Below are 270137 nucleotides of genomic sequence, written 5' to 3'. Positions count from 1 at the left end.
CAATACGATTTTTAAATAATTAAATTCCATTGTCGTGTTTAGACAACAACAAATAAGTTGTACAAAACCCAAAAATTAAATTTATTATATGACTGACATAAATATATATTGGGCATTTTAAACAGAAAAAAAGGTTATAAATCTTAAATTAACTGTAGTTTTTTTTTTTTTATTTAACTCATCGCTCTTAGGCTTTCTCCTAACGATTAACGCCCCAAACCATGTCGTTTAATAATTTGGGCCCTATTTCTTCTTAAAACATTACGGGCCGCCCATTTAAGCCCAATGTGCTCCTCTTATATTTTCAAGACCCATGTAAGCCCACTTACACAATCCTTAAGTTCATGTTTTTTTTCTTTATTTTTGACGCCAATCTCTTATTTTACCATGTCTATGTTCGTAAATTTTCTAACTACTATTATTTAGTCAAAATAATCCTTCCAGTTATTGGGACTCTCATCTTTCTAATGAATACTTAGATGCCTTATTTAGGGTTTGAATGTGTAAATGTAGGAATAGAATATGGGTACTTCACTCATTCCCCCCCCCCCCCCCCCCCCCTAATTGGAATATACGTACCATTATTGGGATTCTAAGAGCAACTCCAATATTGGACACCAAATCCAGCATTAATATGGTGTCTAACAGTGATTTATACCAAATTTTTAAGACTAAATTAGTATTGTCTCCAATGTATAATACAAAATTGGCGTAAACGAGAATCTTTAAAGAAAATTTTATAAATAAATATTTAATAAATATTAATTTATTTATTTAACTTACTATAATATAATTAAAAATAATTAGTAACATTTAATAAGAAAATGAAACATTACTCACAATTTTTTTAATTTTTTTTCAAAATATGTTATTCTGATTATTTTTTTTACTAAATTTTTAATTAATTATTTTCGCCTAAATTTTATCAAACTAATTATTTATCCACCTAATTATTTACCATCTCATTTTTCAACTAATATTTTAAATCAAAGGAACTATTTTTTCCATAAATATTTTTTTCACTTATATTATAAAATATATTAAATATTTTAAAATATATTTAATATTATACTCATTTTATAGATCTTAATAAAATATTTTTATCGGTATTAATCAAAATAATAATTTAATTTATATTTCTAATTATTAATCAAAATATACAAATTTAATAAAAGTGATAAAAGATATAAAGGGAATAAGTTGTTTTGAAGTTATACAATTTGGTGTTATACTATTCACCAATACCAAATTTTTTTTTTCATTTTATTTTCAATTTTACTCCTCTTTGTATAACTTCAAGGTGTTATATCATTCACCAACACCAAATTTGGTGATTGAAAATTGTGCTCTACACCATTTTGTTGTATTTGTTGGAGAGGTTATTGCGCCAAATTGCAATTAGCGCTGAAAATGCCGCATTCGTTGGAGATGCTCTAATCTCTCTCTCTCTCTAGCTCGCTCTCTCTAAGCACATTTGTTGTGTTGTTGTATACTATGTTGTGAAAGTAATATAAATAGAGTAATGCTTAGTCATTAATTAAGGTAATAAACTTTCAGTACCACCATTCCAAAAAAATGAACTTCTAGTACCAGTACTCAAGCATCTATATATATTCTAAAAACTCAAATAGCATGGACCATGTTACTCTCATCATGACTAGCCCTTCTTTAGAGAATTGTTATACATACCATGCATCTAAACTTTATCTTTAAACCCTAAATGTACATGGTCTAGCTCATGACCTAATATAGCAAGTTTGACAATATTCAATCTTACGTACATATGCGGACCATTTAATTAACTACCTAATTAGCTAAATCATCAACAACCATGCCACCAAGCTTTAACTTTGAAGAATCCAAGACTCAACACTCAACAGTACTATAATACAAAAAACCCATTTGAAAATAAAAAAGAAATAACTAAAATACCCAAAAGATTAGTCTTCTATACATAAATCGAAGCAGCTGACTCGATCAACAATCCCATGCAAGTTGATCCATGGGACTGACATTAATGTTGCTATACATTCCACAAGGCACAAGCGCCACTGAACCCTCCACAAACTCAAAATCAAAGTTAGAGCTCTGATCCATCAACGAAGCTTCCATGTTTTCTTCGTTAACTTTACCATGTTCTTCACAACCAGACCCATTTCCTTGCTGTGGCAGCAGCGCTTCTCCTCCTCCAAAGGGTTGCAAACCAGAAGCAGTAGTGTCCCAGCAGATTCCATATTTCTCATGATCTTCCATACCCAGCTGCTGCAATATCTCAAGCCCAGATGAATTTGTTCTTTGCATTGGTGATGGGTTAGTAAATTCGATCAAAGAATTATAACCAGAGTCGGTTTGATCAGCTCCAACAGTGCCAGTCGAAGGAATAAAATTAGCGTTCTTCTCGTAATCCTGGAAGATGGTGGCGCCAATGGTTGAATTCTCGTACGAGAACGAAGCTGCTGGTAATGAGGTCACAAACTGAGGCGTTCCTTCTACCATCCCTAGTGAAAAATCGCCATTCTTATTATGTGGAGTAGTAGCAGCTGTAGCGGTACATGTGCTTATGGAGAAAGCTGCAGACTGTTGACGGTGGCCGCCGCCGCGAGCTGCCGGATGGCTGGTGTTGGTCTTAGGGTTATTATGGTGGGGAATTAAGAGATTGTGAGTGTTGGGATCGAGGCCTTGTGCAATGAGCTTCTTCTTGATGCAAGAGTTCCAGAAGTTCTTCACTTCGTTGTCTGTTCTTCCGGGCAAGTGTTTGGCTATCTGTGCCCATCTGTTACCCAGAATTCGGTGAACGTCGATTATGATCCCCTCTTCTTGTTCTGTGAACGAACCCCTCTTCAGATCCGGCCTCAAGTAGTTTATCCACCTCAATCTGCAACTCTTTCCACACCTCTGAAGACCTACAATTAACAGTCTCGATAAAATTATACAATCATTCCAGGCTAATGCATCGAATTCTATCAAAACTCTGAAGTTAACCATGTTAAAGAGGGTACCTGCTAGTTTTGGAACGGAGCTCCAGCAGCCATGGCCGTGGGCGGTGATGTGTCTGACCAGTTTCTCGTCTTCTTCAGGGGACCAAAGGCCTCGCTTAACTTTCTGTTTGCTGCAACAGTGATGGCCCATTGATGGATCTGAATTCGTTCTTCCACCATGCATCCACCGTCACCTTCATAAATAAGTGCTACTTTGAGCCGACTTATCATGCATCATCAGGTCATCTTCCCCACCTCCTCTCTCTCTCTCTCTATATATATATATATATGTGTGTGTGTGTGTGTGTGTTGCAGTGCCTAGCCTTGTGGATGCTCCATTAGCTTCTTTTTAATATATTTTCTTCTCCTGCAGTTGCTACCCTTATGTTTTCTGTGTAGAGAAGTCTCTCCAGATTTCAGCTTCACTGTGACGAATTATGGTGAAGTGATGGTTATACAGAGAGAGAGAGAGAGAGAGAGAGAGGTGCTGGAAATTTTAACTTGAGGTGTACTCATGAAAGGACCACAAGTCTCTCGTTGAGTGTTTTGGCAGTTTCCACCCATGTCTTCATCACCCTTTGCTCTCTACTTGATTAACACTCTTCTTCATTATTAATTAAATGATGATGCTACAAAAATTAATTACATCCCCTCACAACGGATATCTAACATCTAATAGAGGTGGAGAGTTACACTAGAACAAAATTAATAATCCACTTAATGTCTATAATTATCATCTCCTAATTATAATGAGATAGATTTATTAATTAAATCAAAATAAAATTTAGAACCCACAAAATTAAAATCTCTTGACAAATATTCTTTACAATTCCATTCGCTCATTTTATTGATCACGTCTATTTATAGACAGTAAGCAATATTAATTAATCCAAATAAAATAGAGTTTCCTAGTTCTATATATTTTTATCTCTACCCAACAAAGAACTAAACTTCTTTCTATAAAAAGTTATAAAAAAAACCCACTCATAAACTAAAATATTTATTTGTTCCAAACTCATGTAATAAAGATAAGGGTGACTTTGGTTTCATCACGTACAGTTGAGTTGTGGGCGTGTACTTGGTCTAAAAGAGTGTCAAATACAATTATCGATCAGTGGCGCTTTCGCAGAGCATCGTCTGTCTCAAGGAGTCTTCATGGATACATCATGTGCAAACCCGTAAATATATTCAATTTGACCCAAAGACACACGAAATGCAAATATATAGGAAATACCGATCTTTGCTTCTTCACTTAACCATTGCTTATAGAGTCAATTTCTTGGTGTCAACGAAGGAGGTGATGATTGGGCGGGGCCTCATTTCCACTTTCCCATCTTCTATCTTTTCCTTTTTTTTTCTTTCCTTGTAACAAAACTGATTTTACATGTCGAGAATCGAGATGATGATTTTCCCATTTGTTTCGGTTTTTGTTTTCTTTTAAAAAAAGATTTTCCCGAGAAAATCACGTGGAAAAGCAAAGCCCCGAAGCGCGGGGGGCACGCATGATGAAACGCAGGAGTCAATATCAGAGAGAAAACGTTTTCCTTTTCCCAGACATCAACTCGATTTCGATCGATCTCGGTAGCTCTCAATCATCACGACGGACTCTTGCGAAAACCCAAATTAAAGTGGTGTTGTATTTCGCGGAGGCAGAAAGGCACGTCTTTTCTACAAATATTGCAAAACATATATAACTGTGGAACCTCTAGCCGCCGGCCCGCCGTGACGTACGCCTTTTCCAAGCTCCAGTTCCCAGATGCAACCAATTTAGCCAAAGGCCAAAGCTCTTTCCTTTCTTTTTCATTTTTCCCCTGGACAGGAGATGAGGGATGAGGCCAAGCAAGCTACCATGTCTCAAAACAAAATTATAAATTAATTAATCGGGCAACAATTGACGTGATTTGGGTATAAAAATACATTACCCAATAGCGACAAGAAAACTGGAGATAATTTCATCACAACGCATAAGAAGAAGAAAGCAACAGAACAGAAGCAAGAGACACCCGTCATCATATAATTTTCTCTTTTCTTTTTTATGGAGGTAATATAAAGATTGAAAAAAGATTGTTATAACATTATTAAGTTAAGAGTAGCAGAGGAAAAACAAAAAATCACTAAAAAGTGGTACTAAAATTATGCCTTGTGTAGGGTTTGTTTAGCACCATAAAGAGCATGAAGTGACATTTTTGCTTTTGTTGCCAAAGCTTGTGATTGTTCTTGTTCACTCTGTTTAATTTGGTCTTTTAAATTAATTGGCCAAGAGATTCTTAATCAATGCAAGTTATTAATTTCTTAATGAATGCAAGTATTTGCTGGATTCTTGCTGACAGTGGTTATCTTGGGGTCCCATTTGGCTAATTAATAATTAATTTTCCCATGGAACAAGCTTCCATCAAGCTTACCGATATAGATGGTGACATTATTAGTTATGTATATATAATGGGCAGTGCTAACTATATATATATTATTGTAAGGTTAATGGTTAAGAAATATTAAATATATTTATTATCTAATTCCTTTTAGGCTTACACATTTTTTATTAGTTGGTTTTTGTTATAATATATTATATATTTAAAACTTTAAAACAAAATATAATAAATGTGTTTTGTCTAAAAAATAAATATATGTAATATTTCTTAACTATTGCCTCACGGTAATGATTAGCATTACCCATATAATATTAACATTTTAAATGATACTTTATATTCATAAATAAGTTTTTAAGTTTATAAAAAATCAAAATACATTAATTAAGAATATTGTTTTAATTTTTTCTTAGCTAGGTAAGTGATTTGGGAAATACGTCCCTAATATAAATTCTCTAATCTCTTGAGGATAGTTATGTGATGCGATATTTGCATTGATATATTTGTTGACTCGAGTATTCCGAGAGATATTTTTAGAATTGTCTTAACTCTTAAATAAGAACAATCCAAATATTAAATTAAGAAAGAAAATATTGAGTTTGGTTATTGTGAATCCTAATTAAATGATATATCAAATGAATGCTCTTCATTTTTTTTTTGTTATATATAATTACTTATATACGTCACACACGACTAGTTAAATAAATCACTTAAAAGTGCGACTCAAGTTTAATCATTTTAATCAAATATAGAGAAATTAATTTTATACAAAACCCCATTGGAGCAGTCAGTCCGCCGCCCCACCCACTAATCAACTAGGAGTTTGTGGGACGTTCCACTATCCAATGAGATTAGGGTTGATTTTTCTTCCTCCAATCAAATTCTAATTCGAGTTTTATTAATAAAGATGAGTTTCAAAGCTTAAATTCAAAGATAAAGAATGAGTCCTCCCTACCCCTAGCTAGCCGGCCCTATTTCCATTCTTAACTAGAATCTGATATACTGATCAGAAACGACTTTAGTAGAATCTGATATCATCAACTGCGGGTGGTGCGGGTTGCTTCGTTCGTCAAACATGCATGCATGCATGGCGACAGCTCAATGTGATGGCTTAACAAGAAAGAAACAAGAAAGACCATCTACAATACACATACATACATGAGATCTCTTCAACGTTCACGTGCAAGCGAGCTTAATTACTTGCCTAATATATATACATATATATATGTATAATTAAGCCCTTTCTCCATGACTTATTTGGGTGTGGTGCCTTAATTATCTTCATCTCATCCTTAGTACTCCAATCATATCGATTAATTTTTAAGGACTCCACCAAACCCATCAAGAGTAATTGTCCTTAATTTGGTTAATCAAAAACTTCCAACAAATTAATCATGTTGTTATCACTAAAACGCGCAGTCATGTCATGGGGCGGGCTGAAGATATAATAGATCACCAACTAACGATTAACCAGAAGCTTAATTAAGACTATCATTAAGATTAATATTTGGTCTAATTCGGATTGCTTATACTATAAGATGAGAATATCATGACTAATAATGGGCTGATCTCTAGTTTCAATCCTCATCTAATTAATATTTTCTGATACTAGAGAAATGTGCAAAATAAATTTTCTTTTAACTGCTAAATAAGTTTTAAAAAATCACTACAAAAAAAAAAAAAAAAAACTGAATTTAGAGACAAAAAATTTCCATCTCAAAATGACACTAATTTTGTCTCAAAATGTTTCAAGAAGGAAATAGCGACCAAAAATCACTCACATTAAAAAGTGATGTCACTAACTTTCGTCTCTGACCTTGAAAATTTCATCTTTGAATACATCTTATAACCAACTTACAATTTGTCATAAAAATAATAAAATATTAATTAAATATTTAAAGGCAAAATACTTTTCATCTCTAAAAAGTTAAATTTTTTATATAATTATATCTCTAAAGGTTGAAAAGTGATTTTGTGTTGATTATGACCCAAAATTCAAATTCGTCTATAATTAGAACTTTTAATTTGAGTATTATTAAGACTTCAAAATTAACTGTGATTGAAACGTCAAATTTAACTCTAATTGAGATACATTTATAAGTGAAGATTTATCTTCTTTATAGCTCATCTTCTGATTAAAATATGATTTTGTTTAAAATTATTTTTTATATATATCTATAGATAGGTGGTAAATTTATAAATAGGTTATCGACCTTAAGAGAAATTTTATCTTATTTGGTATTTTTTATTTAAATGAGTACAAATTCATTGATCAAGGTGGAGTCATTAAGGTTAGTAAATGTGCACTTGTTATGATGAAAGATAAAAAAATAGTATGAAAGATTATATGTTCTATAAAATTCTACTGTTACAAGTGATGTTGTTATTACTACTTCTTCTTTATTAGATGTTAATATCACTAAATTATGGCATATGTGTCTTGTACATATGAATGAAATGTGTGACTGAATTAAGCAAAAGATGACTTCTAGAAGAAAAAAGTATTGAAAAACTGGAGTTCTGTGAATATTGTATCTATGGTAAGCAAAAACAAGTCAAATTCAATAAAGATATTCACAATACGAAAGGAACACAAAATGATGTCCATTCTAATCTTTGCGGTCCAGTCAAAGTACTCTTTAAAGGTGGTGCTAGATATATGCTGACTTTCATCGATAATTTTTTTAAAAAAAATTTAGGTATTCTTCTTAAAACAGAATATTGATGTGTTTGCTATCTTCAAATAGTAGAAAACTATAATTGAAAAGAAAATTGAGGAGCAGATTAAGCGTTTTCGCACTGATAATGATTTAAAATTTTGTTTAAGTGAATTTAATGATTTCTATAGAAAAAAAGGAATTCCAAGGCATTTAATAATTTCAAGTACACCATAGCAAAATAGTATAGCCGAGCGGATGAATAAAATCTTGATGGAAAAGATACGTTGTATTGTTGATGTTGAAGAGGTGAAGCATCAAACGATGTTGTTTGAGCTAGGAGATAGGAAGGCCATGTGTGGCAACCGTAGGCTACCTTGTGGCGCAAGTAGGATGGCCATATGCGGTAACCATCCCTTTGCTCCATCAGGCTCTCAGTTGCCTTTCCGTTGGAATATTGATCGTGTTGCACAATCTAATCTCGGCCATTTATCCTACCTTTATGAGGCACCATATCAGTAGTCCAGAATTGTTATTTTATCTCTAGTCTCGGGATTTGAAGCGACACGAGAAAAATGGGGAAAATGGAGAGGGTGCCTTCTTCGGCCAGGGGTTTTGGGGGTTTTCTCTATTTGCTCTATAAATGCTCTATATATGCTTCTTTTCTTATTCTCTAGTTCGATAGGTATAAGTCTCTAATTTGTATTTGTGATTATTGGGGCGATTTTTTTAGTGAACCAATGATGTACAGAAAATGTTTTGTGAGTTATTTGTGAGGGTGTAATCTCCATTTATCATATAGTGCAGTTAGCTCTTCTTATTGAAGCTCAACGTGAACATACCTTAATTTTGGGGTGAACCACTGTAAATCCTTGGTCTCTTCTCTTTCCATTATTTTTTTGGTTTATGTTTATATTTCGAATATGTTTATGTATGCTTCCGGCCATGAAGGTAAGTTTTTTGTGATTGAATTTGTTCTGGTTTTTCCTAGGTTTTCGACTATTAGTAATAGTTGTCTTGTAACGTCCCGGAAATTGAGAAATAAATAATGATTATTAATTTTGATACTCGAGGTCATTATGAAATATTTGAGGAATTAAGAGAAAATGTGTATATATGTTATTTTGAGAAAATGGGTAAATAAGGTAATTAATTAATTTAATTGGGAGTATTTATGAAAATAGTGAAATAAATTAATTTAGTGAAATTTCTGAAAGTTCGGGGTGTTAGTGGAATAAGTGGAAATGGAAGTTTGAGCGTATGTGCAATTAAAGGAAAATGGGGGTGCTGAAATGTGAATAGCGGAAGTGGCCGCAATTCACCTTAAATTTAATGGAAAGTGTATATATGTTGAAGAATGTGTGTGGCACGGGCGATCGCGCGCGAGGGATGCCGGGCGAGGGACGCGGGATCAATTTCGCGGGCATGCACACGAGGTTGGGGGCTTTTGCCCATTTTATTCGGCGCTGTGGCCTCCCAGCACAGCCCAAAGGCTGCCATGCACATGGCCGCGTTCTGGCCACCCATTTTAAGCTCATTTTGGGCGTTTCTGAAGCTGCAAAATCAGAAGAAAATTTGAAGAAGAAGGAGCAGCACGCTGAGATGAAGAAATGGAAATTTGGGGGAAAAATCCAAGATTAAATGAGGTTTAATTGTAGTTTAATTAGTTAGGTAAATAAAGAATTATGTATTAAACATTCTGTACAGTTGAAATTTCGTTTTAGGTCCGATTTTATTAATTTTGGGAGTTTATGTTAATTTGCAGTGTGTAATAATTTGGTGGCATTCAAGCGTGAAAACGTTGTAATCAGCTTAAATAGGGCAAGCTCCCCTCTACCCTTGCGATCTTTTTCCATTTTGTGAACCCTATGCCTTTCCTAAATTCGTTTCGATTTCGCGTAGTAATTATACGAATCGAGGATTTTATTAGCGTGATTTAATTTAAATTAAATATGAGACTCGTTGGGGTTTTATTTGCGATGTGCCTACGTGAGTAAAAATTATTAGAAGCGGTATATGTTTAAGAATTTTATATGGCTAAATTATTTATATTACACGGTAAATTTATTTAATTAAAGCTATGATTTTATTAATTCCTATGAAACGTTTTACTTCACAGTGAGAGTGCAAAAAACCCAAGAAACGGCCGTGTAAAGGCAAGCTCCTTACCCTATCCTCCTGTTCTCTAATTCCCGTGAGAGATTGTGGTTTCTCGTATTTTATCCCCTCCCTTACTCTAATTCGGCGTCTAGCATTATTTATTGAGCTATTATTCATTTGTTATAATTTAAATTAAATCCTGAGACTTCTAAAACTTTATTTATTGTGAGCCTATGGAGGTTTGTACCACCTCACTCCTCTTGGGAATGATGTTGAACCCAGCTTGGGGACTAGGTTCTTAGTGGTACGAATTTATTTATGAATTTCCCGGGTGTGGGTTAGCTAGAACTATCGAGCAATGGGGCAAGGGTCGGTTGTTTGGTGACGTGGAGTAGACTATTGTACGGCTCTAAAGTGGACCGTCGGGTGGACACTCATAATCACTGACTGTTGACTGGTGCCGGACACTACTGATTAGCTCTGTCATTATGTGACTTATTGCATGATTCAATATATTATTTTATCATTCATGATTTGATATGCATATGAGTACGAAATGCATATTGGGATATTCATTTATTGAGTATGTTTGGACACGAGCATTCTAGCATGGTTAGTTTGCATCTGGCACGAGCATATGCATCGCGTGTGGTTTACTATGTGGGCGGAGCATGTCCTGATGCCTGGATTTATAGGCGTCAATGTATCACGTTGATGCTCACTATGCCATTGCATTTTTATGTGCATTGCATGGTTACCGACAGTTCATGGATCTCGAACGGGAGGACTATTCCAAGGGAGCCTACGGCTCGGTTATTTTACAGCTCGGGTGTCGGGAGAACCAACGCGAGCATTCGGGTGAAGGGAGCACCGACCCAAGACAACGCGCACAGGTTTGTTGGAGATATATGTTGCCTTTCATGGCAGCATCATGTTGGTATGGGACTTGGGTGCTGTGTGTCTTGTGTGGGCCCCAAGGACTGATACGTGCTTTTATTTACGCTTTTATTCTATGTTGGGCGTCTCATGGCTTGTATGTACTTGGGGGTTAGTGTTCTAGGGAGAGTTTATTGGATATGTACAGCCTTCAGCCTTTCTTTCTTTATGCTTACTGAGCCTCTCGACTCACTTTGTTTTCCATCATTCTAAGTATTAGCAGCGTGGGTCAAGGGCAAGGGAGTCAGCTTCTAGCGGTAGAGTCGGTATGGTGTACAGGCAGTCCCGTCAGTCCCTGTCAACTCTAATAGTTGAGTAGGATTTACTCTATTATTTTTACTGTGCCAGGTCATTCCTTGAGTCTCGTGTATGTCGGCAAATGAGTCTGTATTCATTTATTTATCTTGTGACCGTTGTGCTAGCGGTATTTCCATAGTGCATGCATGTATATAGCCTTGCTTCCGTTGTTTTAATTCTTGTGTATGCATGCCAGGGTGGTCTTTGTCTTATGTTCCATTCTTTCTCCTTCCATAGGCACTCCCGTTCGGGTAGTTCGAGTGGTTGAGATATTCGAGCAGGGGTGTTTACATGTCTAATTATAGTTTATCAAAATCATTTTGGGCTAAGGTCGCAAATATTGCATGTTTTCTGATTAATCAGTCTCTTTCCTTTGCCATTAACAAGAAAACTCTAAAAGAGATACAGTCTGTTATTCTTGTAAATTATTCTGATTTGAAAATTTTTGAATGTTCTGCATTTGTTGAGCTAACTTGCTCAGGTTAATTAAATTTTGATGATTAATAAAAGGAAAATTTTTAATATACAAATTATAGTATTTTTGGTGATAAACAAAAATAGTATTTTTATTAAATATATTAATTGTAGTACCGAATTATTTTTATTAATTTATAAAATATTTTTATAGCATATGTATCACTAAACATATTATTTTCTATTTGTTGTTGCCAAAATACAACAATTAAAATTTGTGAGGTGGGGTCCACTCGAGCTCTGTGTCGGGTGAAGTTGGGTTGCTATAAGAGATGTCGCCTTAAGGGAGGTTGCCGCTAGGATGCTCACCGCAAGGATCAACCATTAGCTTTCGCCACTAACCTTCGCCATAAGCTCTCGACGCAAACTCTTGTCTCAAGCTCTCGCCACTAGCTCTTGTCACTAGCTCTCGCCACTAGCTTTCGCCACTAGCTCTTGCCACAAGCTCTCGCCACCAGCTTTTGCCACAAGCTCTCGCCACTAGCCTTTGCCACTAGCTCTTGCCACAAGCTCTTGCCTCAAGCTCTCGCCACAAGCTCTCGTCACTAGCCCTTGCCACTAGCTCTCGCCGTAATCTCTCACCACTAGCCCTTGCCACTAGCTCTTGCCACAAGCTCTCGCCGCAAGAATTTGGCCATGTTGATGCTCAAAAAATGTGTCAGAAGGCTCGCGGGAATCTTCCCCCACGAAGACCCTCCGATGCCAAAGTCAATCCAAAATCCCAATGACTATTCACGAAAATAGTAAAAGTGTATTCAAAGTGTCAAGATTTACCGAAGTTGAAGTCCTGTTCACTGTCTTCTAGCTGGATATTTATAGGGCGCGATTTTCAAAGGTGGTTGGTGTCGACACGTGGCACTTGTCGAGTGGGGCTCTTAGCTTTTTCAGAAGACGTACATTGCCACAAAGGGCCGCAAGGTTTTTTGGCATGCCGTAGGGTCGGGTTGGCCGCAAGGCCCTCTAGGCAGACGCGCGTGGCTTCGGCTTGCCACAAGCTTGGTGGCTTGCGGCACAACATATTGCCACGAGCTCGCAGCGTAGCCTCTTGCTGCAAGCCCAAATGGTCGGGCTCGTGACACACTTGGATTGCCGCGAGCTCGTGGCATAACGCATCCAATGCCGCGAGCCCATGCGGTCGGTTGAGGGGGCTTGCGGTAGTGTGCCACGAGCTTGGGCCAAAAATTTCCTTAATTTTCTTCCTCCAATTTCTTTGGCACAACACTATTAATAGATTAATTTATAAAATACTTTCATAGCATACGTATTATCAAAAATATTATTTTCTATTAAAAATATTTTTTAGATTAATTTATTAAATATTTTTGTTGAACCAATTTGCTCATATTAATTAAGTTTTGATCAATAATAAAAAGAGAATTTATGATATAAATATATTTCTTTCTCATATAAAAAATAAATTTATTTTGAATTAAAAGTGGATACAAAGAGTAAATTTATTTTGAATTAAATGTGAATTGTCTTTAAACATGTTTCCTTATTTTGATCATTTATGTTTCAAAAGATTATGTTTGAATTTTCATTTATTGATAAATGCTTTTATTACTTATGCAAAAAATATATTTATTTTGAATTAAAGGAGAATTACTTTTGGACATGTTTTCTCTTTCTCATATAAAAAGTAAATTTATTTTGAATTAAAGAGAATTGGTTTTACACATGTTTTCTCTTACTCATGCAAAAAGTAAATTTATTTTGAATTAAAATAGATTGTTTTAGATATGTTTTCTTTGTTTTAATCATTTAAGTCTCAAAACCTTATATTTTGAATTTTCAAATCTTGATTTCTCATGCAAAAAATAAATTTATTTTAAATTAAATGTGAGACATGTTTTCTTATTGTTTAAGAAAATCTAAACATTTTTTGAATTTCAAACTTTATATTAATCTTTTCTCTAGTGGCTAAAATGCTTATAAATACCCCTTAAACTCATTTTTTGAGTATCCATTGAACATATTGCACATCCAAAACTATCAAAAACTCTCAAGCTAATTTCCAAGCATTCCAAGGCTATCAAATATTTATTATTCATATACTAAAGAGTCACAAGACAAGAAAAGGAAAAGAGATAGCAAAACCGAATCCGATCTTTTCTATTCAAACTGAGGTCACTGTTTATTTATTTATTTAAAAATTATTGCATTGTATAATTTGTTTTAATTGTTTATTTGTATCCAAGTGTGGACAAATTATTTGTAACATTTAAATTACTATTGTGGATTGTATAGGTTTTCTAGAACTGTTAAAATCTAGGTGAATCTAGTTTTCAATGTAAGCTAGGGAGAAAACCTTGGTATTGGTGATTTTCTTAGAACCATTGTAATCTAGGAGTGTATTTAGGTTCCAATGTGAGCTAGTGTGAAAACCTTAGTGAGATTAGTGGAACCCCAAGAGTGGTTGAAATCTTGGAAGAGTGAAATAGGTATGTGTAGAGACACCGAACCATTATAAATTGTCTTGTGCCTCATTTATTTATTCTTGCTATATCTTATGGTTTGCATTTTATTTATCTCAAACTTACATATACATAGTTATAAAATTTTAATTTGTTTAAAATTAAATAACAAGAATTTAATTAAAAAAATAATTTATATATATTCTTAGAGAAAATAATTAATCAGTAATATTTATTAAAAGAAAGAAAAATTTTAAACACTCAATTCACGCCCTCTTGAGTGGCCATACCTTAAAGGACCAACAATTTTCTTAACATATTTATTTAAAAAGGGATGTGTATCAGTTGGGCCTCTAAAATGACGTCGTTTTGGTGTCTCTTGGACAGAATTAATTACGCCCCTTAAATCGAACTTGTGACCTCCAACCAGCCCAAGCCTTTCCTTGCGCACGCGTGGCAATTGATCTACAAGTTTCTTTAGTTACATGAATACACATATTAATTTTAAGTTATAATTCTAAGTTACTCCTACCATAACAATAAGATTTTTTATCATTAAAAAAGTGTACAAAATGCCTATAAATACCCCCTTAATTTCATTTTTTAGATATCAAGTGTTTTCATTGCAAATTCAAAGCATCCAAAAGATCTCAAACGCTCTCAAACTATCATTCAAGCAATCCAAGACTTAGGAAGTATTATTGCACATCAACCGAAGAGTTACAAGGCAAGAAGAGAAAAATATTTTCGAGCCTACTCCAAATTTCTCCAAGGTTACTGTTACGAGTATTTTATAGACTGCTTTTTATTTGAGGCAAATCAAATCCTTAAAATCATGACGTTCATTCCTGATAATTTGAAAACGATAAGGAAATGCCATATACGGAGCATAATCCTTCTGCATTTAGAATTCATTCAAATTGTAAACACCATACTCTATAAAGAAGGGTCAATATCATCACTGTAAAAAAATACAAGCAATACTATACTATTACTCTATCGGAATAACTAGAGAAATAGTCGTAGACTAGGCATTATTCTAGCCGAACCACGTAGAAATTTTCATGTGTGCAACTTGTTATTTGTTCTATTTGCTTATTCTCTTTGCATTTGTGTTCATTCTCTCAGTGCGGTTTAACAACCCTCGATAATGGAGGGGTCGATAGAGCCCCACCACACCTGCCGAGGGGAAGAGGGAGGAGATGGTGTGGATGCACCGGGTTCGTCCCACATCGGTTGCCCAGAGGGTAACCACTGAGGGGCTCATAAGTGTAATGAGACTCCTGACCGTTGAAGGGCAAGAGCTAAAGAGTTGACCCACAACTGTGGGCCCCATGATGATGACACGATATGTGTAATACCCTAAGAGTCCAAAGAATGGTAGTATATATCGAGAATAAGTAAGAAATGAAACAACACCAGTTGTATACCTTTTGGGCTAAATGCAGGTAAAGAACTTCCAAGTTAAGTGTGCTTGACCTAGGAAGCCCAATGATGGGTGACCCCTCTAGGAAGTTCGCGTAGGGCTATTAGGGTAAGTTTTTTCGAACCTTCCTATCGCTCGATGAGGGGTGTTACAAAAATGTGTGTCAACATTTGGTGCCATCTGTGGGAATTCCCCCTAATAGTCCCTACAACCCCCGATAAGAGAGGGGCCGATAGAGCCCCACCACACCTGCGAGGGGGATGGTGTGGATGCACCGGGTTCGTCCTACATTGATTTCCTAGAGGGCAACCACTGAGGGGCTCATAAATGCGGTGTGACTCCTGACGGTTGAAGGATGAGAGCTAAAGAGTTAACCCGCAACTATGAGCCGCATAATGATGACACGATGTGTGTCATACCCCAAGAGCATAGAAAATGGTAGTATATATCGAGAATAAGTAAGGAATAAAACAACACCATCTGGATACCTTTTGGGCTGAATGCAGGCAAAGAACTACTAAGTTAAACATGCTTGACCTGGGGAAGTCTAAGGATGGGTGACCCACCTGGAAGTTCGCGTAGGCCCATCAGGATAAGTTGTCCCTGACCTTCCTATCGCTCGATGCGGGGTGTTACAAAAATGTGTGTCAACAGTAATGAAACAACTAAATACACAGCTTTAAATGAAATAGAAGATAATGAGATGATGGTAGATCAAACCATAAAAAATTATAACAATGAAAACTGTGATAATAATATGATTGGTGGAGGATGTTGAGAAAATACAAAAGAAAAGGAAATTAACGTGGAAAATAAGGGTATTAACAATAAGCCGAGTAATGTTTCTATTAATATTTATGATTTCAGAAGATGAAAAAATATTGATATTAAATTAAGAGACTTGTTAGTTGAAAAATATCCAATTAGAGAAAGTAATATAGATTTTTCAAAAAATGAAACTTTTAGACATTTCTCCACTTTTTATTATAAGAGGAGGCTATCAAATCAAGAAACCTGTGATAGAAGGTAGTTGGTATATTCAAAAGATTTTGACAAAATTTATTACTTTTATTGCAAACTGTTTAGTACAAAACCTAGTGGGAGCCAATTTGACAATGAAGGAACTAAAAATTAAAAAAATCTTAGTACTATGTTGAAAAGTCATGAAACATGCAATGAACACTTACTTAACATGAATGCTTGGTTTGATTTAGAATTGATATTTTCTAAAATTAAAGAAATTGATAGAGATATGCAAGTAAGAATTAGTAAATAAAAAGAGCATTGTATAAATGTTTTAAAAAAAATCATTGTTGTTGTAAAAGCTCTAGATAAAAATAATTTGGCATTTCGTGGAATTAATGAAAAGATCTATCATGTGAATAATAGAAATTTTTTAAGTCTTATTAAGATGATAGCTAAATTTGATCCAATATTATAAGAATATGTATGGCGTATTCAAAATGGTGAAATTTATAATCATTATTTGGGACATAATATATTCAAAATGAATTGAAACAGATGTTAGCACATGAAGTCAAGAGTATGATTTTGAAAAAAATTAAAGAGGCAAAATATTTTTCTATTATGCTTGATTGTACTCCAGATTTAAGTCACCAAAAACAAATGTTTCTCATATTAAAACGTGTGGATATTTCAACTAGTCCAATAATAATTGAAGAATTCTTTATAGGATTTTTAAAAGTGGATGACACTTCTGAAAAATGCCTATTTAGTGAACTTATAAGAAAAAATAAAAATTTGAATCTCAATATCAATGATATAAGAGGGCAATGATACGATAACGAGTCTAACATGAAGGAAAAGCAACAAGATATGCAGAAAAGACTATTGGAGATAAATTCTAGAGCATTATATACATTATGTGGCTGTAATAATCTTAATTTAGTAATTTTTGATGTTGTCGTCTCTTGTGTTAGAGTTGTATCATTTTTCAGAGTTCTACAATGCATATATTCATTATTCTCATCTTTATCCAAAAGATGGAGAATAATAAAGGATAACATATTTAATTTAATTGTCAAATCTTTGTCACAAATTCGCTGGGAAAGTCGTATTGAAAGTGTCAAGACAATTAGATTTCAAGCTCCAAAAATACGAGATGCTTTGTTTGAATTAGCAGAAAGTGGTGATGATCCTAAAATAAAGAGTGAAACTAAATGTCTTGCAATGTATGAATTAGAGAATTTTGAATTTTTGTTGGGCATGACTATTTGGTATAATATTTTTGTTGAGTAAACTTGTTCATATTAATTAAGTTTTGATGATTAACAAAAATATTTCTAGAATATAAATGTATTTATTTCTCATATAAAAAAATAAATTTATTTTGAATTAAAAATGGGTATAAAGAATAAATTTATTTTGAATTAAAGGTGGATTATCTTTAAACATGTTTCCTTCTTTTGATCATTTATGTCTCAAAAGTTTATATTTGAATTTTCATTTATTGATAAATACTTTTATTACTTATGAAAAAAGTATATTTATTTTGAATTAAAGGAGAATTACTTTTAGATATGTTTTCTCTTTCTCATACAAAAAGTAAATTTATTTTGAATTAAAAAGAATTGATTTTATACATGTTTTCTTTTACTCATGAAAAAAGTAAATTTATTTTGAATTAAATGAGATTGCTTTTAGACATGTTTTCTTGTTTTAATTATTTACGTCTCAAAAGTTTATATTTAAATTTTCAAATCTTGATTTCTTATACAAAAAGTAAATTTATTTTGAATTAAATGTGATACATGTTTTCTTATTGTTTGATAAACCTTAAACATTTTTTGAATTTCAAATTTATATTAATCGTTTCTTTAGTGGCTAAAATGCTTATAAATACCCCCAAACTCATTTTTTGAAAATTCATTGCACATGTTGCACATCCAAAGCTCCCAAAAACTTTCAAGTAATTTTCAAGCATTCCAAGGCTCTCAAAGATTCATTGTTCATCCACCGAAGAGCCATAAGGCAAGAGGAGAAAAAGAGATCGCAAAGCCTAATCCGATCTTCTCCATTCAAACTGATGTCACCGTTTATTTATTTATTTAAATATTATTACCTTGTATAATTTGTTCTTAATTGCTTATTTGTGTTCAAGTATGGACAAATTATTTGTAACATTTAAATTACTATTGTGGATTGTATATGTTTCTAGATCCGTTAAAATCTAGATGAATCTAGTTTTCAATGTAAGCTAGGGAACCTTGATATAGTGGTTGTTTAGAACCCATTGTAATCTAGGTGTGTATCTAGTTTTTAAAGTGAGCTAATGTGGAAACGTTGGTGATTTTGATTTAGTGGAACTCCAATGGTGGTTAGACCTTGAGAGAGTAGACTAGGTGTATGTGAAGATACTGAACTACTATAAATTGTCTTGTACCTCATTGTATTTATTTTTGTTATATCTTGTGGCTTACATTTATTATTAATCTCAAATATAATTTATTATATTTATCAAATATATATTTTGTAATAAAATCATTAATCAATAATATTTCTTAAAATTGAGAAAAATTTTAATAACTCAATTCACCCCTCCTCTTGAGTGACCATACCCTAAGGGACCAACAATTTTGTATGTAGTTAATTCAGTTAATAAGCGTTTTCGAAGTGAAGATATCCATATTGATATTGCTATAGATCAATTAAAATGTCTTCTTTCATTTTTTGAAACTTATAGAGAAAACGGATTTCAATCTGCTATGATTTTTGTTAAAAAACTTGCAAAAGAAATGGAAGTAGAACCCATATTTCGTGAAAAACGTGTGATTCGTAAGAAAAAAATAATTTGATGAAAACATCGATGATGATAAAACACAATCTACTAGAGAATCCTTTAGAGTTGATTGTTTTATATACATGATTGATGAAGTCATTTCTTCACTTCAAAATAGATTTGAGCAATTTGGAATAAATGAAAAAAAAATAGATTTCTATGCAATTTCAAGCAATTAAAATCAATGGATGAAGATATTTTAAAAAGTAATGTTTGAATCTTGAAAATGTTTTAAAATTTGATGAACTTTCTGATATAGATGATTTGGATTTATTTTTAGAATTAAGAGTGTTAAAGAGAAACTTTTCAAGAGAAAAAAAATAGTCCAATAGAAATTTTTTCATTACATCAAAAGAGTTGATTATTTTTCGAATGCATATATTGCTTATAGAATATTATTCACAATTCCACTTTTAATAGCTTCTGCAGAAAGAACTTTTTTAAAATTGAAGTTGATAAAATCATATTTGAGGTCAACTATATCGGAAGAAAGATTGAATTGATTAGCTATATTATCCATTGAACATGATTTATTAAATAAACTTGACTATGAATATTTAATCAACAATTTTGCATCTCAAAAGACAAGAAAAAATAATTTTATATAAAGTTGAACATAGTTCAACACATGTTTGTGAAATAAAAATTTGTTCATTATTGGTAAACTTTATCTTTTTAATACTATCAGTTTAATGTTTTGTTTTGTTTCCTTCTATAGGAGAATGAGGAATATATAGTTTTTTGCTCGACTTGCATCGAGATTCTTAGAGTTTCAAGAAAAATTAGTTTTAATTTTTCTTTGTTTATTGTAGTAGGTTGTTTGGATTTTTTTTATCTCTAAGACATTATATTTTAGTTAAAAATTCACTATTATTAAGAGATTATCGTATTTTATAATTAATTAAATTTCAACTTTTTTTTTATTTAATTTAATAAAATGATGAAATTTTCTAGTAAAAAGGTGTATTACTTTTTTTTACAAAAAAAAAATTAATACTATTGAGAAGGCCTCAACAATTTTTTTCGCCTAAGACCCCCAAATTCCTTGAGCCACTTCTGCCTATAATTAATGAGATTAACCTTGATTAATGGCACGGGTCCTTAGCTAACTAAACTTTTCTAGTTGGTGGCAACGTTGATAATAGTTGTGGTGAATGCATTTGCTGCTATGGTAAAGGTGACAGGATGGCACCTGTGGAGGCTACAATTGTTGTTATGGCGTCGACATCAAGAATGGTGGAGCTATGGCGAAGAAGGAAACAGATAGAGAGACAAATGGTAGAGGCAACACCAAAGACGAAAGTGGTCAAGGTAGCGAGAATGGCGGAGCTATATATGATGGAAAAAGAAAGGGAGAGGGATAGGGAGACAAATGGCGAAGACTAATAATAGAGCTATGACAGAGAGGAAAATGGAGAAAGATAAGGAGACAGATGGTGGAGGTGTCAATGATGTCGATTTAGGGTTAGGAATAGGGAAGATGAATTGACAAATAGAAAGAAATGAAGAAATTCAGAATTAACACATAAATTAGATGTAGAGAAAAATTTCCCATCTCTATTTCCGTTTGTGAGTCCTTTTTATTGCTTAGAGACAAAAATTTATTGAAGCATGCTTCTTTTTAACACTTCAATTAAAAAATATATTTTAAATTGAAATAAAAAATTTTATCTCTAAAGTAAGAAATAAAATTAAAATTAAAATAATAATAAAAAATAGAGGCAAAATGTTTTTTGTCTCTATTTCTATTTTTTCATTTAGAGAAAAAATTAGATTTAGATTTTGTATTTTTGAATAAAGATAAAAAAAAATATGTCTCGAAAGTAATAAATAATATTAAAATAATATATATATATATATATTTACCTTTAGAGACCAGTTCCATATTTTTTGATTAAAATTAAAGATAGATTTCTTCTAAAAATTCGTTGCTAATTGCAATTTTTTTTTTGTAGTGAATATTTTAAAAACTAAAGTTTCAAAACAATTTTTTGCTCTGTTTCAAAATTATAATTCTTTTTTTTTTTTTTTTGTTAAGGAAATCTCTATCTCTATAGTTATTTTAACAAAATAAATCTGTGTGGTTGTTTAAAATTCATAAAGATAGGCAGCTCTGTAACATGATGATGCGACATTTATTTGTTCTAAGACAACGTTAATTTTCTTGAACTGTGATGAATCTAACACTGGAGACTGGACTGGATGGTCCCATTTAATCAACAAATCTTTTACTAATACTTGGCAAAATAAATAATCTATAGGGGAAAGACTTAGGGAGCGTTTGGTAAAATTTTTTTTTTTTTTTTACATTATTGAGATTTATGATTTTTAAGAATATTCTTGAGAATTTTTTATTCCCATAATTTATGTAATTTTATATTTAATTATATTTAAATATTTTTAGGAATGTTGAGTATTCTTTTTATGAAAATCTTATATTTTTTATGTTTGGTTTAAATACAACATTTTTGAGAATTCATTATTTTTTTAAAATTACCCTTATTTGATTTCTTCTAATATATAAAATATTAGAACCAAAAACCTCTTAAGAAGTCAAAAATATCATTTTTTTACGTATTATGTATATATATATATATTATATTTGTAAGAAGAAAATTATGACAAAGATAAGTGTGAATGAATTATAAAATTATAAGAGGGTAAGAGATATTTTAGATTTTTTATTTATTAAAAAGTTTCTAAGTTCATAAAAGTTCAAGATTCCTAACTCTTGAAAATATTTTTATAGGAAAATTAATTAAAAATAAATTCTAATATTTATTTAAAATAATTAATTAAATATTTACAAATTTCCCCTATAACAAACGCACTCTTAAGTCTTAGCCGCCAGCGCCCAGCACCCAGCACCGGCAGTACAAAAGTTGGTGGGGGACATCTGGGTTTACTGCAAGCCCAATCCACTCTTTATTTATTGTTTGCCGACAATTTCATGATTCTCTTCTCCCTCTCCTTTTAAAGTTTTCTAATTCCACTCTCTTTTTAACTTCCTATATTCTAATACGTATTCAAAAGCTAATTAAAACAAGTTTTGATTATCCCCACATGTCAACCCACCTGTCCCTCTATCAATTACTCTCTCTCTCTCTCTCTGTCTCTTGTCGGTAATTCCCGTGTAATCATAAGATTACTTGACTATTTAAATTTTTGATGATTACGGACTCACGTTAAATTAATATATATTATACTCTAACTATTGTATAATATTTATTTTATAAAGGATAGATTTTCGGATGTGTCAATCACAAATTTTTTAAAAGTAAAATCATAATAACTTATCAATGGAAAATTTTACATACAACTACTTTTTTTTTTTTTTTTTTCTCTATACAAACATTAAAAACATCTAAGAAAAAAAAAATCATTTTTACTTTTATTTGCAGTCACCCATTATTGCACTTTACTTGCAACCACCTATCATCGCTGGTAGCTAGCTGCCCATCATTGTTGACGGCCCAAGCTCCCATAGACAATCACAATGAATGCGACTGTCACTAGTTCTTACCTTCTATCCATCATTGCACTCACTTTCTTTTTCTCTTTTTCTTTCTCGTTGGTGTCGCTCTCACCGATGGCCGTGAAGAACGCAACTGCCATCATCGCACCCCGAATCTTGGGGTTCATGGTATTTTCAAAGCCCCCTAAGTTAGGGTGCGATAATGGCGGTTATGTGTATCATGACCGCCAGCGATAATGGGCGGTAATTGATGATGGCTAATGATGATGGGCGATGCAAGTGGGATGACTGTGTATAGGGTATTTTTAAAAAATAATTATATAATTGTAAAATATGGCTATTAAGAATAAAAAAAAAGTAGTTGCAAATAAAAATTTTCCTAAACAATAAGAAAAAGAGTAAATTAGGCCAAATCCCAATACAACAAATCACCCCCCAAAAAAATAGTAATGGGGTACCATCAGAGTCATAGTAACGGTACCTTTTTGAGAAATAGAATCTCAAACATTTATATAATAGTACCTTTTATGAAATAAACAATAATATCTCATAATCCATATAAACAATAGTATTGATTGATGTCTAAGACCCTTCTAATATCAATTACGCATATATAAATAAAATAAAAAATAGTCACAACCCAATGTTGATGGTATGGTTAAACATTCACCTATATATATATATAAGTGTAATTTTAAAATTAGGTAAATTTCACGTCCATGTGACCACAATTGAGTTGTATTTATTACTTTGTAACACTTGTGTCCACTTAATCATTAACTACTATTGGAGTGCATTATGTAGGTTGAACATATAGACATGGGAGGGAACATTTAACTTCCAATAAGGTCTTAATGAAAGTGCGATAATTTATTTAAAGAAAAAGAAAGGAAGTATAATAGGGGGATGGTTGAAGCTAGAGCCTAGAGGTGTAACTAACGGCAGGCCAGTTGCCAGTATTAAATTAAGCACCATTATTATGGCATTGGGGTCTGGCTAGGCACATGGTCTTATATATTTTATTATTATTATTATTATATATATAATTACTAATTGAATGAGAATCCGTGCATTGAACCGATGTGGGATGGACCAAATCCGACTTAACTTTTTTCTTTTTATGGGGTTTAGAGAACTTTAGTAGTGTGTTTGGAATGAGGATGAGATGAGAATAGGTAAAATAAAAATAGATTGAAAATGCATTTGAGAAACATAAAAGTAATGGAATAAATTGAAAAGAAAAAAAAATTGGACAAAAACACCTTCCTTTTGTTCATTTTTCTCCAAATTCGTAGAAGTTGTTCTCTTCGTATTTTAATTTTGAGTTTTGAATTTTAAATTTATTTTAAATTTTTTATTTTAAATATCTGTTTTAAGATTATTGAAATCGCATTTTTTATATCTGCAGCGTTTTAAAAATTTTGAGTGTCTTTGTGATGAAAATAGTTAAAACGACTTTTTGTTATTTTGATTTTTTTTTTCAAAAATTTTCATTATTTTCGAAATTGTGAAAGTAATACGATTTCACTGTTTTAAAAAATTAAAAACGACCTGAAAATAATAAAGAGAACGGAGCTATATTTTTCGTCTCGAATTTTTGCTATTCTATCTATTTTCATTACTCAGTCAAATAAGAAGAAACATTTTATATCAAATTTTCATTATTTTTCTTCTATTAATTTTCATTCCGTTTCATTCTAGTAAATAACTCTCCTGGAAAATGGAGGCTTAACGGTAAATAACTCTTTGGGCCCAATGTCGTTAGAAGCTAGCCCAAATAATCCAAAATATTGGGTCTAGATTGTGTAAGAGGACATTGGTTGGCTCTTTACTTTTTGACCTTTTGTTTGTAGCCTCTATTTCTTATATATGATTTGTATGATTTGATTCGGATTTGTCAAAGAGTCAAGTCTAACTTGGAAGCATAACATTGGACTCAATCAAGGGATTCAAATAAGCCTACGAGCATAGGTGTTAGAATACCTGAAGATCTTGCGTCAGTCTGGGGTTATAGGCACCAAATTGTCTCTAGGCGACCAAGCCCTCAGGGAAAGGGTCTGTTGTGGGATTCCTGTTGGGCGTCTGAGTTTGCCAAGAGGCCTAGGTGTCGGATCAACCGATGAGCCAGGTCTAACTTGGGGGCATAGCACTGGACTCAACTAAGAGATCCAGGTGAGCCTGCATGCATAGGTCTTGGAGCATTCGAGGATCCCGGGACGGATCATGGCGCTTTGTTTATTCCATCTTCCATGTTAGTCCACCTCAGGGAATCTAGTTTTGGCTCGTGGTTCGACACGAGATTCTTACCAGACATTCGAGTTTGCCAGATGCCTAAGCACCAGATCAACCAGGGAGTTGGGTTTAGCTAAAAGGCATAGCACCAAACTCAAATGAGGGATCTGGGTGAGCCTGCGAGCATAAGCATCGGATCTTCTAGTGATCCCGGGTCAACTCGTGGTCATCAGCACCAGATTGTCGCTAGGCGACTTAACTCCGATAAGCTGAATCAAGTCAGATTTGTCATATGGTCGCTTCATCTCTCTTCACGCCTTCCTAGGGCTAGTCTACCTCAAGGGATCTGATTTTGCTAGTGGTCTAGAATAGAATTCCTACCAGACATTCGAGTTTACTGGGAGACCAAGGTGTTAGATCAACTAGGGAGTTAGGTCTAGGTAAAAGGCATAGCACTGAACTCAAACGAGGGATCTGGGTGAACCTACGGGCATAGGCATTGGATCTTCTGGTGATCTCGGGCCAACTCATGGTCATAGACACCAAATTGTCACTAGGCGACTTAACTTTTGGGAGCAGGCTATGTTTGAGCCATCGTACTTGCGTCATATTCTATGACACATACAAATAGTTGGGCGTATGGAGATTTTACGTGGTTCAATTTATAATTTCGCCTACTCCACGAGAATACATGGAGTATATTATTTTATTTATTGAGAAATATTATTATAATGAAAAATTAAAAAGGATTCCGGCCCTTGATCGGGTCGGGGCAGTGCCTTTAGTGACAGGCTCGATCTTGTGTCTCGTGCTTCATCCCTTCCACTAGAGTTCATGACCAGTAAAACCGAGAAATATCTCTTTAGGTGTATAGTGTTCCAAGTTTTGCCTATTACTTCGCTTTGTAGCGTCTGTAATATGCATGTGTTGAGTCCTAACATCTTCTGAATTCTGTAGGACTCTTCCTAATTTAGTCTTAGTTTTTCTTCTTCTCTGAGAGCATTGATGAGAGTAGTCTTTCTAAGTACCAATTTCATTCCATTTTTGTAGCATTTTGTTTCATATTTTGAACTACCAAATAGAAGCCTTGAATGCATCGCTTCTTTTAACCAAACCCAAACATTCAATTAAAGAAATTGATTGAATTTAATTAGGCCAAATATATTTTCAGATTGAGCATTGAGCTACATATACATTTGGGCCTAAAATAAGAAAATATTGTGGATCAGGATAAAAAGGGACCCAATCTTATAGGCAAATCCATTCTGGGCTTGGGCCGGGATTGCCTTGCTTATGCCTTTGTTCTTCTTCCCCCACCAAACAATGAGAGTCCGAAAGCAAACGATTCTTGGAATCACTTGAATGAGCTCGGGCTAACTCCTGATTGCTTGACAATGGAGTCAACGCAAGTCCGGAGCTTCCTGAAGCTCCTACTCTTCCTCGCCGTCCTCCGCCATTTCCCGCCCATCTCCGCCGCGGCCGCCACTTCAACCCCATTCCCTAAAGAAGCACTCCCCGCAAAATCCGGCTACCTTCCGGTCAGTTCCACCACCGCCTCTGCCATTTTCTACGCTTTCTATGAAGCCCAATCGCCCGCTTCGCCCCTCTCCCAAACCCCAATTCTCATTTGGCTCCAAGGCGGCCCGGGTTGTTCCTCCATGTTGGGCAACTTATACGAGCTAGGTCCGTGGCGTGTTTCTCACAGGCAAAACGTCGAACAGGTCGTGCTCAAACCCAATTCGGGGTCTTGGAACCGTTTGTTCGGCCTCCTTTTCCTTGATAACCCAATCGGTGTTGGATTTAGTATTGCCTCAACTCCAGAAGAAATCCCGAGAGATCAACACGCCGTTGGCAGGCATCTTTTTGCCGCGATTTCATCGTTTGTTGCATTAGACCCGACGTTCAAATCGCGTCCGATGTACGTTACTGGTGAGAGCTATGGAGGGAAGTATGTTCCGGCAATTGGGTACTATATTCTGAAGAAGAATGCCTGGTTGCCGGCGTCAAAACGGGTTAATTTGGCGGGAGTTGCTATAGGGAACGGATTGACTGATCCAGTGTCACAAGTGGCTACTCATGCTGCAAATGCTTACTTTTCCGGTTTGGTGAATGAGAAACAGAAGACCTTGTTGGAGAGCCTTCAAAATGAGGCTGTTGAATTAACTAAGAAAGGTAATTGGAGCAATGCAACAGATGCAAGAACCAATGTCTTGGAAATGTTGCAAAGCATGACCGGGCTGGCCACTTTGTATGACTTCAGAAGGCAAACTCCTTATGAAACAAGTTTGGTGACTGAGTTCTTGCAACAACCGGAAGTGAAACGATTGTTTGGTGTGAATGAATCGATTGTTTACGAAGAATGCAGTGGTGTTGTTGGGGCAGCATTGAATGAAGATGTGATGAAGAGTGTGAAGTACATGGTGGAGTTTTTGGTGATGAACAGCAAGGTCTTGCTCTACCAGGGACAGTGTGATTTGAGAGACGGCGTGGTGTCAACTGAGGCATGGGTGAAGAAGATGAAGTGGGCCGGGATCGGGAAGTTCATGGAGGCTGAGAGGAAAGTTTGGAGGGTGAACGGGAAGCTTGCCGGGTACGTGCAGAAATGGAGGAGCTTGAGCCATGCCGTGGTGCTAGGGGCCGGGCATCTTGTGCCAACTGACCAGGCAGTGAATTCTCAGGCAATGATAGAAGATTGGGTTTTGGAGAGAGGAGTATTTGCTGATGAACTCGGTGAGAAGAATGTGTCTATCCATTTCCATGCAGTGCTGTGAAACCTCCCTCGGTTTACTGTTTGTGTCTGTTGTTGTTGTTGTTGTTGTTGTTGTATAATGAATTTACTAGCAACAGGAAGACTTGGCCTGGTCTTGTGCATTAGCAGTCGTGGACTATAGTTCTGTGTTAGTGATAAATAAAAGGTACTGTTGCTTGGAATCGCTTACAGATTGCTGTTTCTCTCAAGTCTCAACCATCGACGAGGATAAATCCTAAACTACTTGGAGTGAAATGGGGAAGCTTGCAATTGCAATGCAATTATGGAAGATTGTTTTTGGAGAAGAAACTGTTTCCCGATGAACAGAATGGGATCGGCCTTCCAAGTGTTGGTCATGGATTTTGGAATTGCTCACAAGTGTTTGTTTCTCTTTAACAGCAATAAGATATGATATGAACTTGCTGGGTGAGTGAAGTAAGAGCTTACAGAAAAGGGGAAGGTTGTGATCTTATGGTGTTGGGGGTTGGGCATCATATTGTGCCAATTGACCAGCCGGTGAATTCTCCAGCAACCATAGAATGTTGTGGTGTGGTAAGCATGATTTTTGTTGTAATTGAATTGTCGAACCTAAGTGTCAAATCTTGGATACTTTGATTCGGTTCAATTTTAAAGATTATAATTTAATTTTTAACCAAAATAACTAAAATATATGATTATTTTAAAAAATAACACTAAATTTTAGGCCATTTATGAAACTACCATTAAAATAAAAATATTAATTTGTGTTTATAACAATAATTAATTACAGTTATTAAAATGTTTTAATAAGTTCTTACCAAATTTGATTCTTTTCATCATTTCAACTAAGCCAGATTTTTAAAAGTTCGATTCAGTTAAGTTTTGCTACATATAGCTTCAGTTAATTGCATTCAATTATTAAATGGCTTTATGAGCGGATCAAATTAAATGAATGCTCAATTGACAAAACCTTTGATCTTTGAATACTTGATAAATCAATTGGTTTTTAGGTGTAATGGCAATGTGTACTTCATCCTTGATTCTTTATCAAAGGCCACCACACTGACACTAATTTATCAAAAATAGTAGAATACTACAAAGAATCTTATTAAAAAAATTAATAAATAAATAAATACTTGGGGAAAATGTACATAATATGGTTTAGATCCAATTATTTGATTGCTTGTGATATTACTAAGGGTGTCATTTGCAAGGTGTCATGATGATGTTCTAATGGTTGTCATGAGAAGCAAACCTAGTGAGGGTTGTAGTTGTTGAAAAGAGAACATTTAAATTTGAGTATTTTTGTCTATTAAAAAATTTAAATTTTAACATTAATTTAGAGTGTGTTAATATCACAACACAAAATCGAGAAATCTTGTGGTGATTTATGTGATAATGAAATATGAAAGATTGCATTATTGTGTGCTATGAAAATACATATACTACAAAATTTTAAGAATATTGAGTGATTTACATTAATTATTAGTAAAATTTATCTTAATTGTAGACACTATTTTTCACATTTTAAAAAGATAAAATAACCTCTCATGTAGTTAAAAAAAATAACAAAATGATTATTTTATCTTTTGTTTTCTCTCTTCTCTCATTTTTTTCTTTTTTAGTTTCAAAAAAGTAAACAAATGCAAGCAATCGTTAGCCAACCACTATTAATGTTGGTAATGGCTAAAACCTAATGACAATCAGAGTTAGCAGTTAAATATACTCGATGATGGAACCTGGGTTCTATTGCTAGAGAGAGTGAGACAAAGAAAGAGAAAACAATGTAAAAGAAAGAGAATGGGAAATGCATAAGTGATTGTCTGCTAGCCAACCACCACCATCAGCTAAACCCTAGTTTCGATTCAAAGTGATAATGTCAAACCTAATTTGGATTTTAGCATCGTGTTGGAACCTAGATTAGGTTCAGAACAATGTTGGATCCAATTTGGGTTTAGCGTAATGTTGAAACAAGATTGAGAAAGAGAAGTAGGGAGGCATCAAATAGAGAAAGATAGGATTTAACCATGACAACCAAACCTTTTGTTGGATTAGAGAAGGGGGAGGAAAATAAAAGGATATAAATAGAGAGAGATAGAAAGGGTGGGCTTGTCGCCATGATTGAACATCTATGTTCTACAACACTAGTTGAGCCCATTGGTTTGGTGAGTGGGTTCAATCATCATGACATAAAGAAACAGAATTTACAAAGTCAAGGAAGGTCATTAGTCTTTTCATAACTTCAAAGGTATATCCCTTGCAATTAGTTTAAACCTAAGAGTATCAAGCCTATTTTTTCTTAAAATATTTCAAATTAAACTTGTCAGTAGTCTGAATTAAACTTTTCAATAATCTAAATTGAAACCAAATTCATCTTAAATCTAATTTGATGAGATAATACAAAATCTATTTATGTTTGAATTGGATTTCATGAATTTGAATATTACAAATTAGATTTGTTCTTATATATTATTACTGTTGAAATACAATAATTAAATTTATATGTTTTAAGAAATATCTCACAAGGCTCGGCGAGAAAATAAGGGATAAGGTCTGTGCTGACATGGTGGTGCTGGCTTGATCCGTTATTCAAGAGAGCAAAGAAGATGCTCTAAGTCTTTGGATGCTTGAGGGGCCAATGGGTCTTCGGGTGACTTCTTTCCCAAAGATTTGGGTCTTCGAATAGCTAGTCTTCAAATGACTTAGACTCTTGGAGAATTGTGGGAGTCTTCGAGAAGTGCTATGCATTGGGTCTCTAGATGGATCAGCAGCACAAACACAGTTAGAATACACACATGAAACTCTCTTGTGCAGACCTTCCGATACTAAAGTAAGATGATGTCATGATGTAGAATAATGTATGAGTGTATGTTGTATGAGGCTTCGAGTGAGTGTGTCCATATGAGAGTCTTCAAATGGGTTTGGATCTAAAGTGTTAGGTTTGACTCTTCGGGTGCTAGATATAGATCCCAATGGCGTGAACCTAAAGGGTATTTATAAGCCTCGATGGCTGGGGCTACGTGGCGAGGCAAGACACGTGGAATGCTGAGGTGGTCCAACTCTTCAAGTGAAATGGCCACGAATGAAGTCGGAGGACCTAAAGATACCTTTGGGAATGAGATGTCTCAAAAAAGTATCTTTTGGACAAGACTCTCTTTAAGATAAAAGGATGGCCCGAGAGACTTTAAGATGAGTCATTGGGACTTAAAAGCTTAAAGAATTCGTTAGGGCTTTTCCCCAAAGACTTTTCGAAGTCATTGGGAGACTCCTGTCCTGGAGACTCTTTGAGTTAGGTCTTCAGACTTAAGGGCTAAATGGCTTAGGGGCTTAAGGCTATGACTTCCTCGAAGACACTTCGAAGTCATCGAAAGACTTTTGCCTAGAAGACTCTTCAGGGTCTTCTGGGTCTTTGGCCTTCATTTGATACTTTTTTGAATTTTTGGATATTCGATTTAATTTTTTTAAGGTATCCCACAACATATATAAAATATTTTATGTAAGATATATAAATTATTAACTTTTTTTTTATAATAAATTACCAAAAAATAATAAAATTTAATCCTGTTTCTAAAGTTAGAATGAAATTTTAATTTCTTCAGTAGCTATATCAAGTTGTTAAAATATTTCAATAATAAATCATAGTATATCTCCATCAATTTAATTTTTATTATCAAGCAATGACGTATCATGCTAAGAAAAATGTTGTGAGTATCTCCCGCACTACTTCTTATGGGTTGGGTTTGACCCAGCAAGTCAGCCTAATTGCCTGAACTCAAATAGGCCTGAGCTTATCAAAACAACGTCACACGTCGTTGAAACCCAAACTCAGACCAGTCAAACTATTCAGTTCGCACAACAACATTGTTGCTGAATAACCGGAGACAGGGACCCACCTACTTTATCTGATGCATAAATCGGATCCCCAATAATACGGAGTCCCAGTCCCGATTTTATGAAATTGATAAAGACATCTTGTCTCCATGATATTATTCTTCCACTTTTGTATTTCATGCAACTGTAAACATCTCTTATTATAAATAGGGGTCAAAAACACCATTATAAAGGGAGAATAATGAGAATAATATATTGTTACTCTATCCGAATACCCAAAGGGCAGTCGTGGAGTGCGTATTGTTTTGGTCAAATTATGTAAAAAATTTTCTATGTTCGTTTTATTTTATTCTTTCTCTTTACATTTCAATTTATTTATTCATTACGAGTTTACGAAACATTATCGATTGATTTTGAACGTCGACAAAAAAATAAATTAGATAATGAGGTGAGAAGTTCACTTGACAGCTCACCTCCTATACCCACCTTACATCATCCCGAAACATTAGGGAAAATCTTTTAAACTTTAAATTAGACTTTGTAGATTGGTTGACAAGATTAAGCATTGGGCAAGCTAGAGACAGCAAAAACCTAGAAGAGTTGGTGTAGGGCTCACAATTGCGTTGCCTCCAAAAATGTTTTTCGTCGAATCTTTAATCTCGTAAATTCTGAACTCCAAGCTTGAAACCTCGAATCCTTAATCCCTCTCAAATTTGTAATGCTAACCCCAAACCCCCAAATGTAACCTCTAACCCCAACTCTAAATTACAAGACCCAAACTTCAAACCCTAAAGCATTAACCCTTGTAGTGCGATTGAGAGAGAGAGAGATGACATGGAAATGGATGAAAGTCATGTGGGAGAGGCAATTATAATGAAATAGAATGAAAATAAATGAAAATTTTTGTACTTTTTTAGAAGTTCAAATTTGTAGTTACATCTTTTCATTGAACGGGTGTCATTTAATTCTATTCAATTCCATAGTTCTACCAAATAAAGAGAAACATTTTCTATTATTTTTTATCTCTACTCCAAAAAAAAAAATATTTTATATTCCAATTTGTTCCATTCTTAACTCTTTCCCAAACAAGGCTACAGGGGCAGGGAGACCCCTAGGGGGTGTCCCACTCCATAATCGGTGAGCCAACTGAAGAGTCTCAAGCATTGTTAAAAATGCATCAATTATGTATGTATATATATATATGTACGTATATTATATCCACACCTTCCAGCAAGAACTGAAATATTTTAGTGTTACAAGATGGAAGAGGGGAAGAAAAAATAAGCTGTTTGGCTTAGTTGTCACCTATCACCTGAATAAGTTCTTGATAAAAAGACTCACTCAACGAAGTGACAGCAAAAGGAGTATATTTTATTGACCTTCCAATACCCAAAAAGATTCATAAATGGTTTTTTATATAGGCACATAAAAAGTGAGAATATGGGACACGTTTCCATATCTCCATTAGCAAAAAAAAAAATCCCAATATAATCTCAACTATTTGATCACTAAGGCTGAAAATAAGGATTAAACATGGACTAATTGACAGCTAAGGACTTGGATTATTTTCCAACAATAAGTAACTTTACTCCGTTAATCTTCCACTTCTATCTACTAGTTTCTTGTTTTTAGGCATTCTGCCACCCTGTTTGATCGGTAACACTTCCAAGTTTGGGTCTTGTTGCCTAAACTAGCTTCTAAATATAAATTAAAGGCATAAATATTACCTTTCTCTTGGACTACATCAACAATAAGAAAGTACTTCATCCACTTCCCAACCCAAAGTTTTGAGAGTCTGCACTATCTCTTGAATTCTTGAATGAGAAAAATCACCAATTTTGAATTTCTCAACAATGCCTTTTACTTCAATCAAACTGTGGCCAGGCTCTTTCTTTAATCCACTACCTTTCAGCATTTTCCTTGCCTCTGCAACACCATCCCATATCCCGTCTAAAGCATATAAGTTTGATAACAGAACATAAGGTGAACTAGTATTAGGCTGAAGTTTAAGAATCTCTTTTGCTAAATGTTCACCAATGGAAACATCTCCATGCAGTCGGCACGCAGAAAGTAAGCTTCCCAGAACAACTGGGTCATGCCCAAACGGAAACTTTTTCATGTACTCTTGGGCTTCCTCTAGTCTCCCAGCTCTTCCAAGCATATCAATAAGGCAAGAGAAATGTTCTACATCAGGTGCGATCTTATAGATTTCATCCATAGAATTGAAATAGAGTTGGCCCTCGTTGGCAAGCCCTGCATGATTGCATGCAGTGAGAAGCGCAATAAATGTAACAGAATCTGGCTCCAAACCGGTTTCCTTCATTTGCTCAAACAGTTCTATGGCCTTCAGCGCATACCCATGATTTCCAAATCCAGCTATGATAGTATTCCATGATACAAGATTGAGATGGCTCATTTGACTAAAGACAGTGTATGCATAGCCAATGCAACCGCATTTAGCATACATGTTTACAAGTGCATTACCAACCCCTACATCCACATCCAGCTTTCTTCTAATCAAATGAGCATGAATCTGCTTGCCGTGGACTACAGAGGCTATGCCAGCACAGGCAACAAGGGCACTGGTGTATGTGAAATCATCAGGCTGTAAGCTAACTATGTTCACCATCTCCTGAAAAATTCTTAAACCCTTTGCATGATCAGCAAAATGAGAACAAGCAGCAATGAGAGTATTCCATGAAATGGTATCCTTCTCTTCAATCAGACAGAATGCCCTTTCAGCTTCTTCCATCATATTGAACTTTGAGTACACGGTTAGTATAATATTTCCTACAAAAGGGGTCGAGTCAAGCTTGAGCTTAATTGTTTGGCAATGCAATCCCATTCCTATCCTTAGATCATCAGCAGTGCTGCAAACTCCCAAGACTCCTGCGAAAGTAAAACGATCCGGGACCAGACCAAGTTGGCGCATTTGTTTGAAAATTTCAAGCCCTTTTTCTGGTTGTTGGTTTTCTATCAGCCCAGTAATAAGTGCATTATAAGAGACAGAATTCAGCTCAGATGCACTACCAAAAACTGACAAGGAATCGCTACATTGACCGCATTTCATGTACATTGAAATTAACGAGTTGGAAACGAAGGAAATGGAGCAGTACCCGGATTTCACTGATTGAGCATGAATTTGCTGCCCTTGAGTTAATGCCAAGAGATTAGCACAGGCACTTATAGCGCTAGCAAGAACATACTCATTGGGAACAAGCTCCATCTTAGAGAAAAGGTCAATAGCCGTTCTGGGTTCCCCAGCTTGGTCATACCCAGAGATGAGAGCCGACCAAGAGACAAGGTTTGTCTCAGACATTTCATCAAACACCTTGCGCGAAAGTGAGATTTTGCCACACTTGGCGTACATATTGATGAGATGATTGGAGACGATAACATCGGAGAGCATGCCCATCTTGACCACAGCAGCGTGAAGGGAAATCCCATGTCGAAATGCCTTGGCTTTGGAGCATTGGTACAAAAGTGACCCGATAGATTCCTGTACAATTTGGGAGACAATACCCATAGAAGCTTGTTTCTCTGGCAACCAACATTAAAAAGCATCACGTACAGAAGTAAATGTGACGAAGCAATTGGTTACAGAGATACTTTGATAGCTCTCTCTTCTCATATAAAGTTATCGAATGCACACGGAAACGAGCTCCCGCACTAGAAATTAAAATCCTAGATAGAGAAGCAAAAAGTTTCTTGTGAGAGCTTCTTTCCTGTGTTTAATATGGAGTCAAGGAGTGCCAGACAATAATGCAAGAGATCAAAAAGAACTAGTGACTGACGACCGAGATTTACAGTACAATGGAGAGGTCCGACCCATCACACGATTCATCTCCTCGTTAGATACTGTCTAGTATTATTCCCGGACTATTATTTAATGGTAAAATATATGTTTTTAACTTCTTCTTTTTTATTTAGATACTTTAATTTTATTTTGTTTTAAAAATATTTTTGAATTTATAATTTTAAGTTAATTGTATTTCTAAACTTTTTGTTTTTTAATTACATTTTTTAATTTATTATTCTTAATAAATTTGTCGAAATGTTTAATCGACTCGAAATGCATAATTCGAAAATATCTTTAAAACAATAAAATATTTAAATATTTAAATTTAAAAAAATACAAATATAGGAGTTAAAATATGTATTTGACCTTATTTAATTTATTTTGTGAATTTGGTCTCATTGAACACCGGCTGAGGCCCTTGGTAATTTTCTTAGGCTCACAAGAAGTCTCGATATCGAAACAATCAACATCCACAACATGTTAATTCCACCCACAACTTACCAGGTAAAAAGGTTAATGTCTTGTATCTCATGATTTTAGGTTGAGATTGTTAGCGATTGTGTCTTAATATTAGATTCAGATAATATCTATTGGAATAAAATATTTGATATATTTATGTATATAGTTAATGGCAAATTTATCTTTATTCACTGCTCTCCAATTTTTGTATACATAAGTCCTTAAATATCTTGTTAAATATCTCATTCTTAACTTGTTAAGAATATATGACAAAATTCTTTACTAATGAAATTTCTTAAATGTTTTTAGTCCTTATATTTTTTAAATGGAGACTTTGATTAATTAATTATGGATTAACACGTATGTTTATTATTTTAATTAATATGAGATACTAATAATAAATGATGGTGAGTCACATAGGCAAAGCATATGATGTTTATAGTAAGCTCATGGGTGTTTTTTGTTTAAACAATACACTGGACGTGATATTGATAATAAATCAGATGGCATAGTGGATAATAATTTTATTATCAAATTGTGATTGTGTGATTGATCCTTTAATTTAAAGTGACACAATTGTCTCTATGTATTTGTGTATGAGATTTGTTGATGAGGAGACCCATCCAATTACGAGGGGTAAATTTTTATCTAATGTGGTCTTGTATTGCTGATACATGGAGGTAGATGCCTTTAAATAGGATCCATCATCTTTATATGATAAAACGAATGTCCTATGTGTTATTCTGTTAGTGTGATATGAAAGTTCTTAGCCAATGCAATATGAATGATCAAGAAAAAGTTTTTTGATGTGTCATCTAGTCATGCTAATGAGATTCGACACATAGTTGTTGAATTTGTGAATTTATCATCCCATGGCTCTTGCTTAGTCAGGACGTTATGTGATGGAAAGATTATATTACACGATAATTGTCAACTGTAATAAATTCATAATAAATATACTTATTTGCCACTTAGATTATCATAATATGTTATTAGATGTCACTTAAGATTATCAAAATGTCTTAAGAGGATGAAGAGATTCTTGAGACAAATTAAAGTGTTTGATTGGTTTCAAATGTGTTTGATGCCGTCTAATCGTTACTTAGCTGTGAATTTAGAAAGTCACATGCTGAAAAACGTAGCGTTTAAAATCAAATCCATGCTACTTGTAATGTCCTCGAATGCCATTAATATTTAATGGTGGACTTTATACAAGTTATTAAGAGTGAAATGACATGATTCGTTAAGTGTTAATGGATCATGTGCGATTAAATAAATGACCATGGATCATGCAAATAGAAATTCTTGATTGCTTTCTGTAGTCAGTCGCATTTTTTTTTTTTTTTTTTCAAAATTTAGGAAAATGATCTACTGATTTTGTTTGTCAGATTGCATGCAAAGGCTTCCAGATAAATTGGAATTCTCCCTAGTTAGTGGCTTCCTTGTGGCACTCTTTGAAGCATACTTGAGGGGAGCTATTGCTCACCCATTGGACATCGTAAAAAAGAGATTAGAGGCAATAGCAGATTATGCATGGGTTACATGTTCTCAACAACCTTTGCTTAAGCTGCCAGCTTCTTTGTTTTCTTCTTACTTTGTCCAACTACTTTGTTGCTGTAAATTTGTCAATGGTTGAGCATAGAGTATGGATCAAGGAGAACTATACAAGTGCCGATAACTTGAGGTTTTCTGGCTAGTATTTAACGAGGTTACGAATTAATTTTAGAAAGCTTGCTTGGTGTGGATGGAGTAAGCCCTTCACAACTTGAAGAGGAAGAGGTCTTATGGTATAAATTGTTTTTACACCTTTTTGGTATTTTCTTACTATGTGTGCATTCAGTTTATTACATGTGATGTAATAGTGCATTACTTAAACATCCAAGTTACATATAATTTGTGTTAAATTTCGTTGCGTTTTCATATGATGAAAATTAAAAAAAAAAAAAAACTCACGCATCCATATGAGCATCCCAACAGAGGTGTCTACAATCACACAGAATTATTGAGGAAAACATCTAAGGTAGCTTTGCAAAGACTTCCATTCTAAGGTTTGAGCTTTTAGCTACATTCTAGACAAGCTAGCTACGGTCTTAAGCAAAACCTGAGATATATGTTGGATATGCCATATGGGTGTGCATGTATTTTTAAATATTTTATATAAAAAATACATAGCAAAATTATACACAAATCATATGTAATTTTGATGTTTAACTAATGCAATATTACATTGTATGTAATTAAATAAATGCATACCTACTTGGCTGATGTCGATATCGATTGGGTGTAGTAATTGTATCCTTTTTAAACTGTAGAGGCATAGTCAATTCACACCAAACAAATTATTCAAAATCAATTCGCAGCTCTCGTTAAATTATTAGTCAGAAAACCTCAAGCCACCAGCACACGTGTGTTCTTCTTAATCTTTCAAAACCCAACTCAACCCCTCGAGCAAATTTATACCAAGCAAAAAGAAGAAAAAACACACGAGAGAGAGTGCAAGAACAAAGGTGGCCAAGTTAATCATATAACGTTTTCAAAATATGAGCACTTGTCGAGAATAATTATAAACTTTGGTTTAATTTTTTTTAATAGTTTTATTTGTAATATTTTAAAACAATATCTTTTATGATTGCACAATTATTGAAGTATTGTATTATCTTTCGACATAATATTTGTTATTTTCTTTAAATTTATCTATTTATCAATCGGTCTAAGTGTTTTATCTTTTTATTTATTTTTAAATATTAAAAATATAATAATAATTTAAAATATTTGACAAGAATTAATATCCACTATTTAAATTTCGTCTATATATCATTTTTTTAATATATGAATAATTTTTTTATAATTTAAATATTTAATCTTGATTTTTATTTTATTTTCATTATGAGTTTATGTTAATATTATTATATAAATGCACTTTAATTGTAGCATACAATGTTAATCAACACATCTTACAATCTGTCAAGTGAAGAATTTTATTTTTTTTTAAATATAATGTCATAATCTTAATTAATTTATATATTTTTTTAAAAATATGAATCGATAAATGGTCCAATAATTAACTAAGAAATTCTTTTGTTTTTTATTTAATATGTGATTTAATTTTTTTAAATTAATATTTTCTCAGTAACTTTGATATCAAAATTAAAAATAATTTATAAACAATTTTATAATTTTTAAATTTTAATCCAACTTTTTATTATTTAAATATAAAAAAAATCTAAAATATTATTAGGAGGGAACATGTCGGTGCAGAACAAACATAGTTCCAAAATTGAATATCGATGGATGACAACAGTTATATTTAAGTTTTATTTTTTATATATATTTAATGTCTACATGAACGTTCATGTTGAAGTTGAATTGAACCACCAGGCTACACGTATCTCCTACATGTGAGGTAGGAGAAGGAATGATTTCATGATCTCCGCCATCTCCATGTGTTTGAAGGTTAAAGTGAATGTAATTGGGGGAAATGGCCGCAGATTCGAGGTGAAAATCGAGGTTTGCGAGACAGAGAGGGCGCGTGAGAATTGAAATTCACAGATCACAATTGCCATTTGCCACCTCCAAGCCCGCATTTACCATCGCCGAAACTCGCAGAATCCAGATCTTCTTCGTCAAAGTAACACACAGAGGCATATGCGCTCTACGACAAAGAAAAATGAAGAAAGAGACGCTTGCTCCGTCGTCATCGCAGTAGTGTTAGCTGTCTTCGACTCTCTCTCTCTCTCTCTCTACGTGTCGTGTCCTCTGGCATTGCGTCTCTCCCGCTGTCCCACCGACAGATCGTTTCTTATCGCTGGTATAAACTAATTGCAAGTATCAGATTTGAAGTTCCTGCCGATTGCCGAGAGGAAATTGGGAAGGGGAGAAGAAATGGAAGGCGAGAAGAAATCTTCGGCTATTTCGAATGTCGGTGCGTGGGCGATGAACGTGATAAGTTCGGTCGGAATCATCATGGCCAACAAGCAGCTGATGTCCGTTAATGGTTATGCTTTCAGCTTTGGTCAGTGTCTCTCTCCCTATGATCTGATTCTTTTATGATCTCTTTTGAAGCAAAATAGTTCCTCAGTGCCAACTCAGCCACTTTATGGTAGATGTGATCCAAGTCCTTTGCGGCAATTGAATTATTTATCTGTTTAAGGAGAATAACTCCACACCACATAGTTGAATCTACAACGAATTATTAAATCCATAACTCGTTGATTCCCGATCTTTTTTCAGCCAACTTAGGATGGAAGTCATGGGACACAATAGGAAAACCAGAGTGTGAAGATAAGCTCAGTGTCTGAAATTTAACTTTGTTCACGACCTTATCCTGATTAGCAATCTGTCTCTTCCTGAATTATTATTGAGAATTTCTGAATATCATAGAGGTTATTTTTAGCACACCAGTGTAATCAATAGACTAAAACTAATAATGGAGGTAAATATGCAAATATTAGGAATTTACAGTAATTGGAAAATCAAAACAGTGAAGCTACAAATTGAGAAGTCTTAAATCAAATGTAGAATTGGCAAACCGATTTCTAACTGGATATAATAAAGTAATTGCAGAAAACAAGATGTTTCCCAAAAATTGCTAAACTAATGTTGTGAAAAATGGAATTTAGTTCATACACAATAAAAGCTCATCCTGATAGCTATGGACCTTGATTCTTGCCACATTGTTGGTTAACATAGTAAATTTCGTGCAGTTTTGTAAAAGAAGTTCTTGATTTACATTATTACCTTTTCAGTTCTTAGAACTGTGAAGATCCAAATTAATTCATGTATTGCAGTCCTTGCCTTCAGACCCAGTGTGATAGCAAATGCCTTTGAAGAATCATGTCATTCTTTTTTGTCAGCCTTGGTCACCTCTTCATAATCTTTCCATATCAAAGCACTCCTCCAACAGCTGGTATTGTGCACCATTGGATAGAAAATTTTATATTCTGTTGCAGTTGATTATAGTCAGCTTCAGATAATATAGTCACCTTCAGAAATTTAAATTCCTTTTTTCAAATGACAGAATTTTAGAAAATCATTTTGCAACATATTATGAATCATATGTTGAGATTACTTGACAAAGGCATAATAGCTTATAACTTTGCATGTACAAGGAACTTTATGATTTTCCTTTGGTTGACAGTATTGGTGGAATATATTGCAAAACATATGGAACTTTCACCAATTTATCCTTTTAGATTCCATAAAATTTCCGTCCAATCACTACTTATAATTGTTTTACTAGATACAATTACTCCTTTTTTTTTTAAAAAAAAGCCAGAAGTCCAATTCGTGAGTCTGATATGGTGGAATCTTTTTAGCACGTCTGTTCAGTCACTTCCTTCTGCTTGGAGTCACTTTTTGTAACCTTGATTTCCTATGCACTTCTAAGATACACAGGCTATGTGCACCCTTTGACAGAAAAAATCATCAGAATCTACTATTTTCCACATCCTATTTTCATCAATTGAAATCAACTGAGCAATATATTGCGACCATGGACTTTGAACTTGCATTATAGTGGAATTCATTAGCTGCAAAAACAACTCAAATAACCTAACCTTAGTAAGCTTATGTATAGGTGTGAAAAAGGTCGGACCGTACTTGGATTACATGCAGCCTGCATGTGGGGGCTGCCTGCCTTACTTGTTGCAGCTTATAAAGCACGAACAATTTTTAGGGGATGTTGTATTTATGTCGTTGTGTGTTAGATAATCCGACACTTTGACATGCCTCTGACACATATAAGAAGCCCATGTGGCATGTCCAACACTTTCTTAAATTTTTTTAAAAGAATACGAAAGGGGACACCCGTGAGGGGACACGTGTGGACATGTCGAAGACTAAAAGACTAAGGGTTTTCATACTCTTCACCCTTCTGTTCTTTAACTCTTTAAATATTAACTGAATTGTGAGGGACAAAGACAACTGACTATGAGTTGATTACTAATTAGACTAGAGTTATTCATTTGGAATTTTGACTTACGAATTTTAAATGCATATTTGTGAGTTTGAATTATAGTTTTGAATCTTTTGATTCTTTATTATGCTTTAAAGAAATTAAAAAAAATTATTAATTATCATATCTTGACCATGTCGTGTCCTATTTTTTTGAAAAATGTCATGCCCCATGTCTAGCATCTCATGTCTGTGTCTATGCTTCGCAGGTTGCAGCATGCCTTTCCCCGTCCCCACTCTATAAATGGACTTCTCATTTCTTTTACATGTTCTCTTAAGTCTAACAATTTCTCCTATGATCTTACACTCTGTTTCTTTCTCTTGCTCTCTCTCAAATTTTCAAAATTTGAACAAACATATTTTCTATAGCAGCCATATGTTGTATTTTTTGTGTGAATGGCACAATTTCCTGAATTCATAGAAACTCCTGACTCACAACAGGCTGGTGGTAGCTCTTCAGCTGTACCACGTACAGTGGAAGGGCAACTTTAATAATTGATATATAAGAGAAATCTATAATCCCTGAATCTTCCAAAATATTCAACAATATTATAGCATTTTTATACTCACAACTACTATTTTAAAATTGATTTTCAGAGTTTCATCTAGTTTTAATGTTTGATAAAAATCTTTTATAGGGAAATCCCAACTGACCTTATTCTAATTTTTAAAAAATTCTCCTTTACCAAAAATCTTCCAAAACCTTCTTTTATGGGGTAAATTATTTTGTAATAAATGTGCATGTTATATTTTGTGAAGTAGAGAGAAAGAGAGAGAGAGAAAATGATATGGAGGGAAAAAGAATATCTGAATTCTCTATTCACTATTAGGTGTATATACAGCTCTACAAAACAAGCTAACTCACTTTGTACAACTAAGAGAAACAACACTATGTACAATACAACGAAGCTGTATCCTCTAACACTCCCCCTCAAGCAGGTGCATATATATCATATGTGCCTGACTTGGTACAAATGTAATCAAGTTGTGGACCCCATAATGCCTTTGTAAGAAGATCAGCTAGTTGGTCATTAGAGCTAACAAATGAGGTACTAATCTCTTCAAACACTAGCTTCTGTCTCATAAAATGATAGTAGATTTCTATGTGTTTAGTTCATTCATGAAAAATAGGATTAAAGGCAATATATAGGGCTGTCTGATTATCACAAATAAGTTGCATAGGCCTTGAGTCTCTAAATCTTAATTCTTTAAGGAGTTTCTGAACCCAAATCAGCTCATAGGTAGCTACAGCCATGGCCTGATGTTCTTCTTCAACACTAAATCTAGCCACAACATTATGCTTCTTAGTTTTCCAAGACAAAAAATTACCTCCAACCAAGATGCAATTGCCTGAAGTAGAGCATCAATCCATGGGACAACCAACCCAATCGGCATCACTGTATCCAACAATCTTCTTATGTCCCTTGTTCTCAAACAACGAACTCTTACTAGGAGCACTCCTAATGCACCTTAAGATACACAATAAGGCATGCCAATGGTTGTCACAAGGGATGTCCAAGAATTGACTCACCACACTTACAACAAAAGAGATGTTTGGCTATGTAATGGTGAGGTAATTAAGCTTCCCAACCAATCTCCTATATTGCCAAGGATCCTCCAATGGCTCCCTCTATCCCATCCATAGGAGTATTTATAGGCCAGGAATCAAGCATACTGTCAAGCCCTCAAATTGTGGGCTTGACAATTGAAAGAATTTGGATTGAATTTCGAGAAGAATAGATAGAATGAGGAAGGGAGAAACAACAGATAGAATAAGGAAGAAGGAAAAATAGAGAGCGAGAGAGAATGAGAGAAAGATTAAAGAGAGAATTGAGAGAGAAGACTTGTCATTATTCTCGATGCCCTTGTCTTACTGCCATAGGTCTCTAGCAACCATAACAACCTTCTAACAATGTAACAACCACTAACTAATCATAACAACTTCTGTTACACAGCTGATTAACCCTAACGGTTACTATAGTTGTTCTACTGATACATATACTGACTTACTCCTGTGGTCGTGACAATCCCCTCCCCTTCAAACAATTCTTGACCCCAAGAATTCAAAATAGCTATGCCTTTTTCGTCACCCAATTCTAGCTGGTTCTTCTTCGTTTTCGTCCTCTCTTCCTTCCATGTTAAGGAGCTGTTTTGGCATTAGTGGCCAAAGATGAATTTATTGCCACACTTATAGCATAATCCCAGCTTTTGTCTCTGCTCCATCGTAGCTGATTTGGCTGCATCATGGTTGGGATAAACCTTAGAATTCACCTGCACATGATTCCCTTCCAGTGGTTGATACAATGAAGGCTGAATTTCCACTTCCATCGTGTACTTATTGCAAATCACTTCCAATGTAAGCTCTTGTAGCCTGGCTTTCTCCGCTGCTTGTTTAATTGATGATGGCATCATCATCTTCACCATCGATCGCAACTTGTCCTTCAATCCGTTAATAAAGTTAGATACAAAATATGGCTCAGTTAAACTCAGTTGGGCCATCCCTATTATTGCCCTCAACTCTTCAAACCTCTTTAGGTAGTCTTCAACCGACCCCTCTTGCCTCAATTTGTTAAATTCTTCCACCACGTTTGCCATGCTCTTCTCACCAAACCGGCCACATAATTCTTTTGAAAATTCCAGCCAAGACACTACTCCACCCTTAGCTTGCTTCCAACCTTGATACCATGCGTCTGCAGTGTCATTAAGATACACTGTTGCCGTAGTCACCTTTTGCTCTTCCCTGATTCGGTACAATTCGAAAAATCTCTCACAACGACGAACCTAGCATCTTAGCTTCACCCCTTTAAAGATTGGAATTTCCAATCGAGGTGTCGGGGTATGGCTAATACTTGAAGAAGCAGGACCCCTTCCCTGAGTTTCCTGCTCCCCTGCAAACCCATCCTCCATAGCCCTCAGCCCATCCGATCTGGGCAGAATACCATCTTGGTCCAAGATCGGTTCCAACCCTGTTCTTGGAGGGTAATCTACTGGTAAACGGAATTGTGACAAGGCGAACAACATGTTACACATTCTGCCAATCTTCTGCCTGTAGTAGTTCGCCCGTTCTTGGCCCTTCTCCAGCTCATGTATACTATCCTTCAGGGCTACCATATCCTCCCAACTCTAGTTCTTTATGGTCGCCATGTCCTCCTGCATGCGCGCCATACCGAACTCCAGAAACTCCATGTCTTGTTAGCTAGCAATAGGCTTCCTCAGAGGAAGAGGCACAATATCCCATGTCTCATTAGCTAGCAAGGCAAACATCTCCTCATCCATAGCATGTTGCCACCTAGGGTAAGAAAAAGCCTCTACATCTGTCTTAGGAAAAGAAATAAAAGAAAGAGCAGAAACAAAAGCATAATGGACAAGTGACAAATGATGATTGTTCACGAAAGTATAAATGGGATGAGGATTCCAAGTGGCACATGTACCTTGTGAATAGGAGCATGGGTAGAAACGGAGGGAGACAAAACAATGGCACCATCTATAGAAGACATGAATCTAAAGGAACATCACCATTAGCAATAGGAGGTGCTGGAGCTACTATAGAAGGTACTGGAGTAGATAGTGGTCTAGAACGATGATGATAAGTCTGAAAAGGAGCAGGAACAACAGGAGTTGGAATAGACACAAGGATTGGAGGATGAAAAGATGGAACAGGAAGAACATAATGAAGATGGGAAGAAGTACTAGATGCTAAAGAGAAAAAGGGAGTAGACCCAAAGAAGGTGACATCAGAAGAGAGAAAGTATCTACTTCTACCAAGATCAAGTGAGTAGCACTTATATGCCTTCTGAAGACGAGAGTAACCTAGGAACACGCATTTAATTCCTCTTCAATCTAATCTGTTGATTCTTCATTAATCTGAGATTTCACACTAGGATTGTCTCAGGTGATTCCCAACTAGTCTATATTCACTCAATTTCATTGTCTCAGGTTTGAGCTATAACCTTATCAAATTCTGGAGTGGTGAGTTTATCTTCTCCTATAGCTGCATCCTTCAAACATATTTTAAGGTTATGTGTACAAGATAGAATCAATGTCAATATTACTCTAGTACTAGCTTAAAAACAATAAAAAATTTACTTATATATATATGTGTGTGCATGTCTAGTAAGCCTAGTGAAGAATATGTTTTTAAAAGAATGGAATAAAGTCAAAACGCCATCACCAACGGAGTATCAAGCCAAAATGGACTATCCTCATCCCTTAACCTAACCACCTGACCTCTCCACAGTAAATAGTGGATGACCAATCTTTACTAGTACTATTGTTTTACCATTATTTTATTCTTTAGAGATTCTTTCTACCATCATACTTGCTTTATCTGGTGTTTTCTTTTCGTTTTGTTCTTGACACTTAAGTAGCTTCACAGAAATAATCCCTTTGCTTGCTCACCTCTCATCATTCCAAATTGTACTCGACCAGGAAGAGCAATACTTGTTTAGCACTTGTGTGGAACTCAATATATATCACATCCTCCCAGTAATTTGGATACTTAAGACTTCCGCTAACCCCCACATTAGAATCCAACGTTTTGGTGATTCTGTTGTGGAGGAATGGTAATTAATCAAGTATTCCATTCAAGGTGAGTGGTCAACTAGCTATTGATTAATACAAAAAATGCTTGAATCTTTTTTTTTTTGGGTATTTAAGTGGAAATCCTCAAATCAATAGATTTCTAGGCATGGCACAGTTGAGAGGCAAGCAACCAAAGGCCACCTTTGGCCTAAGATACAACCAATCAGATTTGTGGCAGGGGCTGGGGTAGAATTCTCCCTGGGGGCCCAACTAAAAGGATGAGGATGATGATTAACATGAATACAAATAATGAATTAATTTTCCTTCCAAGATTGGCAAAGTTGAACTACTATCATTTATATTAAGACAATCCATATTCTCAATTTAATGACTCAATAATTGAATTAAACTTTGAAAAGAAAAATAATCTAAACTGTGTCAAATCTTGGAAGTGATGTTTTAGCATCTGCATAGACATTTTCTTAAACAACCTTTTTCTTAGATTTTGAGCCAGTAGATATTTTCTTTCATTCTGTGACCTAGTCTATCTTTTCCTAGAAAATTAGTTATGCTTGTTAGTGCTTATTCTATGAACCTTAATCATCTTTCTACAATTTTAGTCTCATTCACTAATGTGATAATATAATAACCTGAAAAAGTAATCTCCAGTTAACTCTGGGAGTATGACCAGAAGGATTTCTAAGGAATATGGATTTTTTTTTTTTCTGGCGGGTTGGAGGTGTAGGGAAGGGAGATGTGCAGGCCAACCAAGTTTTGTTCTTCAAATTTTAGTTGGAGTTGGAAGAGAACATTTCAGTCCATAGTTATGGTTAGTAAGAAGTCCAATTTTCTAATATCATGTTTGCCTCTTGTGGCTGAAATATTCAAACGCATGGAGAACACATTTCCTTGAATTTTATTCTTAATCTAAGCTAAACTGTCAATGTTACATTGCCGGTCTGGTTTGTTACATGTCTTGTCTATTTGGGATAAATTGAATTTTACTGCTAATCTGTTAAGTATCTTTGCTTTGATGTGTTTCAACCGACCATGATTTTAACTGATCTTCATATTTTGCTTTCTCCAGCTACAACCTTAACTGGTTTCCACTTTGCTGTGACTGCACTGGTTGGCCTGGTGTCAAATGCCACAGGTTACTCTGCATCAAAGCATGTTCCTCTTTGGGAGCTTGTCTGGTTTTCACTAGTTGCCAATACCTCTATCACTGGGATGAATCTTAGTCTTATGCTGAACTCTGTTGGATTTTACCAGGTAAGGATTTTTATGAACAATATCTATGTTTTCATGTAATGCAGGTTAGACAATTGCTTTTCTATCGAACTTGGTGGTTATTTCTGTGCCGTGCTACTAATGTCTTGAGCCATTGTTTTCCTAGGCTAGTTTTCCTTTGAGATGTTAATGGAAGTTGCTTCTTATTTTTTTGCAGTAATTTTATTTAAATATAATCATAGGCATGTATGTTCAGTGCTAAGTTACTTTACTGTTATTTCCTTTATGCTTTATTATTTATAGTACTTTGAAGATTAGATCATTAACATCAAACATAACCTACAAAACTTTGGTCCATGTTTGAGAAAATAATAATAATTGTGAGAATGGAATAATTTTATTCATTCATTTACACAAAACAATATTGCCCTAGTTATAGGGTTGAGGAATTATAACATAGGAAAGATTACAATAGCTAAAACTAGGAAAGGTTGTCTATACAAGGTTTAGGAAAGTATCCTAAACTGAAATTAAGAAAGTATCCTAACTTGATTTAGCAATTTCTAAACAACTAAAGATTAGATCATCTTCCAAACTTAGGGTGGATAATTATTCAACCTTCCATATCCTTTCCTCGGTGAATCCTTTAGGAATCAACACTCTCCCTCAAGCTAGTGAATAAATATCTATCATTCCTAGCTTGCATACCGAGTCTTCAAACCTTTTAGCAGCTAGCCCCTTTGTCAGTAGATCAGCCAATTGTTTTTTAAAGGGAATATAGGGTATGTGAATCAAACTTGCTTCCAACTTTTCCTTTATAAAATGTTGGTCTATCTCTATATGCTTTGTCCTGTCATGTTGCACAGGATTATGTGCAATACTAATGTCTGATTTATTATCACAAAATAGCTTGATCGGTCCATTGCTAGTAACTCTTAGATCTTCTAGAACAATCTTTAGCCACAACAATTCACATAGATCGAGTGCCATGGCCCTAAATTCTACTTTAGCACTAGACCTAACCACAATACTTTGTTTCTTACTTCTCCAGGATACCAAATGCCCTCCTAGGAGCACACAATAACCAACTGTAGACCATTTATTAGCTAGGGAACCTGCATAATCTGCATCTGTATACCCTTTAATATCCAAGTCATTTCTTGATTTGAACAAAATTCCCTTGCCCAGTGTTGTTTTCAAATAGCATAGGATCCTCCTCATTGCCTGCATGTGTTCCGTGGTTAGACTATGCATAAATTGGCTTACTAGGCTAACAACAAATGCAATGTCTGGTCTAGTATGTAAGAGATTGTCACTGCCTAGCCTGACAACACTCTTCCTCCCAATTCAGATATGAATTAGGAGGACCCAAGACCCAAACAGAGAGTAGTGACAAATAGAAAGAAGAACGAGAGTGAACAGAGAGAAGAATAGGAGAAAACTGAGAATTGGAGGAGAGAGTAGTAAGAATTCCGACTTTCATTCATACCATTTCCCTTGTTCAAGTAGGAAGATATACGCCAGTGTCTGGGAGAAGAGATTCTCCTGCCAGGGTGGGCCCTACTCCTTTAACAAACTTGATATTCCCTAACCATCTCTGCACATGATAGTAACTACCTTCTTCTAGAACTTATAGTAGTAAAATAAAGAGGCTATTACTATCTAAGGAATTACAACAACATAAGCAGTAAATAGCAATAGTAGATAACAACAATAGAAATTTAAAAATAAGCTTTAGAGAGGCTCTTCTCGTGACATTCCCCCTGCCTTAATCATTTTCTTATCCTCAAGAAATGTTAAGGAGGCTAGCCGCTCTTGGAAACTGCTTGAAAAGATTCGGTAGGTACTCCCAGGTGTTGTCTTCCAAGGGTTTTCCCTGCCACCTGACCAACACTTGAATGAGGGGAGCCCTATGTTTGTATATCACTCTCTGCTCTAAAATAACTTCGGGTTCCACTGTTTGTCTAGCCTTCATAGGAATGAGGGGTAGAGCAGCACTCATTGGTTGTTCTCCCACTGCCTTCTTAAGGAGTGACACATGAAATACATGGCGAATGAGCGACCCTGTGGGCAACCTCAGTCGATATACCACCTTCCTCACCTTGGCTTCTATAGGAAATGGCCCATAGTACTTAGGATTGAGCTTGGTTGCCCTTCCCCTTGTAATGGACTTAAGGTGAGGGTACCTCAACCTCAAGTATACTTCACTTCCCACTTCAAACTCTCGTTCGCTTCTCCTCCTATTCGCAAACTGCTTCATGCGATTACGAGCCGAGGCCAGTTCTTGCTTTAGCTATTGTGTCACCTCGCTCCTTCGTTGCAAGTAATCATCTACCGAAGCTGCCCTGGGTTCTTCACCTACCGCAGGCAGAATAGGCGGCTGGTATCCAAATAAGGCCTCAAATGAGGTCATCTTAATGGAGGAGTAGTGGGAAGTATTGTACCACCACTGGGCCAAGGCCAGCCATTTGTGCCATTCCTTAGGTTGCACTAGGCAGATGCATCTCAGGTAGGTCTCAAGACTTTGGTTCCCCCTCTTGGTTTGGCTATCCATTTGATGGTGATGAGTAGTTGACATGCTCAACTTTGTTCCTAGTGACCTCTTCAATTCCTGCCACATCGTGCTGGTAAAAATCCGGTCTCTATCTAAAATTATGGTCTTGGGGAGTCCCATGTAATTTAACCACTCGGTCCAAGAAGTCCCTAGCCACCTCTTGAGCTATGTAAGGGTGAGTTAATTCTATGAAATGGGCAAACTTAGTCAGTTTGTCCACCACTACTAGGATGTTATCCCTGCCTTTTGACTCCGACAATCCTTCCATAAAGTCCATAGATACACTTGACCAGGCTTGTTCGGGAATAGGCAAGGGTTGTAGTAGCCCAAGGTAGGCTACTATTTCTAACTTGCATCTCTTACAGATGTCACATGCTTGCACTAGTTTCTTAATCTCTGATTTCATTCTTAGCTAATAAAAAACCCGTTTCACCCTCAAGTACGTGTTTTGCTCCCCTTAATGCCCCCCATGGGTGATTCATGTAAGGCTTGAAATATCTTCCTCTTTAGGTTTGCCTTATCCCCAATCACAACTCTTCCCTGGTATCTCAGCATCCCGTTCTTTAAAGTATACCCATTCCCCACGTCGGCTCCGACTGTTAATCCTTCCAGCAAGGGCTTAAGCTTCTCGTCTCCTTCATAACTGTCAATCACCTCTCGATACCACTAGGGTATCACTTCTGTCATGGCTGCAGAACTCCCCTCTTCATGGCACCTTGAGAGTGCATCGGCAGCTATATTTTCTTTTCCCTTTCTCTACTGTATAATGTAGTCCAACCCCATGAGTTTGGCCATTCCTTTCCTCTATAGCCATGTTTGAAGCCTTTGTTATAATAAGAACTTCAAACTCTCATGGTAAGTCTTGATTATAAATTTTCCTCCCTCCAAATAGTGCCTCCACTTGTCGACAACCATCAATATGGCTAAGAACTCCCTCTCATATATACTGAGCCCCGAGTGTTTAGGACCTAACACTTGACTTAGGAACACTAGAGCCCCTCTTGCACCAAAACCGCCCCTATTCCAAATCCACTTGCATCTGTTTCCAGGATAAAGGCCTTATTGAAATCTGGTAGTCTCAAAACTGGTACCCTGCTCATGGCCCCTTTCAATTTCTCAAAGGCCTCCTCTGCCTTTGGGTCCCAACTGAAACCTCATTTCTTTAACAATTCAGTTAAGGGCTTGCTAATTATTCCATAGTTCTTCACAAATCGGCAGTAATACCCTGTAACCCCAAAAATCCTCTGAAGGCTCTCACCAAATTCGGCAGGACACCATGGCCTCCACCTTTCGGGGGTCGGTACTCATTCATCCTTGTGATATAATGTGCCCCAAATATTCGACTTGCCCTTGACCAAATGCACACTTAGACTTCTTAATAAATAGTTGGTGGGATCGGGGGATGTCAAGGGTAGTTCTAAGGTGAAGTAGATGTAGTTCAAAAGAAGGGCTATAAATGAGTATGTCATCAAAGAATACCAATATAAACTTTTGAAGATAGGGTTACAAAATTCTGTTCATGAGAGATTGAAAAGTGGTTGGGGCATTGGTGAGTTCAAATGGCATCACCAAGAATTCAAAGTGCCCATGATGAGTTCTAAAGGTTGTTTTTGTGGATATCCTCGGGTTTCATCCTAATTTGATGGTAACCTAAGCGTATGTCAAGCTTAAAAAAGAATTGAGCATTGTGTAGTTCATCCAAGAGATCTTCTACCAAGGGTATAGGGAATTTATCTTTGATGGTTATAGCATTTAATTGGCCATAATCCACACAAAACCGCCATGTCCTATCTTTCTTTTTAACCAATAGGATAGGGGAAGCAAAGGGACTTTGGCTTGGTCTAATGATGGCTTGTTGTAACATTTCCTTTACCATTTTTTTGATTTCATTTTTCTAGAGCGATGGGTAACGGTAAGTTCTGATGTTAACAGGCCCAGTGTGTGGTTTTAAGTTAATAGAGTGGTCATGCATTCGGGTAGGGGGAACTGATTGGGGTTCAAGGAAGAGATCCTCATACTCTACCAGCAGTTTATTAAGGAGGTTTAAGTGATGTACCTGATCGGGCATCCCTTGGGGTGCGCTCACCATTAGGTATATCTCCCCTTATAGTGCTAGATCTCCTTGTATCTCCTCAGTTGCCACAATCGAAAAGAGGTGTGCCAACTATCCTCATTTCCCTTTAATCACCCTTTGCAGTCTCTTCCTCGATATCATTTTGCACGTTCCCACCTCTTTTCCCTCAGATAATGTCATTTTCGTTCCCTCCTACTCAAAGGATACTTCCATCCGATTAAAATCAAAACTAATGGGGCTAACCCCTTTCATCCAATCTACTCCTAAAACCACATCATAGCCACCTAGCTGCAGTAGTCTCAGATCTATTTTGAATTTTTCTCCTTGCATCTCCCAGCAAAAGCCATTGTAGGCCGATTTGCTCAACACCCGTTGGCTGTTAGCCACTGTCACACTCAAAGGTGGAGTCCCTATTAGTTAGCACTTCAGTCTCTTTGTTGTGCTTTCATCTAGAAAGTTGTGGGTACTCCCACTATCTATCAAGATCATGAGATTGTTGCCCTTAGAGTGCCCCTCCACCTTAATGATCTTGTTGTTAGTTACTCCTTTTAAGGCGTGAATGGAGATCTCTCCATTATCCTCTGCCCTGATCTCCTCGTCATCTCCTTCTATCTCCTCTTCATCCCCTTCTAACAAGAGAATCTGCCTCTTACAGGGTTGCCCTGGGTGGTATTTGTTACCACATCTGAAGCAAAGGCTGACCAACCTCCTTTGTTCCCTTAATTGCTCCCCATAAGGAACTAAGTTGGATCCACCTACACTCTTCACCCCTTGGTTACCTCTTGCTATATCCTGGTGGTAACTTTTTCCCCCAACAGGGTTTGTTCCCAGAGCCACCCCTATCTGTTGTTGCCTCTGTTTCTTCATCAGTGTCTCTACAGACATTTCCTGTAATTGGGCACTTTCAGAGGCTTGCTCCACTGTCCTTGGCCTCATCATTTTGACCATTGGTGGTAATTCCTCATTCAAGCCACTCAGAAAGCTTGACACAAAATAAGCCTCTGACAAATGAGGGTTGTGGCATGTCATAAACGATCTTAGTTCTTCAAACTTTTGTAAATAAGCCTCAACGCTCCCTATTTGTTTAAGCTTATTGAACTCTTCTATCGTATCCACCATACTCCTTTCTCTAAATCGCTCACAATTTTTCAGAGAACTCTCCCCATGTGTAATCTTCTCTCACACTAGGGCACCCTTGAAACCATGCATCCACTGCTTCATTGAAGTAAGCAGTGGCCAGCAACACCCTCTGTCCTTTGGGTATGTTGTGCCAGTTGAACAACCTTTTTCATTTCCTCAACCACCATTGGGGGTTAGTTCCTTTGAACATTGGTATCTCCATTCGGGGCATGGGTAGTCCTGAAGGGTGGCCATGAGGCTGCTCATTCCTTTCTCTACCCATAACTCCCTCCAATCCTTCCTCAGGCTCTACCTCAATCTCAGAAGTTCCTTCCTTTCTATTCATTCTATTTCTCAGTAAAATGGGATCATCCCTTTCGCATGGAGGGAAGTCAGGAGCCATTCTTATCGTGTTCTGGCAAGTGAACATGAGCATAAACTGCTGCTTCTAGGCCCCCATGTCTTCTCGTAGCCTCGCCATGGACCCTTCCAATCTTTGTTCCATCCTTTCCAACGAACCTTCCAGCTTGCGATCCATCGCCAAGATCGCCTCATGGTTCCTTTCCCCTCGGATGTCAAGTTGGTCAATCCTTCCCTGGAAATCTGACATAGTTGAGCTAACTTGCTGCAACTATGTCTCAAAATTCTTCATGCGGGTCCCTTCCGCCATTATACCAATCTAACAGCTTCGGCCAAGAATCGATGCTTTGATACCAAAATTGTCATGGCCTAGCCTGACAACACTCTTCCTCCCAATTCAAATATGAATTAGGAGGACCCAAGACTCGAATAGAGAGCAGTGACAGATAGAAAGAAGAACGAGAGCGAATAAAGAGAAGAACGGGAGAAAACTGAGAATTGGAGGAGAGAGTAGTAAGAATTCCGATTTTCATTCATACCATTTCCCTTGTTCAAGTAGGAAGATATACACCAGCGTCTGGGAGGAGAGATTCTCTTGCCAAGGTGGGTCCTACTCCTCTAACAAACTTGAAATTCCCTAACCATCTCTGCACATGGCAGTAACTACCTTATTCTAGAACTTATAGCAGTAAAATAAAGAGGCTATTAATATCTAAGGAATTACAACAACATAAGTAGTAAATATCAATAATAGAAATTTAAAAATAAGCTTCGGAGAGGCTCTTCTCGTGACAGAGATAGATCAAACGACCTACAATCTCTGATATCTCCCCTTGTTCATCGTCTGTCAGTTAGGATTTTCTCCCAACTTAATGTTAGGCTCTACAAGGGTGCTAGCTCCTTTGCCTCCTAGCAGGCCTATTTGCTTTAACAAATTCAGGATATACTTTTGTTGGGGCAAAAAATACCTGCCTTAGAATAGGCTACTTCTATTCCCAAAAAATATTTAAGTATACTAAGATAATAATCTCAAAAGTTTTAGCCAAACTTTCTTCCAGGGCTTTCTGTTCTTGAACATCATTACCTATAACAATTATATCATTTACATTAACCAGTAAAGCTGTCACCTTTTCCTTTATTGAGTGCTTAATGAATAGTGTACGATCTCCCCTGCTTTGATGATATCCCATGTGTCTCATTACCTTAGAGAATCTATCAAACCATGCTCTTGGTGATTGCTGAAGGTCATAAAGTGCCACTTTAAGTCTGCATACTTTGTCAAAATCTTCTATATAGAATCCTAGTGGTGGTTCCATAAACACTTCTTTCTCTAAATCCCCATGAAGAAAAGCATTATTCACATCAAGTTGTCGTAATTGCCACCCTCAACATGCTGCTAGAGATAAGAATATCCAAACTGTTGTCATCTTTGCCACAGGTGCAAAGCTCTCTAGATAATCAATCCTATAGGTTTGAGTGTACCCTTTAGCCACTAGCCGAACCTTGTATCTCTCCAATGTACCATTTGCATTATATTTCAAGTTAAAAATCCACCCACAACCCACTGGTTTGACCCCGTTTGGTCTAGGCACCATTTCCCAAGTCTGATTCTTCTCCAAAGCCCTCATCTCCTCCTGCATAGCTTGCTTCCAATTCTAATCTTTTAAAGCCTCATCAAACTAAATATGTACAATATCTGATAACTGTCAGGAATGACAATGGTATCTAAGGAGGTCAGAAAGCTTTTGTGCTTTTGGGAAAGACGATGGTAAGAAATATAGTTAGCCAATGGATGCTAAGTACAACTCCTAACCCTTTTTCGAACCGCAATAGGAAGATCCAAGTCATTAGGAATAGGGTTAGAAGGAATAGAAGGATGAGTGACTTCAATACCTAGGTTGGAAGCAGATGTTGTCCAGGCTGAGGATGCAGAATAAGCTGTGATCTTCTCTTGAACACATAGGGATAGACTTTAAACCTAACCAGGGATGGTAGCACTGTCAATGGCTGCTCTTCTTGTTCAGATGAGTCCTACTCACCTGAGTTGGGTGGGTGAGCAAGTGATTCAGATTAGGCATCTACTTCTGTCTCAAGAGATCTCATAGGAGCCAAATCTTAGTTGGGAAAAACACCTTGGTCACGACATTAGACATTCTCCCCTTGGTGACCAAGACTAGAAGACCCAAAAAAGGATTGAGATTCAACAAAGGTAACATCCTTAGACACATAGAACTTTCGAGAGGAAGGATGATAGCATTTGTAGCCCTTTTGTGTAGGAGAATAGCCAAGAAAGATACACTTAAGAGTCCTAGGATCAAGTTTATTCCTATAATGCTTCGGAATATGGACAAATGACACACGGTCAAAGACTTTAAGAGGAAGAGGAGTATGAAGACCAACATCAGGAAAATAAGAAGATAAACATTGAAATGGACTTGGATTGTGGAGGAGTTTAGAGGAAACCCGATTGATTAAGTAGGTTGTTGTTAATATTGCTTCTCCCCAAAAATGTTTAGGAACATGATGATGATGGAGAAGATCTCTAGTAACATTGAGGAGATGCCTCATTTTCCTCTCGGCCACCCCATTTTGTTGAGGGGTATCAATGCAGGAGGACTCATGAACAATTCCTGCTTGTTGAAAAAACTGATGCAAGTGTTGATTAAAATATTCTCTTGCATTATCAGTACAAAATTTCCTAATTTGGGAGCCAAATTGAGTAGAGATCGTTTTATGAAAGAGTGGTAAAACATTACCAATAGCAGCCTTATCCTTTAAAAGGTATACCCAAGTCATCCGTGTACAATCATCAATGAAAGATATAAACCATTTAGCCCCATAACAATTAGGAATTCTAGATGATCCCCAAACATCAGAGCGTATCAATGAAAAAGGAATAGAGGAAAATTTATTACTAATGGGATAAGACACTCGGTGATGCTTAGAAACTTCACACACATCACAATGAAAATTGCTAACACTTAAATCCTTGAATAAAGAAGGAAACATAGTTTTTATCAAAGTAAAAGGAGGATGGCCTAGATGATAATGCTGAAGCCATATGTTAGTGAGGGAAAAAGTAGACTAAGATGAATAGGCAAGCATAGGTTGATCCCCTTTAGTAGACACACTATCCCTCTCCAAGTAATACAACCCATGTTGCTCCTCAATAGCACCAATCATCTTCCCCGTGTCCAGTGCCTGAAATTCACATGCATGAGGAGAAAAAATAACACATCAATTAAGATCTTTAGTGAGCTGATGGATAGAGATCAGATTGGTAGATAGGTTAGGAACATGCAAAACTTGTTGGATAAGAAGTCAGAACTAAGGGTTACTCTTCCCTAACCTGCTATAGGAATTGAATTCCATAGGCTATGGTAATTCTTTTGGAAATTCCCATTGGTTTATAGGTTTCAAATACATTTAAGTCATAGGACATATGGTTAGTAGCCCCTGAGCTTGGAATCCACAAATCATTCCTATTGGTTTATGAGGCAGTAAAAGATTCAAAGTGGAAGCAATTACCTGCTTGTGCTAGAGGACAAGTCCCATCCTGAATAGTTTTCAAGAAGCTCTTGAGTTTACTGATTTCATCTACATTCAATTGACTTGCGTCAGAAGCTGTAGCGGAATCTGCCTTCTCTGTAGTGGCTTACTCCTACTCCTTGTTTGTGAGATAGGCTTGTGTATATTTTTAGATGATAAACTCCTGAAACCTCCGATCTTACTTAGAACTATCTCCTTCCCATGCAACTTAAAGCATGTTTCCTGAGTCTGCTTTGGCTTCTTACAATAGGTGCACCACAATCCTTCTCGATTTTGTAATCTAGGCTGTAAGTCAATCCTCCTCTATTGAGACTTGAATCTGGATCCTTCCACCTTATTGGTCACCGTGGTTAACCCCTCAAAATTGAACTCATTGAGTTCGATACTCTTTACTTTGAATCCTAGAAAAAACTTCATTAAGAGATGAAAGTTTCTCTCTTCCAAGAACTTGTGCTCTTGATCATACTCGACATTAAGGCCAACCAAGAATTCTACAATTCTATCTCGTTTAAGTATGTAGGGGCGGATCCAGAAATCTATGTAGGGGGAGGCTAATTTTTTTTTTTTTTTTTTTGAGGTGTAGAGTTGCACATCACAAATTTTAGAGTGGGTTGTAATTTTTTTTTGACTAAATTATTATTAAAAAATATTTTTTTTACACTGAAAATTAATTTTAATAGTGGATTGCCCTGGGCTGAAGCCCAGGGCAACTCACACGTGGATCTGCCACTACAAGTATGGCAGTAAGGGTGGCTGCTTCCTTGTTGCACACCATCTTAATATCCTAGTAGTGATCTAGGCGTAGCCAATATCCATTCATCTTGTTATAATAATCAGTTACAATCAATAACCCTTGCGCACCACTTATTTCTGTCTTAATCTCAAAGATTATCGAGGCATCTTGTACTTTAGAATAAATACGTTTTAACAGTTTCCCAAATATCCTTGGCAGAAGATAAAAACATGTAATTTCTCCTTACCTCAGGCTGCATAGAACTCCAAAGCCAGGACAGGATCATTGAATCCTCGATTATCCCATGCTATGAACATTGGATCTGAGCTCTTGGGGGTTGGTTTAGTTAAATGGGCTATCTACCCTCTACCTTTTAGGAAAGTCCTTACAGGCTATGACCATTGAAGGTAGTTTCTTCCATCTAGGCGATAGGAATGATGCATTCCCTGTAGGCTCACTAGCAGGAGGATTTTTGGTTGGTTGATCAAACGAGACAGCCTCTCTCGTTGCCACGAAAGGGGTGGTCTTAAAGATTTCTGACATTTTTGGATGGATTAATGGTTGAACAAGTAGGGTGGAAAGGAAAAAACAATACTGTGGTGTTGAGGAAGAAATCTCGGTGGAAAAGAGATAAAACCGAAAAAAGAGGAAGCAGATCAGGTTGAATAAATCCAAGAAGATGAGGTTGAATGAAACTAGATAAAGATTACAGCTGTGCCTGAGAATTACGAGAAAATTTATCTCCTTATCTGTTGTTGTTTTTGTATTTTAAACTCCTAAATTTTAGAGATAGATGATAGATAGATTTGTTGTATTTAAAGGAACCATGTAACTGAGAATTGTGTGAAGCAGTTGGTATTTTACAGCCCTATTACTTAGAGGGTATTATTCCTAAATTCTCTAAGTTTGTTCATGTGGCAATGAAGGCTCATAGTGATTAGATCCAATCGAGAGGATAACAAGGGCAGATCATGATGGCTCTAATACCATGTGAAAATGGAATAATTTCATTCATTCATTTACACAAAACAATATAGCCCTAGTTATAAGGTTGAGGAATTACAACATAAGAAAGATTACAATAGCTAAAACTAGGAAAGATTGTCTCTACAAGGTTTAGGAAAGTATCCTAAACTGGAATTAAGAAAGTATCCTAACTTGATTTAGCAATTTCTAAACAACTAAAAATTTTATCAGCTTCCAAACTTTGGGTGGATAATTATTCAACCTTCCATTTCCTTTCCTTAGTGAATCCTTTGGGAATCAACAATAATCATCACCACAAACGTTAATCCCACTAGGTTATTATATTCCATGTTATGCCTAAAAGTTTTTTGTTAACTTTTCTTTAATCTTCCTCTACATCTTTCCACTTTTTTTGTAGGAGCGTCTATTAGTATTCTTCTCACATGTCCAAACCATCTTAGTTGTGTCTTATGCATCTTACTTTTTACAAGAGTCACTCAATCTTATTACAGATAATTCTTGTTTCTAATTTTGTCTTTTCTTGTATTGCTGCATGTTCACCATAATGTCTTCATCTCAATTACACTCATATTTTGCACATATTGGGACACAATTGCCTGATGTTCTGTGCCATACAACAAAAATAGCTTATATTTATTTGATAAAATTCCTTTTTAGCCTTAAAAAGATTTTACAATTGCATAAAATACTTCAAGAATTTCTGTACTTTAACTAGCATCCTTAACAATCTTCTCTTCTTTTTGAGCAATTGATCTGAGACTGAGATTTCTAATCTTTCTTGAAATAACTTGATCCTCAAGTCTCACCATAACATCAGCCCCACTTCTATGTTTGAGCAAATAATGATTCTGCAAAAAGTTTTGAACATGTGAGAATTGAAATGTGATCTATCTTGTGATTGTCTACATTGGTCAATAGCAAAAAATTTCTTTATGCTTCAATAATCATCTTTCAAGATTGAGTAAAAACGGACTATGCTACTATAACATGGTGCAATTTTTATCAATGTGTTTAATCATCATGTTCATTTGAAACATGCATGTTAAGATATCAATGCAAGTATTTGGATGGCTAAGGGTGGGTGTGCGTACCTGAAATATTTCCCCAAATTGATTGCATTGTACAACAGTTCTTTATTATTGAACTTTAGTGTTGTGAAATATAGTATGAGAGGCATATTATACTTTCCAGTTCTCATGGTGGGTAAAATCATCAATCCAAACTGTATAATTTTGGAGTAAGAGTTGAGTTATTGATATTGTTCAATACAAGAATCATTGACCAGCTCTAATCCCTACATATATTTTGGTAGGAGGGCTACATTGTTTTTGCAGCATTTTGATTTAGAAATCTCTGCCATTCTACCAGAAGTCATGTTTCCTATTTATATGGAGTACATTCTTGTCAAATCTATTTCTCTTATCTTTATCTTCTATACTATCATTCAATGTTATAACCTTAACCAGATGGTGCTGATCCAATCTCTTCCATAACCAATTGTAATTCTCTGTCAACTTGGATTAGTTTCCATATTTCGTTAAAGTGCTTGTTTATGCTAATAGAACACCCTGTGGCCTTTGATGCTGAGTTTTATCATTTATGACCATGAGTTTCGGATCACATCATAGATTCCTGCTTTTTATAGCAGAGTTACTTATTTTCTTATAAAAACACATTTCATCCTTCAGTCTGGAGATGTGATCACTTGTGTTGGATCACACTTTTGGCTCTTGGGAACTATGTTCACTACCTGCCAAGTAGAATTGTGCATTGGAAAACATTCATCTTTTTGATACATCAGATTCAGGATGAGAGTTGAAGATTGGTTACAGATTTTATTTCCCCTCATGTACTCAATTTTTTTCTGCTGGGACCTCCTCCCTTTTGTATATGTTCTTAAGGTGGTTTCCCTTTTTCATGTACTTATTTTATTTTCAAAATAAATAAAGTATATGATTTTCTCTATATGAAAAAAAGAAGAAAGAGAGATGTGAAATTGAAACATTCATACCAGATAAGCATTTGAATCCATGATCATCTTAATCGGAGTGCTGGAGTTTAATTATTTTTCGTGATAAGTGATAGACTAAATTATAAAGGAAATTTCTTTTTTCTTTTTTGGCTAGATACAAAGGAAATTTTTATCTCTAGGGTTATATTTATTTTATATATCTGTATTGAAGTGAGCTAAACGAAATGAAAAACTGCTAGTATTTCTTTCCATAAATGTAGGCCACATGGTTAAGTCTTGTATATCTTTCTAACTCCATCTCTTTCTTATTTCATTATTTTTAACAGTTATAAATAGTAATGTAATTTCTACTGGGGTTTTTTCCCAACTCCCAATTGCCAATACAAAATAGTTATGGCAACATTTGGAGACTTGTGGTGCAATGCGAAAGCTATTTTGGACCTTCTGATGATAGTTAAATGAGAATCAAATCCTAATTTTGATTTTATCCTGTTGCTAAGGATTAATGTCCAAAGGGGTTTAAAGCATGTGGTTGATTTTATCCTTTCATTCTTGGTTTCTTTTCTTCTGAATTTTTCACAGTAATCAACTAAACAAATTCTTTCTTTTTTGTGTAGATCTCGAAACTGAGCATGATTCCTGTGGTTTGCTTAATGGAGTGGATGCTTCATAATAAACAGTACTCAAGGGAAGTTAAAATGTCTGTTGTGGTTGTGGTCATAGGTGTGGGGGTTTGCACTGTAACCGATGTCAAAGTTAATGCCAAAGGTTTTCTATGTGCCTGCATTGCAGTATTATGTACATCATTGCAACAAATTGTAAGTATTTTTTATTTCCTCTCTGATGCATTTTCCAGTTATGCTGAGTGCAACACTTCTTTAAACTGTGGATGATTCACCTTCCATGATGTGGATCGGTTCTATAATTGTTGATTTAGCAGTATTGTGTCCTAGAATTGTATAGGACAATTGTTTTTTTATAAATTAATATTATAGGGGATAATCCATGTGAACTCAAGCATAGATTCATATATTAAGTTTTAAGAACTTGGAAAAATATGGGAGGGAAATTTGATGAGCTGGAACTCACAAGATAACAAATAGTTGTCTAGCTTGTCCAATCCCTGCTTATTTTGTTTGCCGTTGTTTTATCTATGCTTATCAGTTAGTCCGTTCCCATCCTTGAGCCATTTCATAAGGTCTATTATTTAGATCTTGTCAGAATGAATACTGTTTCCAATTTGAGGATACATGTGCTCATTTTTTAATTAGGAAAAATAGCTGAGTTGTTTTTATCTTAATTTTTTTTCTTCACTTTTATGAACCAACTCATGATTTGTGAATGTTCCCATGACTACAAATTTGGTTGCATGTTGTGGGTGAAAGCTCTTAACTGTGACCTGATGAATGAGTTATGCTCTTGTCAAGGTGTATTCAAGATCAATCATCTCCTTTTACCTTTTCCATTAGATGAATAATTATTCCACTCATCTTATTTAGAAAAAAGGAATTTGGGCTTCACCAGCCAAACCCATATTTTATTGAGATGGTAGGTCAAACTTTTTAACAAATTGATTCAATTGATAAAAAATTATCATGTATGTCACTGTTACCATGTGGAAGGTAGCATATTGAATATATATATACACGTATTTTTGTTCAAATAATATGTTCAAATACTTGAATGAGGGGATTTTCAGAAAGACAATCAATTTTAAGTAAATGGAGTCTGTACTTTAGCCTCCTAAAAAAGTGTCTCATTATTGAAACAGAGTAACTTGTTGCTACTGATTTATAAGAGCAGGGACTATATGATCTGTAACAACGGAATTCTCTTCTTTGGTGCCTGGGCATTTTCTGAAATGGCTGAGCGATCAAATGAAAAAATTTTGTGGGCATGGTTCAAATAGATGTTTCAGTTCTAGTGTCACCATGACCACATATGCTTTGTAACTTACAAAATTCAATTCAATCGGACAAGAAAAATTGATAATATGACCAACATGGGCATGCATTTTAATGAATCAGTTGGTTTATTCATTGATCTTATTGAAGCTAGCAATGGGGGAGGGGGGAGGAATATTTCATTCAAGTTTAGTTTAAGTAGGTAAAATAAAATTACTTTGTTTTTTGAATTTGGTTTTAGCAGTAGTACTTTTTTTATTCTTCTTGTAGTTTTAATTTATTTTTCCCTCTTAATACATTTTTTTAAGAGTTGTGGAAGCAAATAAGTGGATGAACATAATTTTAGAACTTTGTTTTCCATGAAAAGCTTGGAAAAACGTGAATTTATGATACCTTCAATCATATTGGATATACATTTCCTTCACGTATATGAGCGTTTTTCTCAACTTAGATGCACTTTGTTACTTTTATTTTGTTGCTTAACTATTCAACTTCACTTCATAAAGTGTGTTTGGGACAATACTTTCATTTTATCATGTTGGCTCTATGGCTAAGCAAGCTTACTTTGCACGCAGTCTATAGGTTCCTTACAGAAGAAATACTCAATTGGATCATTTGAATTGCTGAGTAAAACAGCTCCAATCCAGGCATTGTCGCTTCTTCTGTTTGGTCCTTTTATTGATTACTATCTCGTTGGAAAATTTATAGGAAACTATAAACTGTCTTCTGGTGCCGTTGTAAGTACTCGTCTCCCTCTTAATCCTACTCCGGACTAGAAATTTTTGTGGCCTCCGTGGATATATCTTTACTCAATGATGTTTCCCAAATATATCTAATACATGTTGGCAATATGGCAGGTGTTCCTTCTTCTTTCATGCACCCTAGCAGTTTTTTGCAATGTGAGCCAGTACCTCTGCATTGGACGTTTCTCGGCAGTTTCCTTCCAGGTTTTGGGTCACATGAAAACAGTTTGCGTCCTCACATTAGGGTGGCTGCTATTCGATTCAGAGTTGGCTTTTAAGAATATTATGGGTATGATTATCGCAGTCGTTGGCATGATAATCTATAGTTGGGCCGTGGAGGTTGAAAAGCAATCGAATAACAAGATTGCACACCACACGAAAAACAGCCTCACAGAAGACGAAACTGCCCCATTGAAAGAGGGTATTGAACACATTCTGAAGGATGTTGAACTGGGTGAGTCCAGAGAGTAAGGTTATGCTGCCAACACCCTTTGCATATTTCCTGATCCTCACATCAGTTTAGGATTTAGATTTAGAAATTCTGACCAATGAGAATCAGAATATGCGGTTTCGTTAATATGTTTGTTTTCATATTTCTTAATTCTTATTGATGTTGTTGTTGTTGTTTTTGTTATGATTGGGTTGATGTCATAGAAACCACATGATGGTGCAAATAGGGTTTGGGACCAAAGACAAAAACTTGGAGCTGCAAAATTCATTCATTGTTCAATTCATTGTCTGTTTGTTTATTCATTGTTAGTAGGAGTATATCGTCATTGGCATGATGGAACAAATTGATTCAGCTAATTTTCACTGACTTTGTACTCTGTGGAGAAACAAATAACTTTACACAAAAACCAACTCCAACCCAATGTCAGAAATATAAATTATAGGGATTGTATTTGATTGGATATGGATTTAGATGGGATATATTTTTACCTTCACCTCTATTATTTTGTAATACTCATATTTGTTGGGTAGTGCATTTAGTTTCTTATTTCATATCTATCGGATAATAGATATTTATTGAATATCTATATTCGTTCAAATTAAATAAAAAATGTATATTTATTCAATTTTATCTCAAATTATCAAATTAAAATATAACATATATGATATAATATAAGGAAATAATATATATATATAAATTCATATAATATTTTCAATTACATAAATTTATATAACATAAAATATTTTCAACAAAAAACAAAATTATTTATAAATAGAATGAGAAAGATCTTTGTGGAAATATAACAAATTAGTAAAGCCTGAGAATTTTTTAATTCTTTATTTAACTATTTTAATCAACATTAATGAAATTCTAATTGAGTTTGAAGATAAGTAAAATTTATAATCTTACACATTTTTTCAATCTCTATATTTTATTTCAAAAATAATAATCATCTTGGTCGGTCTACTCTAGTAATTAGCGCTGGCTGGCGCTGGCGCTCAGCGAAGTTGAAGTACGAGTACAGAAGAGAAGAACCAGAAAGGACGCCGGAGAACCTCCAACTTTTACGTTCCTTCCTTCTTTGTATATCCGTTGACATTACGACGAGAGATGGCTTCGAGAGGAGGAGAGAGAGATGAATTGGATTCTCTATTCGAAGGAATGGTCCTTTTCGACCCTTCCGAGATCGCCGACAATGACAATTTCCATCTTCACCAGCAAGATAAAGATCAACAGCAACCAATTTCCCCGCCCCCTCCATCGGACGCGTCTCAGCCTCTTGACGAGAACCTCTTCTCCGATCTCACGCTTATCAATTCCGTTCAAAGCCACTTAACCCTCACTACTGATGATTCAGCCACCACGACTAGTAGGGAAGTTCCTTCCTCATCGATATCTCGGCAGGTTTCCACCAGAAAGAAAAGGAGGGCCGGTTTGAGGATTGGATACGGTAGAGATGCCTCCATTCTCGATGACCAATCCAATTCTCATCCTGCTCGATCTGCCGAACCAGAGCTCCCACCGCCATCCCCTTCTCTTCCGTCCTCACCGTTTACTGCCGAAACGGAATCTGCCGGATCTGCCCCGCCGCAACATGAAGAAGAAACCGCTGATTCTCTTTCGGTTTCTCATCCATCCCTTCCCACTGCGACGACCACGGTAGAGCTCGATTATTCGTCCCGCGTTTGTGAAGAAGTTGGCTCTTCGCTTAGTAGCGCAGCTAATGGTTCCTATAGAGATGATAATATGCTCTCGGATGCGGAACCTAGGGCTACGGTTTCGACGGACGATCTTCAATCAGGAGAAGATCAAATAAACATTAGTGCTCCGTTTGAGTCGAGGTTTGAGCAAATTAGGTGCCAGATCTCGAAGAAGCTCGGGCATGTTAGGGAACTGGTTGGTTCCGTCTCTGCTGTGCGGAAGGACTCTATACGGAGGAGAAGAAAAGCTGCCGAAGCTGTAAATCTTGCATCCGCCAGGTTCAGAGAACTTGAGAAGGAGCTGGAGGAAGCTTGCGAGGCCGAAGATTTTGAGACTGCAGAGAGGGTTAGTGAGAGCCTTGCACATGCAGAGACGGACAAGGAACAATTGGCCGTTGCCCTCAGACATGCCGAAGCGGATTGTGATGCTATCGATTCTAAGATACGGGAGGCTTTGGAGCGGCAAATTGCAGTTGAGGAGGAGTGTGCATCTTTGCTGAAAAACTTCTCTACGGTGAGTTGTATATCCATCAGCTTCTGAGAGGTCTCGGCTTTATTTCACTGAATTTCTATTCTGCGGCGTTATTTTGTTTGCTTCTCCTTACAAAATAGTATACATAAGATGGTGTAGAAATTTGGCATGAATAACCAGCCTTACAAGTTAGATCACTGCTGGCGGTGGTTTTAAGTCTAGTTTTAAGATTTCTGTTAAGCACACTACCACGTTGAAAGTTATCTGATGGGGATATGGTAGACTCTGATTTAACAAAGGAGCTAAACAAGTTGAAATCTATATTGCGGAAGGCTGGTGATAACTTGGCAGAAGAAAGCAGCTGGAAATTACACTAGCTGTCAACAACACAAATCTTGGCAAAGTTGAAATCTATAGATTCACTTTAGAAAGAGTAGCAGTGGAGAGAGACAGCTTGTGAATCCGCTGAAGGATAAATTGAAGGGTTGTTGTGATGCAGTTGTCCTTTCCAACGATGATTGAGAGCTCCTGTTTATAATGAAAAGGTCAAGTCGAAATGCCCATGTCCAAGAAATATGTATAGTTCATTGTGGACTACCACTCCTGTAGAGAGTGACATTATTATGATGGAAGTAGTAGTGGTAGTGCCACCATTGTCTTAGGTCATGGTGCAGAGAAATCCACATTCTAGTTGAGCTTACTCTCTTGTGCCTACTGGTCAACATCGAGCTCCCTTAAGGTAGAATGGGCAAGATCATGATAAAATGTGTATCTCTAGCCTCCAACAGCAGAGGGCAATGTAGTCCCTGCATTAGCATAGGTTGTTGGAGTGTTCTTCCAGTTGGATATCAACAATCAAGCTTTTGGATTGCTACTCAACATGGTAGAGGCAGCATAAGTGGAGATCTTGCCTCTACATGTTTTGTGAGGGGGGAGGGGGGGCCGTGGGTGGGGGGGAGAGGGAGTTGATAGAAAACTAAATGCCTAGCTGGAGAGTTCCATTGGCAGAGCTGTGGTGGTGTCATGAGCATCCTTAATTAGGAGAATGAAGAGCACCCTTGCAGCAAGGGTGTCATTGATAGCAAATAAAGCACTCTGATGGAGAGTTTAATGGACCCATCTATGTTGGTGCAGTAAGTGTTTGCTCAACAAGTGAAACTGGATACTCGATTTATCCTTGCAATGAGAAGGTCCAAGCTAAGAAGATGCTGCGTTAAGCGAGAGCTTCACAGTGGAACAAAATAGAAAACAAAAGGAAGAAAAATTCCTCAATAAATTGTATTGAAAGAAGAAATGAATTTCAAGCATATCGAGAGCAATGAGGAGGCTAGCTTATATACTAGCCTCAACCACCTAACAAATTCTGTTAACCGCCTACAATAAAACAGATCCTCTACAACAGCATACACAAACATAAAAATACAATCACTGCTTTGATTGGTCTGAAGCCAATCCTTCCACATGCCCCCTCAGACCAGACTCCATAGCAGACTTCCTTGTAGTTGCTGAATGCTGAAGCATAGGTGTCACCTTAAGCCCAAGCTCATCACACAAATACATAAATATATCCCTTGGCAGCCCTTTAGTAAATATGTCAGCCACTTGATGCAATGTAGGAACATACCAAATCTCAACATCACCACATTTAACTCTCTCACAAAGTGTACATCAATCTCGATATATTTAGTTCTAGAATGAAACCCCGGATTTTCTGCTATACACTTGGCTGCTAGGTTATCACACCAAAGAATAGGCATATGAGCACATGGATAACCTAATTCTGAAAATAGAGACTTCAACTATAGAACTTCTATCACACCTTGTGCCGTTGCCCTATATTCAGCCTCACCAACAAATCTGGCCACAACAGTCTATTTCTTTGAACTCCAAACCAATAGGTTGTTGCCAAGGAACACACACAAGCCACTAGTAGAACATCTAATAACTTTACACCCTGCATGATCAGCATCGGTGTGCATTATGAGATATAAATCTCGAGGGGAAGGAGTGAAAACTAGCCCTAAACCAACTATACCCTTGAGATACCAAAGCAATCTCTTGCAAGCCAACCAATGTTGAACCTTGGGAGAGGACAAAAACTAACTTGACTTGTTTACCACAAACGCCACATCAAGTCTTGTATAAGTCAGATATTGAAGTTGTTGGAACATTTGTGCTAGATTAGTGGAATAGATATCAGAAAATTTATGTAAATGATAGAATTCTAAGAATTGTAAGAATACTTGATTCAATAAGCAAAAGTCCCAACCGATTACAGCCCAAGAAGAAAAGAAAATAGAGCAATTCGAGAGGCCCTTGATCTCTCCTACTTCTGGAAAATTCTTCACACCCCATGCTCACCACCAGCACCTCTCTTTTATTCCTTCTTCTCTAACGGAATTGGAATCCGCACATGCAGGTTGTTACACAACCTTGCAATTCCTACTCTACCCCTCATCTAACAGCTCATCTTCCTAATTCCAAAATTATCCCTGATTTCTTGGACACCTTTGGTATGTCCAGTGAATCGGTGGTCTATCAATACTCCCTCCCCCAACTTTCACCTTGTCCTCAAGGTGGAAGAATGGAAACTGCTGCTGGATCATTGAGTAGGGCTCCCAAGTAGTTTCCAATGGTGGCAGGCCCTTCCACTGAATCAGCACTTCTGCTCCTTGCAGGCCCCTACCATTCCCCGAACACACTCCTAGCATCGCTGAGGGTTCCACCACCATTTCCAGATCTTCAGTAAGCTATGTAGGCAGCTCCCTCGTGGCCTTCATTGCCCCCTTAGCCTCCCGTAGTTGGGACACGTGAAATGTTGGGTGGATTTGACAATGCGATGGCAGTTTCAGCTGGTAAGCCACAGGGCCTACCTCCTTCTCAATCTCAAACGGGCCATAATAGCGGGCCGCTAGCTTCTCATTTGCACGGGTAGCCAAAGATCTTTGCCGATACGGCCTTAATTTCAGATACACTAAGTCGCCTACCTGGAACTTCACATCCCTTCTTCCCCCATCTGCTCTCTTCTTCATTATGGCTTGTACTCTCGAAAGTTGCACCTTTAAGTCATCTAGGACCTCATCCCTTTCAATCATCTGCTGCTCCACCATCGAGACGGGGGTAGTTCCCTTCTCAAACCTCACTAAGGGAGGCGGTTCCCTCCCATACACCACTTGGAAGGGAGTTAATTTAGCAGCTGTGTGATAGGAAGTATTGTTCCATAATTCAGCCCGTGGTAACCAAGTGAACCAGGCCTTTGGTTTGGAAGAAGCAAAACATCTCAAGTAGGTTTCCAAAGTCCGGTTGAGTACCTCGGTTTGCTCATCCGTTTGTGGATGATAAGCTGTACTTCTTTTGAGTTTGGTGCCCTGCAGCCTAAAGATCTCCTCCCAAAATCTGCTCATAAAAATTTTGTCTCTGTCCGACACAATGGACCTAGGAACCCCATGGAGCCTTACCACCTCCTTGATAAAAGTTCCAGCCACCTCCCTAGCTGTAAATGGATGTTTAAGTCCAATAAAATGCCCATATTTGCTAAGTCGATCCACCACAACCAAGATTGAGTCTACCTTGTTAGATTTTGGAAGTCCTTCAATAAAGTCCATGGCGATGTCGTCCCAAATCTGGTTAGGAATTGGTAGTGGCTGTAACAGTCCCCCCGGTGACAAGGTTATATACTTGTTTTGTTGACAAGTCGAACATTCACTTACATATCGATGCACATCCTTCTTCATACCTGGCCAATAGACATTCGCCGCCACCCTTTTGTAAGTTTTTAAAAACCCCGAATGACCTCCCATGCTCCCATCATGCCCTTCTTGGAGCATCAACGGAATTAGTGCGGATCCCTTGGGTAAGTAAAGTCGTCCCTTGTAGACGAGGTGCTTGTCCACCAGCTGAAAATTAGGATGGGAGGAGGGGTCAGCTTGTAATTCTTGGATAATCTTTTGCAGCCCTGCATCATTGTTTACCTCACTTGCCACCTGCTCCAAATGGACCACTCTAGGCACTGTCAAAGCCATCAAAGTTGCTGTGTGGCAGATTCTGGATAGTCCATCAGCCGCTTTATTCTCCATTCCAGCTCGGTAATGTATCTCAAATTGGTAACCCATCAACTTCACCATCCATTTCAAATATTCCGGACTTACCTCCCGTTGCTCCATCAAGAACTTGAGGCTCTTTTGATCCGTTTTAATTAAAAATTTTCTGCCTAACAAGTAGTGCCTCCATTTTTTTACCGCAAACACTATGGCCATGAGTTCTCGTTCATAAACGGATTTCTTACTCCCCAACTGACTGAACGCTTGGCTGAAATAAGCGATCGGCCTCTGCTCTTGCATCAAAACCGCCCCCATTCCATGCCCCGAGGCATCAGCTTCGATGGTGAAAGGCTTCTCAAAGTTGGGTAAGGCTAAAACGGGTAAGGACACCATTTTAGCCTTGTTGTTGGAAGGCCTCTTCAGCAACCGCATCCCACAAGAAGTTGTTTTTTTTTAATTCATCAGTTAGAGGCCGAGCAAGCTTACCATAGTCTCTCACAAAGCGTCTGTAGTACCCTGTAAGCCCAAGAAATCCCCTCAATTCCTTGACCATTGTTGGAGTAGGCCAATCTATCATCGCTTGCACCTTGTTGCTATCAGCTGAAACTCCCAAATAAGAAATAACATGGCCCAAATACTCAATTTCCAGCTGCCCAAACACACACTTTTTTCTGTTGGCCACCAGTTGGTTGTCCGTTAACACCCTTAACACACATCTTAGGTGTTGTTCATGCTGCTCCAAGCTGCTGCTGTACACCAAGATATCATCGAAAAACACCAACACAAAACGCCTCAAATAATCTCTGAAAATTTCATTCATCAACGCTTGGAAAGTAGCCGGAGCGTTCATCAATCCAAAAGGCATCACTAGGAACTCATAATGTCCTTCATGAGTCCTGAATGCTGTCTTCGGGACATCCTCGGGCCTAACCCGAATCTGGTGGTAACCAGATTTTAAGTCAAGTTTGGAAAAAACCCTAGCACCATGCAATTCATCAAGTAACTCATCTATTACCGGAATGGGAAATTTGTTTGGAACCGTTACCTTGTTCAAGGCCCTATAATCGACACAAAAGCGCCATCCCCCATCCTTCTTCTTGACCAATAAAACTGGGCTAGAAAATGGGCTGGAGCTGGGTTGAATGATCCCCGCGACCAACATCTCTCCCACCAACTTCTCAATCTCATTCTTTTGTAAATAAGGATAACGATAGGGTCTTACACTCACCGGAGATGATCCCAGAATGAGGTTTATGGCATGGTCTCTATCCCTGCTTGGTGGCAGCCCTTCCTCAGCAATAAACACCCCTCTAAATTCAGCCAATGCGCCCCTTAAGAGTTCTGGAACTGCCCTCGGATCTTCCTTAATTTCAGCTGCCAATGTACCCAATTCCAGCAGCATTCCTTCCCCCTCCTCCTTAAATGCTTTCACCATAGCCTTTAAGGATACCAAGGTCTTGCTCAAGCTAGGATCCCCTTGCAATGTTACAGCCATGTCTCCTACCTGAAACTTCATTGTGAGAGTCTTCCAATCCACATTCATCTTACCTACCGTTGCTAGCCATTTCATTCCCAGAATCACATCCGAGCTTCCCAGCTCTAAAGGTAAGAAATCTTCCACAATTTGCAAGTTTTGGAGCTGAAGCTTCACCCGCTTGCAAATTCCAGCCCCTTGAACTGCCATTCCCGTCCCCATAATCACACCATAGCCGGCTGTTTCCTCCCTACTTAGGTCCAACAGCTGCACCAGCTCCACAGAAATAAAGTTATGGGTTGCTCTTCCATCAATCAGGACCACAACTGGCTGTTGCTCTATCTCCCCTTTTAACTTCATCGTCTGAGGTGCTATCAATCCTACCACAGAATTCATAGACAGCTCAATAACCTCACCCCCTTGGACTGGTTCCCCTACTTCCTCCCTTTTTTGGCTGAGGCAATGGTTGGCATCTCCATCCTCTACCCGCTGCTCCTCCTCCCCTACTTCTTCATCATAAATCATCATCACCTGCAACTCTTTGTTCTTATACTTGTGGCCGATTGTATACTTCTCGTCACACCTAAAACACAAACCCTTATCTCTCTTGGACTTCCATTCGGCCTCACTAAGCCGTTTCCAAGGCTGGTTACTCACCCTCCCACTGTTTTGGGGTTGAAATGGATAGGGAGAATTTGCTGCCACAGATTTAGGAGCAGGTTGCGCTTGGAGCTGAGGTCCCCCACGCTGGTAATTTGGAATAGTGAGTGAAGCGGACTGACCTCTATTCGAAACCGGTCCAGTTACATTTCCCCGGAGCACCAGGTTCCTCTCCTTTATTCGTTGCGCCAGGTCCATCATTTGCTCCAAACACCTTGGCCTCAACACCCTCAACTCAGCCCTGATCTCCGGATTGAGACCGTTGATGAAGTGCCCTTCTAGCACCGCTTCTGGCAGATTCTCCAAAAGCGATGCCAGTGCCTCAAAGCTTTGACGGTAGTCCGAGACAGACCCCCTCTGCCGAAGAGCTAAAAATCGCTCTTCTACCGACCCTTCTTGAGTGGGTCGGAATCGGTTTCGCAACAACAGCTTGAAATCCTCCCAAGTCCTCATTCTCCGCCTTTTTTCTTCCCACTGAAACCACAAGAGGGCAGGTCCTTCCAAACATACAGCTGTTGTATCCACCTTCTCTATATCAGTCAGCCCATTCACCGTGAAGTACCGCTCGGCTTTGAAAATCCAGCCATATGGGTCACCTCCATCGAAGAGCGGCATTTCCAGCCGGCGTCCGCGAGATTCTAATCGCCAGCCACCCTCAACCCCCTCCGTTTCAGCTCGCCTCCCACCCGCCTCGGGCGTCGCCTTCGAGTCACCTACCCCCGGTGATTGTTCTCCCCACTTCTCCTTGTTCTTCCTTTCTCGTTGTTGCTCCTCCCATCTCGCTCTCATCCATTCAAACTGTTCCAACAAGGAAGCAACGTTCTTCTCCATCGATCGAATCTCACTTCTCATGGCATTCGATTCACTCTTCATAGTGTCCACGCCTAGTTGTACACTATCCAACCCCTTCTCTAAATCTCCCACTCGATCCGTTAAGTTCACCATTGGGATCGCAATGCTCTGATACCAAAATGATAGAATTCTAAGAATTGTAAGAATACTTGATTCAATAAGCAAAAGTCCCAACCAATTACAGCCCAAGAAGAAAAGAAAACAGAGCAATTCGAGAGGCCCTTGATCTATCCTACTTCTGGAAAATTCTTCACACCCCATGCTCACCACCAGCACCTCTCTTTTATTCCTTCTTCTCTAACGGAATTGGAATCCGCACATGCAGGTTGTTACACAACCTTGCAATTCCTACTCTACCCCTCATCTAACAGCTCATCTTCCTAATTCCAAAATTATCCCTGATTTCTTGGACACCTTTGGTATGTCTAGTGAATCGGTGGTCTATCAGTAAAATAGTGTTGTTTATGTCTTGTTTAGTTGGTTAGGAAAAGTCTTTTAGAAGGATTGTTTCTAGAAGGACAACTAGCCGATTGTTTAAAGTAATGGTCAGTTGGGGGCGTTTATTTTCTGTTATTGTAACTCCCGCCCTATGGCTTATAAATAGGAGTTGGGAAGGGGCTATTGTGTGGTACTTCATTTTGTGCTTTATGTAGGAATTCTATCTTGTGAGCGAGTGCAGTGTTGTTAAAGGCGCGCCTAGGCGCAAGGCCTCTCAAGGCGTAGCCATCTCGCCTTGCCATGCCTAGGCGAGGCGAGATCCAGCTAGGCACACCTCCCCCAGGCGCAACTAAAAAATCAGTATGTTTTATTTTTTTAAACATTTTTTTGTTAAAACTTAAAGAGAAAGAAAATAATAAAATATAATATTAAAAAAACAACAAAATTCAAAAATATCATCATGCTCCAGCTCATCCGATTTCTAGAAGGCCAAAAGACTACACCTCCACACCAACTCTCTTACGCAACAACACTCTCTTCTCACGCAACGCAGCAAGCCAGCAATTGCAACTCTTCAAGTTCTTCTCCAGTTTTGATTGAGGTGCTTCCCTACTTCTCCAGGCCAAGGTAACATATCGACAATCCCTTCTTCTTCTTCTTCTTCTTCTTACGCTGCTGGCAGCTGCTAGCCTGCTTCTTCTTCAACAATCCTTGTTGCTTCTTCTTCTTCTTCTTCTTCTTCTTCTTCTTATTACGCGGATACTTTTTAATCTTACGTTGCTGCTATCCTTCTTCTTCTTCTTACACGGCTGCTTCTTACGTTGCTGCTATCCTCCTGCTCCTTTTTCTTCTTCTTCTTCTACTATCCCTCTTCTTCTTCTTCTTCTTCCGCTACTGCTAAACTTCTTCTCCTTCTTACGCTGCTGGTACTGCTAGCCTGCTTCTTCTTCTTCTTCTTCTTCTTCTTCTTCTTCTCTTCCTTTGCTTCTTCTTCTTCTTTCTTATGCTGCTACTACTTATTCTTCTTCTCTTCCTCTTGTTCTTCTTCTTCTTCTTCTTCAGTTTTTTTTTTAATTTTTATTTGTTGATGCCTGTTGCTGCTGCTTCTTCTTCGTTTTTCTTTTATTTTTTGATGCCTGTTGCTGCTGCTTCTTTCTTCTTGTTATCCTGCATCAGTTCTCCATTCCGGAAAATCCCACCGCTAATTAGAATTCTTTTTCAACCCCTCCCTTCCTTGGTTGAAATTTAGCCACTTATTGATCCATGCTTCTTTTCAGAATTTTTTTACAATGTTTTTTCAAATTTATGACTTCTTGCTTATGATGATTATGGCAGATATCCTAATCCTAATGGCATCTGATTCAAATGCTCCTAGTGACTCCTCTGGCAGTGGTAGAAAAGATCTAGCATGGAAATATACTGCCAGATCCAAAGGACATAAACTCTTTAAAATGTAATTTTTGTGGAATAATAACGAAATGAGGGGTTTACCGAGCTAAACAACACCTTGTTGGAGGGTATAGGAATGCCAAAGTTTGTTCAAAATGTCCTTCACATGTTAAAGAAGAAATTAGAGAGTATATGTCGAAAAAGCTAGAAGAGAAGAACAATAGTAATGTTATACCAGATTTTGACGACATTGATACCCTTGGAGATGATGATAATGATGAAGTGGTTTTTGAAAGAGGTGTTAAAAGGCTTGTGTCTTCAAGTTCAAGTCAAGGTTTAACTATGCAACAAAAAAAGCAGAGGATGAAAGGGCCTTTTGATTTGCTTTTGCCTCCTAAACCTAAAGTGAGCACTGGGAAGCAAACAATAATGGAGACCCATGTCAATAAAGAACTAAGGGAGAATGCTTGTGTTTGGTTTTCAAGATGGATGTATGAAGTTGGCTTGTCTTTCAATGCAGTCAAGTATCCAAATTAAAGCCAATGATTGAGGCTATTGGTCGAGTTGGTCCAGGCATGAAACCTCCTAGTTATCATGAGGTGAGAGTTCCTTATCTTAAGAAGGAGTTAGAGCCTGAGGCGCAAGGCGAGGTGCGCGCCTGGTAGGTGCAAGGTGCATGCTGACTAAGAAGAAAGAAAAATATACTTCTTAATTGAATAATAAGTCATAAAATAGATCCTAATCACATATCAACATTTATGTTATCAAAAAATTCAAGAATTCAACATATATTAAATAAATCACAATATAAACATACTTCATGACATACTTGTAAATTTCAGCAAATTAAATCCCACCATATTTAAAATTGCCATTAAGATAAGGAACTAAAAATTGCCATTAACAAATCTTTATCATTAAGAGGCTCTCCAATAGCCGCTAAGGCATGACGTATAGTCTTAATCTTCAAGATATAAGCATTTATGGACAAATCATGCTTCTTAATAAATCTAAGTTGTTGCTTTAACTAAAAAGATCTAGCAACAGTCTGTTGAGAATACAAGTTCTCAAGAATTGTCCATACCTCAACCGTTGACTCGCAGTGAATTACCTGGCCGAGAACATCCTTATCTATAGTGGAGAATAGCCATCCTAAGAGTAGCTAATCTAACATGATCCAGCTAAGATACTCTAGATTAACAATTGGCTCTTCATGCTCGGACATTATGTACTTAGGAGGTGGTGTGGCCTTGTTGACGAATGTCACAGAACCAAGGCCAATTTTGCTGCGGATTTATTTACCTGCTATGTCTCTTTATTATTCCATAGTAATTCTCTTTTGTTCCAGCTATTAGTTAGTTAGAGAGAATGTCCAGCTGTAAAGGTGTCTAGGATAAGACAAAATAGTTGGTTATGAGGGCTGCAGTCTGCTATGACAGCCCCTTAGGACAGCTATATAAGCCCAATCGGCTCCTGTAAGTTGGCATCGAGTATCAATTAACCAATTCCAGATTCCTACTCTCTGCATTCTCTCTACCTCTCAATTCTTTCTTTCTTCTTCTTCTCTAAACCTTTCTCTTCTCTTACGATTCTCTAACGGATTCTAATTCACACCGGAACGGAAGGTTGACAGTGGTCACAGCGCAACTGTGACATTTGGTATCAGAGCATCAATTCCGACAGTAGAGTAACAACGCAGAGTAATGGCTGAAGGAACTCCCATGAAGAATATGGAGTCACAATTCCAGCAAGTCACCTCGACCGTGGGGGAGTTCCAACTTCACGTGGATCGTTTGGAACTGGGATCTGAGAAGAACTACGAGGCTATCGGAGGACTAGAGTGTAGGCTCGAAAATGGTTTGAATCAGATGAGGGAAGATCTCAACCAGATGAGAGAGGAGATGGGAAATCAGAATCAGCGATTCATGCTGATGTTCACCCAGCAAAACCAGGTAAGAATAGCCCCTGACTTCCCTCCTAGAACTAAAACATAACCTATTTTACATAATGAAAGGATGAACCGAGGAAATGGGACCTCAGAGGTTGAGGTTGAGGTTGAGTAGGACGATGAGATCGAAACTTAAACAAGGAGAGGAAGAGAGGACAGACTTTACTCCACCCCAACCAAGATTTCCAATGCCTCGAATGGAGATCCCGGTATTTGAAGGAACTAATCTTAGGTGGTGGATTAGGAAGTGTGAATGGATGTTCGAATGGTATAATGTACTAGCAAAAAGAAGGGTGGTGCTGGCTGTGGCTTACTTTGACGATACGGTGGATGCATGGTTCCAAGGATGGACCCGAACGAGGGAGAATTATACTTGGAGGGAGTTTTCAGAAAAGCTATGTGAAAGGTTCGGGGAGAGGACCATGTCGGACACTATAGAGGAATTCAATAAGTTAAGACAAGTGAGAAATGTGGGGTCTTACTTGAGACGTTTTGAGGAGTTGAGGTCATTGATGAGTAACAATGACCCCCACCTATCGGAAGCTTACTTTGTTTCTAGTTTCCTTAGCGGCCTCAATGAGGATTTGCGACCGATGGTGAAAATGATAAGGCCCCGGACGGTGGAACAAGCTGCGGAGAGTGCCAAGTTGCAGGAGCTAGTGGTTGAAGCCCTTATGAAAAAGCAAAGACAGCAACAGAAAGTGATACCCGAGGGAAATTGGCAGCAAGGGGTGAGCAGTAAAGGGACTTATAGAGACTCAGCGAAAGGAAATACTGGGGGGAGAAATGTAGGTGGTCCGTATCAAGGGGGACGGATGGAGGAGACTAAGAGGCTTCCCGGCACATGTTACAAGTGCGAGAATAGGTACTATCCTGGGCACCAATGCAAACGCCAACTATTATTGTTGGAAGGAGATAAGGATGGTGAACTGGAGGCAGAAGAAGTAGAAGATTTCAGAGAAATTAGAGGGGAGGATGAAAAGGAAGGTGAAGGAAGGCAGCTTGTCAATTTTAATTGACAGTGGGAGCACCCATAGTTTCCTTGACAATAGCACTACTAGGAAGCTAAAGTGCCAACTCACTGGGACACCGCCCTTGAGTGTGGTCGTTGCTAATGGAAACTGGGTGTTGAGCAATTCGGCGTGCCTAGGTTTCATATGGGAAATGCAGGAAGAAAAATTTGAGGCAGACCTTAGATTGTTGCCGCTAGGGGGGTATGATGTGGTGTTAGGAGTGGATTGGATGAAGGGAGTGAGTCTCATAAGCTTTGATTTCAACCGAATGGAAGTCTCATTTGAAAAAGAAGGGAAGAGGATGACGCTTACCAGTGGGCAAGAAGTTGCGACCTGCAAGATGATCACGGGTAAGAGGCTGCAAAGGGTCCTCAAGAGCAAATGGAGTCAGTTCACACAGTTGTTTTCCATTGTGGAAGTGGAAAAGAATCCTAATGGGAGAGGGCTGGGGGAGCTACAACTCACTGTCAGCCATTAGCGTAAAGGTGTCGACCACGTATGCACGCTACCCGTTATTGATGAATTGCTGGCAGACTTTAAGGATCTCTTTGTGGAACCAAAGACCCTTCCTCCTAACCGAACTTTGGACCATACCATTAACCTAAAACCAAATGTAGAGCCAATCAATGTCAAGTCATACCGTTATGCCCCCATCCAAAAAACTGAAATCGAAAGGATGGTAAAAGAGATGTTGAGCCAATCCTTCATTAGACCAAGCCAAAGCCCCTTTGCTTCCCCCGTCCTATTGGTAAAGAAAAAAGATGGCACTTGGCGTTTTTGTGTAGATGATTGCCAACTTAACTCTCTAACCATCAAAGACAAGTTTCCCATACCCCTTGTTGAAGACCTTATGGATGAACTACACCAAGCCAAGTTCTTTTCCAAGCTAGATTTGCGCTCTAGCTATCACCAAATAAGGATGAAGCCCGAGGACATTCATAAAACGGCCTTCCGAACACACCATGGTCATTTTGAGTTCTTGGTGATGCCCTTTGGGCTCACCAACGCCCCAACCACTTTCCAATCTCTAATGAATCAGATGTTTGAACCCTATTTAAGGAAGTTCATCCTTATGTTCTTTGATGACATCCTTGTATACAGCCCCACCTTGGACCAACACCTCATCCACCTAAGAACCACTCTTGAGGTCCTTAGAAGAAACCAGCTATTTATTAAAAAATCTAAATGTGCATTTGGCCAGAACCAAGTGGAATACTTGGGACACTTAATTTCAGAAGAAGGAATCAGCACCGATCCCAGCAAGGTGGAGGCCATGCTCAGCTGGCCAAAACCCACTACAATAAGAGCTCTTAGGGGATTTTTAGGGCTTACTGGTTACTACCGCAAGTTTGTTAAAGGGTATGGGGTCATGAGCAAACCCCTTACAAACCTGTTAAAGAAGGGAAACTTTCAGTGGGGGTCGGAGGCAGATTCTGCTTTCGAAGGACTAAAGTTGGCAATAAGCAGGGTACCCACACTAGGACTGCCGGACTTCAACAAGCCTTTCGTGCTTGAGACGGATGCTTGTGGAGTTAGAATAGGCGCGGTGTTGATGCAAGATGGAAGACCATTGGCTTTTCTAAGCCAAGCTCTCAGTCCTAGACACCTTGGGCTTAGTGTTTATGAGAAGGAGTTCTTGGCTGTCTTAATGGCTGTGGAAAAGTGGCGCCATTATTTGGAGGCGGGAAGGTTTGTAATCAAAACGGATCACGAGTCCTTGAAGTTTCTGCTCCAATAAAAGCTTCAATCTCAACTCCAAAAGAAGGGGATGGCCAAACTAATGGGATTTGATTACTCTATTCAATATAAGAAAGGGAATGAGAACCTAGCAGCGGATGCATTGTCCAGGTGCCAAGAGGAAGCAAGAGCCGCCGCCATGACTGTGGTAATTCCCGAATGGTGTAAAGAGGTGGTGGACAACTACGAGGGAGATGACCATATTAAAGACCTGCTGGAAAAATTGGCTCTGGGAAGTAGGGAGGCAGAAGGATACACAATGGTGGATGGGCTGCTGAGGTATAAAGGCCGAATAGTAATAGGCCACAAGGAGGAGCTTAAGAGGAAAATTCTGCAGTCACTTCATGAGTCCCCTTTAGAGGGACATTCGGACATCCAAAACACCTACTTAAGGGTGCGGTAGCTATTCCACTGGCCCGGGCTTAGGGGGACGATCAAGGACTTTATTTTGGGATGTGATACATGTAAGAGGTGCAAACATGAGAACGTGGCATACTCAGGGCTTCTGCAACCACTACCCATTCTAGAACAGTCATGGACAAGTGTGTCCATGGATTTCATCGAAGGACTGCCACGTTTTGAGGGCAAGGATTGCGAAATGGTGATTGTCGACAGGCTGACTAAGTTTGCGTACTTTGTGAGGCTAGCACACCCTTACATAGCCCAAGAAGTGGCTAGGGCGTTCACTGACTGGGTAGTAGCAATGCACGGGGTCCCTAAGACTATCATATCAGATCGGGATAAGATTTTTACCAGCCACTTTTGGAGAGAGTTGATGAAAAACATGGGCACGGAACTCAACCTATCAACTGCCTATCACCCTCAATTGGATAGGCAGACAGAAAGGGTGAACCAAAGTCTCGAAACCTACCTTCGTTGCGTGTGTTTGCTGCAACCTAAGAGTTGGTATAGGTGGCTAGCTCTAGCACAGTGGTGGTACAATTCCAGCCACCATGCATCTATAAAGATGTCACCCTTTGAGGTTGTATTCAGGTTTAAACCTCCAATTCTACCGGCCATCGAAGAGTGCACCTCAGCTGCTGCAGTTGAGGAGTATTTCCAACAAAGGAGAGGGGTGATACAGCAACTCAAGCAGGAGTTGGCATCAACCCAAAACCGGATGAAGCAGCAGGCCGATAGGAGGAGGACTGACCGAGAATTTGGAGTAGGAGAGAATGTCTATCTGTGGCTGAGATACCCCCATCTTAAATCCATTTCTCAAGGACCAGTCTCTAAACTCAGCCCTAAATACTTCAGGCCCTTCCCCATAACGGCTAAGGTAGGCAAGGTGGCTTATCGTTTACAACTTCCCGAAGGCTCCCACATTCACCCGGTCTTCCATGTTTCCCCACTAAAGAAGTCAACTGGACAGGAACGAGTGAACTCAAAATTGCCCGTTTTACCTAGGGAGAAGGAAGTCACAAAGGAGCCAGAAGCTATATTGGACAGAAGAGTCATCTATCATCAAGGGGCTCCTCTTATTCAGGTGCTAGTCAAATGGCAAAGAGGATCCGTGAGGGAGGACACCTGAGAGTACCTTCCCCAACTACTACGACAATTTCCCCGAACCGCCAGCCTCCTAATCATTTCTTGAGGACAAGAAATCGCTGAAGGGAGAGGTATTGTCACGGAACCAAGGCCAATTTTGCTGCGGATTTATTTACCTACTATGTCTCTTTATTATTCCATAGTAATTCTCTTTTGTTCCAGCTGTTAGTTAGTTAGAGAGAATGTCCAGCTGTAAAAGTGTCTAGGATAAAACAAAATAGTTGGTTATGAGGGCTGCAATCTGCTGTGACAGCCCCCTAGGACAGCTATATAAGCCCAATTGGCTCCTGTAAGTTGGCATCGAGTATCAATTAACCAATTCAGGATTCCTACTCTCTGCATTCTCTCTACCTCTCAATTCTTTCTTTCTTTCTTTCTTCTTCTTCTCTAAACCTTTCTCTTCTCTTACGGTTCTCTAGCAGATTCTAATTCACACCGGAACGGAAGGTTGACAATGGTCACAGCGCAACTGTGACAATGAAAGGCAGCAAATCAAAACCCCTAATTGTGGCCAAGATCTGCGCATTCCAATACAAGTAATTTTCGAAATCAAACTTAGTAGGAATGAAATTAAAAGCCTTTGCCATTGCTGAAAAATCAAATGTAGTGGCCGAGGACAAAGTAGAAGACGAGTGAGGCAATGACGAAGAGGTAGAATCTCAAGAAGCCATTGGCGTTAGTCATAGGCTCTGATACTATGAAGCGAGAGCTTCATAGTGGAATGAAACAGAAAACAAAAGGAAGAAAAATTTCTTCAGTAAATTGTATTGAAAGAAGAAATGAATTACAAGCATATCAAGAGTAATGACAAGACTAGCTTATATACTAGCCTCAACCACCTAACAAATTTTGTTAACTGCCTACAATAAAACAGATCCCCTATAACAACATACACAAACATGAAAATACAATCACTGCTTTGGTTGGTCTGAAACCAATCCTTCCACACTGCGAGTGTTTGGCTTGGGCATAGTTAATGAGGTGTGGTGATTACAAATGGCACATGGCTAGGGTATAGTTCCACCTTGCTATATTGAGTCTCAGCTCCAGAATGAGAATAAATTATGGAAATTATGTGCTACCTCATGAAACTGAAATTTGGAAAATCACATCATGAGGAGCTCCATCTTAGTGGGAAATATTATGGAGATTATGTGCTATCTCATAAGATTTAACCTTGAAGATTCTCTTGGAAGCTCATCCCAAGGGAGAAATTTTTAAATGTTTGGTAAACTGACTTGGATGTGATCAAGCTTACCACCTAAGAGAACATTATGTGTGTACCAACAAATAAAAAGTAGAAACATTCTGAAAGTGACATCACATAATGCACTAATAATACTGGAAAGTTGGAAAATCTAAATTAGGCTAAGATATTAAACCAAAAACTACACAATGACCCACTAAAAATGTAGGGAAAAAATATTATTTGTGGATTTGTTGTATAGTTCTGAAAGTGTTCAGGGAAGACTATCTTATGTAAATAGAATGTTACAATGTGTTTGAGAGGCTCCTTGTTTTTGTATTATGTGGCATCTACTGTGTGAAAGAAATAATGGGTCCTTCCATTATTGAGAGCATTCAGCTCATTGGTTGTATAGAACTTTGTGTTTTCCCTTCTCTCTATATAGGTTGTGCCTCCTCAAAGGTGCTTTCACCTTTTGTCTTTATTTATAAAGAAAACCTTTCAATAGTTAGGCTTTAGTGTTTGAAGGTGTTAACCTTAGGACTCTTAGGTTACAACCTTAGGCGAGAAAACCCTCACATAAACCCTCTCAAACACTCTCGGATGCAATGAAAGAATAAAAACAGAATATATGGACAACAGAAAAGGAAATAACAGAATAAAAAGATCAAACCAAACAGCATTAGGCGCAGATTTTATCCTAGTTCGGAATGCCTTTGGCAATCCTACATCCAGCCTTCAAATACCCACCAAGAGCAGCCTTTTATTAGGATGAAACTGATCAGTACAAAACCCAACCTCTTTCTCAATCCTATCGCTCAAGTACAGCCCTTGTTCACTCCAAGAAAACTCAAGAACACAATACATATGCCTCACTTTCTCTAGAACAAAGAATACTCACAATAGAAGAAGAGAACTTGGCAAGAGAGAGGAAGATGTTAGACTGCCGCCTTGCCCTCTTATTTATAGAGGAGGCAGAACCCCCATATAACTAATGACTATAGGGAAATTACAGTTAGACCCCCAAAGTTTACATTAATTACACTTTGGCTTAAAAAACCCTAACTGTTTAATAACTTCCAGCCAATAATCTTCCATACTTTACTGATCTTCTACCGCACAAACTCTAGGCAAACTTCAACAGAAGGCATTATTTGGAATTTATTATTTTCAAAAGTAATTATTTTAATAGATATTTTTCCAGAATTAAGTTTGAAGGATTCTTTGTTATAGTATAACGCTTTATTCTCTCTCTCTCTCTCTCTCTCTACATGTGTGTGTGTGTGTGTCTTTCTCTGGGTGGATCTTGTAACTAAAGCGAGTGAACATTTTCATAAATGCCTCAAGTCAGAATTAATAAAATGTCTAACAATGTGTTCTAGATATCAATTAATTGCATATTAGATTGGTTTCTGCGGCAAACTGCATTCACTGATCTTTAAGTGTTAATAACCTGTTCCATGCTATGGATATAGACAGCATTATCATTTTTTTCATGAAGCATGTAACATATTAGGTCAGCTGATCTTTCAGACTGTGGTGGATTTTTTTCCCTTTTACGCTTATACGAAGTCATGTTAAAATTGTTCAGTGATGCAGGTTTTTATTCCTTTGATGAAATTGAATGCCTATTGTGTGCTTTATTTATTTATTTATTTTTTCATTTTTGCTCAGAATGAAATCCTTTTGTTACTGTCAGAAGTTTTCCTTGAATAGCTTTTCATTGTGATTGTTGTTTATCAACACTTAAAACTTGACTAGAAATTTGAAATTTCTGGTTATATCCTTTCCCAGGATGCAGCAAATGATGCAAACCTAATCCTAAAAAATGCAGAAGCGGCATCTGAGAAAGAACTCGACAAATGGCTTTCGTTAACTGAGGACTTGGAGTTGAAGAAGATGGAACTGGATATTGAATCAGATTTAATAAATGCAGCAAAGGGGGTGTTAAATGATTCCATTGAACAGTCAGCCGAGGATGATAGGAGAGAAAGAGAAATTCTTTGTAAGAGAAAAGAATTGTTGACAGAGGAACTGGAGAAATTACTTGCTCTAGTTAAACAGAAGGAAGCTGAAATAGCAGAGACTGATAATAGCATTGAAGCAGTTGAGAAAAGAATTGCTGATGTGGTCTCTACCTTTCAGGAGGCTCAGTCAACCATTGATACCAATTTTGATAGCCTGCGTTCTAACCTTTCTCAGATGGAACTGGAAAATGAAGGTTTAACTAGAAAAAAGAAGGAAATTGATGATTTCCTATCCCAGGAAAAAGACAAGGGGATGAGGCTCAAGGAACTTGTCTTGGTCTCTGCAGATGAAGCAAAAATGTACCAAGACGTTGTTGAGCTTCGGAAGAATCTAATGATGTTCACTTTGGGGTCCATCGAAGAGAAGGTGAGGCTTACCAAGACTGAGGAGAAACTTTCAGGAGATGTCCACATGCTCAAACAGGAGATTTCTTCAGCAAGGGCTTCTCTTCAGGTTGGTTTTTCTCCCAACCTTATTATTGGCTGTCATCTGTCTCTTCTAACATTAGCATGATATGATAATGCAAGTCTCTTCAGTCTTCTCCCTCTGTAACAATATTATGGCTCTACATATTGCACTTGGAAGCTGCTAAGGTTTCTTGTCCATGTTGAGGAATGTTGGATTATTTTACAAAAAAATCTGGGAACAGTCTATGATTTTGGAATAAGACGCATTATTCTAGGATATCTTTTTGGTTAGAATGACAACAGATTTCCAGTCCCTACTAATTTAGGACCAGCTTTTTCTGGTTTGTGTGGTAATTTCTTCCTTTAATATATTTAGTTATAGTTAAATTTGCATCTCCCCTCTCCTCTGCCTTTCTTCAAACAATAATGTACCTTAATTGTTAACAGCTTCCAAGGATCACATAGTTAGAAGTTGGACTTTAGGCGAAATCTTATGCACACTTCCTACTAGACTCTAGCCAAAATCTTATATGCAATGAGAATTTAAATGGATGGAGATGAATGGAGGCTAAAATCTATGTAACTGACCAAATCTAGTGGGATTAAGGTTTGTAGTGACGATGAATTTAGAAATTGAGACTTTACCCAAATTCTTACAGACTTCCTACTTGACTAATAAGTTTGAAGCCCTTGAAACCTAAGGTGTGCTTATTTAGGAATAAATGTGATAAAAGAAGAGAAAAACTATCTCATGGTCTCCATTACACCCCTCTCCATAACTGGCCATAGTTAGAATAATAAGTTTGAAGCCCTTCAAATCTAAGGTGTGCTTATTTTGGAAGTGCAATAAAAGAAGAGAAAAATTGTCTCATGGTCTCCATTACACTCCTCTCCATAACTGGCCTAAAATAGTTGGAAAAAAGGACAAGGTAAACCCATCAAGACTGGGACCCTTCTTCCCATCACAACTCTTAAGTCTCCAATAACTTCTTCAAGAAAAAATCTCATTCCACATCTTTTGTTCCACTGAAATGCATTTGATCTCAAGCAAAGTAGCCCCCAGGTTCTCTTTTCTTTGTAATAATTAACAATGCTTTAGTCAACCAATTCTTCACTAGAGAATCCTTCCTGATCGAACACCAATATGCCATTATGGTTGTTTCTTCTATGGGCATTTTCCATTTTATGAACAAATTTAGTGTTTTTCTCACCTTCTTGAACACATAAAGACCATGTTTTGGTCTCCAACTAATCTCCTACGAGATCCATTACTAGCTAACTTTGCCCTTCGTGTTGAGTACTGGTTCCCTAAGAAGCACCAAAATAAATGGGAACATGGACATGGGAAACAATGACTTAAAAAAATGAGGCCACGGATATTGTGAAAAGATGATATTTCTATTTAGCAATTTTATGAACATGATATCTAAAAACACTAAAATTATTGAAAAGTTCTCTATTTCTTCATTTTTCATGAAGACCATCACGCTCACACTAGTACCTTGGGCTTGAACTCCATTATCTGTAAACTAGATAGCCTCTAGCTTGGGTTTATAAGTTGGTAACCTTGAGTATGTGAACATCAAGGGAGTCAAAACTTCTCTTCAACAATATCCCACATCATGTTATGTCCATCCACAAAAATATTAAGGAGCTCCATGTTATGACCCTAGGAGCAATAGAGGGGCAATATTGTAATGGGGTTACAATAGTTTGTTAGGAGATATTTTATAATTTGTTAGGAGCACATGGGTGTTGTTATGAATTCAGTTAGCAACCAATTATGCCTATAAAAGGGCTACTTGTAAGAGGATGGGATGTTATGTGAAATGAGATTGAAATCCTTTCCTTCTAATTCTCTCTTCCCCTCTCTCGATTCTCTCTGATTTCTCCATCCCTTTATGCTAATTTCTCTCTCTCCTTTAAATTCTCTCATTTTGATTCCCCCTTAATTCCAGTCTCAACCCTAAGTAACCCTAGGAATGAGACAGTTGGTATTAGAGCCAATCGATTCTCGGTTGTGATTCCTACAATTCATAGTAGTTCTCAGCTCATAATTGAAGGTGAACTGAGTCGATCGTCCACAACTATGAACCCTGGCAGTCCTTGTTCGACTTTTGAAGACAAAACAAGCCAACGATCATCAGTTGAGAAATCTTGAGGTTTCCAACAGTGATTAAGATCTAAATTGTGAAGGCAAAATAAACCTAGGCAACTTCGATGGTGATTCTGGAGCAACTGGATCTAGGTCGCTGTAGGTGACTGAGGCAATTCAGTGAAGCTCATCCTAGCAATCCTTGGTTGCAGAATTGGATTGAGGGCTTGCCGAGTCACAACCATTGGTAGTCCCGATAGGTGGTCGAGTGTATATCGAAGGAGATAGTAGTCATCGATCAATGGTGGCAATCCATTACAGATTAGAGGAGGCGATACTTACAATTCTGTAATTCTAATGTAAATTATTAGAGAACAAATCCTAGGATGGTGATAATAGTTAAGTTTGGAAATTGAAAGCAACACTGAGCGACTAGATCTCGGTTGCTGCTTTGCAAACTCTAATGAATTCGGTAACAAAGCAAGTTTGGCGAATTCTATTAGAATTGAATTCTCAGAAGTCAATAGTGGAGCCAACGAACTCGCTATAAAATTGATCGAGTTTCAATGAATTTAAGTTTACTAAATCTGAGTGCCATAATAAGTTTCCGAATAGGTCCTTAGAAGCTGATCAAGAGGTTGTTACAGAGGAAGATTTTCAAAGGAAATTGAACTGTGGAGATGGCCACAAGACTTAGTGGAAGTGCACAGTCAAGGGAGAAAACACTCAAGGAGGAATGGGTCGCAACATGAAATGAATTCCACAACCTCAAACGAAAGCTGGACGACTTGATGTTTCTATTCTCACAGAAATTTCAAGTTAGTGTTTCGGTTGGATGCTTTTCTAAGGAGTACTCTATTGAGTTAAAGCACACTTGAATTACCACACACCGGGCGTGGGGGGATGAATTGGGTATCTTAAAAAAATTGAGATTTTTAAAAACTTATAGTATAGATGAGGGTATAATGTAATAAAACAGTGAAAAGATTTAGAGAATAAAAGATGCAAGATAAAGCAACAATAAAAGTAAAGGAGGCACACGATATATATTGATTCGGCACCAGCCTACATCCACTCCTCCAACTGACCTATTGGAGATTTATATTCACTATATCCTCCTACCAAAACCGATAGGCCCTCTAGCTTCAATGCTAGAAATATACAAGTCCTCATATCAATAGCCCGGTAGACCCTTTTAACTCACAAGCTAGGCAATACAACAATAATTTTACAATCAAATAGGGAATCTAAGAGATAGCTCTCTTAGTTGCAATGAAGCTCAAAGATAAGAATCAAAGGCTAAAACAAATATTACAAGTATTACACTTTTTCCTTTGTATGTGAAAAATGAAAGCTTAAAGACACTTGTAAGATGAAAGACTAGCTTTAGTACTTGCACTTGTTCATTATCCTTTCCACTTGCTTCTTCATGCTCTATTTATAGTTTTCTGGTCGGCTAAGCAAGGAAATTGAAATAAATGATCGTTGTCCCGCACTAAATGCCTAAAAATTAGTCGTTTTAATGATGTCAGAATAGAAACTATCAACAAATGCATAAAGAAGTCGATTATTTCTTTCAAAATATTTGAAAATTCAAATAACAACAAAAGAACATTCGACTTTTCACAAAAAGAAGTCGACTTGATATAAAAAGAGGTCGACACTTTACCATAAAAGATCGACATTTTTGAGGTATAAGTCGACACTATACAATTACTGTCGACTATTTTTAAACTAAAAACACTTGGACCGAGAGCATGAATTTTTCTTGTCGACAGGATTCAAGAACTGTCGACTGATTTTTGTCAAAGAACAAAAGAAGTCGACTGTTTTATTTAGAAAGTCAACAGAATTTGATCTTTCAAAATTTCATACAACAAAGGCATGAAAAATCGACGTTTGTAAAGAAAGAGTCTATATTTTTTACTTACTCTTTTTAAAAAAAGTGTGTGATGTTGAGGAATAGGCTTTTGACAAAATTCAACACACTAGCAAAATGCTTTTCAAGAGATAAAGAGATGATTTTCAAGATAGAATATTTCTCAATGAAAATTTTGCATGGCTTGTTAAGATTTAGAAGAAAAATAGCGTCTCTAAGCCATGAATATTTAATTTGGAAAGTGTAAGCATATACCACTCTTTCATTTTCAAATTCTAAAGACAATTAAGTTTTTTTTTATCAAAATTACTTTAAAACATAACAACATACTTTGCTTCATTAAATCAACTTAGAGATGAACTCAATAACCTAACGCAAGAAGGGTTTGTAATGGATTATAAGGTCAAATTTGAGGAATTGAAAGTGTTGATGCTTAATTCTCAACCAACCTTGAAGGAATCTTACTTTGTATTGAAATTCATTAATGGTCTTAACGATGCTTTGAGACCTATTGTGAAAATGATGTGTCCTGCCACGGTAAAACAAGCGGCTGAGAGGGTGAAGCTACATGAAATGGCATTGGAAGCCATTTCTAGAAAGCACAGGCCGTCTAAGAGCAACTAGCAGATTGGAGGTATTCCTAAGATTGTTAAGGCCCTAAGATTAGGATTGGTTGTTGCAAGAAGTGAGGAAATACCTGAAATGGAGCAGGCTATTCAGGATGACAAGGGAATAAGGGTAGCTACTGGAGGAATAATTGAGGCTCCATCGGAGGAGAAATCCGTTGAAATGAATCTTGTTACAATTGCCAAGTGTCATGACCCAAGGAATAATAGAAGGGCATCATTGTAATAAGGTTGCAATGGTTTGTTAGGATATTTTTACAAGTTGTTAGAGCACATGGGTGGTGTTAGGATGTTGTTAGAAATTAGTTATCTAGCTACTATGCCTATAAAAAGGCCCATTATAAGAGGAGAAGATATGCATGAATTGATTAATGAAATTTTGATTCTCTCTACAATTCTCTCCCTTCTCCCTCTGGTTTCTCCCTACTATTTCTCCCCCCTTTCCTCTTAATATCTCTGCCTCTTTCTACTGATTTCCCCCTTCCTTTAATTCTGATTTCTTCCCCAATTCCTCTTTAACCTATCACAAACCCTTGATTTGTGACAAATGGTATCAGAGCCACCGTTTCTCGGCGACTTTCCTTGTTGATTCTCAAAATTAGAAGGCAACTATGGAATCCAGTAGCAGCAGATGAGTGCAGGCAGTTTAGGCCAACACCTCGACTCTAGCGAAAGATTGTGAAACTGAACGAATGCAGTAGGCGTTTCCGTAAAGCGGTAGTAGAATTGATCGAACAACTGAGTCGATCAATTACAGAGGTATGAGCTTCAAGGGAAGCGAACTGAATTCTGTTCCGATGATTCCAATAGCCATTGGCAGTAGATTTGGGAAGAAGCAATGACTGAATTCGAAATTAAACTCGAATTCGAAAGGTGAAGCGGAGCAAAGCAAGCTTCGGTTCAGAATTGCAAACGAGCAGGCCAGGCAATCTGAATTGGAAGGTGTCACAAAGTGAGGTGCCTTGTAAGAGGCCGATTAGATCACAAGAAGTTGCGAATTCCAACGATTGCGACGACGAAACAAGGCCAGGCGACTTCAGCGATACACGAATTCAACCTCGGCCCAGAAGGTCGTGACTGGAGTGGGTGACCAGAGGTGAAGCGGACAACCTAGCGAGTTGTGACCAGACTGGAAGACCAGTCCGACCAGATTGATAAGCTTCCTACAGGTGCGGCTGTGTTGTGGCAGTTTTGATTGGAATTCCGACCAAAGTTTTGTGGGTGTTGCCGCTTTGATCAGAAGGCACAGTGTGCTACGGTTTTGGTGGCCTTCTGACTCGTGTTGGTGAAGCGATTGGGGGGGTGTTGCGATGCAGTGGGTTGGACTCGGGAGTGGGTGTAGCTATTGAACCAACAATGAGTTCTGGTGATTTTGGGAATCAGAGGCGATCACAATTGGGCTAGGAACCTTGGGCGGTGATTGGGTTGAGAAGAACTGCCATTAATTTCTTTAGACGCAGATGCACGGGGTGATAGACGGCTGCCGTAGTGCTGAGGATGGGAGTTCGGGAGGCGGCCGACTTCATCAGCAAGCTGGCTAGGTGAATTCCGATCCGTTTAGGCTATTACCGACCAACTTGGTTAATTTCCCAACAATAGAGCAGTCCCCGGTTTGGGCATGTGAATTTGGGAGGCGAAGTAAGGTGGAAAGAGTTCCAGTTTCTTAGCCTATTGTTTTTCCAGCCAGTGAGATTTCGGCCAGGAGGAGTAGTGCACGCACGTAGACATTGGAGTCCCAGTCGCAGCAAAAGGGTGCTGCATTTTCAGGGGAATGACCTGCTCGTGAGACCATTGGGAGCAGTGCATACATGGAGCAGATGAGCCCTCAATTGCAGCAGAAGAATACTTCATTTTCAGCTAGAATGGAGCCTCAATGGTAGCCAAAGAAGGCTGCCTTTTCAGCTGGCAGCAACAAGGACAAAGAAACAAGAAGTGTAATACATGAAAAGTGCAAGGAATTCAGTCGAACGTTTCGTGAGAAGCTGCAAGAATTTGCGATGATACTTATTAAGAAGTATCATTACAACTTTCCGATATAATACTTTGATGATTATCACAGTAGTTTTAATAAGGAGGAATTCCTTGGAGTGGAGCAGGCGAAGAAGGAGACAAGAGTACGAACGACCAATTCACTGCCTACTCTAGACTTTGAATAGAAAAAGAAGCATTGTGACGGAGGCAACAGTGACCAGAAAGATGGCTGCAATATTGAGAATAATTTTAGCGGTGAAAAGCATAATCTCAAGGAAAATTATATTGATCGGGCTAATAGGACAGCAGATCAAAAGGAGCCCACGAATCCTTTTGAAGGAGAAGTGCATGTAGAGAAATATCTCGACAATGATGGGGAAAAAGAAGCTGCTGGATTACTTGCATGGAATCAAGAGGAACCAACTGAAAAATCAATCAATATTAAGGAAGTTGTTGCTGGAATCATAGCCAATTTATCAATGGTAACTAAGGATTCAGAACATGAAGGTAGATTGGATGATGAGATCTGTAAAGATCACACTTTACAAGAGCTGGAAACTGATAAATCGGGGATTGAAATCACAGCAGCCCCTAATTCCAATGCTCACAGATAGTATTGGTTTGAGCACCCAAGGCAAGTTTACAACTCTTCATCGCTATATTTCCAGGATATCGTTGATATTTTTGCAACAGAAATTGGCCTTGGGTTGAATGGAAACACAGTAAAGGCAGCTATGGCTGTAGATTCGTTATCCATCCTTGTATTGGAAAGGGAGACCGATTGTGGTCAGCCAGCTATTGCAGAAGGTGGGGGCATCAAACTTGAACTCGATCAGATTTCTTCAATTGAAGCTCTAGGCCAAAGTATACTTGGGATGGATCTTGGAAACCTAAGAACGAAGAAGAAGAGGCCTAAAAGATGCAAGCAAGCAAGAAAGATGAAACGGATTGAGAAAGTCGGTATTGGATGAAAAGCAATGAATAGTTACTGCAAATTCTTGGGGACAAGAACTCTCTCAGGGAGGGGGGAATTGTCATGTCCCAAGGAATAATAAAAGGGCATCATTGTAATAAGGTTGCAATGATTTGTTAGGATATTTTAACAAATTGTTAGAGCACATAGGTGCTGTTAGAAATTAGTTATCTAGCTACTATGCCTATAAAAAGGCCCACTATAAGAGGAGAAGATATGCATGAATCGATTAATGAAATTTTGATTCTCTCTACAATTCTCTCCCTTCTCCCTTTGGTTTCTCCCTACTATTTCTCCCCCCTTTCCTCTTAATATCTCTCCCTCTTTCTACTGATTTCCCCCTTCCTTTAATTCTGATTTCTTCCCTAATTCCTCTTTAACCTATCACGAACCCTAGGTTTGTGACATCAAGAAATTCGAAGGACAACCAATAAATCATGATGAAGTAGCATGGGAACAAAACATTGATTCATTAGTGATGCCAGCTAATAGTCAAGTCGAAGATGACGTGAACCAGGATCTAGATCCTACAGAAATGGCTGGAGTTTCTTTAGATTATACTAGCCAAGTTGGTACCTACTTTTTCTCTGCACCAGAAATTGATGAAGAGTGGCCAAAGATTGATGAAGAGGCTGATAGGTATAGCTTAAGGGTTGTCTTCTTTAAGCTATTGCCACCCAATTGGATCAGCTATGTAGAGGCATATTGTTCTTTCTAATCTTAACAGAAGGGGGAACTTCCTCCAACATGGGTTGCTGAATTTCTAGATCTGGTATCCTTGTTACAACGCTTGATTGCCCCAAGTCCTACAGATCTTCCACCTACCATTGAACAACTCCAACATGCGTTGCCTCCGCGAATGGAATATGAATTGTCAGACAATATGCTGCAAACAATGCATAATTCAGAAGACCTCAGTGATTATTACAAAGTTGTGAATGCTATATTCAATGAGAAGATTCTAAGCACCAAAGACCACCATGAGAATGTTAGAAGATTAGTTTTGGCTAGAAAGGATACTTTTCCTATCCAGTACGCAGATTTTAACACTGAAGTCTGGGCTTAGGTTGTCGTAGTAGCAGTGGAAGTAATCAAATAGCATTGCACCAAGCATTTGGAGATAATACCTAAGGTTGCTGGGAGATTCTCCACAGCTAAATAAGAGTGCTGTCAAACTTCTGATTCATGGGGGAGAGAAGATTGAGCTTGGCCATGAGCTACAATTACCCTTTGTGAATTGGGTTGTTGCAAACCAAAAATCATCTTCCAAACGTTATGAAATATCATATGTTTATCGGAGAGCAATTTGGTATGGGGTAGGAATAAAGGTAGAGCATAGGCAGAAGGTGGCAAAGCTTTTGTCTTAGCTGGGCTCTTTGCATCTTCAGTCATCCGAAAGAAAGTCAGAAATGGTGGTAATAAGACAACAACCTCAAAAGGAACTCAATCTTACTGAAGCGGTTGTAAATAGGTTGCAAACAGTAGGACTAAGGTTCTGTGGAGTTGCAGACCCTGCCTAGGCTGCGAAGTGCCCATCTTGCTGATAAGTTTACAACCTATTTACAACCGCATCAATAAGATTGAGTTCCTTTCGAGGTTGTGGAAAAGTAAGAACCATGTGTTTGTTGATGCCCTAATGCCACTGAGGGATATCATAGTGATTTGTTTTTAAGATATATTTAAGGAAGGAGAATGATCCTGCATCAATTGTGGAAGGGACAATGCTTGCTATTGGTGGCGGTCGCTATGACTACTTGCTTCATCAAATATGGACTAGTGATTACTAATCAATTCCTCCAAGTACTATTGGGGTCAGCCTTACCCTGAAGATAATAATTCACCATTCTCCTATGGTTATCAGACCATTTAGATATGATGGAAGTACTAGTGTACTAGTTTGTTCTAGAGGAGTTGGCTCATTGGCAGAATGCATGGAACTAGTTGTCAAGCTGTGGGAGCAGAACAGTAGGGCTAAATAGAGGAACTACCATGCAGTTGGGAAGATGTTCAAAGAAAAGGTTGTTGACAGACTATTAATTGCTACTGTGCACTAACATAGTTCATGTATGAAGATCCAAGACATTACCAGGACTTACAGATTAATGGGAAAAGAGAGCCTTCACATGGAGATCTGTGAAAACAACATTTTACGAGTGCAGGAAAAGCAAAAGAGAAGGAACATAAAAGCAAAAGAGGAATGGGCCGAGAAGGAGAAAGATAGATAGTAGGAATTAGATGAAGAAATAGCGGTTTAGCAGTAATAAGTTTCTTGAGGACAAGAAACCTCTCAAGGAAGGGAGAATTATCATGACCCTAGGAACAATAGAAGGGGAATATGTAATAGGGTTACAATAGTTTGTTAGGAGATATTTTGTAATCTGTTAGCAGCACATGGGTGTTGTTATGAATTCAGTTAGCAACTAGTTATGCCTATAAAATGGCTACTTGTAGGAGGATGGGATGTTATGTGAAATGAGATTGAAATCCTTTCCTTCTAATTCTCTCTATCCCTCTCCGTTCTCTCTAATTTCTCCCTCCATTTCTGCTAATTTCTCTCTTTCCAATTTCCCCCTAATTCCAGTCTTAACCCTAGGTTAAGGAGCAATAGAGGGAGAATATTGTAATAGGGTTACAATAGTTTGTTAAGAGCACATGGGTGTTGTTATGAATTCAGTTAGCAGCCAGCTATGCCTATAAAGGACTACTTGTAAGAGGATGGGATGTTATGTGAAATGAGATTGAAATCCTTTCCTTTTAATTCTCTCAATCCCTCTCTCGATTCTCTTTGATTTCTCTCTCCCTTTCAACTAATTTCTCTCCCTCCTTTCAATTCTCTCATTCTGATTTTCCCCCCTAATTCCAGTCTCAATCCTAGGTAACCCTAGCAATGTGACACTCCCTTTGACAGGATGGGGAGATTGCAATGAACAAAAATCAAGTTCTTTGCTCATTGAGGTCTCATCTTGTTTCTTTCCACCTAGTAGATAAAGGATTATGCACTCTAAAACCTCTTGCAACAATAGGAAACTAGTTGCAGCAATGCTTTAAAACCTAAGCCTAAAGCTTAGGAGCAAAGGTACCATGTAACCTACTAGCTGTGAGAATCCATATCCCATATAGCTTGATGGAGCAAAGGTACCTGTATCACCCACCCACCAGCTATGAGAACCCATATTCCATCTAGCTTGAATGGAATCAACATTTGCAAATGGACCCCCCTAGATAAGAACTTGGCACACACTAGAAATATTTGATTGCACTGTTTATTATCTTAATATCTCGTATGGTTAGTAGCAGCTAAATCTGTGATCCAAGGAGAGGAAGGAAAACAAACTTGCAAAAGTGCCTGTGTGATCAAAGTTGGAATAAGAAGTTGGTCCACTGGAAGAGATTGAGATAAATGGAGTGTCAAGTGAGCTATATCTGACCTTGGAAGCGAGTGCAAGGACCATTTTAGGTGCCCATGGATGTTACAAAGGCATGGTCTTGGGATGTATGATACCACCTGTGTTAAAATCATTATGGCTAGGTGGCTGTGGCTGACTTTACATAATCATACTGTCATCATATAGCTGTCTATAACTAGTAGTTTGTTATGTTTGTCATTGACTGAAATTGAAACGGACTGATAGTTACAAACCCATATATTTATTTTCTTTCATTGTTATTATTATAAATATGTTCTAGTTATATCTCAATAATTAGATTATAGTTTAAAAAATGCAACAAGTATTTATTGTATAATTTGGTTGTGAAGTTATGTAAAAGATAGTGATATTATTTTATCATTAAAATAGAAAGTATTTAAAATTCTTTTCTCTAGTGTTTTGTTCTCAAGTTGTTTCTATCATGATACTTCAACTGTGTTGTATTGCATTTCAACTGTAGTACGTGTAAATAAAAGTGGGGTATCCCGGCAAAACAAGAAGTGGGGTAATCTCCAAACCCATATGGTAGGACCGAAAAGAAGTTATAATAATATAATCCCACCGTGCCAAAGGCCCAAGCGGGATCAAATTCACAACTTTTGGTGCTTAATTAGTAATATATCCTTATATGAATTCCAGCCGGTGAAGGTGGTTTATTATTTTTTTCTTTTGCACACCAATTGTATGACATGCTGATCATTCAACTCTCTCTCTCTCTCAGGAGCTATCTTCAACAAAATCAAGTTTCCAGCAGGAATCTGAATCTTTAAAGCAAAGAGTTGCCTTTATAGACAAAAGAGTCCCAGAGTTGGAAGCAGAAAAGAAAGTTGCTGCTGCTGCAAGAAATTTCAAGGAAGCAGCACGGATAGCAACTGAATCCAAGACATTGACAGTTGAAAAAGAAGGTTTACAGACAAAAATTGCAGCAGATGTCCTTGAGTTGCGCAAGCTTGAGGAAGAGATCTCCAACACCGTTAACAGATTGCAAGAAACTGAAGGACAGATTTTGACAATGGAAAGAGAGTTGGCAATGGCTAGATTCCAAAGACTACTCCTAATTGCTGGTGCTGCTAAAGCTGAAAGATCGGCTGCTCTGGAATTAGGCGATCTTGAAGAAGCTGACATTCTTCTTGCTGAGGCAGAAGCCGCAGAGGCTGAAGCGAGAAAAATCCCGCCAGTTTACGGTTTCGAGGAAGAAGAGTTTGCTAATCTACCAAAACAGTGTATCTCTATGGAACTTGTGTCCTATCTCGGCGGGAAGCAGTTGGCAGAATTGGCAGCATCTGCTTGTCCAAGTACGTAGCCATTACCAAAGAAGTGAATTTGAGAACAAAATGCAAGGCTGAAGTCAAATTGCATACGATGGCCTAATTTTTTGGTGATTTGTCTTTGTGAATCTCTACATGGAATTCAATCCTAATTCAGGATTTAGTTGATTTTTTTGTCCTGTGGGATTCTTTGCATCACAGATGCATGGCGCCTCTGGTGAGATCATAGTTAATAGCAAAGTAATGTTCTCTTCACATAAAGGTATTTGCGCAATCAAATTATAGTGTACTTTTTTTTGTTGTGGTTCTATTTTGCCTATGGTGCTTCCTTCTTTATCCAGCAGGGTTTTCAACTTAAGAATGTCTTAATCCCATTGGGCTTGAAACCAAATTGTTGAGCAAATAATTATTGCACCCTTAAGCCTTGGCATAATAATCAAGTCTCAAAGTCTGAAGACTTATCATAGTTTGCCCACAAGAATTGGCTTGATACCAAAGGATTATATCAGTCTTCTTAACTACTAGATTTCAAATTTTTTTGGGATAAATTCATATATACTTTTATATTCTTTCTTATTTTGTGTGAGATTTGTGAATCAGTATCAACTCAAATAATAATTTTATTTATGTCAAATTATATGATGCAAAAAATATGTTTAAAACTTACAACATATCAACAATATAACGTTTACACAATAATATTTAATTTAGACCAAGAATACAATCAAGTATATGATTCATCCACAAATGTTAATAACAACCCAGTTTAATAGGCAATAATACAAGAATTAATCTCTTTTAACCACATAATTAAGCCTCTTCCCAAAACAGTGAGCTCTTGTTAGGCTCTAATCTTTTTTTGCAGAGAGAGAGAGAGAGAGAGAGAGAAGTATCTACCGCCTAGTCACACTCCAGTCCACATTCCTCCAGAAACGGGTCATCCGACTTTGCCAAAAATGGGTCGACCCGAACCCACAACAAGGAAAATATGGACGCAAGCAAGATCGACCAGACAACAACAATGGTGGGGGTCCTATTCTGCCGACCCATCAACCCTTTCAAGAACGGGTACAGATGCAGTATCACCCATAAGGCAAACAAGAGCTTCCCGAAGAACGGGCCCCATGACCTGTACCCGTCGTTCATTGCCCCGGAGATGCCAACTAGCACTCCGACCAGATTTATTATCAACAGCGTCGTCGGAGGAATCAGCAACGTCGTCCACTTCATTTCGTATAGCTCCGGGAACTCGTCGCCGTCGCCGTTGCCTTTCTTCGATGTCACCGTGAAGTTTGTGTCAACTCCGGCAAACAACTTCAGGAGTCCTTGGAAAAGAGCGAACAGATGAGCTGAAACGCCGGCGATCACCCAGAACTGTTCGTTTCTCCACCATTCATCGATGCCGACTCCGCTCCATCTCATCTCCAAGATGCTCGTCGCGAAGATAGATATGAAAAGCGATAAAAACCACAAGCCCCCAACGTTATTAAGCTGCGATTGCAGAATATAAGGAGCAAATTGCAGATTGAAGCATGTTAGAATCCGATCTTGCACATTATACGCAGAATCAAGAGAAAGAAGCGTATAGAAATCGTAACATGGTTTGATATTAAAGGACTTGCATTTACCATCTCACAATTGCACCATGAAATATTCTCTTTAATGTCGTCAAAAATTGATAGCTTTCTTAATGTTCACGTTTATGAATAAACAGTCAATGTTCTGAATTTTAGTTATCCAATTTTGACGCACTGTCGATATATATAATCACAATCACCTAGCTCATATTGTGAAAGACAATTTCAACGAATTAGGTTTTATATGTGCTATCCCAGTGGAGCTAGATTTTATCAAAAAGCCTCAGCCTCCATTCTGATTTTGGATTTGGAAAGTTATGTACCAAACGAAATTAAGTTCAGTAGTGTGAGCGTATGGTAATGGATGGTACCTCTGGAATGATGAATTTGCCTGTGAGCAAGCACAGAGCGGGCAAAGTGCAATATGCAAGGAGAGGAATGGAGGTCAATGGATATATCGTGGCGTTGATGTAAGAGAGACGCTCCAGCCATTTCAGGCCACCTCCATATCCATACCAGAGAGGGCAGTGCCTGCTCAGGAAGATCTCGATGGAACCCAGCGCCCATCGGAGCACCTGGTGAAGACGATCGGAGAGATTGATCGGTGCAGATCCCTTGAATGCGGGCTTCGCCGGGATGCAATAGATCGATCGCCATCCACGACAATGCATTTTAAAACCTGTCAAGATGTCTTCTGTGACTGAACCATAGATCCAGCCAACCTGCAATGGAGAAAAACGGTTTCGCAAACCCTAATTTGATAGAGAAGACGCTAAGCGGCTGTGTCTGGTGAGTTTACCTCCTTTCCCCATTCTGTTTTATCTTCGTAGCAACAGCTGATCACATGGATGGCCTCTTGAAGTAGCGCTGCAGTGCTTGCACCTTCGACTGAGACGCCATTCTCGAGCAATGTCGATGCCACGAATATTGGAGATTGACCAAATTTCTTCTGTAACTTGTGTTGCGGCGTTAGAGCCAAACTTTGATCACCTTCTGTTCTTGCATAGAAAGTTTCTCATGTTAGACGTAGAGATTAATTAATCATCATTCAATTCTTAGATAACTCATCAAATCCATGGAGTTTTATGTATAAAATCTAACTAATTGATTGTGAATAAGTGATATCAATAGGTAAAGAAAACTTAAATCTTATTAGAGTTGTTGCCTGTAAAAAAGTCTTCACTCAGTATGATATTGTTGATTGGTCAATGGTCACAACCTAATAACATGAGAAATGATGTAACCAATTAGAGTTTGTGTCTAGAATGTATGTCACAACTCGATAATCAAAATTCTTAAGAGTATGACTAACTAGTTATTTGAAGTTACGAGAATTAGGAGAGTTTCCAACTTTGTTCTTGCAAAAACTACATTGAATAGATCTTTCTCACTATAGGTCTCTTAAGACCTAACTGTGTTAAATTTTTGTGTTCTTTTCTCTCTTAAATTTTGTGCGTTCATGCCACAACAATAGGCTTAAAGAGAACCTTTTCCAGCAATTCTGTCGTCACAGTCCATTAATGGTGATGCTGTTAACTCTGCATCAACCTGATCCCTCATATCCTTATTCTTCATCTGGGACTCAGATTTGTTGGGCTTCTTCCCGTTCTTCATTTCTGGAAAACAGCTTCCACAACGCCACTTCTTTGGCAAGCATTTGTGTGGTTTCTTTGTCTTAGGAGCATCATAACCATAGAGTGCCTGCCGATTGAACACACATCCTGTCCCTACATATATGGGACCTTGAATGCCATCCAAACCCTTCATGTTAATCTGGAATTGAAGAAATAATCACAACAATTATGGTATATTTTCTAGAAAATAATGCAATTTCAAAGTCTATATGAAAGACACTTGCATCGAAGAATATGGTGTTTCGGTTGGCATATCGGTCATTCTTGTCAATGCCATCAAACCTCTGTGGGAACTGGACATAGCACACTTTCTTTGCCAACAGTGGATCCATCATGAAACACATAGCCTCCCTGAGAGCTTTGCTGTTATTGATGTAGTGATCGCAGTCCAAGTTTAATATATAAGGTGCATTAGTGAGCACAGCAGAGACTCTAACCTGAAAAACAACGAAGAAATCATCATTCTGTCAGCTACCTGAGAGTACAAGGAAGGAATGTGTTAAATAGCTCCTTAAATTCGAATTTGACATAGATGGAGTCCATCCTAAAAAACTGAACATGATATTTTGATTGTGAATAAAATATATGGATAGATATATATATATATATGGAACATAATCCCATTAAAGTTGTTACTTATAAATAGACAATCAGATGACATTATCGAATTATTGGGGTTGTGTGCTTAAAGCTTGTGCCACCAAAGTCCCCTAATTGTAAGTGACCAATTATACGGATTTATGAGGATTAAGATGGTTTTTAGTTTTGTTCATCCACATATATTATATATATCCTGAGAGGGTTTCTAGAATGCATAGTGGAATTAGGCTTGTTGCTTACCAAGGAGTTCATTGCCCCAGCCTTCTTGTGGTGATTGAATCCGGGTATCTTTTCTCTAGAAACATATACCAAGTGTGGTAGTTCATTTCCATGTATGTCATACCCCTCATCTTGGCCAAGAAAGACCTGTAAAAGATCACAGAAATACAAATTAATGCTAGAATTTGTAAGGAAACAGAACAATAAACATCAAGATTTGGGAATGCCTGAATCATGCCAGGATGATCTCGAACATTATTCCCAGCCCATGGAGTTCCATCTTGCATCGTCCAGCCCCGTTCGGGGACCTTTCGTGCCCTTGCAACCAAAGCATTTATTCGAACTTTGAACAGCTCGTACTCTCTCTGAATCCCAAACAATGAAATATGTCATGACCACCCAATAACACACTTCCACAATTTATTAGAAAGTCTTGCATAATTTTATGAATAATTGACAATTTTGTGACTTCATACCTTCATTGCTCTCCGCTCCTTCACAAATGAAGGTGATACCTTGTCTTTCAGATAATTTATCTTCTGACCAAAATACCACTCTGGTGCTCGTGGCTCTGTGTTAAATTTCTTGCAAAAAGGCACCCACCTCTTAGCAAATTCGGATGTTTCTGACAATGCTTCAAATGTCAGCATAGCAGCACCATCATCGGACACATAACATGAAACCTTCTCAACTGGGTAATCTACTGCGAGTATGGAAAGAACTGTATTTGCAGTCACCAAAGGAGGCTCCTTTAACGGGTCAACTGTGCTCACAAAGATATCAATCGCAGATAATTGAGAGGGTTTGCCTGCTTTCTCATACCTAGGAAACAACTAAACGGTTGAGGATTTTAAACTGCAAGAAGTAACATGAAGAAATGGAGTTTTCGGTCAAAAAAACTGACCTCAAGGATAGCCTATCTAGGTAAGTTTCTCTATCTATTGGAAGCCATTTTGGGAATTGATCTAGAATCCATGAAAGAGCAAACCAAAGCTCACATACCACAGATATAAGCCACAAGGCATAAGCATCTTTCACTGGGTGCGTTACTCGGTAGTGGAAGAAAAACCCAAGAACAAGAAGCCGTATGATAATGATCACTCTATAAGGGTTGATTTGGCTTGAAGGAACAGGTAACTTTCTTGACAATGGTTGTCTTGCATCAGTCCTGGTAAAAGAGTAATGATGTTATTCCAAGATGAGGAGCAATCTTTACAGGATGCAGTAACGACCATGGACAAGGAAAATAACCATCTGAAGTCATACTTGGTACGACTCAGAACTGAAAATGCTAGAGAGAGAGAATCATGGAAAGTCAACCATCCTTCTATATGAGAAATATTTAGCATAACACTAGCTAGTACGTTGTGCTGATGCATGTGGTATTGCAACTCAATACTCATATCTTGTATATATGTTCACATGCATTCGAAAAAGTGGGGGATCTTACAATGGTAGATTCATTCCATCCTCATTATCACTACCAGGATCTTTATCATTCGTAATCTGTAGCTTTTCTTGTCTGCGCTTCCAATTTTTCATTCTCTCCTTCCAAGCAATGCTCCCATAGCCATAAGCAGCCAAATCCTTGGAAGGATCCAAGGGTCGAGGTTGCACTACAAATTAAAACAATTGGAGGGATTATAGTGTGTGTGTGTGTGTGTGTGTGTGCGCGTAATTGTCATAGAAACAATACTTCTTGGTTTCACCCTTGAGATGGAAATTAAGGAACTCAAAGCAAAGAAAATCACCTCCTCACCTGCAAGGCTAGGATATGGCAGAGGAAGTGGGTGAATCCTTTTGCTTCCATCACCAGCCTCCGCCAAGGAAGGGACCAATGCAAGTTGGTCTTGGGGGATATCATCATCAGCCTGATACGTAGGTTATTAATATTAATACTCTCTGTTAGATTAGAATTCTGCGTATGTTTGAACCAACCCAGAACCCGAAAATGAGTGAGAAACTAGATGGCTAAGAGAGAAAAAAGAGGCCAGGAGGCAATAGCAATAGTAGTCATTACCATATGCCCGTCGGTGAGGAGAGAAACTTGAGGGGCCAAATGGGACTCCAATAACGACCTTTCCTGACCTCCTCTATGCCGCATGGCTCCTTCAAAGTTGAGCTCGTTCTCCACATCGTCAATGTCGTCTTCTTCTTCGTCACCATCCACTCTCGCACACCCTACATGCATCATCATTCATTCACCCTCTCATGAAGTCCACGATTCATAGTCTACTCAAGATAAGTATCGAGTATATTACTTGATTTCATGAATTGATAAATATTCTCTAATTTTAGTTCTTTTAAATGGATACACTCCCTCCTCTCCATCAAGATATATAAATAACAAATCGAAGTAGGAAGAAACAAATAAAGAGGTTCAGAAATTACCTTTGAGACGTTTGAAGCGAGTTTTACATTGGGGGCAAACTTGGCTGCCTTCTCGACGCTCATACTCATAACAAGTCTTGCAAATCGGGAAGGCACACTCGTTGCATGCCACGAACAACTCTCCCTCCACTGTAAGCCCAACCTCATCGCTGCATATCCGACAAGTTCGTCCACTCAATTGCTCTAACTCTCTCGACTACAACCAGCCCAAAACAAAATTTAGACAAAAATGTGGTAACAACAGAAAACAAGAATAGAGATATAAATGGACTATTAGTTAATCCCATTAATTTAATGTTGATTTCAATTACCTTTTAAATAATTTTCTACAATTATTTTTACTTTAAATAAAGTTTGTAATGTCCCATTTTTTTCAAAGCATGCGTTAACCGAGATTTTGGATTTTTTTTTTTTTTCCAGCAATCACACGACGTAAATCAAAACCCCAAAAATCTCAATCTACCATATCAGCATATTAACTTAAAAGAATAAGTTAAGATTTGTAATGTCATCGCATCAGCGGAAGCAGAATCAAAATCTCGAAAATATATAATCGAATTCACTTTATTCATAAAGTAGAAATCATTTAACAAGACATTTCAACACAAAATACATCGAATCTCATCTCTCAACAACAACTACTAACACCTTGAGCATAGACAAAATATATGCTAACAATTACCAACAAAATCAACGTCTATATCTAGAGAATCCCCCTTTTCTTTAACGCTGTTGCTTTCACCTGAGACGTTTGAATATTTCAGTAACATAGTCCAAATTAAATAATGAACCATCTAAGCGAGAGTTCAAAAATATTTTTATGAATATATGCAGACCATGAATAAAACCGACATATCTTGACATGTCTCACCCCAAGAGAATCTTACACAACACTTAAACCTAACTGGGGATAATGCAATCTTCCTAAAGACCACACAACTACATCGACACATTGACATAAGACAATCCTACTTAAGAGGGACAACCTCAACACATGAACCGTGGTATCACCCCTATATCATGTTAGGCATTACATACGCTCCCACTCAAAAGCAGTTCGGATCTCAATACAACCCTGGCCACGAGATGATCAACACTATCCCCAGAATCAATGTCCATCTAGGTAATAGTGTTATTTTTCAAAGGCACCTAGAGTGATGTTTACTCTCAGCCCCTACCACTTGAGCCAACAATCGAGGTTGTATCCACTCTCAGTCCCGCCACTTGAGTATCACAAGGTGAAATCCGTCTTAGCCCCGTCCCATGTAGGTCACATAACATTAATCCTTGCACGCATCCCGAGTACTATCACTCAAGTGCCATATACATGTTGACAACCCACATCCCACATAGACCACACATAAACATGCCAATGCCACAACACAAAACATGCATCATATAAACTCAACATTTCAAAGCATGAATTTATAACACGAAATTCGATGCACATACATAAAACAATTTGGGACAAACCTTCCATATGAAACCAACCATTCACAGGTCAAATCGTTTGTATAAAACAAATCAAGTATAGAATCGAACCACCCAAAATAATCAAAGTTTTTGATAGAACTACTCATGTTAAACCAAGTTTTCAGGTTAAACTACTCACCTTTGACAAAATTCAGAGTACCTCGAAAAATGTGCATTACCTCAATGATCTCTAGACATCATATTCATTCAAAAGAATATCAATATCTATTTTTTTCAGTTTTTCATAATTTCTCGAGAATTTCAAAATAAATATCTCCTCAAGGTTTTTCTCAAATTTTTCTTCGCAATAATTTATAAAAAAAATATTCCCAATTTTCTAGAATTGTTTGGGAATTTTCCAGATTTTTCTCCATTTTTTTCTCTAATTTCCATAATTCACTTTTCCTCAAAAATTGCAAAATAAATATTTCTCAAACTTTTCTCCACAATAATTTCACACTAAATAATTTCTCAAACATTTTCTCAATTTTCTCACTACCACAATTCATAAAATTATTTCTGAGAAAAATCGCTCACTTTGACTTAGACTCTCAGGTTTTCTCGGTATACGTGTCTTGATCTCGAAACACATGCTTGAATAATTTTTTAGCCTTAGGCATACTCTTCAAGTCTCAAATTAATTTCTTAAAATTTTTAGAGAATTTTTTTTATTTTTCTTCTTTTTCTTTTTCTTCCTCTTCTTTTTCTTTTTCTCTTTCTATTCTCTCCCTACCTTTTGCCCCATGCGCCTAAGCCTATTTATACCTTGTCTTAAACTTGGGCTCCACTCATATATACATAAATTATATGTAGCATCCTTGGCCGCCAAGCACCTTGGCCACTACTCCATATATACATATTATAATTGCATCATCCTTGCCAAGGAGTTCATTGGTCTTCATGCACACATTAAAATCATGAAAATTATATATAAATCTCTCAATTAATTCTAAATCTCACTTTGAGCATTTCACAATTACAATTATATCCTCATATGTAAATTTCATTCAGATTCAAATATCGAAAATTCATAATTAATAATTCTAAGATTACTCAATAAGGACGATTTCGCCTCTGTGCCCTCACAGGACCCTTGTTTCATCTCGAAACCACTTTATGATTGATCCTTTTTCGAATGTCCCCTACGACGATTCGATTTTTCAGCTTGAATCACAATTGTACCGAAAACAGTCTCGATTTCAATTTTTTTTAATACCATAAATCTTATCTTGGAATGCTCGTCAGTATCATATCATTTTTCTTAGACATCAAGGTTTCAGGATACTCTATGCGGTTGATTCAACGACTTATTTTTACTATCAAATTAATTTTTAATATTTTAATATTACTTAAATTATGTGACAATCTTATGTCAAAACGAGTATTAGAAAGTTATTACTAAGTCAATTTTTAATATTTTAATCCCACTTAAATTATGTGAGAATCTTATACCGGGTATTACTAAGTTAATTAGAATTCATTTACTTTCGTAAACAAGACGAAGCCATCCTTTGTTCAATGGAGTCAATTGGTATCGTCCAACTTTTATTTTTCTTCGTCCTTTGTACCTAAATTTTAAACTTTATTATAGTTTGACCTTACTCATTAAGCAGTACAACAAATTTTGGATTAAGAGGCATTTAAAAATGCCTTAATAGATAGTTTATTTGGGCATTTTAACTATTAGGGCACTAATAAAAATGCCCTTGTAATTGTACCCCAAAAATGTATTGAAACACTTACAAATGCCTAAAAAATAACTATAAATTTAAGTTTGTTGTGACACTTAAAAATGCCTCAAAAGTCACTATAAATTTATTTTTCATATCCCCCACAAGACTTTCTCTTAACTCTAATTTATTTCTCCCTCAACTCGAACTCTGAACCTTTCATTCTTTTTGCACACACGTGACCACCTAATCTACACATCATCTTATTAATATATGTGCCTATGTTTATTTTATAGTATATCAAAGTTTCATTAGAATTATTCTATTGGAGCACTTAAGATTTGTCTATTAGGACACTTTCTCATAGTGTCTTGTTAGAATTATTTTAATGAGGCATTTCAAAAATTCTGCACTATTAGATTTTCTATTAAGACACTTATATTTGTCTATTAGGGCATTTCATTGTCGTGCCTCATTAAAATTGTTTTATTGGGGCATTTCTTTAAATTGTGTCTTAAAATGGTATTTTATAGGGCACTTAATTGTTGTGCCTCACTAAAGTTATTGTATTGGAGCACTTTTTTAGATTGTGCCTTAAAATGGTATTTTAGAGGACACTTTTTAAAAAATGCCCTAAAAAAGATGTCTCAACAAATCATTTTTGTTGTAGTGAAGATATTATAAAATTAATTAAAAAACAACATTATTAAACTCTTGTAACAAATAAAAAATAATTGTTAAACTGTGTGCTCAAAAATTTCTAACATTAAATTTGTGGAGCTTATGTAATTTTAAAAAATTAATATATACTTTATAACTTCAATACAACTTTTTTGTCTTCTAATTCGACCTATCTTAGTCTGATGTAGGACACACAAGTCCCAATTTTCTTTTTGCAAGCAGAATATTGGAGATTAATTATGTAATATATAATTTATTTTTTATTAAATTGGTGTTGCTCAATATATATTACTAATTAATTAGATTATTAAAACATATGGTTAATGGTATATAACACCTTTAAGATCTTGAATATTGAAGGTTGTTCTAATCTCTGGAGCACCTTATTTTGATTTTTAATTATATTATCTCAGTTATAAGAAATAATTATATTTATATATTTAAAATGTTATTTTGTCATTGACAGAAAGTATTTAATATAACTAGTTACAATGATAGAGTCAAGATCTATATTTAAGGTGTGTTTGATTACATTACTTAGAAAACAAAAATCACCTCACCTTCTTATAAAATGAATTCCATAGAAATAAGCTTTAAATGCTTGTATCATGCATATTTTTCATAAAAAAATTAAGAGTGTTTGATTATTTTTTATAGAAAAAGTGTAATAATTACATATTTTCTATGATAAATATGAGTAATCAAACACTCTTAGTGAGAGAACATTTTTTTTTTCAATTTATCATAAATATTATATGTTTTAAGTTGACATTATTAGAATTTTTGAATAATTTTTTTTATCATCTTGATTATCACATTATTGAATTACGTAATATTTTTTTAATTAGCCCACATTTTTATAGATTTAATAAGAGTAATTTTAAAAAAAAATAAAGTAAATTACATACCTCATATGTAACTTGTGAAAAAGTTGGGGGGATAAGATTGGGGGAAGAGGAACAACTTTGAAAAAAGTCATAAATTTCATAAACAAAATATAATTGGGATTAAAATTATATAATCAAAATATAATTTTTGTAGAGTTGAGTGGGTAATTATTAAAAATATAAATTTTAGTGACGGCTAACATCGTCGTCACTAATGGGTTAATTTTAGTGATGACCAACATCATATCACTAACGGATTAACTTTAGTGACGACCAACATATAGTGACGGCCACGTATGACGGTCACTAATGAGTTTTCATTAGTGACGACCAATATTATGGTCACTAATTATATTAGTGACAGTCATACGTGGCCGTCACTAATAGGCTGTTATTAGTGACGGCCAACATTATGGTCATTAATTACATTAGTGACGGTCATATATGGTTGTCACTAATGGTTAACTTTAGTGACGGTCAGTTTTATCGTCACTAATACTTTTAGTGATGATTTTTTGGGGTTTTAGTGACGACCCTGATCTCCACTAAAAACCTTATTTCTTGTAGTGAAATTACGGTGTATTATAAATATCAAAATCTAGTCAGAGAAACCTTTGTTAGGTGCAGTGATCAGAATTGAATACACTTGCCATCTTGCTTAACTTAAAAAAAAAAAAAGAAAAAGGAATTGAGTGCACTAGCTAGCTAGCTTGCTCAAAGCACTTCCTCAAGGAAATTGGGTTTCAGATTAAATATACGTGAATTTATGTTTCTATATATATATATATGAAGTTGAAAGAGATCGAAAGAGAAGGTACCGAAGATAGAGCAGAGTCTACATGGCAACGTATGACGATCAGCTCATCACGGTGGTGAGAACCCGCCACTAAACCCGCTCTCGCCTCCATCTTTTATCCTGTCTGTCAACTAAACAGTTGAACTTTAACTATATATATATATATATATGTGCTCAAAAAGAAGCAAGAGAGACTTCCATTAACTGACTTACAACAGCTCAAAAGGATCGATGCTCGGAAAGGACCCGTCGGACAACCGCCGCCGCCGCCGCAATGAAACTCGCGAGCATTTGCTCTCTATCTCTCTTATCATTCCTTGCTTATATCAAGATCTCTGCCAACTCACCCAATGCTGCCAAAATACTTCCTTGATGGTCTCTCTCTCTCTCTCTCTCTTAATTATCTCATTCCTTGCTTATATCAAGATCTCCGCCAACTCACCCAATGCTGCCAAAATACTTCCTTGATGGTGTCAAACGAGTTAGCTTCTTTTTCTTTCTTTTGATTTATTTAATTAATCCTAAAATAATATATATATATATATTTATGTATATTCATGCATATTGTGAAAGTAGGTCTCCCTCTATATATTGTGTTCAGTAATTAATTTCCATGTTAAACAGTGAAGAGAATTGAAGCTCATTGTACGTACGTAATTGATGATGTGGTAATTAATATTACACTATTTTGTTTATATTTATGTATAAACTAATTAATTATATGACATTTCTATATGTTATTGACTAATTGTTCGGATTATTCAGATTTATAAATATGACATCATCTTTTATATGTTATTATCATTTGTATATGGAATTGAGTGGGCAGTGCTATTTGCTAATACCAAGGAGAAGCGAACAAAGCCACGGACAAGTGCTGGCTTTGGGGGGTATACTATACATATGTGCGTATTGCTAGGCCTATAAAGACAAACATGCATGCACCTTATCGCTACCCTTAAGCTTTTACTTAATCATAAATTTCTTAATTCATCACTATTGTCTCCATTATTACAAAATATGTTAATACTATTACATTTCATTAGTTGTTTCTTTTCGACTTCAATTCTATATTTATATATAATCTTATCACTTTATAATGTTACTCGATTTTATTATACGCTCATCAATATACCATATACTCATTTGGATAGAGAATTTGATATCTATATCTCATTTAAATCTCAAAATTAATGCATTTAAATAATTATCTTCGACATTCTCAACTTCGTTCACAAACTATTATTTAATAAATAACTAAGTTTATCATTTCCCACATTTAAACTGCCTCCAACATGATCTCCCATGCTTTTAACCTCTTTCTTTTATCAATTGAACAATCCACATACCCAATTAAATTCAAAACCTCCTAAATCTTATTGATAAATCAAACATTGATTTCATCAACATAACTAAATCAAATAAACTTGAAAATGGAACCATGATCATTTCGTTTATGTCAAGCAAAACTCACACCCAATTGAATGCAACTAAATCATGCAAATTGAGATGAAAAAAAAAAAAGCAAAACAAAAAACATTGAGAGAGATAAATGAATTGTATTCATTCACAGCTCTGATATAGAAATATACTAAAAAATATAAAAAAGAATAAAAGAGACAAATAGATGATGAAATAGATAAAACCTATGAAACTGAATATAATTCTCTAATTCAATGTCATTTAAACCCCACATATTATTGGATTTAGGGTTTAGATTTTTCAAGGCCATCACTATATTTTTTTTTTCTTATTAGTTTTTCTTGAAATAAAGTATAAGATAAAGGAAAATATAAAGAGAAAAAGATAAAAGATAAAAATAAGTTTTTTTAATTATTTTTTTATTTAGGTTATTATAGTTGGTATCAGAACTGAGTGAGGGCACTATGATTAAGGCGACGATGTGTACTATCAACTAATGAACATGTATACTAATTAGGCAATTATCTTCTAAATGTGATGCTTAAGTTGTGACAAGTGATGTCAAAGTAACCTCTAGGGATATTGCAATGGATTGGGCAATCCACTAGAATGGCATGTGCTAAAAGGGATATTGGACATGAGGTCATGATTAAGCATCGATCTTTTGAAGGTGGCTGCCTAAGTTGTGATAGTATAGTATCAGAGTCACCCGCTGAACCTACATAGTAGGACTATTGCATTTACGAGTGATGACATGTAATATCGTGGTAAGTCAGAAAGGGTGATTGGGCATGAGATCTAGACTAGACAACAACTTTTAAGATGGCGATTTTAAATAATAAATAATATTATTGCTATGTTTAGAACATTAAAGATAAATTATAGAACTAAGTCAAATTTTACAAATAATTATTGTAACTTTCTATACTAAAAATTAATAATTATTATAAATTAATGTTATATTGTAAAATATTTTACTTTTACATTGACACTCAAATAAAGAAAAATGTGAAAATATTTTAGAATTAAAGCATAAAAAATATCTATTTAAAAATTTTTGTAGTGCCTGTTTAGTTGTAAAAAACATTCTTTTTTGTTTTTCAACTCTAATTTTTCTTTCATTATAACATTAAAAAATTAATTTTAATATTTTTTAACTTTAAAATTATATTTTTTAAAAACTTTTGTTATATAAAAATTAATTTTTAACCACATTAAAATAATTAAAGCAGTAATAAATAATAATTTTTTTGTCGGTCGGAGGGTCTGGTGATAAGATTTTACAGTTCACATGGAGTACGCTATGGTACGTGCTCTCCTAAATCATAAGATTCGTCGTGACTTCCGATTCCAGTCTTTCTAGGGTTCTCCGTTTCTTCCTCTACCAAAAGCCACCACTGCCATCCGCGATCTCCGTCGGAGTTTCATCGCAGTCGTCGGCGTTCGCCATCTCCGGTTCTATCGGTAAGGATTTACTATTGTCATTACGCTTACTAGGTTGATTTCTATTTCCTTTCTCGTGTTGTGACTCATCGACGATAGTTTCGTAATTTATGTGATATTTGTCTCGAAGATTTAATAATACTAGGTTTCTATTGGCTTTGTTCGAAAGAAGTCCGGATTTTTAATTCGTCAAAATCGAAGGGGATTCTTAACGTTGATTTTGTTGCCTGTTTTGTTTCAACCGCACAATTGAATCATATTACTGCCTCCTCTGGAATTGGAGATTAAAGAATTCGATTTGGATTTTAGAGTCTAATTCAGCACTTTCTCCCCCTAGGGCCGGGCTATCTATGGAAAAAATTCTGTAGTTTTTTTTTTTTTCCTTTTTCTTTGTTTTTTTACATATATTGGTTGAAGAATTGTCAAGATGTTTGCGCAATTGAACCCGCCTGTTTTATGATTCAGACATATGTTACTTACAATTTGTTTGACTGGAATCGGTTTTAGACCAACTTTGCGTTTGTAGTGTTTGTCAAATCATCAGCGATTTTGTGATTCTTAAAACATTGTAGATAAGCTTTCTTTTTCCCTCTTTCATGCTGCTTTCTTCTGGGTAGCTTCTCCAGGTCATGGTCTCTTCAACTCTTTGCAGCAGTGAAACAGATATCTTTCATTCAGAGTCCAGGCTCAATGATTGCGATCGCCCTTTCTTGTCTAGAAAGAGGTTAAAGCTCTCTGATTTGGACTCTCAGATCTATGCTAAAGATTGCGGTGATCTTTCCAGTTCCATGGAGCCGAGACACGGGTATTGTGTTACACAAATGACTAACTAGTGGCTTTTCTCTGATCTACTGTTTGCACACTTTTATGGGTTCATTGACTCTGCTTTTTTTTTTTCCTTCACTTTGTTTGGGTAATGGGTATTTAATGTGCTTCAATGATGACAACAGATCTCCATCTTGCTCTAAGTGTTGCGAAGAAGTTGGTTCACAGTCTGCTACAAATGTTAGTTGCCAGTCCACTGACAACAGTAGCAATATCACTCAGCCTTGCAATAGTTTAGGGGCTTCATACACTGGAAAGAATCATAATGGATATGTCATCCCTTCATTTGTGAATGGATGGATGTATGTGAATGAAAATGGGCAAATGTGTGGCCCTTATATTCAGGAGCAGCTGTATGAGGGTTTGCACACTGGGTTCTTGCCTGAAGAGCTTCCTGTATATGCCATTGTAAATGAGACTCTGATGAACCCAGTGCCTCTGAAGTATTTTAAGAAGTTCCCTGACCATGTCTCCACTGGCTTCGCATATCTAACTACATGTATCTCTGATTCCACTGCAAACCTGGCCACAAAAGAACAACCCTTCGGAGCTGCAACAAGTGGTTGTTCTGATTCCCAGACAACAATCAGACCATGGCTGAATGATAACAGTTGTAGCTCAAACCAACAGATGCCAAACTTTGAAGCAGCTGGTTCAACTGCATCATATCCACAATTGGTATTATAACTTCCTGTTTGATACTGTTGGATGATTATCATTTCTTTTAACTATGGTCCCCTGTATTTTCTATGCAGCTATATGTTACTGTTAAATGTTGTACTTATGGGATAACCATGTTTACTGTTTTACTGGTTATATATTTGTTAAATGACAGTTAGATGATGGACCTTTTTGGTTCTTTGAGGATGATGAGGGGAGGAAACATGGACCACACTCTCTCATGGAGCTTTACTCCTGGCATCAGTGTGGATACCTTCGCGATTCGTTAGTGGTATGCCAGAAGACTTTTATTTACTTTGTGAGAGAAACAAAGTTATAAGAACTGAGTTTGATACTTGACTATTTGTTTTCATACTTTCTCATTATTAAATTGGTACCAATGATGCAGAATAATTGGTATTAACTCATGAATAGTAATAGCGGAACCTTTCAATTTCCTTGTGTGCTATCAACATGTCTTGCATAATATTCATGTTTTGAACATGTCTAAGGTTCTGCATGGTGGCACTTAGCCAAATCCTATACAATAAGCCTACAAAATGACTCAAAAGCATGATTAAAACGAGCAACTAGTATAATTTAAATTTAAAGAAAGCACAAAGTAGGGAGGGAAATAGAGAAAGAGAGAAAAAAGGGAGCTCATTTTAGGAAAAACGTTTTGTAAGCTTCAGCAAAGAAGCTTACTGCTTGTTATGACAATTTGGAGAGCATGACACCCTTTTCTGGAGAGGATGAGAAACCCTTGCTTTATAATATTCTTGGCCATTTACAAGGTGCAGAATTAGACATTAAACTTGACCAATGTGTTATGATAGCTGTTGCCAAAATTAAGATAAAATAAAATGTGAAAATCCAACTACAAGACAAGCTACATTGTCATGTTCCTAGGGATTACCTAGGGTCTGGATGGGAAACTAGAAGAATTTGAGGGAGTTAGAACCAAGAACAGAGAGGATTGGAGGGAGAATTAGAGCAGAAAGAGGAAGATAACGGACATAATTGAGGGGGAAATGTAGACAGAATAGGGAGAACAGAGAATTGAGAGGGAAGAATAGAGAAATCAGAAGGGCACGAGAGAGAGATAAGAGTTGAGAGAGAATAAAAAATTCAATTATCATTCCAATATGAACATTCTCTAACTAATCTACCTATTTATTCCTTTCAGTTACAATACAACTGAAAGGTAGAATCATTGAAACAACAAAGTATAACAACTAACTAATACATATAATACATAATTACTATTATATCCTTGGGGATCCATTGGGTCTTGACAATTCCCCTCTCTTTGAGAGAGTTTTTGTCCCTAAGAACTTATAGCGAGTGGTCCACTTCTTCATCTAATTCCTGCTTTCGCTATTTGATTGATCCTTCTTCTCTTTTTCCTTTCTTTCCTTCTCCTCTTTAGCTTTTTTCTCTTTCTCTTACGTTCCTTTTCTTTTGCTTTTCCTGCAAACCTAAAATGTAGACCTCGAAGATCTCTATGTCAAAGCTCTCTTCTCCCATTGATATGTAAATTTTAGTAATTTCCTTGACCTTTGCTAAGATCAGGTCAACTACCAAGTTATCTGCAATATCCCAAAGATGCAGCAATTGAGAATTGTAGGCTCCTTAAAGTACTCAGACAAAAACTGTCCAACAGCAACAGTGCTATGGTTTATTGCAACACCAAGTCCAACCATCCACCTATTCCTTATTGCAATTGAAAGTAGTTCCAATTGACCTGTCATACTTCGAACCATATCATCTCCAATAATAGAAGGAAATTCAAACTTCTGTGCAAGCCAAGACTTGATTTGACGCTGTAGCTCACCAACTAGAATATCAATAATCAAAACAGCAAGAGTCTTGTTCCCAACAACAAAAAGCTCTTCCGCCATCTTTTGAAACTCATCATGTTTCTTCCATTCATTTTGCTTCACTATCTCCTTCTTTGATAAAACCGGCACCGGAGACTGGTCCTTTTTGATGCATGCTTTAACGAAAGCTATGGACTCCTTAGCCTTCTCCAAAGCTAAAGGCAATATTCTTAGGACCTTCTTTCTCAAAACCATTCCTCCTAGGTTACAATCCTGGACATCAACAGGTCCTTCAAACATTGGACTAGGCACTAGGGGTAACACAACAAAGCTTATTTCACTCTGAGGGCCATTTAACAAAGCTTTTACATTTTAGTTTTCACTCTCAAATTTTTATGTTTAGTTATCATTTTAACATAAAAAGGGAAAAATATATGCTTGATACCCCTGAGGTTTAGGGTTAATGCTAGAAGTATCCCTAATGTTCTTAAAATAACAATTGACCCAGCTTAACCGTATTATCCTTATTGCAGTAAACCCACTTCTATTACTTAACCCCAGTTAAATTTTTCAAAATGACTAAAATACTCTCTCTCTCTCTGTCTCTCTCTTTCTTTCTCTCTCTGTTTGGTTTTGCCATGGTCAAACCTTCCTCAATCGGTGTGGCATGGGTTCCTCCCATTTTCTCCTCCCATTCCTGTCGAATGGAAGAACCCATCTGCACCCCATTGTGAGAGTGGGGTTCACCCCATGATTGAACCCCAAAGTGGGGTTGAGCTCTGTTTGTGTGTATCTCTTTTTCTCCCTCCAACTCTCTCTCCCTTTTTCCCTCTGGTGCGAACCCCAGAGATTGCTAGGGGTTACGTTGGAGCATTTTTGGTTGGAAGACATCACATTGGAACTGCATTCTCCATTCCCTCTTTCGTTGTTCCTCTTTGTTATAGAGGTCGAAAAATATTCAATCTAACCTCTACCAATTTTATAGATCTATAGCCAAGATCTGCATTCTTTTGTTCCATATAGCTGATGTCATGCAGAAAACATCTTCAGGTACGGATTGGTTCATGATGAAACCCCAGATTGGTAGTGAGCTTGACTAGGAGGATCAGTAACTAACAATGTTGGCTGGGTGTCATCTGCCATTGCCTCTTCAATGGGGTACTCTCTGTTAATCTTCATTTGCTTCACCTTCTTCATGGGGTTCTTCAATTAGGTCTCTACAACTCCATACCCCAGTGATGGGTGTTCTGAACCCCATCTCTAGATGATGAACCTAGCCTGGGGTTTGTCAATTGACAAAATGGTAGTGGTCAATGATGGTTGATCACCATTGGGTTTTCTTTTCTTTTTTTCTTTTTTTAACTAAGAGGAATGAGAAAAGAAGGGTAAAATGGTTATTTGACCCCTATTTTTCAAAACATGTGTCTGTAACTAAGGCAAACCTCTTGGGTGGTTATTGCTCCATGAAAAAAATGAAAACTTAACATGTTTGACAACTATATATATATTCCAGTTTTGTGTTTGATTTTCTTTTTCTCCCCTTCCCCTTCTACTTTGGGAGTCATGAGCAAGTCCCATGGGAGTTGGCAATGATTGGCAATTGTTGGGGTAGGGTCATTGGCGATCGTTTGTGGTCATCGGCAGCACCCCTGGCCACATTTTGGCAACCTTAATCAAAAGAAATGTGGGTGAGGGAGATTGAAGAAAATGAAAATAAAATTATAATTGTGAAAACACATTTATCTTCTTTTTCAAAATTTTGAAAAAAATCCAAAAAATTTTGAAAATGAAAATGAGCTACCATACACCTTTTTATGTTTTTGTTTTTGAAATAATGAAAATGAATATTGAAATTGAAAGCCCTGCCATATTGTCCCTGAGTTATTAATCCCAATTGTGTGGCAAAAGATGCATGAATTTGCCCAGTACTTAGCAACATTCCTGAAGAAGAGTGGTTGTCTCCTATACTGGACTGTATTTATTTAGAAGCACACAAAGCAGTGTGCTTGGATAATCCATCAATGATTTTAATAATAATCCAATTTATCCCACTTTAGGCTAGTTGGTAGTGAGTCAAATATACACACTAATGTTAATGGCAACAACATTTTTGTTTCTTGGAGACCAACTTGAACCTAGAATGGAAAATTAAAGTCTTGATAATTTTTGATTAACTCATTGAAACTTTCCAAAACTGTTATGTATCATTTAGGAAACAGTCAGTTGTTTTGGCATGCATCGCGGATATTTAAGAACATATATCTCTATTTACCACTTTTATTGAAACAAAATATTGGAGAACGAATGAATTTTGAAGTTTATTCCAATGTGGAGAAAAATAGTAATGAGTACGGACATGATTAAAGGCACTTATCCCTTGCTTTGAAAACAAACGTATTGTTGTCTTAATAATTGTACATGTTATGTCATTTGTACTAAATTAGAAGGTTTAATGTAAACAGATAGTTTTTGTAGTGTTGCAAGTGTATGTTTTTCTGTTGTAGAGTAAGAATCATAACACTTCTAGAAGGTATGTTTCTAGAAGGGTGACTGACCGAATAATTTAGTTAGTTATTCTCGGTCAGCCGGTCAGTTTGTTAAGGCTTTTGTAACTCACGACCCTATAGCTTATAAATAGGGATCGTGGGATGTGGGGGAGATTAGTCAGTGTGTACGCTTCATTCCGAAGTAGGATTATTCTTCGGTTTCTATCTTGTGTATTGGGATTGAGTGAGAGATCAAGAGTAAGGCTGGGGATAGTCTTGTAATCTTGGAATTCTGCTAGCTTTCAGGGTATATGGGCTAGGTAGGATTCAGGTGCTCTTTGTAATCATCCTAAAGGCGTTTCAAGATAGTGGATTGGGTGGCGTAACAGCAGTCTGGATGTAGGTCTCATTTTGAGACCGAACCAAGATAACTCTTCTTTGTGTTATTATTGTTTTCTTTTATTCTTGTTTGTGTTATCCATATCATTTGTGTTCTCGGGTGTGGGAGTGAATAAGGTGAGTTATTGAGTTGTGAGAATCTGTGGGAGTGCTGTGTTCTACTCTAACAGTACAATTTTTCCCACTTTTGGCTAGTTGGTAATGAGTCAAGCTTACGCTTTTGTAATGTTAATGGCTAAAACGTTTTTGTTTACTTGGTGACCAACTTGAACTGAGAATGGAAAATCAAAGTTCTGATATTTTTGGTTAAACTCAATGTAACTTACCAAAACTGTATGTATCATTTAGGGAACAATGGGTTGTTTTGGCATGCATTGTGAATATTTAATGACATTTATTTCAATTACCTTCCCTACTCAAACTAAATGTTGGAGGGAAAATGAAATTTGAAGTTTATTCCAGTATTGAGAAAAGTAGTAATATGGACATGATTAAAGGCACTTATCCCCTTGCTTTGATAGAAAACATATCAATTTTTTTAAATTATAGTGTTCTTGGAAATCCATCCATGATTTTAATAATTATTCATTTTATCTGACTTCAGGCTTGTTTGGTATGGGTCAGATATACAATCTTGTGTTAATGGCTAAAACGTTTTTGTTTCCTTGGAGATCAACATGAACCAGGATTGGAAAATCAAAATTTCAATATGTTTGGATAAACTCAATGAAACTTACCAAAATTGTATGTATCATTTAGGAAACAGTGAAGGTGTTTTGGCATGCATTTTGAATATTTAATAACATGTATTTATGTTTACCTTTTTTAATTAAAACAATATATTGGAGAACAAATGAAATTTGAAATTTATTTCAATATGGAGAAAAAGAGTAATGAGTTTGGACATGGTTAAAGGTACTCATCCCTTGCTTCATATCTTTTTCTTTATAATATTACACTTGGTGTATTCTCTCTCCATTCCTGCTAGTCTTGAATTTAGGATGTTTTTATGCTCTTATTTCCCTAATAAACTGTTTAAACCTTTTACTAATGAGTATTGTGTGCGTGTGTGTGTATGAGAGAGAGAGAGTGTGTGTGTGTGAGTTTTTGTTATTGGGATGGATCTCCCTAAACTTTAGAAGCAACTTGACCTTTATTTACTATTAATATAGTAATTTACATCCTATAATTTGATAACTTTTATTTTATTGAAACCAATATATGTACCTGTCACGGTTTAGGCTAGTTACATTTTATTTTTATTTCTGCAAAATTGTATTAGTTAGTTGTTTATAGATTATAGATAGTTGTGTAGTGTTTAGGAGTAGTTATTGATAGTGGGGGAGTGGTAACTACCACAAATAACTGCTGGTTAGCTTCTTATGTAAAGCTGTAACCTCTTGGCTGATTTTTTTTGGGTATGAATTAAAAGTTATTCCCTTCTATCTGAAATTCTCTCTTTTCTCTTAGTTTCTCTCTAATTCTCCCCCCCCCCCCCGCTCTCTCTCTCTATTTTCCTATCTAATCCTCCATCTCTCTCTCTCTCATTCTCCCTTATTTTGTTTGATTCTTCCTTATTTCTTTCTATTTCTCCTATTCTCCCGATTTTATCTTCAAGATAATCACAAGTCAGGCTCAAGTTCCTGACAAATTGGTATTAGAGCACCGATTCTTGGCTGGATCTAGGCATTTTCACTCAAGAATTTGCAGTCAAGCAAGACAAGCTGGTTCTTGGAAGCAATTCAAAGGCAGTGACCAAAATTTAGAGGCAGTTATGTTGGTTGGCTGTTCAGGGTGAAGTTAGAAGAAATCGACTGAGGAAATGGCAAAGGGAACCCACACGAAGCAGATAGAGACAAGGCTGGAGGCTATGGAGATGGGTTTGCAGCAGACTCAAGAAGAATTGGGTCACTACCAAGAGAAGAACACAACCACCAATGCTGCCACCGGAGAGGTTGTGCAATCGCTAGAGAAGGAAGTAGCTAACATGGGCCACATGTTGGATGGGCTCTTGAGGATGTTTTCCAAGTTGCCCTAGGCCAACTTGTCGGAAGATTTTCCTCCAAGAGTTGTCAGGGAGATAAAGAACAACTGGTAATAGACCCGACATTCCAAGTATGGGGATCCCACCCAAATCACCAACACACACCTCTACCTAGGTTGGAAATTCTCATATTTGAAGGTGTTAAGACCCAGGTGGTGGGTTAGGAGGTATGAGAGATTTTCCCAATATTATAATGTGGCCGGAACTTAGAAGATTAACCTTGCAGCAGCTTACTTCAATGACATGGCTAATGCTTGGTTCCAAAGGTGGAGCAAGGTGAGGGTGGAGGCAAATTAGACCGAATTTGTGGAAGACCTCTGTGACAGGTTTGGGGAGAAAATCTATGGTTGATACAATTGAGGAGTTCAATAAGTTGAAACATGTAGAATCAATATTAAACTACCAAGTCCGTTTTGAGGAACTGAGGTCCTTAATGTTGAATGCATAGCCAACCTTGACTGAACAATATTTCGTTTCTAGCTTTACTAGCAGTTTGAAAGATGAGCTGAGGCCCACAGTTAAGATGATACAACCTGCAACTATTTAACAGGCTATTGAGAAGGCAAGATTACAAGAAATGGCCTTGGAAGCAATCTTTAAAAGGCACCACATCCCAGCAGAAATTCAACCTTCAAAGAATCTGCAGTTGGAAGGAAATCTGGCGACTGCAGCCTGCAACTATTAAGCAGGCTACTGAGAAGGCAAGATTACAAGAAATGGCCTTGGAAGCAATCTTTAAAAGGCACCACATCCCAGCAGAAATTCAACCTTTAACGAATCTGTAGTTGGAAGGAAATCTGGGGACTGCAACATCAGGATGGAATCCTAGGGTTAATACTTCAGCAAAATCCCTGGCTATGGATCCGAGGAGGCAGCAAGGGATGTGCTACAAGTGTGAAGAGAAATTCAGTCCAGGCCACCAGTGCAAAAAGCAATTGATATGGAAGGATCAGATGAAGGTGAAGAAGGGAGAGATGCTGCAGGGATTGGCTGATGCAGTGGGCTAGACGATGAGATTTCTTAGGGACAAGAAATCTTTAAGGGGGAGGGAATGTCGCAATTTAGGCTAGTTACATTTTATTTTTATTTTTATTTTTGCAAAATTGTATTTGTTGAGTTAGACTTACCAGTTTAGGTGCATTTAGATGACTTAACCTCTCTCAAATACTCTTCCACACTCTCAGATTAATATGTAATCGTATATCAATCAAAAATAGAAAGTAAAGAAAGCATAAAACAGAATATAAACCAGAAATAGCAAACCACAAAACACCGATTTATCCTGGTTTGGATTGCAAGAATTGCAACCCTACATCCAGTAGCCAAAACACCCCTTGAGCAGCTTTGTTATTCAGTTTGTGCGATCAGTACACAGCCAGTTTCCTCCCTCCTATTCTCGAGTACAGCAAGTGCTCGTTCCCTTAAGATTACAAAGCTACCTCACAATCACTAGCCTTTCTCTCTCGGAACAAAATGGTGCTCGTTACAATAGGAATGAAACTTTCTTATCTCTCTCGGCTACCCCCTTGCCCTTTATTTATAATAGAAGAAGGTGGACATCCCAATATAACCGACTAGGACTTTACAATTATAGTTTAACCCCTAAACTTATACTAATAACATTTAGGTATTTTCTTTACTGTATAATTACATTCTAATCGATAAAACCACTGCTGTCTTCATTGATCTTCTAGGATGACTTGAGGCAAACATCAACAATATTAGTTAGTTATTTACATATTAGAGATAGTTGTGTAGTGTGTATGAGTAGTTATTGGTAGTGGGGAAGTGGTAACTACCACAAATAACTACTGGCCAGCTTCCTATATAAAGCTGTAACCTCTTGGTTGATTTTATGTTTTTTGTATGAATTAAAAGTTATTCCCTTCTATATGAAATTCTCCATTTTCTCTCTAATTCTCCCATCTATTCCCCCCCTCTCTATTTTCTTGTCTAATCCTCCATCTCTCTTTGTTATTCTCCCTTATTCTGTCTGATTCTTCCCCATTTCTCTCTATTTCTCTTATTCTCCCGATTCTATCTTGAATATAATCACAAGTCCGGCTCAAGTTCCTGAAAGTACCCTCAAAGTGGGAAGTCTTATGCATCGGGACGCCCCATATATATATTTCTTTAGTTTTGATGATATTGCTTTCTATTTTATGGCTACTATTATTTTTTCAATGTTTGTTTTATTTTCATTTGGACATATGTCTATAGAGCATGTAATTTCTATTTTCTTGAGAGTTACTTAGATGCCCCAACATAACACTTCTTTCTCTATCTTCATTGAATAACTTTGAGAAATAATCTTTCCATCTTTCCTTGATCACCCCTCATTATTAGTATTTTTTGGTTTTCATCTTTTATGCATTTCACTTGGTTTAAAGCCCTTGTTTCTTTTCTCCTTTGCTTTAGCTAGTTTATATTTATATACATATATATTTCTCCATCTTTTATATCAAATTGTTGGTATAAATTTTCATAGGCTTTTGATGTTGATTCTCTAACTGCCTTTTTTGCTTACTATACCTCTCTAGGTTTTTGATAGGCAACCCATAACATTCCGCTACCAAAGACGTAAGAAATAACGGTAGAATAGGGATACTGAAATGGGAGAAGGCCAATTGGTGCATGTGCAGATAATAAATTCAGTTAAGGGGTAGAATGGGAAGAGCGAAGAGGGGGCATGTGCGGGCAACAAATTCCAATAAATAGAGAAGCAAGTAGAGTAGAAGGTAGGGAATATTTTGGTGAATATAGAGGGAGAGCGTGGACCTCTCAAATGTCCACTTTTCTTTCATTTTGTTAATTTTCAGCCTTGTAATTCCTTTCGATTATTAATAATACAAGTAAATCAAGCTAGACTATTATCAGTAGCCTATCATTTGGTATCAAAGCAGAAAATAGATCCCCACGGTAAACCTCAATGAGCGAGTAAGAGTCTTGGAGGGGTGGATGGACGGATTGCTCAGTGGGTTGGCCTCGCTGAAATCGGAGATGCAGTGAATGCAGAGCTTGGAGAAGAATATGTTGATCATGATGGAGCAATTCAGCCTCATGAGATCGAAATGGGAAGAACAAGAAAGAGAGAGGAAGTGCAAGGGGATGCTGGAGCAACCCACGCTAGAATCCAATTTGCATTTTGGGATCACCCATGGTGTTGAGAGCGACAACAAGGAAAAAGGAGAAGTGGGCGATGGAAATTGGAGGGGGGAAGTCCGTAACAGAAGATTGGAGATGCCGATCTTCATCAGAGACAACTCGGATGTGTGGTTGTTTCGGGCAGAAAGGTATTTCAAAGTGAATCGGTTGACGGAGTCGGAGAAAATCGAAACAGTAGTGCTGTATTTTGAAGGAGGAGCCCTGGCTTGGTACCAATGGGAGTGACGGAGAAGGGATTTAGGAGTTGGGAGGAGTTGAAGATCCACCTACGTAAACGATTTCGGTCTTCGCAGGAGGGATCAATGGAGGAGAGGCTCTTGGCCCTTAGGCAGGATGACTCCGTGCGAGAATACCACCTCCTCTTTGAGACTTTGGTGGCCCTGGTGGGCAAAGTTTCAAAGGCCATACTGGAGGGCCTATTTGTTAATGGGTTGAAGCCAGAAATCAAGGCAAAGGTTAGGGTGTTACATCCATCAAGTCTAATGCAAATCATGGAGACAACCCAGCGAATTGAAGACAAGATTCACATACTCCAAGCCCAAGTTGGTCCTGGACCACTGAGGAACCCTACAACAGTTCCCTGTTTTTCACCTTGAGGACAAGGTGAGTTCCCGGGGGGGGGGGGAGTATTGATAGACAACCCATAACATTCCGCTACCAAAGACATAAAAAATAAGGGCAAAATAGGGATACTAAAATGGGAGAAGGCCAATTGGTGAATGTGTAGATAACAAATTCAGTTAAGGGGTAGGATGGGAAGAGCGAAGGGGGGGCATGTGTGGGCAACATATTCCTATAAATAGAGAAGCAAATAGAGTAGAAGGCAAAGAATATTTTGGTGAATATAGAGGGAGAGTGTGGACCTCTTGAATGTCCACTTTTCTTTCATTTTGTTAATTTCCAGCCTTGTAATTCCTTTCGATTATCAGTAATACAAGTAAATCAAGCTAGACTATTATCAGTTGCCTATCAGTTTTCTTCATTTCAGTATTTATTTTAAGTCTTCTAGCAAGCTTTCTTAACTTTGATTTTTTCTTGTACCTCTTCATTCCACCACCAATACTATTATTGATCTAGTACCTTTGCCTTTTGACTCTCCTAGAACCATTTTTTCCATATGTCTCACTCATTTGGTTAGCCTTTCCGTGTATGGTCCAATCTCTTCTATCACACTCTTTCCCCTTGAATATGATTTGTTTTTCACCTTTTAAATTGCAATGTCTAATTCTTGGACTTCATTTTATCTCACTTATCCAATTTTTTGATATGGATGTCAAGGAGAAGTCTATGTCGAGTCGTCAGGTATTCTCCCCATATAACTTTACGTTCCTTACAGCAGAAGCAATCCTCTTGTCTCATAAGAAAGTAGTCTATTTAGGTGGTGGTTGATATTACCATTTTTATATGTGATTAAGTTTTTATTCTTTTTTTAAAACCTAGTGTTGCCTAAGATAGGATCATATGCCATGGAAAAATCTGAAATAGCTTTACCCTCATTAGTTCTTTCTCCAAGTCCATGGCCTCCATGTACATCTCTATACCCATTCCTTTCTCTATCCACATGACCATTTAAGTCACCTCGTATAATGAACTTAGGTGCCCATTTGAATTTAGTTTATGTCCTCGTCTAGCTGCTCGTAAAAGCTAACACTCCAAAAGTGTGTTGAGGGGCATAACTTCTGTCAGCTTCTGCACAATAGTCTACTAGTAGCAGAGAAGGCGGTCAATACTTGACATATGTAGAAGAGTCTTCCAATTCTTATGTAAGATCTTTCTTCTGAATTAAGTAGTATTCTTTGACTGGTTGCAGGTCCATCATGGTCTACAGCTACTTGGGTTTAGGTGCCACTAAACAGTATTTGAATGAACCGACCCAGGCTCTGCTACATGAGTGCAAGTTGTTTCTGATATCATTTGGTAGGCTGTTTGCATGGGCCCTTGCATGTAAGCTTGAGTCTCTCTTTTAGGCCTTCTTAAAAGATGACCTAGCTTGTGCAAGCTTGTGCATTGATGCATTTAAATTTTGGGCTTCTTAATGTGCATAATTAGACAGCTTGTTTCATGGATGCCATATGCCCTTTGGCATAGGTGTAGGCTTATCTCCTAGGTGAGCAGCCTTTGGCAGGCCAAGAGATTTTAAGGTGACGGGTGTTTAGAGCTTGTATTACGTGGGTCTTGCACACTTTTGGTTCCAGTTTTTTTGGAGGGGGACTAGTCCACATGCATAATAGTCATTTTATCTTCTTTTTTCTTTTCCCTTTTCTTTTTCTTTTAACGATGATATAAAGGTAATGCATTATGATTGTTCTTGGAACAGTATCGTAGAACTTCTGCTGAGTGTTAAAACCTCAAAGTCAGCTAAATTCTACTTCTGAGAGACCATAACCAAACTTCATGAGTAATTCATACGATATGCCCTACTGGGAATGGTTCATGATGTTTTCCACCAAGAGGTCCTTGTACAAGTCAGGGCATATTAGTCATGAATCCCAGTTGATAGTGTTGAAATAGCGGAACTTGTTACCATGAGTCAAGCAACGGGCATATATAGTATATTGATGTCACCTATGTTATATTTATCTGTTAACCTTTCTCTCCATCTAGTTTGCCTCGTGTTGAGTTTTGGTTAAGTTTTCAATCTTCACCTAGAAGAGTTGACTCAACAAATGTTCCCTCCATATTTGTTGACCATGAACCAAGCATAGGACTCTTTCCCTTCATATACTTTGAAGGTTTGCGGTCAAGGACCTCTTGCAGAGTGGCTTTCTTTGTTTGGGCAGCCATTCATAGCAAGGTAGTTGATGGTGAAAGGCACCCTTAAGGTGCTAAGAACTTTATATCATCCAAGGTGTTAGGCGCTAAAAAAGCGCTTGCCTGACTGAAGCAAGGCACTACATTTAAAAAAAAAAAAATATATATATATATATAATATGAAGAAGATAATAAGACAATATAATATATAATATTAATACACAAAATATAAGTTACGTAACGAATGTTTTCAACACTTATATAAAAATAAACAATGTTATGCTTATAAGAAAGCAAACAAACATGCAATATAATATAAATATTTACTCAAAAAATATAAGTTACATAATTTATATAAAGTTTATAATATATAATATTAACATACAAACAATATTATATATGAAGCTATAAATTACACTGTTACAGGCTTACAATTGTAACAAACATATATACAACTCTTTTGTTGCAAATGTTAACTGAGTATTGACTAAAAGTCTGAAACAAAATATATATCATAGAACAAAACAGTGATTGTCGAGCTGACTCTGAAAAGTTAAAACACTAACTGAGAAACTGTGCAAAGTGACTAAAAAGCAACGTTAATAGGATACAACCCAAGGAGGAGGCAGGTACGTCTGCTTTTCTTCTTTGTTTTTTCGTTTTCCTCTTTATTTGACTCTTTCTATTACACTCTTTATTTGACTCTTCTTATTACACTGAGAGACCTTTCACATTCCTTATGCAGATGACATTTCACTTTCCTTCAATTTTTCTTTTGATTTTGATTCATTACTGTCTAGGTGAGCGCTTGCATAGCTTGACACCTCAACAGAGGCACTCGCCTAGGCGGCACCTCAGTGAAGGAGCCTTGCCTAGCAGTAGGCAAGGTGCTTCTCCAGTGCCTTGCATTGCTTGAGCTCCTGGGCGAGCCAGGCACTTGCTTTTTGACTATATCAATTCATGGTGCCATTCTCACTGCCAATAATTTGAGAGCAAGGAATAAATAGTGTATTTTTGTGGAAAAAAACTGTGGGGAAATCAGGGAATGATGCAGGAGCATCCAAAAAGGAATCTAAAGCTAACAAGTCTTGACAACTGTTGGATTTAGTTTATTGCAGTTAGTGGGCAGTTTTATTATTTTTAGACCTTTTCTTTTGAATAATCATGTGACTTATAATAAGGTTGAAGGGTCTAGATTAAATAAGACCATAATAGTTCAACAGTTTGGGATCATAGAGTTTTTGTATCCCTAGTATAAATATATTTAAGGTTCCCTGTAACAGCTGTCTAATTATTAAATTATTACAGAAGTAACTTAAACCAGAGCCCTCAATCTGCTACTTTGCTGTTTGTCCTCTGGCCCTTTTTTCCCCCTCGTGCTACTGATTATTCCCAAGCATGTCATTGATGGTCACCTTTTGCTTCATTACCTTGTTGTTTTGACATTTGGTATTTGATCTTTTTTCACTTTAGCGTGCATCATTGATGCCTACTTGATGTTGCTTCAGGATAATCAGTAGCAAGAGTAAAAAAGGGTGAAAAACAAAGTACCAGATCTAGGATTTTTTTTTTTTATATATGTAATAATCCTTGGACAGTCATTACAAGGAACCCTAAAATATATTTATACCATGGCTACAACCCCCACAATCCCAGCCCTTGATCTATTGTGATCTTATTTAATCTAGACCCTTCAATCTTATTAAAAATCACATGATTAGTTAGAAGAAAAAAGTCAAGAAACAAAACAGCAGCCCACTAACTGCAATAAAACTAAATAGACTAAATTCTTCAGGTATATAGTTCAGAACTCTAAAAACATTAAACTACATGCAGCAGCTAACAAGACTTCTTAGGCTTAAATTCCTTCTTGGATGCTTTTGCATCACAACTGCTATTGTTGATTTCAGTCCCCTTGTAGTAGGGGCCGCCCCACTGGGAGTCAGAGGCACTTCTGATGCGTTATCCTCATTGTTATGATATGGACGATGTGTAGAGGGAGATAAACTATAGAGCTTTTGTAAAAAATATTTGAGAGAAAAGAAGAAATTAATCTTATTCGCTCGGCCAAAGGGGTATAAATACATGAATACAAGATATCTACTCTCTATAGAAATCTACTCTATTTAAAAGATCTTTAAACTATTTAAAATACAAACTAACTCTCTCTTATTTTTAGGAATGTAGTTGATTTATCTTCTTCTCCTTTTATCTCTTTATCCTTCCTAGAATTTAGGCTTCCTTATCTTCATCAAATCGGCAGCTTCTATATCCTTGAATTTTGGCTTTCTTATCTTCGGCAGCTTCTATATTTCCACATGTCATGGTCCTAGGGTTTAGCCGAGGACTAGAATGGAAATCGAAAGGATCCGATTCATTTAAGGTCAAGAACAGAATGTATAGAGGGGAGATTGAAGAAGAATGAGGGAGAAATTAGAGAGAATGGAGGGAGAATGGCAGAAGAACGAGAGAGAGAGATTAGAGAGAAATCTTGGAAGAGAATAGAGAATTCAATATCAAAATCAGCATGACTTTTACAGAAGAAGAATCGAGCTTATATCACAGCATGGGTGTTGCCACAGCATATCACACCCACTCTAACTAACTGATTTGTCCTATTCTAGCACATGGACACCTGGCAAATTCTGCCATAACAAACTGACTAGCTGGAAAGGAAATACAAATAAGAGAATGAAATACTAAGGCAATACAAGTAAGTAATATCCAAGTCGATACAAAGCTTGGCCACAAAATTATACGTCTCCCTAGTCTCGTGACAAACTATTGCAACTATATTACTATGATGCTCTTTTATTGTTCCTTAGGTCATGACACCACACTCCCCCTCAAGTTGGGCTGAATATGTTATTGAGACCAAGGTTGCAGCTTAATTCATCAAATAGTCTTCTTGGTAAGGCCTTAGTTAGGATATTAGCTACATGATTTTTTGTAGGAGTGTAGAATAGTTTGAACACTCCTTCTTCTATCTTCTCTTTGATAAAGTGCCTATCGATCTCCACATGTTTTGTCTGATCACGATGGACCGATTTTTTGCAATACTGATGGTTGATTGATTATCACATAATACTTGAATTGGCTCTATCATATTTACTTGTAATTCTTGGAGTAGTCTTCTTAGCCATATTCCTTCACAAAAATCTTGAGCCATGGCTCTGAACTCAGCCCCTGCACTGCTTCTAGAGACAACTGATTGTTTCTTGTTGCGCCAAGTGACTAGATTTTCCCATACAAACGAAAAATATCTAGAGGTTGATCTTCTATCTAGGATTGATCTAGCCCAATCGGCATCACTATAGACTCTGATCCCTCGGTTTGTTGTTTTCCTGAACATTAATCCCTGGCCTGGAGTTAATTTTAAGTACCTGAGGATGCGATAGACTGCTTCTAGGTGCTCTTCTTTGGGATCATTCATGAATTGACTTACAATACTCATAGAAAAACCTATATCTAGCTTGGTGTGAGATATGTATATAAGTTTTCCTATCAACCTTTGATATCTCCCTTTATCATCTGGTGTGCTCTCTTTGCCAACATCTAACTTTGTTGTAGATTCCATAGGAGTATCTTCTGGTTTGCAACCAAGCATCCCTTGTTTCATTCAGGAGATCAAGAACATACTTTCTTTGGGAGACTGAAATCCCTTCTTTTAATCTTGCAACTTCCATACCTAAGAAGTGTCGTAGACTTTCTAGATCCTTAATTTCAAATTCCCTTGCAAGGACTTCCTTAAGACTTTTGATTTCAACAATGTTATTTCCTATAACAATGATATCATCCACATAGACAATAAGAATGAAAATTTTACTTTCCTTGGAATGCTTGATAAATAAGGTGTGATTTGCTTGACATTGATTATATCCATATTTCTTGATTGCTCTTGTAAATCTCTCAAACCAGACTCTCGGGGGCTGTTTAAGTCCATAAAGTGATCTCCTTAGCTTGCATACTTTGTTTCTTGTAAGCTTCGTTTCAAAACCATGTGGAATTTCCATGTAGACTTCCTCTTCTAGATCATCATTTAGAAACGCATTTTTTACATCTAACTGATGTAAGGACCAATCCAAGTTTGCAGCTAGAGACAATAAAACCCTAATGACAGTGTTCTAAAAGGCGCTAGGCGCTAGTTGGGCACCAGGCTGGGGCCTAGCACCTAGGGGGCCTAGGAAAACTGTTGTTTTTTTTTTGTTTTTTAACTTTGTGATGTAATTTGATGTTATTTTCAATTAAATCAAAATTGAAAAACATCAATAATGCAACATAAACCAATAATACAACAATAATGGAATGACAAGTGAAATATATAATTAAGCATGAGAAAACAATTGTTGTAGATCAGTTCTAGGTTCAAACTTCAATAAGACAAAAGCAACAATAATGCGACATAAACCATATTTGAAGAATCTAAGTATCTAACTATCTAATTGGAATTCTTCCTCTCCATATTCTTCCAATACATGATCTTCATCATTCTCAAAATCAAATTCATTGAGCTCTTGCTCATCTTCTTCTTCTTCTTCTGATTGAAAATCATCTTCATGAAGCTCTCTCATCCTAGAACTTCTTCGAGGTTGAAGCGTCTCGTCTGCTCCGGATGCTTCACCAATCACTTCCCAAGTAAGCCCCGTACCAGGCTCAATTTCTTTATCATCTCCTCCTTCAACAATCCATCCTTGTGCATTGCTGGCATCACTAGCAAGTAGCACATCAACATTCCTTTCCTTCTCCCTCTTTTGCTTGTTCATCAGTTTTGCATTAAATTGGATATAGACAAGATTGTTCAATCGATGTACATCCAGTCTATTCCTTTTCTTCGTATGTATCTACATAAATAAAATAAAAGTAATATCAATTTAAATGATATCTAAGTTATTGATATTAAAGAAATATAGTTCATATTTTCATATGCACTAACCCCTTCAAAAGTGCTCCAATTTCTTTCACAACTAGATGAACTACTGGTTAACGAGAGCATTCTTGTTGCCATTCGTTGTAAGTTTGGAGTTTGATTTTCATAAGTCATCCACCATGTAACTACATAAGTTAACAAGTATAAAGTAAACAAATTTATACACTAATACACATTAGGAACTAAGAAAAAGATTAAAGGAATTTTATATCTAGATTATAATTGTCATCATTTTTTGCACAGCCTTGAGCTGTCCGCACTTTTCCAAAAGCTCCCTCTTTACGAGTATACTTTGGCAACTCAACATTTATGACATGACCTTGCAATTCAAAATGATCATCACCATGATAAAACATCTCCACAATTAAAAAACCCATCCATCACTTCATTATCAAGATATATAGTCTTATTCTTGAAAAGGTAGTAGGGATTCAAAAGGTAAGCCGCCAAATGCAATGGACTATCTAGCCTATCTTTTACCCTGGCTTCAATAATCTCTATAATAGGCTGATAGTTTTTCTCAAGATTATTTAGGGTCTCCTTAATATCTTCCTTTGCTTGCTTAATCTCTCCATATAAAAAACCCATAGAAGGCTTTCTATCTGCATCAACAATTCAAAGCACCTTCACCAAAGGTGCAAAAACCTTAAGGCATAAAGTTACACCATTCCAGAAAGCAATGCTCATCACAGTAGCATATGCTGCTTTCCCTTTAACATTCTTTGACCATTTACACTCCTCCCATTCAGAGCTGGTAAACATTGACCTCAATTGGGCCTTTTTCTCCATCAAACTCTGCAAAGTAAGAAAAGAAGAAGCAAATCTAGTGACTCCCGGTCTCACTATATCCCTCTTCTTCATAAATGACCTCATTAAGGACAAGGTCTTATGGTGTACATAAATGAAGATTGTCAAACTCTTTGCCTGATTAATGACTTTCTTATATCTTGGCATTTTTCCAATACTTTCAAGCATCAAATTGATGGTGTGAGTAGCACATGATGTCCAAAAGATATTTGGCTTCTTCAGCTTCAATAATTTTGCCGCTCTCGTATTGTTGGCAGCATTGTCGGTTACTACTTGGACGACATTTTGTGGCCCAACTTGCTCAATGCACTTGTCCACATACTCAAATATGAGTTCACTTGTATGTGCTTCGTCTGATGCTTCTTTTGAAGAAAGAAAAGCAGTACCCATGCTAGAATTAACACATAGGTTCATGATGTTCCTTCTTTTTCTGTCTGTCCAAGCGTCTGTCATGATAGAGCACCCATTTTGTGCCCACTCTTCTTCATGCTTCTTCAGTAAGTCTTTCATTTTGTCAACCTCTTCCTTTAATAACGGTTCCCTCAACTAGTATTGACTAGGAGGTTTGAACCTCGGCCCAAATTGACCAACCACCTCAACAAACAATTTGAAGCTATCATGATCAATAGCATTGAAAGGTATACTAGCTTCGTACACCCATTTAGCACAATATCCTTGTACAGTTTGTGTTCTCTCTTTAAAGATTGCTTCACTAATATTTTGTTGCCTTTGCGTCATTCTCGAACTCAAACAAATTTCAAGACTAATGGAGCTTGCAAACTTATCTATAGGGTCAAGAGTACGAGGCGCTTTTTTACTCCCTAACTCTTCCAATTCATCTTCATCATCCACCCCTTTCCCCTTGTCAGAAATATTAACCGAGGATCTCATCATATCTTCCTCCTGCTTCTTATTCTTCTTCTTACTCTTTGTCTCAGCAATAGCATTCTTGCATTTAGCTTTATCATCTGGAGAAGATTTTGGACATGCAGAAACATTTTCGGAAATGTGGCCGATGTGTTCTTTGACTCTGTAAACTCCTCCAGACATAACTTTACCACACAACTTGCATTTAACTTTATCCATGTCTTTGGATTAATTAACATTCCATACTCCCATCCGACATCATTTAATTTCCTTTTAAGAACTGAGGCGGCATCGGACGATGCTTCCGTATTCCCAATTCCATCCGACATGACTTCCTTTTTTCTTCTTTTTTTTCCCGAGTAAATTGACATTGAATGATTGAATTAAAACAGACAATTAGGCTAACTAGCTAACAAACAAAACCAAAAACTAATAATAGCCCAAGCAGCAACAGAGGCAGCTTGCTACATTTGTTGCTTGAAGTTGCAAATATTAATTTTTTAAATACATTAATAATAATAATTAATAAATATTTGAATAACAAATAATCATATATTAATATAAATACTAAATTAAATAACACAAAAATAAAAAGAAAACAAAAGGGGGAGAGGCAACAGCAAGTAGCAGCAGCGCTGCTGCTTGCTTATTGCTGGCTACTACTTACCGAAGGAGGCGGAGGCCCGGAGGGTGAGTGAAGATTGAAGAAGATGAAGGCTAAAGCTGCTACAAGAGCAAGAGACAACCGTCAACCAGAGGGTGGCGGTGTGCGAGCAGCGAGCACGAGACGGTGGCGACGACGAGTGAAGAAGGTGAAGCTGCAAGAGAAGAGACAACCAGAGTGTGGCGTGGTGGTGTGCGAGCACAAGATGGTGGCGACGGGCTGACAGCGACTCTGCAAATACAAGAGACGGTGGCGGCATGCGAGCACGAGAGAGGCGATGGCGACGGCGATTCAGCAATAGACTGTCGGTGGCGATGTGTGCGAGAGAGAAGGGGAAATCGACGAGAGAAAGGGGTAACGGGTAAGGAAACAAAACCCTAATCAATTTTTACTAAATGCTTCACGCGGCCAATTTGGCCGCCTTGGCCAGGCGATACCATAGGATTGGGGCAAATGTTTCTTGATAGTCAATACCATAGGATTGGGTGGACCCCTTTGCTACTAGTCGGGCCTTGTATTTGTCAATCCTTCCATCCTTCTTGTATTTTACTGTAAGAACCCATTTGTAGCCCACAAGGTTATTTTTGGGAGGTAAATCAGTAATATCCCATGTCTTATTCTTCTCCAATGCCTTTATTTCCTTAAGAACAACATTCCTCCGCATAGGGTGTTGAAAAGCCTCTTGAACAGTGTGAAATCTGTACTTTCTCCATATTTGAAACAAATGCACTGAATTTGGGTGAGAGACTCTTGTATGAAATATAATTTTGTATAGGATGTTGTGTACATGATTTTACTCCCTTTCTTAAAGCAATAGGCCAATGTAAATCCTCATCATCAAGAGAAGTAATGTCCGAATTCTCACTAGTTGCAGGATCTGAATTCAGGTTAGCCTTTTGATTAGGTCTAGGGCATGTTTGGTCCTTACTTTCCTTCCGGTTGGACTATCTCCGAGAATAAACTTGAAATTCCTTGGTGGGAGAGGAATTAGGGGTTGTATAGACTGGTTCTTGAGGCTGCTGGTTACTGGTAGGTTGCTGATTTTCAGTAGGTGAGGATAGGATATCCCAAAGCTGATATTCCAAGAAGTTATTTCGAGTGTTCTCCCACTGAATATCAAGTTTGCGATAGTAGGACCGATTTTCAACAAAGGTTACATTCATAGAATTGAAGAATTTCTGAATTTCGGGAGAGTAGCATTTGTAACCTTTTTGATAAGGAGAGTAGCCGAGGAAAATGCATTTTATAGACCTAGGATCAAGCTTGCTTCGAAGGTGGTTGTGAACATGGACAAATGCACAACAACCAAATATTTTTAAAGAGTCCGAGTGTGAGGAAAGGTAGTTAGGAGAAGTTGGCTAGGGGTTTTATGCTTGAGGATGCGTGAGGGCATTCTATTAATAAGGTAGGTGGCTATAAGAAGGTGTCGGTTCTTCCGTTCAGCAACCCCATTTTGTTGTGGGGTATCAACACATAAGCTTTGATGTATAATGCCTTGTTGGGAGAGATAATGACTAAGAATAGAGTTAAAATATTCTTTGCCATTATCAGTCCTTAGGATTTGAATTTTGGCATTAAATTGTCTTGTACTATTGAATGAAACATTTGGAATATAGAACCAGCTTCAGATTTATCTTTCATGAGAAATACCCAAGTAAGACGGGTATGATCATCAACAAATGAGATGAACCACTGAGCCCCAGTAATGTTTTTAACCCTAGAAGGCCCCCACACATCACTATGAACCAAGGAAAAAGGATAAGATGGAGTATAGGGTTGGATAAGTATTTCGAATATGTTTAGAGAATTGACAAACTTCACATTGCAACATATGTGGATCTTGATTCTTAAATAATGAGGGAAATAACATTCGAAGATACACAAAATTTGGATGTCCAAGTCTATAGTGCCACAACATAATTGCACTATTATTGCTGGAATGAAAATTAGATAGATAATTAGAGGCTCTAGAGGAGGAATACTTGCTGATCGGAGCAAGTTTATTGCTGGAAGTAGTTTCTTGAAGGACCGAACATGCTTTAGCACTATCAATCATCCTCCCCGAAATCTGATCCTGAAATACACACTGATTTTGTGAGAATTTAACCACATAATTATGATCAGCTGATAGTTTACTGACTGATAATAGGTTGCAATCTAAATTTGGCACCAAAAGTACTGAATTTAAGGTTAGATCTATAGAAACAACCATTGAACCTACTCCAACAACCTATGATAGTGATCCATCTGCGATTTTTACCACCCAATCTTGTTGGCATGGTTGAAATCCAGTTAGGAGATTGTTATTTCCAGTCATATGATCCGAAGCCCCTGAATCAACAACCCAAACAACAAAAAAATTACCTTTAGCAGTCAAGGCATGGAGAGAGTTACTTTTATGAGCTATAGAACCGGATGCTAAATAGGTGACTGAGTGATCTGGGCTTTGTCAAACATATTTTGAAGCCATTCCATTTGTTCTTTGCTAAAAACATTGGGTGATGAAGCTGCAGTTGTCTCTTCTGTTGAGGCTAGAGATCCTTTACTTTTCCTTTCATGTGCTGGCTTCCAATTAGGTGGCTTCCCATGGATTTCCCAGCAGATTTCTTTGGTGCCTCCTATTTTGTGACAGTGATCACACCAAAGACACCCCTTTTTTTGTTTAGATGAGGGTTGATGACTCCCCCGAGTGATTAAGGCTGATTGCTCCAAGGCTAGATTTGTAGGTTTCAGCATGATCTTCATCCGACTCTCCTCCCTTCGTACTTCTGCAAACGCCTCTCTAAGACTAGGCAAGGGCTTTGTACTAAGAATTCTTCCTTTCACTCCATCTAGGTTTTTATTCAAACCTATCAGAAACTTGTATAGCCTTTTCTCTTCCACAATCTTCTTGTATCTTGCTGAATCATCTGTACACTTCCATTGGATAGTATCACACTTATCCAATTGAAGCCAAAACTTGTTTAAGGAGTTAAAGTACAGTGTAACATGAGAATCTCCTTTTTTTAGATCATAAAGCATGCTTTCTATCTCAAATAATTCTAAAGTATTCTCAATATGAGAGTATGCTTCCTTAGCAGCCTCCCAAATTTCTTATGCAGAGTTTATAAAGGAGGAAATTCTCACCTATTTTAGTTGTCATAGAGTTGATGAGCCAAGACATCACCATGTTGTTTTCGGACTTCTAAGTCTTGAACCCTGGTTCTGTTTCTCCTGGTTTGGTTGTGCTTCTAGTCAAGTAGTCATCTCTCCCCTTGCCGCATATGAACATCAACACTAATTGTGACCATTGGAGATAGTTATGACCATTAAGTTTGTGTCCTGTAATGGCGAACATGTTGCTGTTGTCCATGGTTACAACATTGTTGTTCGGTAGGGGTATAATCTCGGAGGATTGGATGATGCTTCTGCCGGCCATTGTGAGTACCAGTGGTCTTGCGATTCTAGGTAGAGGGTGGTTGGGTAACGGCTGATCGGCTGCTACTTCTCTAGGGTTTGGTAATTAGAAGGAAAATAAACCTGCTCTGATACCATGTAGAAAATATTTGAGAGAAAATAAGAAGTTAATCTTATTCACGCGGCCAAAGGGGTATAAATACATGAATACAAGATACCTATTCTCTATAGAAGTCTACTCTATTTACAAGATATTTAAACTATTTAAAATACAAACTATCTCTTATTTTTAGGAATGCAGTTGACTTATCTTCTTCTCCTTTTATTTCTTTATCCTTCCCAGAATTTAGGCTTCCTTATCTTCATCAAATCAGCAGCTTCTATATCCTTGAATTTTGGCTTTCTTATCTTCGGCAGCTTCTATATTTCCACAGCTTTTAATGGGTTGTTAGGCCTTTTCCTCAGTCAAATGGTACACTCTCATTTGCCTTAGCTTGTGGCTGGAGGCCGAGAGGCCTTTCCTTCTTTTTCTTTCTTCTTCCTTTTCTTTTTTTAAAAAAATGTTGTTGAGTTTGCCCCTTAAGGGCACTTCTTTAAATCCCTAAAATGGGACTACTCTAAAGGAGTTAAATTACCACTGTGAAACTTGTAAAACAAAGCAGATGGAGTCTAAATACAAGACATGTTATGCGCTACAGTATTATTTCTAAGCCATCCCATGCACCTGGGACTGTGTGGGAAAATATGTATATTGTATACCAGAATCATGACTCTGACAATGTTCCACCATGCACTTGGATAAACTTTGGCATCCATCACTCCTTACGCATTGCTCACCATGGTGTGCTTGCTAGGTCTTAGGCATCTGTCAGTTCACAATGCCAATGTTGTATATTTAATTTAATTCACCATCCATTAGTCTTGCCACATGATCTTCTGGGAAAAGTTTGCTTTTGTTAATGGTATTTTGCTGCAACCCATTCTGTTTACAACCATATGGAGTCACCTTCCTCCAGCTTGTCGCTGGTAATGTGTCCAAAACTCTCTAAACAAGAGGGTTACTGATTGTGGGACTCAACCCAATGTCGGGTACCTAGGGTTTAACCTAGGATTGGATTGGAAATTAGAAGAATGAAGGGGGAAACTTAGAAGAAGAAATAGGGAGAATTAGTAGAACAAAAAGTGAGGGGGAGAGAAAGAGAGAGAGAATTTGGAGGAGGGAAATCAGAATTTCATTTATCAATCAAAACATAATCCCCCCATCCTTAGCTGGCTTATATATAGCCTACAGCCTCCCACATGCCCCATGTGCAATGCAACAAACAACCTTACTGCCTATTAGCTAAGGACAAAGCTCTATAACAGAAAAAAAAAAAAAAAGAAATTACAATTATTGTATAATGTATGTAAACACTTACTATTATATTTACTAATCTATCATTGGGAATCCTTGGGGTCATGACAATTCCTCCCTTCTTGAGAGAGTTCTTGTCCCCAAGAACTTGTAGCAATTGGGCCACTGCTCTTATCCAATACTAGCATTCTCTATTTATTTTATTCCCCTTTCTTTCTTTCTCATCCTAGGCTTCTTTTTCTTCGTTCTTAGGTTTTCAAGATCAATTACAGGCATAATTTGGCCTAAAACTTCAATAGAAGCAACCTAGTCGAGTTCAAGTCCAATACACCCACCTCTTGCAATGGTTGTCCAATCACAATTGGTCTCCCATGTAAGAACATGATCAGCCACACCCGGATTGATATAGTTAGCAGTTGAAACTTGGAGTCTAAAGGGATGACTAACAGTCCCTGGATACATAAATTTGTTGCCCCCTGTTTAAATAGAATGCCCTTGCTTGGTGTAGCTTTTAGGTAATTGAGAATTCTCCTTACAGCATGCATATGTTCCTCGGTGGGACTATGCGTGAATTGGCTGACTAGGCTAATAGCAAAGGCTAGATTAGGCCTAGTGTGGGAGAGATATATTAGCCTGCCTATTAACCTTTGGAGCCGCCCCTTATCAATCGCCTTACCATTAGGATTCTCCTGCAATTTGATGTTAGGCTCCACCACAGTGCCAGCTCCTTTCCCCCCTATCATACCTGTTTCAGCTAGCAAATCAAGGAGGACATACTTACATTGAGAGAGGAAAATTTCAGCTTTAGAGTATGCCACTTCAATCCCCCAAAAATATTTTAGGACTCCAAAATCTTTAATTTCTAATTCCTTGGCTAAATTTGCCTTGAGAAGCTGTTGTTTTTCTTCATTATTACCTATAACCACAATGTCACCAACATATGCTAGCAAGGAGTTACCTTTTCTCCCAAGTGTTTGATGAAGAAGGTATGATTCCCTTTACTTTGATGATACCCCATAGACTTCATGACCTTAGAAAACCTGCCAAACTAGGATCTTGGGGATTGCTTGAGCCCATACAAAGCCTTCTTAAGTTTGCATACATTCCATGCATCTTCTTCATGAAACCCCGGAAGCAACTCCATGAACACCTCTTCCTCTAAGTCTCCATGCAAGCATGCATTTTTTTACATCTAGTTGCTGCAACTTCCACCTAAAATTGGCTGCAAGAGATATGAGTACCCTTGTGTGGTAATTTTTGTCACAGGTGCAAAAGTCTCAAGATAATCTATACCATAAAACTGTGTATAGTCCTTAGCCACCAACCTAGTTTTATGCCTTTCTAGAGTGCCATCAACCTTATATTTCAGATTGAATATCCACTTGCATCCCACCAGATTAACCCCCTTGGGTCTAGACACCAACTCCCACGTTTGATTTTCATTTAGGGCCCTCATCTCCTCCAACATGGCTCCCTTCCAATTTTGATCTTTCATAGCCTCCTCCATTGATTTTGGAATAACAATAGCATCCAAGGATGTCAGAAGACCCTTATGATTTTGGGAAAGGCGATGATAGGATAGATAATTGGCTAAGGGATGTTTTGTATAGTTTCTAATCCCTTTTCGGACAACAATTGGAGGTCCAAATAAGATGGTTTAGGGTTAGATGGGACTGAAACTGAGGGAGTAGAGACCGTTGGTGCTGAATTCCATACCTTGGTCAGGTTTTGATGTTGATGTAGGATGAGGATCTTCAATGGGCTGTCTTCTTTTGAATACATAAGGAGAGCCCTTAAACCTAACAGGAGAGGGCTACTGATGAACCGCTTGTTCATTGCAGTTGACATGTTGAGGAGAGGAAGTTTGCTGGAGAGGAGAATAAGGAGTACAAGGAGAAGACTGATTAGTACCACCAGCTTCACTGGAGCTTAGTGTTGCTAGTCCTAGGCTTGGGAAGACATTAGAGTCTTGATCATCAAGTTCCTCCGAGGAGTAACTTGATTAGAACAAAAAAATGACTAAGATTCCAAAAAAGTGACATCTTTGGAGACATAGAATTTCCAAGAGGTAGGGTTGTAACACTTGTAGCCCTTTTGGGTAGGAGAATACCCAAGAGAGACTAGTGTTCAAAAAGGTGGCCATCGCGATTAAGGCCAAATTGGCACCCCTAGGCGCCAGGCCAGATTAATCGGGCCTGATCGGCCCATGTGGCGCTTGGGCCGATTGTCGCCGCTTTCCTGTTCTCTTTCTCTAGCCGTCGATCTCGGTGTGTGTGTGTGTGTGTGTCTCTCTCGTCGTTTCTCTCTCTCTTTCTCTCACCGCCGATCGGGCCGTTCTCTTCCTGCAGGTTCTCGGTCTTCTTCCTCTGGTACAAATGGCCATCTTTCTCCTTGCTCCGTGCTACTTGTTGCGCTATCTTCCTCCTTGCTCCTTGCTGCAACAAGTTACACTATTATAACTTATACAATTATACTAGTGTAACTTCACAACATTTTTCCTAGGCATTAGGCCTCTGTTTGGCGTCTGACTAGCACCTAGCGCGTTTTAGAACACTTATGAGGACACACCTAAAAGCTCTAGGGTCAAATTTGTCTTGATTGGTTTTAGAAATGTGAACAAAACACACACACCCAAACACTCGCAAGGGAAGAGGAGAATGCAAACTCAGATCTGGAAAAAACGATGCTAAACATTGAAAGGGACTTTGGTTGTTTAGGACCTTAGATGGTACCCTGTTAATAACATAAGCTGCCATGAGAACAACTTCCCCCCAAAAAATTTTTAGGAACATGGTGATGATAGAGAAGAGATCTTGCCACTTTGAGGAGATGTCTCATCTTCTGTTCATCTACTCCATTTTGTTGTGGAGTATCTATATATGAAGATTCATGAACTATCTCCTCTCGTTGGAAAAACTGATGCAAATAATTGTTGAAATAATCCCTTGCATTATCAGTACAAAACTTTTGAATGGGAGTGCCAAATTGAGTGTAAATCATTTTGTAAAAATAAGGTAAAACAGTCTCAATGGCAGCTTTATCCTTTAACAAAAAATCCAACACATTCATGTACAATTATCTATAAAAGAAATAAACCATTTTACCCTAGAACAATTAGGTATTTTTGATGGTCCCCAAACATCAAAATGAATTAAATAAAATGGCTTAGATGACAATTTATTGCTTATTGGATAAGACACCCAATGGTCAAGGGCGAAGCCACGTGAGGCCCAGTGGTTGCCCCCTATTGGGCCAATTTTTTTTTCTTAAATTTTATTTTTTATAATGATTTACTACTAGAAATAAAGAAAGTTATATTATACTTTACTACTAGAAATAAAAAAAAAGAGAGTATATAATGGCTCAGTAGTAACCATCACAACATTTTTTACAATTTGTTCATAAGTTTATTTTTTGACAATGATGATACAAAGAAAGCAAGTATTGAAGAAAATTGTGAAGCAAAGAAAACAAGTATGGAGGAAATTTATATTGAAGAAAATGAACAAGTTAACAAAGCAAGTATTGAGCAAATTAATGTTGTACAACATCTTATGGATCCTGGGCTAAGAACTACAATAATGGATTATAATGTTAATCTTTGAGATCAAATTATAAGAGCCTATTTGCAAAGAGGTCTATGTCAGCCTTGAAATTAAGATGATTCATTCCAGCTTGATTCAATGAATTTGGTGATTAGTTGGAATATAGTATAAGCAAAGATGCCGCATTTGGCTTATATTGTTATGTTTTTAAAACAAATAATGGGGAACAAAGAGGTGGTGATTTTTTTGTGAAAGAAGGATTCAATAATTTAAAAAAAAAAAAGAGAGATTAAGTTCATGTTGGATATGCCAATAGTGCACACAATTAAGTTCGAAACAAATGTGAAGCTTTAATGAATCAAGAGCAAAATATTGAGACAGTTTTCTTCAGGCAGTTAGAACAAACATTGTGTGATTATTGAATTTGTCTGAATGCATCAATTGATTGTGTTCGACTTCTTCTACGGCAAGGACTAGTCTTTCATGGTCATGACGAGTTTAAAGATTCAAATAATAAAGGTAACTTTCTTGAACAATTGCAATTTTTAGTATGAAAAGTCGTAAAGAACAATTATAAAAAGTTTTTACATTTCAATATTATCATTATTATCTTATTTTTGAAAATATATTTTTTGTATTTAAGTTCGCCTTTATTGAATCAAAATCTTAGCTCCACCCTTGCCGATGGTGTTTGACAATAACACACACGTCACACTAAAAACTACTAGGGTCTAGAGTCTTGAACAAGGTGAGAAACATACTCTTTAGTAGAACAAATAGAGGATGACCTAGCCTAAAATGGTGAAGCCAAATGTGGGATAGATCTGAGGTTGTCTAGGATGAACAAGCAATTTTTAGCTCTCTCTCTTTAGGACAATCACTCTTCCCTTGTAAGACATACAATCCATTTTGTTCCTCAGCCACACCAATCATTTTCTCTGTGTCCATGGTCTAAAATTTACTCATATGAGAAGAAAAAATAGCATGACCATTCAATTCTTTAGTGAGCTGATGAATAGAGATAAGATTAGCTGCCAAATTAGGTACATGAAGTACCTGTTTGATGGATGACTTGGGGCCAAGATTGACCTTGCCCTGTCGTTGGATAGGAACTGAGGTTCCGTTGGCTATAGTTATTTGTTTGGTGGTTTCAAGAGGCTCATATGTCTCAAAAACATGTTGGTTAGGGGTCATATGGTCAGTGACTCTTGAATCTGGGATCCACATGTTATTCCTATCAGTTTTAGAGGCTGAAAAAGAACCAGGATTGAGTGTTTTACCTTGTTGTGCAAGAGAGCAGGCTCCATCTTGGATGGTCTGTAGAAAATTTTTTAGCTTGTTAATCTCCTTAGCATTTAATTGATTAAGATTTGGTCCTTCTAATTTAGCTTTATTAGAGGACCCGGTTTCCTCTTGCTCCTTGCTTGAGATATAAACCTGGTGCTTCAGATTCCTAAATCCCTCCATCTTGCTTAGAACTGCTTCTTTTCCATGGAGTTTGAAGCAAGTCTCCCTAGTGTGCCTAGGTTTCTTGCAATAGTTGCACCATTGTCCTTCACGACTTGAATTCTTAGTTTGACCCTCTGATTTCCCTCCTTTAAACCTTGCTCCTTCTCTGTTATTGGACAACATGGCAGAACCCTCAAAAGGATTCTTATTAAGCATAGCACCCCTTCGGTTTTCTTCACTTCTAACAATGACAAATACTTCATTAAGCGTAGGGAGTTTATCCCTACCAAGTATCTTAATCCTCACTTGATCAAACTCAGAATTGAGGCTTGCTAGGAATTCAACAATCCTATCTCTCACAAAAATTCTATTGAGGGTGGCAGCATCCTCACTGCACACTATTTTGATATTTTGATAGTGATCAAGCTCTTGCCATAAGCCCTTCATTCAACTATAAAATTCTTTTAACAGTTAGTGGCCCTTGCCTAATGCCACTAATTTTGGTCTTGATCTCAAAGATGACGGAGGCATCATAGACCTTCGAGTAGATTTGATTAATGATTTCTCAAATCTCCTTTGTTGGACTTAAGAACATAAAATTCTTACTAACCTTAGGTTGCATTGCACTCCATAGCCACGACATAATGAGGGAATCATCAGCATCCCATGCTGTGAAAGTGGGATATGTGTTTTTTTGAGGAGGAGCAGTTAAGTGGTTGATCTTCCCTCAGCCTTTGAAAAAGGTCCTCACGAGTTGAGCCCACTGCAAGTAGTTCCTACCGTTCAACCGGTAGGAATGGTGCATACTTGGCAAATCTCCAGCTTCGGTTGACTGTTCAACCGGAGTTGATTCTTTGGTTGTTATGGGAGGGGAAAATTTAGAGAGTCCGGACATATCTACCGGAATAATTGGTTGAACAAAGACAAAGAAGCAATGAAGGCTTAGGAGGAATAGAATGAAACATGTGCAATGAAGGCACACTAGGATTTTAGGAGGGTTTGACTCGTATCACTAGGCTCTAATACCATGTAAAAGAACTAAATGAATTAATTCAATTACCTACTTTGAATATACACGAGAACATCCTCTTATAGAGGAGAAGGAAAACTACATTTAGGAAACCTACCTTCTACAAAACTTGCAACATATAGAAAGGATGCCTATTTACAACACATGGAAAGTTTCCAAAGTCTGTGATAGGAAAGATCCTATTCCAGATTAGGAAGCAACTAAAAGCTATTGCATATCATATGGATATGGGTATCTCTGCATGCATATCTCTAGATCACATGCATATCTGCCTATCATATGCAGATCATGCCCATAATCATTTACGCACATGATCACACACATCTTTGATTGCCAACAAAGGACAAAGCTCTATAATAGAAAAAGGAAAAGGAAATTACAATTATTGTATAATGCATGTAAACTCCTACTATTATATTTACTAATCTATCCTTGGGGATCCTTGGGGTCATGACACTCAATCCCTTATAGCATAAGCCGATGACAACAACATCCTCTTTGTTGCTATCGTCAATTAACTATCACATTTGATCTAATTGGAGATGTTTTACTTTACCATAATGTAATCTAAAACTTTGATATTGCTTTTGGAGGGTCATAGAGCTACTCAGTATCTTTACTATTAAAGGAGTAGTGGATGTTTGAACTTATTTTATGCCTGGCACATCATGATACAACTAAGGTTTTTAAAATCGAGATTTTTAAGTGGGATCAAAGGAGGGTCTATAAAATCGAATCGTAAACTCGGATCGTAAAATTATAAGATTTTAAAGACAATTAAAAATATTCTTTAATGTATGTAAATATATATTCAGAATGACATAATTTTATAAAAAATGAATTAATATTGCTTAATAACATGATTATTACAATTTACAACTGTATTTCTTATGAATAAAGTACATGTATGTACCTATTTCAAAATAAATTTATCTATTAATTTCAAAAATACTAAATAATATGAAATATGTAAATATTAAGTCCATCTTTTGTTATCATGCATCCATAATCAAAATTTCAAATATTAATTTATATATAATGTAAATTCTGATAAGTCAATTATAACCTAATATAAATAAAAACAACACACATTGTTTAACATCTAATAAAAGAGTATGCGAGTTTACAGACCTAGTTTATCGAGTTTACAGTATTGAATCGCTAGTCAACTCTAATTCTATGAAAATCCGAGTTTTTAAGTGAGTTGACTCGTTTAAAACTACGTTACTCGTAAACTCGTACGAGTTGACTCACGAGTTTGACAACAATGGATACAACAACAACAAACCAGCTATCCCACTGTCAGCATGGCACATCATGATATTGTAAAAAATTTCTGCCTGAGAGTTACCATGACTAAGAGACTTTTACAGCCATTATATTTTAGCTAATAGCTGTGAACCAGCCATTCCTTTATGTTATTTGGGTTATTTCTCAAGATTAGTATTAGGCTGTATCATCTATTTTGTGAAGCCAAGGCATTGATCATCTAACTCTACATATCTACGTCTGCCATTATGTTTTGGCTAATATCTGTGAATTAACTATTCTTTTGTGTTATTTGGGTTATTTCTCAAGATTAGTGTTGGGCTGCCTCATCTATTTTGTGAAGCTAAGGCATTGATCATCGGACTCTACATAGCTACGCCTGTCAGCTTTGCAATAGATTCTTTACTGATGGTGGGAATTCTTTTGAAATCTGTTTAGATGTCTTAGATTTCCTTCAATGTTGAAAACCTGGGTTTAAATAGAGGGAGCAGTTCATTGAGAAATTCTTTGTTCTCTTTGTATTTTCTATTTTCAGATTTTTGATCATTTGGGGTGAAGGAACTGAACTTTATTTGATGTTGTTCTTGGGATTGATTGAAGCGTTTCACTTGCTGCCTGCCTCCTTATGGTCTTGATTCATTAATGGTTGTCTCCATCAGCCCCTGTTCTATCCCCTCTATTTTGATGTTCTGTATGTGCTTGTTTGCTTCTCTTATTCTACCAAAAGAAACAAGTAGAAAAATAAAAATTGATGTGCGGCTGGTGGCCACAAATTGTACCATCACCACCTCTGATGCAACTACTTTCAAGTTTCCTCTGGCTTCTACATCTATATAAAGGCACATTGCAAATGAAACAGTTCTATGTGGGACAGCAATCTGTACTTTCCAGTTTCCTAGAAGTAATCCCAGTTGCTATTGTTTGAAAGATGGCCATATGTCTGTAGCATATAATTGTCTGGGCATGATGGGGAAGATATCTGATTCATTAATTTGATCAGTGCATATTTTTGGCTCTAATTAGATGGTACTTGATTTGCACAGCTCAGCATTCTTTTTGGTCACCTTATCACTTACTGCTTTGTGCTGATGCTGGTGTGCAGATTTATCATGCCCATAATAAGTTTAGACCATGTAATCTGCGATCCATGATAAATACTTGGAGCATAGCAACGCCTGCAAATGTCCCTATATCATGTGCTGGAGGCAATGAGAGTGGTTCTTCATTAGACTTCATATCTGAAATATCTGATGAAGTATGCTTCCAACTGCATTCTGGAATTATGAAAGCAGCTCATAGAGTTGTGCTAGATGAGATCATACGTCACATAATTGCCGAGTGTGTTTCTGTGAAGAAGACAGCCTACAGGCATGCTAAGTTTGATCCAGCCAATCAGAGTTTCAAAATTAGCTCTCCAAATAGGAGAATGGTACGTGAGTATCTGTTGACTAAAATACTTGCCTTTTCTTTTTCGTTGTCTCATATCTCTCGCTTTGGTTCGTTTTGCAAACAGCCAGAAAATTTTGACGCGGGGAAGGACTCTGTTGCTTCTGAGAGTGAGGTGGCAGCATGTAGTGATGTTCGTGATGAGAAATGTACTAGTGAAAGTTTGGAAAGGCCTCCAGCATGCATGAAATCTGTTGGAAGCTATGATAACTTTTTAGGCGCATATCTATCTGTCTGCAGAACAGTTTTTGATTCTTGCATGCAAGTCATGTGGAATGCAGTCTTTTATGACCCTATAGCAGACTATTCCTGTGCCTGGAGAAAGAGACATCGATGGTCTGGTCTGACTGCTCCTATTGAACAGCAGACCCCCTTTGGGTGAATCTATTGGTAAATTTGATAAGGTATTTTTAGTTTTGTACTCTTGATGTCATTGTCTGCTAGGTTATTATATTTATTATGCCTGAAGGGTCTCCATTGGTCGGCAGTTGCAATCAGAAGAAGAGTCATCTGCTTCTGAACTCGATTATCCCCCTGGTTTTGAATTAGGGAAAATGGCACCATATTCCCCTGCAATTACAGCATTATCTTTTGGGGGAGAAGGGTCTTTTAAACCAGGCCTATTGGATTGGGATCAAGATTATATTGACATAGATTGCATCTTGGAAACTGTAGAGAATGAACTTCACACTTCTGTCAAGATGTCTATGGTACAATCTTTTGAATCTTTAGTTGAGGAAGAAGTGAAGAAAGCTGTTGATTCTTTGGAAGGAGGGAAAGTAAATGAGGTAAGCTTGAAGAAGGTGTTTTACTTGATTGGCCATTTGTTGCTTCCATATTGCTTTGGTTGTAAATATCCTGCTATTTTTAGGTCATTGTCAATATGAAGAATTATGGTTGTCCGCAGGTTACCTTTGACTCTCCTGTAGAAAACAGTCAATTAAAAGAATATGGTTTTACTGAACAATGCTCTGATTCAGATATCATTGCACCTGATGGTTCCGGGCCATCATCAAAACCAGCAGAATCAACTGATGAGACCACTGTGTCTGTACATAGCAGTTTATTGTTTAATTCCTTGACAAGAGCATTCACAAAATTGTGTGGGAATGTTGAAAACTTGGTTAATGACCAAGAAACTGATGAGCCATGCCCGCCTGGATATGAGGACAATGTTACAACTGTACCTCCCTCTAGGATGGATAAATTCCGACCATCTTCAACAAATGAGAGTGTTTCTAAAATTGGACAATACATTGTGATGGCAAGGTTCAGGCAGAAGTTACATGATGATGTGCTGAGGGAGTGGAAATCTTTGTTTGCCAATGAAGTCCTCCATGAATTTCTGATGTCATGGTGTTCCCCAAAGAAACGCCAGAAATTCAATGCTAGTGAGGTTGGTTTTTGATTTGAAGATTTTTTATATGCACCTTTGAAAGTTCCTTCGTGTGATTTCCAAATGGCATAACATGATTTTGTTCTTTATGTTTTCTGGATTTTATACTGCTGAATTTAAACTGGTCTCGGCATGCTTTGGTTCAGGGAATGATAATGCTAAACAAAGAAAAAGCTGACAATTCTTCTTATTTTCCTGATAAATTTCAGGAAAGATTGAGGAATACTCACAGCTCTGGCCGTTCAGAGGTGGCTCCAGTGGCTGGGAAATATACATATTTCCGCAAGAAAAAATTGGAGCGGAGAAAATTGGGATCTTTGTCTCAGTGTGCAACTAAGGGTGATACTGGATTGTGGAATCGGTTTGTTGAGAAGTCAAAGAAGCTAGAAATATCCAGAGGTGAATCTGAGGCTGCAGTTATTGAAACTGCTGCCTGGAATCGAAAAAAGATTGGTAAAAATAATTGCCATACTGGAACCCTTGTTGATGGTAACTGTTGTGAGGAATACTTAACAAACCGAAATCTAACCAGTCAGAACTTAGAGGTAGTTCATGCTGTTCAAGGTATGTTATTTTCACCCAATTTTGTACCTTTGCAGTTTCCTGGATAAGTAAATATGTCCTGATAGACAATTGAATGTCATTTATTATTTTTTAGATAGTGAAGTTAATGGAGATTATTCTAAACGCAACAAAAGTAAACTCTCAGTTTCCAAGGACTCTTATACTGATGGTGGGAAGATGTCTGCAAGCTGTGATAGTCATGTTTGGATGCAGAAGGTAGTGGTTCGTAGCTCCAAGAAGATAGCAAAAGGTGAATCACATTCCTCAGGTTTTGTTTGGAATCCATTTCATTTTCACTTTTTCCATTCCATTTCACCTTTTCAACATTTTGAAATGGAAAAAAGCGGCAACACTGCTTGACACGGTGTTGCTGTTTCCAAAACCCAAAACGTGTTCCAAAATTTTGGGAAGGCTTTGAAACCTTCTAATGTTCATTAATATCATTTCATTCCATTTCAGCCTTCTTCCAACAAAACCTATTTCTTCTTCAAAACAGACCCTCACTCTCACCTCTCACCGATGAGGCAACAGTCCATCTTCTTCGTCTTCTCACCACTATCTGGCTTCGTCATCGTCTTTCAGGTTCGCCTGTGTCATGGAGATCTGCTTGCTTACCCCCCCCTCCCTCCCCCTCCCTCCCCCTCCTTCTCTCTCTCTATATGTTTAAAACACTAGATGACCCCAGATCTGCGGTTGCCAAACACAGATCTGGGTTAGGAAACCCCAAATCTGGTTCTGCATCTCCGGATCTGGGGTTGCGTTTCTCTCTCTCTCTCTCTCTCTCTCTCTATATATATATATATATATGTAAACACTAGATAACCCCAGATCTGTGGTCGCTGAACACAGATCTGGGTTAGGAAACCCCAGATCTAGTTCTGCGTCTCCAGATCTAGGGTTGCCTTGGTCTCTCTCTCTCTCTCTCTCTATATATATATATATATATTATATGTGTGTGTGTGTTCACAGGAAAACGAAAGAAGAAGAAAGGGAAGAAGTAGATCTGGATTCCCTGATCTACTCTCTCTCTTCCTCTCTCTCCACACACACAGCAGAAGGTAGAAGAAGAGGGAGTTCTTTTTTCTGATTTTTTTTCGTGGTTTTGAAAGAACTGATTTTTTTTTTTTTTTTTCGTATTTTCTGAATTTTTTCTGAAATTAATTTTTTTTGGTTGTCCATGTTTTCTGGGAAAATTTAACACATTAGGAAAATCAAACACTGTTTTCAGTTTTTGTTTCCAATTTCGTGACAACTGAGAGCAAAATCAAACGATATCTCTTCAGTTTCCATTTTTTCACTGGAAACAACACTGAAAACAAATGCAAAAGAACTCAACATTATCAAATATCCCCTGCTCCATTCGATTCACCATTTCCTTTTCCTTTTTTTGTTGTGGAATAGTTTTCATCAATTCGTTCCCAAAATTAGTTTAGCAGTTGTCTTTTGCCTTCTTTTTAAATTTTTTGTTCTCATAAACAGAACCTAAGGCAGTTAAAATGAAAAGGAAGCATTCAACGGATGATGTGCCACCATCAAGCTCGAGGAAAGTTCTGAAAATGACAAATACTCCTTCCAAACAACCAGCTTATAGCCAAGTTTCTATAAGGAATATCAAGACCTCTCTATCTGAAACATCTAATCCATGCCCTAGGGCTGATGGGTGTGCTCGATCATCAATTGATGGTTGGGAGTGGCATAAATGGTCACTGAGTGCAAGTCCTGCTGAAAGAGCTCGTGTAAGGGGAACTCGTTCCCTTAATTCTCAGTATATTGTTTCGGAGATTACTGGGTCACAGATGTCAAATATGAAGGGCCTATCTGCCAGAACAAACAGGGTTAAGATGCGCAATCTTCTTGCTGCTGCGGAAGGTGCTGATCTTTTGAAAGCTACTCAGTTGAAGGTGAAAAGAGTGTTTAATTTCATTTGGCATACCTCTGTTGCCTGTGCCATGTTTATTGAATGGTATCATTCATTTCAGGCAAGGAAAAAACGCCTTTGTTTCCAAAGGAGTAGGATACATGATTGGGGTCTTGTTGCTCTGGAGCCAATTGAGGCAGAAGATTTTGTCATTGAATATGTTGGAGAACTAATTCGTCCTCGTGTAAGCTTAAAATTATTTTTTACTGTTTCTGAAGCTTCTGGTTTAACTGTTATGGCTTAGTTTAAGTTCTTTTTTTTGTTGCTTACGACTCGCCTAAGACAAGGTTCTTGTTTATTTGTTTGATCAATTGCTTAAATTGTTTGAATTTGTCTTTCATTGTTGTTTTATTTGTGTTATTTTTGAATCTTGCAGATATCTGATATACGCGAACGTCATTATGAGAAAATGGGAATTGGAAGCAGTTATCTTTTTAGATTGGATGATGGTTATGTGGTAGGTAAATGTGAGCTGTTAAAATTTATATTTTTTTCATTGAATAGGGTGTTAACCCTCTTATTTCAAATCCTTTGAGTAAGGATTGGTTTATGTTCTTTCTATTTGGGTGTAGGGACCACCATCAATCTATACTTCTTGTTGGAATGGCAACCAAAGGAACAAGATATTCTTTTGCTTCCTTCAAGACATGACGAAACTTTTATTCCCCTAAGAAAATATATGAAACTTTATTGGATTGGAATTCTTTTTTTTTTGCCATTGAAACATGCCAAAATACACCAAAAAAATACTATGGTAATTTTGAAAGAATTTGTTCAACATTATGAAGATGATTAACTTGGGTTGTTTTTGTTTATCCTTTTTGTTTTAGGAATATATGTAAGGGTGGGAGTATTAACATAGATATTAGTAACTTTTAGAAAATGTATAAGAGAGGTATATGGTTGAAGAAAATTTTGGCATCACCACTTCCCTTTTGATGTCACATGAAGGCCACTTTTTCATACAAATATTATGCCATAGAATTATTTTTCATCCCATTACAACAATAGTCTAGCATTTTCGTCAGCATGTCATTGACTAAAATATTGTGGAAATGTGCAGGTTGATGCGACAAAACGTGGTGGAATTGCTAGATTTATAAACCATTCGTGTGAGGTAGCTGCACTAATTAAGTGATGAACTTTTTAGTATGATCGAAAACACAGAATAACCTTCTAATGTGGAAATACTTTTGAAATTTGGAATCACTTTTCTTACAGCCTAATTGCTATACCAAAGTTATAAGTGTAGAGGGTCAGAAAAAGATTTTCATTTATGCGAAACGACATATTGCTGCTGGTGAAGAAATTACTTATAATTACAAGTTCCCATTGGAGGAGCAGAAGATCCCCTGCAACTGTGGTTCACGGAGGTATTATGATCTTAATTTCTCTGCCCTGTGTTCTTACTGTTGTTTTATCAGTTGTACCATTTTGTAGTCTGATTGCTTAGTGTCTTTGGTGTTGCTACGCTTTCGCCAAATTTTGATCTTGCTTTCTGTGCCTTGCTTGTTGGAATCTTAGAGCACTGGGATCATGTCAGCAAATTGAAAACAAACATGGTAATACAAAGTGGGGTTCAGTGTAGACACCCAAAGAAGGAAGTTATATAATTTTTTTAAGAGAATGGGATATCTTGTTATTAGCTCTTAAATTATGGATTGCATGAAATAAGTACTTATAAGAAGAAACTAAACATATATATGGTTTTTTATTTTGCTAAGTCAAGCAAATAAGGCTCTCAGAAGTTGTATGAACTGTTTGCCCCCTTAAAAATAAACTAGTATAGAAAGAAAACTGCCTTTAGTGGTATTGGCATGAATCCAGTTCCAACTATCTAGATCCAACTAAAGGTAATCGGTTACGAACTGCATGAAAGTGGACAAACAAAAGGGTTACACCCTAAGCCAAAAAGATAAGTAGATAAGAAATGGTCCTTAAGACAAAACGAACTTCTCTATATGTTCAAGTATACATTTGTTCCTTTCTCACTGAAGGCTTCAAAAAGTAGGAGGAGGCAAGGACAACCAAACGGCTTTTTTCCACCCGGGCAAATGGCTCCCAAGTAATACAAAAGATCAGTCTTGAAAGCTGGTATAACCCACAGAATTCCCAGAAAAATAGAACAAATGGACAGACATCATGTGTCATTGAGCAATGGAGGAGTGATTGACCGTCTCACTATGGTTCTTGCACATGTAGCAGCAAATAACTTGCCTACACATTATTAGCTTGTCCTTAATAAGAATAGCACTAAGAGTATCTCTGTAGACAAAAAAGGAAACTCCAGGGAAGCAATAAACTTTCAATCCTCTAGTTAAAGGGAAATCTGGCATCCCATTGTTGCACAGGACACAATAAAAAGCGTGAATTCCCCCCCCCCCCCAAAAAAAAAAAAAAAAACCAATAGAAATTCTTGTTTCTATATTTGTTTTAACAAGTGCATTTACTGCTAGAAAGAAGCTGGAATATGCTTGGTTGAATTTTCTTTTGTTAGTGAACCTCAAAAGCTCTTCCTCTATCCCTATGCTTTGCATATTGCTTCACCACGAGTCCTATATTCATACATTTTAACTACTTCATCCTAGAGAGAAATTTTAATCACCTTGATTCTGAAATGTGATTGGAAGGTCACGAGTTCGAATTATGAAAACAGTCTCTTTGCAAATTAAGGGTGAGGCTGCGTACAGAAACAACCCTACCCTAATCCTCTCAAGGCGGGTATCCTTGTTCATTATAGACTGATTTTGACGTGTGATAGAGCTCCAATTTTTAAGCTAATGAAAACAACTTAAAAAAGTAATGAAATCCTTTTTTTTTTTTTTGCACCTAGCTCTTATTTTATTCATATGAAACTTCTGTCCAGATGCTATATTTGTCTTACTATATCTACATGATTAGCATGTCTATTTCTTGTGTTTCTAGTCCCTGAACTATTTGAAAACAGGACACGTCTGAATTTGTGTCTGGCACATGTCAATACTGTTCCACATGTTTGTGTACTGATACATGTCTTTGTTTGCCACTCTAGCAGTTCGATTCCTTGTTTGTTAGTTGGATGTATTTGCCAATTGACTAATTTGTCAAATGTAGATTCTTTATAATATAAACAACAACATATCCAGCCGTTATCCCACTATGTGGGGTTGGCTACATGAACTCTAGTCTTCTATGTGGGTTACATCCCAACAGATAGTTTGTCTAGAATTCATATTTGGATCCGACTAGGTTTTACGCTGGCTGTCGGCTACCTAACGCAACCCTCCTCCTTTATCCGAGCTTGGGACCGGCAGTGGATAATATCCCCTAGCGGAGTAATGATGAAATGAAGTTTGAACACTATCTTCACATGGAGAAGTTTCATGAGATGGTGGTGAATGAAGATAATTGATATAGTTGTGTTCCATCACTTAGTTGATATGGTGAAACCAACAAGTACAATATGGAAACACAACATGTAGATTCTTTATAATATAGTTCCAGTTTTTTTAGTTTTTGCTATTCTCCACATTTTGTTGTTGAGTACTAGAAAACCATGTTGTAGGGGAATAGCTATGCCCACTGGTAGTTTGTTCATCTAGATGAAAAACAAGAAAATACATCTTTACTAGTAGAAGTAATATAGAAGAAAAACAAAACATTAGCTACATCAATATAATTTTTTTGTTCATTTGTGCTGTCTTGGCATCTAATTGATGAGATGGAGTTTCTTCAGACGTTTATTCAACCTTCAGCTGTTGGTTTGGTGCACCAAATGTTTATTAACCATGAAACTGATTTAAGTTTGCTTCGTCTGAAATTTTCTAGCAGAGAAAAAAAAGGCCTGCTTACCCTCAAATGCTATTATTTTGTATAAATATAATTTATTAGCTGGGAAGTTCAGGATGCTTAAGATGTTAGGATGTTATGGCCTGAGGCCTTGACCCATAATCATTGGGGGAAGCACTGCTTTTGTTTTCCTCTTCTTGGGCTATGCTGAATGCAGTTCTTAATATTTATTTTTCTCAATGTTGCTTGTTCTTCTCTTTCTTTATTTCTTTAACTATATTGTCTTCTCAATGTTGCTGATGATATAATATCTCATTATCCTTTTCCAGCCTCATTGATTGTGCTTTTGTTTAGTAGTTATTTCATCTTCATCTGTCATTCTTTTCAGGTGTCGAGGTTCATTGAACTAAGGTGTTCTATGAGCAGACAGTCCTGGTGTGTACACAGTTAAGTTGCATGGTAACTTTTGTCCTTTTATTTATCTCTTCTTATTTGTCTTTCAGCTCAAGCAAAAAAGGGAGTGTAAGAGGATAAGAAATTCTCCTAATCCGTTTCTCTTAATTTTGTCTGTCATCTCTCCAACTTTCATGCTTTGGGGTGGACAAAGTCAATGTTCCAGTTGTGTACTACCCCCCCCCCGCGTGAAGACATGTTATGTTAAACTTGCATGGCTCGTTTCAGGATGCCATGATAAATATGATATAATTGTTGTCTCATGTTCTTTTTGGTTCTTTAAATTTTTCCTTTTCCTGTGTTTTACCTTTCATCCATAATCTTAGGTCTATCAAAGAAGGGAATCTTCCTACACAGAATTTTCCAAGCTGTTCTTATGGAATATAACATCTAAGACACTGGGTCAATGGATTTATGCTCTGTTTTTTTGCATGCGTGGAATCCTGTATTCAGCTATTCAGTTGAACCCCCCATTTCTCATTTTTTTCCCCTTCAATGTTGGCCACTAATTATAGCAAAACATTGCCCACCATATTCTTGAGCCCACTTGGGAAGCGATCCAAAGTAGAAATTATTGCATTGGAAGCATGCATCAAAGAAGGGATTTGTGCTGGTTGGTTATGCTTGAGATTCTTCTTAAATGATGGTTATAGTAGGATATTATTTGTTGCCTCCTCGTTAATTGTGAGATGGTTGAATTTAGCTATGCTACCTAGAATATGGATTTTTGTGATAGGTGGAATGGGACACTACATGCTCTAAAATGCAGTTCAATCGGAGGAATATATGCATGTGTATATATATTAGTTGGGTAATCCATTCGAATAGAATTTTTGTATTAAAATTTCGTAGGAAATGTTGTGAGCCTTGGTAGAAATAGTAAGGTTGCTCCTATTCATGGTTTCAGGTTTTGGACACCTTTGTGTAAAAAATTTAAAGGGAATGCTGTGCACAAATATGACCCTTCCCTAACCCTTTCAAAGCGGAGAGTTTGATGCATTGTGAATGCCCTTTGCATTAGGAAGGAAAAAACTTGCCAAAGTAAATCAAAATTGCAGAAACGCTGCTGCCTTTTTTTGGTGGCATTTTCTATACAAAAATTTACAAAAATGCAGTGGTGGCATATCTGCAATTTTGCCTAGCAAAGATGTGGTTTCCTTACTAGAACATGTGACCTCTGGATTCTATGAACGGAGTACCTTAATTGTGCAGGGTCACCTTCTGGATTCTAATAATAATATGGAAATAATATTATTATGAAATTTATGTATATAAAATGCCACAAAAATGCAGTAGTGGCATTTTTGCAATTTTACTCCGCAAAGATGTGTCTTCACTTGAACAACAGAGCAACCTTACCATTGCGCAAAGGCTCGCCTTCTAGATTCTAATAATAATATAGAATTTTCTAAGGAAAATTTGCAGAAATGCCACTACTGCATTTTTGTGGCATTTTCTATACATAAATTGTCATGGTATTATTGTCATAAATTATTATTAGAATCCAAAAGGTAGGCCTTGACACAACGGTAAGGTTGCTCCATTGTGACTTGGAGGTCACAGGTTCAAATAAGGAAGCCTCTTTGCTAAGCAAAATTGCAGAAATGCCCCTACTTCATTTTTGTGGCATTTTTCTATAAAATTTTGTCACGATTATTTCAATACGTTACTATTATAATCCAGAAGGTGAGCCTTGGGGCAATGGTATGGTTTGATATTATTTCCGTTTATAATATTAGAATCTAGGAGGGTGACCCTTGGTGCAATGATAAGGTTGCTGCATTGTGACCTGGAGGTCGCAGGTTCAACTCAGGTAACAGCCTCTTTGCTAAGCAAAATTGCAGAACTGCCACTATTTTTTTTTGTGGCATTTTCTGTAGAAAATTTTTGTCGTGGTATTGTTTCCATATATTATTATTAGAATCTAGAGGGTAAGCCTTGGCGCAACAGCAAAGTTAATATTATTTCCTTTGTTATTATTAGAATTCAGAAGGTGAGCCTTGGCATTGCGGTAAGGTGGCTCAATTGTGAGTTGAAGGACAAAGGTTCAACTTAGGAAACAGCCTCTTTTCTCAGCAAAATCATAGAAATGCCACTAATTTTATCTGGCATTTTCGTCCATATTATTATTTGATCTAGAAGGTGAGCCTTAGTGCAACGGTAAGGTTGCTTCATTGTGATTTGTAGGTCATAGGTTCAAGTTAGGAAATAGCCTTTTTGCTAAGCAAAATTGCAAAAATATCACTTCTGAATTTTTTTGGCATTTCTATATGAAAATTTTGTCATAATATTACTTCCATGGTATTATTATTATAATCCAGAAGGTGGGCCTTGGCGCAATGGTAAAGTTTCTCCATTGTGATTTGTAGGTCATAGGTTCAAGTTATGAAACAGCCTCTTTGCTAAAGAAGGGTAAGGCTGCTTACAATTGACCTTCCCCAGAACTGCAATGTGGTAGCCTTGTGCACTGCGTTCATTTTATGATTAGAATCCTAGGTACTTCTATGGTTATCTTTTTAATAACAGTTACATGCCAATGAAATAATACAATATATCCAAATTTTCTTTAATTTATTATACAAGAATATATTTCTTAAATCTAATTGTAAAAGAACATATTTCTTTAAACATGGTCATTATCCCCCCTTCCATAAGAAAACTAATTTAAGAGCAAGTATGAAAAGGGATTGGCTTAGTTATGATGGCTAAATTCACTATTTTGCAATGAAAGTTTATGGTGGTTTCTGGACATTGTGTACCAATTTGTATTTCACTAGAATATTAGTGTTTTTCTTCCCCGTGAAATAGGAATATGATAGCTATTATTTTTTGAAATTCTTGGAATTGATTGTGGTGTGAATTCCTGGCTTGAAAATGCGTGGTGTGAATAGTTGCATTCAATAGCACTCATTCTTGTTTGTTTTCAAAAGCAAGCTTTCAAATGTTGTGATTAGTAGTGTTAAATGGAACTAATGGCAGGACCGTGGAGCGAATGAAGGCAGTTTCTAACCTGGTGGTTTTGGAACTCCATTGAACTGCAAAACAGTAAGTTCATTCTCTTGGATGTGCTAGGTTTTGTTTTTCTAGTTTTTCTTTTGTAAAATCTTATGAGGAGATCCTTTCACGGTCAATATTTACTTTGAAAGGGAATTATTCATGCTTTGGTGTTTAGATACCTTAAGAAGTAAAATAGAAAAGAAAAATTTTTGGCTTCCTTCTATATGAGTCGTGAATATTGATACCTTCCTGGCATTGTTTCAGATTACGAGATGCAGTTCCCAACTGTGCAGGATAGTGGAATTATGGTGCTATTCTCTCTTTGGACTTTTGCTTGCTTGGTGTGGATGACAAATTACTGATTCACGCATATTATTGTAGATAGCACTCAGCTGCAGATGAGTTTCTCCTCTTGAAAGGTGTAAATCAATTTATTATTTTTTACTAACACGGATTTTTGGATTAATTCCTTGTAAGGACTTGCCTGATATTCTTTTCTTTAAATATATATGAATCTGATTACATTAAATGAACCATTGCAGTATCACTCCTACTTGCGGTAACTTTGGTTACTAGTTATTGGGTTTGTTACATGAGGATGCATGTTTTAGAATTTTATTAAATGGCATGAGACTGAGGAAGCTGTAATTGAATTGTGATGAGCATCGTTCTAATGACATTATTTGTGAGGGTTAAGCTATCCCCCACTTTGACAAATCCTTGAGTTTACCTTATGTACTTGTGTCTAAATATAAAATGGTCTTATCTGCATGTACTGTCATTGCTGGGAGAAAAGTTGGCGTACATAATATTAAGACTCATTTGAAAAATATTGAAGGCACGATTCCTAACCTGTCAAATGACCCATTCCAGTAGGCTCTTTGAGCAGCAGCTATTAAGATGGTTAGGTATGTTTTCTAAAATGCAATTTGGTTGCTGTTTTTATGATATAGCTGCCTCTCCACAGTGGGTTAAGATTTTACATAATTGCACTTCTTCAAAACCCTGGCTATATGTATGTATACATTATTACATGGATTAATGTAAGGGGAAGCTGTAAATACAAGCGCTTAAAAAAAGTCTGCTCTTGATCTACTGGCTAATCCACAGAATTACACAATTGATCATAGAGACATCTCTATACCAAAAAATCAATAAAAATTGTGGGGATGGGGGCGGGCTTGTTAAAAAGAGCTTTCATGCCTTTCTGCAGGCTGGGTTTTTGTTTAAGAAATGATTCTAGATTTTAGGAGCATCTGTGTCCGTGATAATTTGGAATTGATATGAATATGGTAGGAGACGCCAATGGCAGGCGCTGGACAAATCATCCACCACAGGCAATCAGGGCCCTTTCCGGCAGCAGATTCATCTGAATTTTCTTGTACAATTTTTTTTTTTTTTGGCTTTAAATTTGGATAGATGAAATGTATAAACATTGATATTCCTTTTTTTTTTTTCTAAATATTAGTATAAACATTGAGTTTTCATTATCATGCTTTAGCCTTCCCCCCCTCTTTTTCACTTTCTTCTGCTGCAGGGTGATGAAGTAATATTTCAACCTCAAACTGCTGTGAAGGAGGTCTTTTTGGTCTCTTCGGTATGTGTTCCCTTGTCCTCCCCCCCACTTACCTTTCGAGTTCATATATGTAATTGTATGTGTATAATGCAGATGACTTGAAGAAAATGGCAGGTATAAATTTTGACCAGGAAAAAAGATCAAAACAAAGACAAAATAGATGACATTAGGGTTGGCCTTGTAGAGCGAGCGTGCGTTTCTAATATAGGTCCGTATTACTTGAATTGCCTTCCTGCGTGCAATTTTGCTGTTGATTCTGGACCTAATTTTTGGTCATAAAAAGCCCCAGTGGAAATGAATGTATGCTTGCTGCGGTAGGGTTTAAGAAATATACAACAAAAACTATTTGCAAATAGAATTTAATTTGTAAAATAATTTTTGTTAAACTAATAAAAAACGTGTCCGAATTGCCTCTCTTGGCTTCAAAGGCTCAATCTTGCAATGTAGCCAACAGTGGCGTAACAGTCATTATTGGCCTAAACTTCAATCTTTATCTACATCAAATGCCCTTCCTATCTTTATAACTAAAATTCAATAATTTTTAGATAAAGGGAGAAATAGACCAAAGTGGTGGAAAATTCTTAGATAGGAAATAAGAAATTATGATGGGTTTACTAATGATTTGATCATTAATCTGAGATTTAGAATTTATGTAGTTAACTTCACGCAGGCAGATAAGGGCTCATGAATATTATTCTATTGTAGTGAAACATGCCGATGCACCCTCTGGAACTTTGACAACCAGAGAGCCAGTGAATGATTGTTCAAAGCAAAGGCATAATCTTCTCGTGTGAACTTGGAAGTGGGACATGGACGTATGATGGTGGTTATCATTCATTATAAAGAGTAATCTAAGTTAGCCTCAAGCAAAATGTGTAGGTGAGAAAAGCTGAGGCTGCTCAACGTGAGCTTGCAGATAGATCAATTCAAGGAGCCCATTTGTTGGGTATTGCCAATCCTTCTGCCACTCCAGTTGTGTTGCACTCACACGACCCTAGCTCAATGGAAGAGCGAAAACGTTGAGCAAGTGTAGGGTTGGAGTGGAAGAGTTTAATCATTTGGTTGTCAATGGTGATATTAGTCCATTAAATTTATTTATTGGAGCAACAGTTTGTAAGTACATAGTTGCGTCTATAATGACTTCATAGAAAATATGATTGTAGATTTACAAAAGTTTAATAATTTTATAAAGGATATAATCATATAGGTAGAAATGGAAGAAAATTAGAATTTATGTAGTTAATAAAATTAAGAAATATTATTATTGTCTAGAGGAACTCTTTGCATGCAGTACATGTACTCTCTGGAGAGAACTTGGATAGTTATTGGAAATGTGCACCTTATGGTGGGTTATTATTATTATTTTTTTTTAGAGAAATAGAGATAAGCTAGATGATTGAGGGAACAAATCTCTGAAGCATGGAAATTGCTCGGAGATGCTGTTTCGGCCTTTCCGAACCATTTTCAGTTTCAGAAACAGAAAAAACGACCCTAAACGTTTTTCAATCTGTTTCTGTAATTTGCAAAACGTTTTGAGGCCATTTCACAAATTACATAAAATGGTTGGAAATGTGTTTTCAGCGATGAGAGGTGATAAAGAGGGAGGGATATAACAACAGAGGGAGCAGTGTGCGGCGGCGGTCAGCAGCGAGAGATCAATGGAGAGGCTAGGCAGCGGCGGTGAGAGAAAGGCGACAAGAGGCGATTGCTGGAGAAGAAGAGGAGTAGGCAGCAAAGGAAGGGGAGAGAGGAGAGAAACAAGTTTCTTGGAGAGAAATATAATTATATCAAATAAATGATATAATATCTTATATGTATATATAGATTGTTGAAAAAAAGAGAGGAATATGATGATATGTATGTATCTATGTTAAATAATATATTATAAAATTATATTTACAAAGAATTTTTATATTTTTTTTAATTTACACTTTATTCGTGTTTTTATTTTTTATTTTTTATTTTTTTTTTAAAAATATCATTTCTTCATTTTCGTTTCTCGTATCCATTTTCATGCAATTTAAGAATGACATTCCATGTTTTAACCCAAAAGGGTCATATGTTTGATTATTTAAGACATAGGAAAGCTCATGTCATGAGTTTTCAAAGGATCAATTCTTGTACCCTTAAACTCGGATTGTGTGGCAAAGAATTATTGAATACTAATATCAAAAATAAGGTTGAGAGAGAGAGAGGGGGGGGGGGGGGAGGGGAAGGAAGGGGTGTTGGATATGATGTAGTATTGACAAGTGAAAGTGGTTATTAGCCAAGAATTGTCTCTTTGATTGGAACTAACATGGGAATTGATTGGAAATTTGGGAGTGTACAATAGCACTTCTCCATAACCGAAGGGAAAGTGAAAAGGTATATGTTTGACCAAAAAATTTGAATGGCAAGGACATTTTCAAAATTTAGACTTGAATTGTTATGAAGCTAATTCCCCGGCAGAGGGAGAGAGTCCTTACCCTGCTCTGCGTGGATGTTAGTAGAGAGCATGGTTGATGGTTTTCATAATTGTTAGCCCCCTTCTTGTTGTGGAACTGTTGGAATACATGAACTCAAAATATACAACAGACAGCAACCTTTCTTTTGTGGATTTTCCCATAGCAACAAAAGGTTTGGTTTTTCTTTTCATCATTGGCATGTGTTATGTTTAACTCCGCCTGTGGATTAAGTAATTTCTTCTACACTTGTGTTAAAAGATATTTCTTTCATTCACAGCCGGTCCCAAGCCCGGATGAAGGAGGAGGGTTGTATAAGATAATTAATGTTCAATAAAAAAAAATATTAAATCTTGTACATTATTCAATGTAATTAACATTTATAATTATTGTTATTTTATATTTAGCTTGACATGGTTAAAGCTTGTTGCCAAGCCATATTTAACATGAGCGCTGTTCCAATTCTATGGGATGTCCCGGAAGGGACCCCATTCTTTCCATCTCCATTCAGAGAAATATCGGATAATAAAGCTCCAAAAATAATGGGTCCAATGTGGAGACCACTCCATCCTGGAAAAATATAAATAAATAGGGTTTGAAATTTTTGAGCCAGGAGTGCATGATAATGATCAACCAACAAGTACAGCATGTTTGGTAGATGTTCTAAGAGATTGAATCCCATCAAAATTGGAATTGTATTTCCAACTTAGGCGGGAAATTCACCTGATTCAACCATGACTGTTACTGGGGAAGTCATCAGAATTGTAAAAATTAAAAACAAATCAAATTAAAAATGCTTAATTTTTTTTTTATCAGTAAAAACATGTAAGTGTTATGACATTCATTAAAAAAACAGTTGGAAGGGGCTTATAAATGTCCATTTGGGAGATGAGATTACACATGGCCTAAAAGTGTAGAGTGCAAGCAATTGGAGTCACCAAAAATGGGAAAATCAGGGAGGATCAGATTGGGTTCAAAAAACAAAATGCATAAAATGAGAACAGGAATGTAAAGGAAAGAGGAGCTCTTAAATAAATCCCCCGTTAAAAATATAGTTACTAAAGAGCTTCCATAATATATAGTTGATTAATAATACTTGCAACTCTATATCAGAAAGTACACAAGTCATCAATTAATTCATCTCAGCAGGCTGGTCAGACGTTTTGTTCAAGTTATCTTGCTCCACTTTCACCTGCGGTTCGTCTATTGACATTGGTGCAGGATAGGGCACCTGAGAGTGAGTGAGGGAGGGAGGGAGGGAGAGATATAGAGAAACGAGAAATAATATGTTAGGCCAGAAAATAAACACGAGGGGAGAGATTCAGAGGATCACATCACCTTCAGGCTTGCGGTTTCCCCAAATTTGGGATCCGTCTCTCCGCCGCACTCAGCTTCCTTCTGATCCTCCTGAAGATTCAACAAAAGAGCAGAACCCAAAATCATCATACTTGTGCAACACAGTCAAACAAAAAGCAGTTATCACCATGCAGTTAGTAATTGTATGAAATTATACGTTAATGGTTCTTAAACAAGTTTTCAGACAATACAGACATGTATCAAAATCAGCCCTGAATGAGGGACTACTATTTCCTAGAACCGACTTTGTATTGAGTCAAGGCGCTCCACATTTGACAACAGGCCACAGGAGTTTAAAATTGTACAATATAGAGACAGATTTATCTGTGCTATAAAATGAATCAATGATTTGCTTAAGCAAATGGGACACACAATATAAATCCATATTTGGTATCACGTAGAATCATCAGCACATGGCATTAACAATTAGTTTTCGTGGATATTAAGTCCAACAAGAATAGAACTAAACCAACCTTGACTTTATGCTCAACATATTCCCTTTTCACTCTGCCTGGCAATTGTTTACTGTATAAGATCAGGGCATGATATGTTAGCAACTGTGAAATCACTAATGCTACTTTTGGAACTAGGATCTGTAAAAAAGGAAAAGAACATAAATGTTCTGTGCAAATAAAAATGTGCATAAGTTACTTATTTTTCCTTGTGTTGAAAATCCTAGTTCCAAATATAGGCTAAATAGAAAGCGGAATAAATGAGAGTATACCAGTCATCAGCAGCATCTCCATCAGAATCACAATCCCATCTTTCATTGGCATCTTCTTGATCTTCATCTGCCTGAATATTGAAACACGTTTCAGAAAATGCACAGTGCAGTTTGCAATCTCATAGTGTGCTATCAAGAACTCAATTCGAAAAAAATTAACAATGACCTGCCAATAAAAACTAGGAAAACAGAAATCTTAAAATACCACCACCTGATCAAGAGATAAATCCCTAAATTAATGTCAACATAGTGCTTTGGCATATCAATGACCAGGCAAAACAGGTGAACCCTTATGTTGGTTCTAAACAATGTCCATATACATTTTCAGCCAGTAGTAGTAATTTCTCTAGTAACAACACATGGATTACAATGGAGTACACTAGTGGCAGTTAACTAAGAATCCCTCAAATCAACGAAATGTGCTTCTGACCAAGAAAACTGACTACTCTAAATTACACAACCTTTGGAATTTCAGTTTTGCACCAGGAACATACTTCACTTAGCCTATTCATATGGCTGTTTGCACTATGCAGTTTGATAGGGAAAGAACGGTAATAATAGAAACGAGATCACTAATTCCTGTGTAAACAAACCTTGAAAAACTATAAAAACACATTGCAAAATCATGAGCTGCATGCTTGGGGATCAAAATAAATAAATAAAAGCCAGGTTAGAGATGGATTGGACAAATGCAACCCCATAGAGAATAGAGAAAACTCATGCAATAAAATAGTTCCAAGATGTAAAACTGTTACTTGACCACCATGAAAACATCAGATGTCTTGTCTGCTAACTCACATTTAAAAGATACAAGGTAAGGAATTTTTCCCACTAACAGGGAAGAAAAGCTGTCCAAGGTTCATAACAGCTAAGAAGCCAAGGGAATGTGTTGGTAAGAACATCTAAATGAATTTTTATCACAAGGAAAATACGAGTTCACAAGTTGCACTATAAGATACCTTAAAACAAACTAATAATTTCTACACCAAGCTACAATAAATGGGGAAAGGGGCAAGCCAATTCTAAACTCTAACAGCCCGTTTCGTATCTGGATTAAATAATGTTATCTCGTGCTTGGTAAAAGAAGTACTACATGAGGCTATAACTATGCCATGTTTGGTGTATGAAAATGTGAATGAGATATTACTTGTTATTAAGTGGCAAATGACCAAACTGCCCTTTTTTCATAAAATTATAAAATTATATTTTCATATAAACACGTAACATAGCAATTCATATATTTATATATAATTATATAAAAATAACAAAAAAAGTGAAAAAGCTCCTATACTGGGTTTTGGCAATGAGATAGAGAGGGAGGAAAAGAGAGGAGGGGGGTGGGGGGAAGAAGATGTCTGAGTTCTGACACTGAAAGGAAATGAGAGGCAATGATTGGTGAAGAAGAAGAAGAAGGCAATCAGTGATGGTGAAAATCTGGAAAACAAAGCAAATGATAGGCAATGGAAGCCTAAGAAGAATAATCCCTGAAAACAAATTAGATCTGGAGATGGCGGAAATCGTAGTCATGGAGAAAGATCAACGAATGAAGATCAAAGATGGTGGAGGTGAAAGATCGAAGTGCCTTGCAACATTATCAATAATGACTATAAAAAAGAAACATATCATCAATAATGAACAATCACACATTTAAACTTCAAGTTTGCTACATTTCATGGAACTTCTAAACAACCAAATGTTTTTGTCTTCCCAAAACATGTTATGTTAAATCAACCTCCTCCTACACCCAAGGACAAAGAAAAAAAGAAAACCTTGCAAAAAGAACAAAGAAGCAAACCTATTAACCTCCCCTCCTCTACAACACCCCCCAGCCTCAAACAAAGAAAACAAACTAATCGGTAAAAAGGAAGCAGAAAGGTTGGTTCTGCCACTAAGCTGCAAAAGCAATAAACATCCATAGCACATAAAACTATAGTTGACTTTTTAAATCACTTTTCCATGAGAGAGAACAAAGTATCTTGCTAAAAGAGAGCTTTGCATTTTCCATAACCATTTCAAACAAAATAACCAAGTATATTGAGGTTGTAGGGAAAACAAAAAAACAAGAAGTTAAGTCCCTACTAGTGTTTGAATGCATGACTCTATACAGGAACAAACCTCTGGGAGCTCATTATCAGGTGGTCTTTCCTGGAATGGCACACTTGGTGCATGCTGAAGTTTTGACAAATTATCAAGAAGCTTCGATCTAATTTCATCTAGTTGCTGCCGTGAATTCTTGTTTTCCATGTTACTTGGGGCAACATGAAGTGTATAGTCTGGCCCAAAATATTCAAAATACTCATGTTGTGGCATCTTGTCTTCAAGCTCAACACCAAGTGCAACTCCAGTCTGTAAAATGGATAACATTGAAGTTGTTTAAAGAAAGACCAAATGAGAAGAATGAACAACTAATTAATTAGGTTTATGTTCAGAAAGACCTCCATGTATCACATACTGATATCTAAAACACCAAATTAGAAGGAAAGGGGGGGTGGGGGAAGATGCAACCATGCAACTATCTTTAATCTACAGACAAACAAAATGATAACACAAAGCCACAATACAATAAGTCTGAGATTTATACAACCCAGAATGAAAATAATTAAAATGATATTGTTAAATATGGAGAGAGAGAGGGGGGGGAAGGGGGAAGATGCAACCATGCAACTATCTTTAATCTACAGACAAACAAAATGATAACACAAAGCCACAATACAATAAGTCCGAGATTTATACGACCCGGAATGAAAATAATTAAAATGATAAGTGTTAAATATGAGAGAGGAAGAACAGAAACCTGCATTCAAAACTAACTGGTAGGTCACATTAACTAATGTATTATAAAAAGAAAAAAAAAAAAGAGAAAGTTTCAAGTACAAGATAATAGTGAAAATCCATAAAGGTCAAGTCAACTAAACCTCTCCCAAGTCCCAACTACATGGCTACAGGATTTTTTTTTTCTGAGCCTCCTGCTATAAAACCATAATACTAAATGCAATATGACACATATTTCTTTGTAATCTCAATCCAATTGATTTGCACCTCCATCAGCCCCTACTGTTACTCACATAAATATTATCACTAAATCCAAACAGGAGGCCTTTTTTCAATACATTTTCAAACCATCTCAATTGATTTTCTAACATTTTTATCTTTGAAGCCTCCATCATCTCACTTATTTGCTCTAATCCTATTTCTCATAGTCTTACCACAAGTCCATATTCACATGATCATTTCAAGAACATTTACTTCACCATTGTTCATGTATTAACTACAAAAATTCTCAATAAGGAATTTTGAAGATCACCAATTCATCCTTTTAAATGAAGCTGACAAAGAATAATGTGTACATTCACATAGGTGCTTTTGGTATGTAGTTGCATCTACCAAGACAATCTTCTAGACACGTGACTTGTCAATCTACTCAAGAGATGGGATTTGACTTGTCCACATCAAACTCACACTCTATTCAATGGATGGGCGTATCGACATAACTAAGTCAAAAAGCATGCATAAATTTGACAACATCACTAGATTAACCAAAATCACCTTCAAATGGAATAAATATCCAAATTAAGTAACCCAATGAAATAAAAAAAGCTGTTGCATAATACCTCATAGCACCAGCAGCGAGCAACATTGCGTATTGTATAGCCACCTCCGCCTAGCAACAGTAAGGGCACATTGAATGATCTCATGAATCTGACGCACTCTGCATGACCTTTTATTGAAAGATTAAAGCAGCCTAATCTATCTCCAGACAGAGAGTCTGCACCACACTGTAGGACCACAGCACCAGGCTTAAAGACTTCCATCACTTTGCCAATTATTGGCCTAAACAAGGACTGGTAACTCTCATCATCAATACCATCATCTAGTGGGACATTTAGCGAGTAATATTTTCCCTTGCCAAATCCAACATCACGTATGTCACCCGTGCCAGGGAAATAATCTCCAAACTTATGGAAGGAAACAGTCATAACCCGATCTGTAGTATAAAATGCCTCCTCTACACCGTCACCGTGATGAATATCAATGTCCACGTATAAAACACGCTGCACAAACAAATTCAAACATAATATCAATATATATAATAAAACAGTTAAGCAAGCAATGGGAGTTTAATAATGCTAAACAGTGAATGAAATAATTGGTTTCCAAAGGCTACACAACAGGTGTACCCTTTCCACCAATAACAACTGATGATGATTGTTGTACTATGAAATTGAGATAACAGCCACTAATTATTATGAAGATAATATCCTGTGAGAATGAGAATATATCCCCTTTTCAAGAACTATTTGCTATAAAATTTTGGGAGAAGGGGATGTAATGGAAATGGATGGCAGAGGGTTCTCCTCATTTGGAAGAGACAAATAGTAATGGAATGGAATAGAAATGGGCAGAAACACCTCCCATCTATTCTCCTCCAAAACCCTATTTTGTCTCCCCTGAATTAGGTGAGAATGGACAGAATGGAGATGGATAGAGAGCATAATTATATGTTTTGACAAGATTAACCTAAATTGTTCCTAAAAGTTCAAAGATATCCTTGACATTTTAACACTATTTTCCATTAAAAGGGTGTTAATGGCCAATTGTCACTTAATATCCACTCCATCCCATTCCATTAGAGGTTTAGTGATTGACGTAGAACATCCAGCTCAAAAGAGTCCAAAAGATGCCAGATAAGCATTTCAGTTTTCTACTGCAATTAGGATTTCAGTTTTCTACTTTAATTAGGATTTGACTTTTGTTTATCTCCTCCTGATTCAACTAGGAATTCCTTTTCCTAGTGAATTAAGGTTTAGGATTAGCCTATAAACATTCTTGTTCTAAGAATTAGAGAGCAGCTTTTGAATAATATCAGATTTCTTCTCTTAAATTCAATTTAGCCTTTAGTTTCAACGTGAAACTAGTTAACAATGCTTCTTACGCTGCGTCAGTGATGCAGAACCCAAAAGAAAGAACATGAGAATAAAATCAAAAACTTGAAACCGATTCTCAAATTCAATGTCAATATTCAAAGTCTGCTTAACAAATACATCTCTAAGGGGTTTATATAGACTATAAATCCTAGCTAATTGGGAAATATATCAAAGATCAAAATCCTATCCCAATCCTAAATCTTGGAAATATAATCTTCCCAAAACTAATTAGGAAAGAACTAAACAAAGATATTCTAAAACAAATAACAAAATATATTAATATCTTATAAAATATTCCTATCTTGTTTCGCATCACTTTGGATTTAGAGGAAGAAGTTATGAAGGAAGTGCCTTGTTGGAAGATTGACAGAAACAAATTAGATCGGAAGGATTACTTGTGTTTCCTTTTGTAGTATTTCCTTTCATAGCTTGGCCTCTTTTCGATCAATTCCTAGTTTAGAGATTGGGAAGTCAATAGCTTCCTTAATTTGTGCTTTCTTCTGCCTATATTTTTCTCAAAACTTAACATGAATCTCTCTCTCTCTCCCCCCCCTCCCAATTCCCCTTCCAGCAACTTCCGTTAATTTCTGGAAAATTTACCTCCATATACCTCTATCAAATCCGGCGATCTGACAATTGGTATCAAAGCCCGGCGATTCCCGACCAATTAAGTTCAAACACCTCGATGAGCAACAGGTTCCAAGCGATTGCAAATCTGGGCAGTCACAATCGGAAGTGTACATCGATTAGGATTGGTGGGTAGGAGACCACTTGAGCGAAGACGATCAACTACCTCCGTTGATTATTCCTGCAAGTTGGGTAGCAGGCGAACTCAATGATGGCAGAAGGGACACAAATGAAACATTTGGAGTCGCGTTTGGATGCGATGGACCTGGGCATCTGACAAAACCAAAAGCAGATAGAAGAGACACTGGAGACGATGGAACTTGGCCTCCGCCAAACCTAAGAGGAAGTAAGTCAAGGTTGAGCAGAAACGAGGGCGGTGGAAAGGAACTTGAGAGAAGATTTCTCCCATCTCCAGGAGGAATTTTTTGGGTTTGGACAGCAGCTCAGCACGGTCTTGACCCTATTCTCCAGACTCCCTAATGCGAGCCTGCCAGCGAATATTCCGCTGCGGACCAATCCAGCTTCAATACTTGCTGGGGGTCGAGCTAGGCAATGCACCCCAGACCAGGTGGAGACAGAAGAGCGGCCTCGAAACCAGTAATGAGAGGTGCTTATATTAATCCTAATTTGATTCCAATGTTGAGACTCAACATCCCGATATTCTAAGGGGACAAACCAAGATGGTGGGTATGAAGGTGCGAACGTTTCCTTTATCAATATCGAGTGGCAGAGGAGTAAAAGGTAAACATAGCAACTGCCTATCTCAATGACATAGGGGTTGTATGGTTTCAAGGATGGAGGAGGAGGACAGTACTAAGCTGGCCGAAGTTTGCAGCGGGCCTATGTAGGTGGTTCGAAGAAAGAAAGATGGTGGATTTTATTGAAGAATTAAACAAAATGAAGCAAGAGGGGACAGTGGATGAGTATTTAGTTAGATTTGAGGAGCTTAAGTCGTCGATAGATATCACTCATCCCACCTTAGACGAATCCTATTTTGTGTCCAGCTTCATCAGTGGGTTAAATAAGGAGCTAAGACCAATAGTCAAGATGATGCAGCCCACCACCATTAGTCAAGCTGCAGAGAAGGCCAAACTGCAGGAATGGGCCCTAGAGGCAATTTTCAAGAAGCATAGGATGGTGTCAAAGGGCCTAAACACAAGCAGCCCGCTGGTAGGAAGTGGAGGAGTGTTCCAAGGCTGCCAATTCGGGTCCACAAAAAGGAAATATGATGGCCAAGACTACCCCAAATCCAGCTCTGGTTAAGTCCCTGTCCATGGAGCAGAAAAGGCAACTCAGATTATGTTTCCATTGTGGAGAGAAGTATGGCATGGGTCACCAATGTAGGAGACAATTGCTTCAGATGGAAGGGCTAGAAGGAGAAGGGGAAGTAGAAGCTGCAGGAGAGATGGAGGCTGCTGGAGAGGAGGATGGTGAGATTTCCTTCCATGCATTACAAGGAAGTCCATCAGGAAAGATAATCAAGGTGAAGGGATAGGTGGGGAAGAAGAGGCTAATGATTCTCATTGATAGCAGAAGCACACGCAGCTTCCTAGATGAAGCTACAGCTGAGGACTTACAGTGCCCAACACAAGAAACACTCCCTTTGTCACTCACAGTAGTTAATGGTAGCAAGATGATGAGTACGCTAAGGTGTCAAGGGTTTAAATGGATGATGCAGGGTGAGGAGTTCACAGCAGATCTGCAAATTCTGAAGTTGGGAGGCTGCAATATTGTCCTTGGGGTTGACTGGATGAGGATGGTAAGCCCTCTAATCTTTGACTTTAATAAGTTAAGAGGTTACTTTTGAAATTTAAGGGAAAAGGCTGACATTAACAGGAAGCTGGGAGACTGAAGAATGCAAAATTTTGACAGGTCCTAAGATGCAGAAATTAATCCAACAAGGGGAATCCTCAATAGCCCAATTGCACTCCATTTATGCAGTTGAGGTCGAGGAGGGCAAAGGTGAGGAAAGCAGGGAGACAGCAACAGAGGAGGACACCCCATGGCCTACATTGACTTCCACTCTGCATTCACTCACTGAGGTACACTCTTGTGATCCCTTACACTCACTGTTGAATTAATTTGAGGATGTATTTGTGGAGCCCTCAACCCTTCCCCCCAGCCCATTTTCTTGATCATGCTATACACTTGAAATCAAATGCAGATCCTGTCAACATTTGATCCTATAGATACCCGCCCAAATAGAAAGCTGAGATAGAAAAATTGGTGAAAGAAATGTTGTCTTAATCCATCATTCAGCCAAGCCAAAGCCCATTTGCCTCTCCTATCCTATTAGTCAAAAAGAAGGATGGAACATGGTGGTTTTGCATTGACTATCGTCAGCTAAATTCCATCAATGTAAAAATAAATTTCCTATCCCAATCATTGAAGATTTGCTTGATGAATTAGCTGGAGTCACCATTTTTCCAAAACTTGACCTAAGATCCAGATGTTATTGGATCCGAATGAGTCCTAAGGACGTTCACAAAACAGCCTTCAGGACTCATCAAGGGCAAAATGAATTTCTTATTATGCCTTTTGGCCTAACTAACGCCCCTACTACCTTCCAAGTCTTAATAACCCACATCTTCAGTCCTTACCTAAGGAAATTCATCCTTGTATTTTTTGATGATATCCTCATATACAGCTCATCCTTGGACCAAAACTTAAGCCCCTCAATTCCAAATTTACATAAGTCTCGGATTCAAGACTTATCATTTGGTATTAGAGCAGAACATCCTCGGTGATTGAAAGAAATAGTACTCGAGCAGAATTAATGGCGGAAGGCATGTGTATGAAGCAATTGGAGACGCGCTTGGAGGCACTAGAGTTTGGAATGAACCAAACTCACAAGGTGATCGCTCAAAGCCAAGAAGATCAAGCTACTGCCAGAGAAGCGATGCAGAGGGAATTGGAGAAGCATCGGGAAACCATTGATCAGTATAGGCAAAGGATTCATAGCATATTTAATATGCTCTCTGCCCTTCCACAATTTAGGTTGCCGCCTAAATTTCCACCGTGATCGACAACTGATCCCAACCATTCTGGCCACGAAATACTCCCATGACGAATTGATTGAGCCGAGTGAGCCGTCAGAGGCAAACACTGGGGCCAGAGGCAAACACTGGGGCACCAGTAAGAGGTCTAAATTCTCACACTAGTATTCTCACTCCTATGCCTTGTTTGACCGATCCAAGCGGAGGTGGTGGATCCGTCGATGTGTGAGATTCTTTCAGTTGTATAATGTGCTCGAGGTACAAAGGATCACCATGGCAGCGGCGCATCTCAATGATACTGTCGACTCATAGTATTAAGGGTGGATCAAAGCAAGAGAAGTGGAGGCTAGATGGAATGAGTTCGCAAAAGAACTGTGTGTACGGTTCGGGGAGAAGAACATGTCAAATGTGATTGAGGAGTTCAAGATGTTGAAACAAACGAGCACGGTGACTGACTACTTGGATAAGTTCGAGGAATTGAGAGCTCTTATGTGGTATGCACAGTCGTGCTTGACGAAGTAGTATTTTGTATCAAATTTTGTTAGTGGCCTTAGAGGAGAATTGTGATCTATGGTTAAGATGATATTGCCTACCATTGTGAGGCAGGCCGCGAAGAAGGCCAGATTTCAAGAATTGACGTTAGAGGCCATTTTTGGGAGAGGTAAACCGTGGCTTAGAAGCAATGTGAACCCTCATCCGCCGATGGGGGTGAATACAAAGGGGATGAGTGTGGGAGTAGCATTAGGACCCCCAAAGACAAATTAAAATGGTGCGAGAGGGACTTTAATTGAACAGAGAAGGTAGCTCGAACTCTGTTACAAATGTGGTGATAAGTCTGGGCTAGGCCATTAGTGCAAATGGAAACTATTGAAGATGGAAGGCAAGGAAGGGGAGGATGATGAGGAAGAAGGGGAGATCAGGAGGACCACCTGGAGTTGGTAAAAGAGACAAAGGTAGAAGATGAAGGAGGGGAGATATCCTTCCATGCATTAAAATGAGAACCAACGAGGAAGATAATAAAAGTCAAGGGAGAAGCCGAAATGAGGGAGTTGATGGTCCTCATAGATAGTGGCAGCACACATAACTTCCTTAATGAAGCCACTGCCACTGATCTACAGTGTGAGTTGATGGCCACCACATCGTTGTCTGTCACAGTAACCAATGGTAACCGGATGTTTAGCTACTACAAATGCGTGGGGTTAAAGTGGTTCATGTAAGGGAAAGAGTTCTCGATGGACCTACGAGTGCTGGAACTAGGGGGTTGTGATATAGTTTTGGGTGTAGATTGGATGAGGACCGTCAATCCCCTTATGTTTGATTTTAATAAGTTGGAAGTGACAGTGGAGGTGGATGGCAAGAAGCTAACATTTGTGGGAAGCCTAGAATCAGGGGAATGCAAAATAATCACGGGGAAGAAATTACAAAAGTTGCTCACAAAGGAAAGTTCCACATTTTACAGCTATTCTCCATTCACGCTGTGGAAATGGAGGAAACAAGCTGCACGAGAGTAAGGGGCAATGAGAAGCAAAAAGTGGAATTTGAGTCATCTCAAGAAAAGGAGGTTGAATATCTGGGGCATGTAATATCGGGGAAAGGAGTTAGTAGTGATCCAAAGAAGATCACTGCTATGACGGAATGGCCGCGACCTACCAATGTTAAGGAGTTGAGAGGGTTCCTAGGACTCACAAGGTACTACCGAAGATTTGTCCCACACTATGAGACAATTAGTAAGCCCATGACCAAATTGTTAAAAAAGGATAAGTTCCAGTGGAATCCTAAAGTTGAAATGGCTTTTACAGCACTCAAGGAGGCGATGACAAGGGCCCCAGTATTGGCTCTCCTTGATTTTTCAAAACCCTTTGTGATAGAGATAGATGCCAGTGAAATGGGGTTGGAAACGGTGCTCATGCAAGAAGGCAGGCCGTTGGCATACCTTAGTCAAGCTTTAGCCCCAGGGCAATTTGGGGCTAAGTGTATACAATAAGGAGCTACTACCAATTTTGGTGGCAGTGGACAAATGGAGACACTATCTGGAGGGAGCCCCTTTTATCATTAAGACCGATCATGACAGCTTGAGGCACCTAATGCAACAGAGGCTACACACCCAGCTCCAAAGGAAGGGGGTATCTAAATTGCTGGGCTTGGATTATATAATCCATTACAGATAAGGGAAAGAAAATAAAGTGGCTAACGCACTGTCCAAAAAAGAAGAAAAAGCCAACTGCAGTGCTATTACAACCATCATTCCTAATTGGGTAAAGATCGCAAAGAGCTATGAGCATACTAAGTAGCTGAAGGAACTGCAAGAACAGGTGGCAGTAAACCCTAGGGGAAGCAAGGGATATATCATGACACAGGGGTTGATCCGATATCATGGCAGGATAGTGGTACGGAATGATCAGAGGCTCAGAAGGAGGATTCTGCAATCCCTGCATGACTCCCCCTTAGGGGGCCATTTAGGCATTCAAGCTACCTACCACAAAGTAAAACAGATGTTCTTTTGGGCAAGACTCAAGAAAGAGGTAGTGGAATTTGTGCTATCTTGTCCTACTTGTTAGAGGTGCAACCATGAGCATGTGGCCTTACCAGGACTCCTCCAACCATTGGCCATTCCAAAACAAGCTTGGGAAGGGGTGTCTATGGACTTTATTGAAGGACTATCCCGATTAGAGGGTAAGGATGCCATACTGGTAATTGTGGACAGACTAACCAAGTTCACTTATTTTGTAAGTCTCACTCACCCATACGCGACCCAAGAGGTGGCCAGGCAGTTCCTTGACTCGGTGGTGAAGATTCATGGGGTCAAAAAATCAATAGTGTCTGATAAAGATAAGATTTTGATAGGATACTGATTATTGAAAGGAACTACAAGCTGGAAATTAACAAAATGAAAAGAAACCTGGGCATTCGAGAGGCCCTTAACTCTCCCTAAGACTCAATACCAAAATCATCTTCCCCTCCCAACTTCTTCCCCCTCTCTATATTCTTCCCTCCCTCCTCCTCAACAGAAATCTATTACACGTTTAACAACCCAGCAATTTCCCTTCACTACCCCTACGCACATGGCTGGCTGTTATGTCAGCCATCCAAATTACACCATCGCCCCTTGTCTTTGATAAGTCAAGTGCCTATCATTACTCCCCCCCCCCCCCCCAACTTTCACCTTGTCCTCCAGGTGAAAAGTAGGAAATTGTTGCTGAATCATATTGTAGGGCTCCCAGTTTATCGTGGCGATTGCTTGCACCACTGCTACTACCAGTGGGGCTACCATTCTCACTGTCCTCAAACTCACTGGCAGCATAAAAAACATGTTCCTCTGCAGAATTCCACGAGTACCCGCTCAAGAAGTAACTGGTGTCAAGTGCACTCTCAGATGAAGGAACAAAAGCAGCCTTCAGTCTAGCAAGGGTGTCCCAGTTAATATCTCTAAAAAATGCATGCTGCTTCACCTCAGAGGCTCCTCCGGCTCCTAGTCTCTGATGAGGATCTTCAGTTAATAACCGATCAATGGGATCTTGGGCTTCATAGCTCATTTCTTCAGGTACCCGGGGCCAAGGTATCTTTCGGTTGAGAATATTATCAAATATTATCTGAGGATGCTCAACATTAAAAGGTGGGATACCAACAATCAGCTCAAATAGAATGATACCCACAGACCACCAATCCGCAATTGCACTATGCCCTGTCCCTAAGAGAATCTCGGGAGCCAAATAGTCAGGCGTTCCAACAACAGAACGTTTCTTTCGTCTTTCTTGCTGAAGCTCGGATGCAGTTAACTGAGGTTCATCTTCTCCCCATAGCGATGTCCCACTAATAGCCGAACTAGATAAATCACCAGTGTTGTTGTTGAGACCAACCCTTGAAAGCCTAAAATCTGTTAACTCATCCCACATAGTAGAATCAACCAATTCCTCCTTCAGCATTTCAACAGATTCAACATTGTTTGCATTCTGACATCCCTGTGCCCAAGAGTGAAAAGAATGTTGGAGCCAATTAGAATTTAAACAAGACTCCATTATCATAAGCAGAACTTCTATATCATTGGGCTCCACAACAGAATGCAAATTGAGCGCTAGACTTCTAGAAACATGCTGCCCTTCCACCATCATAACCCCCTTGGGCGAGGCACCCACCCCCTCATGATGGTGAGAATACATGGGGGGCCCTCTATTATCAACCCACCCCATGTGAAATCTCTGAGAAACTGGGCTAAGAATCAAACCAGCTTCCCAGACAACCTGGACCGTTGATGGTGCCCCCTTCCTCGGCAAGATGCTCTCCTTGGCTGTCACCAGATCGGCCGTCTGTGGCCTTTTAAATGGATCGATCATTGGCTGCCCTTCTACCTCGCCATGGAACTCCCCGACACCATCGTCGTCGGCAGCCACTCTGCCTCGCGACACCATCATCTGCTCAACCGCCAATCCCCCTTCAATATGCAGCTCGTCCACCACGCCTTCCAGCATGGACCCTAAGCGATTCCTCAGCAGCCCCTTCAACTCCTCCCAGCTTCTCACTCTTCGTCTCCGTTGCTTCCACTGAAACCATGAAATTGCAACACCCTCCAAACACCATGCTGCTGCATCTAACTTCTCCTCATCAGTCATCCCAACCTCCGCAAAGTAACGTTCGATTTGGAGTATCCAGCCGTCACGTTCATCACCTTCAACAAGCGGCATCTCCAGCCTTCTTCCACGCACGTCCGGATGCCAATTCCCTCCAATTCCACCCTCGAACTCCCAACCCATTTTGATTCCAGGTGATCCCTCGGAATTCTGGGTAAATTCCGAAGGTCTATCTCCCTTCTTCGCTTTGATCTTCCTCTCCCGTTCTTGATCCTCCCCTCTTATGGCGTCGACTCCCTTCTGCATCCCCTCCATCTTCTCCGCATCGAACAGCTTGTTCACAACGAAGTAGCGCTCAGCCCTAAAGACCCAGCCATCTGGATCATCCCCCTCGAAGATGGGTATTTCCAAGCGTCTCCCACGGTACTCCTGCCTTCCGACACCATCGACCCAATCTGCCCCTTCGCCACTTCTCGCTCCAGCTACCGGCGTTCCCTCCCTTGTCAAGGGAGAACTCGCAGGTGGGTCTTCCACATCTCGCTTCCCCTTCCTCTCTCTCTCTTGCTCCTCCCGTCTCTCCTCGTTCTTGCTCTCCCGATCCTGCTCTTCCCACCTCATTCTCATCCAAGCGAACTGTTCTAGCAAGCTCGCTACCTTCTTCCCCACCGCTTGAACACTCTGTTGCATGCCTTCCACCCTCATCTCCAAGTCACCCACTCGATCGGTCAGGTTCACCATTAGGATCAGAGATGCTTTGATACCAAATTGATAGGATACTGATTATCGAAAGGAACTACAAGCTGGAAATTAACAAAATGAAAAGAAACCCTGGGCATTCGAGAGGCCTTTAACTCTCCCTAAGACTCAATACCAAAATCATCTTCCCCTCCCAACTTCGTCCCCCTCTCTATATTCTTCCCTCCCTCCTCCTCAACAGAAATCTGTTACGCGTTTAACAACCCAACGATTTCCCTTCACTACGCGTACGCACATGGCTGGTTGTTATGCCAGCCATCCAAATTAGACCCTCGCCTCTTGTCTTTGATAAGTTAAGTGCCTATCAGATTTTTACAGCCATTTTTGGCAGGAGCTGTTTAAAAGCTTGGGAGTAGGACTGTATATGTCCACGACATACGATCCGGAAACGGATGGGCAAACGGAGAGAGTGAATCGATGCTTGGAGTCTTACCTACGTTGTATCTGTTTTGCCAAGCCTAAGAGTTGGAGCAAATGGCTATCTATGGCATAGTGGTGGTACAATTCAAGCTACCACGGTGCCATCAAAAAGTCCCCGTTCGAAGCATTATTTGGGTGCCCAACCCCTCTCCTAGCTGCCCTAATGAATGCCCCCACAATTGTGCCTGCCATGGGAGAATATTTACAACAAAGACAAAGAGTAACCCAATTGCTGAAGAAGGAACTAACCATTGCTCATAATCGGATAAAGCAAATGGCAAACAGAAGAAGGAGTGATCGAGAATTTAATGTGGGTGATAGAGTGTATTTGAAGGTCAAGAGGTTCCTCCAGCACTCTTTCTCCTCAACCTCTGCCTCTAAGTTGAGCCCCAAATACTTTGGGCCATACACCGTGCTTGCTAAAGTAGGCAAGGTAGCTTACAAGCTGCAATTGCCTGAAGGGACATCCACTCACCCGGTGTTCCATGTGTCACTGCTGAAGAAAGCAGTGGAGCCTACAGCAACAACCAGCCCCCATCTGCCCCCAGTAGATGAAGACAGAGAGGTATCGACGGAGCCACAAGCTATTGTGGACTAGAGAATCACCTACAAGGTTACTATTCCCCTAACTGAAATGTTGGTCCAATGGAACCACTTGCACCCAGATAACGCAACTTGGGAGTACCTACTGGACTTGCTGAAGCAATACCCCCGAGCAGCCCAACTACTGTCCTTTCTTAGGGACAAGAAAGATTTCAAGGGGAGGGGAAAAGTCACGACCCTAAAGGAAGGGAAAGGGCATGAATGTAATTAATAGTTAGAAGGGCAAGGCTGTAATTAGCCAAGTATTGTAATAAGCCATAGCTGCACTAATTGGTTACAGCTATAACCACTTATACATGGCGATTACAACCATGAGGCTGCCTATAAAAGGAAAAGAGGCGCTAAGGATGGGATTTATGCAATTGAATAGAACATAAATCTTTCCCACCAAAATTCTCTTTCTCTTTTCTTCTCAATTCTCCCTCCTTTTCAAATTCTCTCTCTCTCCCTCCAATTTGAATTCTGCAACTACTCAATTCCAAATTTACATAAGTCTCAAATTCGAGACTTATCAAAGAGATGAGCAGTCCTTTGAGTTTGAAGCAAACATAAGAAGGAAAGATAGTGGTAAAGCCTGAAGGCCGGTTTTGAGAGCTAGGAGTAAGTCTAACAGTGTTAAGACCAATCCGAGTAAGATGCATTGTTATTGTGATGTTGTGTAAAAGTTTGGACCCTTTGGGATGGAGAAATAACATTATGGATTTGGTTTATGGTGGAGTGTACTTAGACGGAAAGTTATGTATTTTAGGATGCAAGTTGTACAACTAGAACCCTAAAAGAATGTCTAGGTAGAGAAAGTTGAAATAGTCAATGTCCAGTCTACTTGGCTTAGATTCAGTCCCACCATGGAAAGGACCAATCATATTAATGTTAAGAAAGTTATTCATTAGGGAAATCCTTGAGAAGGAGGATCAATCCTAATAAGAGTTGCAAGTATTGGTAATGCAGCTGAAAGTATTATCCAAGGTGTTCCGTTGTTGAAATTTACGGCAGAGTTTTGATATTCTTAATGTTTGTTGTTTTTTGAGTTATCAAGTTGTGCAACAGTCCGAATGAGAGCAGGTCAAGTTCATCTATTGGAAGGCCAAGGCTTGGATGGATGAAGGTTGAAGTATACTCAAGACAAAGGTGGAGAATTATTAAAAAGTTGTCTCAAGTATAGGATAAAAAGATCAGTGAAAGCAGTACATTTGAGGGTCAATGAAGAATTAAATAGGAGTTTATATCCCAATCTGTAATTAGTAATAGTTGGGAGAGGGGGGGTTAAACTGTAAATATGTTTATGTCTTCATTGAGATATCCGCCTACTCTATAAATAGAGGGCATGGGGTGTGTGCACGACATAATTCATTCTCATTCTCTATGTTCGAAGTGAAGTGTGTGAGAAGAAAGACTTGTGTCCAAAAAAGTTCTTGTAATCTCCAATAATATTGTACTCGGGTGGGATAGAGAGGGAAGAGAGTGATCAATCATCTTCTCATTTCTATTGTTATTGAGTGCAATTTCATTCTGAGAGAAAGGCTAGAAAGGTAGCTTTATAGCCTTGTGAAATGAGGGATTGTAGTCCTCGAGTATAGAAAGAGAAGGGCTACCGTTGTACTGTTCGATTTAATCAATAAAGAAAGACTGCTTTGTGGGGGTTTGGACGCTGGATGTAGGGTTGCAGCTGGTGCAATCTGAACCAGGATATATCACTTGTCTCTTCTAATGGTTTGGTTGTTTCATTTCTTTAAATTCCGTTCTTTAAATTTCAATCTTATTTCTGCTGTTTGGTTTTGATTTCGGGTTGAAGAGTGGCTGAATTCTTGTCTAAGGAAACTGATCCAGTGACCCTAGGATTAACACAAAGCTAAATCCCAAGTACTATGGTCATTTTCCCATAGTAGCAAAAGGGGGGAGAGGTGGCCTACAGATTATAGTTTCCAGAGGGAGTGTCAATCCACCATGTTTTTCATGTTTCTCTGCTAAGGAAATCCACTAGACCTGAGGACAGCCCCAATGAGGATATTCCCTTATCGTCAAAAAACATAGTAGTTAATATAGAACCCTTAGCAGTGTTGGAAAAGAGGGTGATCTACTGAGACTCCCTGCCCCTGACTCAAGTCCTGGTGCAATGGACTCACCTACATCTCGATCATACAACATGGGAGTATCTTCCAAAACTCCTCAAGCAATTTCCCCAAGTGGCCCAACTATTATGATTTCTTGAGGACAATAAATGTTTCAAGAAGGGAGGGGGGGGGGGGGGGGGGGTATTTGTCACATGCCAAGGGTAGCTATTGTAATTTTTTTTTTTTTTTTTTCTGTTATAGATAATTGTCCAGTAGCTGGAGGTGGTTATATTTCTGTTTGTACAGCACGCGGGCGAATGTGGGTGGCTGTTGAGGTTATATAAACAGCCACAGCCTGAGGATGGGTTCATGAATGGATTAACTTGAATCTCGCTCTCTCAATTCCCCTTCCAGCAACTTCCGCTAATTTCTGGAAAATTTACCTCCTTATACCTCTGTCAGATCCAGTGATCTGACGGTCTGGAGGCTAGGAACCAATTGAATAAAGCTCGCTGGGATGGTCGGATTAGGGTTGGGGATGTGATCCGTGAACTCCAGATTGGTCAGCGATGGAGGGATGTCTGCCATGAGGCCAAATCAGGTTTTCATTCAGCAGTGGATGGTGATGGTGGATGGCTGGCCTGGTCGACTTGGTTGCAGCAGTGTTGCTGGCAGCAACAATGGCTAGCGACAGCATCTAGGGTCAGTCGCGGCAGCTGCTAGGGTTGGTTGCAGTGGCGTTGCTTGCTGCTACAGCTGCCAGGGTTGGTTGCAGCTACAGGATCTAGGGTTGGTGGCGATGGCTGGCCAGGGCACAACGCAACAGCTGGCCTGGTAGTGGAACCTGGATGGCAATGGAGGATCGAAACCTGGATGGCTAGGGTTTGTTGTCGTGCTCTGATACCATGAAATCAATATGTATATTGAAAAAAATACTTTCCGATGATACAACCATTAGTTTTGAGAACAATATATAGGCAGAAGAAAGCACAAACTAAGGAAGCTATTGATTGCGAAATTATTGAAAAGAGGAATCAAACTATGAAAGAAGATACTACAAAAGGAAACACAGGTAATCCTCCCGATCTGATTTGTTTCTGTCAATGCAACAAGGACATAATAATCTTGCACAACATTGACATCACTCCAGCAAAGAACTTGGGGAAATGGATGATGGATCTACATCTTGACCACAAGTAATTTAGACAATGTTCTGTTGAATATAATCATTGCTGAATATTAACTAGAAGAGATAAGAAGTAATTAAAACTACTAAAACTGGTTAAAAGACAAGTATAACCACAACGAAGTGGTCTGGAAAAAATAAATAAAAACTAATAAAATTGGTAATAGTACAAGTATAACCACAACAAAGTGATTCTTCTACAGGACCTTGATGCTTCCTTAGAGCCTTTTATGCAATGCTAATCAAATGCATTACTCTAACATTGTGCACAAAGAACCATGGTAAAAAGAAACAGAAAGATTCCACCAACCTCATGCACTTTAAGAAGTTCCAAAATTGCCAAGACAATATCATTCACATAACAGAATCCAGAAGCCTCACATTTCTTAGCATGATGCAGACCCCCAGCCCAATTTACAGCAATATCACATTGCCCATGGTTCAATTTCACTGCACCACCAACTGAACCCCCTGCATAAGTCTGACAAAAAGAATACAGACCATCAAATACAGGGCAGTCTTCACCAACATTGAACCTCTTCAGCTGCCTGAGATGATCTTGTTGTGACTCCGGAGTGATATTCCTTAGAAATGTAACATAATCATCAGCATGAAACCTGCAAAGATCCCTTTCTCTAGCAGGAGCAGGCTTCACAACATGCATATGTTGTAATAAACCATAGTGGGCTAAAAGTGCATGTGTCATCCGAATCCTATGTGGCTTCATTGGATGACCTTGTCCATAATAATAGTTGCCCACCTCAGGGTCATAAAAATAGAATACTTTTCTCTTCACCCCATCCGGCCCAGATGGCAAGGAATTGCCTCCAGTTTCCATCACTGCACTGACAAAGCTGTGAATAAAGATAAAACAGAAACAAAAATGTCATGTTACTATGAGAAGTCATGTAACGGAAAGCAGTACACTTACTGCTCTAAACCAACCAAAGAATGAAAGCAGTTAGAGAAACAGAGAGAAGAAACAATGAAAGACATAGATAGACTGAAATAAACAGATAAAAGGCCACGTGTTGTAGTAGTAATAACAATTCTAAAAAAATTAAATATTTTATGAAGCAACAAAGAATGAACAAAACTTAAAATAATTATGTAACGTAATAATCATCAATAGCTCAATTACGAGCCCAAAGACAACATACTAGAACTCCAAACTGAAGAACCACAAAGATCGGGTGTCAGTTGCAATCACTATGCCACAAAAATACTAGACCAAAGTACATGAGAGAAAGGGATGGTCATCAGAGGGACTGTGTACCACCGACAAAGAGCAACAACCTAAAATGTTAACCACATGCCATCCACTCTATACCCTCCCTTCCCTCTCCATCCCCTTAATCCAAACCTTTCAGGCTATGTTTGGGAGTCTTGGTAGGTAGGGGAATGAAGGGTTTATAAAAGAAAGGAAATGGAAGAGAAGGAGGGGGAAGGAGAGGGAGTTACCTTCCCCTTGATTGGATCTTTAATGCATAAAAAGAAGGGAACTTTCTTCCTCTTGTTTGGGAGTTTAAGCAAAATAAAAGAAAAAGGAAAGGTTTTAATTTAAAATGCAAGCATTCCTTTGCTTACCCTCCAAATTGGGCAGTACGAGGTTTTGGATGAAGGATGGGTAGGGAGGGGGGTTGGGTCCCCTTCAATCCCATTCCCCTCTTCTTTTAAAATATCTTCCAAACAAGGGGGTTGTTTCCCCTTTCCTCTCTATACCTTCCCTTCCCTCTCCATCCCCTTAATCCAAACCTTTATTACTTGCCAGGCCATGGATAGAGACACATGGAGACTAAAATTCATGTAGCCTACCTCACCTAGTAGGATTAAGAAATGGGATTGTGGTCGTATTTGCTTACTAAGCCATGCACCCTATCTTCTTTTGCCCTCGCCATAATTTCCCCTCCTATCTTCTTTTGTCCAGAGCTTTCATGCACTGAGGGGCTTTGGCAAGTACAAGTCACTCGCCGCTGAACCGATAGATTGTGATGGCATGTCGTTAACCTTTTAGGTTTTGCTTTTAGGTTTAGTATTTGTGGCATAGTGATGCAACTGTCTCAGGAATTTTTCTTAAATTCTGTTCACAGCAACAAATCCAACAAATCACCGCTATAAATAACAGAAAAAAAAAATCAACAAACCCAGCAACTAAAGAACCATGTGCACAGCAATCCTAAACAGCAAAAATCACAACGAATCAGTACACGGCAAAAATCACATCAACAACACACGAAGCAGCAAAAATTCAACAAAAATATGTTCACAGCAAGAATGAGAAACCTCTCAGATCTGAGCACTCCGGAGCAAGCAAAGAATTGTAGATCGATGGTCGCAGCAGGAACGCCGCGACGCCGAAGATGACAGGGCGAACGGACCAACGAATAGCCGCCTGGGAAGCTTCTCGATCTGGGTCAGCGTTGACGGGCAGGAACGACGCTGGAGATGACGCCGGCACTGGTGGATGCTGCGAGGGAGAAGGGAGAAGTGAGACGAGGGAATTCTTGCACAGAATGAGATTTTGGTGTTAGGGAGATAAAAGAAGATATGTTGGTGTTTGGAATTTTAGAAATCAAAATCCAAATGGGAATAGGATTATGAGAAATTAAATGCTGATTCTTAAAGTTTGGGGTCCAAGGTAATGCTACATCTACATAAACTTCACACATTATGAAATAATAAAAATATCATTATCTCAAATCACTTTCACAAAATTCTCTAATCTTGAGAAGCTCACAGTGGTTGTTACCCTATCCACACCTCAACTCACACCATCGTCACCCCCCACTCGCTAGCCATAGCTAGCAATTGCATCTATCGTCACCCCATCTACACCACCGTTAACATTTTTTAGTGTTTCTTAGTTGAGAATCAAATAATTTCATCGCAACCTATGTTGTATAAAAAAGGAAACGAACATTCTTCTAAAAAAAATAGGTATAAATAGAATCCGAAACGATAATAGAAAATGTTTCGAAAACAGGAAAACGACTTCTATGAAGTGTTTATGTGCAACATAAATCGTAACCATGAATGAAGCCTGATCAGACTTCATTTGGTGAAGCTCGATGATGAAGTCCGATCGAACTTCATCGAGGGAGTAAGTCTCCATGGGAGGATGAAGTCTGATCGGACTTTCAAAAGAGTAAGTCTCTATTGGACTTCATCTTCTGAATCAAACTTCATCCATAAGGGGATATTTGTTCTTTGTTTTGTATGCATTGATGTAAACATTAGTCTAAATTAGGTAGAGTTTACCAGTGGTGTTGCTTAAGAACTCAAAATTGAACTTGTTGTGCTCATACCATCCAATGACATCTGCCCACATCAAGCAACAAAACTTAAAAAATAAAAAATCTATAATTGAATATATAGAAAAGACTCAAAAAAATGTTTTAATAACTCATTATTTTCTTACAATGATTGTCGGCGATGGATGGAGCAATGGCGGTTACTTGAGGCATCCATGGGATGAGGGGAGAGAGGAGAGAGAAGGTGGTCACGGGAAATGAAGGGAAAGCAATTGTAGATGAGGGTATTTTTATTATTTTAATGTTTTTCGGTCATTTATTATATACAAGTTGTATTTTTCATATATTAAATATTAATTTTAAACAGTCTTGGCTCTTTTTGCTATTTTTATTTTTATTTTCTTATTTGAATTTCTAATGATTTTTTATATTTCAAACTTTTTATACATCTGTGGATTTCAATTTAAGTTATATTTATATTATTGGTATTTTTTTATATAAACTTAGTCTACTATAAACTTAGGCTAAGTCCATCAAAAGCAAAATAAATTTAAATTTTCAAATGATAGAATCTTACAATTCAAATATTTTAAAATTTACATTTACTTCCATTGGCTTAGTTTACATTTTTGTATATAGGTGGAGTCCAAAATTTCTCAGACGTATCTTTATTTTGTTATATAGTCCATAAATACTTTCTACATCGATTAATTAAAAACCTTCAATTCAATATAGTCTTTAATTTTTTTTCTAATAATATATTTTTCTTAATATTTTTACCGATTGCAACGCGTTAAATTCTCTAGTCCAAATATCAAAATACCAATTTCACCTCTATTTGGCATGGCATGGGTGACATCTAACCCTTTTAAGTCATTAAAAATAAATGTTTATAATTTTAAATCATATAAGCATTCCTATGTCACTTCAAATGGCACCCAAATAAGCACCCATCTGTTCCAAATCCAAATACCTTTCTACAAAATGTATCCAAACAAATAATTTAAAATTTGAAATGCCAAATTCTAAAACTTTGGGCATTTTACGTCATATTCGTATCTATTAGCATGCAGTTTGCAGCCAGCGCCAAGAAAATAACATTGTCCCGGCTGTACGAATAATAATATAATGAATAGATGATAATGATGATACAACACGTGTTTGATTCATCATTTATTCCCGAAGCCATCTAACTAGAAACTAGGTCATATTTTGAACTGCTTGCCCGTCAATATGGTTTATGCATAAAGGCTACACAGAATGGTTGCGGTAAATATCAGTTGTGATCAACTGGTGGCAATAACCACCTTGCTTTCAAGCTACAACAAATGCTTCCTTCCTCACTGCCTTCTCTACTTGAAGTTTCTTCACATTTGATCATAAGCAGAAGAAAGCTGCAATATACTACCAAGTAAATAGAATTCGGATGAGGCTTTCAATTAATTTGCATCCGGCGCCGAGCAATTGATCATCCTAACAAACTGAATATACACAGCAAATAAGCAATTGATCTTCCTTTGGTTGCTCAATATTAGCTGCAAGGCGATCTCTAACAAGAATCAAATTCGGAAGCACAAAGTCTATGGAGCAAGAGGACACCTGCAACCAATAATATTAAGCCGTTACCGAGTCGACTTGGCAAACAAGAAAAACACTTCCAATTAAAGGGCATAATAGTGTGACAGCCCCAACAATTTTGATACATGGTGACTCCTAAACCATTTCGGAACTACTGAAATCACGTTATTGTGTCACATGCGTGCAAGGGTCGCAAGGAATAATGTTTAGATGCGAAGTAAAATTCCTGGGGCTTAAGCCATGTCCACTTGAATGTTTGCCCCTTGAGATTTAGGGACAAGGATAAGCAACAAATGGTTTTCTGGAAACGGTCATCATATGTGCAAGAAGCATACCACATAATGGCCGGCATCTTTTCAAGGACAAAACTGAAATTTTTAGCTGGGTCATTTATGTAGTTGGCCTTGTCATTGTCGATAAACCACGCCCCAAAGGAATAACACCATTAAGGCCTTCAGTTGATTCATCCTCTTCCAAGGAACCTGCCCAGTGGAACAAGTGAATAGCGGAAATTTTAGTCAAGAGCAGGGCGAAGACAGCAAAGACATAAAATCAGCAATACATGTGCTAAAATTGTGGACCATTAGAATAAGTCCTTGGCCTTGGCTAAAAAGATTAGCCTATATGATTTTTTTTTTTTTTCTCTCAACCACTTTATTTGTTGCAAACTGATCATATCTTAAGCATTCATAGAAGTTAACTATTCTATTTCAAATATTATCATATCAAACCACATTCTTTTCCTGAATATCCTCACATTTGTTAATTCATAGAATAGAGATCCCATCTTTACCGGAAATTTCTTCCCCAGCCTGAGTCCCTGCAACTCCAATGCAAGAGTACAAGGAATTTTCGTCTATCTTCAATTGTTCATATGCAAGGTAAATGTCTGCAATACTGGCAGCTTCATACAGCGAAGTCAGATCTTTAATGCATGAAATATCCTGAGCCAAGAGATAAAAAAGTTGAAGATACTATTTATAGGAAAAAATAAACTAAGCACAAAATATATAATAAAATGTGGAAGGCAGTATTGTGGCACACGTTAAACTAGAAGTACTTCAGTTGTTTACGTGAGCCTCAAAACATATTAAAAAAAAAAAAAGGGTTGGGGAAACCTTTTTAATTATTTCCCCAAAAAATATAAGTAGCCGAATTCAGACTGCAAACAGTTCAATAGCCCACATGAATCTGTGATATGTTGTGTCTCAAAAAAAGAAGATGGACAGATTACTTAAGTTTTTTAATGTGTTATGCTTCATTTTTGAACTGTGGTTTTGTTATCTTCTCATTTACCTTCCTTGGAACAGAAGCAGCTTGCAAGTGAGCTAACAATCCTAGCCAATATGCATTAGACTTGGTTTCAGCCTCGTGCCTCATCAGCAGGGTCCTTTTAGCCTGTTAACATGGAAGAAGAGTCCATATTTAGAATTTATTACTTCTTGCGTTGAAAAAATAAACCCTTCACTGCCAATTTCAGAGGTTATTTTCATCAGGAATGACCATATATATGAGATAGTATGCCTTATATTGATCATAGAAAGAAAACCAAACTAGACATTGATATCCCTGAATAAATTTGTTTATGAATTATTCTTAACATGGTAAGGAAAAAACGGATGCATAGTATGCAAACATACAAAAAGTGCTAAAAAATTTTAAAGCAAACTAACCCTGTCCAACTCTCTTTGAACAATCTTGTTAGTATGCAGCCCTCTGAGAACATTCTTGCAAGCATCAACAGCTTTATACACCTGGATTTATTGGTCATAATTGGTACACAAAAACAGAGGAAAGAAAATGACTATCTACAACATTAATCAGATGTAGAAAGACACACCTTGCCTGGTGTTGATGTTACTGAAATAACGTACCACCCAAGATTTAGCCGATCAAACAAATTTAATTCAAATGATACATCATATGTCAATCCAAGAGAATCCCGGACTGTCGTAAAAAGCCTGTGCCAAATGCAGGGGAATATTTCACATGTTCAGAAATTATTACATTTCTTTTAACTGGCACACAATTTCTGCATAAATATAAAAACTAAATGTCTTGAAAATCACAAGAGAAATAGCAGGCACCAAGAACTGACTAGGTTATACCCATACAGCAACCTAGCACACCAGAGGGCACTCACATGACGAAGACAAAATAATGATGGACAAGCAATAAGATAACATTAATTAGTTTTCCTTGTTCCTTGTGTTGCCATCCCATATATATAGTGTTCATATAGATAGAGAACCTTTTCTTATATGAATCACTACTATTACGTTCCAATTCATTCCCCATGCCTACCAAAATAGTATATCAAGTTCATCTAAATTGACCTTTTTTTTTTAATGGGCGTCTTTAATTTCTAGATTCTTTCTTCATTGGACTATTTCTGCAATTAGCAGTAGGATCCGAGTTCTATTAGGTATCTAGGTTCTTTCTTTTCCCCTTCTTTTTGCATGAAGACTTTGAACATGTGAGAACTAACATAGCAGAATCCAAGTGTTTACTTAGTCATGGGTATAATCCAAGTGTTTAGTAGGAGGGCATAATGCTGCAAATACAACATTAGTATTTGTAAGAAAATAAAAACTCAATATATTCATTTATCAAAAGAAAGGGAAAAAAAATAAACAAACAAATGAGCAAACAAAAATGCACACAAATTTGACATAGAGCTTCTACTTTCTATGTTATCTCATATTTCTTCATTCTCCTTGCACCCATAATATGTTTCCTTGCTGTCTCCTCTCATATGTATTACATATATTTTAATTCAGTTTTTCATCTCCCTCTACATCTTCTCTCATGTTCTTTCTTTCCATATCCTTGTCTTCCCAACACTATCTCTTTGTATCAAAATCTACTAGAACAAAATTGGCACATTATTGTATGCTTGTGAATGATGATTGGTTAGTCTGTTGGGGTGGAAGCCCCCATATATAAAGTTAAAATGAACCCAAACCACCTAGGACAAGGATATTCCAACTCAAATTGATCTGGACTAAAACTATCTATTCAAGTAACGTGCCCAGGTGAATCTGTGTCTCAAGGATCAAGCCACATAACCCAAAGTTCCCAATTGTGTCCCCAAGGTTTTCAGTGTTCAGAATACCTTGCAGCCAAGGGTAGTACCTATCCTCACTTTTGCATCCCTAGATGAGTTGTTCGGCTATGGAACAAGCTAGGAGACTGGTTAGCTGTCCTAGTTGCTCACAATCCAATTTAGATAACCCCCAACCCATATGGTACTATTTGATGGCTCTAACATATATCTTGGCAACGCAAACATGTTTGGTACTGTGAGCTTACCATGTATTTCATTTTCACTACGCAACCAAGTTCCTACAACGGGCACCTGTGATGATGGGCTAGATATGCCCAGGATTTGAATAGAATTCTTACAAATTAGTTCTAGGTACAATTTGCAAATATATTAACTTTTTACCTAAGGATTGAAAAAAAATTCCAATATTGAGCCCTAATTACAGCTTCAACAAAATTAGTTAGATTTTTTTTCTTTTTCTGTATTTATGCTGGGTGATGGTCGTTCATTATTATGGATTGAAATTTCAGTTCATGTTGGGTTGGGTTAATGGCATTTTCTAGTATTTTTAAATAATAATATTAATGTTCATATTGGATTAGTGATAGTTTTCAATAGTTTAATGCTTTTTGATTATTATGTTCATAAGCATTGATAACAGCAAATATAAATAATGTATTTTTTTTCTGTATCCCTTCTTCATAAGCCATAATTAGCTGCTATAGCCCATAGACACATCTATTTTTTGTTTTCATATTAGCATCAGTGTTGAGGGCAAGCCTTGCTAGCAATGGCAAGGTTGTTCCTTTGTGACTGGAAAAGGTCATGAGTTCAAGTTGTGGAGACACTCTTTGTATATTAGCATTATGTCAATATCAATGTTGCTTAGAAGTAAAGTGAGAGATGGGGAATAGTGTTAAGGGTAATGGAGAGCATGATGTCATTTTTAGAGGGAAAGAGAGAAAGAGCGCAGTGACTCAGTCAAATTGGAGCCTAAAGAGAGAGAATGATACCAAAGATGATGTGAGTTACATATCACTTGCTTGTGTCAGTTCATTCTTTTAATTCAATCAGTTTTACTAAAAGTTTTTATCATGGTAAAGTATTTAGAAAAAAAAAAGGTAGAACATGATGCAATCAATTTTACATGTGTCATTAACGGTTAGTTGTCAAGACCCTAGGTTTTGCATCTAGGGTTTCTAGTTGACACTCTTGTAAGAAGAAAGAGAGAAAGAGATGAGAGAAATTAGGAAGAAAACAGAGAGAAAAACAGAGGGAAACAAAGAATGGATAGAGAGAAAATGAGAGAACTTGCAATCAATTCATTCATAATGTCTTGGTACAAAGTAGCATAGCCTTATATATGGCTATCCACAGCAATTAATTGGTTACATCATAACAGATTCTATTAATAGCTTATTATAGTTGCAGTAGTTTGTTACAACTACTATAACTGTAATAATTGCAGTTGAAACAACTTCAAGCGCTTTTTGCTATCTCCTATCTCCTAATTCTGCTGATCATGACAGTTAAGAGTAGGAAAATCTCACAGCTTGTAAAGCCCTGTCCCCACCACTTCAGGTTGAATGTATGAATGCTATTTTGTTATTCCATTCAATCAAGAGCCATAATTTTTGTCAAACCCCAACTTATGCAATGTTCTTTATTGTTTCAACTAGTTAGATGTGTTTTTATTAGTCATTTTGTTGTCATGATCCTCAATCTCCCAGTCTATCTGAGAATAGATGTTCTTGAGAATGTGAATCCTAGTTCAATTCTTTTCAGATGTATCATGATGGGGGATTATCATTGAGTAAGATGTGAATGCGAACAGGCTGTGAGTGCTTGTGATGACATGTTAAAACTACTGTCAAAAAGAACATACTATCTATTACTAAGCCACCAGCATAATCGTTAGCCTCAACTCCAGTTTGGCTTCTTTTAGTGAAATCTTAATCTTGTGTTGTGTCATATCCAGATAAGTCTGATATCTAAATTGCTCTTAGAAAGGGAGTTAGATCTTGCATGCAACATCCCATATCTAACTTCATTTATATCTTTAATCCTCGTTATATAACATTATTTTCCAGTAATTGTTGTAGTTATTTTCTTGGTATTGCCTTTTCATTTCGGACTTATCCTCTTCTATTATCCAACAAGGCTGGAAGAAAACACTGGTTAATGAAAGATTTAAACAAGAATAACACACTTGAGAGTGAATCTCTTGTCCAATTGCAAATAGGGCAGTGGGCTGCAAGTGAGCCTTCACGGTAACATATAAGGCAAATGGATCATATTTCTTTTATTTATTTATTATTTTCCGATAAGTGAAGGCCAATGGATCTCAGCAATGCAAAGCAAGTTTGCCAAAGGATTCACTCTGACTTATGGCATTAACTACCAAGAGAAATTTGCGCCTGTGGTAAAGATAAATTTTATATTGCTCCTTTCATGCTCCAAAGGATTGATCCATGCACCAGCTGCATGATAAGAATGCATTTCTTCATGCTGATCTAGAGGAAGAATTGCATGTGGATATTTCACCAAAGTTCTCCACTCTTTCTACTAAAATCGAATTTCCTTAATGAACCTTACCTTCTAAAGCTGCCTCATTACACCTCTAGAGCCTATCACAAGCTTTCTCCAACCCCATAAAATTAATACGGAAGATATTTGTTCTTTTTAAATACTTAGCACCACTGGCCTCTGAAACATGAAATTAAAACTATTTACCTGATTATTATTCCTTTGCCTAGATTTCTACCTGATAATTCTCAAAACTGAATTTTATTGTATTACAACCATAAATGTGGATTTTCAAACACTTTTGCACCGATAATTCTGCACTTTCTTATACAAAATGTAGTAAACAAATATGTTTCTATACCCATATCTCTCAAGAAGTTTCGAGATGGATCTGAATGAACGTAAGAGCCAAATCTGTTCAACTTCAATCCCCAGCTTAAATCTAGTTCCCCTATTTTTACAAAGATTCTACATCCTTGTCCATCCAATCTCCCAATTATTAAGAGTTATTTTTCTAGGACTAAGTTCCCTGTGTGATTTTCATTTAATAACTTGTCATCTCTCTCTCATTTCCTCATCTAGTGTCAACACTCATGAGCCTCATTTTCTATAATTTAATAGGAGATATCACTATGACTTCTGGTATTATATGGATAGGAAGATAACCCAAAACCTAGAGGGTGGTTAACTGGTGTGTTTTACTTTCAGAAAAAAAAAAAAAAATTATTACGTGCACAACATTATGATCCATGCATAATGAACCATAAACAACTTGAACCACTACCAGTGATGTTACCAACAAATATAAAACCAACCATCAACTTTGAACACCACATAAAATGTAATTTACTTTGAAGGATAGCCTTTTACATTACACATATCATTAATTCTAATACCCCTTCTGTTTTCTTTGTTCAAGTAAGAAAAAATCCTTTTGTCACATTATACCAAATTCAGGGATTCATTAATAAACCTTTTTCTCAACTAGACAATTAATATTCAAGATGAAACTTTTAAGTAGGTTTTCAAGATGTGAACCACACATGACCCTAAACACCAGGTTTTTATGAAGTTAGTTTTCGGACATACTGGCTGCAACTAAAATCAGAAAACTAGCAAATATTAGATTCAGACCACTGAATTACTTTTGCTCTATTTCAGATGCAGAGATAAAGACAGAAGTCCTAAAGTTCTTGTCAGTTGAAGTTCCAATTCAAATAAATTCTGTGCATTTCCATGTTGATCCAGCATAACTGACATCCAAGTAGTCAATCAAGGGAAAGAGAACAACCTGTTGGAGGTAGTGACTTGGGGCAGTGTGGTGAACATTGGTACAGAATGCAGTACTTCAGAAAAGAAGAGAAGATATTCCCAATTTGATTTCACTGTTCATAATTAAAAAGATAAATGCAGAGTGCAGCTGAAAATACCTTGAATTTATTATCTCAGCCAACAAACCCATTGTAATTGCAAAGAATAATGGATGACTATGGAATCTGCCTTGCAGGCTTTTTTGTTCCTCATTTCTATCCAAAGGTGATTCATCTAGCAATTGTTCATCTGCAAAGAAAATTGTGTAGTTGGATAACTTCATCCATGTAACAACACATTATCGCTGACGTTTGGTATGTGTATTTTCCAAAAGTAACTTCTAACAAATAGTAACACAATCCTGTTAAGTATCAAGCTTAAAGGTATATGTTTAAAACAGGACAGATAAATTTACAACCTTCAAGAAAATCACAGCTCTGGAAGTGAATTCCAAAGCTTACAATCACAGATCATGTTCATAGCATGCCTCTTCTTCTTTGTTTCCAACATCAAGACAATTGAAAGAAGGCACCTGGAGTTCTTCCTAGGAATAAATATTTACTCAAGCATGAAGAGACATCACATTCTTTATCAGCACAAGCCTAAATCCTACCAGGTGGAGTAAGCTATATGAATTCTAGCTCTCCAAGGCCAGAATTCATGATTAAAAAAAAAAAAAAAATGATTTCATGCTAACAATCAGCCACCTAATGCAACCCTCATATTTGCAAATAAAAAACTTATTCAAGCATGTTCTTAAAAAGTCGTAAGAAGCTAACAAGTATCAATTGCTCTTGTTGAGAGTAAAATAATAGTATAAAAGATAAAGTTAACTCTCTATCTAATAACTTAAACTTTTAAATCAAATGGTGGTTAACAATTTACATGGTATCAAAGCAAACCAAGGTCCAGAGTCAAACCTCATCACTAACCCACTACTTAAAATTGTTGCACGTGGTTGGACCAATTATCTGTTAAACCTAGCCACACGTGGGGAGGCATGTTGAGAGTAAAATAGTAGTATAAAAGATATTAAGTTATTAGATCAGATAGTGGTTAACAATTCAATAGTTCCCACAAAGATCAAATTTGAAATATTGGTGTCAAACAGCCATATGATCATAACATGCAACTGAAAATCACTATTCATGCAATAGGGATGGCATAGCATGAAAAGTTAAATACAATCAAACTCGAGGGTATAACAAATTCTAATAGTTTTCTTTCATCAACACAAGTCAAAATGTAAATATTGTTCCATGCAGACCTAACATTTAGTTACTTTTTTCATTCCTTTTGGAAAGTGCATAGAGATACTTCAAAGTTGCCTTAAATCAAGGTCTTCTTCTCTTCTCCCTTCATTTCTATTTGTCAAATTCTTGCGTCTTAATTGCAAGCAATAAGTTCCTATCACACTGCTTTCCCTGCTATGGAAGAATCATCGTGAAGATTCACACAACTTCCTACAAACAGTGTTTCACTATGGAAACAAGTGCATCCACCAAAAACTGTCATCAGTGAAAGAACCAAGAGGGAACTAACACAACTTGTTGAGCTGAGAACCAACCAAGCCAAATTTCAGTTTGGTGCCTATTCAAGAGCACCGGTGGAATGGTCCCAGGTCTCAACTTTCATGAACGCTGACATAAGTTAAGTTCTCAGGTTGGAAGATGATCCTCAGTTTCAAGCCCAGAACCAAGCTTTTGTTTTTTCTTTTTCTTTTTTTATTCCTCATAAGGAAATGTATGTATGGAAAAGACCCTAAACAAGAAAAGACACCACACAAAAAGAAAAAGGAAAAAAGCTTATGTATCTATGTAAAAGCCCATAAGGAACTGGGATACACGTGATGTGAAAAGCTTAAGTGCTCTTCCTTTAGTTGTCCTTTTTTTTTTTTTTTTTTTTTTTTTGGGGGGGGGGGGGGGGGGGTTTGGTAGATAAATGAAAACAGCAAAAACCATCCAAAAAAGAACTCTACTTTATGTGCCTCTTCCTTAGACTTAATTCTACACTTTTTGCTAATAGCTTGATCTCACATAAAATATAAAAGCATAAAAATAATTCTCCTATGCTCTCCTTCATAACAAGTTCACAAAGTGTAGCGAGTAAAAGTTTCAGACAGACATGCATATATTTCATATGCATACATATCTGGAGAGAGAGAGAGAGGTTAATTTCTGCAATTGAACATCATTCACTGATTTTAGAAAAGGCTCACAAAATAAATTTGTGAGTTAAATTTTTAACTGATCTGTGAGCTTCAATAGCAGTATTCAGAGATACAAGGATGCATGCTGAGATTTCACACATTGACAAAGTGGGGAGGAAGTAAACTCATTCATATTAAATCATTACAGTTCCCATGACTGCATAAACTAGTGGTCAGTTATATTCTTACATTGAAGGGACCATATTGGCTGTACAACAAGCTTTATTCTTCAAGTTGCAACTGATACTCCCACTCCTAAGATTCATATATTGGTGGATAGGTTTCTATAGTACACTAAGGGAAAAAAAATGATTTGTGGCCTGCCTCTGTGACTTGGCAGGTACCTGTGGCAAGTGGGCTCGCAAAGGGGAAAGAATTGTTTAAAACATCACAATTAAAAAAGATTTGTTTAGACCTGAATCATGTCATATTTTTTCTATTAATTTGATTTAGTTCTTAGATCGTGGTTAGGTTCTGAGTTGAAACATAGAGAACCAAACTAGGTTCATTTTATCAGCATGAAACTATAACAAGCCAACAAAGGTTCATTTCTTAGGCAGAGCCCTTGTACTTCCTGTACTTATAGGACTATATTTTTCTTTTTCGGTTGCTTCACAGAAAAGGAAGAGGGAGAGTTGGCACTACTAAATGTTAAGTCCGCTATGGTGCAGATATTAAAGGAAAAGAACAAAGACAGTATGAAATTATAAGAAGATTATTCTAGGTGGGATTGACACAATATTATAGTCTCACATGATAGAAGTAGCAATAAAACGATAAGATAGAAACTAAATGCAAGTATCAACAAAAATAATAATGGTAAAGAAAAAGGAAGGCAAATATAATATGTGGTCCAGTATAATGTAATGCAAAAACTAACCATAATTAGCTGATATGTTTCTGACAGTCTCAAAAAGGTCTTCTCCGTCAGCAGTAAAACCCCAGCGGTTCGGAGCAGGGCCAGCAATATATGCGCATGCTCTTTCATCAGTGTCTTTCAGAAATACCTGTTGAATACCAAATTACTAGTTAGACCCCACAAGTCAATGGAAAGGCAGAGGGCTTACTAACAAGACTCCCTATAATAAAGGAACATAGAGGGCAATCACCATGTAACCAAATGTCTGGAGAATCATAAGCAGTAAAGCTAAACCTACTATAGACGCATCACGAATATTTCAACTTCTTAACTAAGTATTAAATTAAAATTGTTAATTGTGAACACTAGCATCACTACTCACTTGTTGAGACTGCAGAACAGATGGATATGGCTGGAACCTGATTGGGTTAAATCCACGGGTTGTATCAAAACCTCTTCTTGCACTAACAGTGCCCAGGTAATCAAGAATACAAGATTCAATGTCCTCCTCTGAGAAGTCCCCAACAATGCTTACCTGATGAGAGATTGAACATATTGGGCTGAGAAAGTTTTGTTTTTTCACTCTTAAAGCCCATTTAAAAGATTAAGTAGCAGTAATTACTCACTTCCATGTTATCACCAACAAACTGATTCATCACTGCATCTCTTACTGATTCCAATGTTAAGTTTTCTAATGATTGTGGTGTGGGCTCAACGAAACGCTCATCTCCATTTAACATGGCTAGCATCAGCTTGTGAGCAGTTGAGCGTTCCAAGCTCTTAGGAATAGACCGATAATATGACAAATATAACTGTCTAGCTCGATCAAATGCATCATCAAGCCAGACGCTATGCTGCATGTCAGCAACAATGATTAAGAAACAACGCAACTGATGAAACATCAACATTAGCATAATCATGATGTATAGTAGCTGAGCAACTACGATGAATAATTTGACATTCTCAAACATGTGATTAGACTTGAGTTGCAAACTTGAGCCCATCTATAACCAGGTCACAATAGATCAAACAAATAAAACCATCTGAGGATGTACCAACAGGAAATGTTTTTACCAAAATGTCAAAAGGTTAAGGCTGAGATTACCTCAAGTACCATATGAAGTAACTGGAATGCTGCGCGCATTCCATTGTCCCTTAATGTAAAACGGAACTCCATACAAATAAATTCTTCAGTGGACTCCAGCGAGCAATTAATGAGGTGATTGACACAAAAAAGTTCTACCTGGAGAAGAATAATAAGATTTGGGGATGAATTCAATAACCAGAAAATCATATAGAGAAAGATGCATGGGCTACAAATCCACAATGATACATGTAAAACTGGGCATTTTGCAAGTAAAGTTAGCCATCAGCAAATGGTTAACAACTAATACTATGAATTGGAGCAGAATTAAGACAATTGTCTACAGACCATATGCCCAAATGCAGTAACATTGTTGCTTAGTACTGCAGAGAAATTGTTATACAGTCACAAAGTATGAAATAACGAAATCCTAGAAAAAAACAATGCTGTTGTTAACCTGCTCCCTTGAAAAGTTGCCTACACGACCACCCTCACTTAGAGTTCGAACACCCAACACAACGGCACCCCTTGAGTCAGGCATTTCAGCTGCTCGGCCACCACCAACTATAAGTCGCATTACACCTCCCCTTGCCTCATTCCTAGAGATCTAAACATCATATAAAAATGTAAACATGGTAAGAGTAGCATGCACCGTTAACACATTGCAACAGTAACTAGAGAAGAAACAGTAGAATTTAAGTCTAAAATAAAACAAATGTTGTAAATGCCTCTGCAATTATGAATGTCATCTGGCACAAACTAGCCCTATGTATCTGAGTATATCATAATTAGAAGAATAATTGCCACTAACAATTGAATGCAAACATGATTCAATTTACCTTGTAATTAACAGGAATACCATTTGAAAGTCGCAGCTGAGTAATCGCTGTTTCCTTATCATAAACTTTAGCATCATTTACTTCTGGACTTGTGGGAATAAAAGATGGTCTATGTTGCAACAGTAATTCCTGAAGTTGTGATGAAGATATCAATTCTTTTGGCACCTCAAGCTGCAAATGTTAAATAAAAAAAAAGTTTAAGTTCAGAAAATTGAGGAGGTTCAAAGTGTAAGCAAGTAAAGTTGTAGGTAAATAACACCTCTGGCTCAGGTTCTACAGGTTCCTCCAATCCCGCACAAATAGCAGTGGTGATTTCATCAGGTGTTATCCTGAAGTCAGTTTCACCTATTCTATCAACATGAAATTTCTTTGGAACACATGCAACAATTGCTGCAGGAAGTGGCGCAGATGGGTTTCCAAAGTCAGAGATGAATTCTAAAACCTCAGCACCAACTGAATTAACCTGTAATATTAGTAAAAAGTGAAATTAATTTTAAGATTTTCCAACAGACAGGCAAGTACATGGTCAACTGAAATCATTACGCCAGGACTAAGTATTAGATTATTGAAAGAACCAGAACCAGCAAAGGGCACTGAATAAATCTGATTAATTTTGTTTCATATAACCAAAGAAACAACAGAGAAAACCCCAAAAACCTAGACATACCTAGGTGAAGCCACAATGGCTTGACATTATATCCATCACACTTGAAGGCTTCTCACATTTCTAAATATAAAATCTTCTTATACAACAAGTCACAGAAAGATCAAAACAAGGAATATATTACTGTACTATAAGGTAAATCCAATTGTGAGCTTTGGATCCTGTATGATGCAAAAAATAAGTAATTTCACTAGGTTAACATCTTTAACCAAGAAGAAATTTGATAAAAGAAACAATAGTATAGTCATGAGAGTTCCATAATAAAGGACATTACAGCAAGATAGCCTCAAGACAAGGATCAAAATATCAATATCTTCTCCTACTTGTGTCATCAGGGAGGCATGACGCATCATGGCATGTCCATATGTATAAAAGTCCTAGACAATCGGGTTCCTAAACAGAGGTTTGAATAACACAATAATCAATTCGAACAGTAGGTCTTCAAGAAGCATATTCCACAAAGTTCCCAATCATAAAAGGACCATAATAGCTCAATCATGTGATGATGCAACTTCGTCATTAGTGTCACATTAAAGCATTACAAATAACAATTAATATGAAATCATATATTTGGACCTCACCACAGGGAGTCACTAGCCACAGAATTATGAATTAGTTTCCTCTAGTTAATAGAATCCTAATTAGATTGGGATTATGCTTACAATCTTTTTATTTTTTTTTTGGTAACGTAGGGGCTCCAAGCTTCACTCAACTAGTCCCCAACGGATCCATGCAAACCGACTTGCACATATGGACCAAGTAAGACTCCACCCAAATGATGATAGTCATGGCCCAAAGAAATAACCTCACTTTGTGCTTTACAATCTTAATTAGTTGGATCAAGGAATCCTAGTTAGAGTAGATCTTTATTTTATTTAGTGTATTTCTTATTTTTAATGTGTTTCCTAATTTCTTTTAATACCTTTTTTATTTCCTCTAGTTAATAGAATCCTAAAGATTGGGATTATGTTTAAAATCACAATTAGACTGGATCAAGGAACCATAGTTAAGAGTAGATTTTTATCTATTAGTTGCCTACAAAAAGTCCTTTTAGGTTGTAATTGAAAACAGCTTTGATTATTGACATTGATTAATGATATTGTTTTTGAGCAATCAGGATTACTCTTGTTCTTAGTTTCGGGTTGTGCATCACTATATCCAATATAAAAATTGCTAGGTAAAATGCACCAATAAGAAGTTAGGCTACTCTCAATGGTTGCATCATTTAAGAACAGAAATTACTTCTTCAAGAGTTACTGTTCCAGCAACAGCAACCAAACTCTCATGTCCTTGTCTTTGATCCATGACTGTATGGCCAAGGGCATCACTCTCCATAATGAAGTCCAAATTATCCACTGAAGGGACACTATCAATCATTGCAGCCAACTGTTCACTATCTTTCAGTAGCGCATCCATATAACGAGCTAATTCACCTTTGGTGACTCCAAACTCCTTCAGCCTCCGAACCTGCAGTAAAAAAGATACGGACCAGAATAAACACAGTTAAAATATACAGTAGTGTAACTGAACTGGGCAGCAGTATATAAGTTAAAACATCTTAATGAACCTTAAAATGAAATAAACAACATATAATTATGATGTGAAAAAAATAAAAAAGACAAACTCAATTGAAGAAATCAGCATTTACTGCAATAATAAGGGATATTAAAAACAAACACTAACCTCCTGAACGGCAACTTTTATTGCACTTTGCCAATTATTCGGTTCGGCATTAACTGTAAGAGTAGTCACAGTGCAGCCTTCTCGTCCAGAATCACTATGATCCAATTCAATTGAGGTGAATGGAGGATTTGAACTCTGGAAAAAGTAAAATGTTTAACTAGAAATAAAATTGCAAATTGGAGCCATCTAAGAAGCAATTAAGTCACCAGATAATAAATACAACATAAGAAAGAACATAGCAATGATGTGAGCGATTACACCTGTCATATGAATAACCAGATCCTAAGTAAATTTTACACATAAAAGCAGCTTAAGTGAAGAGTCTCCAAGCATAAGTTGAGGCTTCAGTTCTTTGAATGTTAATTTTAAACCCATATATGAACAGCTATTATGAGGCCTTTGGTAGCACTGATTTCCATATGCAGCCAAACCATTTCTTATACTACTTTGTCAATACCAGCTATAGCACATTATCCTTGGACTTCAGAAATGATACAGCAGTAATAATGATAAATCCAAAAAGAATTACAAAAGACCACATTAAAAACCGAAAGAAGATGGAGGAAGGCCAATCTAACAAAAAGGAAAGACACCTAACACAATTGATAACTTCCAGCTGAAGTACAAATCAAATTGCAGTACTCACAATGACAAGATACAATTGACTCATAGATGAGTTCCCTCGAGTACAATTACATAATGACAAGATCTGACATAATCATAAGGCATGTTAGGGTTGCATGCCTTATGATTATGACAAGGGATGTTAGTACAAGGGATGTTAGTACAATTACATTGCAACCCTAACATGCCTTATGATTATGTCAGATCAACTGGCAGTCTGGCAATCAAATTTATTTATGAGAAGAAATAAGAGAGTTGTAAACAGGGTATAAACCTTGTATCTGGTATTTATACGGAAATGCAAAGCAGAAAGAAATATTCTCTTCATCAGGACATTGCGTAAGTCACCATATGTGCAGACCTTATTAACAGGAATCTGCCAAAAGAATTCAAAGCAATATATTAGCAAAAGGGGGGGGGGGGGGGGGAGTAAAGAAAAATAAGCAGAGACCAAACAAATAATTTTTTTTTATCAACATATCTGGGTATTGGCCTGAGCCAGTCCCCATGATGCTACAATAAAACCTCACAACCAGCTACCAACGCAAACTGCAAAGCATGGCCAAATAAGAAGGCCTAACTTGCAAACAAACTAAATACTACTAATACATGATTGCTGTATTTTGTCATTTTGAGTTGTTGAGGTGATCTAATCTTGCCTTTAGGCAGATTACATAGTATTTAGAAAAAGATGACTATGAAGGTTATGGCAGGAACAGAGTTCAATAATAGCAGCACAAATTTCCTAAGATACATAATATGAAATATTGTGTGCTTGAGTTAGGCAAAAAGAAAAAATTGTGCTTGATGTCTACAAAAAGAATCTTATGTCTGGCTTAAGTCAGTTTGCTTGCCACTTTAGTCTGTTAAACATGAAGATCATTTTCATTTTTCCTCTACCAAACTCCTTGAGTTATTATATGATTAATTCCCCAAGGAAAGCCCCTTCCGAGCATATAATGAATTAGGTTTAGGATTTCCCTAGCAAGACGCTGTCCAGGGTGGGTCTCTAGAGTATGAGCACAGGACCCTCCACTTGGTTTAATGTTTAGGTATTAACTGTCAAGAGGCTGGTGGAACCCTTTTCTCCGTCTGCAGGGAGTTCATATAATCAAATTCCAATTTTGCATGAACAAGGACGGTATCAACAGAACTTCATTTACCTAATAAAAGTAGTCATAAAGAAAATGTAAGCCAACCAAAAAAAGTGATAACAATAGCAGTCACCTCCCCCCACCCCAAAAAAAAGCCTCAGGGGAGGGGGTGCATGGAATTACAGGTTAACATTATTTTAGGCTCTTATTTACCTAACAAGAGCAGTCACAAGGAAATGTAAATCAACCAAAAAAATGTAATGACAATAGCAGCGCTCCCCACTCAACCCCCCCCCCCCCCCCAAAAAAAAAAAAAAAAACACACACACACACACCCAAAAGCCTCAGGGAAGGGAATGCATGGAATTACAGGAGAACTTTACATTAGGCTGTTCTTTGTGTAAACCTACTGCAAGTGCTCCCTCTATATATGAATATGTGAATCTTCATTTGACCCTTTTCAGTGTTTATTTTCACTTTATACTTCACATAATCAACTGACCATGTCAATTCGTAATATCAAGAAGAACAGAGAGCAATCAGCCTTGAATTTGCCAACAGAGTTATTGGTGTAAAGACAATGTATGAAAAGCCATTAGCATATTCTTGTGAAAAGAAAGGTGGCATAAATATTTATGAAAAAAAAAGAAGCACAAGTGGCATAAACATATTCTAAAAGTAAGGTTCAAATTGCCGCTTTAGTAGGAAAACAAAAAAGCGCATTAGGTTCTTTTCAAACCTTGCAGAACATATTGATGGAGAAATTTTGCAGTAGTTCATGCTGAAATATCTGTGGAGGCTTTGTATTCTCATTGTTTCCAGAAATGGACCAATTATGCTTAACAGGAGGACGAGTTGCATGCCTTTCCTTTTTTAAAATTTGTGACCGCTCAGTGGAAACAGCAGACCTATCTTGTGATAAATTTCCAGCCAGGCCAACTGCAAGCTTAGGAACCAAGAAATTAGCCATTGCACCAAATGCACTAGGGTTCGGTGTTGCTGCTGTCTCATTTTCCATGCCAGTTTGTCCAAAAACAGCCTGAATAACACTCACAAAGTATATAAATATCATATTAACCAAACTAAGTACTTAAAGCTAATCAACATATGCACTGAAACTCATAGAACATCATACGTGCACGTACTTCAATATGGTAAACTGTCTTTGGAATGTTGTCTATGTCACCGACAATATATAAAGTAGCATTTGCTGGAAAGTACCAACGCTCGTGGAATTTTCTAATTTTGTCTGCATCCCACTTCTTAATTTGCTCTTCCAATCCAATTGGGAATCTCTTACTCAGTTTGTTCTCAGAATGCAAATGTTGTAGCAACTATGTTTAAAATGAAAGAAAAAAGAATAATCCAGTCAAAAGGTGCCATATTAGTCAATTATCACCCAAAAGAGGAAGTAAAAACTCATTGAATATCCTAAACATAGTACCTGGCAGTCGACACGGTACTCTATCGTATTCATCATTTGTAGTTCTGATAATATTGCTCTTCTTTCTTTCTCCACTCGAGAAGTAAGGAATTTTGGATGAAAAGCTATCTGTAAACAAGAAAATGTGCAGCATGTTAGATGGATTGGAATCTGGCCCAAAATATCAGGGACCTACCCAGAGGCCCTAGACTTGGATGGGACAAGGAGGGTCTCAAAAAGAAGAATGGATGCAGGGATGGCTTAAAAGGGGTTGACCTGCATCACTTTTGGGATAGGTGTGGCAGTTGCTCAATCATTAGGGTAGAAAAATACTTCCTGCCTCTTTCTTTGTGTCAGATATTTAAAAAGACAGGTTTAAGGTGGTGCTCTCTTCGCATTTCAATTTTGAGTTTTGAGTTTTGAATTCATTTTTAGCTTTGTATTTTAAATGTCTATTTTAAAATTTTTAAAAACGCATTTTTTTTGTCATTTTGAAAAACTATTTCTTAAAATAGAAAACTAGAAAATACGCTTATTTTGAAATTTTAAAAAACTATTTCTTTTTTGTCATTGTGATATTTTATTCAATGAATTTAATTATTTAATAATAAAATTAACTCTTTTTAATAAAATTCTACTGTTAAAATAAAACAATAATTTTGATTAATAAATTACTAACATAGATCTTACTAATAATTTATATTAAATTATACGCTTAATAATATAATATATGTTATCTTATATTTTAATTATAATATAGATATACTACATTTTTTAAATTTTAAATAAATATATAATTTTATTTTCAAAATTTAATAATAAATTTTTTAATTCATTTTTTTTCTTTTCTTTTCTTTTCTTTTTTCCTTTTCTTCCTTTTCTTTTGTTCTCTTTTCTTCTTCTTTGACGCCCTACATCTTCTCCAACACCGGCGACCACCGTTGGTCGAAGATTCACACGATCAGAGCCTACCATTAGAAACTCTAAGCCAAGGGAGTTAATATACACAAAAATGGGCCAAATTTAACGGTTGGATTTTCATAGATATAATTTTTAATTTTCGGCCAACACCTATAGATACACTGCCAGTAGCCACCGGCCACGGTGGCCGGTGGTTTCCGGCGATCAGAGACAACCACCTGACACCCAAGGGCCCATCGACCAACGTACCCAAAAATCAGCAAGACCCAATGGTCAAATCTTCTTAGATCTAAACTTAAACATTCCACCCACCCGCCTATATAAGCACTGTCAGTCGCCACCGGCCATCGTGGCCAGTGGTTTCCGATGATCAGAGGTAACCACCTGACACTCAATGGCCCATCAACCAACATACCCAAAAACCTACAAGAGAAGAGATAAGAGATGAGAGAGGAGACAAAACCAACAACCAGCTGGGGGGCGGTCGACGGCGGCTCGCATCGCCGATGGCGTGAGCAATTAACAGCGACAGGCGTGGTGGCAGTGGCAATCGACGGCCAGAAAAGAGAGGAGAAAGGAGAGAAGAGATGAGATGTGGGTCTATGCGAGATTAGGGTGGGGTGGGGGGAGGCTGCTAGGTGTTTTCCATGTTTTCAACATTTTGGGTGTTTTCAGTTAGTTTTGGCTAAAAACACCCAAATCAACAAAATGTTGTTTTGGGTTTTCTTTATAAAAAATTTCCTTGTTTCCTAAAATGCATTTTTGAAAATAATAAAGTAAACGCCTTTTCAGTGTTTTGAAAAACTAAAAATTCAAATCAGGTTGAAAACAGCTAAGAGAACAAGACCTTAGTTTTTGGCTTTACACTCTTCCTTACACCAATGGCAAAGATGAGCCATCTGTCATGGCGTAGTTGTGAAAAATCTCAGAAAGTTTGGATGCTGAAATTTGCTACTAACTTCTACATGCCAGCACAAACACGTTTCAAACAGTAAAAATTAATCAATGCCCATCCCAAGTGTGTCTATGGAACAAGGTTTGGTTATCTAATTAAAAAGGGTAAGAGCTAAACCATGCCAAACCCGCCTTACTGACATGCTCAATGTACCACAAAATGCGTATTCTAGAATCACATGATCTGATTAAAAAAAAAGGTAGTTGAAAAAACATAGTGCAGTTTGTTTTTCTGTACTTGTCCCTAGAATCTCCTGTAGACTAGCAGGCTTAAAAAATTAGTATAGAAGGCACAGACATCCTACACCTCCTTTACTAACAATGGGAGAAGAGCCTCAACCACAGTAGCTTTCTGCTGGCTCTGTGCCTTCTCCTGTGACTACATCCAGGTAACACCCTGCTTGCCTTATCAGAAGTAGTTAGTTCAATACAAAGCAAGCACCGCAAGTGTACGCCCTCTTTTGGCAGTGTAGGTTTCAATCATACTTTCTGAATTTACATAGACAATGGAAAATCAACATATGGTTGGAGTCAGTGTCCAAGAGTGTCTTGAATTTGAGTTCCTCATTTAATAATGTATAATAAGCATCCTAGAGAAGAAGTTTGATTAATACCTCATTCAATGCATCAAGAACAGATGGAAGTAGATCACCTTCAGAGTCCTATTATAAAAAGAAGCCATGATTAGTACAAATAAGAAATCCTATATTTTGCAAACGTAACAATAAGTTGGATGTCAGTAGCTCAATATTGCTACAACTGAATCCAATATTTTGCAAAAGTAAAATATGTTATGCCAACACTTAATTTCAAGAAAAGCACACACCATTCAATATCTTGTCAAAAATGCCAATTACACGCAAACAGACAAGATTCTGCTCAAGCATAGAAACCATGTGCAATGACTCTAAAGAACTTATTTTGCTACTACCACATCCTATATAGATGATGTAGTCATGATGATTGGGACTCACAACATAACAAATAAAGTAACTAGTTTTAATGTGATTAGGAGTTTCTGATATTATATAATGTATTTTAGTTGTTTTAATGTGACTAGGAGTTTCTGATATTATCTAATGTATTTTACTTTTATTAAGACTTTTAGTAAATTGTGTGCTACAATTTAAGTGGTATCAGGTTACAATATTAGGTAAGAGTAGTTCTACAAGAGTCTTAGTTGCTTTAGGATTTTTAACAAGCCTGTATATATGGCTCATTGGTGTAATCCAAATATTTGATTTTTTGGGGAATGAATAAAACTTGAGTTACGTATTTAGTGGAGCTGGAGCACTCATCCCCTTGCTCCTCCTCTTCTTTCCTCCTATACTCCTTTCTGCAGCTGCTTCTCTCCTCTGTTTTTTTATTCTTATCTGTTTCTGCATCACCTCCGCTGCTGTTATCTATTTATCTTTCTTCTGGCTTATCCTCCTCATATTCTTTTTCGCCAGGTTTTTCTCTTCCCTCTGTGATTTTCTTCTTTTTCTTCCCTAATTTTCTGCAAATCCATGCTGTCCCACATCAATGGCACATAGATCATTTAATATGTTGACCAGGCAGAAGCAGGGACATTTAGTAGATCATTTAATTTGCTTAATTTCATTTCCTTCTTCCCCAAGTGTTTAGCCCACACATGTTAGTCAGTAGTGATGGAAGTACATACACACACATGCACTGAAGATCAAGTTTTTGACAAGAAAACCTAGACAGGAGACAGCAGCCCAGTTTGGAATTGAGTTCAAGACCAAATTGAGGTGATCCAGGGGCAAACTCAGTATCAAGGGTGTTTGATAACCTCCCAACTCTTCAACTCAACTCAGTTATGTGTAAGGCCCCAAATTCAACCGCATGATTTTGATGAGGTTGAGAAAAGTTGGATGAGTTGAAGCTTATAGTTTAATGGTGTTATAAGTATTATATTTGTAACAATAATATTTTATTATATTATATTGTAATAATATGATATTACAATAAAATATATTATACAAGAAACTAGTACAATATAATATAATATAATAACGTTATCACATATTCTATTATAATATTTTATTAATAACTAAAACTCAACTCAACCCACTCACATCACCTCAACTCATTTTTTGCAACTCAAGGCCAAATAGGGCCAACATAACACGCCCAAAAGAGCAAGACAGGCTCCTAACATTTAAAAAAGAAAGGAAGAGATAAAAGTGGATTTCAACTGATCATAGATCAAGATATACAGCACTGTTCACTATTGACAATAAAAATTGGAGTCACAAGTGAAATGACACAAACCTTTGTACAAGTTGGTGAATGAATGTGAAACACAGTATGATGGAAATCTGTGTAAGCATTTGAACGGGCCCCAGTACCAAGCAGTTTTTCACGCTTCTTACTTCCAAGGAAAGCAACATGTTCAATCATATGTGCAATGCCTTGTTCATCATCTTCCTCATCAATAGATCCCACATGAAGTTCCATGTGTGCTTCAAACCTAAAATTGGTAAAAGAAAAAATTATATACAATGAGAGACATACCCACAGATTACATATGTTTTGAAGATAACTAAAACAAGATTATCTGAAATACAATTGGAGTGATGCATATTGAAGATAAGGTCCAAGATAGTTTGGATGTGTAAGAAAAAAAACCAATAGACACACCCTTGAGCTAGGATGGAATGGAAAAAACTTTATAGTAAGAGGTAGATGTCATGTGCCCACTGTTATAAACGCAGGGGGGACATTCACATATTGTTTAGACAGTAGGGGCCTTCATGTAAAAATCTGATAGTAGGCGGTTATTCTATTTTTGAATTTGAGCTGCCTTTAGCGCCTAGTTCCAAGCGGTGGATCAGTATATAATACACTGATCCCGCTCCAGTGAGGATCGATCAATACAAACAGAAATTCAATTCTTCCTGCCTCAATTCTCTCCTCTCTCTCTCCCCCTCTCTCATTTCCCTTTCATTCCTTCTCAATTCGCCCCAAATTCAGAGGGGAATTCCATTGTCAGCACCAGGAGGCTGACAAACTGGTACCAGGGCACAATTCCGGGCAGTAATTACAGACGCTATCTTCTTCTCCACGGCTGATGGAATGAGAATGAAGCAGATGGAATCACATCTGCAACAAGTTACAGCGGCAGTGGCGGACATGCAAATTTGGATAGGAACGTTGGAGTCATCGGAGGTGGGAAGGAGGATAGAAGGAGCGATGGAAAGGTGGCACGAGGAGAGTTGCGATCAGCACAATCAGCTGCAAGACCAAATGCACAAACAGAACCAACAGCTGTGACATCAGATGCAGCAATTCATGGTGATGTTCACCAGCCAAAACCCAGTAAGGCTTTCTCCCAAATTCCCTCCTAGAGACAAGATCTGAGCCAATCCTCCCCGAGCATGGGACGGCCCATTGATCAAGGGATCATTGGAGTTTGAGATAGATTCATCACTGGTAGGAGAAAATACTGTGGAAAGAAGGCTGGGAGCTCCAGCTGTTCTTAATTAGCCCGGATTCCCAATGCCAAAGATGAAGATCCCGTTATTTGATGGCCAGAACCCAAGGTGGTGGGTGAGGTGGCGTGAGCATATGTTTAGTGTATATAATGTACCCAAACAGCAGAAGGTCACATTGGTTGCTGCTTACCTCAATGATGCCAGGGGATGCCTAGTTTTAAGGGTGGAGTCGAGTGAAAGAGAGTTGCCTATGGACAGAATTTGTGGAGGATTTATGCAAATGATTCGGGGATCGGAGTTTGTTGGACGTTGCAGAAGAATTCAACAAGCTTAGACAAGAGAGAACGGTGCAATCGTATCAATTGAAGTTTGAAGAGCTAATATCCCTCCTATTAATCCTTAACCCCACACTCACAAAAGGATACTTCGTCTCAAGTTTCATCAGCGGCTTAAGCAAAGAGTTACACCCCACAGTTAAGATGTTTCAACCTAAGACTATCAAGTAGGAGGCTGAGAGTGCAAGGTTACAGGAGTTGATAGTTGTCACACCTCAAATCTGAGGCTTGGCCAATTCTTGAATTATAGAATAGAGAGGAAAGTGGAGAGAGAATTTGAAAGAGGAGGGAGAATTAGAGAGAGAAAAGGAGGGAAAGAACCAATCTCTTCATTTAATGATTCCCATCCTCCGTACATGGCCTTTTATAGGCTATTACTCTCAGTTGTTATAGCATAACCAAATAGGTACAAGTGGCTAAAGCGGTAACCGCTTAGTACAACTGTTTATGCATCGATAGTCTTTATTACAAAAATACCCTCAAGGTCGTGACAATAGTGGAGGCCCTTATGAAGAAACATAAATGGATGGGAAGAGTATTAAGCCCAAGCGTTCCCTAGCAAGGGAGCCAAGGGTTCAACAAGGAAGGAGGTAAGATTGGGCAAGGGACCAAGGGGATGGCAATTATCACTCCTACTCAACCACCTGGCAAAAGGATCATGGAACAGAGGAGGCAGGTCGAACTCTGTTTCCATTATAGGGACAAATACACCCCAAGGTACCAACACAGAAGGTAACTACTATTGCTGGAAGGGGAAGAAGAAGTGGAGGCAATGGATGAAAAGAACACAAATCATATGGAGACTAAAGGGGAGGAGAATGTGGAGATATCACTACACGCATTGAGGGGATTAATCAACAGTAAGATAATCAAGGTGTAAGGAAAGGCTCACAATAATAAATTGATGATACTAATAGACATTGGAAGCACACAACTTCCTAGATGAGGGTATGGCAAGGAAGTTGAATTGTCACCTTACTAGCACCTAGCCACTTTCAATAGTAATGGCTAATGGGTATAAGGTTATTTGTAAATCGGCCTATGTAGGATTCTGCTAGCAAATGCACGGAGAGTAATTTGAAGCAAATTTGAGATTGCTTGGAGTAGATTGGATGAAGAATGTGAGCCCAATTTGTTTTGATTTCAATAAGATGGAACTAACATTTGAAAAAGAGGGCAAGAGGAAGAGTGTAGAGGCAATGCTATGCAAAATGATATCAGGAAAGAAGTTACATAAGATCTTCAAGAGAAAATTATCACAGGTGGCACAACTATTCTCAGTCCATGCAGTGGAACATATAGAAGAAGGACGGGAACAAGAAGGAGAATTAAGGCTAACCATCAACAGTCAGTCCCAATCTCAATGGAAGGTACAAAAACTTGATTCTCTTGATTCACTTCTAGTTGAGTTTAAGGACTTATTTGTGGAACCCAAACTCCTACCCCCGGAAAGACCCCTTGACCACACCATCACCCTCAAATCCAACACTGAGCCCGTAAACATTAGATCCGACCGTTATCCTCTAAAACATAAGGTTGAAATAGAAAAGATGATCAAGGACATGCTTCAAAGGTCCATCATTAGACCCAACCACAGTCCCTACGCATCCCCAGTACTTCTAGTTAAAAAGAAGGACGATAGTTGGCGATTTTGTGTTGACTATCGTCAACTCAATTCTCTTATAGTCAAAAACAAGTTTCTCATACCCATCATCGAAGACCTTTGGACGAATTGAAATTTGACAAAGTGTTCACCAAACTAGACCTTTAATCCAAATACCACCAGATACGGATGAACCCTAATGACATCTTCAAAACAACTTTCAAGACCTATCAGGGGCACTACGAATTCATAGTGATGCCATTCAGGCTCACCAATGCCCCTGCAACCCTCCAAACCTTAATAAACTAGATCTTTGAACCATACTTAAACAAATTCATTCTTGTGTTCTTTGATAACATATCGGCTCACAACCCCTCTTTCTCACAACACCTAGGACACTTACGAACCACTTTTAAAGTCCTTAGGCTCAACCAATTGTACATCAAGAAATCAAAATGTGCCTTTGCATAACTCCAAGTAGAGTACCTTGGACACATAAGATCTAGTGCTGGAATAAGCACAAATCCAAGGAAGATAGCCACAATGACCTCATGGACCAAACCTACTACTATTAGGGCCCTGAGTGGATTTTTGGGACTTATAAGATATTACTGCCAGTTTGTGATGGGTGATCAGTAAGCCACTCATGGATTTGCTAGGAAAGGAGGGAATCATTTGGAATGAGAAAGCAGAGAAGGCCTTTGAGTTGCTTAAAAAGACAATGAGTGAAGTGCCGACCCTAAGTTTACCTGACTTCAAGGAGCCCTTTGTATTGGAAGTAGATGCAAGCAGCAATGGTGTGGGAGTAGTATTAATGTAGGGGGGCAGGCCCTTGGCCTTCATCAGTTAAGCATTGGCCCCCAAAAACCTTGGCACTATCTCAAAGCAGTGGACAAAGAACTACTAGCAATCCTCATAGCAGTGGATAAATGGAGGCACTATCTCAAAGGGGGGCAATTTATCATTAAGACTGATCGCGAGAGTCTAAAATTCCTATTGCAATAAACGTTACATACTCACCTACAGAAGAAGGGAATGTCAAAATTGATGGGGCTAGACTATGTGATACAATATAGAAAAAGGGGTAGAGAACAAGGTTGTTAATGCCCTCTCATGTTGTTTTGAGGAAGGAACATCTGCAGCCATAACTTCCATCATTCTAGACTAGTATCAAGAGGTCACGGACAACCATGAGAAAAGGAATTGGACTAAGGAACTGATGGAACAACTTATCTTAAGCCCAACCAGCAAACAAGGGTTCATAGTATCAAATAACTTACTGAGGTACAAGGGCAGATTGGTGGCAGGAGACTGCAAACTACTAAGGTAGTGTTTGTTAACCAATATATAAACTAGACAAAGTGGGATATAGAAAGCATTCCCGACAAAAGTGTTTTCATTGCGTTTGTTAAATTTATCTGAAAAAAATCATGTGACTTCTTATCTTGGACTTTCTAGATAAATTTTATCTCCCCCCCCCCCCCCCCCCTTTTTAGATAAGTTATCTTGGACCTTACAAATAAGTTATCTTGATACAACTTTATCTTACTCATTTTAACAAACGCTATCTAAAGGGAAAAATACTTCACTCGTTACATGATTACACAATTAGGGGCCATTCAAGCATTCATAACACATACCATCAAGTCAAGAAACTCTTCTATTGGTCACAATTGAAGAAATCAATGATAGATTATGTTATGACCTGTAATACTTGTAAAAGGTGTAAGCATGAGACCATAGCACCCCCTGGCCTACTACAGCCATTACCTATTCCTTAACAGGCCTAGACTAATATCACAATGGACTTTGTGGAAGGGTTGCCGAGATTAGAGACGAGAGATTGTATTCTGGTGGTAGTGGACAAATTCATCAAGTACACCCACTTCATTAGCCTAGAACACCCCTTTACCGCTCAAGAAGTAGCAAGGCCGTTTCTAAACCAAGTGGTGAAATTACATAGAGTTCCACAGTCAATTGTATCGGACAAGGACAAAGTCTTCACTAGCTTGCTATGAAAGGAACTACTGAAATCACTGGGCATGCAACTCCACATGTCACCTGCCTACCATCCAAAAATGAACGGGCAAACGGAGAGGGTAAACCAATGTTTGGAGACATACTTATGCTACCTATTTTTCCTGCAGCCTACCAAGTGGCACAAATAGTTATCACTAGCACAATAGTGGTACAACTCATGCCACCATAGTGGCCAAAAGATGACTCCATTCAAGGCCTTATACGGCTACAAACCACCACTTCTACCAACTATGGGAGGACTCACCACCATAGCAACAATGGATTCTTATCTACAACAACGACAATAGGTGCTAGCAACATTAAAGAAAGAGTTGTGCAATGCCCAAAACAAGATGAAACAAATTGAGGATAGGAGGAGAAGTGTACTTGAAGTTAAGACATGCTCACTTGAAGGCTCTCTCACAGACATAGGTAACCAAACTCAATCCAAAGTTCTATGGGCCATATCCAATTGTTGCACAGTTTGGGAAGGCTGCTTATAAACTCCAACTACTAGAAGGTTCTCAAATCCACCCCATCTTTCACGTATCTCTACTCAAGAAGTCGGTAGGAACCAGCCTAGTGAGTCGGACCTTACTTCCTATGATTACTGAAGCTGCCAAGGAGATAGAACCTACTACCATAGTGGACAAATGAGTCATCTACAGGCAAGGAGTACCTCTCACACAGGTTTTGGTTCGCTAGTCAAACTTGCACTTAGAGAACAATTCTTGGGAATACCTTCCTGAATTCCTCAAGCAAATTCCCAAGGGTACTAGATTATTGCTTAGACAGTAGGGGCCTTCATGTAATAATATGATAGTAGGTGTTATGCTATTTTTGAATTTGGGCTACCTTTGGCGCCTAGTTCCAAGTGGTGGATCAATATACAATACATTGATCACACTCTAATAAGAATCGATCAATACAAACAAAAATTCAATTCTTCCCACCTCAATTCTCTCCCCTATCTCAGCTATTCTCTCTCTCCGTCTCTCTCATTCCTTCTCAATTCACCCCAAATTTAGAGGGGAATTCCATTGTCATCATCGGGAGGCAGACAGTAGAGAAAGGCCAAACTTGGTTAAAAAAAACCCTAGGTATGTCATGAATATAATTGTTGTAGAAAAGATATGGCCGTGGATAGAGATGATTGGAGACCAAAAATTTATATAGTCAACCCCATCTAGTGGAACTAAGGCTTGCAATGATGATGATTCAATGGCATCTTCATATTAGATTGGTAGTACTTCTGTATTTTTAGCTTACAATTCAATTATTTTATTCATGCACATTACTAGAAAAATATCTTCATCAAAAGCCTTAATCACATTAGGTGGAATCAAAGACTCCTCTTCTTAGATGTACTTTGGAGTTCACCTATCACCAAAGTGAAAAGGTAAAAGTTTTAAGAGCAAATTTTTTATGTAATCCAATTGCAATTGAAAAGGTTTAATATTTTCTTCATAATTCTTAAACATACATTTTTATTTAATAATGCGTGCCCTTAATAACCTATACATAAGCAACCCAAAATTCCCTTCTTTTTTAAAATCCTCTACACAAGACCTCTTCATCAAATTCCCTACTAAGTAGAAAACTTCCATTATTAAACTATTAGGCATGAAACCAAATTGATTTTCAAAATAATTTTATTTATCTTCTTAATCATTTCTCAATCACCCACTCATAAAATTTCATCATATTGATCATTAGCTTGATCCCTCTATAATTTTTCACTACTTACACATCTCATTGTTCCTATATGGAAGAATCTCACATCGCCTCAGCAAGGGAGACCTGAGCTATATATAAGAAGGAGGATCCCTCCACCTATTAAGCTATCTTTTCAGGTTGGAGTTCTACCTCTAACTTCTCACACTATAACTCCATTTTCCAAACATTCTCTGAGGGATCTTGTTAGTAATTTTGTCAACCATATGATGCCTTTGCCTGCATTTTCATATTTCCATTCAGATATTATCTGGTCCAATTATTGTATCATTCTTCATCTGATTTATGGCTTGTTTTATTTCATTTGGATAAATATATCTATAGATTATGTAATTTCTCTCTTCTTCAAAATTATCAAAACCACCCAATGTATTTGTTTTTATGTATTTATTAAATAGCTTTGAGAAAACTCCTAACTCTTCTGGATCATCCCCTCATTTACCAACAACTTCTTTGTTTCCTTACCAAAAAAGAAGAAGCTATGGATGAGTGTACATCACAAATTTTTCTTTCTTTTTTATGACCTTTCAGTTCTAGCTTAAGAAGTTGTCCCATCAATCTTTATTTTCTCTCTTTTTCTTGTTAGCAATTAGGGAGAAGGCTTAATTGAAATTTTATCGAATTTGAGTAGGGGTATTTATACAAATACAAAATATCTATGCTATCTCCGAAAAAACAAGAATAAATTTAAATTTACATAACAGTAACTGATATTTGAAATGCTGAATTATCTTCCTCTTTCAAGCTGTATCATTCCCTTGAATTTGGAGCTTATCTTATCTTATAGGCTGCCTCACCTTTTAAATCTTAAATTCTTTCAACCACCCTATCTTTCCTTTTTAAACTTAAATATCCAATCTGCCATCTTTATGATCTCCAACATTTCTTTTACAATAGAACCTAACTTGTTGATAACTAATAGTTTTAACTTTGTATAGTCCTCTGTTCAAAGATTACACCCTCTTTGCAATATGTAGTATATGTGTACCTCAAAAAACTCAGTTGCTGTTCATGGAATTGAGGAGGATCAAGGTCAACAACCGACCTTATCACATCAATGTAATAGCAAGAACAGCCACAAGGTTGGCAGGACTTTTAAGGATATTCATATCAACTAACTTTAACCGTAGGCTCAACTTTTCCCCCTTACAACATTATATTTGGTGTTAATATGACAGTTCATACATACATCTTATGCTCAAGTACAATCAATTTGTTAATTAGATGCTAGTTAACTGTAGTTCTGCAGAAGCCTATTACCTGTTTGGTGGAACTTTGTTTGGTAAAATAAGATAGCGAAGTCCATTCCTTAACTGCCCTCTATACAACTTCGGATGAGATGGAAGTTCGGTACTTAAAAAACTTTCCAATTCTGTTCTTTCTATTTCCAGATCCAATGAATGAGAACTTTGTTTATCCAAAATGCCCTCTGGCCAGGCCGTACTGGCTGCATGAGGCTCATCTGGACCCACGGCTGCACGAGGAACATAAACTTGCTTTACCTAAGCAAAAGCAGGCCATCAGTAAGATAAAATCCCTAGCAAGCAACTGAAAAGGAGATTTGATTACTTCTTAGTTTTTCTCAGAAACATTTAAGTTGTCTGCTAACTAATAAAGAAAATGAATCTCCAAAATTCATGAGTGTAAACAGAGATATATATATAAAGGCCTTTTACACAGGATGTACAGAAATCATATCTGATAGATCATTAGATATGTCTGTTTCTAGCTGTATTCTGCAAACTTTACTCATGCATCAAGAATTGCAAAATAAGATATGTGTTTATGGCCTAGAGAAGTATCTTGAGAAATTCCATTAAAAAGAAACTTTAACATAACAGCTTATCCAATAAAAATCATATTATATCAGCCATGTACACATTTGCACGAAAAACAACTTAAACAAAACAAAACTTCTTTATGTATGAAGATTATCAAGATACCACTCACCACTGTACCAACATTTGTTTGTCTTTGAGACCTTGAAAATTGCTATCATATTAGGTAGATATAGGTTATTGTAGGCACTTGATTGTGTAGGTAACACATGTACCAAATGGCAAACTTAAAATATTGAATCTGTTAGCCTTGGGTCAGGGCATGTGTCTCAATCATTGAGTGATGAACATAGTTTCGGAGGTCATCCGAACAAGATTGACTGCAATTTGGACGCAAAGGCAGGGTCCCAGTTCATGCAATAGTCAAACAATTCAGTTAAGGAGGAAAGGTGCAATATAAGAACTAGCCTCAAGAGGAAAGGAAAGGCAGTTGACACAGGCAGTGTCCTAATTTGAGAATTCTGGAGGTATGTGTCACGACCTCAAGGATATATTAGATGTATTTCTTTTGGTTGTGCTTTGTTGCTGTAGTTGTTTGTACCTTTCACTTGTATTGTAACAGAAAGGATAGAGCAGCCTACAAATAGGTTAGATTAGTTAGAGAATAGGATGGTGGAAGGATAATAGAAATCTGTTCTCTCAACTTCTCTGATATCTCTCCCTACTTTCTCCCTGATCTCTCTGTTCTGTCTGATTTCCCCCCTCAGTTCTTCTGATTTCTCCCTTCTTTTCTGTTCTATCTTCCCCAATTTCTTCCAAATTCCATTCTAAACCATAGGTCAAACCCAGGTTCATGACAGTTGGTATCAGAGCTGGTTGATTCTCAGCTGTGATAGGCGATTACTAGTAGTTGTTTCCAATCTGATTTTGAAGGAATCAAAGACAGTTCAGAACTGAGCAGAGCAAGGTGGTCATTGGAGCTGCTTGCAGGCAAATTCTGAAAGCATTACAGATACAGATTCAGGTGAATCTTAGTGGCTGATCCAGAGCTAATTGAATTACAGGAGGCTGTATCAAAGCCAATTGATTCTCAGGAAGCTGTTCAGAGCTGACAGATTCTCATGAAGCTGCTGATTTCTCTATTTCAACCGTTGACTGAGGCGATCCTTGGAAGCTGATCAAGAGGCAATTATCAAGGGGCTGTTTCAGAGGCAAATTGTCAAAGGATTTGAATTGTGGAGATGGCCAAAGGGACTCTTGAAAGTATACAGTCATTGAAGAAAACATTCGGGGAAAGTTTTGCTAACATCAACCAAAAGTTGGATGAAATTCTGATTCAGTTTTCAAAGAAGTTTCAGGTTAGTATCCTAGTGGATCTTTATTCAAGATCGACTGCAGAACCGATTCCAGAAGGAGCTGGAATCCTACCTGTGACCTCCAATCTGCAAGAAGTTGATGAAATTACCTGCAATGGATCCAAAAATTCAGGATGATAAGAAAGGAATTGCAGTTGCTGGAAATGCCAATGATACATCACTGGAGGAGAAATCTATTGAAGGAGAACCTCCGGTGTACACCGGAAAACAGGAAGAAAAGTATGCTTTCAAAGCACTAGAGTCTGTAAATGTTGAATCAGTTAGGCAATGCTAGTAATCATCAATGACGAGCAATCTGGAGAGCGTGAAGATCTGTTCAAAAGTTACTTGGTGGATCTTCAGAAAAAGGAGCAAGAAAAAGCTCAAGAAGAGTATAGGCAGAATAGATTAGAGTTCAGACAATTCCAGAAACCTATGGCTTAATCGAAATGAACATCCAATGGAGGAAAGTTAAAGATCAGTTAAAGGATGATAAAAGATGCTCGCACCTAGAAAAAATTGATCACATTGAAATTTTCCAGGAGTATATTCATGATCTAGAGCAGAGGAGGATGCAGAATGAAAAATTGAAACGAGATGAATGGAAGAAAAGCGATGACTCTCTGAAGATGGTGGAAGAGCTTGTTGCTGCTGGAATACTTACCATTAAAACTCATTGGTGTGATTATTGCATGAAGGTTAAGGATTATGCACCTTATCAAGTCGTTGCACTGAATACATCTGGTTCTACACCAGAAGATTTATTTGAGGATATACTTGATAGAGCCAGAAAGAAGAGGAAAAGGTCAAGAAGGAGAAAGAATGAAAGAAAAAATAAAAGGGAAAGGAAAGGAAAAAATAAAAGGCGAAGGAATGGTCTGAATCAAATAGTGAAAGCAAGAATTGGATGATGAAGTCGTGATCCAGTGCTGTAATTTCTTGGGGACAATAAATCTCTCAGGGAGGGGGGGATTGTCACAACCCCAAAGATATATTAGTAATTATGTATTAGATGTATTTCTTTTGGTTGTACTTTGCTACTGTAGTTGTTTGTAGCTTTCAGTTGTATTGTAACTAAAAGGATAGAGCAGCCTATAAATAAGCTAAATTAGTTTGAGAATAGGATGGTGGAAGGGTAAAAGAAATCTGTTCTCCCAACTTCTCTGATTCTCTCTCCCTACTTTCTCTGATTTCTCCCTGATCTCTCTGTTCTGTCTGATTTCCCCCTCAATTCTTCTGATTTCTCCCTTCTTTTTTGTTCTATCTTCCCCGATTCCTTCCAAATTCATTCTAAACCCTAGGTCAAACCTAGGTTCAAGACAGTATGTGACTTGAAGGCCTAGGAAAAAGTTCACAAAGCACATCAAGCAGATAGATGGTTTAGTGACAGGAAGCCAACTTGACTATAAGAGGGAGTTCCTATTATTTCTATCCTGTTAGGATTAAATTTTGATGTATAAGGTATATTGGAAAACAGTTCAAATTAGTCTAAGTTATGATTTTATTCATATCCATGGCAGAAACCATCTCCTGAGTAGATTAGATGATGTACTCTATATGTTGGAGGTTATTCACTTCATGATTACAGTAATTTGGTGTCCATAGGCATTGGGACATACTTTGCCTCTCTATTTCAAGTGTTGTTCCTTTGTCTTCCATCCCATTTTTCTGCATCCTTTATTACCGTGTGCTTTATTTCACTCCACAACTAGTGTAGCACTACCATCATTTTGAGCCCACAGTGGCCATTAGTTCTGATTGCCAGCTTTTTCATTGGCTGGTATCCATCTCCTTAAGATCCTCGAAACCACTATATATGTATTGTGGGAGGGGTCCCCACTAAAGATCTATGTTGCTTTCATTACACAAAAGTCACTCAATTGAAAAACAAATGCGTGCACCCCAATTACTACAACCATGTATACACAGACAAGAAGTAGAGTGAATGAGTCTCTTGCATGGTGACACACCCACCCCAAGTGCAACAGTTATGCATATGCCCAAATGGTTGCAAGTGCATGATCCTCTAACGAAAAAGAATCTAGTATGGTAACTCTTGGATTTAGCCTATCATCCTCCTTCCAATTTTTTTAGGAGAAGGGGAATAGACTTTAAAATCCAGCCCATCGGTGAGGTTTGACCTCTTCAATTGCTAATATGTAGGTTGTTTGTACAAGAACACATTCAGACACAACAGTTTTGTCTCTACAAGTTACCTCACCTAGAGAATGCCACCATTTGACAACTAGGGCACTTCAAATCTCTCTCAAGCCAGGAGATATGCAAAGTCTCTTAATGCTTAGTAGCGTAGCCAAGCAATTTAGCAGTTTTTTTGGCAGGCCAAACCAATTAGGTAAGCTGATTAGAATATTGTTCATTTCTGAACCAGCAAAGATACACTCATTAAAAAAAATAATGAAACTAAGAAAGAGTAGCATTGTATAACAATCAGATGCTTATTTGTCCCAATTGACACTATTAAATTGCAAGACTTTACATCATAATTGGCTACTCAGAGAAGCATGGTTCTGGTGATCTTCAAATACAGATATGTTACTTAAAAAAAAAAAATACAGATATGTTGACTGTTTAAAAAAGTAAACAAGCAACGCTAAGTTCATCACTAGGAAAAGGATAAAACTACTCTAAAAGCAAAGACAATAAATAAATGAATGGCAGCAAAATGGTTCCAGTAAAGGCCATTACAGTGCTTGATTTTGAATCTCACGGGAGTCAAGATTTACAGCTTTTGACCTCATGATCTGCATCATTCAAAAGATACTTACAACAGCAAAAGTGGCAAGAGCTTAACCTCAAGTTTATAACCAGTCATTTTATTTCCAATTCTCTCACAGCCAGCATAATGCATGAATAAAGTTGCACCACAAATCAACGCATGAGCTTTGTCTGGCTGACAAGCGATTAAAAAAGGAACAAACAAGGACACAATCCAGTGTTGCCCCCCTAAATCATACATGCTGGGAGAGGTAAACACGAGGCACCCTTTTGTATGTGAAATGGAAGGAAGTTGGAGCAACTTACCAAGCTATTTTCAAGGCTATGCCTGGACAAATGGAAAGCAGATTTATCTGGAAAGACTCTTGATGTAAATATGTTGCTACCAGTCCGTCCTCTGGGGTGGAGACGTAAACAACAGAAGGATTTACGCTTTTCTACCAAAGTTGCTCGAGCCAACCGTTCATCAAACTTGGAAGTAAACGAATTCCACAAATTGTATTTTTTCCTAGAAGATGCTGATCTACCAAATCCTCTACTTGACCACCTTCCAACCACAACAATCCATTAGAAAAAGAAAATAAAGGAATAAAATGAGTTAAGACGTAGAACTGCCATATTTTCTTATGCAGTCCAAATGAGTAAGAAAAAGTAATTCAGAAGTGTTTCTTAAGATTGAAACAAATGCGAAGTAGGATAAAATATTTTCATAGTTTTAAGACTTAAAATAGCTTTAGCGGGCAGGTCTTCAGTGATCTGTTTCTTTGTTGAGACGCAAACAATATATATTTCAGAAGCGCATTATGATAGACCTCGGAGTAGCATCCGCTAATTTCTCGGAAAGAGAAACAATTCAACTGTCAGATGATTGGGAGACAGAGGTGGGGGGGGAGAAGAAAGAGCTAGGAGCTTACAGTAATCACAAATGCATGAACCGATAAGCCCTAGAGCTAATTTGATTAGGTACCTGGGTGGAGAAAATAGCAATGAACGGGATGGGATGTTGGCACCAATTTTGGGGAAAGGCGGGCAACTGGGCGATGGCCGAGGAGGCGGTATTATCAAATTCAACCGACTTCTGGAACAACCTTCGTCTCCGATACCTCCTGCCGTCGCTGAATAACAACATACTTGGGGAACGCTTCCCATTAGAGACGCCGAGGCGGCCATCATCGTCCCTGCAAACTCTTAAACGCTCGCCCCCTCCCGCGCCTCTCACACTCAACAAACAGATAAGCGTTTCCTTTCTTCTCTGACTCTGCCCAGCGCCTGCGTGACAAATATAAGACACAATCAGCAGAACGGAACCGCCCTACTTTACTGCAGCTTCATAATCAAACAATCCAATCTTCCAGGGTAAAATATCTTCAATTTTCCCCCCTATTTTTACAATTAAAGCAGGTGTGGTGTGGTGTGGCGTGGTGTATATATGTCATGTATTTATTCTTAAGTTTACGAATAAAAAAAAGAGAGGAAAGATAGACATGAGATTAGAGAGGAGGAGCAGTGGATATGGAAGAGGGCACGTCAGCCATACAGACAACACAGACGCTTAGATCTTTCCACCAAAACGAGTGGAAAGAAGCAAGTCTTCCTTCGAGTTCCTACTTGTGTGCAATTAAGAAGAAAGAATATCACATTAGCAGCAACGACAAACACAAACAAAGAATTGGAGTGTGAAAAACGAAACCTCCGCCCGGCCCGAATAATAAATGGACAGATATTCAAATTATCACCAAATGTCGGTTAAAATTCAAGAAAATATCAATCAATCTCACCCCTATTGTTGTCATTTCCTATCGCTTGCTCAGCTCTTCCTTTCTCCAAGAGTTGTTGACAATGTCAAATCGCATTTACTTCACTTCCTCCTCCCAATTATCAACATACAGGCATTAACTAACAAACAAAGAAAATAAAAGAGAAAAGAGTCGCAGTCCAATCGATCGACTTGCCAGTAAAAATCCTGCACAAGCAAAAGCTTCCTTTCGATTTTGATCAATATACATGTGCCCAGTATCTTCAGTTCAAATGGTAGATTGGGGCTTAAAAGCAATTTTTCATATTTATTTTACCGTGATTCTCCTTTCATCCCGAGGGATTTGTAATTTTTATATTTTAAGTGTTAATTGAGTCAATTAATATTAAATATTAAAATTAATTACTACAATTTATAATTTATTAAAATCCTTAATATTTTTATTAAAATTTAGTGAAAACAAATTCTTTCCCATTCATCATCCTTAATATATTGGAAATAGTAAGAAATATAATTGCCTTTATAGTATTATTATTATTATTATTATTATTATTTATTAATTTACATTTAAATTAATTTTTGAATGAGATTATTAATTAAATGGTGTCCACCATTTTAAGTGTGATAATAAGTTGAATAGGATTAAACAACAAGGTAGACATAATTAAGTATTAAACAATAAGCCTTATCTTTAAAGAAAACTATTATTTTAAATGATGGTATTTTAAATAATTATACAAATAATTCATTAATATTTTAAATGATGGTATAGATCAATTATATTTTTATATTTATGCATAAATATATATATATACACAGACATATGCTTACATATATGCAAATAAGAATTAATCTACTTTGCTCAACAAATGCACAAAGAGTTTTATCGAATGCAATTAAAAATATCAAAATGCTTTCGCCCAAAATACAAATTTACAAAAAATGTCACTGGCCACTGCTCTCTCATCTTTCCCTTCCCGTGGCTACCTTGTGGCTGTCTATCGTTGCCTTTGCCTTGCCATCTCGTTGCCTTCACATTACCAATGGTAGCTAGGTGAAGGTAGCAATGGACGATAATGAGAGGACCATGGGAAGGGAAAGGGGAAAGATGAGAGAGTAACGGTCAATGGTATTTCTTGCAAATTTATATTTTGGACAAATGTATTTTGATCTTTTTAACCATATTCAATTAGCTTATATGTGAATATGTCAGTGCTAGCAAATAATGTGTATTATAAATAATAATATATACGCATATTGTATTATATAAAAGTTGAGTATTTTTTTTAATAATTTGCCATAAAATTATGTTAAAACGTTGATGATCGGATATCTCAGCATTAGGGCATAGAATTTGAGCTGTGAAACAAACCTACCCGAGTGTTTCGCATAATATCACACACTTCCCTTTGTTTTGCGATAATTCAAACAGGTTTCTCCACGGCGGCCATGGGAACGGTAACAGCCCCATGGAAGCAGCTGCTTCTCAACGCATTAGACTGCAATTCCAGCCTCAAGCATTCTTCTTTCTTCCAACTCGTACAATTTCTCCACATTTGTTATACACATGCACACGCCTCCATTCCAAACATTTCTAATCAATCGCTTCTTGCTGCGTTTCTTCAGGCAACCATCGGATCCAATGGCAGGCCCTCCAATCGCACTGTTGTTTTCAGGTCTCCTTGTGTCTGTGACCTTGCGTGCGTGTAAATTCTGGAGATTTCTCAATTGATGCTTCTATTCTGTGCAGAGGATTTCTGGAGAACACCGAGAAGATCCAAATTAATACTGATAGTAGAAGTCGCAAGGTTCTCTCTCTTTGTGTGTCCTATTGATGTTAGGGTTTCAGTTTGTGTTGGTTAATAATAGTGTTAATGTTTAATAATGCAGATAGATGATCTCAAGCATTGCCCATATGCTGAGGTAATTGATCCTTATTGAGGTGTTGTGGCCTTCCATTCGGTTAGCTGCTATGTATTGGTATTGTTTCATTTGTCTTCCACCAGCGAATTGCTTAAATATAATTTAGAACATTCTTGCATGTCTGATCAATTCTCTTTTCGTTGTTTCTTTTTTTTTTTTTTTACTTCAAATTCATTTTTTAAAGTTTGATTGTTTTTCACTAATCTAGATATGTTGGTATTTTACTGAATCTTGGGAGCAATTCCGGATTAATGGAAGAATTGATGTCATTGACGTGTCATGTCCTGATCCCGTGAAGCTTCAGGTACCAGTTTATCATAATTTTCTTTTTGATTGCTGAATAAAGTACAAATTTACTGTAAGTTTCTGGATCGCTTTTATAAACATTCAATAAAAAAGGAGAATTAGTGTTCTTTTTGTCAAGTGAGAATTAGTGATTTGCATGTATATATATGAATCTTTGCATTTACTTGCTCTTATAACCTTGCTATTTTGTATCTTTAAGTTTTAAAAATTGTGGTGTTGGCAATGTTCGTGTTCTAATGTATTCTGGTGCCATATCCATACATGTGCTTCTTAGTGCTTTATTTAGCGTTCTGACTTCTGATGTATTGTTGGCCCATGTCCATGCATGTTCTTAGCTTATGAGTGTCTTCATATCTTGTTACAGAAATCTGTGGACCAGGAAATCTACTGGAAGAAACTAATAAATTCTTACCCCTGAACCTCTAAGTGAAACTTTCTTTTATTTGAACTAAACTTGAATTTTAGCGAGTCCAAGCACAAGCATTCTTTGCAATTTTGATGTAATGACTAAGTGATAGAGAAAATTACGATTAAAGAATGTTTGCACAAATGCTCAATGTGCTAGCCTTGCAAAGTCCCCAACACTTCCTTCACATAAACTCACGTCCAGATAGTCCTAGTTTTGGAGGAGACTAGAAAAGAATCAAAAGTTCAAAACAAAGGCCTTAGACGGCAAACGAGAGATGAGGAATACAAATAAATGAGAAGTCCAGAAGAAAGGCGATCTTTATGTGTTCATGTGCTGTAGAATTTTAGAACGTTGAACTCACATATACTATAGTAAGATGGGAACCATTAGTGCAGGTGTGATCTTGTGTGGAGGATCTGAACGGCAGTCTTATCTTGAACTTAAGAAATAAACCCTAAAGGCTAAAAAGAGATATTCCGAGCAATTGCCATAATCAGGCTCATTGATATTCCTAGTATTGTTGATGCCATCACACATAGAACGAATTATTTGATCTTAAAGTAGATCTATAATTTTGCACGTAAGAGGCTAGTTCTTGGTCTCATTCAGTCATTAACAACTCATAAATATATAGAAACAAAGCTTGTGAAGAGTCTATTAAAACCAAGAAGTACAAGTCTTCTTACCACCCACACCAAAATAAATAGAGGTTTTCAGGGGAGAAAAAGAAAACTGCTAGTGGAGGAAGACCTCCTCGGGATAAAACATGCGGGGCTAAGAGAGAGTAAGCTCGACCGTATTTTTTAGGTGGTCTTTACTTCAAGCAGCTGATACCATTTTGCAAAGAATGCTCCCTTGAGTGATTGTACTATTTACTTGCATTGCCAACAACCTACCCTATTTGCTAGAGATGTTTCTTCTAAGTTTGAGATGTGGGGCTAAAGAGAGAGTGCTGTCTTAGCTGAAGATCGACTATATTTTTTAGGTATGTTATTACTTCTAGCGGCTGATACCATTTTGCAAATTGCAAAGAATGCTCCCTTGAGTGATTGCACTATTTACTTGCATTGCCACAAATCTACTATATTTGCTAATGATGTTTCTTCCAAGTTTGGACTCTTGCCTCCACCGGCTACCATACTGTATATAAGAAAAATTGCCCCGAATCTCTGTGGGTTTTGTGATCAGATTTTGTCTGTAAGAGGTCCTTACCTTGACGGACCACTAATAATTTTGAGTAAAAATAAATTATCGGTACCGTAATTTTGTTGGTGCATAATGATAAGCTCACCTGGAACAACAAATTCGTATTATATTAGTTCTCATTTACCTTTCTCAAAAACCAAATATATTTTGATTCTTTTAAGTCATGATGCAGCAAAGGGAGAAAGCTTGGTTTGCTTGTTCTCTAAAATCAAGACTTCAGTACTTGGGGTCTGATCCTGGTCTTCCCTCACTTGCTGAACAACCATTGCCAGAGTCCTCTTTAGATCCCTCTGCCAGACCGGTTGATGCATTCTGTTTGCTAATTCTAGACCCTGACCAGGTTCAGGCCTTCTTTGCTCTCAATATTTGTTCCCTGCTGGGTTTCTTTGCCCATAAAATTTAATTTGCTCGTCATCTGAACATGTTGATTATTTGAATTTGAAGAGCAACGAAAGGCGAGCCTTTTCATCCAGGCAGACTGTCAACAGAGAGAAGTTTTGGACCTCAGAGAGCATCAATCCATAATTTTTATCTTCCATTGTAAGATTCTAAAATGACAGTTACTTGCCATTGAGCTCACTAAATTTTGATGATTAATTGTAATGATCCTAATGAAATTCAGAATCGTTCCCACTGCCGAGCTAGAACCAAAAAAGTGCAAATATATATATACACATATATGGACTAGAAGAGGGTGTGTTGTAATGTGCACGACCATGCTGTCATTTAGATGTACGACTGTCTGAGAAATACACCAATTCTGTGGTAGGAGCAATGGACCTAAGACTTTTCATTGATATTCCTACAATTCTTATGCTATTATTTTTGGGAAATAGAGATGAGTGGTTGCAGAAGCCAAGCCATTGCTGTTGTGCTGTTGTGACTTGTTTTCTATGCACTTATGAAACTTCAAAGTGCCCTAATAGAAATTTCTGTGACACTTGGAGAAAACAATTTGGCACCTCCAAGTGACAGAGCGGTCCTCTTCCTCTCCGCCAGTACTCCTTTGCTTCTCCTGAACTAGAGTACAACCTGATTTTCATGCAACAAATAAGACAAGCACGAAACAAGCAACGAAGTTTGGGACTATCAAAATGATAAATTGGAGTCTAATGTTATATATTAAACTAAAGTGTATAACTTCAGCACTAACTGCCAATACACACATTTGTTTCAGAAAATAGAAGCAAAAAGATTTAAAATGTCAACATCTATCACTGTTATCACCTCAAATTCCATTAAGAGTAACAACTATTTTCCGAGCAGTTGGATAGTCTCGGTGCTCACACAGCCATATGCCCTGTAACCGAGAAGAGAAATAAAAGTCGTTAAGAAGAACCCTCTTCCTCAAGAGATCGGACAGTCAGTTGCAGATTAAATAAGAAGTCATCAGATGAACCCTCTTCTTAAAGAGATCATACAGACAGTTGCAGATACAATCACACATATTCTTGGGGGCAAGAGCCAACAGTTATGCAACTATAGTACATAAGCAATTTAAACTCTAGTTATATTATTAGTCTGCTGAATTATATAACTAACATAGACACATCTTAAAAGATTTGTGTCGTCACCATTTAGCAGGGCTACTAGGACTTGGGCCTCTTTCTTGGGCGAGACACCAAGTACATGTATCTTTACCGATTAACCAAATTCTAAACACTGGAGTAGATCCTAAAGGGGATAACCATAAGATTTTTTACTATTTTAATAGAATATAAAACATATATTAATTCATGATGTCATTACTCTTGACACTTAAAATTTGTATCATATACCCTCTTACCATTTGACCACTGTCAAATTCGTAACATAAACATACTAATATCAGAAAGTTAGGCGAAAGACCAATTTTATCGTTGCGTGCACTAATTTGTCTATTTTTTCTGCAGTATTTAAGTTGAAATGAGAAAAACAAAAGGTAAAAAAGGAAAACCAAAATACCCTCCCTATATCATTCTTCTTCTCCTCTTCTATCCAAAAGTCTCACCACCATTTACAAAACAACTTCTGCAGCAAAAACCCCTCTGGCTAATACTGGAATCAGAAAAGGGAAAATGAGTTAACATTCAACTTAAAACCAGTCCACCGCACAAAGGAAATCCTCACCCTAGTGACATAGGACAACCTTCAACAATTTATGTAACAAGCTGTGTTATTTACCCCAATTTAGACCTTAATTAATGAAAATTAATGATGACATGGCATTATAATTTAACAGGGAAATTAATCACAATGGTATAAGAGAGCTTATAAGTCTTTACATACATACAATAACAAAAAAAACTTTTAGAGGTATACTACAGCAAAAAAAGGGAAGCAAAAAGGCAGCTAGTGAAGCCAAGTCAAAAGTTAATGAAAATCTGCACCACCAACTTGACACAAAAGATGAGAAAGAGAGATATAAGTTAGCTAAAGTAAGAGGAAAAAAGCAAGGAATTTCATCCCGTAAAATGCATAACAGAAGAAAATCAAAAGCCATTAGTAAATGGGTGATCGTGGAGAGATGGGAGGAGTGTTTCTCAAAATTATTCAAAGAAAGTGGAGAAACAAGTGACTCCCAAGAAGATAGAAATTACATGTTCCATGGATGCATTTGTCCAAATGTGCATGTGCATGCACATAAAAACATTTATTCTCATTTCCTTTGAGAACTCCTAGTTCCAAATAAGAGTAAATGAAATATTATTTTAACAGATTTTACTGTCATGAACCCAACTCAGTGTGGAACAAGATGTTATCTTCCTAAATTGCCATGCAAGCACCGTGAATAAACTTGCTTCTTCTGGTAGTCTAATACTTTTCCAAGGAAGAATAGTAAATTGACAGAAGTGTCATGAAACATACAAGGAACGTAGTTGATATGATTCCTCTAAACCTTCATTACAACAGGACATGTGAAAGACTTGACATATAACACCAAAGCAGATTATTATGTTACAGCTTAAATGATCCAAAACAGATTGTTATGTTAAAGCTTAAATGATGTTTATCTTCCCAATAGAGTCCTCCTTTCAAATTAGCAAAGAACAATTATTGGAAAGTGCATGCATGATTGTGCACGGTGTCCTTTTCACCTCCTCTCATCCCTATTCAAATTAACATGGATACTAATACATGTCATCCAAGATAATTAATAAAAAACAAATACAGATTTTTCAGTGATGAAAACCATATTCAGGAAGCTTATAACTTATATCATTAGAAAATTCAAGTATCTTTGTTTTATCTAAATTTCATTTTCACCCACCTGCCAAGTTCCCATGTTAAGTTCTCCATTCGTAATTGGAATCCTGCAAAAATTAGAAGAGAAACAGATTTCAATTTTGGTTGTGAAACTTCAATATAAAGATAGTCAAAATAAAACAGATGAATATCCATACGTCAGTGCACAGCCAAACATGGATGATTTGATGTGTGCTGGCATGTCATCTGGACCTGCAAAAATAAATAAATAAAAGTAAAACATGATTCGACATCCATGCTCAGACCGCATCCGTAACAACAAAAGCAAGCAGGGAGTTTCATGTCAAATCAGCCATGAAATGAATAATCTTTAATCCTGTTAAGTTAAACATACTTCTTTTATATGGATTCTATTGAATTCCAACTGTATATGATCCAATTTAATTTGTAATCTCAATACAACAAGCCACCATATGCAAACCAAAGCCACTAGCATACACAACTATCCTACATAATCAATCATCAAGTATTCAACTAGGCATTGACCTTATTCTATGACATTTATTTACTTCTTCTATGTTGGTGGCTAAGAAGCATGGACCCTTCTAGGATGTGGCTGTATTGCAACAGACACAACACTTATAAATGCATGTCCAATCTTTTTTTAAATTTTTCTTAATATGAAATGTAGCTGTCAGTACCACAGCTGACAATACGGGGTACTGTTTTGGGTATCTTGCCATAATAAATTAATAATATGTTATGAAAAATATATAAAATTATAATAAATTTTATATGACATAAGGTAGATAAAACTATCACTATTGTCAATAATTTATCAGAAACAAATAATTTAAAGTATCAATATAGCAATGGATTCAAATTAATACACAGATTACACAGAAAGTTAAATAATACAGTTGATGATATAACATATATGAATGTAAAATAAAAAAAAAAATTGAATAACAACACACAGGAGAAGGAAAATTTAATCCCTATCTTCAACATCTAAATACAAGGTAACAACAATTATGTTTTTTCTTCATTTTTTCATAGACGTTTTTTTTTACCACAAAACTACAAAGTGTAAATGCCAAATTAGTACTTGGTAAATACATAAAATTATAATATACAATGTTATAATTATAACATAATAATATACTTTAGAATTACAATATATTGATACCTGGTCATTCTGGCCAGTATTTTACTAAAAATAGGACATGTGATTTAATGTACTGGATTGGCTCCAATACCTGCTGGTAGCATGTATAACCATGTTAGAAATACTCTATCAATACCATGAGAAGAGAAGATGAACTGGTATAGAAAATGGAAGAGAAAGCAGATACAATATTGATCATAAGTAGAAAAGAGAAGTGTAACATCCCACGTCGAGCGATAGAAAGGATCGGAATAATTTACCCTGATGGGTCTACGTGAATTTTCCAGAGGTCACCCATCATTAAGCTTCTCCAGCTTAAGCACGCTTAACACATGAGTTCTTTGTCTACATTCAGTCCAAAAGATATCCAGCTAGTGTTGTTTTCTTCCTTACTTATCCTCGATATATACTACCCTTCTCTGGGTTCTTGGGATATTACATTCTCCCCCCCCCCCTAGCACGTGACATTCTCGTCATGCAACCTTACAACTAATCCCAAATCTTCTCCCCTTTGGAGGCTGTCATCCTACAAGCCTGCCAGGAGTCGCTCCTTGTTCAAGCCCTCAAGCCCCGGCGCCACTCCTCGCCCTCTCCAAGAGTCGGCTCTGATACCACCTGTAACATCCCGCATCGAGCGATAGGAATGACCGGAACAACTTACCCTAATAGGCCTACACGAACTTCCCAGGGGTCACTCATCCTTAAACTTCCCCAGTTCAAGCACTTTTAACTCAAGAGTTCTTTGCCTACATTCAGTCCAAAAGGTATCCAACTGGTGTTGTTTTCTTCCTTACTTATCCTCGATATATACTGCCCTTCTCTGATCTCTTGGGGTATTACATTCTCCCCCCTTTGAGCACATGACGTCCTCATCATGCAATTTTACAACTGGTCCCAGCCCTCCCCTGTCCAGTACCCCTAGTCTTGGGCTAGTACACGGTCCAATACCCCCAGCCTTGGGCTAGTACACGATCCCAACACACGGCTTGGGTTGCTCTAAAACCACCTCAGGGTTGATCCTTACATAAAATCGGAACCCCCTCAAGGTTCCGTCGACTTCCCGGAAGTCCCCTACGACAATTTGATTTTTCAACCTAAATCATAGCTGTATTTTAGTTGTACCGAAAATCATTTCTGATTTAATTTTTTTCGATGCCATAAATCATGCCTCAAAATGTTCGTTAATACCATATCATTTTCCTTAGACATTTCGACTCCAGGGCATTCCCTGCAATCGATTCGGTCATTTATAACGGTAAGAAATTACCCTATAACCTCAATTTATTTGTAAATTTCATTTTTGCCCTAAATAATTTACTCTTTAGTGCTTTAGAAATTCTCGAGTATTCTCTCTTTACAAACTCTCTGCTCTTCCAACTCTCTGCCATGGTTCCTTCTCCTTCACTTCCATTTTGCTTCCTCTTTTTATAGCCAATGCACCAACTCAAATTACCTTGGCCACCACGCTTTCTCTGCAATCTCTCATCCCAATGCCCTCAAATGGTGCAAAGTTTGTCCCTCAATTGCTGCAAATTTGCCCCCATCATGCGTGCATATCTATCACCCACTATCTTCCATTCCTTACCATCATGCGTGCATATATATACATTTATATATATTACACTAATATAATTATGGAAAAATACACATTTAATCCTCATATTTCATCCTTATATCATTTGGTAACTTCTCTAATTGCAAATACACCCTCTATCATTCAAATTAATTTGCATTGTGATACTGAAAATGCAAAATTAATAACTCAAGGCTTACTCGATAAGGACGATTTTGCCCTAGTGTCTTCACCGGGCTATTGATTCATCTCGAAACCACTTCAAGGTTGATTTTTACATAAGACCGAAGCCCCCTCAAGATTCCGTTGATTTTTCGAAAATCGCTTACGATCATTCAATTTTTCAGGCTGCATCACAGCTGTACCGAAAACTATCCATGACTTTGCAAATAATTAATTTATGGGTTTTAAGGTGATTTATTGAGTTATGTGTGATTTTGAGAAAATTAATGGAAAACAATAAAACATTGACAAGCGCATTGAGACGAGATTTATGGCGCTAAAAGAAATTAAAATGAGGATAGTTTTCGGTACAGCTGTGATGCAGCCTGAAAAATCGAATGATCGTAAGCGACTTTTAGAAAGTTAACGGAACCCTAAGGGGGCTCCAGTCTCATGTAAAGATCAACCTTGAAGTGGTTTCGGGATGAATCAATAGTCCGGTGAGGACATTGGGGAAAAATCGTCCTTGTCGAGTAAGCCTTGAGTAATTAATTTTGCATATTTAGTATCGCAATGCAAATTAATTTGACTAATAGAGGGTGTATTTGCAATTAGAGAAGTTACCAAATGATATAAGGATGAAATATGGGGATTAAATGTGTATTTTTCCATAATTATATTAGTGTAATATATATAAATATATATACATGCACACATGATGGCAAGGAATGGAAGACAGTGGGTGATAGATATGCACGCGTGATAGGGGCAAATTTGCAGCAATTGAGGGACAAACTTTGCACCATTTGAGGGCATTGGGATGAGAGATTGCAGAGAGAGCGTGGTGGCCAAGGCAATTTGAGTCGGTGCATTAACTATAAAAAGAGGAAGCAAAATGGACGTGAAGGAGAAGGAACCGTGGCAAAGAGTTGGAAGGGCAGAGAGTTTGAAAAGAGAGAATACCCGAGAATTTTTAAAGCACTCAAGAGTAAATTATTTTAGGGTAAAAATGGAATTTACAGATAAATATATAGCTATGATTTAGGTTGAAAAACCGAATTGTCGTAGGGGACTTTTGGGAAGTCAACGAAACCCTAAAGGAGTTTCGGTTTTATGTAAGGATCAACCCGGTGGTATCAAAGCAACCCAGGCCGTGTGTTAGGACCGTGTACTAGCCAAAGATTGGGGGTATTAGACCAGGGACCGTGTACTAGCCCAAGGCTGAGGGTATTGAACCAGGGACATTGGACTGGGGGGAGTTGAGACCAGTTGTAAGGTCGCATGATGAGGACGTCATGTGCTCAAGGGGGGGGAGGGAATGTAATACCCCAAGAGATCAGAGAATGGATATTGAGGATAAATAATGAAGGAAACAATACTAGCTGGATACCTTTTGGGTTGAATGTAGACAAATAACTCCTGGGTTAAGTGTGCTTGAGTTGGGAAAGCTTAAGGATGAGTGACCCCTGAAAAGTTCGCATAGACCCATCAAGGTAAGTTGTTCCGGTCCTTCCTATCACTCGATGCGGGATATTACAAGAAGAATCTTGAAGTGAGAAAAAAAAAAGGGACAAGAAGAGAAAGAACAAAGACATATGAGAGATATCAAGATCTTTATTTTCATCCAAAAATTGACCCCAATTGCACCTTATTCTGATTGTGAAATAGTGGGGGGGGGGTTTATTCATACCATAGCAAGTTTTAGAATTGAAACCAATTAGAATTCTTATTTTCCTATGACATTTTGTAACACCACAATTCCTCACCCAAAAGAGCTAGCTAAAGGTGACTTGTGGGCTAATGGAATCAAATCACATACCCAAGACCTTCCCAGTGAGTCCCAATGTGGGATTGGGTAGTAACAAACACTAAGACCACCCCCCCCCCCCCCCCCAACAACCAAAAAAAAAGGGCCCATATCAATCAATCTAACCCAATTGTAAGTTTTAGAACAATTTCTTGGCTCGCATCCCACGTGGTAGTGGTCTTGGGTTAGCTTTGATACCAATTGTAACACCATGAGTCCTCACACCAAAAGTATTAGCTCAAGGTGATTTTATGGCTCATGGGACCAAGTAAAATATACCCAAAAGACCTCCCCAGTGGACACTAATGAGAGATTGGGTTGTGACAGCAAAACAAACTGAACTGAAAAACTTTGTCTGTTCAACCCTAGATCATACTTTACAAAAATGTCAAAGCAGTTCACCAACGGGACAGGAATTGCAAGTTTTGGCTTCACCAAGAACTGGCTGGTTCTTCAGCCATGCAAAGTTTAGGAATAAAAAGCAGAAGAAGGAAGTAGACATATTCTGCAACTAATAGTTATTGACTTTGGCATAAGAACACCTCATTTAGAAAAGCTTTTGTATTCTGACAAAATTGGAAAGAAAACTGATTTAAGGAATATATGCAGTTAGAAGATTTAGCATTACAAGATAGTGAAGCCTCATAGTAAATGGTAAAGAAAACTTGATTTGAAGTTAAGCAATTTAGAGGTCAATTCGAAGTTTAATATGTAATGAAAGAGCTATGTTCTCTCAGTTTTTCTTTTCAAGATAATTCTTTGAGAGCAATATCCATCTCTATTAATTATCCATGTCCCCCATGTGCAACCAATGATGTGTGTTTAACCACATTGTGTGGGGATGCCTTAGGCCTGGATATTGGGTTGGGTCATAGAATCAACATGACAACCCTACCAACAAGCTAATTTGGAAAATTGGGACCCAAAACTTACCCGAGAACATATCAGAATCAAATGATGTCTGGTCCTGGTTCAGTTCTTGCGTGATCCAGGCCTCTTGTGGCCACACGCATAGTGAATATGATGGCAGAACACAAAAAAGAATTGCATAAATCAAGGGGCTGTTGTGTTGTGGAAAACAGCTTCAGTTTTCCAGAAAATTACTCCACATACAATGGATAAACAGAAAATCAAATACAAAAAAAATTCTTAACAGAAAATGGAGATTTGGAAAACGTGGATCTCTAAAATTGAACTGATCTGAACTTGGAAAGCTCCTAAGACAAGTTTTCCAAATTTTCTTTATTAATTTTGAGTTTTGGAAAACACAGTTTCCACAAAAATTTTCCCAAGCCACCTCCATCTCCTTCTTTAACACAAGTTACAATTACAAAAAGTGAAACCTCTCTACTTCTCTATTTTTTGAACATATATTCAAATTTTATAAATATGAAATTAGTTTTCTACACTTCTAACATTTGAATGCATTTTCCAGATTTTCTATAGAAAATGAAAACTAGAGGTTTTATAGAAAATTAGGGATAGAAAACTGAAAAACACTTTCTACAACTAAACAACCCCCCAAGCTTTCTTCAAACTTGATTTGCAAAAGAAGTATGCATTAAGTCTTATTTTTATTCTACATGTTGTCACGTCCCAAGGGTCTCTTTTGTAATTTTTTAAAATTCTTGCAAGTAGCCATGTAACTAACTGATCTGTTGTGGGGGGTTAGGACCGTCATACCTCACGTGTAAGCTATAACCGCCTAGGCATGGCCTATAAAAGGCTTATATGCATGAGGATGGGGATTCATTCATGATAATAACATTGAATTCTTTCCCTCGCATTTCTTTCTCTTAATTCTCCCTCCAAATTCTATCTCTCTTTCCCTCCCTTTTCCCTTTCTCTCTTATCTCTTAAAGATCGAAAATTCAAGTCTCAATCCAGAGACTTGACAATTAATATCAGAGCCGGTTGTCCTAGTCTGTGATTTCGGATCAATGGCCGATCATCGGAGACGACTTGGACGACGGAATTTGGAATGGCTGAGGGAACAAGAACGAAGCAACTGGAGAATAGGATGGAAGCGATGGAGTTTGGTCTGACACAAACGCAAGAAGCAGTGACTCAGAGCCGAGAGGAGGTTCAATCCATTAGAGAAGAATTGCGGGAGGACATGGCGGCTTCTAGAGAAGGTATGATGAGAGAATTGGCCCGACAAAGGGAGTCAATGGAGCAGCGGATTAGTAGTGTGATCAACATGCTATCCGCGCTTCCTCAATTCAGGCTACCGCCTGAATTTCCTCCCCGATCAACACCGGAGACTGGAACTTCGGGGTAAGGAATACTTCCTAGGCCTCCAGGAGTGAGAGAGGCTGATAATGTACACACTGAGGAGAGAGGCTGATAATGTACACACCGGAGACTGGAACTTCGGGGTAAGGAATACTTCCTAGGCCTCCAGGAGCGAGAGAGGCTGATAAGGTAAGGGAGATCTTAATTCCCCTAGAATTAATCATGGGCCCGTACCGAGGCTGGAGATACCTCTGTTTGAAGGATCTAAACTAAGATAGTGGATCCGGAGGTGTGAGAGATATTTCCAATTTTACAATATCCCTAAGAATCAAGGGATCACATTAGCTTCGGCTTAACTTAACGACGTAGCCGATGGTTGATACCAAGGTGGGTCAAGATCTAGAGGTATGGGGGTGAGATGGATAGACTTTGCAGAAGAGATGCGTGTGAGGTTTGGGAGAGAGAAATATGGCTAATGTAATCAATGAATTTAATAAGTTGAAACTGGAGGGAACCGTGACTGAGTACCAAAAGAAGTTTGAGGAATTGGGATCACTCGTGGAGTTCTCAGCCCACCTTAACCGACCAATACTTCGTGTCCAGCTTTATCAGTGGCCTTAAAGACGAATTAAAATCAATGGTGAAGAGGATGATGCCAGCCACGGTGAGGGAGGCAGTAAAGAAGGCAAGGCTTCAAGAGCTGACGCTTGATGCCATTTTTAAAAAGAACAAGTCCTTGGCTAAGTCGTCTACTATGGGAGGGCCCTTCAATGGGGATAATTCGAAGGCTATGGTGCCAGTAGTCACCACAGGGGATTAAAATGGGGGATTCCACGCAGGGGCAAACAAAAGCACCACTCTAGACCAGAGGAGGATGCTGGGATTATGTTTCAGGTGCAAGGAGAAATATAGCCCAGGGCATGAAGGGAATGAAGAAGAAGAGTCGGATAAGGAGGAAGAAAAAGACGAGAAGAAAGAGAAGCATCCATCAAAGACATTGGAGGAAGAACAAGGACCAGAAGGTGGGGAGATCTCCTTCCACGCCCTAAAAGGGGGACCAATGGGAAAGCTCATTAAAGTTAAGGGCTAGCTGCGGAAAAAGAAACTCATGGTACTAGTGGTAGTACCCATAGTTTCCTCAACAAAGGTACAACCAAGGAACTGGGATGTAAGTTGACCCACACTAACCCCTTGACAGTAATTGTAGCCAACGGACATAAGATGTATAGTCACTGCAAATGTGCAAGGTTCACTTGGATGATGCAAGGCAACTTGTTTAAAGCTGATCTGAGGATCTTAGAGCTAGGCGGTTGTGATATTGTGCTAGGGGTGGATTGGATGAGGACGATTAGCCCCCTAACCTTCGATTTCAACAAGCTGGAAGTCACATTAGAAATGGGCGGCAAACGGTTAACCTTGGTGGGAAGTCTGGAACAAGGGGAGCGCAAAATGATCAAGGGAGACAAGCCACAGAAGCTGCTGATAAAGAAAATGGGACAAATATCTCAATTATACTCGATACATGCCATCGAAGGAGAAGAAGCAGGTCAAACAGAAGAGTACCTACCAGAAAAGAAGGAAGCGGCCCATGCCACCCATCAAGAGGTAACTACTTTAGATAGCTTGCATGTACTAACGAAAAACTTTTAAGGACCTCTTCCAAGAACCTAACTCCCTACCACCCAAAGGCCTTTGGATCATGTTATACCCTTAAACCTCATACCACCCCAGTTAATATTAGAGCCTATCGATACTCTCCTACACAAAAGGCAGAGATTGAAAAACAGATCTTTAGCATGCTAGCCACTTCGTTTATACAACCTAGCCAAAGTTCCTTCGCATCCCCTGTTTTATTGGTTAAAAAGAAGGATGGGACTTGGAGATTTTGTGTGGATTACCACCAACTCAACTCACACACCATCAAAAATAAATTTCCCATTCCCCTCATTGATGATCTACTAGACGAATTGGCTAAGGCCAAGGTTTTTTCTAAGTTGGACCTGAGATCCAGATACCATCAGATCCGGATGAAACCAGCAGACATCCTAAAAACTCCATTTCGCACTCACCAGGGCCTCTATGAATTTATTGTTATGCCCTTTGGGCTTACCAATGCCCCAGCCACATTCCAAGCCCTTATGAACCAGATATTTGCTCCCTATCTTCGAAAATTTATTCTAGTCTTCTTTGATGATATCCTCATATATAGCCCAAACCTAGACCAACACCTAAACCACCTTAAAACCGCATTTGAGGTCCTTAGAGCTAACCATTTGTATGTCAAGCTATCCAAATGTATTTTTGCCAAAGATGAGGTAAGCTACTTGGGGCACATCATTTCAGGAGGAGTCGTCAAAACCGATCCCAGCAAGGTCACAACAATGGTGGAGTGGCCTAGACCCCGAACAGTGAGGGAATTAAGGGGATTCTTGGAATTAGCAGGTTACTATCGCAAGTTCATCAAGCACTAGGGACTGATCAGCAGACCCCTAACGGACTTGCTCAAGAAGGAAGGATTTTGCTGGAACCCCCAAGCAGAAGCAGCATTCTTAAATCTAAAGAATGTTATGACACAAGCCCCTATATTAGCCTGCCAGACTTCAGCAAACAATTTTTGGTGGAGACCGATGCCTGTGAAAAAGGGGTTGGGGCAAGCTTAACACAAGAAGGGAGACCTATCACGTACATAAGACAAGCTTTGGGGCTTAAGCACCAAGGATGGAGTGTATATGATAAAGAGTTGCTAGCATTGTTAAAGTCGATGAATAAATGGAGACACTATCTAGAGAGCAATCCATTTATAATCAAGACAGACCATGAGAGCCTAAGATTTTTCTCCTAACAGAGGCTGCAATCTCAATTACAAAGAAAAGAGGTGTCTAAACTAATGGGGTTGGATTACACTATCCTCTATTGGAAGGGTAAAGAAAATGTAGTAGTTGACGCACTGTCCAAGAAAGAAGTCAAAGAAAATGAGGGCCATTGTTATCGAATCACTGCAATAGTACCAGAGTGGGTAAAGGAGGTGGAGCAGAGTTATGAAAACACAGGGTGGGTGCAGTCCCTCTTAACCAAATTGGCGGTGCAAACAGGGGAAGAAAATGGGTACTCCCTATCAAATGGCTTCCTCAGAATCCAAAGACGCCTAGTGATAAGGGATGACAGGGAGTTGAAGACGAAGATTTTGAAATCCCCACACTACTCACCCCTAGGGAGTCACTCAGGTATCCGGGCTACCAATCACAAAATAAGACAATTGTTCTTTTGGCCGAGGCAAAAGAAGGATGTAGTAGATTTTGTACTAGCATGCGAAACATGTCAGCGGTGCAAACATGAGCAAGTACCTTACCCGGGCCTGCTGCGACCTTTGGAAGTACCGGAGCAAGCATGGGAAGATATCTCCATGGACTTTGCGGAGAGCCTACCCAAGTCCGAAGGTAAGGAAGTAATACTAGTGATCGTTGACAGATTGACAAAATTTGGGCACTTCCTCAATCTAACGCACCCATTTTCGGCACAAGAAATGGCCCGAGTGTTCCTAGATTCAGTGGTCAAACTGCATGAAATTCCAAAGACCATTGTGTCCGACAGGGATAGGATCTTTACCAGCCATTTCTAACATGAACTCTTCAAGAAGCTAGGAGTAGGATTGCACTAGTCAACTGCCTACCACCCTCAATCCGATGATCAAACGGAGAGGGCGAATCAGTGCCTAGAAATCTATTTGAGGTGAATGTGCTTCACCAAACCAAAGAGCTGGAACAGATGGTCACCACTGGGCCAATGGTGGTATAACTCCTGTTTCCACAGCGCAATCAAGAGAAGCCCTTTTGAAGCAATGTTTGGATACAAACCACCCCTCCTACCGGCTATAGCAAGCGGGTCATCTAATCTGGCGAAGGTGGAGTACTACTTACAGCAGAGACATGAAATGCTATCGACCCTAAAAAGGGAGCTAACTAATGCCCAAAACTGAATGAGGCAGGTTGCACATAGAAAGAGGAGTGATAGAGAATTTGAGGTGGGGGACAACGTGTTTTTGAAAGTAAAAAGGTTCCTACAACGGCCCTTTCAAGACCACACCAATATCCAAGCTCAATCCCAAATATTTCGGGCCCTATGTCATAGAAGCTAAAGTAGGGAAGGTAGCTTACAAATTGAAACTACCAGAAGGGATACAGGTGCATCCCGTGTTCCATGTGTCTCTACTAAAGAGGTCCATTGAACCAGAAGCGCCTACAAGTCAGCAGCTACCAGAGGTCGAAGATGAATTGGAGGAGCAGAGAGAGCCCCGAGCTATACTAGACTGAAGGGTGGTTTACCAAGGCACAGCTCCTCTCATCCAAGTTTTGGTCTAGTGGTCACACCTTCAGCCAGACCATACCACCTGGGAATACCTACCTGAATTACTAAAAAAGTTCCCCAAAACGGCAAGCCTACTTTGAAGACTTCTTGAAGACAAGAATGCTGTTGAAGGGCAGGGGAGTGTCACGACCCAAGGGTCTCTTTTGTAATTTTTTTAAATTCTTGCAAGTAGCCGTGTAACTAACTGATCTGTTGTGGGGGTGAGGACTATCATACCTCATGTGTAAGCTATAACCGCCTAGGCATGGCCTATAAAAGGCTTATATGCATGAGGATGGGGATTCATTCATGATAATAACATTAAATTCTTTCCCTCTCATTTCTTTCTCTTAATTCTCCCTCCAAATTCTATCTCTCTTTCCCTCCCTTTTCCCTTTCTCTTTATCTCTTAAACATCGGAAATTCAAGTCTCGATCCAGAGACTTGACACATGTTAACAAGGATAACCTAGTTTGTGGTAACCTAAATGAGTTTGTGGTAAGCCTTGCTGATAGTATTGTGACTTGCAACATGATCGACAAAAAATGACTGAGGTCAAAGATATACACCATATATACAGCACATTAATTGCACTGTTAAGGAGAAAAGAGGAGCATCCCGCATAACAGCAATGCAAATCCCCTCAATTCAAAGATATACATTCCTTACTAACCTTCCAATGTATGTTTCCAAGGTGCAGACATCCCCTGAAAAAAATGCATTAAGAAATGAAATTTAGGGCTACATATATATGCCGCCAGATGGAATACAAAAATATAATAAACTAACCTCTGGAACAATCCTGTTAAGGAATGTCTCCGTATCTTCTCGGACATCAGAGTCATAATTTTCATTTATAGTCAGAGAAGCACTTGTATGTTGCACTGTTAGACATGGAGAAAATGGAACTTTGGGATAAATAGAATCCAAAAGAAATTTTAAGTGAATGAATAATAATGCAGGCAACTTACAGAAGAGATGTGCAAGGCCACATTTGAATCCTGACAAATCTTCACCAATTTCCCTCACAATCTATGGAAGAACTAATGGTTATTTAAAAGTAAAACCAATATAAAACAACATTATGCTGGATAAAGTTAGCACAGCAATGGGAAGGACAGCGTTGGTAGATGGTGATAACACCAACCCTTAATCCCACTAACTGGTTACATGGACTCAAGTTTAATTTATAAGGCCACGGGTATATTTATTTTTTTGTATCTATTTATGTCACATCAACATTTTGTATTTATTTATTTATTTTTATTGTCTTGTAGGCAGGGGGCGGTGCAAGCGGAAATGTGGATAGATAGACCGTAAGAGCAAGAACAACCAAAAAACCATAAACAAAAAATTGCAATTTGCGAAGAAAAATTTTGGGTGGTTGAAGCAGCTGATGGATGTGAGTGACAATTTGAACTGATAATCGGGTCCCATTCCCATACAGCTTGTAGTAATTCGTAAAGAAACCCTAAAGTACTGATTGAGATTCCTCAAGGAAGCACAATTTACGAAGAGAGGGAGACAAAATCAGAAGCTGATGAAACCGAGAAAACGACGAACAAAAAGAAAGAAACTACAAAAACATAGTAAAATTCAGGAGAAGGGGGAGTATTTACCTTGGGGGTGATGAGATGACAACCGCGCCCCAGCAGCGGGAGAGTAATAGTCTTCTGAGCCCATTTGGGGGAAGCCATTCGGCCGGCGGATTTGGAAGAGGAATCGTCGAAGGTATTCGGCGGCCGAGTGTAGAGGGATTTGACCCTACTACTGATGGGATTCAGAGGAGACCACTGTGCGTGTGGCTTTGCGCCGGATGAAATTATCGGCGAGGATTGCATTCGACTTGAGTTGGCGTGCACGGATTCTTCTACTTTGGAGCCGAGCCGATATGCGCGCAAATAACAATAAATAATAAATCTCTAATTGACGAGAAAATAAAAGCGAAGCGTGAACCGAATGAAAGCATTGCGGTGAGGCGTGAGCGGCCCTTTATTTTATTAATTAATAATTCGCGCCACAGAATTAGCGGGCTTTTCTCCAACGCACACTGATCCACTGGTCCATGCGTGCTTTGGGATGATTAGTGGAATGACACGACACCTATGAGAGCCAACGAGTTTGGCCCGATGCGGGTTAATTGAGAGGGGGAGAGCCCCTCGCACCCGATTGCGATTTTGTTCACGCCTTGGGTAACTTTATTCCTCACGAGTGTCTTTTTAATGGAGTAACTTTATTTCTCATTAGTGTGGGAGATAAAAACATTATTTTGAGATTCTCTATCTATTTTGTTTCTCTTTTTCTTCTTTCTCGTAATTTCTTTACTCCCATTGCCTTTTTCTCACCATCGACCCTCTCATCGCCACATTCTCTCTCTCCATTGCTGCCTTACCTCGCCACTATATTGTCGCCTCATCATGTAACAAAGGTCGGTAAACGAGATGTGGCAAAAGACAAAGCAGCAAAGCAAATAGGGTTGCTAGAAAAGAAGAGTGAAGAGGAGAAATGAGAGAAGATGGATGTAACGGTGGTCAAATACGCAAAAGGCGGAGCTTAAGACTTGCTGGAAAAGATGAGAGAAAGGAGGAGAGAGAATAAATGAGAAAGGCTTAATACATAATTTAGTCCCTGAACTAATAAAAAAAATGACTTTAAGGATATCAACTAAATTGTGCTCACTGTTCATCCCTGGACAAAATAATTTATACACTTTTAGTCCCTGACTTAACCGAGGTTAACTGAGACGTTAACTTTGCCACGTCACCTACACGTCACTTTTCAGCACTGTCACGTCACCACGGCTTAATGCATTTTTCAGTTCCTAGACTAATAAAAAAAATGACTTTAAGGATATCAACTAAATTGTGCTCACTATTCATCCTTGAATAACAAATTTTTATATACTTTTAGTCCTTAACTTAACCGACGTTAACTGAGATGTTAATTTTGGCTCGTCACGCTGCCATGTCACTCATAATATCCACATCTATTGTCCATATTTTTATAAGAAAAAAAAAAAAAAACAACAACAACGTCTCCACAGTTGGGCTCCCCGACCACGGCCATGGGGAGGTTGGGTTCCTCGACCCAACTGTGGCTAGGACCGGGAACCTAATGGTTGGGTGACTAGCCGCCATGGCTGTTAGCTGTTAGGGGTCGGGGAACCCCAGAACCTTGGTCCTCGACCCATAGCCGTTCCCTAATTGTTGGGTTTAGGGTCCCTGACCCCCAGTCGTTCTGAGGCAACTGGTAATGGCTGAATCAACGATTGGTGCAAAGGCAAGAGTGGTCCAAAACGAGGAAAGAAGGAGAAGGGGGAAAAATGGCTCCCCATGGCTGCCGGCAGCCGTGGCTGGGTATGTGTTGAAGTTGTTTTTATTTTTTTAATAAAAATATGGATAGCAGACGTTAATATTATGAGTGACATGGTAATGACGTGGCAGCGTGGCAAGGCAAAATTAACGTCTCAGTTAACGTCGGTTAAGTTAGAGACTAAAAGTGTATAAAATTATTTTGTTCAGAGATAAATAGTGAGTACAATTTAATTGAAATCCTTAAAGCCATTTTCTTTATTAGTCCAAGGACTAAAAAATACATTAAGCCGTGGTGATGTGGCAGTGCTAAGGAGTGACGTGTCAATGACGTGGCAACGTGACTAAGCAAAGTTAACGTCTCAGTTAATGTTGGTTAAGTTAGGGACTAAAAGCGTATAAATTATTTTGTCTAGAGATGAACAGTGAGTACAATTTAGTTGATATTTTTAAAGTTATTTTTTGGATTAGTTCAGGGACTAAATTATGTATTAAGCCAATGAGAAATAAAGGCTTGCTGGATAAGAAGAGAGATGAGAGAAGAGGTCATTAGTTTTTTGACGAGTGTTATTTTAACTCCTGTTAAATGGGGTGAATAAAATCACACTCCTCACATCCATCTTTGTTAGTCTGTGTTCAACGTAAGCAATTGATTATTCATGTGAAAGTTAAAATACCATTTTGACACCAAATTATAACATTTTTGTGATATCGAATGAAATATTGATGGTTTGTATATTTTTTTTTTATATGATAATTATTTTTGTTGTTAATATTGAGTGTGTCCAAAATTTATATATAAATTGTATTTTTATATAAAATAGTTTTCCTTTGTTTGGGAACTAAAAAGAGCCACGGCCATGAATAAAATGTAGTGGCATTCAATTTCAATATTTTAATGAATGCAGCTTTATTTTTATTTAAAAATGCCAAAAAAGCCTCAGAGCCAGTTTTGAAGGGGGATAGCTGTATAACATCTAAGAACTTATTTTCTAATTACTTGGATGAAGAGCTTATTTTAATAAGTTCATATTGCATATATTTAACAAACAACAATATATTAGGAGGTTATTTATAAATAAAAAAAACTAACTTAATAGGTATTTGTTATTGTCAAAATATAACAATTAATCTCTTTATGTGAGAGTGTCATGAAGAGTTTACGGGTGACCAATTTATGAGTGACCTAAAGAAAATAAACTAGTTAGGGATGTCAGTGAGCCAGTGACCAATTTACTTTGATGCTTAAGTAAATTTTGTGTCTAAAGTAAATAAAGTTATATTATAAACATAGTAATGAATGTACCTTTTACTAGATAATGAGTCTTCTATTTATAGTGGAAAAGATATTGACAAGTGGAATGAGTGACAATATTTTTTAAGGCATTTCGGGCTCATTTCTAAATTTGTAGGGAATAATATTTGAGCACAAGTATTTTAAATAATAATTATCAAGTAACTCATGAATTCTCGAAAAAGTCTCTTGATGGCATCAAGAGGAACTCTAGAGTGAAGTCATTAAGTTTCAACCTCAATCACTCGGCTAATCCTTGGGTTATCTAATCTCGCTCACATCCTTCCAATCAAGTATTTTGCAAATTTATCACACAAATAAGTTCATTATTATATATTGCTAACGACAATTACCGTAGTCCCTTAAGAAGTGATAAATAAGCCAATTAAAAGTCTCAAACAATATCTCAAAAAGTCTTCTAGAAATCTTACTCAACAACCTAAGACCTTACTCAACTAATGGTTATTTAGTCATACTCTTGTCATTTGATTGAGTCTCTTGTTTAGGTTTCTTGATCATTCAAAATAATATTTCTCAGCCTTTATTATTTAATGACTTTATTCTCTTATAATTTATTTATGCGAATTTCTTATTTCGATAAGGTTTTTGGACTCTTTATTTGAGTTTGGGCTTCTGCTGTTACTTGGGCATAAACTCACTTTTTTAGGAACAACAGTACCAAATGATTTTGAAAGTAGAAAAACAATTAAATAAGCCAGACACTCACATTTTGGCATTAATTTTATTATTGTTATTTTTTTATAAATAAATTTTCGGTCCTGAGCCCTGACCCGGGCCAACCGCTGGATCCATTCAGCTTCCAGAGTTGATGATGTATGCGAGACTCTGATTCTGTCCGGTCGCTCCAAAAGCTCACTTTTGTTGGCATCCTAACAACGCTACTGCTGTATTTACCGTTGTATTTCCGTTGTTGGGAAAACAACAAACGCAGCACCCGCAATTACTGTTGTTGTTACATCAATCAATAAAAACAATAGAAAACTATCGAAAAGATTTTGAGGTTTCTCCGGACCGGAGATAGGCAGCGGGAAACGGAGATGGCTTCGCGGCGGTTAGCGGTGGCCGGAGCCGTTGCAATGAGCGTTCTGCTGCTTACTTCTGCCTCCGAAGTGGAGCGGCAGCCTCTGGTGTACCGAATTGCATTCGGATCGTGCGCTAACCAAAGCGCTCCCCAGGTGCGCAGTCCTTTCTAATTTCGTTCTTCAATGTTGTTGTTTTCTTCTACGTTTATTTTTCGCTTGAGCCGATAGGCGTCTTTCTTTCTCTTCTGATGTTCGTAGAAGACCTATGTGGTCAGGTTTTGTGAAATTGTTGCCATGTTAACCAATTAAGTGGTTACGTGAAAAGAATTAGAGAAAGAGAACGGTGAAGGAAGCGTTAGGGCCAGGTCTAATCATTAAAATTTATTGGAGGTCAGTTTTCTGGTGCATGATCTGTGCAGACTCATAGTCGAGAGTTTCAAATCGACCGAAACTGATCACAGTTTTGTATGAAATGATTTGAAGACTGACTGGTGACTTTGCAGAGGTTGCAATTTTGATTTTTAACCTGTCAAATGATTGTAGAAATGGACGTTATATATATAACTAAATCAACCTTACATCTCCCATTTCATAGAAAATCCGTAGTTGTTCCTGGGCGAGACTTGAGGGAGAGAAGAAAATCCAAGTTGGCTTAACTATTTCTCTGGTAGAACCATGAGTTCACCACGCCGCAAGGTTTGGGAAAGGTCCACCAACTTCTGCCATTGTTTTATAATAATAATAATAATAATAATAATAATAATAATAATAATAACCTTATTCACGTGCTAATCATGCTGTTGTTTTCTCTTTTCAACTGGAGTTCTTAACTTACACTGCTGAGGAATCCATTAATCTGATGCCATTTTTGGTTTATTTACTAAATAAATAGCAAAGCTCGCTGCTGATCAATTACAATATTATTGCCTTGGGACCTTCTTCAAGTGTGTCATGATCTTCAAAGGTTTATTTACTAAATAAATAGCAAAGCTTGCTGCTGATCAATAACAATATTATTGCCTTGGACCTTCTTCAAGTGTGCCATGATCTTCAAATCGGAGCATGAAGTTTCACAATTTTGTTTGGATTTTGGACATTCCTAGTTGATTGTTTAAATAATTTGCTGTAAGGTTCTATTTTATTCCATCACAGGCTAATTCTGCCTCTTCCCATTGGAGATACAACACATTTATGAAACATTCATTTACCTGCATTTCTTAGTGTTAGTCTAGAGAATGTTCTGAAAATTGTTTCACTCGGTGAATCATTTAACCTCCTAACCCTAATTTCACACTTTACTTTTAAACTTCGCTATAAAAAATTGTGCATTTTGTGTACTACATTGTCTTTGTTTTAAACTGATTCAAAGATAGCAATCACATTAGCAATCCTATTGCCTGTTTCCATTTTAATCAGGTAAAGTCATACAAACATTTTATGAGTTTACTTGCAACCATTCAAATAGTATGGTCTTATCACCACCAATTTTATTTCCTTTACAAAGCTTACTTCTTTTCCTCTGTCCTTCCATTTCTCCATCAATGTGTTTTACCATTGAAGTTGTAATATATATAAAAATGTATATACGTTTAGGGCATTTTTTTGTTTTACCATTGACGAGACAACACAACTATGTGGCATTTTTATTAGAATCAGGTTGGTTTTGTAAATCACTCATAATAAGTGGTTGTCTGCAGCCAATATGGAATGCAATTCTTGACTTTGATCCTCAAGTGTTTATTTGGCTGGGTGACAACATTTATGGGGACATCAGGCGCCCTTTCAAGTTATTTGGCCAGGAAAGGACAATTGGGCCATGGAAGAATGCTCCCAGATTCATTCCATCTTCTGGGAAGGAGATGCAAGCCAGATATGATAAGGCTAAGAGCAATCATGGTTACATCCGTCTTAGAGAGACTGCAAAGGTCCTTAATTTAATGCTCTACCATATTTTAAATTTTTTCTTTTTGAATAATATCATGATGTAGATTATGATAAGCATTTTTGATGGGAGATTTTAGGATAACTTCTACTGACCTGCCAATATCTGAAACTTGTAGGTAATTGGTACATGGGATGACCATGACTATGGATTAAATGATGCAGGAAAAGAATTTAGTGGAAAGATTACTAACCAAAGGCTTATGCTGGATTTCTTGGATGAACCTCAAGATAGCCCAAGGTGATAAAAAAAGTTTACAATTCTGTGATTTTGGGTATGTCTTGTTATTTATTAAGAAACTGGCTAAGGATACAAAGCCTTTCAAAGTATGAAAGTTTGTCTTAAGTAGTACTCTGCGTCACAAGAAGAGTTAGCAAGAATTACATTTCTTTGTGTGACTTCTGCTGCTGATGAATTATATGGATGCCTTAATTGTTGCAGGCGTAAGCAGGCTGGTGTTTACACATCTTACATGTTTGGTCCAGCCGGTAGAAAAGTCAAGGTATTGAATTTGAGTAACATTGAACAAGTTTTTCTGTTACTCTTTTTTTTTTATATCATTTGAGGTCTCTTCTTGGTTCAACACTGAATGCACCATTTTGACCCTGACCCGGACATCATGTGGGTTCAAAACATGGAAAGGGAACCTCTGCACATGCGGTGTTAAGGTTGTGTACATTTTATTCTAACTAGGCCCAGGCTGAGAGCACCTGAAACACTGCCCACTTTTCTTGTCTTTTCATTTTTTATAGTTCAAGAGATGCACTTCACTCATTGTAATGTTTTACTATTTGGCCCTTGTTACTTTCAGTTTGTTGCCCTTGAAAAGTCCATTTTCTGGGTACTGGTTCCACTTCAACTGGAAACCCATTTTCTATATGCATGGTTACAGACCTAGAGCATACCTTTTATCTAAATATGGGTGATAAACATCTTCAGGTTATTCTTTTGGACACAAGATATCACAGAGACCCTCTGTTTAGCGATGGAACTATTTTGGGAAATTTGCAATGGACATGGTTGGAAAAGGAGTTGAAGGGGCCTGCATCAGCCATCACAATTATTGGATCTTCTATTCAGGTAATGTTTATTGCTTGGTTATAAATATAAATAATGTTTCTAATTTAAGACAATAATAAGCTTTATAATTTAATACCCAAATCAGACATGTTCAACAAAAAAATACAAATATTACATGAAAGTTTATTAGAATTAATTTTCAAATTGACATCAGTATGATCAAAATCATGAAATACATCAACAAACCTCTTTATATAATTTTATAAGTTCATTGAGATTAATTTTGTCAAATAATAATTTTAAAAGTTTATTGAGATTAATTTTGTCAAATAATAATTTTATTTTCTGCTTCTATGCAACAGAAGCTATAAATTGCCTGTTTGCTTCAGCATAAAAGCATGTTTTAATTTTGGCCAAACACTAACAAAATACATAAAAGAGCTTTTGTTATAAAAAAAAAAATAGCTTTTCTCCTTCTCCACCATATGGTCAAACAGGCTTTTATTGATGGTTAGATGTGACTGAAGGTTGGGTTATTAGAAATGGAAGTATTTGCTAAAGAGAGGTAGCCTCAGCTATCATCTGGAGTACTCTTTTGAGCCTTCTTTTTCTGTCCCTTCCTTGATGGTTATTGGGCTTGAGAAATTTTTAGAGAACTTCTTTGTTTGCAGATATTAGGGATAAACTAAGTATCACTCAAGAAAGAGGGTAAGGTTTGTGCAACTCCTTCAGGGGTAGGTGTAGGTCTTAGGATGCTAGGATGTTTGATGAAGTCCCATTGGGCTAATGATTGTGAAGGGTTGCCTTTGACAGAGATGGATACCAAAGTAGGTGTATAGTGCAAGTCCAGATGTCTATGGAGTGTTGGTCAGTGAGTAGCATTAGATCTCCTTTCGGGCTCGGGTTATGGAGGAGCATTATGTCAGTTGCAACACACATTTTAACTCGATTCCATTTTGGGTTGGATAATGTTTGAGGATGAGTTTTTGGCTTGATAGCTAGCGTGGTCATAGGTTTTGTCTGAGATGTTGCTTGACATTTTCAGTTGATAAATGGATAACAATGTGTGTGTGTGTTACTATATCTATATCTATCTTTTTTTTCCCCATTGTTGAATGATAGTTTTCTCTAGATAAATAGGCTTTGCTTCATTGTCTTCTTTTCTCCTTTCTACAAATCTTTGCTCCCTTTATGGCAACCTCCATATTATGTTATCATTACTTGCCTGACAATGATGGTAGGCAAACCATCAATCTATCTACTATCTTTCTTTTTTTTTTTTTGAATGACGATGCTCTAGATAAATAGGCTTTGTTTCATTCTCTTCTTTTCTCCACTCTACAAAGCTTCGCTCCCTTTTTGGCAGCCTCCATATAATGGCATTATTACTTATCTAACAATGATGGTAGACAAACTGCATGAATCTAGTTTTGCATTTATAACCCTTATACATTTCTGTCTAGTCGCTTGAGAATTCAGAGGTTTTCTTTTCAGTTCTATTTACATAGTGGCTTACATGTCTTCTTTCAGGTCATATCAAATCTCTCTGCAACAACTGGCCCTTTGTTTGATATGGAGTCATGGGGACGTTTCCCAAAAGAGAGGACTCGTCTTTTTAAGTTAATTGCTGATAGTAAGGTGATTATCTCCTGCTTATTCAAGAGATGGCTGCTTTAAGTTTCACGTGTTTGAACTGAATTTCTTTCACTAATAAGGTACTTATGTTTTCTTAGACAACCACTGCGAATTTCTTGAAGATTTTCTATTTGTTTCTTCTTTCCTTTTCTTCATTTGGCCTCCAAAATATGATAGCAGCTATTTCTTATCCTTTTTATTCAAATGATTTACTCTTGTACATCTCCCTTTGCAATTCCCTTCCCAACCTGGCATAGAGGGATGGGGTCTTCTTCATAAGTGGAGATGTTCACTTCGGAGAAATTACAAGATATGACTGTGCGAGTGGATATCCACTGTATGATATAACCTCAAGTGGGCTTACCCAAGCTGTTGAGAAGGCTCTTCCACCGCCATTACATTTTATAGTGAGGTTTCTGGCATGGTTGACCCCAAGTACAATGAGAGTTCTGGATAGAAACTGCAGATACAGATCATGCACATCTGGTATGCTTTCAATAGATTTTTTGTGCTTGCGTGAACCCTTTGCAGGAATGTGTTGAATAGATCTTTAGAATTTAATATTGAATGTGTGCTTATAGGCCAACCAAATTTCGGAGTGATAGAGATTAATTGGGACACTACTCCAGTCAATTTGAAATTTGAAGTGAGGGATGTAAATGGATTGCCTGTTACAAGTGTTAACAGCTCATTACTAGAACTCCAATTTGGAAGCCTTGACTCTAAAGCCACCAGTAAAGCAGGTGAATATCGGAAACACTGCTCTCCTGAAGTTACCCTTCCATGGATCGACAGGCATCGCCTGGCTATCTTCATCTTTTACTCTCTTGCTGGTAAACAATCTTAAACTTCCATATTGTTTCTAAATATCTCCAATTCTGTAGTTCATATGCAGCTTGTTGAAATTCTATTTGCTCTTTGTGAAGTTTTGATTATTTATCAATGTGAGATTTATGAGATGTCATAATCTTCCATGTATAGAATCTGTATATAATCAGCTGGTGATTAGATGATAATTAGGGTAATTAGCTTGGCTGTAATTATCCTCAGGATCTGTAATTATCCCATGATTAGCTTCATCATTGATTGTAATTATCCTATAAATAATAGAATTGAGAGGCTAATATAGAATATGTATATAATCAGCTGGTGATTAGATGATACTTAGGGTAATTAGCTGGGCTGTAATTATCCTCAAGATTTGTAATTATTCCATGATTAGCTCCATCATTGATTGTAATTAGCCTATAAATAATAGAATTGAGAGGCTAATCTCTCAAGTTTTCTCTCCCAATCACTCTCACATTGTATCAGAGCTTGTGTTGAGAAAACCCTAAAAATCCCCCGTTGTGTCTCCATTTCTAGCGGAACCCAAACCCTAGCTTTTCTTCTACCCACAACTGGCCGAATCTATTAGCACGTTGTTCGGTGGTATTTTCGAAAAGCCAACCATACCATCATCCTTAGAATCTCCAGATTTGCTAACCCTTGGAGTTGCGCAACCATCGAAAAAGCCATGCACCCCCACATGCCACTGCACACAGATTGCCTTTGCCTCCACGCGGTGACGCATGTAGGCGCGTTCGTTGCTGTCTTGCCTCCGACCACTCCATATCGGACCTCCGATACACTCCCAACCCATCCCTGTCTCAAAACCCTCGCTATGTCTGACCTTAGTAACACTATCTCTGCTGTGGTACGTTCATTTTAGCATCTGATGCCTCTGCTGCCTATCAACCCTTTACTGTCTCCAATCTCGAGACAACTAACATTACTATTGTCAAGTTGATAGGGTCTTCCAATTATCTCTTATGGGCAGCCTTTGTTAAAATGTGGTTCAAAGGATAAGACCAAGCTGATCATCTTACCACAAAGGCTGAAAGTGTGCTGGCAGCCAACGGGCTAGATGGGAACAAGTTGATGCCCAATTATGCAACATCCTATGGCAATCCATTGATCCATCAATCGTGCAACTCTTTCGCCCCTTTGAAACTCATGTTAACGTATGGAAGGAAACCGAAGAGTGCTATACAAATGGTATCCAACGCTTGTGTACTGTGGTCTCCAATATCAAGAATCTCCAGCAAGGGACATCAATGGAATCTTATTTGGGGCAGGTGCGCACTCATGCAAGAATTTGATGCTCTTCTTCCTCTTACTACGACCCGCACCAAACAGATTGCCTAAAGAGATAAGTTTTTCATGATTATTGCTTTCTCTGGATTGAAATCGGAATTTGACGCCATCAGGCATCAAATCTTGACCAACTCCACTAATCTTACCATGAAGGACTCTTTCAAAAGGTTGCTAAACATGACATGTGCGCATGGTATGTCCTCTTCCTCTATTGTTGTCCCTCTAGCTCAATCTTCAGCTCTTGTGTCTCAGGCTTCCAACTTAGGAGGAAACAAAGGATGTAATAATAGTCTCCACGTCCACAGTGTACCTTTTGTAAGAAAATGGGTCATCTTGAGGAAAAATGTTGGAAGAAACGTGGTTGTCGAGCTGCTCCGCTTGCATCATCTATCAGTGTAGCTAATGCATTTCAAAGTGATCTTAGTCTTGCCCTGTCTCCATTGGATTCGCAGTTAATACCTATGTCTGCAGCCGATTATGATGCTTTCCTAAAGTTCCAAGCCACCCAGCAGTCTCATCCCAGTAATCCTGTTACTTGTGTTGCTAAAGGCCCATCTCTTAGTCCTTGGATTATAGATTCTAGTGCCACTGACCATATGTGTGGTAATGAACTTCTTTTCTCCTCACTTACCTATTCTGATACCTTGCCTACTGTTACTCTGCCTGATGGCACCAAAATTGCAGTTAAAGGGATAGGCCAAACGGCACCCACCTCGTCTTTATCTTTAAATTCTGTTTATATGTCCCTGGTAGTCTTTTTAATTTGATTTCAGTTAGCTAGCTCATTAAAACCCTTAACTGCTCAGTCACCTTCATTCCTAACTTTGTTTATGTACAGGACTAGGGTACGGGGTGGACGATTGGTGCCGGGCATGAGTCACGGGGTCACTACCATTTGGTTGCACCTAGTCCACTAGTAGCTTGCACTAGTATCACCTCTCTCGAGCTCCTCCATCATCACCCTGGTCACTCGAGTCTCTCTAAATTCAAGCAATTGGTTCCAAGTTTATCTTCTTTATCTGTTTTCAATTGTGAGTCCTGTCAACATGGAAAGCACAGTCGTAGTCATTTTCCTCATCATGTCTCCAATAGAGCTGAATCCCCTTTTTCTATTATTCACACGGATGTATAGGGTCCTAGTCGTGTTTAATCTACTTTGGGTTTTTCTTACTTTGTTACCTTCATTGATGACTATTCTCATTGTACTTGGCTCTTCTTATTGAAAAGTCGTTCATAATTATTTTTCATATTTCAAACCTTTTGTGCTGAAATAAAGACTTAATTTGGAAAAACCATTTGTACCTTACGCAGTGATAATGCTCCATAATATTTTTCCTCTCAATTTACAACATTAATGGCTACTTAGGGCATTTTACATCAATCTTTTTGTTCATATACTCCACAACAGAATGACGTCGTTGAAAGGAAAAATCGTCATTTGATTGAGACTGCCCGAACTCTATTATTGCATGCCAATCTTCCTTCTCAATTCTAGGGTGATGCAGTTCTCATTGCCTGTTATCTTATTAATCGCATGCCTTCTTCTATTCTGCTGGATCAAATCCCTCATTGTATTTTGTTTCCTACTCAGCCGCTTTCTTTCCTTCCCCTTTGTGCCTTTGGTTGTGTTTTTTTGTGCATTGTCTCTCTCCTGGACAGGATAAGCTTGCTGCTAAGGCTCTTAAATGCATTTTCTTGGGCTATTCTTAGTTACAAAAAGGCTACAAATGTTATTCTCCTGGGTTATGCAGATACATCATGTCTGCTGATGTTACTTTCTTTGAATTGCAGTCCTTCTTTCCAGTTACTCAACCCGACTTGCAACGCATCGATCAAGTTTTGCCCATTCCCTTTTATTCCCCTTCCTTGTCTTTAGGGGATTCGCTTATTTCTTCTTCCATCTATCCTCCTCTTCTCACTTACCATCGTCGTCCTTGTCCTGCTAACGGTATTAGCCCACCGATTGCACCGACCCATGTGGACTCACTCCCTTCGCCAGACGTCCCTCCTCCCATGGATCTAGACATAGATAGTCTCCCTATTGCCCAACGCAAAGATAAACGGTCTACTCTTAATCCTTACCCTATTTATCAGTTTTTGAAGTATGACCGCCTATTACCTACCTATTGTGCCCTTGTTTCGAGTCTTTCTTTTGTCCTTATTCCTAAAGATACAACTGAAGTTTTATCCCATCTTAGTTGGCGCTAGGATGCTTAATGAGATGGAAGCCTTGCACTCTAATGTGACATGGGACCTGGTTCCTCTGCTGTCAGGAAAGACTATTGTTGGGTGTCAATGGATTTTTACTCCTCAGATTGGCCTTGATGGAACCGTTGATCACCTCAAAGCGTGTTTGGTCGCTAAAGGGTATATTCAGATATACGGGTTGGATTACAGTAGTGATACCTTCTTTCCAGTGGCCAAGATGGCCTGTAGTCGTCTATTCCTTTCTTTGGTTGCTTTGCATTATTGGTCACTCCACTAACTTGATATTAAAAATGCATTTCTTCATGGTAACTTGCAGGAAGAAGTATACATGGAGCAACCACCTGAGTGTGTTGCTCAGGGGGGGTCTGGATTAGTTTGCAAACTTCGTAAGTCACTATTGAAACAATCTCCGCAAGCATGGTTTGGCTAGTTTTGTACTGTGGTTCAGGCCTTTGGGATGACTTGGAGTGAAGCCGATCACTCTATTTTTTATCGACACTCACCATCACAGCAATGCATCTACCTCGTGGTTTATGTAGATGACACTAGGAGTGATCAGGAAGGCATACAACATCTAAAGGAACATTTGTTCAAACATTTTCAGATAAAAGATATGGGGTAGCTTAGATACTTCTTGGGTATTGAGGTGGCTCAGTTGAGAGATGGCATTTCTATATCACGACGAAAGTATGCATTGGATATCCTGGAAGAAACTGGTCTATTAGATTCAAAACCAGTTGACACTCCAATGGATCCTAACATCAAACTTCTACTAGGTCAGGGTGAGCCATTGTCAGACCTTGGAAGATATCAAAGACTGGTGGATCTAAATAGTAACAAGACCAGACATCTCTTTTGCTGTGAATGTGATTAGTTAGTTTCTCAACTCCCCATGCAATTCTAACCAGGATGTTGTTCTCCGTATTCTGAAGTATATCAAGAGTGCACCAGGGAAAGGATTTCTTTGTGAGGATAGGGGACATTTAGAGATTTGGTGCTATTCAGATGCTGATTTGGCAGGATCTCCCTCTGATTGGAGATCTACTTCAAGGTATTGTGTTAAGATTGGAGGTAATTTTGTTTCTTGGAAAAGCAAAAAGCAGAATGTGGTAGCAAAGTCAAGTGCTGAAGCAAAGTACCGAGCCATGGCTAATGCAACATTTGAGCTTATATGGTTTAGACAACTTCTTCAAGAACTAAAGTTGTGTTGAACGTCTCTTATGAAAGTTGTGTGTGATAATCAGGTTGCTCTCCTTATTGCCTCAAATCTAGTATTTCATGAAAGGACCAAACATATTGAGATTGACTGTCACTTTATCAGAAAAAAACTAGTTGAAGGTGTTATTGTCACTGAGTTTGTCAGCTCCAATGATCAACTAACAGATACCTTTACAAAGTCACTCAGGAGTCCTTGGATAAACTACATTTGTAACAAACTTGACGCATACGATATATATGCTCTAGCTTGAGGGAGAGTATGAAATTTATGAGATGTCATAATCTTCCATGTATAGAATTTGTATATAATCAGCTGGTAATTATCCTCAAGATCTATACTTATCCCATGATTAGCTCCATCATTGATTGTAATTAGGCTTTAAATAATATAATTGAGAGGCTAATCTCTCAAGTTTTCTCTTCCAATCACTCTCACAATCAACCTAGGAACAATAGCACTGGATGGTAACATTATTGTGGCATTTCACAAACTGTGCAAGAGTGCAGGGGTTTATACATCACATTTTTCTGTCTGTTCTCCCCCCCCCCCCCCCCCCCCCCCCCCAAAAAAAAAAAAAAAAAGAAAGATAAATAAATAAAATCAAAAAACAAGTTCTTCCCATTTTACTTGTTTGCTCCTTTAATTGGATTCTCACTTTTGTTTAGGACCTTATATGTTATTGCCCTTTGTCTTGTTGTTTGGCGGCATGGTTCACATCATATTTCTTTCTCTATGTTCTTGTCTCATGCCTGGTTAGAATGCTTGCTCAGTCATGTAGGCCAATTCAGATTGCTTAATTAGATAATAAACAAAATGAAATGTTAAGCGGGGGAAAGAAAAACAAAGAAGAATGTTACTTATTTATAGAATAGTTTCATATTTTTCACTTTATTTGTGCAAAGTATACGATAGCTTAACTAGAATGGACTATCCAGTAAGTGAAGGAAATGCTACTTTTTTATGCCCCGCTTATGAATTGTTTAGTCATGTTTGAGAGATTACCAGAGTATTATTCCAAATTGAAAAATGATAAAGAACATGTTGAGAGGTCTTGCGCCTAAAGAGAGCAGAATTTTTTATGGACTGTCAGCTTATGCATTGAGGTAAAGTTGAATATTGGTGAACTGTTATGGATCTTATCGTCAAACTGAGAAATGTTTAATGAGCATTGTTTGATTATTGAAATGGTAAAATACAAATTGATTGTAGAAAATAAACTAAAACAAGACATAGGTACCAATTCATGGTGCCTCTATTTTGTTGCGTATCAAAAAACTAAAGCTATTGCTTTGTTGTAGTTGTTTGGCAATTCCTTAAAAAATTATATAATTATATTGACAATTGCAAGACCATGCATCATCTATTTGTGAGTGCAGCTTCTTTTATGTTACTGACTTGATGTTTCTCCATGGTGGCAGTGTTCCTCCTTGCTGTGATAGTTCTTGTCTACACAGTTACCTCGCTCATCCTGCATTGTCTCCGAAAACACAAGCTTGATTGACCGAGAATCCGAGATACTTTTATTTCTAATTGACAGTACAGAACCTAGTACCATGGAATCAAATACTCGAGTAGCCAGCGAGCTGGCTTATTGTGGAGGTCTTGTAAATATCATTCTACAGGTTTACTTTCTCGGACTGCAACGGAAACAAGAGTTTGCAGTTCATATCAACAAGTAAAATCAATAAATGTTCATTTTCCTTTACAAGCCTCCCCCCCCCCCCCCCCCCCCAATAAAACAAAGTAGATGGAAAATAACATATGGTTGTTGGAGGGACTTTAGGGTTTATCTATTGAACTGCCAATTTTAGATCTAGAATTCAATATTATGATTATGTAGAGGCATTCAGCATTTGGTTACTGATCCTTGTAAGAACAGTTCTATATGAAGTTTGCTTAAACTAAATTTGTCTTATTCCTTTTATGCTTGTATTGGTCTTATTCCTTTTCGATTTGACTAGTATGTGTATGTTGGATAACAATAGTCTCAATCTTAATCGTTAAAAACATTTTCTTCTTGAAAAAAAATTTGTATTTTTTGAGCTCGTGAGAGTTGATACAAACACTCTTAGTTTTGCTTGCAAAGGTCCATTTGGAAGCTTTTGTTTTTATTATTTTGACAATAAAAACAAAAAATAAAATGTGGTTTCTCATTCTATTTTCAAATTTTTTAAAAAGTTCAAAATTTTGAAGACAAAAAAGACAGGTTTTGCTGTTATAATATCAATTTTATTTTTGTCCCCTACTTCCTTTTATATTAGCCACCAACTATACAGGGGTTGTTAGTAAGGATGGCTATGGGTAGAAGACCCTTTTTTTACCCATTTTGGTACTTGCATCTCTATTCTTGTTGTCCTCCCCATATGCATGTCCTCATAGTATCTTGTTTAACTTATCATTCCTATGCCTCATGAAGTACTAGGTACTTGATAGGTATCCATATAAGGAAAATGCTAGAAAGCCTGACGGGCTTATCGACAGGTTTACCAAAACGGGGCAAAAATACGATTTTGCCCCCATGCCCTGCTCTTTCCCTCCCCCTCCCATGGATTCCCCCCCTGCTCTGCGCGTCTCCCCTGCCATGGCCGCCACCTCGCCTCTCCGCCGCGACTGTTGGCGAGGCGAGGCGACAATGACAGAGAGGCGACGAAGGCGAGGCCAGGTGATGACAGCGAGGTGTGGCGGAGAGGCGAGGCGGCAACCATGGCAGGGGAGACACGCAGAGATGGGGGGGAGTGGCCCGCTTTGCAAATTTGCAAAGTGGGCGGGGGGGCAAAATCGTCTTTTTGCCCCCTTTCTGTGAGCCGCTCGGTAGGCCCGTCGGGCCCTGTAAAATGGCTCTCCATATAAATATATTTCATTCAAATGAATTCATATTTATAGGGTATAAGGCATAAAAATGCCCCTTAACTTTGACATTTTGGTTGTTTGGCACTTCCAATTCAGATTTATACTTATTGTGCCCCTCAACTTTTAATTTTATAACAATTACACATCTTTTGAGACAAAATACAATGCGTGACTTACACGTGGTTTGATGTGGGATAATAGTCAAATAGTTGATCGAAACCCTAGTCATTAACTTATATATGTCAATTCGTCAGTGAGCAAAACAAAACTAGTTGGTGAGGAGTAGAGAAACCCATTGGTGAGGAGAAGAGAAATCCATCATAAAACCATCAAACCTTGTTGGTGAATCTCAACCTACATGGCAAGAATGGCAATCGGGTCGATGAACATTGAAAATTGCGTCACTGATGAAGCGTTTTCATTATTCTACATGGCATATCTTTCTTAGTAGGTGGTTGTTGTCTTCATTCTTTTATTTTATTTTTTTTAATTGAGGCGATCTTAGTCTCCACCAGGTTGTTCTCTTTCTCTCTTTCATGATCTTCTGTGTATCTATCTCTAGCAATCACACAGGGTATCATTTGTTCTCTTTCTCTCTTTCATGATCTTCTGTGTATCTATCTCTAGCAATCACACAGGGTATCATCTCTTTTGTTATTACCATCAATTATTGTCATCAATCTTAGTGACATTGGGTATATCTTCATTTTTGATTGATTTCTTCTTTTGATTTATTCATCTCTGTAATCTCATTTGGTTTTTTGTTGTTTATTTTAAGTTTAGGGTTTCTTCTTTATTCATTGCAGTTTCAGGTTTTTGTTTTACATTAGTTTTGATGTTGGTTAGGGTTTATTAATGGTTTTGGATATTAATTTACTAGATTATGTTGGCTGTACTGCTAGTCCTTAATTGAATTTATGTTTATTTATTGTATTCTTTGAACATTTTGGAAGCTGATTACACATGGGTGAAAAAGTTGTGAGGTTAAGGTGGAACAATGGGGGTACTTTTGTAATTGATTATGGGGAAAAAAGGTATATTGGTGCCTTGCAAAATGTAAACATTGTGGACCCAGATAAGCTATCATTTTTTGAACTATAAACTTGTGTCATAGGGTTGGGATACACCAACCACTTGGGCATTTATCATGGGTGGCTTATAGGTGGTGATGACCAACATTGCACTTTGATTGAGAAAGATCAGGATGTGATAAATTTTTGTATTGCAATTACAAATGGTGATATTGTGGACGTATTTGTTGAGCATCTAGACTTAAGTAGGGTGCAAGAATTTGGTTTTGAAGGGTTGGGGGAAGCACTAAGAAAAGTAGTGCGAACAGTAGTGAGGAGATGATTGACTCATCAGAAGAAGATAATGATGGACTGGAAAAAGATGATGTTGAGGGTGGTCAGTTACCAGTGAGGTTGATGATGAGTTAAGGACAGATAGAGAAAGGGAGAGGAATTACAAAAAGGGAAATGGATCTACAAAGAATAGGCATTTGCATAATGTACCATTAGGGGAAATAAATATTGATGCAGGGTTCTAGGAAGAACTTTTTGTGAACATTTTATGTAGGAGTGTAACTAGGGGTGGTGAGCCTTACGAGAATAGCTCTAATCCTGATAGTAAATGGGGTATTAAGGGAGACTCTGAAAATGACGTTAAGTCTAGAAAAGGAAGAGGATGCAGAGGTAGAAATGTTCATTATGATTCGAACACTAAAATTCATTACTGAGAGTTGGGTATGATTTTTTAGAGTGTGGATTAGTTCAGAGAGACTATGGCTAATTATGGTGTAGCAAGGAGAGTTAACCTTACCATTAGACCTAATGAGCCTAAATGGTCAAGGTTAAGTGCAAGGAAGGGTGCCCATGGTTGTTGTTTGCTAGTGTAAAAAGAAAATCAAATAATTTCATTATCAAAACTTAAAACCTAGTAGACAAGTATTATAGAACCAATAGAAATAAGTTATGCAATTCAAAGTTTATTGCTGGGCATTTCAGGGAGAGGATTTTTTCTCAACCTGGGATTAAAGTTAGAGAAATTCAAAAACTTTGTAAGAAATCATTGAATGTGTTTGTTGGGGAAATGATGTGCAAGAGAGCAAAGAATAAGGTACTTGGAAGTTTGACAGATGAATACAGGGTTGAATATGGCAAGTTGCATGACTATGCAGATGAAATTATGAGATCCAATCTTGGATCTACACGTTTTGCTAAACTGAAAATGGTGATGATGGGCTACAACATTTCAGGAGGTTTTAAGTTTGTATTGATGCTATCAAGAAAGGATTTAAGGGTGGGTGTAGAGAGATTATGAGGTTTGATGGATGCTTTCTCAAGGGTCCATGTAAGGGTTAATTTTTAATTTGTTTATCAAATGATGGTAATAATTAGATGTATTCAATAGCTTGGGGGGTTGTGGATATAAAGAACGAGAAAAACTAGAAGTGGTTTATCTTTACCGTGAAAATGAACCTTGGGATCACTATAGGTGCTGGTTGGACAATGGTCACATACATGCAAAAAGTATATTGTTTAAACTTATAGTTCAATTAATTGTTTTTCATTTACAAAATTATGCTTCATATGATGTTAATACATAAAATTAAAAGTTTCCATAACAGGGTTTGGATTCTACAATTTTTGATTAGTTACCGGAAGTCAAGCATAGGACGTGTGCTAAGAAAATATGGTTAAATTGGGCTAAGAACTGGAGAGGTGACAGAAGAAAGAAATTTTGGGAGGTTGCAGGGGCACCTTTTAAGTAATTGTTAAAGGAAAAATTGAATGATATGAATAAGCTTGGAAAATGGATAGTTGATGACTTATTGTATTATAACCATAATACATGGTGTAGGGCATGCTTTGAAACATATTGTCAATGTAATGTTGTAGAGAATAACATGAGTAAAACTTTCAATGGTTGGATTCTTAATGTTGACTGAAATCCATTATCACCATGTTAGAAGAAATTAGAGTGCAGGTGATGGAAAGGATCGTAGCCATGAGACAATTTTCCAATATATGATTTCAGATATTTCACCTCATACCGCCATGGAAAAGTTGGAGGTAAACAAAATCTTACAATGAAGTGTTAGCTTCAATGGAATGGGGAAACTAATTTTGAGGTTTTGTAAGGGAGTGTGGGCATAATGTGGACTTAAAGAACATAACATGTACTTGCAGGAGTTGGAACTTGAAAGGGATGCCTTACCAACATGTTGTATGTGCTTTGTTCCATAGAAAGCTGAATCCTGAGGACTACATTGTAAAGTGGTATAGGAATGAGACTTATTTGAAATCATATACAACTTTAGTTTGCAACCAGTAAAAGGTATGGAATTGTGATCAGACTCAGAAAATCCAACTATTCAATCACCTGAATCTAAGAAACAATTAGATAGACCAAAGCTCAAGAGAAATAAGGACAGAGATGAACCAAAGAGAAAAAATGGTAAATATTCTATGAGAGGTTTAATAATTTGGTGCTCCAAATGCAAAGAATTTTGCCACAATAAGAAGGGTTGCAAGGCAAATTTAAGTAATTATGAGGTGAAGTCTCGATTAACATAACTTATCAACTTCCCATTATACTTTATTGGTATTTAATCTTTTTTTTTTTTTTTTTTATATTTTTATGTTTCTAGCAATCAAAACATTTGAGTCAAGCAAATGAGTTCAATACAAGTGTATTTGGGATGGGTCATGGAGTCAATACTAGTAACAATTGATCATTTGATATTTACACGTATTTTTTAGAAAAATTGTGATGATTCAATAGAATTAATATTTCTATGTTTTGAACAATATTCTTTGTTGTTAATGTAGGTTCAGTACATACAACCCAACCAAGTGGCATGGGTAGGGGCAGAGGAAGAGGTTTCACTCAAAATGTTCATAGCAGAGGTGTTAGGGTCCAATCTGCAATTGGAAAAGGTTCATGAAGGATTATTAGTCCAAATGCTGATATAGGTGGTGTTACAAGGTCTTATACAGCTCTAATAGCGGCTTCCTAGTCTAAAAGGCAGATTATGATGAGGGGAATATGAGTCTTATACAACAAAGTTACTGGGGTCATGACATATGAGTTATATTGTTTAGATATATCAAATATGTCAATATGTGAAAATTTGTTTAATTTGTGAATTTGAATGAATTTAATATTTGTTGGTATACAATTATTAAATTCCATTCCAAGACTTACACATCCCCTAAATGAGCTAAAGAGTTCAGTAGTTGTCATAGGTGACCTTAGCTTTAAACCATTAGAGATGAAATGGAAAGGTTAAAATGAAGTAATAGCTAACTAACTTCAACAGCAAAAAGGTTAACCAATTGAGAAGAAGAGAAGAACAAAGTAGAGCCACCTCAACCCAAGGATCAAGACTATAGACAACCACTATGCTTTCTCAGCAAAGTGCCACCAACCAACCAACATTTTAAGGACATGCTTCAAAGATAAGTACTAAACAATATATGCAATTAAATGGTGTAATCAACACTTAATGTTTGTATTTTTTTTTTTTTGGATTCAAATTATTAGGTGAATACTGAAGTCCAATGTGGGATACCTTGTGTTGAATGTTTGATTCTAAAATGAACTCATGCTTGATATCTTGTGTTGAGTTTGATTATAAAATTGTTTTGAGTTTAAATTATTGGATTGGGAGTAATTTGCTTGACAGAGATCCAAAATGTTGAAATATCTTATAACAACCCAAACACTGAATAAGAAAATAGGGGACTAAATTTTTCATTCCAAAATTTTATTGAACAAGTTCAACTTGGAGTTTACAAAACAATGACCAACTTCAAGTCTCCTAAAATATAATACCAGGGTTGAAATCCAATGTGGGATACCTTCCTGTTGCATAAATAGAGTTTTGATGATCATTATGTTTTATAAAATACTTTAATAAATATATATTTTCTAATCACATACATTAAAGTTTTTATTTTTAAAGATCTCTATTAAAACTGTTGACCATATTCATAAAATTGTTGACAGTTTCAACTATTTTCTGCTCAATACAATTTTTTGAGTCAAAATAGTCAACCAACATTTATAAATTGTCAACTAAAATCATGAATATTGTTGATTGATTAAATTAGATATTCGACTGCTCGCTTGCATGCTCTCGACTATTAACTATCGATAACCACTGCATCATTTCTAGTTAAACATTTCAAAGACAATCAATTGTGTTTTTTTTTATAAAACTATCGACTACATTATTTAAAAATTTGAAATTTCAATCGACTGATTTCCAAGGCCGATCGATTTTTTTTTTAATATATAAAACTGTCCATTGATTCTGAAATGAACTCATGCTTGATACTTTGTGTTGAGTTTAATTCTGAAAATGTTTTGAGTTTAAATTATTGGCTTGAGAGTGATTTGTCTGATAGAAAACTGAAGTATATTATATCAACCTAAACACAAAATAAGAAAACATGAGACTAGCCCTCACATGCATGACATAGCGATAAAGCACAAAGAGGATAATAGGAGTATCAGAGGTTCGAATCCTTGTGGGGTCTTGGAAGACAAAATTATTGCTGAAATATAGCAGTAAGGTTGAAAGGCAACAGTAAGGCTGAAAGGTAAGTCGCCCACGTGAACGTAGGGTCATGGTTCATCCCATTTGTAACATCCTTGATTTATAAAATAATTAATTGTCCTAATTGTCCATTTTCTCAAAATCACACATTACTCAATAAATCACCTTAAAACTCATAAATTAATTATTTTCAAAGTCAGGATGTTACATTATCGTCCCTCCGGGGGTCTTGTTCACACGACCTAAATGTAGGGTCCATGGGAAGGGTAGCCATTTTTTGAAAGTCAACTTCGAGTATGTATAGGTTATGACCATATCTGGATTTACTTGAAGGGCGAATCAGGAGGAAAGACCACTTTCCCAAGGATTAGTCAGGCAAAAGTTAGACACCTAGCTCAATAAAAAAAGAAAAGAAAAAAATAAAACATGAGATTAAATTTTTCATTCTAAAATTCAATAAGAACAAATTCAACTTAGAATTTACAAAACATAACCAACTTCAAGTTTCCTAAAATATAATTCCAGGGTTGAATTCAAAAAGGTCTAATTTCTTCATTCACTCAAATCTACAGTTCTCCAATATCTGCATTCAAACAAAGGTAGCTAGCAACAAGAAAAGACACAGTGCTAATTTTTCTTCAAGTGCCTCATCTTTTTCTCAAGCTCCTTCACTCTTTTTTTTAACCCATTAATATCATATTAGACATGATTAGGCATGGGAGGATCATGACACTGAAAAAAATTGCATGTTTCACCCATTTGTAACTCAAACTTAAGAAGCAAATTCAAACCTCAAACAATAAGGTATTACATTGTCTAATATGGAAAAAAGTAAATTAATTATGGTATATTGATGACAACCATAAAATCGTCTATCGAAGTTCACTTTCGTGTATGAAATTCTCATAATCACGAAAAGCCCATATCTACACTTTGGCAGATTGCATCCTCAACCTCCCATGTTTACTCTGGCATTCGTACATAGATGAAAGTAGTGTTGGCAAGGAAATAGCATTGGCGAGCAAGCAACATTAGCGCAGAAATAGCATTGATCGATAAGGAAGGAAGGAGGAAGGAAGCAATGTCGGTCGGCGAGGAAGGAAAGATGAAGCAGAGCTAGCCGGTGTGGAAGAAAGAAAGAAATAGTGTCGGTCAATAAGGAAGGAATATAACTTAACAATTGAAATTTTTAGTCGTTGAAGGATTCAACAGCTAAAAATTATTCTTTACACTCCTCAATCGCGAGTGAGTGCATGCTATATACTGACTTGACCAAGAAGTGTGTAATTGTTACAAAATAAAAAATTAGGGGGCATAATAGGTTAAGTCTAAGTTGGGGGTGCCAAATGGCCAAAATGCCAAGGTTGAGAGGCATTTTTATGCCTTATGTTGATTTATAATGCATATGAGCCCTTAAATATCCAAATACCAATCTCATCATCACTGATGATAACAATATCATCTACATACACCACCAAATAGATAACTCTACCAGTAAAATGGTAATTGAAAATTGAATTATCAGTTTCACTTGTAGTCATACCAAAGGATTGTATGATAGAACTAAATCGACCAAATAAGCACTAAAGAGACTGCTTCAAGCCATACAAAGACTTTTTCAAGTGACACACTAGTCTAAAATCCCCTTGAGCAACAAACTCAAGAAGGTTGCTCCATATTAAACTTTTTTTAAAGATTGCCATTAAGAAAAATATTCTTAATATCTAACTGGTAAAAAGGTCACTAGTAAATAGAAACTACAATAAGAAAGACATATACATGCAAACAAAAGTAATGTATCACCATATTCCAGCCTAGATTTTTGAGTATAACTCTTAGCAACCAACTAAGCCTTCAAATAATCAATGATGCTATTGGGATCAACCTTAATAGTAAACACACATCGATAACCAATAGTAAACTTCCCTGGAGAAAGAGGTACAGGATCTTATATTTCATTAACTACCAACACAAAACATTAATAAAAAAAAAGGCAAATTTAATAGACCATCTATGAGTTTGCCTAAAAATTACACTAACTACCTTTGTGTTTTTAGAAATGACACCAACCTCCCTTGACTTTTAAAACCATGAATCAATTTCCTCCCTGCCATTACAAAATGATTATTATTTTTTTTTAGTTGCCTTAAATATCTTCAATCCCCCCCACACTCTCTCTCTCCTATAAAAAAAGTCATCGACTCTTACCCATCTTTATACCATTTTCTCTTTTGGTGACACTTCAGTGACTAGAGTAAAAAATCTAATGACTCACTCCATGTCCTTCTCATCCTCGTCGTTGAGAGCATTGTGAGAAGGTTTTTTCCCTCTTCGTGATCCTTTAGAAAGGTTAAACAAGAGTGCGTCCATGCATAAGAGAAAAAGAGAAAGATAAACCTTTGTCCTCGCTATCATCGTCGTCATGTATCTATTGCCACAACCAAACTTTTTCTATTTTTCTCTATCTCTCTCTAGTTCACAGATTGAACCCTCGATCTACATTCGAACGAGTCCATATTATCTAGGTTCATTGTTTGTTCAAATCGAGATGATCTGGGTTTGAACCCAGATCATGTTCAAACCTAGATAGTTTGGCAAACTTGAATGGTTTGGGTTCGTTCAAACACAAATTGAGGGTTTGAATGAAACTAGATCTGGTTTATATTTTTTATTTAATCTTCGTTATTCCACGAAATATAGATGAAGGGTTCAAACGAATCTAGATTTGGTTCATGCTATTTTTCTTCATTCTTCGTTATTCCATGAAACCTAGATTTAAGTTCAATTTGGGTTTCATGTTATTCGTTTTTTGTGGATTTGGGTGGAAAAAGAAAGAGAGAAAGATAGGGGGGAAAGAAGGGGGAAAATAGAGAAACTTGAGTCACTATTTGGTTGTCATCCCAATATCAAAGAGGTAAAACAGATGAGATGAGTAGACTCGCTAGAAAATTATAGCCAATAAAGGAGAGAGAATGAAATATGCATGAGAGAAGAGAGAAAGAGAAAAAAGTTGTCTTAATATAGGCGTAAAATAGTCAATTTTCATACTTAGGTAACTGGGGGAAGTCTATGTCATTTTAGAAAAATACGAGTAGTTGATGTAATTTAAGCTAACCTTGGTTTGTATTTCATATATATATATATATATTATTTTATATAGCTATATATTATAATTCATCTATTCAAAAAAGCCTAAACCAACACAAACTTAAAAGATAATATAATTTTGGCTTTTCTTATCTCTCACTCTTGCCATTGCCAAACTATTAACAATGTGGTATTTTTATTACTTAATATATTAAAATAATTTAAAATATTGCAATGGTTGTTTTTCAATTTTTTTTTGGTTTATATTAATGTCAAGTTCCTTTATTATCAAATTATTGTAAAATTATTTAAATATAATGGTGTGTTTGATTGTATTACTTAGAATTTAATTCTAGGTAATGATTGCCTAGAAAACAAAATCTACCTCACCCACTAAAAAATGAATTTCATGGAAATAAATTTTAAATGTTTGTACCATATACATATTTTTCATAGAAAAATTAAGAGTGTTTGATTGTTTCTATAAAAAATATATATATATGTAATAATTACACATGATTAAACATTTTTTTACGACAAATATGGGCTATCAAACACACCCTAAATATAAATTTATTAGAATGATATATATTAGGTATATAGATACATACCCAATATCCTAAGGGTATGGAAAGGATATAGATACAATGTCAGGAGAATAATGCTACTTGTAGAGAAGGGTTTAAAGAAAGGCTTACCGAAATATTTGATTTAATTTTTAATTTATTTTTTCAGCTTTTGTCTTCAATATGCCCGCCCATTTTCTCTCTTTCTCCCTCTTTCACTATCTCTCCCACACTCTCTCTCTCAAACCCATTTTCTCTCTCTCTTTCTCCCTCTTTCACTCTCTCTAATTATTTAAATATAAGGGGGGCGACAGTGCTCACGGCTGTGGGGGGGGGGGGCGCGACTGTAATGGCGGGGAAAGGGAGGGGCGGCGGCAGGTTTGAGAAAGAGAGACTGAAAATGGGGGGGGGGGGGGGAGAGAGAGAGAAAATGGGTTTGAGAGGGAGAGTGTGGGAGAGATAGTGAAAGAGGGAGAGAGAGAGAGCGGGCATATTAAAGATAAAAGCTGAAAAAATAAATTAAAAATAAAATTAAATATTTCGATAAACTTTTCTCTAAATCCTTCTCTACAAGTAGCATTACTCATGTCAAGAACAAAAATAAAGATGTAAGTATGGGAATAATTAGAGTGTCCTATCCTCCCCATTGCTATCCTTGTTCTAAATAAATGCACCCTAGTTGTAACTTTGTTGTTGGCTGACTACAAAATTAAAATTTATATGTTGAGAAAGCTCGACAAACAATCGACAGCGCCAAACATGTGTGAATGACTTGAGTACACGCAGCTGGGCTTAGGGTTAGGCATGCTTAGAGGAACTTTGGTGAGAAACCTTTTCTGTGGGAGGGT

The 270137-nt window shown here is 37.5% G+C and overlaps 12 protein-coding genes and 1 pseudogene across 21 annotated transcripts; 7 read left to right on the top strand and 6 right to left on the bottom strand.

Annotated features, from left to right (window-relative positions):
• Positions 1–1909: 1909 nt before the first annotated feature.
• Positions 1910–3403, bottom strand: LOC127808137 (myb-related protein Hv1-like). Its single transcript, XM_052346532.1, has 2 exons — positions 3000–3403; positions 1910–2903 (listed from the first exon to the last, which is right to left on the bottom strand). Exons 1-2 carry the CDS (start codon positions 3160–3162, stop codon positions 1978–1980), a joined length of 1089 nt encoding a protein of 362 aa, XP_052202492.1. The 5' UTR covers positions 3163–3403; the 3' UTR covers positions 1910–1977.
• A 23048-nt stretch (positions 3404–26451) lies between these two features.
• On the top strand, positions 26452–28495 carry LOC127808936 (serine carboxypeptidase-like 50). The gene has a single exon (XM_052347674.1). It carries the CDS (start codon positions 26549–26551, stop codon positions 27923–27925), a length of 1377 nt encoding a protein of 458 aa, XP_052203634.1. The 5' UTR covers positions 26452–26548; the 3' UTR covers positions 27926–28495.
• Positions 28496–33046: 4551 nt separating this feature from the next.
• On the bottom strand, positions 33047–35552 carry LOC127807281 (pentatricopeptide repeat-containing protein At3g57430, chloroplastic-like). The gene has a single exon (XM_052344995.1). It carries the CDS (start codon positions 35237–35239, stop codon positions 33458–33460), a length of 1782 nt encoding a protein of 593 aa, XP_052200955.1. The 5' UTR covers positions 35240–35552; the 3' UTR covers positions 33047–33457.
• A 3779-nt stretch (positions 35553–39331) lies between these two features.
• LOC127807933 (UDP-rhamnose/UDP-galactose transporter 2-like) lies at positions 39332–84514 on the top strand. 2 transcript variants are annotated; one of them, XM_052346169.1, is made up of 6 exons: positions 39332–39983; positions 47532–47716; positions 61640–61840; positions 63502–63663; positions 63784–64123; positions 84372–84514. In XM_052346169.1, the coding sequence occupies exons 1-6, from the start codon at positions 39854–39856 to the stop codon at positions 84383–84385; spliced, it is 1032 nt and encodes a 343-aa protein (XP_052202129.1). In that variant the 5' UTR covers positions 39332–39853; the 3' UTR covers positions 84386–84514. The 2 variants fall into 2 exon arrangements, with proteins under 2 accessions (XP_052202129.1, XP_052202128.1); XM_052346168.1 differs by lacking the exon at positions 84372–84514 and having other exon boundaries at positions 63784–64262.
• On the top strand, positions 65101–97549 carry LOC127807931 (uncharacterized). Its single transcript, XM_052346166.1, has 3 exons — positions 65101–66334; positions 84372–85058; positions 96706–97549. Exons 1-3 carry the CDS (start codon positions 65231–65233, stop codon positions 97285–97287), a joined length of 2373 nt encoding a protein of 790 aa, XP_052202126.1. The 5' UTR covers positions 65101–65230; the 3' UTR covers positions 97288–97549.
• LOC127807934 (eIF-2-alpha kinase GCN2-like) lies at positions 91222–96695 on the top strand (annotated as a pseudogene).
• A 422-nt stretch (positions 97550–97971) lies between the features above and the next one.
• Positions 97972–109292, bottom strand: LOC127807929 (probable cellulose synthase A catalytic subunit 3 [UDP-forming]). The gene is made up of 14 exons (XM_052346165.1): positions 109203–109292; positions 103674–103860; positions 103303–103463; positions 103042–103153; positions 102733–102898; positions 102187–102450; positions 101759–102104; positions 101510–101647; positions 101304–101429; positions 100688–100900; positions 100317–100602; positions 99629–99819; positions 99201–99551; positions 97972–98743 (listed from the first exon to the last, which is right to left on the bottom strand). The coding sequence occupies exons 1-14, from the start codon at positions 109290–109292 to the stop codon at positions 98153–98155; spliced, it is 3222 nt and encodes a 1073-aa protein (XP_052202125.1). The 3' UTR covers positions 97972–98152.
• A 2631-nt stretch (positions 109293–111923) lies between these two features.
• On the top strand, positions 111924–160508 carry LOC127807935 (histone-lysine N-methyltransferase ATXR7). The gene is given in 21 exon segments (XM_052346171.1): positions 111924–112066; positions 112672–112850; positions 112996–113548; positions 113706–113822; positions 146606–146932; positions 147017–147290; positions 147394–147737; positions 147857–148345; positions 148555–148909; positions 149004–149159; positions 150389–150810; positions 150889–151011; positions 151204–151284; positions 151891–151944; positions 152049–152200; positions 154984–155041; positions 158028–158093; positions 158310–158464; positions 159583–159642; positions 159715–159829; positions 160327–160508. Coding segments are annotated over 15 exon segments (3645 nt in total). The 5' UTR covers positions 111924–112066; positions 112672–112674; the 3' UTR covers positions 155006–155041; positions 158028–158093; positions 158310–158464; positions 159583–159642; positions 159715–159829; positions 160327–160508.
• A 2563-nt stretch (positions 160509–163071) lies between these two features.
• Positions 163072–184865, bottom strand: LOC127807932 (histone deacetylase 19). The gene is made up of 8 exons (XM_052346167.1): positions 184555–184865; positions 182582–183125; positions 167754–168194; positions 166258–166488; positions 164143–164213; positions 163892–163943; positions 163401–163469; positions 163072–163293 (listed from the first exon to the last, which is right to left on the bottom strand). The coding sequence occupies exons 2-8, from the start codon at positions 183107–183109 to the stop codon at positions 163195–163197; spliced, it is 1491 nt and encodes a 496-aa protein (XP_052202127.1). The 5' UTR covers positions 183110–183125; positions 184555–184865; the 3' UTR covers positions 163072–163194.
• A 1767-nt stretch (positions 184866–186632) lies between these two features.
• LOC127807928 (stromal processing peptidase, chloroplastic) lies at positions 186633–223271 on the bottom strand. Of its 4 annotated transcripts, none has more exons than XM_052346164.1 (26): positions 223116–223271; positions 222305–222606; positions 221644–221884; positions 216729–216970; positions 208615–208813; positions 206952–206999; positions 204484–204591; positions 204185–204373; positions 203779–204078; positions 202220–202321; positions 201322–201456; positions 200881–201105; positions 199234–199437; positions 198975–199145; positions 198593–198742; positions 198157–198294; positions 197678–197905; positions 197434–197586; positions 197073–197199; positions 194103–194232; positions 188941–189061; positions 188774–188854; positions 188397–188498; positions 187894–188044; positions 187436–187582; positions 186633–187121 (listed from the first exon to the last, which is right to left on the bottom strand). In XM_052346164.1, exons 2-25 carry the CDS (start codon positions 222508–222510, stop codon positions 187491–187493), a joined length of 3843 nt encoding a protein of 1280 aa, XP_052202124.1. In that variant the 5' UTR covers positions 222511–222606; positions 223116–223271; the 3' UTR covers positions 186633–187121; positions 187436–187490. The 4 variants fall into 4 exon arrangements, with proteins under 4 accessions (XP_052202124.1, XP_052202122.1, XP_052202123.1 ...); XM_052346162.1 differs by lacking the exon at positions 223116–223271 and adding an exon at positions 222875–223028; XM_052346163.1 differs by lacking the exon at positions 223116–223271 and adding an exon at positions 222822–222962.
• A 1143-nt stretch (positions 223272–224414) lies between these two features.
• LOC127807451 (pyridoxine/pyridoxamine 5'-phosphate oxidase 2) lies at positions 224415–227734 on the top strand. 2 transcript variants are annotated; one of them, XM_052345304.1, is made up of 7 exons: positions 224415–224632; positions 224720–224769; positions 224844–224901; positions 224984–225016; positions 225225–225320; positions 227110–227277; positions 227382–227734. In XM_052345304.1, exons 1-7 carry the CDS (start codon positions 224543–224545, stop codon positions 227460–227462), a joined length of 576 nt encoding a protein of 191 aa, XP_052201264.1. In that variant the 5' UTR covers positions 224415–224542; the 3' UTR covers positions 227463–227734. The 2 variants fall into 2 exon arrangements, with proteins under 2 accessions (XP_052201264.1, XP_052201263.1); XM_052345303.1 differs by having other exon boundaries at positions 227110–227280; positions 227364–227734.
• An 86-nt stretch (positions 227735–227820) lies between these two features.
• On the bottom strand, positions 227821–243382 carry LOC127807452 (uncharacterized). 4 transcript variants are annotated; one of them, XM_052345306.1, is made up of 8 exons: positions 243032–243381; positions 242384–242444; positions 242202–242296; positions 242086–242119; positions 230321–230375; positions 230188–230230; positions 228165–228237; positions 227821–227969 (listed from the first exon to the last, which is right to left on the bottom strand). In XM_052345306.1, exons 1-7 carry the CDS (start codon positions 243251–243253, stop codon positions 228166–228168), a joined length of 582 nt encoding a protein of 193 aa, XP_052201266.1. In that variant the 5' UTR covers positions 243254–243381; the 3' UTR covers positions 227821–227969; position 228165. The 4 variants fall into 4 exon arrangements, 2 of the variants coding, with proteins under 2 accessions (XP_052201266.1, XP_052201265.1); XR_008024686.1 differs by lacking the exon at positions 227821–227969 and adding an exon at positions 228882–228974 and having other exon boundaries at positions 228033–228237; positions 243032–243382; XR_008024687.1 differs by lacking the exon at positions 227821–227969 and adding an exon at positions 228887–228974 and having other exon boundaries at positions 228185–228238; positions 243032–243382.
• Positions 243383–246815: 3433 nt separating this feature from the next.
• On the top strand, positions 246816–258963 carry LOC127807450 (uncharacterized). Of its 2 annotated transcripts, none has more exons than XM_052345301.1 (9): positions 246816–247213; positions 248758–248985; positions 249121–249242; positions 249444–249504; positions 249942–250082; positions 251553–251660; positions 251915–252143; positions 252239–252400; positions 258639–258963. In XM_052345301.1, exons 1-9 carry the CDS (start codon positions 247076–247078, stop codon positions 258719–258721), a joined length of 1272 nt encoding a protein of 423 aa, XP_052201261.1. In that variant the 5' UTR covers positions 246816–247075; the 3' UTR covers positions 258722–258963. The 2 variants fall into 2 exon arrangements, with proteins under 2 accessions (XP_052201261.1, XP_052201260.1); XM_052345300.1 differs by having other exon boundaries at positions 246817–247213; positions 252239–252490.
• Positions 258964–270137: the final 11174 nt, after the last annotated feature.

Source organism: Diospyros lotus, chromosome 8 (genome assembly GCF_014633365.1).
Source record: "Diospyros lotus cultivar Yz01 chromosome 8, ASM1463336v1, whole genome shotgun sequence".
NCBI lineage: Eukaryota > Viridiplantae > Streptophyta > Magnoliopsida > Ericales > Ebenaceae > Diospyros > Diospyros lotus.
Note: the sequence above shows the minus strand (reverse complement) of the source record. Positions and strands in the feature narration are given on the sequence as shown.

Bases quoted from the DNA above. Each gene is read 5' to 3' on its own strand.
- LOC127807931 (XM_052346166.1), top strand. From the start codon at position 65,231: ATGGCTTCGAGAGGAGGAGAGAGAGATGAATTGGATTCTCTATTCGAA. The intron at 66,335-84,371 runs GTGAGTTGTATA...ATCCTTTCCCAG, and splicing joins TGCTGAAAAACTTCTCTACG to GATGCAGCAAATGATGCAAA. The intron at 85,059-96,705 runs GTTGGTTTTTCT...TCTCTCTCTCAG, and splicing joins CAGCAAGGGCTTCTCTTCAG to GAGCTATCTTCAACAAAATC.
- LOC127807452 (XM_052345306.1), bottom strand. From the start codon at position 243,253: ATGCAATCCTCGCCGATAATTTCATCCGGCGCAAAGCCACACGCACAG. The intron at 242,120-242,201 runs GTTAGTTTATTA...CATTTTTTTCAG, and splicing joins TTAACAGGATTGTTCCAGAG to GGGATGTCTGCACCTTGGAA. The intron at 228,238-230,187 runs GTGGGTGAAAAT...TCTCGGTTACAG, and splicing joins TTAACATGGGAACTTGGCAG to GGCATATGGCTGTGTGAGCA.
- LOC127807281 (XM_052344995.1), bottom strand. From the start codon at position 35,239: ATGGGTATTGTCTCCCAAATTGTACAGGAATCTATCGGGTCACTTTTG.
- LOC127807929 (XM_052346165.1), bottom strand. From the start codon at position 109,292: ATGGAGGCGAGAGCGGGTTTAGTGGCGGGTTCTCACCACCGTGATGAG. The intron at 102,451-102,732 runs GTAAGATCCCCC...CTCTTTTACCAG, and splicing joins GATGGAATGAATCTACCATT to GACTGATGCAAGACAACCAT. The intron at 100,603-100,687 runs GCAAGTGTCTTT...CTTCAATTCCAG, and splicing joins GAAACACCATATTCTTCGAT to ATTAACATGAAGGGTTTGGA.
- LOC127807928 (XM_052346164.1), bottom strand. From the start codon at position 222,510: ATGATGGCCGCCTCGGCGTCTCTAATGGGAAGCGTTCCCCAAGTATGT. The intron at 204,592-206,951 runs GTATTAATCAAA...TCTTGTTTACAG, and splicing joins TTCTTGATGCATTGAATGAG to ATAGCTTTTCATCCAAAATT. The intron at 204,079-204,184 runs GTACGTGCACGT...AGTGTTATTCAG, and splicing joins AGACAGTTTACCATATTGAA to GCTGTTTTTGGACAAACTGG.
- LOC127808137 (XM_052346532.1), bottom strand. From the start codon at position 3,162: ATGCATGGTGGAAGAACGAATTCAGATCCATCAATGGGCCATCACTGT. The intron at 2,904-2,999 runs GTACCCTCTTTA...TGTTAATTGTAG, and splicing joins CTCCGTTCCAAAACTAGCAG to GTCTTCAGAGGTGTGGAAAG.
- LOC127808936 (XM_052347674.1), top strand. From the start codon at position 26,549: ATGGAGTCAACGCAAGTCCGGAGCTTCCTGAAGCTCCTACTCTTCCTC.
- LOC127807450 (XM_052345300.1), top strand. From the start codon at position 247,076: ATGGCTTCGCGGCGGTTAGCGGTGGCCGGAGCCGTTGCAATGAGCGTT. The intron at 249,243-249,443 runs GTGATAAAAAAA...TAATTGTTGCAG, and splicing joins GAACCTCAAGATAGCCCAAG to GCGTAAGCAGGCTGGTGTTT. The intron at 252,491-258,638 runs GTAAACAATCTT...CCATGGTGGCAG, and splicing joins CATCTTTTACTCTCTTGCTG to TGTTCCTCCTTGCTGTGATA.
- LOC127807932 (XM_052346167.1), bottom strand. From the start codon at position 183,109: ATGGAAACTGGAGGCAATTCCTTGCCATCTGGGCCGGATGGGGTGAAG. The intron at 168,195-182,581 runs GTTGGTGGAATC...TTGTTTGTGCAG, and splicing joins AACTTCTTAAAGTGCATGAG to CGTGTTTTATACGTGGACAT. The intron at 164,214-166,257 runs GTTTGTTCCTGT...TTCAATATTCAG, and splicing joins CTGATAATGAGCTCCCAGAG to GCAGATGAAGATCAAGAAGA.
- LOC127807933 (XM_052346168.1), top strand. From the start codon at position 39,854: ATGGAAGGCGAGAAGAAATCTTCGGCTATTTCGAATGTCGGTGCGTGG. The intron at 47,717-61,639 runs GTAAGGATTTTT...TTTTTTGTGTAG, and splicing joins ACTCTGTTGGATTTTACCAG to ATCTCGAAACTGAGCATGAT. The intron at 61,841-63,501 runs GTAAGTATTTTT...CTTTGCACGCAG, and splicing joins GTACATCATTGCAACAAATT to TCTATAGGTTCCTTACAGAA.
- LOC127807451 (XM_052345303.1), top strand. From the start codon at position 224,543: ATGGGAACGGTAACAGCCCCATGGAAGCAGCTGCTTCTCAACGCATTA. The intron at 224,770-224,843 runs GTCTCCTTGTGT...TATTCTGTGCAG, and splicing joins AATCGCACTGTTGTTTTCAG to AGGATTTCTGGAGAACACCG. The intron at 227,281-227,363 runs CAGGCCTTCTTT...TCTGAACATGTT, and splicing joins TTCTAGACCCTGACCAGGTT to GATTATTTGAATTTGAAGAG.